Below are 219,805 nucleotides of genomic sequence, written 5' to 3' on the forward strand. Positions count from 1 at the left end.
GGCAGCCCATCAATGTTTCTCTCTCATCGTTGATGTTTCTATCTCTCTCTCCCTCTCCCTTCCTCTCTGAAATTAAAAAAAAAGGGGGGGGAACCCCATCTGATGGGAGAGACGGACACACAAGGCATGCTCCCTCCCCTCCCCCTACCTCCAAGTTGGCTCCTCCTCTTCCCTGTGGTAACCCCCCTAATCTAAGTCCCTTGTTCTCCAGAGCCCTGCCTACCCCCTAACTCCTTCCTGCCACCCTACTCCCACCTCCCTTCCATCCCCCTGCCCCCTGGTGACCTTGCCTCTGACTGTAAGAGGCCCAAATCTTTGTGCATATAAGGCAGCTCTGATGCTCCAAGAGAACTCCACCTCCTCAGTGTTCTCTTTCTCCAATAGTTGCTGGCCCTGCTGGTTCGTAAGTCACTCTCCGGAAGGAAAACTTCCTGATGTGGGATCTGCCTCCCACCATGTGTGACAGGTTGTGAGGAGGGCACCAGGGCACAGAGCCCCTCCTCCTCTTCTGGGGCAACAACCTTCCTTCAGAGAACCAGAGCCCCAGCCCAGGGCTTCCCCCCTGGGGCTGCCGTGCCAAGATGAGGCGCCCCAAGGCGGTGGGCTGGGATCTCAGTCCCACTCAGCGGCAGACGGTGTGGGCAGCGGCCTGGGCAGGGCTACCAGACCTGCCAGGGTGGGGAGGTGGGCTTGACTGCTTGGCCTCAACCCGCTCCCAGAGAGGTCACGGACACTTCACAGGCCTGGCAGCTCCCACTGCAGCTGGGAAGAACATGTCTGAAGGTGAGGATGTTTGCACAGATTGGTCGGGAGCCCCTGGGTGTTCATGTGAGTACCTGTGCACAGTGGAGCGTCCTCATTCCCCAAGGAAAAGCACACGTGTGACCACTGTGGGCATCGCGTTCCTCTTTTGTAAAACCGGATAACAACTATTATAACTAAATTACCAGGACTGTCCCGAGGGCCCAACAAGACAACAGCTGTGCGTGGTAACCAGGGCACACTGTTATCACCAGGGAAGCACACTCAGCCTTTAACCTTCAAGAGCTGTTAGTTGCTTGAAAAAATCTCTAGATGATCTCTATGCCCCTTCCAGTGGGGGATTTTCGGATTCTAAATTCAATCCTGCCTGCCTGCCACCTCAGACTCTCCAGGGGGAAGAAGTGGGCCCCCTACAGGAGGCCCAGGCCCAGGGTGGGCAGTTCTCAGAGAAGCGGAGTAGACAGGGCAGACTCCCGTCATGTGCCCACTTCAGCACGCTTCCAGCTCAGCTTCGCTCCCTCTGCCTCCACGAAGCCTTCCCTGATTGCGCTGTGCTGACCCTTTGTCCTGGCTGGATGACCCTCAGCGGCTATCAGGGCTCCCCAGTGCTGAGCGAGACCTGCTCTTCTCAGCGGGCTGCTGGCCCCCGCTGCGTTGCCAGATGCCTGGGAACAGCACCGCGCCCTGAGGGGAAAGGAAAGACTTCGGGAAGGAACAGGTTTTTTTTTTCTTCAGTAACGTTTATGGTTGTTATAGAATGTTCAATATAGAAATCTGATGAGCTTGGAAAGAAGGGGAGAAAACATCACCCACAGTGCCCCATTCTATTAACATTTGACTGTACTCCTTACCCAGGGGCATCCCTGGGGGGGCGGGTCCACAGGTGATTCCAGAACTATCCAAAACAGGGTATGCACCATGTGTCACCATGTGCCCTGTGGTGAGATTCATTGGCGGTGCCAGGAGTCCGGGTCCAGGACCCAAAAGATTAGGAGGCTCTGCCCCCGGGGGGAGTAGGGGGAAGAGGGGAAGGGGGAGACAGTCACATGCACACAGACCCACATTGACCAAGAGGCCACACATGCACACCCCTGACTGCACACAAACATCTTCTCCACACAGGTCTTCACATGGTCAGGTACATTCTGCTCTGTCACCAGGACTCCGGGCATTCACATACATATTGCTCATGTGCGTTCATACCATAGGTATGCACATGTATGCACACGCCCTTCTTTGTGCACACACCTCTCACCGGGGCACACACTCACTCATACAGCGATGTTCATACCCTGGGAGACAGCCAAACGACGTGGCCTGGGAGAAATGTAGGAGAGGCAGCCCGAGGCGGCAGGGTCCCCTCAGGCAGCATCTGCCAAAGTCACAAATGCACGTAACCTCTGACTTGGAGAGACGCATCCGACAGAAACCCTACTCATCCTGGCGGCCCCGGGAAGGACACTCCGTGGGTCTGGAGGTGCCCCTGTGCCAAGATCTTGAGCCAAGATCTTGAAGGCGCGTGGCCGCAGGACACGGCGGGAGGGGACAGTTAGTCTGTAACTGTGCTGCTGCCCTGAGTGAAAGGCAGACGGAGACAGACGCTTCTCTAGGAGACAGGCTTATTCCACGGGTGCTTCTGCCACCTATTGGCCGTGCCTGGCCTTAGCACCCTTATTTAGTGCCTACTCTTTTTCCCAGCTGGTGTCCCTAGCTCATCCAACTGCCCCACCCTCTCCTCATCCCTGGAAGCTGTGGGCTGGAATTGGTTCCTGAAAGAGGGTCTTGAATGGGGGAGGCATTCTGTTAAGGGACACTGGGTGAGCGTGGGCTGGAGGGGGCGGGGAACTAACACAGGCTGACCACCTATTAAGTGTCAGGCAGTGTTGTACTTGACAGCTGTGATCTCATTTATTTTTCTCCATCGCATGTGCCTTATGCAATGCCTGACACATGAAAAGTTATACTAGGTATATCAATTGAATAATAAAAAAACGCTGTAGCCCTGGCTGGGTAGCTCAGTTGGTTAGCGCGTTGTCCTGATGTGCCAAGGCTGCAGGTTTGATCCCCTGTCAGGGCACATACAAGAATCAACCAGTTAATGCATAAATAAGTGGAACAACCAATAGATGTTTCTCTCTCTCTCTCTCTCTCTAAAAGAAAGGAAGAAAAAAACAACACTGTAAAGGGAGTATTTTTATCAAATGAGGAAATGGAGGCGGAAGTGACTTTCCCAGAGTCACAAAACAGCTTCCTCTGAAAGCACATTGTTCTGAGGAGAAGAAGGAAGATGCAGCAAAGCTGAGGGTCTGATTAAGACCTGCGGGAAAGCCAGCCCAGACGCCCACCCCCAGGGGACCAGGAGACGTGCCCGGAGGTGGGCGAGGTCCACCTGGAGCGGTGATTTCCCACCCAGGAAGGTCCCTCTGCTCTAAGTTGCTTCAGATTCATCCACTCAGCTAACACACACGGAAAGCAGTGTGGCAGGCTCTGTGCTCCGTCTGCGGATAGCAATGAACCAACAGACAAAAGTCCATTCTCTGCCCTCGTTCCAGCGTGGGGGCCCCAAGAGGACCCCTTCTTTACTGCCCCACTCCCATGGGCCCCTGGGGTCCCTTTGAACTTCTCTTGGCCATTCTGGCTGTGCTGCGGGGGTGGAAGATCCGGAGCGAGATCATGGAGATAGGAGTCAAGGATGGGAAGCGATGCTTCAGTATTGAGGTTGAGCCGAGAGCCTCAGACCTGGAGTCGAGCAGACCTAGGTTTGAATCCAGCCTCAGCCCCTAACTATTTTGTGACCTAGGTCACACCTCTTCCCCTTTGCTGGGCCTGTGATAAAGCAAAGGGCTTGAACTTGAACAGTGATCCCAACTATAGTTCCTTAGAAGGGCTGGGAGAGGCCAAGCACATGAACCTTCCCACACCCGCACCCCCCCACTGCTGCCTTCTGTTTCCCACATTGAGCTTCTCAAAGAGTTTGACAATCACCTGGACTAATTTCTTTCTAAGTTATTCTTGGCGCTAAACGTTTTACGATTCAGTCCACGTCTTACTGACCACCAGATTGTGAGCTAGAGGAGGGCTGGGACTGGGTCTGAGTCCTCTCTCTATCTCCCACTGACCTCACCGCCCCTACCCCCTACCCCCCACCCCCCTGGCCTGGCTGCAAGAGAAGGCTCAGAATGTGTCCATCTGGACTGACCACATATGGGCAACATTAGACTGATAGCACTGTAAGGACTCAAAGAACAACTGTGGCCCTAGGAAGGACCCTGGCCTTGTGCTCACAGGGTCTATTTTCTATGATATTTGCCAAAGCAAAATACATGCACATCAATTGGTTAAGACCCTCTGTTTCCACTCTGACTCCCTGCCCTCCCACTAGTGTCCTCCAGCTTGAGTGGCTACAGGCATTTTGTATTCTTAGCTTAGCTTTCTTTTTCTTTTCTTTTTATTGATCCCCACCTGAGGACATTTTTTCCATTGCTTTCCAGAGAGACTGGAAGGGAGGGAGGGGGGAGAGAGAAACATCCATGTGAGGGAAACACATGGATTAGTTTGCCTCCCACAGGTACCCTGACTGAGGACGGGGAGTGAACCCGCAACCCAGGTAGATGTCCTCGACTGGGAATCAAACCCAAGACCCTTGGGTCCGCGAGCTAATGCTCTAACCACTGTGCAACACCGGCCAGGGCAGCTTTCTTTTTTCTTTTTATAATATATTTTATTGATTTCTTACAGAGAGGAAGGGAGAGGGATAGAGCTAGAAACATCGATGAGAGAGAAACATCAACCAGCTGCCTCCTGCACACCCCCTACTGGGGATGTGCCCGCAACCAAGGTACATGCCCTTGACCGTAATCGAACCTGGGACCTTTCAGTCCGCAGGCTGATGCTCTATCCACTGAGCCAAACCGGTTTCGGCAGCTTTCTTTTTTCTTACAGAGGCCCTCAAATAAGCTTCTAGCTCCACAATCCTGGATCTCATCGCTGGGTCCCTGGTTGTTCCCATCTGCGAAGATCGCATCAAGGCTGTGAAGGGTCTTTGCAGGAGTAAAGCCTCTCTCTTTTAATCCTCTTACAGGCCTGGCAGGGAGATGAAGAGCAGGGATAAGAGACTTGCCTGGGGTCTCGCAAACTGTGCTGAACTGGAGCTGTAGTCTAGGACAGTCCCATTCGAGAGCCCACCCTTCCCCTACACCCCCAGCCTTGGAAATGACACACATGCACCTGCTCTCCTTGGGGGAGGGCGCTTGGCACAGCTCCCCTCAGGCAGCCGGGACTTCTAGGGCTCCGCCGCTCTGCCCAGGTGTCTCTGGGACCACAAGGTGGCGGCAGACACCTCCTTTCTTTCTCCCTGGAGCCCGTTTCTGGCCCCATAAACCAGAAACTTAGCTTTCCCGCCACCTGCATCAGCTCTCTCCCGCCCTCTCAGGAAATATGCCTTCGAGTCCTGGCCTTGTCATTTGCTGGCTGTGCAATCGCCAACAGATCACTTTGCCTCTTGCAGCCTTATTTCACTCATGCCTTTGGGCAAGTCACTTTCTCTCGGCGGTAAAATAGAACTGATTATAGCTCCAACTCTATATAGAGCTGTGGTGAAAATCAAATGTTATGGGAAAATACATATGCAAATACCCAGTAATGGAGCTAGTGTTGTTTTTTAATTGTCCCCACATGTATTCATGCACCCAGGAGAGAATGTCTCAATTTAGCACTGAGGTTTCCTCTCCAGCTCCCCCCATTCTGACTCCGGGTCTTCCATGGAAGGGACGAGGCAGGGAGAATCCTGGCTGAGCCTGGGATTTCGCTAAGGAGCGGCCGCAGGCCCCGCCTCCTCCCTGATTGGGGCGGGCACGTGGCTCCGGCTCCGTGGGGCTGAGCTGAAATAAGGGTATCTGATGGGAACAGGTTCGTGGCACCTGGCAGATGTATAACAAGCCGATCGTTGGCACCCATTGCTGTTTCAACAGGAGCTTCTGGAGATGACATTTTCCCTGGGGAGGAGTTCTCCTGGTAGGACTGGCCCCCTCTCCACACCGCAGCAAACTCAGAGGAATGCCTAGACAGTGGGATCTTTCAGAGCCTTTAACTGTTCGTTGGGGGGCACCCTCTGTGCCCATGCATGGGTCCCTCCCTGGACGGGGGCAGCTGACAGTCTTTTCTCCCTCCTTGCCAATACCCATCTCTCCTTTGAAGGAGGATCTACAGGATCTTGCCCGCCTCAATGTTATCCTATGGATCTGCCCCAGGTTTCAAATATATCCTCCTGGGGAGAGGGCTTTCTGAACTGTCCCCCAATTCTCTCTCTCCTCTTAGCACCACCGCCCCCCCCCACCCCCGCCATGACTGCTACACCCCAGCCAGAACATGGCTATCTCTACCCCAAAGACTCCCTGGCTATCCCTAAATGTCAGTATCTCTCCCCACCCCACCTGCCCTGGTCCTAACCTGGCATTTAAGGCCTTCCACAATTTGGTCTCATGATCCACTCTCTTCTCCAAATATACTAGCCCAGTGGTCGGCAAACTCATTAGCCAACAGAGCCAAATATCAACAGTACAACTATTGAAATTTCTTTTGAGAGCCACATTTTTTAAACTTAAACTTCTTCTAACGCCACTTCTTCAAAATAGACTCGCCCGGGCTGTGGTATTTTGTGGAAGAGCCACACTCAAGGGGCCAAAGAGCCGCATGTGGCTCGTGAGCCGCAGTTTGCCGACCACTGGGCTAGACTATTTTCTGCTCCCAGAGCACATCTTCGTTATTCTACCTTCAGGTCTTACGTGGGCTCTTCCTCTACCTGGAATGCCCTCTTCCATTTCCATGCAGTAAATTCACCCTCACCGTGAAAGTCCAGCTGGAAGGTCACCTCCTCCAGGCACTCTCCCCTAACCCTCAGATGGGATCCTTTCCTCTCTCTGAGCTCCGGGTGGACGGTTGCTTTAGGGCCTTTTCACAACGGGAACGCCCATTAGGTATGGAGAGCAACTCTCAGTTTACAAATGGTTTTTCCTTCCAGGATCCTGGAGTCAGGAAAAGCAGGCAGGATGAGCACCATGACCGCACTGGACTGATGAGGAGACAGCTGGGAGAGAACTATGACTGGCCAGGTCACATGCCTTGTAAATGGTGGAGCCAGGATTCAAACCCAGAGACAGATTCTAGCCACACCTCCTACCGCAGGCCTGAGCTTTGCCGTCAGGCTCCACCATTTCTTGTGGCCTGGTCTTGTGACTCTCCCCTCCTCCCAGACGGAGCAGAGTAGTGATCAGTTTTTAATCATGTGGTCAAACAAGTTTTTTTTTTAAAATATATTTTTTTTATTGATTTCAGAGAGGAAGGGAGAGGGAGAAAGAGATAGAAACATCAATGATGAGAGATAATCATTGATCCGATGCCTCCTGCATGTCCCCCTACTGGGGATTGAGCCCCTAACCAGGGCTTGTGCCCTGACTGGGAATCAAACTATGACCTCCTGGATTATAGATTGATTCTCAACCACTGAGCCATGCCGGCCGGGCAGTCAATCAAGTTTTATTGAAGGAATAGATGCTTCCATTGCAGCCTTTTCCATCTCCTCCCCAGCCCCCCAACCAGTCTCCTGGCGTCTTTATCACCCAACTCAAGACCAGTCACCCCATCGGAGCTGCTGGCAGTATCCAGGCTCTGAAGGATAAGGATTTGGCTGAAGGCCCAGGCAACTCAGAAGGGGGGGGGGGGGAGGGACACAAACAGGTCCCTTTCCTTGCCCTCAAGCTTATCAGTTCCCCTACAGGCCCCAGGCAAACTGGGTGCCCAGCTTAAGGGAAAGACCTGCCTCCTGCTTGCCACCTTCAGGCCCGCCATTCCTTAGGAGCTGTGTGACCTTGGGCTGTCACTTCCATTCTCTGAGACTCACTCTCTTCTGAACGTGTTGGCTGTAAGGATCCAGAGAGCAAATGAGAAAATGCATGTGAAATAGTGATCACTACATGCCAGTTGCCTCCTCTGGGGGTCTCCCTTCTCAGGTACCAAATTGCTCCTTATATCCTGGGGAAGGAGAAGGAGATTTCACAGGCTGAGGCTGTGGGGCAAGGGCGACAGCACCCCCACCCTCAATTCTACAGTGACAACAAGGCTACATTCACCCTTACAAGTACACAGGTGACCTCACCAAGACACACAGGCTGCCTGGACAGAGAGGCCCCTGGGGCAGGGCAGAACTCTCTAGGTCCTCAGGGCTGGGAAGTGTTTTTTTTTTTTTTGGGGGGGGGAGGGACCTGTTTATATGACACACAGAGAGAGACAGACACAAACAAGAGTCACACCCTCTATGCAAAGTCACCAACACATGGGCACACCCTCACACGAACCGATGCACTCCCCTACACACACACAAATACAGAGATGAGACACACACAGGTTCAAGATCACGAACACACTCCCACAGGTACTCCTCACACACTCAGAAACAGAGTCCTCCCTGGCCGCCCCCAACACGCGCATTCAGAGGCACACACCCTTATCAGGCCGGGCAGGCGCCGGCCCTGCTGAGTCACCCACAGGCAGCTCGGCCCCACGGAGCCGGAGCCACGTGCCCGCCCCAATCAGGGAGGAGGCGGGGCCTGCGGCCGCTCCTTAGCGGAATCCCAGGCTCAGCCAGGATTCTCCCTGCCTCGTCCCTTCCATGGAAGACCCGGAGTCAGAATGGGGGGAGCTGGAGAGGAAACCTCAGTGCTAAATTGAGACAGTCTCTCCTGGGTGCATGAATACATGTGGGGACAATTAAAAAACAACACTAGCTCTATTACTGGGTATTTGCATATGTATTTTCTCATAACATTTGATTTTCACCACAGCTTTATGTAGCGTTGGAGCTATAATCAGTCCTATTTTACCGCCGAGAGAAAGTGACTTGCCCAAAGGCATAAAGCTGGTAAAATGCAGAGCCAAGACTCAACTGCCACCAAATTGCAAGCCCAGGTGACGGGGCAATGTCACCTGGTGGGCAGCTGAAAGTTGTGTCCATATGCTTGGAGCCTGGGTGTGTGTCAGCTTTCCCCAGGGTCCACAGGGCTAGGGCCTGAAAGTGTCTCAAGTGTCACCTCTGGTGAAAGGAACTAAAGCTTCGCTGGTGGGTTGGAGCTCACCCATCTATATCAGAAAGCATCCCTCAGCTCTAGGGGCTCAGTCAGACCCTCCTCTGCAACACGGTGAGCTTCTTAAAGGCGGGGGGTGGGGGGGGGCAGGACCCTGGAGCCTAAAACAAGACCTGAGTCAGAGGAGGCTTCAGCCAATTTGGGGGGCTATACATAAATGTATGACCTTGATATAACATTAACATCAATAATCATAATAAACGCGAACACTTTTTGGATGCTTAGCCTGAGACTGGCCCTATTCTCAGTATTTCACATGGATTATTTCATTTAATTCTCACAACAATCCTTGAGGGAAATACTTTATAAAAAATAAAAAGGTTTTTAAAAATTTATTTTTAGAGATAGAGGAAGGTAGAGGGAGAGAGAGAGAGAGAGAAACATCAATGTGAGAGTGACACATCATCAACTGCCTCCTGCATGTGACCTGACTGGGACCCGCAACCCCTCAGGGCTCAGGATGATGACACCCAGCCAACTGAGACATTTTGGCCAGGGTGAGGGAAACATTTTTATTAACCCCATTTTCCAGAGGAGGAAACTGGTTTGGAGAGGGTTAGTAGCTCACCCAAAATAATGCACAGCTGGTAAGTGGCAGCATTGAAGACTGAGACCCAGAGAGTCTTATGCCAGAGCCCATCTAGTAGAAAGATCACTGTTACTTGCCCACAGTGGGCCCCAGTTTTCCCCATTTCCCCCCAAAAAGTGATTAGCTCTCCATAGCTCTCTGACCTGAAATATCCGATGATCTTATTATTCTGTGATTCCTCTACATAGGAGAGGGATTAGGTTTGTTCTCAGTGGGCAGAAATCATAGAGGGCAGATTTGGCCTTCATTTTAGGAAGAGCTTTTGAAGTTTCAGGATGGTTTTAAAATGAAAGAGGCCAGCCTGGGAGGTGGTGAGTTTCCTGTCACTGGCGTTATATGAGCACAGGTTTGAAATGAGGTATTGGGGAGGAGGCTTGGATCCCTGACTATGTAAGCACCTGCTAGCACTGAGATGAACCAGCCGGAGGGGAAAGTCTCTGAGAGGAGTGGCAAGATGCGGATGAGAGGAACCGGAACCCACATTCACTGAATGTCACCTACTGTGTGCCAGACCTGGGCTTGCTATATTGCTAATGCTCAGGAAGACACGGTAAGATTTATAGTTAAGGAAACTCAGATTCAGAGAAGTGACTTGCTCAAGGTCACACAGAACAAAATGGTGGGCAGGTGATCCCAGTGTCTCACCACGGTCACTTTCTTAGGTCACTTAAGACCAACTCCGCTCCTTCCTCTCTTTCTGAACTTAGGGACACCACCACGTGGTAAATTGCATCATACTTTTGCCATATGACGTCAGAGACCATACCAGCCAATCCAGGAGCTCCCTGCTCAACCTTCCCTTAAACTCTTCGGGTTAACACGCGGCTGCCTAAGGCCAGGCGTCCGGGTCTGGCCGCACCTGCAGCCCCCGCCCCTTCCCGGTTGCAACGCTCCCAGTCCCCCGCCCAGTTCTCCCCGCAGCCCCGCCGATTGGCAGTTGCCTGCGCCAATCAGAAGGCCTCCCGGGTCGGGGGCGGGGCCTCAGCCGGAGTTGCCCTGTCAGTGCAGGTGGAGGCCCCCGGCCGGGGAAAGTGGCAGGAACCTCTTAAAGGGAGAGAACAGCGGACGGAGAGAACGCGGTCCGGCTCGGCCCGGCTCGGCCCGGCCCGGTCCCGCCCCGTCCGGCCCAGGTGAGCCCTGACCCCCCGTGGGGAGACCCCTGGTCTTCGGGAGGGACGGGGTGAGGGACAGATAGACCTACTCCCAAGGGCCCGGGCCGTCCCGGTAAGGGTGAGACCAGAGTCTAAGGGTTGGGGGAGTTGGGGTCTAGGCGCCCCGGATTCTAAATTCCGCGCTGGGGACCTAGAGGGTCCTGGGCGTCTTGAAGTTGAGCGCGGGGAGGGGCACCGGCCACAGGAGAGGAGGACCGGCAGCTCGGGTCCGGAGCTGGACGCTCGCCGCAGGCGGTCCCGGGCCTGCCTTGCGGGGAGTAGCGGGGGGTGAGGGGAATCCCGGGTTAGGCTCTCGCGGGCGGGTCTCTGCGGGGTGTGCAGCCCACGGTCCCCCGCCCCCCGCCCCCACCAACCCCGCCCTGTTCGCGCCCCGCACGCTCCTGCCGGGTCCTGCGCAGCGCGGGCTGCAGCCTGCAGCCTGCGGGCGGGTAGCGCGCAGCGGGAGGCCCCCCTCCCCCGGGCCCGGAGCCCCGCGCCCCGCTCCGGTCCTTACGTAACTGACTTTGAGTTTCCGGACCGCGGGACCCGCGAGGTGGGGCGCCGGCTCTGCCCCACACTCTCCCTTCTAGGCTTGGTCTCTAGGGGGCTTCCCTCTGCCTCTGGTCTCTCTGAGGGCTCTGTCCGTCTCAGATTCCGGCTGGCTCCTTTCCTCTGTTCCCTGTGTGCCTCACCTCTGGTCTCTGCGGGGCCCCGTTTCTTTCTTCCCTGTCCTCTGCCTTTCCCCTGGAGTTTTCTCCCCCTAACCTATACCCTCCGGCAGACCCCACCTCTTTGGGGGAGAACTGTTCTCACCTCCAACAAATTGGAGGCGGGACTTGTCCCGACCGAACCCAGCCCAAGTTTGCCCCAGAAGCGGGGGAGGGGTGGACTACCCTGGGAGGGGTGGGGGTGGGGGTTATTGCTAGGCTTCACTTGAGGGGGGGTGGCTGACCGAAGGCAGCCTCTTCTCTGTTTCTGGAGCCCTTTTCTCCGGAAGGAGGAGGCTTGGGGAGAGCCTGGCTGGGGCTGGGGCTCAGGGCCGCTGGGAGTCCCTGTGAGAACTGCCCGGTGTCAGGTCAGGGTCAGATCCTCAGCTACGGAAAGGGGGTGGGGAGTAGGGCCAGAGCACTGGCACAGGGCCCTGAAGTTTGAGCAAGCTTCCCACCTTCACCCCAGTTTAGGCCTGGGGATGGGGAGATCAACAGGAGGAGGCCAGAGGACTTTTGCATGGGGTGGGAGAAGGGGACAGTGCAGATAGAAGGGACAGATGATCAGGTCTAAGGAGCACCTACTGGATCACCCTCTGACTTCAGGGCCTTTCTGTGTGTCAGAGAGACTGGCACCTCAGATATAACTCCTGTCCCCTGCTGCTGTCCGGTGCATGGAGACAAGGTCTTAGAGCAGTCATGAGATGGGAATTATTATTCTGACTAGGAATGGGGGAGGAGAGACTTTGCAGAGTGTGGTGGAAGTTTTGGGAATTAGGGGATCCAGAAGCTGTAGGAAGCAGAGAGGAGGGGGTGGGGTAGGGGACGTCCCCTGCCCTGTAGGCTTTGCGTGCAGCAGAACTGGGTTTGACTCCTGGCCCTGCCACTTCCTTGCTGTGTGATGTTGTTGCATGAGTCATTTCACCTCTCTAAGTCCCGGATTCCTTTAGTCAATAATCCAGATCTCACAGGCATTAGCAGAATCAAATGAGGTAATGCATGTGCAGTGACCAGAATGGTGGCTGTTCTGAGAGCAGGCCAGTGGGAGTGTTTTAACAAGGAGTGGAGTGGGGAAGCCCTGAGGTTTCCTCTGTGCATATAGGAGAGTCAGGCAGGGCTTGCCAGGTTTCAGCACTGTGGGATGCAGGTGGAGGGCCTGGGTGTGTGGCTGATACTCAGTGAGGCAAGGAGGTCCACACCCGTCGGTCTGCTGATCTGCCCATCTCTGCACTGCCTAGACCAAGCTGGCCTCCCTCCTCTAGCCCGCAGGTGAAAATAGAAGCTCCCAGGGTTCCCAGGCTGCCCCACCCCTTAGACCAGTGGGGGTGGAGCCCCTGGCAGGACAGGGTCAGCACCCCCTCTGCAGAGTGGATCCTGGCCAGGAGCCTGGCTGACTGTGCTGGGCAGGAACACCCCAGCCTGCCTGGGAAGATGCTGACACTGTACAGGCCTTTAGAGACCTAGAGCTCCGCTGGCTAGGGTCGGGTCCAGTATTGGGACCTGAGCTGCAGGGTGAGACAGAGGCTGGGGTGGGCGTGATAAAGGGAGATACAAGGAGAAACCCTGGAAGGGGAGTCTGAGCAAAGCTGTGGGACCAGAGAGGAACTTCATGGGGTTAAGCCCTAAGCCTTTCCTGAGCTCCTGCTGTGTGCCATGTTCAGGTTTGCTAGCCACAGAGCTGAACAGGATACCCATGAATGGTTCACCATAGAGGTCGCGGTGGGCTGAGATTTGCTAGGGGTTTGCAGAGTAGATCTTTATGATAGTCCCCTGAAAAGGGGGGGGGGGAGGGGGAATTGGGCATTCAGAATTTCCCAAGGGCCTAAGATTCAGATGTTTATTAAAGGGGTCAGGATTTCACTTCCTTATAGTCTATGGACCAGTCACTTTTCTCCCTGAGTTTCAGTTTCCCTTTCTGTGAAACGAGAAGGGAAGATGAGCCTAGAGTCTCTAAAAGTCTTCCAGCACCCATTGCTTTAGTCTCCAGGACCTGTTTAGGGACTATGTCCACCCCCTACATCACCCCACATGAGGGTGAATAGACAGAATGGGGCAAGGACAAGGGCAGGGTCAAGTGAGATGGGCCCCCAAGTCCTGTTCTTGTCCTGCATTCTCTAAGCATAATTAGAGCTGCACTTACTATGCATGGAACTCTGTGCTAAGCCTTCAATATGCACATTAACTCATGTCATCCTTACAATCTCATGAGGGAATAGGTATTATCCCTCTTTCACAGGAGTTCAGAGAGGTGAATTGACTTGACCAAAGTCACACAGCTAGGAAGTGGCTGAGCTGGGATTTGAACCTAGGTCTGTCTGACTTCAAAGCCCAGACTCACTCTAAGGGAGAGCCTCTACCCCTATAGGTACTAGCCCTTACCTATGCCCATATTGCACCCACATTGTGTACCCCTTACCTATGGAACCTGCCTGACACCTGCTGGGTGAACTCGGAGCTCTGGGATATTCAGGCTGTGCCAGTGCCCACTGGGCCTGGTATGGGGGGAAAGGAGCAGAGGGAACCATCTGTGGGTCAGGGTCCCACCAGAAGTTTCCCCCGATGGGTCAGCGGCAATTGACTATTGCTCCGGTGTCAGAGCTGGACACTGAGAAAGGCAGCCTTGGTTATGTGGCCAACTTTGGACTTCAGTTTCTCTACCTATAAAACTTGAATTTTATTATTTATTTTTAATATGTTTTTATTTATTTCAAAGAGAGAGGGAGGGAGAGGGCGAGAGAAACATCGATGAGCTGACTCCTTCACACCCGCTACTGGGCATCAAGCCTGCAACCTGGGCATGTGTCTGACCTGGACTCAAACCTGCAACCTCTTGGTGCATGGGATGATCCTCAACCAACTGAGCCACACCGGCCAGGGCTGTGAAACTTGAATGTTAGTAGCTGAGTGCAGACGTTTCTTGGCCCACGGGTTTGTAGCTGAAGTCAACGATGGGGTAAAAGGTTAGAGGCGGGGTTGGTGCAGCAGGGCCCGCGCCTGTGGTGAAGGAAGAAGCGTTTGGGCCAGGAACAGCGTGGATCCTGCGCTGGCTCTTTGACAGCTATTTCAGATGAAGGGACTGAGGTTCAAAGCCGTGTCTGGGGCTGTGCAGCCAGTGCTGCAGAGACTGAAAGGGAAAAAGCAAGGGAGGACCTGGAGAACAACATCCCGGCAGATGCCAGTAGGAATCCTGGCTTGACTCCTTAACTTAGGCTTGGAGATGTGAAGCGATGTGGCCAGAAACACACGGAGGAGTCCCTTCTCACTGTCCCTTCTCACTGTCCTCATCTGTAAAATGGGAATAGTAATAATTTCACCTTTGTCTACTTCCGGGGTTATTGTGAGGGTCAGAGGAGATGAGGCATTTGTAGAGTCAGGTGAGAAGGTGGGTGCCTGGTATTTTCCAGCCCAAAGCTGCAGTTCTGGTTATGTGTTTGTGGGGAGAGACACTTCTAACAGCCCCTCTGCTGAGATGCTTTAACCCTGGTGACGTGTGGAGAACAGCCGTAAGAATGCCACCACTATTTATTGAATGGGCTCAGGGCTTCGCCTCTCATTGTCTTCTTTAATCCCTACCTTGCCAGGCAGGTGGTGGCCTGACCTGTACTAGGTCCCTCTAAATCCCAAGCCTACAGTTCCCTGTACTAATAGTAGCTAACACTAATGGACAGTTTATTGTGTGCCAAGCATTGTGCAAAACGTTTTACATATATTCACTCACTTTAATTTTCACAACCACCATGGAGGTGGGCACTAATGCTATCCCCTTTTTACAGATGAATAATTGAGGAGGCCCAGGGCTGGGGTTGGGATAATTGAGGCACAGAGAAGTTAAGAAGTGGGTCCAATGTCACAAAGCTAGTGAGTGGTAGGGCCAGGATTTGAACCCAAGTTCTCATTTCCTCCTTGAAGCACTCGTCACAGTTGTAATTCAGCTAATAGTATATGACTGCCTCCTTACTGCGCTGTAGGCTCCATGAGGGCAGGGACCATGTCTGTCTACTTCATATTGTATCTCCAACACCTGGCACCTAGTAGGTGCTCAGTTCCTATTTGTCCACAGGGATCCCGCTGCCTCCGGTTGGGCTGGGCCCTGGGAGGACTGATGAGCTCAGGGGGATTATCAGATTATCAGGTTGCTGACTAAGAGGGTATCTGCCCCAGCGGAGCCCCAGAGGTAGAGGGAGGGCAGAGTTTCACCCCTGACCCAGGCCCAGGCCCGGGCCGAAGAGGGGCCCCAGAGGTTGTTTGTTGGTTGTGCTTGTGTCTCACTGCTGTCCTTTGCTTCCATGTGCCACTGTGGTGATGGCTCCTCGGCTTCCCCCTGATTGGCTGCGTGACCCCGATGGCTGCTTCTGGGTGAGTACTGGGTTGGCTAAATAGCTGCCCTGTGGGCTTGATTCTAATGCATGTCCTGTGGCTTTCGAGCCACTAGGAGGTGTAAAGGGAGGCCCAGGAGTGGGGGTGGAAGAACTGAGAGAGAATACTCTGTGAAGTTGGGATCCTGCCACAACCATCTGACTTCTCTCAGACGCTTAACACACATTGTACCACGTGATTTTTGGGTCACGTGGTACAATGCAAAGGTCTTTGGGGCTAAATTGGTCTGGAATAAAATCCTTATTCTGCCATTTTGTAACTGGGTGGGTCTTTGCATCTCAGTTGCTCATCTGTAAAATGGGAATATTAACACCTACCAACACAGGTATGTTTGTTCTTTTCTTCATGTAATCCCCATGAGGGCAGGGATTTTTGTTCATCTGTTCACTGCTGTATCCCCAGCATCTAGGATATAGTGGCATGTAGTAGATGCTCAATGAATATTTCTGAATGAACCTATTTATTCATTCAGTGTCACTATTCCCCATCAATGTGCTTTGTATTGGATTAAATGGCGAATGGATATAAAGTGCCCAGCATCATAGGGGCTTGTGAATGTGGGTTTTCCTTTTTGCTCACTAGACTGTGAGTTCCTGGGGTTGGGGGACTCGGTACTGAGCTCTGGGTCCTCTGTACTGAATATGGGGCCAAGTACCAAGCCCATCAATTAGCAGAGAGAGAGGCCTAGGTAACTAGACTAGAACTGGGGAGGGAGTGGTAGAGCCTCTAGGTTTCGTCAGCAGAGGGGTGGCTGGGGAGGTCTGGGGCTGAATGTGGGAGGGGTGAGGAGGGATTCTGCCTCCAGGTACTTCCGCTTTCCTAGCTGTGTGACCTTGGACAAGTCAATCACTTCCCTGAGTCTTGGAGACCTCCTCTGTGACATGCATACTTGGAGCCAAGGGGAAGTGCCAGCTCAGGGCCCCATGTGATAATCGTTGGCTTCCTTCTAACCCTGGGCTCATTCTGGGATGGGACCAGGTAAAGGGTCCCTCTTTTGGGCGCCTTTCTCTTTTAACTTCCTACCTAGCTGGGACTGGAATCTATGAGTCAGGAGTCTCAGACTCCTCAGCAGCCTGGCCAGGGCCCTGGGAGAAGGGCTGGGCTCTGCCCAGTGTAGAAGCAGCCCAGTGGAAGTCTCAGTGTGTTCACTCTTTTCTGTGTGACTTGATCACTAACCCGCCTTCTCCAGACCATCATTGCCTCATCTATAAAATAGGGTGAACAAAGGACACTTTCCTTGAAGGATTATTTAATGAGCAAATGGATGGATTAGGCATTAACATTGCTGTGACTACTTGGGTCTGGCTGAGGAGGCTTCAGGGCGGGCCCCGGAGAATGACATCCTATCTCAGCCTAGGGATCCTGAGAATGTCTAGTCAACATGTAAAATTGCCATTCATTGGATGTTTCTTATATGCTGGGATGGTTGTTTATGCTATTTTAGATACATTATCTCAATTAGTCCTTCCAGTGACCCAAGCATTATGACCCCATTTTATGGATGAGAGAACTGGTGCTGAGTAAATCAAGTGAGTTACCTGGAATCACAATGTTATTTAGGGGTGAATCTGTGGCTCAGACTCAAGTCTGCTCATCCAAAAGCCCAAATTCTTAGTGTGACACTCTTTTATCTCCCCTGAGGAGACAGATACTGTGTTTGAGTCATTTCTGTTAATCTCCAATGCCCAGCATGGGGCCAGTGGGCACTACTGAGCTGTTTGCTGAATGAATAAATTCTCTCTCACTCTCTCTCTCTCTCTCTCTCACACACACACACACACACACACACACACACACCTTTCTCCCGAGCCTGCAGTTCTAAGAATTTTGAAGACAACAGAAAGCAGGAGAAATCCAGACGCCATAGTGGTTTAGAGTCAGACAGACCTGGCTTTGAATCCCATATCTATTGTTTACTTTTGTGACCTTGAACAAGATCTTTAACCTCTCGGCCTTAGTTTCCTTATCTGTAAAATTGGGATAATAAAAAAACCCTACCTACCTCCTAGATTCTAGAGAGTTCTTATGAAGATTAAATAATGCATTTGAGGCACATGGTGAGTAATCAGTGATAGTAATTATTGTTATTATAGTTGTAATTATGAATATTATTTGGGGATTACAAAGATATCCCTCTTGGGACAGTGGAGACCAGATCTGGGAGGGGTCTGCTGGAGACAGGCAGGTGGCAACCTAGTCTGACAGGTTCTGAAAGGCATCTGTAAGGTGAAGGGAGGGAGGAGACCTCTTGGAAGGTCATCTAGTCAGTCACCTAGTCATCTGCTCTCTCTCTATCATCTGCTTTCACTAACACCCACTCTCTGACAGAGCATAGCACACAGAGATGAGTCTGTGTTTTCTTTGCCCCCTACCCCCCCAGGTCTTCAGAGTCTAGTTTGGGGGATAAAGATACAGGAATCACCAGCTCCACCTTTGATCGATGGACTGAAGTGTGAACTGTGAATATCTTCCCAGGCAAAGACCGGGAGAAGGGGCATTCCTAGCTGAAGGAACTGCTTTGCCAAGCTGCAGAGCCATGACCTGCACTTAGGGGAATGGGATTGGGAAGACATGCTCAGGAGAGTTGGGGAACTTGACCCAGAGGCAATGGGGAGGCCATCGGATATTAAGCAGGGGAATCACATAGTCATGCTTGTATTTTGGGAAGATCACTGGTATAGAGGACAAATGGGAGGGGAGGGGCAGAGGCAAGTCTCCAGGTGAGAGATGCTGAGATATGGGGCAAGGATTGAGTCGTGGGTTGGGGAGCAGCGGGGTGGATGTGAGGCCTGCTTAGGAGGCAGAGCCGGCAGGATGTGATAGTGGAGTGCAGGGGGCAGGCAGGAGAGGAAAGAGGTGAGAGTGAGATCTTGGAGAGATCTGAGTGACATACCTGGGAGAAGGAACCAGAGCTGGCTTGGGGTGAAAAAGCCACTTGTCTACTCCTTTCCACCTTCTGCCTCAGTTTCCCCAGGTAGCTTCTGTGTCTGAGCTGGACACTGGCAAGGCCTCTGGACACTGGCAAGGCCCCTGCCTTGGGGGTTCCTTGTGGTGACCCTGGCAGCAAGGGCAGCTCTTTGGGGTGGGGGTCAGGCAGGGGCTGTGTGGTATAGAGAAGCCGGTGGTTGTAGTGCTGCAGGGTCACTGGCTGTCTGTGAGAGCGGAGGGAAGGAAACCTGTTTTGCCTGCCTCAAAGCTTCAGTGATAAAACGCAATTAGAGACAACAATCATTGATTGGACATTGACTGTGTACCGTGTTATAGGGGGCACAAAGATGACCCAGATAGGATTCCTACTTCTTGGGAAGCATGAAGCACTTCTGAGCAGGCCCCGCGGAGCAGGTAGTTAACTTTCCTAGGCATCGGGGGAAGAGATGTTTAAACTGAGATTTGAAGGATGAGTAAGGGCTCTCTAGGTGGGCAGTAGAAGGAAAACATTTCTAGGCATAGGGAACATATGTGAAGGTCTGAACCCACATAATGTGCGCAGGGCACGTACTGTAGTTTGGTTTGGCCTGAGCATAAAGGGAGAGAGAGGTGGTGGTGGGAGACGAGGCTGGACAGGGAGGCAGGGCCCAGACCATGGAGGGCTGAGAAGATGGTCACTTTGCAGATGGTCACTTGCTACCCTCTCCTCACTGCACCCTCCTAGCTGCCTGTTCTCTCTTCTCACGGAGACTGCCAGGGCCCTTTCCTCGCCCACCTCCCCTCCTATTCCCTTCTCATCCCTACCCTCGTCAAACCCAGTGGCTCCTCTCTCAGGAGCCAACACCCTGGGTTCCCTACCAGCCTGCCACTTACGTAGTGTGGCCTGCAGTCACTTGTCCTCTTTGAACCTTAGTTTCCACCTCAGCGAAATGGGGACAGCAGGCCTTCCTCACAGGGAAGGGCGGAGGCTTCGATGAGGTAATCCCCACAAACGGCCTTGCACATGTAATGGACACCCGTAGAAAGGATTATATCATGACTTGGACTGCTCTGTCCCCTGGTCCCACCCACTGCTTCCCCTGCCTCTCCTGGCAGCCTGATCTGGCCAACAAAGGAAGGAAAGGATTGAGAAACAAGCCCAAATCTCCAGAGGGGGCCTGGCCCACTGCCAGCATGCCCCTCCTGCCCCTTGCTCCCCTTGGCTGCAGGCCCAAGGACACTCAGTCTTGAGGCCTGGTCTTCTTCCAAGGCCCCACCCTAGAAGCTTCTCTCTGGCTCGAGGCCAAAGTCAGCAGCAGCCTTGATCAAGAGACAAATACTTTGGGAAAAAAAAAAGTACCTTTATTTTTACTCCCTGGAAGCTGGCAATCAGCCCCTTTCTTTGGGTGAGGAGGAGAAGAGCAAGTGTGATGTCCTATATCTGTGGGAGGCCCCACAGTCTGGGCAGAATTGGATCCCGGAACCTCCTGGATTCTATAGCAGAGGCTGGTGACCAAGTTCCTTTTGGTATGGATGTGGAACCTCCAGTTAGAGCAGGTGGCTAATGGCACAAGCTCATGCAACAGACACCTAGGTCTCTGGACCCTTCTCTGCGCCATCCTATGAATGGGTATGAAGTGGTGACTGACCTTAGCTGTCACTGTATTTCTCTGAGCCTCAGTTTTCTGTGCTGTAGAAGGGGCTGCTTTTACTGTGAGGATTGGCAACGATGTAGGTAAACCACTCAGCCCAGTGCGTAGCACTCAGAGTCCTCAAAGGTAGGTAGCTAGTGTTACTGCTATTGGAACTGCTGCCTTTCAGAACCTTCTCTGCCCTCCCTCTTTCCAGTCTAGGGACTTGGAGTTTTGATACAGTTTCTTGTTAAACAAATGACACCCAATAAACCTGTTGTAAAGCCAGAGGCTCAGCATCTCCCCCCTTCACCACCACCCCTTTCCCCTCTCCTGACTGGCTGGAATACTCTAGCCTCACCCTTAGCCTGATTTTGGCCCCTGCCCCCAGATGATCTCTGCCCTCCTGGATCCAAGCCTGCACAGTCTCTCTTCCAGGAGGCCAGTTTCCCTTTCGCACCTTTCTCTGATCAAATGCTACTCTAGTCACTTTGGAAAAGCAGAGTCGGAAGGGTCCTGCGTCACCCACACCTGGGCTGAGGAAATGGAGGTAGACTGTGGGTTCCTGAAACTATCCTAAGGGAGCTAGGGCAATGTTAAGACTTTCGCAGAGGCCATGAAATGGGCCTAAAAGAGAAAACCTGGTAGAGTGGAAGGAACACCGGACGGGAGGTTGGAGGGCTTCATCTCTCCCCCAGCTTTTCCTGCCCTCTCTGAGCCTCTGTTTTTTGATTTATAAAAGGAAGGGGATGGATTGATGTCAGAGGTTTCTACTAATATTATAGGATTAAAAGAAGGGATTTGGGAGCTGACAGACCTCGATTTAAATCCAAGTCTCACCACTTACCAGCTGGGGGACCTCTAGCAAGCTTTTTTTTACTTCAGTGAGCTTTAGTTTTTTCACTTATAAAATGAGAAAAATATTAGCACCTTCACATAGGATTACTTAAGGACTAAATTAGATAATTTGGGGAAAGTTCTCAGTCTATAGCTGGCACATTGGAATTATTATTGTTATTCATAATTGAGTAAAGACAAGAACAAGAAATCCGTCAAAGCCAGTCAGAAAATAGTTCCTCGAAGATGAATCTCAGAGGAAAGGAGGGTGAGGGGAAAGGAAGAGATTAACCAAAGATCTTACATGCATACTAGAGGCCTGATGCACGAAATTCGTGCAAGAGTAGGCCATCCTTCCCCTGGCTGCTGGCACGGGCTTCCCTCTGTCACCAGGGACCTGGGCTTCCCTCACAGAGGGAGGCCCCGCCCATCCGCTGCAGCCCCCTGGTTGGTAGCCTGGGTCTTCCTCTGCAGGGCAATCATGGGGCGATAGCTGGGCCCCCGACCAATTGCATCGCACCCACCTTGGCTGGCCTGGTGCCAGTGGGTGTCATAGCATGGTCCCAGATGGTCGTCCGGAAGGTCGTCGGGTCGGTCGTTTCACTGTTCAGCTGTCCGGTCTAATTAGCATATTATGCTTTTATTATTATAGATATGCATTCCCTATGGACTCAAACAATAAGATAGTGAAGGCCTGGGGTGGGGCAGGAACCCAATAGAGGGAGGTAATGCGGGGGGGACGAAGAGGGGACATCTGTAATACTCTCAACAATAAAGGTATAAAAAAAGAAAATAATCCGTCGAGAGGGTAGGACTAGAGGCATGTACAGGATTCATTCATTCGATAGTCATTCATTCACTCAACAAGTAATTTGGGTTTGGATAGAGAGGACACAGAGGAGAGGAGCCAGGAGGCTGGAGAAAGCTAGAGTCAGATAGGCCTGCCTGTAGCTGCTTGATGTGGAATCAGTTACTTCCCTCCTTTGGGTTTCACTCCCTCCTCTGCAAAATGGTGAGAATAGCGAGCTTAATCCTTACCGCCAGGATTGTCCTAAGGCTTAAAAGAGTTCACGTTCACAGTGGGTGATCAGTCTGTCTGACTTCTTTTCTCTTCCAGTTCTGTTACTGACTAGAGGTAGATTTCAGGCAAGTCCTTGAATATGTCAGGCACACTTCTGCCTCAGGACCTTTGCACTTGCTGGTCCTTTGGCGTGGAACACTCTGCTCCCCGATACTTTCGTGACTGTTCTCTCATCTCCTTAATTTTTTTGTTTGTTTATGTCTCCTTCTCAGTAAAGCCTTTTCTGATTATCCTATTTAATATTGTAACACCCCCTCCTGCCACAACACCAACACTCCCTATGCTCCATCCTGGCTTATTTCCCCCCCATAGCACTAATCACTCTTGGACATACTGTATTTTATTGGATATTTGTTTATTGTTTGCCTCCCCTGACTAGAATGTAAGCTCAGTGATGACAGTGATTTTTGTCTGTCTTGTTCAGTGTTCTATTCCCTACACCTAGAACAATGTGCGGCTCATGGTAAGTGCTCAGTAAACATTTGTGGAGTGAATTAATGAATACATAAAGCCGTTTCTCTCTGGGTCTAGCACTGTGCTGAGCACGTAGTAGATTCTCAGTAAATAATTATAGGAGTAGTCATCATCCTCTCCATTTGTCAGATAATATGTTGGGCTGGGTCAACCCTGAACCCTTTCTTCTGACATTTTCTGCCAGGGCATCAGTTTCAGATAGAGTGCCACATCTTTTGTTCCTGAGCCTGAGCTATGCAGAATTTCTAGTTCAGGCTGTTTGGCTGTTGGGCCCACAATGGTTATTATGTCATTATTGGTAATTAGCACTTAGGCTCAGAGGATGAGCTTTTGTTTTTCAGCCGAAATCACAGCAGAGAGTGGTGCCAGCCACTGGGGCCTAGGCCTGGAGCAGCTTCCTGTGTAACTCCCCACTTCCCAGCTATGGGTCCATAGCGTAGGCAGCACAGGGGCACCTGGGTAAGCAGGTGCCTTCCCCAGGCCGTATTCTGCAGTTTCTCACCTGCACCCTTGACTCTCCATGCCTGGCCAATATATATATAGGGGCTCCTACATAGAGGAGTGCTAGGTTTAGGGTTTCCCAGTGTCCAGCTGTCAGGGATATTTTCTGATGCTCAGGATTCAGGTAGAATGGGTGGAGGAAATAACCCTGGGTTTAAGACTCAGGAGCCTGGTTCAAGTCCCTGCTTTGTTGCTGTGTTGCTGGGAACCTTAGGCACACACATCACTGCCTCTTCCTGGGCCTCAGCTTTTTCATCTGTCAAGTAGAGATAAAGACACCCCCTTAGCTTCATTGCGAAAGAGAGGCAGGATAGTGTAGTGGGCAAAGGATAGAGTTCTGGAGTCAGACACACATGGCGTCCCAACTGTACCCCTTTCTAGATGTGTGACATTGGGCAAATTGCTTCACTTCTCTGACCTCAGTTGCCAAAGCTATAAAATGGGGTTAAAATAGTACCCACTCCATAAAGTTGTGAGAGCTAAATAAGAGAATGCAGGCCAAATACCTAGGCACATAGCAAGTGCTCTCTACCTCTTTGCTGGTAGTTTTAGAATGGCCATTATGGAAAGGCAGGTAACCGGTAAATAATAAGAAGAGTACTAGCAGTTAAAGCCAGGCAGATGTGGGTTTCAGTCCTAACTCTGACACTAAGTGGGTAATCTTGGGCAACTTTTCTCTTCTCTCAGACTCTACTTCCTCATCTGTAAAATGGGAATTATAGTCATACCTTCCTCCAGGGGCTGTTGGGAATGTTCAGTGACAGGCTGTATATACGGTGCTACTTGATACAGTGGTTGGCACCTGTCATCCCCATTTTATAGATAAGGAAGAGAGGCAAGTGACTTGACTGAACTCCCATAGTATCTCAGTGGTGAAGCTTTGATCTGAACCCATGTTGGCCTGCCTCAAAAACCCATGTTCTTTTTACTTCTTCCTGCCATCACCCATTTAGGGGCTGATGATGGTGATTCTTATGGCTGCTGTCACCTCATTCATTCTGTGATCCCCAGTGCCTATACAAAGGAGATGCTCAATGAGTGTTTGTTGGATGAAGAAAAGGGGTACCAGGGTGTCCTCACTTCCAGATAGGCTTTTGCCTTGGGGTTGAAGAATTTTTTTGGCTTGGTTGAAAGCAGAATACAAATACAAATAAAAAATAAAAATCATTTGAAGTGCAAGTGTGAGCTTTGTAATCTGCAGAACCTTTTGCAGCTCTCCCATAATTTGATCCTTCTTGCTACCCTGTGTCACATCCTGGGTAGGCACTGCCGCCTCCCTTTGACTGGTGAGGATATGGGAGCCCAGAGAGGGTGTTGTGGGCTGAATATTTAAGTCCCCCCCACCCCAATTCATATGTTGAAACCTCAAACCCCAATGTGTTGGTATTTGGAGATGGGGCTTTGGGGAGGTAATTAGGGTTAGATGAAGACATGAGGGAGGAGCCCTCATGATGGGATTAGTGCCCTTATAAGAAGAGACACCAGAGAGCTCACTCTCTCTGCCATGTAAGGACACAGAGAGAAGGCAGCCACCTATAAGCCAGGAAGAGAGCCTTCACCAGAACCTGACCAGGTTGCCATCCTGATCTCAGACTTCCAGCCTTCAGAACTCTGAGAGAGTAAATTTGTTGCTTAAGCCACCCAGTCTATGTTATGGCAGCCCAATCTGACTAAGGCAGAAGGTAAGTGACTTGCCCGGAGTCACACAGTGAATGTTTGGCAGAGCTAAGGCTGGCAGTTATTTGTAGTCATTTGTCTCTTTCTTCCTCACGGAAACCCTCCCAGTCTCTGGAAGGCTTAGAAATTGAGACAAGCGAGGTTACTAGTTCGATTCCCGGTCAGGCACATGCCCAGGTTGTGGGCTCTATCCCTAGTACGGGGCGTGCAGGAGGCAGCCAATCTATGTGTTTCTTGCTCAGAGATGTTTCTATCTCTCTGTTCCTCTCCCTTCCCCCTTCTCTCTCTAAAATCGATAAAAACATTAAAAAAAAAAAAAAGAAATTGAGACAAGCTAGATAGGCAGCTCAGGAGCATCTTGGGGCAAGTCAAACCTGGGCCATTTCTGGACGCCAAATCCCCCCTTCTTCCCTATAGCTCCTCCTCTGCCCTCTCCCACGGTGAGGGGACGGCCAGGCTGACTTTACCAGTTTTAGAAGGGGCCCAACTAGCTGATGGCACTGAGCCTATTCCTGTGTTTCTTGGGAAATTCTCTAGCTAGTGGGTTCCCTGCCCTAGAGAGAGAGAATTAGTGGGTTAAGCTTGAGAGAGCTGGAGGCTTTGCTGGATCAGGGTCATTAGGCTCACTCCAGCTGGTGAGAGAAGGGGATTCGCGGGGGCGGGGGGGGGGGGGGGGATGGGAGGCCAGATCCTTGGATTCCTCCTTGAATGTCTGTAATCAGAAGGAGTCACAACAGTCTTCCCCTGGGGTCTTGAAACATCAGTTTGTTATTCCACTTATTAATGCATTCATTGGTTGATTGTTGTGTGTGTCCTGACCAGGTATTGAACCTGCAATCTTAGTGTATTGGAATGATACTCTAACCAACTGAGCTACCCAGCCAGGGTGAGGACAGATGTTGATGTTGCTCATTCATATCATTTCTAGACTACTTTCCTGAGAGTGATATGAAAGCAGTATTGGGGGGTGAGGGCATGAGTTGGGGGGTGGGGTGGGTAATGGGGGAATAAGGACACGTATGTAACACCTTAATCAATAAAGAAATTAAAAAAAAAAAAGAAAGCAGTACGGAGCAGAGGACAGTGGGATCGCACAGACCTAGTTTAAGCTGTGTGACGTTAGGCAAATCACCAACCATTTCTAGGCTGTAGTTTCTTTAACTGTAATTGAAGCTAATAATACCTTGCAGGGTTACTATAAGGCTGAATGCAACCATGCATATAAAGTACTTCGGATGTGCCAGGCACATAGTAAACACCTCATAAATGTAGTTGTTACTATTTTTAATAATAAATTCTCTTTAAAGTCCCTTCCAGCTTAGGCATTCCTAGGTTTTATGGCTGTAGAATTTAGCCTGGCCTCCAGCTTCAGGAGGGAAATGTAGCTGAAACAGAAGAAGGCACTGAACAGAATCTTGTAGTAGAGGTTGGGAGGCTTAGGTTCAAGTTTAGGCTCTGCCACCCCTATATTGTGTGACCTTGGGCAAATCACTTCCAGTTTCTGGACCCATTTCCCAAACTGTTTAAAAGTTAGCAACTTGGCTTGAAGATCTCTAAGGTCCTATCCAGTCCTAACCTTTTGTGAATCTAGAGGCCTAAAGGAATACCTTAGAACTTATTCACCAGGCCTGCTTTTACAGTTTCAACTTCCTTTCCTTCTGCTTCTTGCGTCTTGGAGTGTCTGCACAGCAGAAAGGACATACCTTGCTAACCCTAATATATTTCTGTTACTTACATTTAGTTTTTTGCTTTTACTGTGCACAGAGAACTCTTTAAGACAGAGCTTAATATAATTTTATAAGCAAAATGCATTGTGTCAAAGAGTCAAAATAGACTTTCATTGCATCTGATTTCTTTTGCTTTTATCTCAATCAGAACAATATACGCTGCAGTCAATACATACTAGAAAAAGAATCACGGGTGTGATTTAGATAAAAGGGTGTTTATCAGGTAGCATAGAAGAGTAAAGAATGGGAAATAATCTAAATGTCCAACAGTTAGGTTTAACTCAATTATGGTATATTCACTTATTATTATAAAAATATAACAAGGCACTGTTAAAAATGGTGATGCAAATGTCATAATATTGTTAGGTGAAAAAAGTTGGTTCCAAAACAATATGATCTAAATTTTTAGCTCTAGCCTGTTTGGCTTGGTGGATAGAGCGTCGGCCTGTGGACTGTGGGGTCCCAGGTTCGATTCCGGCCAAGGGTACATGCCTGAGTTGCGGGCTTGATCCCCAGTTGGGGGGTAGCAGGAGGCAGCAGATCAATGATTCTCTCTCATCACTGATGTTTCTATTTTTTTCTCCCTCTTCCTCCCTCTCTGAAATCAATAAAAATATATTAAAAAATAAAATAATTTAAAATTTTAAAAGCATTAGGTTGAATCACATGCAATTTGCTGATATTTGACCATTTTTAACCTATAAAATTAGCAATTTTGTATGACAATTTACTACATATAAAAAGAAAACAGTGTATCTGTAAGAAATGGTACTTGAAAGGAAGTCTCCCACCAAAATATTGATGTTGGCTATTTCTTTTTTTTTTTTTTTAGTTTTATTTTTTTAGATGTTGGCTATTTCTGACTGATGGTTTAATGGTGATTGTAATTTTTCTTTTAATTTAACTATATAAGTACATATGGTTAAATATATCTATATATCTATATCTATATCTATATCTTTGTTAATCCTCATTGATTTTTTTTTTTTTTTTTTTTTAGAGACAGTGGAAGGGAGGGAAGCAGGGAGAAAGAGAGAGAGAGAGGACACATCAATTGGTTGTCTCCCGTATATGCCCTGACTGGGACTGGGGATCAAACTTGTAACCCAAATACCTGCCCTTGATTGGGAACTAAGCCCTTGACCCTTTGGTGTATGGGCCGACACTGTAACTACTGAACAATGCTAGCCAGGGAACTAACTCTCTCTCTCTCTCTCTCTCTCTCTCTCTCTCTCTCTCTATATATATATATATATATGTATTTTTTTATGAACAATTCAAGTCCTACTACTAAAAACAATCCCCCTAGAGAGGCATACCACTGTATGAACAGTAATTTTCCCACCCTGTTATAGCTTGCTTGATTTATCATTTGTGTTTAATAGGTCTAAAATGACTACAATTTTATGACCATGGGCAGGATGGAAAGCTCCATTCTTCATGTAATTTTGGTACCAGGATTGGTTTTTATTCAGTAGTGATTGTTCAGAACACTTTACTGTGGGCCCAGCTTTTCAAAGCCCTCTTCATCTCTTGTTACCCTCCCCACCCCAACAGACAAATGTTTTCCATGAGCCCTATCGTTGGGGTGTCAGGCCAGCTGTGTCCCTAATACGCCCATGTCCCAGATTTGGTAATGGCTCAGATTCCAACTGTGCCCCCACTCTACACCCACTTTCTTTCAATCTCATCTCTTCCAGGTCATCGGAGGCCTCATCTACCCTCTCTGTCTTTCCCCACTGGTCACCACCTAATTTCACCATCTGATTTCACCCTCTTTCATGCAGCTGGTGCTTGCTTTCGCTGAAGCTCAGTTTGCAGTGGGGAAGGATTAGGACCCTTTCATGCCTGTCTTTTTTTCTCTTCTTAGTGGCCTTGACCGCTCCTGGGGCTGACAGGCAGCCAGCAGGGCCTGTATTCCCTAGGAAGGAACGGGAGGGGTGGTGGGGGAGACAGTGGCGGGCTCAGCTGGCAGGCGGGATAGAGATGGCCCCTAGAGACCCTATCCTGGGGCTTGGAGCACGGCTCCGCCACCACCCAGATGTGTGCATGGAGCAGGCAGGGAGGGGCTTTGAGTTTCTGCCTAGGTGATTAGCTTCAGAAATGATGCTTGAGACCTTCATCCTTGGTACCCAATGGCAGCCTCTTCAGGGTGAGCTGGGGCTCAATGTCTGGTTTGCAGAGGCCTCTTTTGAGAGGACAGATGGGCATATGAGTAAGGGTAGTTTCTCTGCCTTCAGATTGGGCAGTAGTTACCCCCAACCCCCAATTATGTGTTGGGCCCAGCTATACTCAGGGACTGGGCATTTAACCTAGCTGGTGATGGTGTGCACCTAGTTAATCACAGAAATCCCCCTTGTGTGGATGGTCCTTTATAATTTACAGAGCTCTTTCATCTTCAGGCTAAAAGCTAGGACTAGAATTTAAGTCTTTCAGATTCTAAAGCCTGAGCTAACAGTTCTTGGTGTGGATTTTAAGAGTGGTTCACACCTGCCTGTGTAGTCATTTTCTGCTAGCCTGAGACCTCCAACTTTTTTCAGGGTGATGTTTATTAAATATTGTACACTCAGTGCATCAAAATAAGCCTCTTTAATATGCCGTGTCATTACCTAGCACTTCACAGCACAGAGAATATTGGTCTTTATGAATCTGAATTTGGTGGTAGAGGTGAGCTGTCTTGTGGATTTATCCTTCATGGTAGCAGATTTCCAGGTCTAGTTGTAGGAAGCCTCTGAGGCACAAAGGTGGTAGAGCTAGAGCTCCCCAATCAGGAGCATGGCTGAACGGAAGATCGTAAAACAGGGGACCAGAGTATTCAAGAACAGGTGCTTCACCCCTAGTACACAGAATGACCTTGGCCATGTCACCTGACCTTATAAGCCTCAGCTTCCTTATATATAAAACTAGAGGCCCAGTGCATAAAAATTGTGCACTGGAGGGGGGAGGGGGGTCCCTCAGCCCGGCCTGCGCCCTCTCTCAGTCAGACATCCCTCTCGCAGCCTGGGGCTCTCGTAGTCCAGGACCCCTCCCTCCTTACCACCCGCCTGCAGTGGAGGTGGGAGAGGCTCCTGCCACTGCCGCTGCACTCGCCAGCCGTGAGCCCTGCTTCTGGCTGAGCGGCCTCCCCCTGTGGGAGTGCACTGACCACCAGGGGGAAGCTGCAGTGTTGAGCGCCTGCCCCCTGGTGGTCAGTGCGCATCATAGCGACCGGTCATTCCGCCATTCGGTCGATTTGCATATTAGGGTTTTATTATATAGGATGACTTGTTCATTAAATGAAAAAGAGGGACAAAGTCCCTGCCCTCCTGGGGCTTATAGTCTAGTGGGTCTATACTGCAGCAGTTTATTGAGAAGGAAGCAAACAAATAATACATAATATAGTCAAGTCAGGTAGGAGTAAGTGCTATGAAGTAAAATGAAAGCAGGACAAGGGGGTGTGAGTGGAGGCAGTTTCAGATAGGGTAGTCTGGTGGTCCTCTAGGGTTTCTCAGAATGTCTCAAACAGATAATTCATATAATGTGCTCAGTTCAGTGCTGACAATTGAGTGCTTAACAAATATATTATTATGATGTTAGCCAGCTCCACATCTCCCAGTCCATATTTTAGTCTCCAAATAGCAGTAATAATTCTGTAGCTCTTACTATGAGCTAGGCACTGTTCTAAGAACTCTACATATTTTAACTCATTTAATTCCTATAGTAACTCTTATAAAGTAGAAATTATTATCCCATCTTATGGAGTCTGAAACAGGCACAGAGGAGGCCAAACCATTAAGGAGGGCTGGAGTTTGAGAATTCAACCTAGGTAGTCGGTTTCTTGAGGCTGAGCTGAGATGTGAGAGGGCTGTGATTAGATACTGAGACAGTGTAGCTGGCACATACAGGCTCTGATGTCAGATTGTCTGGCTTCTTATCCTGGCAGGTCTAAGCCTCTCTGCTTGGGCTTCTTCTTCTCTGCAATGGGAATAGCAGAACCTGTCTTACCTTATAGAGACCATGCTTCAAACAGAGCCTTCTTTCTGCTCTGTGGGGCCCCAGCCTGTTCAGAGACCAACCTGGCAGGAAATGTGAAAGGTCAAGCGGCCTCTGAAACTTCTGAAAGGAAATAAAGGCACACAAGGCACTTGTCAGAGCAACCCTAAGTTCTGGTAGGTTTTTTATGATTTTGAGGGCGCCAGGGCAGAATTAGGAGGTCCTTAAACACAGAAATCTTGGCGTGGTCACACTTAGCTTCCATTTCAGGCATTACACAGCTGCCAGGAGAGGTAACATCTAATCAAATGTGAGGGTTAGAATGGCATCAAGAGATGGTCAAGTTCCTAGAAGGGGAAACTGAGGCCCAGAAAAGCTCAGTGACCTAACCAAGGTGCATGAGGGGGCAGTCGGCTGGAGTCGTCTGGCAGCAACTTCAGCTTTCCCTGAGGCTTTCAAATCTCGGCCTGTTTACCTGGCCCTCCTCCGGGTGGAAAGGGCCTCACCTTGGTCCCGGGCACTGGCTGCCTCATTCCCCACGTGGGTGCCGCTGCAGGCCAAGAGCACCCGGACTCCTGAGCAGGTTCGACTTGCGCCTGCGCACACGCCGCCAGCCCCTTGCCTTTCCCCTCTTTTTTTCTCCCCTCCCCATTCCTTACCGGCTAGGGGAGTGGGGAACCGGAGGAGTCAGAACTTGGCTTCAGCCAATGGGATGACGGGCCGCGGCCCAGCCCCCTCCTCCCCTCCGGCACCGTCCAATAGAAATTTACTACAATGTTGTGGCGACCCGAGGGGGAGGGGCGCGCGCGGGCGGGCGGGCTGGCTGCGGGCCGGGCCGGCCTCGCTTCGCGGAGGGAAGGCGGGAGGGCGCGCGGCGCAGCCTCCTGCTCGCTCACTGGCTCCCTCCCTCCGCCGGTGGGTTAGTCAGTCAGTCCGCCCGCAGCCGGCGAGCCCGAGAGTCGCCGAGGGCCCGGAGCCTCGGACGCCGGCACCTCCTCCTGCCATTGTTCATCCGGCAGCTGCAGCGAGCGGTGGGCGCGGGACCCTGGTCCCCGTAGCGCCGGTGAGGCGAGGCGGCTGCAGCGTGCGGGCTGGGTGGCGGGAGGCGGGGCGCGGAGCTGTCCCCGAGGGGACGGTCCTGGCGGCCGCGGTGGCGCCGCAGCCTCTTTGTCTCCAGCCCGCCGCAGGCCCCGGGCCGGGGGCTCTGGCGGTGCGGCCTCGGACGCGGGAGGCCGAGGGGCTGCAGCCGGGGCGCGGCGGCCCGCGGAGAAAGAGGCGGGGCCGACCTCGGGGAGCGTTTCGAAGTTAGGCTTGGGGTTTGTTCCTGACGCGGGGAAATCTGTACGGTCTGGTCCGTCCGTCATCGCCGGAGCCCTGGAAGGGAACCAAATGGAGGCGGATTGCGGGTTTCGGGCCGCGAAGGTGTTGTGTGCGGCGGCGGGGCGCTTTCTTCCGGACCGGGGGGCGGGCTGCCTGGAGGAGTCGGGCGCAACCTGAGGGGTGGCGGGAGCGCTGCGAGGACTTCCAGGCCTTCCCGCCATCGACTCCCGTGGCATTAAACAGATTCGCCCACACGGGGGGCTCGCAGGCGCTCCCCCTCGGTCTTCACGGTCCCCGCGACCGAAGGGTTAAATCTATTCTCTCAGCGTCGTGACCTCCTTTTCCAGTTCGCGCATCTGTCGGCTTGGAAATCTTTCCTCCTGCCCGCCGGGCTCTGTCCTCCCCTTCCCGTCCGTACCTGTGGAGGGACGGGATGGAGCTCACCCTCCGAGGTGCACCCGCAGGCTGTGCCTCCTGGGGGGGCTTTGCCCAGACGGGCTCATGCCTCCCCGGGTCAGGCATTCTCTGGGAAGAGAAAGTGACCTCACGTGAAGCCTCGCTGACGGGTTGGTTTCTGGCCACATGACAGCGACTGTCATCCTGTTGTGCCTCTAACTGTACCCGCCATAAATGACGAGTCTGTGGAGACTCGCCGGGTTTTGGCGTGTATTGCTGATTAGGAGATAGTGGTGGTTTTTTTTTGTGTTTTGTTTTGTTTTTAAAGAGATGCTGAGCTTTTTTTAGTAGTCTGGATGATTTCACAGCTGCTATTCTGTTCGTTCTGTTTTTAGGGAAAAATGCAAGAAATGGTGATGTCTTGTATCCTGGGTGTTAGTATAGTGGGTTTATACTCTCTTGAGGATATACTGTATTCGGTGCTGTTCATCATGACTGTTGTCAGTATTCTCAGTTCCTGGCAAAAAACTTCCGTTGGTTTGATCCTTTTAATTAAGTATAACATGCACACACATAGGTAAGGTATCATCTACCTCGGTGTCTCTGTCTCCCTTGTATAAAACTTCTCATCCCAATTTGGTGAGTGTAGCATTAATCCTTACTTGCTATGGAAATTAACTACTCTTCATTTTCCTTTTCTCTAAATTAGAAACATGTAAGTTCTTTGTTGGCTGGACAGTTTTTGGCTTTGTAAAATAGTTTCTCGGGATGTGATTGGTATAATCCATGTAGAGTATACAGCAGACTATCTGGCACGCAGGAAGCACTCAATAAATGGCAGATTTAAAAATGGGTATAATAACCGAGCATCAGATTGCCTTGGAATGAAGGTGCTAATTCAGAGTGCTTTCTACAGAAAGGTTATAATTAAGGTAAAGATAGGCATTATTATTTTTTTAAAAAAAATTATTGATTTTTTACAGAGAGGAAGGGAGAGGGATAGAGAGTTAGAAACATTGATGCATCCTGCAGCCCCCTACTGGGGATGGAGCCTGCAACCCAGGCATGTGCCCTGACCAGGATTCAAACTGGGGATCTTTCAGTCCACGGCCCACGGCTCTATCCACTGAGCCAAACCGGCCAGGGCGATAGGCATCATTTATATCCCTGGGGAAACGGAAGTACAGTATCTTTGCTACTATTGAAAGTGAACTCGCTAGTAGACCCAAGCTGAGCATGCTAACCTGAGTCCTTTCTCTTCTAGTAACCAAACTACACTTTTTTCCTTGGATAGTTGAATTCAGGCTTAGAAATAAATGTTTTTAATCTTTAGGCCTTACCAAAATTCTCTCAACATTTATACTAGTGTATTATACCAAATGTATTATAAGTCCTTATACAATACTAGAGGCCCAGTGCACGAAATTCAGCCTGGCCTGCGCCCTCTCACAGTCTGGGAGTCCTCGGGGGATGTCTGCCTGCCCGCTTGGGCCTTATACAATTTGGCCTCAATCTACCTTTCCACCTTTATGCTTCCCCCCCTTTTTTTAGCTGCTTAACACAATAGAAATTTATTCTCAGTTTCTGTAGGTATTCTCCTTATTACTTATATTTTCCAACCAAAAAGAACTGCGCAGTAATAACCCATATTTTCCCATCTCTGTACCTCTGGCAATGTGGTTTCATCTATGCTTGTCATATGTGTATATTCCTTCTGATTGTTTTCAGTTGTCTTACCTTAAAAATATTAACTATATTAGTAGTTTGAAATGTGAAGAAAAGTTCCCTATGTTGAAGGAACTTGATGGAATTTTTTGTTTTGTTTTGAAGTTTCTTTGAGCTTCATTATTGAATTTTCTTTAAATGGTGTTCATGAAAAGGATTTAAGTCCTAAGTACCGCATCCATGTGTGCAGCTCATGGTAAATGATGGTTGATGGTAGATTAAGAAAAGCTCTTAGGCTTCCATTCTACTCAGAGCTAAGAATGCTGTCAATTAATGCTTGGAAACTCTGGCTGTCAGCAAATAGACTAAGCTAGAAGAATAAAGTTTTATCTTTTAGGTGGATCTCTGCTTGCTTTCTGAATCTCTTTCTTAGTGGTCTAAGGGCCAATATTTCCTATTTATTGCATTAAAGTAGTAAATATGGTGAATAAACCCGTGTTTTAAAGTAGGGTTACCCTCAATAGAATATATAAAATAACATTATATAATAATTTATATAATATTAACAAAAAATATACAAATCTCCCTCTTTGTATATTTAAAAGTACTTTAATTTTATCTCCTTTTTTCCCCTTCAGAAGTGAGAAACACTTGTAAATTTACAAGTGACTTTTTTTTTAAAAATATATTTTATTGATTTTTTACAGAGAGGAAGGGAGAGGGACAGAGAGCCAGAAACATCGATGAGAGAGAAACATCGACCAGCTGCCTCCTGCACACCCCCCACCGGGATGTGCCCGCAACCAATGCACATGCCCTTGACCAGAATCGAACCTGGGACCCCCCAGTCTGCAGACCGACGCTCTATCCACTGAGCCAAACCGGTTTCAGCTACAAGTGACTTTTTAAAAATCCTCACCCAGGGATATTTTTATTGCTTGAGAGAGAGAGTAAGGGAGAGAGAGAGAGACAGACAGACAGACAGACAGACAGAGAGAGAGAGACATTGATCGGTTGCCTCCTGTATGCACCCCCACTGGGAATTGAACCTGAAACCTTTTTTTGCAGAGAGAGGGAGGGGCGGGGGAAGGGGTACAGGACCATGCTCAACCAACTGAGCCACCCGGCCAGCCGGGCTTAAGTGATTTTAAATGGTTCCTGCCTCCTCTGAAAAGAGTGGTTGTGGTATGTTGTTGAGATAGGACCTATATATTTTTCTTGTTGTTCTCTTCTGTCAGGTTTGTGCCCACATGCAAAGTTCACCGGTATGATGTTTTCTTGTGTGCAGCTTGAATTTTACATTTCTGGAAATTATAGAGCTAGCTTTCCACCTCATTTCTTAGTTTATGCTCTTAATTTTGAATAGATTCATGTTATAAGAGAGAGCGTGCTTACAGTGCTATTTTGTTTCCTTCTTCCTGTTCCTAAGAAAGCTTTCAGGTAAGCTTGTCAGAGTGCTGCGTAGTAGTAGTCAAGGGATTCTTGAATTCTCTGCAGGAACTTTGATATGCGTACCAGTAGATTGAGATTTAAAGTACGTTAGTCTATAATTTGTGATGTGAGTGGTCAGGCTTGCTTATATTGTATTCTGAGTGTTCAAATCCAATTTAATATTGGTGATCTGATATTATAACTTTAGAATAGCAGTGGCCATTGTGGGCTGAATTTGGTTCTTAAACCAGTAGGAGTGCACTTTTATATCTTAATCTGTCTCCGTGTTATCTAAGAAGCAGGCCAGCCCAAGTGCTACCAGTATATTTTTCCAAGAGTCTCAACAGATTCATGATTGGTCATGTGCATATTTATATGCAGGTTAATTGCTACCTCTAAAGGAATTGTTTCCCCCCTATTGCTTGAGCATGGAATTACCTTATTTTGTTTGTCAGCTAAACAATAATAATTCTAATGAACAACTTTGCGGTGTTTTGTTTTATTTCCCTGAATAATGCCCCCAAAGATGAAACTTTTAAAAACTTTTAAAAGAGTTATAAAAATAACATAATGATTAATTACAGGCCTTATTTATGTAGAGAATTTAGAATGATTGGAAGGTAATTGGTTCATTGCATTTACTAGTATATTAGTTTTTAGTTAGAGAAGAGCCAGATTTCAAATATATATGTTAATTTTGTTGTCTAAGTTTGTTGGTATGTGACTGGTGATTTACTGTGTGTCCTTTTTATGAGTGGAGTCATGATTTGTTCAGTACAATGCAGTATAACAAACACTTTGATGTACACACTGGGTTAGGTTAGTATTTTTATTTACTCTGCTTCTATTTAAGGAATACAGTGAGAAGGATAATGAAAATAGGTATAGCCCGGCCAGCATGGCTCAGTGGTTGAACGTTGACCTATGAACCAGGAGGTCACGGTTTGATTTCTGGTCAGGGCACATGCCCGGGTTGCAGGCTTGATCCCCAGTGTGGGGTCTGCAGGAGACAGCCAATCAATGATTCTCTCCCATCACTAATGTTTCTATCTCTCTCTCCCTTTCCCTTCTTCTCTGAAATCAATAATAAAAATATATTTAAAAAAAAGAAAGAATCTGAGAGAATCTGATTATGATCAAAGTCTGTTTACACCTATTTTTGTTAATTATTTTTATTAAAATTGGATTATACCCATCTTGAAGTATTTGAAAATAAATTGGCTAGCTCTTTTAACTTTAAAGAAAAGCAACATACCATGACCATGGCCAATACAATTCAAGGAATGACTTGGAGAGACTTTAATATACCCTACCCCCTAATCTTCATCAGCTTTCTCCCTAAGTCACGTAAGTAAATATGCTACCCCTAAAACCCCTTCTATATAGAAATTCCAGAGCCATTCTGGCATCATGTTTATTTTATTATTTATCATTTTATTGCATTAATACCAGTTCTCATTTTGTAGTTATCTCTTATTATCTCCAAGATAAATCCATATGGATTAAATTGTGATTGTTTATTAAATTGCTACTCTCTCTCCCTTCCATGGCTGAAGGCTCTTTGAGTCACTTCCACTCAATTAATCTAGGGTCTCTTCTCTCATTCTTAACTTTCAGAGCAATCTCCATTTGTAGAAATTAAAGTTGTTTCTGAGCTATGTGGAGTGGACTTTGGATAGGGTTGAAGTAATCTTGCAGATTGGGTAGGAAGAGGCAGGATTGTCTGATGAAATGGATGCGAACTATGACTAAAAAAGTATATTGATAAATAAGATTGGAAAAAGCAGTAGATACTCTACTCATATTATCTATTCTATCTGTATTCAATGTGTGTCTATAATACTATTTATTAATATTATCTACTGATAGGGATTGGAGCACCTCAATTTTTTTTGAAAATAAGTGGAAATCAGAAGATAAAATAGGATATAATGTGTATTCCTATGTGTAATTCTGATTTACAAATGCAACCTACCTACTCTTTGTGCCTTCTATCTTCTATAAAAATTATCCTAATCCAAATTAACTTTTGGTAGGCCCTCTACATGCCTGAATTGCAGCACTGGACATAACATAGACTGATGTTTATATACTTTCTACATTAATATTCACTCAGAAAACTTTTATATTACATTTTGATAATATCTGCATTGAACCATAAAAAGTTATGATTAAAAGTCTTGAGTGAGAAACTCTCAGTGATTTAATGTTAAAGCATAGGGTTATTTTGAAATAGTTAAATTTAAGACTGTGACCCACAAGTGTAATAGAAATGTATACTTTTGGTAATTTGTGAATATACAATAATATGCCAAGCTTCATTTGTGATTGCTGTTTAGCCATTACTTAATGCTTACATAAATTAAGTAACCCTATCAGAATCATTTTAACGCAATGCTAAATGCTATATTTTAAAATATATATTTTTATTGATTTTAGAGAGAGAGGAAGGGAGAGGGTGATAGAAACATCATCAAATGGCTGCTTTCTTCTGGGGATCGAGCGGAAACCTGTGCATGTGCCCCTAATGGGAATCCACCAGGAATTAACCCATGACCTCTTGGTGCATGGGTTGATGTTCAACCACTGAGCCACACTGGCCAGGCCTAAATGCTATCTTAACAGTATAACTTTTAATACAAAAATCAAATATCGTATAAAAAAAGCATTATTTTAATTGATATGTCAAGTATGTATTTTAATTTACCAATTTGATGTTCTACATGTATTCAAGTGAAAAGTGTTTCACCTTAATAATAGACTTGGTACAAATTGTTGAAATTCATTTCCCCCCACTACTTACCCCCCAGTTTTGACCATATGGCAGAACTGTCAAGAGCTCCAAGGATTTTAAGCCCTCAAATTTTACCTGCCAACCTGTTTCAGTGTGCGACAGGGACACATGGAAGGCAGTTTAAAGTGAAGGCTTTTTTTTGCTACCACCCACTTGCTGTTTTTTGCCCTTTTATCTTTTTAATGATTCAGAGAATTGATACTGTTGCTAACTTACTACCTGCAAGAGTCCTGCTAGTTTTGATGGTATTACGTAATTATATAAATCTTTGCATGGTGTCATATGATGTTGTATATATGTCCTCCCACACATGTCTTTAGAGTAATTTCTTTCCATCTGGTGTTGGAAATGAGCTCTTTGTGAGGTTATTTTTAAATCTTCAAGCTTTCTGGCATCCTCAATACTTGAAACAACGCAATTGCTTCTGAGGGCAAGAAAATTCAGATAGTATATTTAGTGCTTTTTTTCCAGTGAAAATGTAAAAAGCATTTTATTTTAGAAATCATATCCTGTGTTCCAAGCAAGCAAAACATGTATTTTATGTTTACATAGTCTCCAGATAATTTTGTTAGGTAGGAAAAAATTAAGTCAGTTGTTGCAAGTAAATTAAGTAAAGGAGAAGTACTTAAGGGAAAGGAGGCCAAGAATAAGAAACCTGTTAAAGGGAAGAGGTTTTAAAGATATTTTATTCTCTGGAGGTTTATTGGTATCCTCTTCTGAATTCTTGCAGCATTTATTTGTTCCACACCGTATTTGTCATGTATTATTTTATATTGCATATAAAATTTGTATTCCTAATAAGATTATCAGCTTCTGGAGGGCAAAAGATCAACATCATGTCTTTCATTGTCTTCCCCATTCTCCCAAACACAAATATTGCTTAGTATAGTAGCTAGGTACATAACATAGGGAACACACTAGACATACAGAGGTGTTGTGAGAATGTGAATTCCAGGATAATTAAGATTTAAGACCTGGGTTATAATTTTGACTCTGCTTCTGATTACCTCTCTCTTTATATGTGTAAATGTATCCTAATTTCTTGGACAGTAAGATTCAGAGGCATAGCCAGGTAGCTCAGTTGGTTAGAGAGTCATTTTGAGTTGCAAGGTTGCGGATTTGATCCCCAGTCAGGGCACATACAAGAATCAACCAATGAATGCATGAATAAGCGGAACAGCAGATCAATGTCCCGCTCCTTCCTCTCTCTCTCTCTAAAACCAATTTTTTTAAAAAAAGTAAGGTGCAGATTTATGACATTTTACTCCTCTTTTAAGAATAAAGATGTTATCCTTCATAACTACAATACTATTATCAGACCTAAGAAAGTGAACAATTTTTCATAATAACCAATATCCAATTCATATTTTTTTAAAAACTGATGTCATCTACTAACTGATGTTAATTCCCTTTTACTTTTGTTAAAATCTGAACTCATGGAAATGTGGAGAATAATCTTTGGTTAAGAAGAATAATTTTTGCATCTTGACCCATACCTTTTTCTCCTTAAATTTGGTATTTATTGTGTGTATATTATTATTTTTTATAAACAACGATAGCTATGTAGAAATATGTGGTTTTGTCTAGTGGTGATGTTTGGATTTAATTCAGACTTACACTGTAACATTTTTAAGTCTGCGTGTCTGAAGACCCATTTCACAGTAACCCTGGCTTCATAGCTTCATTTCCGGGTTGGTATGACACGGTCATGTGGTTGATGTCTCCATTGTTCCTTTTATCTTTTGCAGCAGATGTGAAAGTAAACATACAAGGTGAAAAACAGGAAGGCGTTGGGCTGGTGTCCGTTGGGAGGGTATTTTTGCAGGGTAACTTGTACATAAGGCACCTGAAATCTGAAGTGCCTTGAATCTTTGTGACTTTCGGCAGATACAGAAAGATATGCCTTGAGAAAGCAAATGATTTTGCAGTTTAAGGAATTCATGAATTTGCGTGTATTTTTGCATTTAAACATATTGGAGAAGTGAGACAGTGTGTTCCCCTTTTTGTTTGAAAGCGAGAACTGTTGTATGAATTTTATAGTTGCCACAATTCTGGGTTCTCCTTACCTATAGAATATTTTTAATAAGGAAATGTGGAGTGTTTTGTTGTTGGATATCTGTTCTAATATCATTACACTTGAGCTTTTTCAAAAGCTAAAACGTAAGACAGCATATTTCTATATGGCTTTTATCTTTGTTCCTAAGAAAGGGAATTAACACATACCAAATGCTAGCTATATATCAGGTACTACTCTCCATATATGCTAAGTGCATATATTAAATTGAAATATTTCCATCTTTGACATTCAATCCACAATGACTTTTTATGCTTTGGTGAAATCGCCTTCTTTTCCCCTTTCCTCTCTCTTCCTCTCTCTCTTTCCACTTTCCTTCTCCTTCTTCTCTTAAATAATTATCTCCCATACTTTTGCTAATCAGTTTTCTATTTATAGTATTTCAGAGACAATGTGATGTAGCAGCTAATAAGAATACGGATTTGGAATCAGATAGTCCTGGGTTTACAGTAAGCTTCATTTTTGATAGGAAAAAAACTACTTTCTATCTTAATAAATAAAAGTCAGAATCTTCCAGAATTGGCTTTAGAAGGAAATTCTGCAAATGGGGTGAAATAATTGGAGTTCACAGCAAGAACTTTTGATCCCTTGAGGAATCCCTTTCGGACATTAGGGAATCCCTTGTTGCCTTCTTTTTAATTTTCTGTCCCAGAGATGAGTCTTCTCTTAACACTCCTGTAGTGCGCAGCTGAGACCAGGCTAGAACACTTAGTACTTTACTAGAGGCTCAGAGATACAAAAGGGACATAAGTGCAGAGTTACTAGTATGCTTCTGTGTAATCTGGCTCACATGATCAATTTGTGGTCTTCAATTGGGATACCTCCTTCTTGACTGCAACACATCTATCTGCCTTCCAGTGGCAGACGCCATTTCTAAATCTACCTGGGAATGCCTCCAGCATATCCAGATTGGTCTAAACCCAGAGGAGAAAGCCCAGGAAAAAGGGGGGTTCTCTATCTTGCTAGCTATGGTTATATCTCAGAGAGGACCCATTTCTTGCTTGTGATCAACACCAGGTCTATACAACCCTTAGGGGAAATCACAGTTCCCATAGAATATCATTACTATTCACAGAAGAGAAATACAAACAGTAGAGGGGTTTTGGGGTAGATGTATGGGGGTTCCTTTTAATCATTTACCTTAGATCCGTGGTCGGCAAACTGCGGCTCTTTGGCCCCTTGAGTGTGACTCTTCCACGAAATACCACGGCCTGGGCAAGTCTATTTTGAAGAAGTGGTGTTAGAAGAAGTTTAAGTTTAAAAAATTTGGCTCTCAAAAGAAATTTCAATCATTGTACTGTTGATATTTGGCTCTGTTGACTAATGAGTTTGCCGACCACTGCCTTAGATCATAACAATCTCCGACCATAGCTCAATAATTTGGCACAAAACAGCTCTCAATAAATATTCCCTTCCCACTCTTTGATTCTTAATACCATTTGATACCTAAGGATCTATCCTTTAGTTTGTTGTAATTCTTTTTTAAAATATATTTTTATTGATTTCAGAGAGAGGAAGGGAGAGGGAGAGAGAGGTAGAAACATCAGTGTTGAGAGAGAATCATTGATCAGCTGCCTCCTGCAAACCCCGGGCATGTACCCTAACCAGGAATCAAACCGTGATCTCCTGGTTCATAAGTCAACACTCAACCACTGAGCCGAGCCAAGCCAGCCAGGCTAGTTTGTTGTAATTCTGTCTCAGAGTTTTGCTTGAGGAAATCCTAAGCACTTAATCAGTCCAAAGTTTGGCAGAGGACAGTAGTGATAAACATAGCTTGGTGTGATCAAGATGGAATACCTGGTGCCCTGAGCAAGCTGAATTTAAATGTTAAAGGGGATGTCCTTTATATCACAGACTATTAATACCAGAAGGGGATATGGAAGTGGGCTATTGATACAAGGTTCCTGGACTTGTTTCTAAGATAGGAAAAGAGTAATAAGGTCAAAGACCTTTGTAGTCACAGCTCTGATTTAGAATCCTGGCTCTGATACTGATTAGCTGTGTGTATTTAGGCAAGTTACTTATCTTCCCTGTTTCTCAGTTTCTTCAGCTGTTAAATTTATATAACATTTAACATCCTAAACCTATCTTTTAGAATTGCTGAAAAGATTAGAAATATATATGCTTAACATAGTACTTTGCACATAGTGGACACTTAATGAATAAGAACTAATTATTATTATTATTTTAAATAACATTTAAAATTCAGCTTATACATGACATATATGTTCTGATCTTGGCTTTTTTGATACCTTTATTGAGGTATAATTAACATAACATACAATTTCCCCATTTAAAATGTACAATTCAATGTTTTGTAGTATGTTCGCAGGGTTGTACAGTCATCATCTCAGTCTAATTTTAGAACACTTTTGTCCCCCCAAAAGAAACCGCATACCCATTATCAGTCAATCCCCATTTCCCACCCTGCCACTCCAGCACTAGGCAACCATTAACTACTTTATATCTTTCTAGATTTGCCTATTTTGGATATCTCATATAAATGAAATAATATAATATGTGGCCTTTTGTGATTGGCTTATTTCATTTATGATAGCATTTTCCGGGTTCGTCCATTTAGTAGCATGTATCAATAGCTCATTAATAGTTCATTCATTTTTTTTGCTGAATAATATTTCATTATATGGTTGTACTACATTTTATTTATCCATTCATCAGCTGATGGACATTTGGCTTGTTTCTACTTTTTGACAATTATGAATAATGCTGCTGTGAACATTCATGCACAAATATTTGTGTGAACATGTTTTAATTTATCCTGAGTATATTCCTAGGAGAGGAATTGTTGCATCATATGTGAATAACGTTTTGAGGAACCGTCCTTGGTTATTATTATTTTTTAAAATATATTTTATTGATTTTTTACAGAGAGGAAGAGAGAGGGATAGAGAGCTAGAAACATCGATGAGAGAGAAACATCGACCAGCTGCCTCCTGCACACCACCTACCGGGGATGTGCCCACAACCAATGTACATGTCCTTGACCGGAATCGAACCTGGGACCTTTCAGTCCGCAGACCGATGCTCTATCTACTGAGCCAAACCGGTTTCGGCCCTTGGTTATTTTTTTAATCATTTTTTTCTCTTTGATTCTATGGTCTCCTGTTTTCTGTCAGCCATCTTCACTGTTAGTTTCCAACAGCCTCCTGACTATTTTTTATTATGTTCTTACTATTTAGCTGTATTCCATCTTGCCTAAATAAATAATCTGATTTCAAAGGAATGGTTTTCTATACTAGATGTACCACCTATCCATGAGCTGTTCTTTTCCATTTCACCACCTTTTTCATTCCTGTTTCTCTCTGGCTGAATATGGTTTTAAGAAATAAAGTTCTAAATAAAATTCCACTGAAATTTGATTTACTCCTTAGTATATTGTACTTGGTGATGAATAATACCCAAGATCTGTGATAGAAGGAGTCTTTAAATAGGTCTTTAATACAATGATGTTAAAAGTATGAGGCAAGTAAAATTATTTCATTAATTTTTAAAATGCTTAACAACAAGGGCTTTTTAAAGAAAAATAATACAAATTTATGAATACAAAATTAGAGAGGAAAAATATTTAGAATGAGAAATTGCAACTAATTACATAGTTTTATTTATTTATTTATTTTTTTGTTAATCCTTACCTGAGGATATCTTTTCCATTGCTTTGTCAGAGAGAGTGGAAGGGAGGAAGGGAGGGGGAGATAGAGTGAGAGAGAAAAACATGATGTGATAGAGATACATCAACTGGTTGCTTCTGGCACGTGTCCCGACTGGGGGTGGGAGCAAACCCACTATCCAGCCACATGCCCTTGACCAGGAATCTAACCCAAGACCCTGCGGTATGTGGGCCAACACTCTAACCATGGAGCAACATGGGCCGGGGCACAAGTTACATAATTTTAAAAAGCTGGCCTTGGCCCGTGTGGCTCAGTTGTGGAGCATCATCCCATACACCGAAATGTGATGAGTTCGATTCCCAAACCTGGGTGTGGGTTTGATCCCCAGTTGGGATGCAAACCAATGGATGTTTCTCTCTCCCTAACCCTTTCTCTCTTAAAAATCAATAAAATTTTTTTAAAAGCTAAAAAATAGCACAAACATCACAGAATTAAGAAAAATAGCCTAACATTTTTTATTAATTAACTGCCTGTTATACTGCTATAATTTTTAAAATATTTTTAGCTTCATACTCCTCTAAAGATTGTCATATTATGACTTTGTAATATTTTCTATAAAGACAATAGAAAGATAATTCAGCCTTTCCTCTACTACTTGGACTTGGCAGTACAAATGAGGGCTCTGAAGCTTAAGTTCTTTTAGTTTCACAGTCGATCTACCTATGCATAGTAAATAATCTTAAAATATTAACGAAGAGGTTGTAATATGCACATTCTGTATTGATTGCAGTTTATTATAAGTTACTTGTGAATCATTCTTTCTTGGATTGAATGTTCAATTATAAATTTATTTGTGTACATTTCTATAATATCTTTACTTCTAGGAGTGTGCAGTACTAATTAGTCATACTTGACTACCGAAAGTTTTTTTTTCACTCTCCCTCCGTCCAATGTAGATATCTTTATTTCCCAAATAGTTTGTATTAGTGTTAGTTTGGGGGTAAAAAACAGGACAAGCGTAAGTTTGGTATAGCCATATATTTTTCACCCTGAGATGTCTACTCTGTTCAGTTTCACAGTAAATAGTCTATTTTTTCAGGCCCTCAGTACATTTACTCTTTCATGTCAACTTTAATTCTGTTTATCTCTTCTTGTATTAGTGTAAGTCAAGTACAGTATTAAAATACCATATGCTCTGCAAATCACTTACAAGTAAATGTGCTCCACGATAGTATGACCCTAGTCTCTTATTAATATTATTGGTTATTTAGAGTTTTATTTTTGGAGTGACTTTTTGGAGGTCAAAGGTCTACAAATAGGATAAAAAAATATGAGAAGTTAGTGACAGTAGAAGAACTAAGCTTTTTCACCAAGGCGTATACTCCTGTTTTATAAACAGAAGTCTAGACATTTTGGTAGATTTTTAAATACCTTTGTTGATAATTTAAAAATTTAGTATGCATATAGTTGAGTATTTAATTTTTTTTCCAGTTTTTAAGAGCTATGACATCTTCTATTCCAAAGTTAATTATAGGTCTGATAATTATTAGTAAATTATTATTGTATAATATAACATATTTTAAAAATTAAACTTAAAAATTTTAGAAAGAAAATTAATTCTAAATCACATTGAAAATTAAAATCAAATCCAAATTTAATTATAGGTCTGGTAATTTACTTCTTAGTAAATTATTATTGCATAATATACCATAATATACCATTCTACTACTTCTTGAAGCAGCTACATTTTCCAACCCTGACACCCATGTTCCAGTCTATCTTTTTTTGTCTGTGGGATTACTCTATTTGGATATTTTGGCATCACCTCTCTCCACCATTTGTCTATCCAGTATCTTATTCTTTGCTAGTCATTATACTAGAAATAAGGATTTCAGAGCTGAACAAGACACAATTTTTACCCTAAAGGAAACCACCAAAGTGGGAATAGCTCTGTAAGGAGATATGCACAGAGTATTTTGGGATTACAGAGAAGAAAAAGCAAGGAAGGAAAGCAGATTCTACTAGATCAAGTGACTTTTGAATAGATTTTTTTGAAGGACACATGAGAATTAGCCAGTTCAGCTGGAAAGGCTTTTCAGATAGAGGGAATTGTAAATACAAAGGCACAAAAAGGTGAAACATGTTTGGAGAAGTGTGAGTAATTCTCTGTCCTAGAGTACATGATGTGGAGAGAGATGAAGTGAGAAATCAGATTATGAAGAATCATGGATGCCATTATTAAGGGGTTTAAACATTATTCTGAAACATGGTGAGCTATGAGCAGATTATATTATTGAAAGATTATTCTGGTAGTTCTATGAAGAACGAATGGGAGAGGACTGAAAGTGGAGGCAGGAAAACTAAATATAAGGCTACTATGTTAAATAAGAACAAAGATTATCGGGGCCTGAACCTGGACAGTGACAGTGGAAGAGGTGAGAGATAAGAGATTTAGGAGTTAGGTTAAATTTCACGTGAGGATACATTGATTGTGTGAAGTGAGGACAACTAGGTTTTTTGTTTGAGCGGCAGGGCTTCTGATTAGGTTTGCTTGTTATATAATGGTAACCTTAGCATTTTGCACTTCTCTGAAATACTCCATACTTTGTAATTTCTTTTTTAATCTCACTCTTCCTTGCTAGACTATAAGACTACTAGTGGCCCAGTGCACGAAATTTGTGCATGGGAGGGGGGTGTCCCTCAGCCCGGCCTGCACCCTCTCCAATCTGGGACCTGGTAGTCGGACATCCCTCTCACAGTCTGGGACTGCTGGCTCCTAACCGCACACCTGCCTGCCTGCCTGATTGCCCCCAACTGCCCCCCCCACCAGCCTTCTTGCCCCCAACTGCCCTTCCCCCCGCCAGCCTGCTTGCCCCCAACTGCCTCCCCCACCGGCCTGATCGCCCCCAACTGCCCCCCTGCCAGCCTGCTTGCCCCCAACTGCCTCCCCCGCCGACCTGATCGCCCCCAACTGCCCCCCTGCCAGCCTGCTCACCCCCAACTGCCCCCCCTGCCGGCCTGCTCATCCCCAACTGCCCCCCTCCCCCGCTGGCCTGCTCGCCCCCAACTGCCCTCCCCTCCTGGCCTGATCGCTCCTAACTGCCTCTGCCTCGGCCCCGCCAGCATGGCTTTGTCCGGAAGGACATCTGGAAGGTCTCCTGGTCTAATTAGCATATTACCCATTTATTAGTATAGATGAGGGCAAGACCATATCTGTTTATTCAGGTGACCAGCTTTTACTGGGTAAATGAATGAATGCAGAAATAATGATGCTGCAGTACAGGCTAAATACAGGAAGAGGAACCTGTTTAAAGGAGGGGAAGGAGGGAAATATTCAGTAGGTATTCTAAGGCCAGTCTCACTTTTCCAGTCTTGTCTTTCCTGTTTCATTGTTTTGTTTTATTTTTGTAATGTCAATAATATTTTTCCCTTTCCCAGACTTAAAAACATCTGTTTAATATTCCACTTGTTTATCTCCTTCAGCCATCATATTTTCTTTGTCATCCGGTTCTATTATGTCTTTCATTTTAATATGTCTTGTATTTGTCCTTATGTTTGCATTCTCACTGACAAAGCACTAACTCAGACCAGGGTTAAATTGTTGCATTAACTTTAAAAAAATATGTGGACTTTTATCAGATTTAGACCTATAGGCCCACAGTGGCTGCAATAAGTTTAGAAACAGCAGGGAAACTGAAGGCTGGTGACACCCAGGCCTGCTGAGAGTTTACTAGCTGACAGGCATTGCTCTAAACACTTTAGATTTTTAAAAAAATATCTTTTTATTGATTTTCAGAGAGGAAGAGAGAGGGAGAGAGAGATAGAAACATCATGATGAGAGAGAATCATTGACTGGCTGCCTCCTGCATGCCCCTCACTGAGGATTGAGCCCACAACCTGTGCATGTGCCCTGACTGGGAATGGAACCGTGACCTCCCGGTTCATTGGCTGAAGCTCAACCATTGAGCCACGCCGCCCGGGCTCACTTTCTTGATTGTGTCCTTAGAAGCACAAAAGTTTTTAATTTTGGTGAAGTCCAATTAATCAAATCTTTTTTATAGCTTGTGCTTTTGGTGTAATATCTAAGAAACCATTGCCTAATCTAAGGTCATGGATATATACACTGATGTTTTCTTCTAAGAGCTTTATAGTTTTAACTCTTACATTCATATCTTTGATCTATTTTGAGTTATTTTTATATGATATGAGGCAGCAGTTCAGATTTATTTTTTTTCCATGTCCCAACACTGTTCTAGTTTGGTTAAGAATCATGTTTAAGTTATTCTGGTCCTAAATAGGGAAACCAAAATAGTCAGAGATTGGCCATATGTTGTGTAACCAAAAAAAAAAAAAAATTGCAACTGTCTCATGTGATATGCCAAGAAATATGCATTAGGATATTCAATGTGTTGCTTGATAAGAAAATGAAAGCATGACATTTACTTTTCTTACTGGAGACTTTACACGTCTGAAGATCTTAATGAATTACCCATTACCCTTGAAGTATGGGATATGAAAAGTACATAGAATATTACTAAATGGTTATTTTGGTTTTCAGGACATATTTCACAGTTTTTGATAGAATACCTGATTATTGTACATTTAGTGTGGAGTCAAATGATGAGAAAGAATGAGTTGTATGTGGTTGTAAGCAATCTGTTAGATGAGTATCCTTTGGAGGAAGAACTGTTTTTTTGTTTTTTAAAATATATTTTATTGATTTTTTTTACAGAGAGGAAGGGAGAGGGATAGAGAGTTAGAAACATTGATGGGAGAGAAACATCAATCAGCTGCCTCTTGCACACCTCCTACTGGGAGTGTGCCCGCAACCAAGGTACATGCCCTTGACGGGAATCTAACCTGGGACCTTTCAGTCCTCAGGCTGATGCTCTATCCACTGAGCCAAACCAGTTAGGGCTGGAAGAACTGTTTTTAATGAGTCTGCACTGAGTTAGAAAGTACCTCAATTACGCTATTAATTTATCAGCAGAGATAATTTTTCTGCAAAGAAGATTCATAGAAATAAGTGACTTAAAATGCCTTTCACCCTGATTTTAAAAGCAATAAATAGTTGTGGAGTATTAGAAAATGTGGGCAATAAAGAAAAGTATAAAGACAAAACTAAAAATTTACCCATAATTTTACCAAGCAACAGTAAAACTATAGACATATTAATGGTATTTCTTTCTGAACTTCAATATTTTTCATTTGATAAGGAAATATGGAGCTTTATGGATTTCATACCCTCAACCCCTCCCACTCTGATAGTTTTAGCTCTTTATTCTTTTAATTATAATAGGAATATTAACTCAGTTTATTGGAAGAAAAGAGAAAAGAAAAGAAAAAGTTTATTTTCTACTTATGCACAACGAGTAAAGGTTTCAACCCTGGTCAGTGAGACAAACAATCTGATGTTAGCTTGGTAAAAGCTTTCTTTGGTTCTAAGGAATAAAATCAAGATTTCAAAGCTAATTTGGAAAAAAAACCTAGAATATAATTCTAAGTCGATAAATCTGGACTGATGAATCTCAGAGGGACTTGGGAAGAGATTAATCCAAGAACTTATATGCATATATGCTAACCCATGGACACAGACAATAGTTTGGTGAAGGCTTGGGTGGGCGCAGGGTGGAGGGAGTCAATGGGGGAAAGAAGGGGAGATATGTAATACTTTCTTTTTTTAAAAAAAATATATTTTATTGATTTTTTACAGAAAGGAAGGGAGAGGGATAGAGAGCCAGAAACATCGATGAGAGAGAAACATCGATCAGCTGCCTCCTGCACACCCCCTACTGGGGATGTGCCCGCAACCAAAGTATGTGCCCTTGACCTGAATCGAACCTGGGACCCTTCAGTCCGCAGGCTGATGCTCTATCCTCTGAGCCAAACCAATTTCGGCGTAATACTTTCAATAATAAAGATAAATTTTAAAAAGTCTATAAACTTGGGGGTAATAAAAATAGTTCTTACTAGTGATGTTATGAGCTAAATTGGCTCTGAGTATGCTATAATTGACTTTGTGACCATGTAGTCCCTCTTGTTACTTGGTTAGTTATCTGGTGATAATCATATGCATACAATTATTTAATAATATGTGTACCTGAGGAAAACAGCACCTGGGACACAAGTCATCTTTTTAAAAAAGTCATATTAATAAAAATGGTGTGTACGTCTCATTAAAGCTATGCCTAATTCAGTTAATGTTTGTTTATGATGATGACTCCTTAGTGTTTGCAGTTTAGAATTTTTATTCATTTATTTTAAACATTTTTATTTATTTTTTTGTTAATCCTCACCCGAGGACACTTTTTCCACCAATTTTTTAGAGAGAGTGGAAGGAAGGGAGGGAGAGGGGAGAGAGAGAGAAACATGATATGAGAGAGATACATTGATTGATTGCATCCCACATGCTCCCCGACTAGGTTGGGGATCGAACTTGCAACCTAGGTACGTGCCCCTGATCGGGAATCGAACTCGAGACCCTTATGTGTGCAGGCTGATACTCTAACCACTGAGCACACCTGCCAGGGATGCACTTTAGAATTTTTAAACTGATGATTGTTAAAGTAGCTATATCATCAACCCAAAACATTGTGAGAATAGACCCAAGACTGTATCTTTTACACTGCAACGTAGCATAATTCTAGAGTTGAGTTTCATAACTCTAAAGGAAGGAAGGTCTTGTGCACCAGTAGAGTATGTCAGGCATATATATTTAATGTTCTGGGTTTTTTTTCAATTGTCTTTAAGTTAAAAAATGGGCTAAAGTTATTGGACTGATGTGCATTGTGAGGTTATTGTTAGAATACTAGTATATGTTAATATATCGTTAGAATAGTATATCTTTACATTTTAATTGTCTGTTTTAGAGGGGTTCCTTAAATAGGTTTGACCACAAAATTAGAAAATAAATTTGCTTTTAATAATACCAGTCTTATTGGGCTGGCTGAATTAGATTGACATCTAAAACTAGTCAAGATTTGCCAGAGATGTAGTAGTGTTGATTGGTGTAGTCTCATTTTGCTAGATGACCTCAGGCTGCTTTTATGCTTGTAAATCAGTCAGAATGTCCATTGTGACTGTGACAGGAGAACAGGCATGGTATGGCTTATGGAAATCTATATCTGAAGAAGATGAATTTATGTCTTTCAAATAGGTATTGTGAATGAATGTCAGAATAAAAATGGTGCTGACACAGATTTGGGTTATTGATAATGTGTAATATTTTATTCCTTTCATAAATGTTTGTAACTTTTTACTAATGTATATAATACTTTTGTGCTTGAGAAGAACCTTAAAGTTATCTAGTTTAACTTCTTATTCAAAACAGACATCTACCCTGCTATCTCACCTACCCATAGCCAGTTAAATTGGAAATTGGCAAAATGTGAATGAACATTAACAATTCAGGATAACTAGGCATGATGTGAAAATTTTGGATATTTGATATTTTAGAGCTCACTTTTTATTTTGGTGTGTTGATTTCCATTAGATTAAAATTTTCAAGTATAAATAATTATAACTTGATTAATACTTGATTATAATTTTACTTGCAATAATGACTCCACTTTTCCTTTCATTAAGGTAGCAACTGCATTTTATTTCATGCTATACTCCTTCCTCTCTCCAGTATTCAGCATGTAACTTAGAATAATAAAAATCAAGTAATGAAGAAGATATCTAGCTGGTTTAAATCTCAAAGGACTGTTCTAGAGTTCTCTGGCCTAGTTCATGCTCTTTGATATATTCAAGACATTTATAAGGGTAAACAGAATGCTCATGGTTACTTCAGGTGTTTTGTGTTTTTAATGTGGAATGAAGTAAACTCATACAAAAGCAAAGAGGTAGAGAAGCCTACATCATGGCTGAAAGGAAAGATTTTGAGTATGGAGAGAATATGCAGAGTGTAGTAGAAAAACAAAAAGTGAGAAGATGGAGGGTGAGTAATTATTCAGGAATGGGAATGGAACAGCTGTGGGTGTGTACCAAAGGGAAGGCCAAATTAATGGATAAGTGTAACTTTAAATTCTTTTCTTAATTATAAATCTCAAATAGGCCTCTTAATCCCTCAAGGATGAATGGATTTCTTTTTGTTAGATACAACTAGGGACTCTTTTAGTGTTTGGATGTCATTAAAAATATAGTTATTTTAGATATTCCTCAGAATAGGTTGGACATCTTAATGTTTAATTTTAGGATATTTCATATTAATTCTTCTTAATCAGCAAAATTGTTTTAATCAATTTAGTATAATGACGAAAATGCATTTTGGCTTGCTATAAATTGAAGTTATTTAATAATTACAATTTTTTTCATGTTCTCTTTAAACATTCCCCTGATTCCTTATAAGACTTTCTTGTGGAAATTGTCACATCTTAACTTTCATACTATTCACACTGTAGAAATTATATTTTTTATGTCTCAAATCATGTGGAAATTTTATTTCTTTAAGAGAAATTTTACATGTACTCTGAGAGAAAACAAATCAACAGTTCTTGGAAAGCTGCTAAGGACAGTACTATATTTACTTGTGTTTATGTGGTGAGAATTGGTTATTGATGATGAAGCAGCAACTATTTGCGTGTAGCAAGAATGGAATTTCTTATTTATTTAAATCAGCATAGCATCCTTATACACTATTTTATATGTTTATTATGTGACGTTTGATACATTAAAATAATACATAAAACATAAAATGTAATTTAGAAAGTATAGTAAAAGGAATACCTATACACCTACAATCCAACTTAAGAACTAGGACATTACCAGTACTATTAAATCTACCAATGTTTCCCTTCCCCATCATTTCCCTGCCTTCCCCTCAGGGATAATTGCTGCGATGCATGTTGTATTTTACATTTATTTTAAAAACTAGGGGCCCAGTGCGTGAATTCGTGTACCTTGAAAGGAACTGTGGGCTGCGAGGCTGCGGTGGGCACAGGGGCGGGTCTCAGCCCATCCTCTGTGCCCCTCCCGGGCCCCTCCTGCTGCGGTCCCTGGTCTCTTATCTGCTGGCATTCCCGCTCCCGTTGCAGCTGCTCCTACATGCTACGGTGCTGGCCCCTCTTGCACCCACTGATGGCATGGAGCGATTGGGGCCGGTGCCAGTAGTGGGTGTGAGCAGTGGCTGCTGCCCTGATTACCCCTCAGGAGCAGGGGGAAGTGGAGAAGCCCTCAGGGGTGAGTGGCGGTGCAGGCAGCTGGTACGAGTGGGGCTGTTGCCGGCAGTGGGTTTGAGAGGCAGCTGCCAGCCCCAGGAGCAGGGGGAGGTGGAGAAAGCCCTGAGGGGCGATCGGGGCTGGCAACTGCCGCTCACACGTCCTGACAGCGCCTAGCAATTGGGGCCGGTGCCGGCGCCAGGTGCCAGCAGCAGGTGCGAGCAGGGCCATCGCTGGCAGTGGGTGTGAGAGGTGGCTGCTGGCCCTGATCTCCCTTCAGGAGCAGGGGGAGGTGGAGAAACCCTGAGGGGCGATCAGGGCTGGCAACCACTGCTCGAACCTGCTGACAGTGCCGAGTGATTGGGGTCTGCACCAGGTGCCGGCAGCGGCTCTGGTGCCGGCAGCAGGTGCAAGTGGGGCCAGTGCCGGCAGTAGGTGTGAGCACTGGGTGGGACTGTGGCCCGTGGGAGCAAAGAATTTTCAGTAACCACCAGAGGCTTGCCCCAATGACTGTGACCGGCACCCCGCCTTGGTCTGGCGCCCCGACTCACCTGCTCCACCATCCCGCTGCAGCCGATGCCCACCATGTTCTGCGCTCTGCTGCCTGCTGCTGACACCTGCCATGTTCTGTGCATGCCCCCTGGTGGTCAGTGCACATCACAGCAACTGGCTGTTTGGTTGTTCCTCCGTTTGGTCTATTTGCATATTAGGGTTTTATAACATAGATAATTTTACTATATATATATCCTTAGAAATATATCATTTACTTTTGCTTATGTTATTGCATGTAATTATAGCTGATTCACTTTTACTATGGTATAATATTTCATTGTGTAACTATTTCACAATTAATTTGCTCATTTTTCTGATGATAGCCATTGCAATGCTGCAATGAACATTGCATTCTTGCACATGTCTACTTGTATGTGTGAGATGTCTCCGTGTGTGTGTGTGTGTGTGTGTGTGTGTGTGTGTTGGGTATGTAGGCATGCATTAGCACATCATAGTTTCTCTAGAGTAGATTTTTATGAGTAGAATTGCTGGGTCATAGAATATACATGATCAACCTTAAAGATAATACCAGGTATGGTACTAAGCGTTAGAATTTAATAATCAGAACAACCCTAACTATCAACAGTTTAATAAAGGAATTGTGGCGTGGAGATGTTAAGTGTCCAAGAAGCCACATAGGTAGCAAGTTAGCTGAACAGGGTCAGATTCAAGTTTAACTTTAGAACCAGACCCTTAATCAGTATAATATGGTAAGTTTTTATATCTAAAACCTCATAATCAGGTTTTAGATATAACTGCAATGCTTTTTAATGTGAACGTTTTTCATAGATCTATTTTAGAGAATAAAATATATGTATATTAAACAAAAAACTTCCATAGTTTCATGAAATTAGGAAACTAGTTTCATTCTAAATTGTGTTCTGCCAGCCTTCACATATGGCTTCCATTCTGAAGGTCATAAGATGGCAGCTTATATCCCAGTGAGCATCTGCATTCTAAGCAAGACAGTAGGGGGGAGGGTAAAAGGCCAAAGGGCAATGACTTTCATTTATAGCCCACTGACAGACTCTTTACCTGTAAGGGTAGCTGGGAAATGTGGCCTTTTAGTTGGGCACATTCTGCCCATAATTATATGGGGATTTTATTAATAAGAAAAAGAGAGAGAGACATCTTGGATAGGCACCGAGCAGTTTCTGCACATTTACATCAAGGCTAAGTGAAGCAAGTTGTACCTCTTCCATTTACAAAGGATGATATTATAGTTGTTGGGTTTTAATTATTGAGAAAACGTGTTTATAAAAACCTACCTCTACTTCTACATGTAATTACTCATCATGTTTGAACCTGATATCAGGTTGAACATTAGGTTGCGTCACATGAAATTTTATTTTTACATTATCCCAATGTATTGGTGCTTAGAAATAGGGCAGGGACTGAGAAAACAAAACAAAACAAACAACACACACACACACACACACACACACACACACACACACACACACACACACCACACACACACACACACAAACAACAACAACAAAAACCCTAAAAAACTAAGTGATCTGATGTATGTTGGAGGAATTGAAGCAGGAGATTGAAAGGAGTACAATAATTGAGTGGAAACAAATCAGGAAAAAATTGAATGAGAGGATCATTTGTAAGGGAATTTGGCCTAGGCAGACAGACATTGTCTAGAAAAAAGATACTAGTTGATGGATATTTCTTGAAACCGGGAGATTTCAAACTAGGAAGTTATTTAAAGATTAGTGTTATCTACCCTTTGAAGTAAACCTATGGAGAAACAAACAGAGGTGACCTTGTCTCCTACTGAAGAGGGCTGCTGAGAAAAAGATGTCTAGTTCATATTGGGGATACAAGCAAGGATAAGGGTATAAGAAAAACAAAATTATAGTCTATATGAAAGATAATATAGGCCCAAATTGAATTGTGTAATGGGACAGATCATTTACTATATGATGTGGTAAAATAAATTTTCTTCTGTCCCTGGAGTAGAGGGGCACTTTTTCTTCCTAGCTATCAAAGTGGTAGATGCTCATTGTAGTAAATCTGGAAAATCCTGGAAAGGACAAAGAAAGACATCCCTCCATAGGAGGATAACTACTGTTACCTTTAGTATATTCTTAAAATAGTATATTTTAAAATATACTATATCCATATGATGGTGTAAGATCATCAATTAGGTATATTATGTACATTTTGGAGGGTAAGTATTTTCACACAAGGGCTGCTGTCTTGAAGTTTTTCTCTTTTGCCAATTTTATATTTTTTAAATAAATTTGTTGTGTAAATCAGGATGAAGATAAAGATTTTTACTTGCCTTTTCATGGAAACATTGTGACAGATTTTATGTGGGACCTCAGCTGTGGTTTCTCCATCACCCCATTTAGGAAGAAGTTGATAGAGTGGCCCTCGGGAAGAAAGCATCTGTATACACATTATAACCATTTATTAATGCCTGGGGCAGCTGAGTCCGGACCAAACACTGGTTATTTTCTTAGAGAATTAAAAATACTTAAGAAAACTGAGCAGCTCACAAGAATGTACTTTAGCCATCTCTTTCTTTAAATTGCAAAGTACAGTATTCAGATTTGTGTTTTAAGTTTTAAAAGTCCTAAATAGTCTTATTTTTAATGTTTTCCAGACTTCAGTATTTCAGGCAATACACGGAAAAAATGTTCCTTTCACAGTTTTGCCAATCTCCTTTAACTTCATTTAGTTTAAAACTTTAAAATTTTGGATAATTTGAAACATATGTAATAGGATAATTGACAGTATACGATAATGCATCCCAAGTACTCATCACCAGCCTTAACAATTATCAACTCATAGCCAATCAGATTTCATTTCTATCATCTACCTGCTTTTCTTCTTCTTGTGTTATTTTGAAGCGGATCCAGGACATACCATTTTATCTGGTAATAATTTGGTATTTCTTTAAAGATAAGTATGCTTTAAACATAATTATAATGTCATTATTGCACCTAAAATTAGCAGCAATTATTCAATACGAGATATCCATTTAGTGTTCAAATTTCCAATAGTCTGAAATACATTTTTTATTTGTTGATAATTTGTTTGAGTTAGAATCCATTGTAGTTGATTGATATATCTCTTCAGTTTCTTTAACCCATAGGATCCTTTTTATATCTCTCTTTTTCTTATTCTTTTTTTTTTTGAAGAAATTGGGTCATTTATTCTGTAGAATTTCTACTTGTCTGGATTTTTGTCTGTCAGTTCCATGGTAGGCCTTTACAGGTTTCTTTGTTCTTTGTATTTTCCGTAAGTTGGTAGTTGATTCTAGACATCATGTATTCTTAAAATGAGGAAAGAAAAACTATGTGTGTTTTTTCCATCTCAAGGTTTGTAATTAATCAGTTGACTTGAGAAACTCCTGCTACCCAGGACCAGAGGAAGAATAGACAAAATGGCATGCTCTCTTTGGATCTCTTGTCTAATGCCAGGCACATTTATGTTTAAAAAGGAAGCCTGATCCAAGAACTGACAAATTGAACCATTTTCCAATGAAAGTCACATGAGGGGGGGGATGGGAATGGGGGGATGAGGACAAATATGTGACACCTTAATCAATAAAGAAATTAAAAAAAAAAAAAAAAAGAAAAACATTAGCTAGAGCTAATATTAGAGATCAGTGGTATTTCCTCTTGTTCTCCCTTCTGTTTAGGTGGACTTATTGCTCAGAGTTGCCATAACAACTCCAGTCAGAAGCTGAACTTTGACCTTTCCTCTAGTTTTAATTTTTATTTGCAACCCATTCTTTCATTTCAGTGGACATAATAAAACATGTAAAGACCTCAAAAAAAAAAAAAAAAAAGAAAGTCACATGAGTGTTAATTTAATGATTCATTAAGACAAAACAAATTTTTAATAAAAAATTTCTTTATATTTATATTAGTTAAATCTATTTTCATCTTGTAGAGTTAATAAAGAGGAGGTGGACACCATGGTATAAAGCAGAGGATCTTAAACTTTAGCACGCATCACAATAACTTGGAGGTCTTGTGAAAACAGGTTACTGGGCATCATCCCCAGAGTTTCTGATTCATTCAGGGGGGAGTCTGGGAATTTACATTTTTAACAAGTTTCCAGGTGATGTTGATGCTACTGATAAAGGGACTACACTTTGAGAACCTTTAGGTTCAAGTTTAACTAAAAGTCTGAGTTAGAATTCTTTGGAGCTTTAAAAAAAAACCTACCAGTCTTGAGGGAGGCAGGAAGGAAGAGAGAGAGAGAGAGAGAGAGAGAGAGAGAGAGAGAGAGAGAGAGAGCGCGAGAGAGAGAGAGAGAGAGAGAGAGAGAGAGAGAGAGAGAGAGAGAGAGAGAAACTCATTGATCAGATGCCTCCAGTATGCACCCCGACCTGGGATGGATCCTGCAGCCTAAGTATATGCTCTGACCAGGAATCCAGCCCACAACCTTTTGGTGTATGGGATGATGCTCCAACCAACTGAGCCACCAGCTAGGACTGGGCATCTGTACTTTTAACATATTTCACAATGATTTTGATGTGCATCCCAGATTGAGAACTGCTATTGTGATTGTTTAATTTATCCCTCTATATTTTCTGTTTACCAAGATATGCTCATTCCTTTTCCATTTAAAAATATTATAGGCTTTTGATGAGGCACACATTATGGAAGATTCATAGTTTTACACTGTGCTTTTATTGTCACAGTAGATGCCATAGTTAAAAAAGGGCAAATGTAAAAAACAAAGCTGTTGGTACCTATCCTTGACAGATCAGCATTGATGCTCTTGCTTGCTGCAAAGCATAACTGTTATTTCAAGATGATTAATGTTTCCCAAAGGGAGATTGACAATAATTTGATCTGAGGATACCTCAAAGCAGGGAACCCCTCTGTGTAGTGTAAGATCCTGAACTTTTCATTAACCATTATGTGTGTGAGCCAATGATGAGTGATGACATCTCAATCACATTTAGAGTAGAATCTTACAGATTAGATATGCCAGTTAGCGTGATACAAATTTTTGTTCTTTAATAACAACTTCTAAGGAGAGGCTCTAACTTCATACAACATATTTCTACTTTACCCTTCACAGGCTTAAAAATTTTAGGGTTTTAAAATCTTTGGCCAACTTGAAAAACATGCAGAAGGGAGATTAAGACTCCCCATGTTTAAGCCATGTTCAGTTTAGTGTAAAAGCACCTTTATTCAGTAATTCCTGTGTGTTACTGGCAACAAAAACATGAGTTATATACAGTTCCAATTCAAGGTGCACAGTCTCATGAAGTGATTTTCAAACTTAAGGTTGAGATTTTCAACCTTAATTCATCTTTAATTTTCAGTCTCAAATCAGTCTCATCAGTTATATAGACTCTTTTTCGGGTAAAATATTTTAGTGGATCTTCATGTGATAGTAGCTATAATTTTGGTAATTATTAACTAACAAAATACATGACAAAACTATTATAAGTCATTAAATGTTTTAAATGTAGTTTGATTTTATTAATCATAACAGCATCTATGTACATTTGAAGAATAGTAGTATATAAGAACCATTATTTAGTCTGTGAGCAATATTGACTTTTGGACCCTTTGTTATAGCTCCAACCTCCATGGCCCTTACTTTAAATGAAGTAAGTTCATCATTATAGTTACTAGTAATAATACGTACTAATGTAAGCACATAGGTCAATTACAATGATATTTATCCATGAGTGAAGGAATTTTCATTCAAATTGCTGTAGTGGGGAAGGGACAAGTCTTTTATTCCTACTTGAATTTTACTTGTAAATTAAATGTTTAACAAATGAGTTGTTTTTTTCTTCAGTTTGATAATGTATTTTACTTGACTCTCCTCCATTTACTGAAAGGGTGTGGGTTGGAGCTTGACAAGGTTATTGATAAGCTGTGGAGAAGATTGAGTGAAAGGTGATGCTGGGTGGGAGTCTGAGGAGACTGGATGGTGAAGGGAAAGGTAGAACAGGATCCAGAGCCTTCATATGTAGGCAGTCTGTCTAACTGTCTTAAGAAGCACTAATTAATTTGGCTGAAAACTATGACTTTACACCAAAATCACAGTAAACTGTCATGTAGTAAACACCATAACTTTTGTAGTAATTTGTGAAAAAAATATTTCCTTGACAAATGTGGTTTATGTACTAAGGTCTGCTTTAGAACCTGTATTCATAATTTTACTCAGTCTCAACTAGGTAGTTTCCCTTCTTGCAATTGGATTGTGTGTGCAATAAGAGAAAGGATGAATCAATTTGCAGTCAGTGTTGAGTCAGTTGCAGCTGCCAAGTAAAGTGCTCTCATTTAGCTATTGAAGGCTTGCATGTGTAAAATATTCCTAATTTGTTAGGAACACACATGGCTGTGTGTGTATACATGTCATTGTGCTGTAGGCTGTTCTTTATTAGAAAAATACAGGTCCCCATGGGGTGCTAATTATGGCTTTGGCTAGCAAGCTGCAGAAAGGCAAATAACAAAGGCAAGGGAAAAATATAGAGGAGGGGAGAGAGAATCGGGCTTTGCTGTTTTACACCTCTAGTATAAATGAGACATGGTGTGAGTAAACACAGCTGTATGGAAAAATTGGTTTTTAAGAATTGAAAGTAACTGCCACTTATTCAGCAGATCTATACTGCAGGTCTCTAAGAACACGAACTTTTCTTGAAATTTAGAGAGCTGTCACGGATTGAGCTATTTATTTCTTGGAAAGTTGCTTGACAGACGAATCTTTGTGTTGGGTTGCAATCAGTGTTACTAATACTGCCTTTATGCAACATATAATCACAAATAAACTTGAGGAATTCCATGATTAAAGAATTATATGTAAAGGTTTAATATTTACATTACTATAAAAGTAACTCACAATAGGAATCTTCTAAAATATTCTTTATTGAGAAGCTACTATGCAACACCTCTGACTAGGTACTGTGGGAAATACAGACATTTAGGATATAAACTCTGCCTTCAAGGAGCTTGCAGTTTAGTAATACACATAAAATATTGGAGAAAGTATTTAATGAAATGCTGGGTAATGTCGTATGAACAAGCTCTCTAAATTTCACGAAGAGGAAGAGAGATGATGGATAGCTAGAGTTAAGGAACAGTTTCCTGGAAGAGCTGCAACTTGAGCTTGGCCTTGAAATAGTGTAACAATTCTATAGGCAAGACATGAAGAAAGCATTGCTTACGAAAAACTAAGAATGGGTAGAAGTGTGGTTGGATCTGGAGTAAGTCAACCTTTAAAGGGGAAGCTTTTGCATTAAAGGTAGGTAGGCAGTGTATCCTATATGTATGGCTTACATCTGTCAAATTTGGTTTTGGCAGATAGAACCACACTATATGTCGAAAACCTTTTCCATGAGGGATACTATGCAGAGGAAGTTAGAGAACATTAGAATAGTTTTTAGACATCTTCATGGAAATGTCCTTTGATTTTGCTAATGACTGATTGCTTCTAGATAATCCATTTTCCCTTCCCTCTGTGGAGAGACTGCCAAAATAAAAAAAGAAAAGAGAAAAGAAGCCGAAACCGGTTTGGCTCAGTGGATAGAGCGTCGGTCTGCAGACTGAAAGGTCTCAGGTTCGATTCCGGTCAAGGGCATGTACATTTAAAAAAAAAAAAGAAGAAGAAAAGAGAAAAGAATGCTCAATGTGCCTTACAGAAACACAGCAAGAATATATATATATATATATATATATATAAATATATATATATATATAAACACACACACACACACACACATATCCTTCCTATATAATAAAAGCCTAATGTGCAAACTGTTCAACCGGGAGTTGAACTCGCTATGATGTGCGCTGACCACCAGGGGGCGGCGTGGAACATGGCAGGCGTCAGCGATGCGGAGCTGGCAGTGGGCGGCAGTGGGCGGCAGTGGAAGCTCTGCCAGCCCCAATGGGCCCTGTTGAGAGTAGGAATGCGGCAGGATGGTGGAGCAGGTGAGCGGGCAGCGCCAGGCCAAGGCAGGTGAGAGAAGGCCGATTGCCCCACAGATCACCCGGCAGACGGTGACCAGCCGACCAGCAGCAGCAGTGGAGGTGGGGGCGGGGCTGCCGCCCGCCTACCAGGTGCTGAGGGAGCCAGGTCAATCAGGGCGGGGGGGGGGGGGGGATGGTGGAGCACGTGAGGGGGCGGTGCCAGGCCACGGTGGGGTTGTGGGACTGTGAGCCTGGGCGCAGGAGCTGGGGCCCGATCCCCTCAGGCCACCCCAAGGGACCCCACCCATGCATGAATTCATGCACCGGCCTCTAGTATATATATATATATATGTATGTATGTGTATGTAGATATTTAATCCTCACCCAAGGATATGCTTTATTATTGATTTGTGAGAGAGACATCAATATGGTAGAGAAACATCTATTGGTTGCCTCATATACAAGCCCTGACTGGGGATCAAACCCGCAACCAGGATATGTGCCTGACCGGGAAACAAACCCACCACCTTTTGGTGTATGGGATAGCGCTCCAACCAATTGAGCCACCCAGCCACTGCAAGAATATTTTTGTAATATACTGTTGTTTTTAAGAATGGGTCTTTAAAAATGGCCCTTTTTGTTTTTGGGAAAAAGATCAATTTGAATGAATGTTTATAATTATGTGAACCTGTGCTGTTCCCGCAATTCTTCATACCCTCTTTACACTCCTCTGGTTTGATTCTCTTTACCTTTACCTAGTTGAAGTTGCTATTATAATTTTAGCAAATAACCTTTCTGTACTTGTTTGAGTTTTCTAACCAGGAGCATGTATTACTTTTTTAAAAAAGGGTCAACAGGTATTATCTGGTCAGAGGGATTGCAGAATTATTTTTATTTTCTCCTCTATATAGAAGAATTAATGTTTTAAAAAATTGTTTGCCATCTTTGAATAAAACCTGTGGCATTTACAAAGTAAAATATTATGCATCTATTAAAAATAATGAGCTGAAAAAATGTGCACTATATCTTAAGTAAATAAAGACACTTAAATGGAGGGATTAATTATGACTGGAAGGGTTAGAGAAAGTTTCGTGGAATATATGGCATTTTGGGCCTTGAAGGAGGGTTAGAATTTCAGTAGGTGGATATGCAGACATAGGGTATTACAGAGAGCAAAGGGGCAGAAGCAATGGAAATGCAGGTTGATTTAGGAAATTTAGTAGTTCCAAGTGACACCGGTGGGAAAAGAGAACGGTAAGGGCAAATCACAGCCAAGCTGAGGTGCTGTGGAAAAGAGTTTGGGTTTTATACTGTAGCAACTATAGAGCCTTTAAAAGTTAGGTCTCTCAATAAATATAGGGTGTCCCAAAAATGTATACGCACACTTTGAATAATTATGAAGGCAGTGTTTATTAAAATACATTTCATTTTCAAAATTGAGCTGTCAGCTGTTAAAGTGTTAATTTCATTTTGGGTGGACACCCTGTATTTGTTACTTGAATGAATGAAAGAGTGACATGATTAAATCTGTTTTAGGAAGATAGCTTTGGTAGCAGGAGGAACTGGAAATAGTGGCAGGTTATTTGTAGTATTCTTGAGTGAATTAGTGCAGGAACAGTAAAAATGGAAACAAGTAGGTAGATGCAGAGGTAGAATCAATAGGACTTGGCAACTGACTGAATTTAACTAATTTGGTACAGGAAAGGGACTAGAAGAATCCAACGTTTTGAGTTTGAGAAAACAGGAGCTGCGTTCTTTCTGCCTTCTTGAATAAAGTATATGGAATTGCCATTTTTTTATTGGTGATTTTGTATTATTATGAGCAGTAATAAGTTATGTAGGATTTCTTTTCACTTGTTTGGTGGTGCCCTTGGGAAGCGTAAAAGAAAAAATTTTGAGGAAGTCTAACTTATGTATTTTCTCCTTGGTTACTTGTGCTTTAGCTGTCATTATCTAAGAAACCCTTACTTCATTCCAGGTCATGAATATTTACATTTATGTTTTCTTTTAAGAGTTCTATAGTTTCAGTTTCTATATTAGGACCTAATGCATTTTGAGTTAAATTTTGTATATGGTATAAGGTACAGGTCCAGATTCATTCTTTTAAATGTAGATATCCTGATATTGTTCTTGTGGCAATAATTCTATTACCAGACACACAGGAATCACATATTTTAAAATTAGTGAATGAGTTTGTTTGAATTAGTGAGTGGGTTTTTTATATTGCTTACAATTATGATATAACTTTAATTTTTACTTTCCTCAAAGGAGGAAGAAGAAAACTATTTTGTTGTTTTATTATGGAAAAAAAGCTGTTTTTATATTGTAACTAGAATCTCAGCGTGCGAAATCGCGCAGCCCTGCCCACCCACACTCACAGCCCCACCCACCCGTGCCCGTCTTTGGCGTTAGGGCCACAGGCCTTTTATAATATAGATTCTCATTGGCCTCCAAAGGGAATTTTATTATACTGTTTAAAAATTTTTATGAAACCTAAATAATTCAGGGAAGCATTTTATAATTACTTATTAAGAATTTTTTCAAGTTAATTCTTGATAGAAAGAAATCCTTTTAGGGTATTATTACTTAAAAAATAGGTGTAGTCTGGAGACGGTATCAAAGAGAAGAATGAGTCAGATGTAGATATAGAATGAGTTAACAGTGTTTCTAGCATCTAGTTTGGTGCATGATCCTCTTGGCAGTATTGAAACACAATCTTATTTTTTCAGAGCACATATAAATAAAAATGACCTAGAAGTTAGGTAGGAATGGCTAGGCTTACTTCTCTCTGGACTCAGACTCCTGGGATCTGACCCAGAACTATGAATCCTTAGGGACTCTAAGGTCATTGCCATTTGCATGGATTCTCATCACTCTAATTTCTTTTGAGTGTTACCTTTGTTAGGTACATAAGAAAATATTTGGAGTAAACTTGAGCATTTTTAAGGCATTGGCATATTAATTTACTTAAGTGGCTAGGCAACACAAAAATTTAGCTAATTGTTTTATAATTAAATTACAAAAGCATTTGCCTTATGATGGAATGTTTTTCTTTAAAATAGTGAGTATTTATTACTAAAAAAAAACTTTAGAAAAGTAATACAAAGTTTCTGATATTGATATTGCCCATCATTAATTTATTTTGAAAGGAGTTACTATATCCACATCTGAAGTCTCTGAATAACTTCGATATATAAATAAGCCTTTTGTATTCTTGAGTATGGCTGGACTCTGAATTTCTTTACTGTTTATCAAATGACTTATGTGCATCTTTTATCTTGAGGAAAATAGTTGTTGGGCATTAAGCATATTAAGATCAGTTTATTTTATTCATTTGCTCATTTATTGGTACAGCATTCTAAGTACCAGATATGAAGCAATGAGCAAGACAGGTAAAATCTTTTGCTTCAATGGAGTTTACGTTTTTCTAGTGGGGTAAGGAAAAACTATATAGTATGTCATTAAAGAATAATAAGGGCAGAGAAAATTAAAGTAAAAGGAAAAAAAGTGCAGTGGGGGTTCCAATTTTAGGCAGGAGAGGTGGTAGAAAAGATTTTGGCTTTTATTCAGAGAATTTACTTCATTTTAATTTAGAATTAAATTATACAATTGAATTCATATAAGAACTTTTCTGATTTCAATTATTTAGGAAAATGTATTTGACTCCAAGTACCATGTATGAAAGAAAGATACTGATACTCTGGAATCTATTTGGAGGAGGGCTAAAATAGATTTCATAAAATCCATGAGTTGAAGTTATTCCAGTAACGTGAAGCTTTAGTCTTTTACTCTTTCTTAGTCCTTAACTCTTAGACACAATTTTAACACACTTGGCTATTGGCTTCCTAGTCAATGGTAGAAGAGGAGATATTGGAAGCTACTTGTTGGCAGGCCACCTTGACCTCAGCAAGAAACATGAGTTAATTTTGCAAATGGACAAACAGGAAAACTATTAAAGGCTGATACAAAAAATTAAAAAATAAAGTACTCAGGTATTCTCATGACAGAGCTCACTGTCCCTACAGACTTCAGTAGCCCTGAGGACGTTATTATTGCATAGTACTTGAGGTTCATAATGATGACTAAATCAATAAAGGTTTAATTATGTTCTACTAGAGGCCTGGTGCACGAAAATTCATGCACTGGGCTGGGGGTCCCTCAGCCAGGCCTGCACCCTCTCACAGTCCGGGAGCCCTCGGGGGATGTCCACCTGCCAGCTTAGGCCCACTCCCAGGGAGATTGGGCCTAAGCTGGCAGACATCCCTCTGGCAGCCTGGGACCCCTTGGGGGATGTCCAACCCCTTGGGGGATGTTCCAGGGAGCGGGCTTAAGCCACAGTCGGACATCCTTAGCACTGCCGCAGAGGTGGGAGAGGCTCCCACCACCGCCGCTGTGCTCGAAGCTGTCAGCCTGGCTTGTGGCTGAGCGGAGCTCCCCCTGTGGAAGCGCACTGACCACCAGGGGCAGCTCCTGCATTGAGTGTCTGCCCCCTGGTGGTCAGTGTGTGTCATAGCGACCAGTCGTTCCCGGTCGTTCTGCTGTTAGAGTCAATTTGCATATTACCCTTTTATTATGTAGGACTAGAGGCCTGTTGCACGAAGATTTGTGCAATAGGCCTTTCTTCCCCTGGCGGCCGGTACCAGTTTTCCTCTGGCACCTGGGACCCAGGCCTTCGCTCTGGCCGGAGCCTTCAGTCTTATCCGCTCCAGCCAGAGCGCTGCTCCTGTAGCCCCCTCCCCCTCATAGCAGGCGTCCTGCCCCACCCGGCCGCTCTGTGCCTGCATATGCAAATTAACCCACCATCTTTGTTGGGTTAATTTGCATGCTCACTCCTGATTAGTTTGTGGGTGTCACAGAGGCATGGTTAATTTGCATATTTCTCTTTTCTTAGTGTAGATAGGTTTTTAAAATGAAATAAGGACGCGTATAGTCCATTTTGTAATGGTTTCCATTCAGAATGATTAAACTAACACTTAAAAGAAGTAAAACTCAGTTGTATGGAAAATGATTTTTTTGGTCTCATATCTTTCTGTGATGCCTAGACGTTTTAGGGGTAGTGTATTCTTCTGGGAGGGCCTGAGTGGTGTACTTTTAGATTATGTCCAGACATTGTCTCAGTATAAGCTTGAATTCTATGGATATATATTTGGTCTTCCTAGAAGGAGATGAGTAAGGGTTTGTTTATTTTAAAATAGCTATCAATGAGTTGATTCAATGGTGTTAGTTACCATAGAAATGACTTAAATTAAAAAGCAACTTGTTGAAAACAGCATATTCATGCTGACATTCCTGATTCACTCAGTATCTCAAGTATTCTTTAAAAGTCTACACAAAAGGAGTAGTTAGTTTAAGGTTCAAATAATTTTGGAATGATAGAGGGGAATCACAAAATAACTCTTGTATATTTTAAATTACCATTTTAACCTGAAAACCATGTAAGTGGTTGTCCTGTTTTTCTAGAAGTGTTAATTGTGTGATTTAATTCTAAAGGAAAGACACTTTTCCTGTGGTTTTGAGGGGATTGATTTTATTGGGGAACAAACTATTCTTCAGCATACTTTTTGAAACTTCAGTATTTGAACTTTTTTCTTTATGTCTGAAAGAATGCCACTGGATTTTGTTGTCTGACTAGAGAAGTAAAAAGGCCTTTTTCTTTTATTTTTCCCCCTCCAGCTTCTAACCTAAATGGCAATTCTGACTTTAAAATAAGGCTTTGCCCTGTCCACGTAGCATCTGCCTGATACACCAAGGTTGCATGTTCTATCCCAGGTCAGGGCACGTATAAAAACCAACCAATGAATCCATAAATAAGTGGAACAATAAATCAATGTTTCTCTCTCTCTCCTTCAATGTTGCTCTCTTTTTTAAGAAATAAATTTTTTTTAATTTAAAATAAAACCTTAAAGAAAAAACCCAATTGCATCACTAGCTTACTGTTTCTTTTGGTTTAGTCCTTACTTTTCTTCCTGTAAAATCTTAGCATTGGATGGGAGCTTAAAGGTTAATTAATGTAAGGACCCATTTAATGGAAGAACCCTTTCTCTGGCATCCATAACAGATGATCATTCAGCTTCTGAGTGAATATTTCCGTTGATAATAAGCTCACTATTCCTAATCAGCCTACTTAAATATTGGATATCTTGAATTATTTGGAATTTCTTTTACTTTATTGGGATGAAGAATGTGTCTCTGTAATTTCCACAGACTAATCTGAGTTCTGCCCTTAGGAATCACATAGAATTTGGCAACTCCTGAAATTTGTGAGGGCCACAATCAAGTCCCTGCTTTGGATTCTCTTTCTAGGCTAAGCATTCTAATACCTTTCACTTATTTATCTTATGATGTGCTTTCAAATTCCATCCTTTATTTCTTCTTCAGACAGATTCTGGTTTCTTTTAAATAAACTGTTCAGAACGGAATGTAAGTTTTAAGATGTAATATAAATAACGAGAACTGAGGGATTGTTACTTTCCAGGATCTTCTGCATGGAGAGCGAAGCCCAGGAAGTCGGGGAGTGTGTTTGTCTTTCTCACTGTTGTAGCCCCACTAACCATGTTGCATAGCACATAATAATGTTCTCAGAAAATGTATGTTGACGAGTCAAATGAGTACTGTGGTTCCTATACATCTAAAAATGCAGTAAAGTTTGTTAGCTATTTTAGAATTTTATCTCTGGAGCATGTTCAATCAAGACCTTAACATCTTTTTCTTGTGAACTCTCATCCAATTGTATAACCTTCAGCCTGTACAGGTATAGTTGACATTGTTAAACCTAAATTCTTCTTTTTCTTTATATTAATTCATTTACTGAACAAATATTTATTGAGTGCCTACAGTGTTCTGTGCTGGGCACTAGGTTCTGTGCTAGTACTAGGTTCTGTGCGAGGTGGCACAAGTTCTGTGCTAGGTACTAGGTGTACTGTGGAAACAGCCTTTCTGTCATGGATATTACAGTGTAGATGATGGTGCAGTGGGGAAACAGATATTACACAGGTAAACAACAAGTATGTTCTTATACACTGAGAGAGTTCTGAGAAGGAAGTAAATAGGTTCTGGAATAGAGGACGGGGAAGTGATTTACGGGGAGAGTTTTGTAGATGTTAGGGTAGTCAAGGAAGATTGCCTGAGGAGGACTTATTCTACCTGGAACTTGAATTATAAGAAGAAACCAGACTTGTTGCAAGGGATGGGGTGTGTTCCAGTCTAAGAAAATGGCATGTACCAATGATTTAAGGCAGGAAAACACTTGACTAGTGTGACTAGACTATAGAGGCAAGAAAAAAAATAGAACAGGGTGAGGTTGTTGAGCTCATTCAAGGATCTGTAGTTCAGTGAGAAGTGAAAGAAGCTCACACAAACATGGCAGCAGTAGAGAAGAGGAAAACTGGGCTGATTCTAAATATATTTTGGAGGTAAACTCTATAGGATTGACAGATAGATTTTATTGGGAAGGGAAATGGAGAAGACTGAGATAAGGATGATGCTTACGTATCTGGTCTGAACTACTGGCTGGTATGATTGAACAATTTACTGGGACAGGAAGAGAGAATCAAGAGTTTACTTTTGGACATGTGTTTTGTGATGCCTGTGAGATATCCATCTCTCTTCCCTCTCTTTTCTGTTTTGGTTGTATTGCTATCCCTCCTTTATTAAGCTGTTCATCAGAGTGGGTCAAGGAAGGTGTATTATAAAAATGACAGACTCAGACATGAAACTGCTTGGGTTAATGAGAAGCATAATAAAAATAAGCTGGAGAATAAGCTAGAGAATAAGCATGCTAATGAAAAGAAGGGCAGCAGTCATTCTTAAGCTTTGGTTGCAAAGGCTTTTCAAATTTCTCTGCTCAGTATTTGTTTCCACTTCCCTAGGGATTCCCATTGTGAATTTATTCACTGATAACCTGAATTTACTCAGTCGTTTGCCAAGTTTCTTTCTTTCTCTAGCCTCTCCCGCCGTCACTTTGTTTACCCACTTCACTGTTTAGAAACCTTCAGTGGTTCTCCATTGCCTTCAGGATAAAGTCCAAACTGTTTAGCAGGTTATTCAAGTCCTTTTTTAAATCTCCTCTTTGCCTGTCTTTCCCTGTCTCCTCATCTATCCTTACATACACTCTCTGGAAAGAGAAATATGTAAACAAGTGCGGGACTTGAAACTTGTGGGAACAGAGGTGGTCTTGGCCAGACTGAATAGCCTGTTCATAAATTCTTAACAGACAGGGGCTTCTTTAGCAGAGAACAGTGGAGTAGAAGCATCTGAAGTACCAAGTTTCAGAAAGACAAATGCTATCCTGGGAATTTACAATAGAATCACTACCCTGTAGTATATTAATAGTTTCATTAAAGCATGGCGTAGTTTTATAATCTGAGGGGAAAAATTAACCTCCCAGAACCTGTTTATCTGGGAAATGAAGACACTTACCTTATAGAATGGTTGTAAGTAGTGAAGTATATAGAATAATATATGGTATTTAGTAGGTGCTCAATAAATGGTAGCTACTATTATTTCAGTTAGAATTATTTTATTCTTTTTCCTCCCCTCCCCACATACCTTCTTCTGTCTCCCCTCATCCCCCTTCCAACAATAATCACCATATTGTTGTCTGTGTCTGAGTGTTTTTTTTGTTTGTTTGTTTCTTAATCCCTTCACCTTTTTCATCAAGTTTCATAACCTAGAATTAAATTTAAATGGTAACTATATAACCTTACCTCCTTCTACTTCCCTTTTTTATCCCTATTCCAACCAGTCTGGACTACTTACTATACTTTGGAAGTAGACTCTATAGGGCTGTATATGTCTTATTTCCTTAAGAATTGTGTAGTATCCATTTTTAGTCCCTCTCAAAGAGCTGAGCCAAAACTTTATGCATGATTAGCACCCAGTAAACATTTATAGGTGTTCAGTGAGCTAATTTGAAGAGTATTACCAATAAGTAAATCATTAAACTTTATCCCTAAATGGTGATTTTAAGGGAAATTTTCTTAGTGGTGCCAAACTGTACTGTTTTTATAAAGTTTTCCACCCAAAAAGCATTAATGGAGTACTGACGGTGCTAATGTTAGAAAGGGATACAAAAAAGGTGAAAGATAAGAGTCCAGCACTTGCAATCTGCTCAGTATCAGGTTTTTAAAGATCTGATTTGCCTGAAGTCAACAGATGCACACTGTTAAAACAAGTGTATCTTTGATACCAGATGGGGTATAATTCCCAGGGTTTGGAGGATTAGGATTGAAATGGAATGGGAATTCATTACTTGGTCTTCAGCGCTGTTCTGATTTTTTTTAAATCAGAAGACCTCTTGCTGACATTACATAAACAGATATTTCCTTTTAGATATTGTATCCAGAATGAAAACTAGTATTATTTACAGAGAAAGGGCCTATTTGTCGAATATTTATCCTGTTTTACTGCTTGACTTCTTTGTATCTTTTCCTCTGGTTACCCATTCTGTCATTTGTAATGTGAATAATTTGGCTACATGTAAAACAGGTTTGTCAGGATGAGTTTGTTGGTCCATAGAATATTTCTTTTTGAGATTATTTATTTATTTAATTCTGATCAACCTTACGTGCTAGGCGCTTGATAAGGATTTGTTGAATGGTCATGCATTTGAAGTAAATGTGCTTGAATAAATTTAGAGAATGCCTTTGCAGTTTATATTTGTCAGATTTATTCAGTTGAAGTGAATTAACTCAACCAACTTTTATGAAGGTCTATAATGTGCCAGGTATTATTCTGTCTTCATGGAACTTATATTTTAGCTGGGGGAGAAAAAGGGAGAGGACACTAAACCAGTAAACAAATAAGGTAACAGGATAATTGTAGATAATAAGTGCAGTAGTGGTGTGAGGCCATCTGGAGGACAAAGGGCCACTACTTTAGACAGGGTGTGTGTGGGAGGCCCAAGGAGGTGACTTCTGAGCAGAGAAGGTAATAATGAGAAGAAGACAGCTTTGGTGAAGAACATCATCCTAAGTAGAGAGAAGAGTAAGTACGAAGGGTCTGAGGAGGGAATGAACTAAATATAGTTAATTCAGATTGTTAGCATCCAAATACAATTTCTTCATATAAATAGTAGGGAGCAGATGTAAAGACAACATAAATGCTGCTTTTTGAGTGGAATACTTTCAGATATAACAGTGAATCAAAGTGTAAGATCATCAGTAGTCAACTAGTGTCTCAAAAGTTCCCTTGTGTGTGGGTTATTCTTTGGTAACAAGGTGTGACAATGCTTTTTGGCTATTATTGTAAGGCTTGGTTAATAATACTGGGATTTTGAGATCAAGAGGCTAGAAACCAACAAATTTGAAATTTGTGCGGTCTATAGCCTACCTTCTCCTCCTTTCCTACAATTGAATTGTTTGCTTTCTAAAATAGTCTTCTCTATTTTGTTCCTTTTTTTCTCTCTATTATTTCTCTACATTGTAATAGTTTAACTGCCTACTCTTAAAAATGCTGAGCATTCAAAATCACATTTGTCAGAGATAAAAAGGTCTTAAAGAACTTAAAGTGGGATACTTCTATAAAACCCTGTAATTTAGTATTGCAACAGGAAAACCTAAGGAATTTTTTGTGATTCTTTTAACTGTATCCTTGTCATTGTTGTCAAGTTTGATAAATGATCAGAATTCTGAATTTGTTGTTCTTAATAGAGAAGTCTATGCATTCTAAAAAATATAGGGGAAAAGAACAATAAAGAGTTGGGGGGGGCTTTTAATCTCATCTTTTGGGGTATAGAGAAATAATTCCTGCAACCTTGCACCTTCAGATTGATACCCTCAGAAGACATTATACAAATAAGTTCCTTTTTTAGGCAGGATAAACTATTTGCTCTGTACAGTTTTGAGCATTCAATTTAAAAAATGATATATTTCACTAAGGTGACCTCAAGGGGTACTATTTTAAGCTAATTTCTCTATGTGAATATCTTTAGCAAGACAAGGCATTAATAATTTATTCAGGATGTATAGGTAAATACTTTTGTGCTTTAATGGAAAGCCTGATGTTTAATGGACTGGAGTATTGTCTGTTGGCGATTAAATACCTAAATATATTAATTTTAGCACACTTGACCTGATTTAGGGTTTCGCCTGCGGTAATGTGTTTTGCTTATAATAGCTTCCTTTTCCAACTTCTTTTTAATAGCAACATCATGACAACAGAGAAGAGTTTAGTGGCTGAGGCTGAAAATTCACAGCACCAACAACAGAAGGAAGAGGGAGAGGGAGCTACAAACTCAGGCCAACAAGAAAGTCAGCTGGGAGAGGTTTCTCAAGCAGCAGCTGAGGGAGATAATCAGTGTGAGCAGAAGCTGAAAACATCTAATGGAGACACTCCTACACATGAAGACTTGACCAAGAACAAGGAGCGGACATCAGAAAACAGGGGCCTGTCACGGCTGTTCTCCTCATTTCTCAAAAGGCCTAAATCTCAGGTCTCTGAGGAAGAAGGCAAAGAAGTAGAGTCAGCTAAAGAGAAAGGTGAAGGAGGTCAGAAAGACATAGAATTTGCAACCAGTCTTGATGAAGAGGTCATTTTAAAGGCCCCAATTGCAGCTCCTGAACCTGAACTCAAAACAGACCCATCCTTGGATCTTCACTCATTAAGCAGTGCAGAAACACAGGTAAGGATATGTGAATGTGTGGGAGGTGGGTGTAATGAAGGTAGGTTAGACACTTTATTTTTCATTTAAGAACATTAGGTTTTATAGCCAGTTGACTTGGGATTGATAGTAATAAGTACCATGAAGCTTTGGAGTTTCTGCTCTAAAGAAATTATTGTAGTCATGGGGATGTAAAGTACAGCACAGGGAATATAGTCAATAATATTGTAATAACTAGGTATGGCGCCAGATGAAATATCAGGGGAACTACTTTGTAAAGTATATGATTGTCTAACCTGAAACTAATACAAAATAATACTGGATGTAAACTATAATTAAAAAATAAAATTATAAAAGATAAAGAAATTAAGGTAGTCAATGGAAACTTGATTTTTAAAAGGTACTTATACGGTATAAATCAAAGAAAACAAAATGAAAGAAAAGAACTTATCAAACGAATTTATTCAGCCTCTTTGTCATTTTACTGTTATTGTGGAACATATCCATGATATTTAATAAAAGAGAAAAAAGAATTAAGGTGGTTTAGAGTTAATTTTGATGGAATTATTAGGAATGGGATAGTTATCAGCAGACATGATTCTTTAATGGAAATCTCCTTAAAGCCATGTGATAGATTCAAGCCATCCAGAGGTACGTGATAGATTTGAGCCATGCCTGCCTTATTTTTGTCATCTTTTCTAACTGGATCATATTACCACAGAGTATAAGATACAGATGAGAAAGTCTAGGTCTTTATATCACCATTGTAATATATAGTAATTTGAGGTCTTAATTGTGTCACAGTGTAGTTAACAAAACATGAGCTCTGGATTTGTTCATTTGTCCAAAAAACATGGGGAAATTTTCAGTCTTTTTATTTTTGAAGCATGTGAATATTATTTGCATAATAAAAGTCTAAGTCCTATATATTTTTACTAGAGGCCTGGTGCACAAATTTGTGCACGGGTGGGGTCCCTCGGCCTGGCCAGCGATCAGGGCTGATTGGGGCTGATCAGGGCTGGCCAGGGAGGAGGCACCACGGGAGGTTGGCCGGCCACGAAAGGTTGACTGTAGGAGCGCACTGACCACCAGGGGGCAGCTCCTGCGTTGAGCATCTGCCCCTGGTGGTCAGTGCACATCATAGCGACTGGTCAACCAGTCGCCCTGTCGACTGGTCGTAACAGTCGCTTAGGCTTTTATATATATAGATCATAGGTCTCAGGTTTGGGCTATACAGTTTTATTAGAATTTTCTAAAGTATTACATGTATTTCTAGAAATATTGTATAATAAATGTGCTAAGAGTAAAATTTAGGATAAAGTTGTAATTACATACTTGCTAGTAGTGAAACAAGATTGAACATAAGATTTACTATATAGTGTAATAGTTAAGAATACAGGCTATGAAATCGGACTAGAGGGTTCAAATCATAGAGAAGTGAAACTTTTGCTTTATCATTTTCCTCCTCTGAGGATAATAATGTCCACCTCACTTGGCAATTATGAGGATTAAAAGAGATAAACATGTAAAGTCTCAAGTCATTGCCTGGCATTTAGTAAGCACTCAATGTTAGTTATTGTTCTCAGTAAAGGCAAAGATACACTACATATCTTAATATTGTTAATTTTATTTGAAGAATACCAATAGTTAAATTCTACCCTCTTTCAGGAAGCCTGGTACTTTCAAGAGGTTTTTAACTGCTTTTTTTTTTGGTCCTTTGCTTTATGTAGGGAAAAATCCATATCTCATTCTAGTTAGCGTTTAATCAGGGTTATTTTGTCTAAAGATCATAGCATTTGTACTGAAGTTGAAACACATGACAGACAAAATTAATTCTAGACTTAATTAAAATCTCATTCATTGAAATTTCATTAATTCAGAATTGGGATAAATTGTGTTTAGGTATTTATCTACATATAAAGAAAAATAGACAAAATAAATAATAAAAATTCAAGAGGGTATTGTTTAAAGGAACGAACTATTTAGGGCTTTATGGAAGCTAGTATTTAAAATCACAGCATTGTGGATCAGAACCTTATTGCTTAACCATATTTCTTTTTTTTAAATTTAATTTCTTTATTGATTAAGGTATTACATATGTGTCCTTATTCCCCCATTACCCCCCAGCCTCCCCCATTCATGCCCTTACCCTCCTGTTGTGTGTGTCCATTGATTAGTCTTATATGCATTAACTATATTTCTTACGTGTAGGAGAATTTCATTTGCGTGGTCCTTTTCTATTCAGAATTTTTAACAAAGTGAGTTTACCTTATAGGACTGTACCATTTTTCATCTAGAGTGCCTTGGATTTTGTTGGAAGCCATGTATCAGTTTTTAATATTTATTTATTCATTAAACAATTGTTTATTGAAAACCTATTATGTGTACCAGATCCTAAGCTGAATATACATTAGTAAATAAAAATTCTAATATGGTGAAGAAGTTTGATATCACGAATTTTGGAACCAGACTGATATGTGACTTATTAACTGTATGATCCCAAGTTATTTGAATTTCTCTGGCTTCAGTTTCTTACCTGTCAAATGGGGATAATAATAGTAACCTCCCCAGAGGTTTTAATGAGGATAAAATGAGTTCATATGAGCAATGCTTTTGTAATTGTTATGTAAATGTTTGCTTTATTTTTATAAAACAAATATCCCTACTCTTGATGACTTTATAGTCTAATGGAGGAGACAAAAAGTGGTAAATACAAAATAATTATCATAATAAATGTTATGAAGGCAACACAGCAGTACTGATGTGAAGAATAGGATAGGTAGGATAGCCAATGAAGGCCTCTCTGAAGAGGTGACATTTAAGAGGGTCATGAGGTTTGGAAGGATCCTTTTAGACAGACCTCTTCCAATATGTAATGCAGGAGCCAAATAATTACCGTAAATTCTTTTTTCTAAAAGTCAGCCATGTATTCTTTTAAATGAAAAGGATTTTGTTGTGCTTGAAAAAAGTCTGCCAAAATCTTATTCCACTTAGTTGTATTGCTTTGGGATATAAATGTAAATTATATGAAGATACATTCAAAGATGGATAGAGGTAAAAAAAATAAAAAATAGCCTCATAACAGTTCAGGCCCCAGGAGACCCATATTTCAATTTGTCTCTTGCTTCTTTGAACCTTCTTTGTATTTATCATGATTGATACCTGATATCAGTTAATTGGTAGTTACAGTTAGCCTACTATATATGTTACTTTATGCTCTAAAATTGGTCCCAAGAACCCCTCTTAGCCACTCATAAAATTTTGAATACGTGACAAATCACATCTCATTTTGCAATTCATTAGGCTACCTTGTTAAAATTGAGGAGCATGGCACAGAGATGTTAAAATTTTGATAGGTTTTAAAATTATATAATGGCATAATCAGGAAGAATATATAATGCTGATAGCAACAGAAGGGTGTCCTCTAATTCACCTAAAACCTTCATTTATTGATTTGAAAGATGGGATTCTACCTTCTGTTACGCAGTTTTAAGAATAGGAGAGTCTAGTTCTTTTGGGAGATCATAATATCTTTTATAGAAAAATAATTATTTAATATTAGCATCACTTATATTTGTTTCAACAGTTTTCCTTCTTCAGTTAGTGCTTTTATTGGTAGCATTAGTATAAGTAGAAGTATATACAGCATGCTTTGTGAAATGTCTTTATTATTGACTTGGTGATGTCATGCATATGTAGCCTGCTCAGGAAGAACGCACAGAAGATCCAGATTTTGAAACTAAGGAAGAAGGAGGAGTTGAAGAGTGCTCTAAAATAGAAGTGAAAGAAGAAAGCCCTGAATCAAAAGCAGAAAGAGAATTAAAAGCTTCCCAGAAATCAATCAGAAGACACAGAAACATGCATTGCAAGGTTTCTTTGTTGGATGACACAGTTTATGAATGTGTTGTAGAAGTAAGTACATTTTAAGTTTCGGTAGTTAGAATTCTTACAGATTATTTCATGTAGGATTGGGTAAGTGGTGTCACGCATGGCCTGAGATAAGACCCAGTATAATGACAATTTCTATGGGCTTAAATGCTAATAGTGATATTTCTGGAGGTATAGGTGTAGAAGGATTATGAGTGAGTCTATTTTCTTCAGTTTGGGTTTTTTTTTTTTTTTGCATCTGTCAAATCTTGTGAATTGAGCATGTGTTACTTTTATAATAAAATTTATTTTAAATATTTTTATTGATTTTTAGAGAGAGTGGAAGAGAGGGAGGAGAGAGAGAGAGAAACATCGATGTGAGAGCTAAACATTGAAAGGCTGCCTCTTGCATGCTCCCCCATTGGGGATCGAGCCTGCAACCCAGGCATGTGCCTTGAGTGGGAATTGAACTGACAGCCTTTTGGTACATGGCATAATGCCCAACCAACTGATCCACACCAGCCAGGGCCAAAACAATTTTGTTTTTAAAAAATAGGTTTGTTACTTATAGAGTGACCTTCCATGACTAAATTTCCTAGGATAGCTTCAATTTCTGATATTAGATCCAGTTATTCCCATAATTATATTTGTAAAAAAAAATTTACTATGTGTTCACTTCTGCTCTCCTCTCTAAACCTTGATAAGCTTTAGTTTTACTTAATGTATTTCTTTATCCCCATTATATAAGATATAAAAAACTTAAATCAAGTAATGCCATTTCTTTCCTTTTTTAAAAAAATCTTTATTGTTCAGATTATTACAGTTGTTCCTCTTTTTCCCCCCCATAGCTCCCCTCCACCCGGTTCCCACCCCACCCCATGCCCTTACCCTCCACACTACTGTCCTCATCCATAGTTGTATGATTTTTGTCCAGTCTCTTCCTGCACCCCATACCCCTTTCCCCCTGAGAATTATCAGTCCACTCCCTTTCTATGTCCCTGATTCTATTATATTCACCAGATTATTCTGTTCATTGGATTTTTTATTCACTTGTTTTTAGATTCACTTGTTGACAGATATGTATTTGTTGTTCATAATTTTTATCTTTACCTTTTTCTTCTTCTTCCTCTTCTTAAAGAATTTCATATAGTACTGGTTTGGCGGTAATGAATTCCTTTAGCTTTTTTTTATCTGTGAAGCTCTTTATCTGACCTTCAATTCTGAATGATAGCTTTGCTGGGTAGAGTAATCTTGGTTGTAGGTTCTTGCTGTTCATCACTTTGAATATTTCTTGCCATTCCCGACTGGCCTGCATAGTTTCTGTTGAGAAATCAGCTGACAGTTGTATGGGTACTCCCTTGTAGGTAACTAACTGTTTTTCTCTTGTTGCTTTTAATATTCTCTCTTTGTCTTTTGCTCTTGGCATTTTAATTATGATGTGTCTTGGTGTGGTCCTCTTTGGATTCCTTTTGTTTGGGGTTCTCTGCGCTTCCTGGACATGTAAGTCTATTTCTTTCAACAGGTGGGGGAAGTTTTCTGTCATTATTTCTTCAAATAGGTTTTCAGTATCTTGCTCTCTCTCTTCTTCTGGCACCCCCATAATTCTGATGTTGGTACGCTTGAAGTTGTCCCAGAGGCTCCTTACATTATCTTCACTTTCTTCTTTTTGCTTTTCCGGTTGGGTGTTTTTTGCTTCTTTGTATTTCAAATCTTTGACTTGCTTCTTGTGATCCTCTAGTCTGCTGTTTGATCTCTGTATATTATTTTTTATTTCAGTCAGTGTATGCTTAATTTCTAGTTGGTCCTTTTTCATATCCTTGAGGGTCTCACTAAATTTATCGGCCTTTTCTAGAAAATTCTTAAAAAACCTTATAACTGTGGTTTTGAACTCTAAATCCAGTCGTTTGCTTTCCTCCATTTCTTTCATTTGTGACCTGTTTCTTAGTCTCTGCATTTTGGCTGCTTCCCTGAGTTGATAGAGTGGCTTTGTGTGCTAGGTGTCCTATAGGGCCCAGTGGCTCAGCCTCCCCAGTTACCTGAGGTGGACACTCTTGGTGCACCCCTTTTTGGGCTGTGTGCATAGTCTTGTTGTAGTTAAGCCTTGATTGTTGTTGGTATCACTGGGAGGAATTGACCTCCAGGCCAATTGGTTGTGAGGATCAGCTGCGTCTATGATGGGAGAACTTCTGTGCTGGAGACACCCTTATGAGGCAAGACTTGCTTTAGTGGGGCTTTGGCTCTCGCTGGGTCTGCCCCCTGAGTGTGTCCCTTATGGATCTGAGGAGTTGTAATCTGGATTGTCCCACTCTGATCCCTGGGTACACTGGCTCTTGGATCTCCAAGGAGGTGCTAATTTAGCCTCTGCCTGAGGCCACCCATCAGGAGCTACGGAGAGATCTGCAGATTCCTCTTCTTTGTGTGGGGTTTGGAGGTGCCCAGATGAGGACCAGCTGTGAAGCAATGCAAGCTGCTGCGGGGCCTTGGGCCTTCTTTTGGATGTTCTGGGTCTCTCTGACTCAGCTGCAGTTTGATAGGTAATTTTAGATTTCAAAGGACCAGGCCATTCATATGCAAAAGCCTCTGCACTCAGCTTGGATGGGGCGGAGTCTCAGGGCGGAGCAAACAGCAATGGCTTCCCGTCAGCCCTGCCCTAAGTGTCCCCCAGGTCTCAGTGTCCCTGGTAATTGCTGCAAGCACCTCTGAGAGAAAGCTGCCCTTGAGTTCCGCTGCCAGACAGTCCAGTTTCTCCCTGTATGAGTCTAGGTCCCCACAGTCTCTCCCGGAACTGGAGTTCAGAGCAGTTGGGAGCTTGTGTCTCCCTGTGGATTGAAAAAGCCAGCCGCGTACTCAGTTGCCAGCCCTCTCCGCGCTTGCGGCTCTGTACCTCTGCCTTTACTTCCGCATCTCCTCTGAGTCTTAGTGTGCTTTTCTCTTTCCTTCTAGTTGTAGAATTTCCACTTAGCTAGCCTTCCTGTGGTTCTGGATGATGTCCGTTTTGTTTTTTAGTTGTAGTTTTGAAGTGGTTGTGTGAGGCGGCAAGTTCAGGTGTTTTACCTATGCCACTATTTTGGTTTCTCAGTAATGCCATTTCTTAAAATTCTCTATTTTCTGAAAGAATAAAAAATTGAATCAAGATTGAATAAAATTGTGAGTTATTCAGTTACTCTTTTGCTCCTTCAAGACAAGTTAAAATCCTTAAAAATCTTAGCTATTTTTTAAACTAGAGCAGTAATTGTCAATTATATGCTTGATATAAAGCAGTTGTTGTGAAGAATTCCCAAATCATCTCTGTCGTTTAGAGTAAAAACATAGGTAAGAAAATGATGTAATATAAATGGGTTATGTCTGAAATTGCATTAACATCTATATGAATTACTAATTGTCATTAAAAATAACTAATTGAGAGAAGGACATGCCATGTATATGTTCCAAATTATTTCTAGTTTTTTGACATTTAAAAAACATATTTATCAGTAGGCATTAATTAGCACATTTGACTCTCTCCCTCCACCCCCCCCCCTACTATTCCAGTCAATAAGTAGGACAGGTGTAAATGCAAAAGCTAATGTTCAGTAAGAGTGATTAAATAGACTCAGGTTATTTAGCTAGTGCAGTGGTCGGCAAACTCATTAGTCAACAGAGCCAAATATCAACAGTACGATTGAAATTTCTTTTAAGAGCCAAATTTTTTAAACTTAAACTTCTAACGCCACTTCTTCAAAATAGACTCGCTCAGGCTGTGGTATTTTTTTGGAAGAGCCACACTCAAGGGGCCAAAGAGCCACATGTGGCTCGCGACCTGCGGTTTGCCGACCGCTGAGCTAGTGTATGGAGGAGCCAGGATTTTTTTACTCTAAATCTCAGCTAGGGCATTTCCTCACTATAAACAGGAATATAAGTACCCACACTTGGCAGTCATTTATTTTCTAGGTAAAGAGATATTAAGGAAATGATTCGTAGCACATCTGAAAGAGCAACTGCAGTAGGTAACATATGCAGGTATCTAGAGTTTTACACTTTATGCATTTTTCTGAAAGAGATTGAACGGACTTGAGACATAGTTTATTCTCTTGGGACATTTGGTCTGAGAATGATAGTAATAATTTCCATAGCCACTAACTGTCAGTGTCAGCAATTGGTTCAGTTAATTCAGATCGTCATGATGACTGACAGCAGCCCATAGCAAGCTTCAGGAAATATTACACCAAAAAATAAAGAATGTTATGTTTAGGAAGGAGGTGAAGGGGTGGTAGTAGATGGAGGGAAGCTTTTTTATATCTTGCTTTGAATTGTAGCATTATTTCCAAGCCATTATAAGTGTGGTGCATATTTAAGTAGACAAATTATGAAGCAAGATTTTTATAACTCACATTTTTCTACTTATACAGTATAAGCCACTTGAAAATGTTAGCTATTAGCTATTTTTTAAACTAGATAAAAGAGGAAATTGAAAAATGACATTTTATTTTATTTGTTGATGAATACAAGAGTAAGAGGAAACCTCAACTAAACTATGTATATTTTTGCAGAAACATGCAAAAGGACAAGATTTACTTAAGCGAGTGTGTGAACACCTCAATCTTTTGGAAGAAGACTACTTTGGTCTAGCCATTTGGGATAATGAAACCTCCAAGGTGAGGAAATTGCTGGTAATGTAAGAAGCTGTGTTGTTAATTAATGTATTTATGTCTGCCTCTCCAAGACACGGTATACTTAAGAGTTTTTCATATTTCTCTAGACTAGAATGAACATTTTAAAGAAAAAATATCATTGCTACTATGTTCTTTCATCATTGAAAGTATCTATTGTTTACTTTTAAAAGGCAAAGTACAGAACTTTGATATCCTGATTAGCAAGTGTATACCAATAACTTTATGTATTATGCAGTTAGTATTTGATCTAGTATTGTAGCAGGTTTATAATAAACTAGAGGCCCGGTGCATGAAATTTGTGCACTGTGGTGGGGGGGTTGTCCCTCAGGCCAGCCTGCACCCTCTCCAATCTGGGATCCCTCTCACAGTCCGGGACTGCTGGCTCCTAACCACTCACCTGCCTCCCTGTCTGATTGCCCCTAACCGCTTCTGCCTGCCAGCCTGATCGCCCCCTAACCGTTCCTCTGCTGGCCTGATTGACACCTAACTGCTCCCATGCCGGCTTGATCGCCCCCAACTGCCCTCCCCTGCCAGCCATCTTGTGACAACGTGGGGGCCATTTGTGACGTGAGGGCATGAGGGTCAATTTGCATATTACCTCTTTATTATATAGTGTATTTGTTGAATGGATGGTTCTATCATAATTATTATACTATGTTTATAGGATAATTATGATATACAGGGATTGGCAAAAGTAGGCTTATAGTTGGGAGTATGCAAAACACAGAGTTTATCTTTGTATTATTATTTATTAATTATTGTATTATTTTCCATATGAACAACTGTAAACCTACTTTTTCCACTGTATACTTATAATATGAAAGTAACATTATAAAAGAGAATAAAATCCCAGTATTGCCAAAACACTTATACAATGAAACTGACATTTTGTTCCAACCTAAAAGAAAACCAGTAAAGTTAATTGAAGGAAGTAAAAAAGCGTGAGAACATGGAGGAAGGAAGAAAGGTTAAAAGTCAAGGATTTTTAAAATATATATATTTTTATTGATTTCAGAGAGGAAGAGAGAGATAGAAACATCATTGTTGAGAGAGAACCAATGATCGGCTGCCTCCTGCACGTCCCACACTGGGGATCGAGCCCACAACCAGGCATGAGCCCTGACCAGGAATTGAATCATGACCTCCTGGTTCATAGGTTGACATTCAACCACTGAGCCATGCTGGCCAGGCAGAAGTCAAGTATTTACTTCAGAAAACTTGAATTATTTCCTGGGCCAATTAACTGAAAATTACAAATATTTAGCTCAAAATTTAATGATGAAGACTTTAGTTCAGTTTAACAAGTATTTGCAGGTGCTATACTAGATGATATGGATATAGCTGTGACTAAGTAGACATGGTCCTTGCCCTCTGGAGCTTACCGTGGAGTGTGATGAGTGTCATGCAAATGGAAGTACAAGACGTCATGGGAGAGTGTAGCCAGGGAAGTCCTCTCTGGACAGCTGATGCCTAAGCTGAGACCTGAAGGATAAAATGGGCTAATGAAGTGGAGAGAGAAAGGCCTGGAGTTGAGAGAGTAGCATTGGAGGAACTAGGAGCCATCCAGTCTGGCTTACAATAGGGAGTGAGGAAGAGAGTAATAGATGAATGTGTGGATAAATTATTTTACCTTAGGAGTGGGAAAATCACCTTTCAAAGGCAAATAGCAAACACCAGTATAATGAATATTACATTAAGAGTGTGAGGAATTTAGTTTATAGTTCTCTGAAAGGATGGATTGTGTTCCATTGATTCATGACTGGCTTTGAAGGGCAAATGCCAGTTCTGATTGTGTCTTTATTGTCTGGTAAATGAGAAAGACTAAAATAAATTTTGTAAACATACTTGCAGAGTAGGGAGACCATTTTGGGGATCTTATCTTTTGCTTGGAAGATTTGGGTTGACATCACTAGTGGACTTATTTATTTATTTTTAAAATATGTTTTTATTGATTTCAGAGAGAGGAAGGGAGAGAAACATCAGTGATGACAGAGAATCATTGATTGGCTGCCTCCTGCATGCCTCCTGCAGGATGGAGCCTACTGGGGATAGAGCCCGCAACCTGGGCATGTTCGCTGACCAGGAATTGAACCATGACCTCCTGGTTCATGGGTTGATGCTCAATCACTGAGCCACACCAGCCGGTCTAAATGTGGCTTTTTAAAACATGTAAGCAGTGAAACCTAGATTACTTGCACTATAGTGTCTATAAACAACTTAAAGTTCTTTGGTCTTAATGAGAGACAAAGAAGAAACACCCAGGTTACCCCCTTTCTGACAGGGCTTAGACAAATATGTGCCTAGTTTTATACTATAGATTAATTTTATATTGCATTGTTTTTAACATATATTTCTTAATCAGCTGTAGTAATTGTGGAAGCAGGGGAGATAAAAGGAAACTAGTCCTCACTCTTGTGCTTATTGTCTGTTATAGTGACTATCCTATATAATAAAAGGGTAATATGCAAATCGACCAAATGGTGAACGACCGGTTGCTATGACACACACTGACCACCAGGGGGCAGACACTCAATGCAGGAGTTGCCCCCTGGTGGTCAGTGCACTCCCACAGGGGGAGCATTGCTCAGCCACAAGCCAGTCTGACGGCCAGCGATCTCAGCAGTGGTGGCGGGAGCCTCTCCGGCCTCCGAGGCAACGCTAAGGATATCCAACTGCGGGCCTAAGCCGTCAGTTGGACATCCCCCGAGGGCTTCTGGACTGCTAAAGGGTGCAGGCTGGGCTGAGGGACCCCTCCCCCCAGTGCATGAATGTTGTGCACTAGGCCTCTAGTCTTTATATAACAGTTAAAGTGGTATGCAGTTAAATAGAAGATTGTGGTGTTCAAGCTCATTTCTTTGGTGGGGCAAATGGGATGGTCACCTGTGCTTTGCCCTTGTTGGTAGAGAGTGAAGAGGGAACACCTTACTTCTCTTGTTTAAATACCACTAAAATTCAATTTTAAACTTTTTAGTGGAGGGAATGGGGAGGGATTGGGAAGAGGTGTGAGAGGAGCTCCTGGGATGCTGGTAATCTATATATATAAAACCCTAAGCGACCAGAATGACCAGGATGACCAGTCACTATGACATGCACTTCAGGAGGAGGGGGATCAGGGCCAGCTTGTCAACTTCCCGCGACCTCTTCCCCCAGCCAGCCAACCACCCGAGGTCCCCTTTCCCAGGCTGGCCCTGCCCCCGATCGGCCCTCCTATCCCTATCAGAGTTGAAGCTTGCCGGCCAACCTCCCGCGGACCCTCCCCCCGGCCAGCCCCAGCCCCGATCAGTTCCCCCATCCCGATTGGGGCGGGGCCAGCCAGCCCTCACCTGTGCACAAATTCATTCACTGGGCCTCTAGTGTTGTTATATATTTGCTTTGATAATTTATGTACTTTTCTATATGCATCTTATGTCAATATAATCTTTGAAGCAATTCAATTTAGAACTTTCTGTCTTTAAACGTTTCCCAAGGAGCCTATGAAAGATGTGTTAAGGGTGAGGCTCTTTTCACGTACAATTATTTTGTATGGTTCACCACAGTGGTGGGCAGATTTTAAGTGAGATTGGAAAACAGTGAAGGGAGAGATTAATGTGGACAAGAATAGTCAGGGGAAACCAAATAGTCATTCAGTAATCATTAACTGAGTACGAACCATGTACCAGATGCTGTGCTGACTTAGAAAAGATGGAAAAATAAGATCTGGGTGATGTCAATAACTCTGGTTATAGGTCTCTACTAGTTTTTATAGTGTAATAAAAATAACAGGTGCTTATTTAGCATTTCTTGTTTACTAAGAGCTTTACATATATCAATTCATTTAATCTTCATAAACTCTATGAGATAGGCACTACTAATATTTCATTCTATAGATGAGGAAACTGAGGTATAGAGATGCCTAAACAGGGACACTCAGCTAGGAAGTAGTGGAGCTGGGATTCCAGCCCAGTTGACTGGCTTCATATTTCTCTGCTTCATGTTTCTATGCTATGTGAAATTAATACAAGAATATTGGAAATGTAGGTTGACCTGGAGGCACTGTTTGAAGATGGTCAATAATTCTGCTTCTGGCACTCCCTTGTTTATGTTTTGGAAATCTGTATGAATGTGTTTTCTTCTTTTTACAGACATGGCTGGATTCTGCCAAAGAAATAAAAAAGCAGGTTCGTGGTAAGTAAATATTGCCTTTTGTATAATTCTTTCTTTTAGTAGGTCAGCGGATTTCCAACCATTTTCTGGCTGTGGGTCACTTTAGAATCCTGACTGTAGTAGATGGCTTTGAAATTGAGATAAAGCCTTCCCCTGGAAGGAGGAGATTCCATAATAGAGAGATACAGCAGTGGTGGACACTGTTGAGATGTAGGTCAGATCTTGATGATTTTTTTTTTTTTTTTTTTTACAACTAGGCAAAGTTGGGGAAGATAAGAATGGTTGAGAGAATCAGAAGGTGGAAAAGAACAAAGATGAAAAGGGAAAAAGGATAGGGGAGTCAGTTCTCAAAAGGGTAGTGACTGAAACTGTAGCAGCCTTCAATTAGGAGTATGCTGCCTGGTCCTGTTCCTTTTAAAATGTTCTGGACTATTGCATTCTAACTGTCTCCATGTTTTCCTCTCTATCGTTCTTTTGGTCCCTTTTTAACATTCTTCTTCCAAATTAAAGTATAAGAATAGATAATAAGAATTCTTTGCCAATGATCCTTTTGACATTTTGGCTTTCTCCTAGCTTCAAACCCTCTAGAACATATTACTGCTGCACACCCTGCTCCAACTAATGTTTAGGAATAGATATTTCTAGGTCAATAAAGTATAATTGGTATTTTATAACGCTAGGCCCAATGGGATGGCTAAAGGATAGAGACTTTCTCCCCAACACTCCATTTGTGACTAGATGTCCTTTTAATTTAGTTTATTTTGAGGAAGCTTCTAGGAACTGAAAGATGTTATTCATCATGATTAGAAGTCTTAACTTTTAATCACCTGGAAACAAATTTTTTTTTATTTGTTTCTTAAAAGAAAACACTTTTATTATGGTGAAATGTTTTCCTTTAGATCCTATTTATAATTATACTAGAGGCCCAGTGCACGAAATTCGTGCACAGTGGGGGGGGGGGGTTCCCCTCAGCCCAGCCTGCATCCTCTCCAGTCTGGGACTGCTGGCTCCTAACTGCTCACCTGCCTGCCTGCCTGATCGCCCCTAACTGCCCTCCCTGCCAGCCTGGTCGCCCTAACTGCCCCTCCCCCTTGCCGGCCTGGTTGCCCCTTACTGCCCACCCTGCTGGCTTGGTCACCCCCAACTGCCCCCCTCTGCTGGCCTGGTCACCCCTTACTGCCCCTCCTGCCTGCCTGGTTGCCCCTAACTTCCCCCCGCCGCTGGCTTGATCGCCCCTTACTGCCCCCCTCCGCTGGCCTGGTCGTACCCAACTGCCTCCCCCTACCAGCCTGGTCACCCCCAACTGCCAGTCTGGTTGCTTCTTACACCCCCTCCCCCCACCAGCCTGGTCGCCCCCAACTGCCCCCCTCCGCCGGCCTGGTCGCCCCTCACTGCCCCCCTGCCAGCCTGGTTGCCCTATGCAGCCTGCTGTTCAGTCGTTTTGTCATCCCTCACTAACCCCCCTACCGGCCTGGTCGCCCCATGCAGCCTGCTGTTCGGTCGTCCGTCTGGTTGTTTTGGTCGTGACATCCCCTGGCTTTTTATATATTAAGATTTCTTAAGACAGAGAAATAAAATACTCCTTTGAACTAGCAACTCTCCATATTTGCTCCCAGCCTATAAAATTTTGTTTTAAAATTTAAGTCAAAAAAGTACTCAGCATATTTGAAACATGACCAGAAAAACTTAACTCCTAGCCCCTTTCAATAAAAATACTTTTAATATTCAATTTTACTCAGGAACAAATGATTATACAAGAAGACTCTTTAGGAAGAAATGTTAAAACAGTTTATAATAAGTAGAGAAGAATATCTGGTAGATTATCTTTCTGGCTATAACAAAGTCTTTTGCTAAGGAAAAAAACTCAAGTGTTTGTCATTTTTCTTAAATTACAAAAAGAATAAAAAAATCCTTACTTCAACATAGGAAAGAAAAACTGTGTTCCTAAAACAAACTTTAATAGGGAATCAAAATGTAAGCATTTCATTTAGCCAAAGAGAAAGAAGATTGATATTTATCTATTGCAAAAGTTTTTTAAAATATATATATTTTTATTGATTTTGGAGAGGAAGGGAGAGGGAGAGAGAGATAGAAACATCAATGATGAGAGAGAATCATTGATCGGCCGCCTCTTGCACACCCCCCACTGGGGATTGAGCCTGAAACCTGGGCATGTGCCATGACCAGGAATTGAACCTGGGACCTTTCAGTCCACAGGCCGAAGCTCTGTCCACCGAGCCAAACCAGCTAGGGCTGCAAAAGTTTTTTAAAATTATTTTTCATCATGCAAGTAATGTTTAATCATTGTGAAAAATTTCAACATTATGAAAGTTAATCCTGGAAAAAGTAAAAGGCCCCTAATCCTGTCCTCCAGATTTAAGCACTATTAAATTGGTATAATCTGTAAGATTTTTTTCTAGGCATATGTAGATTCCACCTTTCACAAATACAATTATGCTATAAATCGTTATGTATTATATAATGTATGTATTATGCTACATATAGTTTTTAAAATTAATTTTTAAAATAGGCAATATAAAATATATGGTATAAAATTAAAATTAAAAGATGTAAATGAAATAGTACAAGGTAAATCTCTCTTCTACCTCTGTCCTTTAACCGATTCCTTGTGTTTTTTTCAGAGATGTTTTGAGTGTATATATGTGCACACAAACATGTATTCTAATATAAATATGTATTTACATATGTGTGTTTTAATATAAATATCTATTTAACATGTTTTAATATAGGTATTTAATATTTATATGTATTTAATATAAATATGCAATCAGCCCTAGACAGTTTTCTCAGTGGTTAGAGCATTGGCACAGGGCATACTTCATAGACCTAGAACAAACTCATCAAAAATTCATATGGAATAAAAAGACCCTGAATAGCTGCAGCAATCTTGAGAAAGAAGAACAAAGTTGGAGGGATCACAATACCAGATATCAAGCTTTATTACAAAGCCACTGTTCTCAAAACTGCCTGGTACTGGCACAAGAACAGACCAATGGAACAGAACAGAGAACCCAGAAATCGACCGAAGCCATTATGTTCAATCAATATTTGACAAAGGAGGCAAGAGCATATAATGGAGTCAAGACAGTCTCTTCAATAAATGGTTGTTGGGAAAATTAGACAGAAAAGAATGAAACTAGACCACCAACTTACACCATACACAAAAATAAACTCAAAATGGATAAAGGACTTAAACATAAGACGGGAAACCATTAAAATCTTAGAATAATCCACAGGCAGCAAAATGTCAGACATATATCAGAGCAATATCTTTACCGATACAGCTCCTAGGGCAATAGAAACTAAGGATAAAATAAACAAATGGGACTACATCAAAATAAAAAGCTTCTCCACCGCAAAAGAAACCATCAACAAAACAACAAGAAAGCCCACTGCATGGGAGAACATGTTTGCCAATGTTATATCTGATAAAGTTCTAATCTCCAAAATTTAGGGCAAAGGACCTAAATAGACACTTTTCAAAAGTGGACATATAGAAGGCCAAGAGACATATGAAAACATGCTCAAAGTCACTAATCATCTGAGAGATGCAAATCAAAACGACAATGAGGTACCATCTCACACCTGTCAGAATGGCTATCATCAACAAATCAACGAACGACAAGTGCTGGCAAGGATGTGGAGAAAAAGGAACCCTCATGCACTGCTGGTGGGAATGCAGACTGGTGCAGCCACTGTGGAAAACAGAATGGAGTTTCCTCAAAAAACTAAAAATGGAATTCCCATTTGACCCAGTAATCCCACTTCTAGGAATATAACCAAGAAATCAGAAACACCAATCAGAAAGGATATATGCACCCCTATGTTCATAGCAGCATAATTTACAATAGCTAAGATTTGGAAACAGCCTAAGTGCCCATCAGCAGATGAGTGGATTATAAAACTGTGGTACATCTCTAATGGAATACTACACTACTGTAAATAAGAAAGAACTCTTATCATTCACAACAGCATGGATGGACATGGAGAGCATTTTGCTAAGCGAAATAAGTCAGTCAGAGAAAGATAAATATCACATGATCTCACTCATTTGTGGAATATAATGAACAACATAAACTGATGAACAAAAGTAGATCCAGAGACAGAGAAACATCGAACAGATCGTCAAACCTCAGAGAGAAGGCAGGGGAGGGTTGGTGGGTGTTAAGAGATCAACCAAAGGACTTGTATGCATGCATATAAGCATAACCAATGGACACACACTAGAGGGGTGAAGACATGTGCTGGAGGGTGGGAGTGGCCAGGGAGAGGTCAATGGGGGCAAAAGGAGACATATGTAATACTTTAATCAATAAAGAATTTTAAAAAATACTTCATTGCTAAAAAATGCAAACCATCATCTAAACCTGTTGGAAAAATGGTGCCAATAGACTTGCTTGATGCGGGGTTGCCACAAACCTTTAATTTGTAAAACCAAAACCAAACAAAAACATCTACAAAGTGCAATAAAGCAAAGTTCAATAAAATGAGGTATGCCTATATAATAATGCTAATAAATAATAATGCTAATGCCAGAAGAGAACATTCATGTATCGTTCATATGACCTCTGAGCACCCATAGTAGTATATAGATCATATTTTGAAAACTATTGATATAAACATGTCTACTTATAAGATGGTTTCATTCTTATTATTTTGCCTATATATTTTAGTCTTTTGTAAATAAAACTATATTAAGTTGAATAAAAGAAAAATTAGACCCTCTGACTTTACCTATTAAGTGGTATCTAAACAAATTTTATAAAAATATCTCATTTACAAAGCATGAAAATATTAAAATCTCGGGAAAAAAAGGAAAAGTAGAATATTTTTAGGTATTTCTAACAGAAACTTAAGCATAAGCATAAAATTTTTTTGCACTTATTTTTACAGGTATCCCTTGGAATTTCACATTTAATGTAAAATTTTATCCACCTGACCCAGCACAGTTAACAGAAGATATAACAAGGTAAATAATTTACTAATAGTTAAATATGTAATAAGTAATTCTCATTATCATAAACTCTGGGAATTTCTCTTCAGAATTGAAGGAAAATGATGAGCTATTAAACATAAGATAAAAAGTTTCTGATCATATTCTAGTGAAAATGTATCAATAATGTCATCTTTGAATATGAAGGGCAATGTCTACATTTGGCAAAGCAGTATGAAAAGGCCCAATTTCAGAGCCAACCAGCCTTTATTACTACCTAACATTGAGCAAGCTTACCTTTTGAGGCTGACTCCTCATCTTATAATCTAGCAATAATTTCCTCCCTCACAAATTATTTTTGTGAAAGTTAGATGAGTTAATATATGTATGGTTCTTACTGCACTTAACAAATCATTAGTTTCTTTACCTCCCTTCAGACTTTCCCTCTTTTCTTTCTAAACTTCTTTCCAACAATGACTCCAACATAGTTACAGTTTAAAAAAAAACATGGGAAGTTTTCAAACACACAGAAAAGAACAAATAACAGTGCAAGAAGCAACCATAAACCCACTACCTAGATTGAACAATTATTAATATTATCTCATATTTACTTAATCACTTTTTCCCCCTCTCTTCTCTTTTTTCTTCTCTCTTCCCTCTTCTTCTTTTTTCTCTCTCTATATTTTGTAATTGTTGTTGCTGACATGATAACATCTTTTCTCTTTTGGCTATAGGTATTATTTATGTCTTCAACTTCGACAAGACATAGTTGCAGGACGTCTGCCATGTTCCTTTGCAACTTTAGCATTATTAGGTTCTTATACCATCCAGTCTGAGCTGGGCGATTATGACCCTGAACTCCATGGTGCGGATTATGTTAGTGATTTTAAACTGGCCCCAAATCAGACCAAGGAACTTGAAGAGAAAGTCATGGAACTGCATAAGTCATACAGGTAAATATGTCTCCAGGGTTTGTTCTGTGTTTGTTTTGGCAGTAAGTTTAAACCCTTTACCTGGTCTTAATTTGCTGTTTGCTTTAGTGGGAACTGGTGCCATAGAATGAGTCAGCATGAGCTCAATTCCCTCCCAATTTATTAAGTCATTTAAGTCCTCTGATCTCAGTTTTCTCATCAGAGAAATGGGTGCTGCATTGTAGGAGAAAACGAAATGAGCTAATATATGTAAAGTACTAAGCACAGTGTCTCTGGCAATAGTAGATGCTCAATAAATGGTAGCTATTAATATTACGAGAGGCCCAGTGCACAAAATCCATGCACTGGGGGCGGGGGAGGGACAAGTGTCCCTCAGCCCGACCTGCGCCCTCTCGCAGTCTGGGAGACCTTGGGAGATGTCCAAGTGACGGCTTAGGCCTGCTCCCCATGTGGGCCTAAGCCTAAGCCATCAGTTGGACATCCTTAGCGCTGTCGTGGAGGTGGGAGGCGGGAGGCGGGAGAGGCTCCCACCACTGCTGCTGAGCTCACCAGTCGTGAGCATAGCTCAGAGCTTCTGGTTGAGTGGCGCTCCCCCTGTGGGAGCGCACTGACCACCAGGGGGCAGCTCTTGCATTGAGTGTCTGCCCCACGGTGGTCAGTGCGCATCATAGCATAGCAACCAGTTGTTCTGCTGTTTGGTCAATTTGCATATTAGCCTTTTATTATATAGGATTGCTATACCTTATTTTTTTCACATTTTAAACTTATATTAAGTGTCTTGAGATTCTAGTGCAAGGTTTCTTAACTTGGGGTCTATATACATGGATAGACTTCAGAGGGCCCATGAAACCCCTGGAGGTATTTTTAAAAGTCTTCATTAAAGTTACTGCTTTTCCTCATGGAAATAATTGGTAATGTTGGGAGGTAGCAAAATACATTGATCAAAAGCAGGATTTATGGTCATACTGAGCTGGATTATATTTTTGGCTCTGCTTGGTCCTGGCCTTGGGACTTTGGATCATTCATTTAATTCCTCTGAGCCTCAAGTTTTTATGTCTGGTGGAGATTATTTATCTCAGAGGAAATAGGGTAGTTGATAGGATTAGGAAAGATAATGTATGGAAAAACTTAATACAATGTCTTACATAGTAAAAATTTAATAAATGTTAGCTAATATTAAAGTGCCAATATAATTTGTGTTTCTTTCTACTATACATCCCATATTTGACTTGCTGTAACTAAATTTTGCAAGCTGCTTTAGCATATTAAGGTGAATGTCTGATCTTGGCCTTGAGTTAGTACCCTGAGTTATGGTTGGCATGAGTAGGTTACAATGTTCCAGAAGGTCACACTGCTGAGAAATCCAGAATAGTCTTATAGGCTTTACATAGGTACTAACAAGTATTCTGTCTAGACATTGAACAATCTTGTTTTCCTCGGAGTGGTTCCAATAGGATTGCATGCATTGAGATGCTTTGAGTAAGAGACCTTTAACTCAAGTTGCCCAAGTTCTGGCTGCCTTATTGCCCCTGTAGTGTACATCAGTCACGAGAACCATAAGGATTTTAAGTCTACAACCTATATAGCAATACCCTTGTAAGAATAACCCTATTCTCATGGGGTCACCTATTTCCAAAGAAACACTAATATCTAGGACCCCCTAAATATACCATTTTCAACTTGTTAATGATTATAACTTAAGGATCTTACATTATCCTTAAATATATTTTTAATACTCTTATTTCCGATTGTGATTCTAGAAAATTTTATATGTATAAAATATATATATTCACACACATATATCCATGCAAAGGCAAATAATAGAAAGAAACAATCAGTTAATGTAATTTGATTTGTTAGAATGTCAGGATTGTAGGAGAATGCTCTTTTTAGTTGAAAAATAATTTTTATTATTGATAGTATAATCTTGGGCAATCAGTAAAATAGTAAAAGAAAATATTTTACTGTTGCTGTGTAGCCAAACAGCAGATGGTGTCAGATTATGATTGATGCCTTAAATCTAAATATGTTAGGCTTAAACCTGGTTGAAAATCACTGACATAAAGGGAAGCTTTTTGGAGTCCTCCATAATAGTTAAGAGAAGGAAGGGATCCTGAGGTAAAAAAGTTTTTGAGAACCACTGAGTTAGGTAATAAGACAGAAGCATGGGCTCTGGAGTCAGGCTCTCTTACTCTGAATTCAGACACATTCCTTATTAGCTTTGTGATTCTTAGTAAGTTGCTTAAGTGCTCTAAGCTGCAGTATTCTGATCTCAAAAATATGGCTGATAATGTGAATTTTATGATTGTTAAACCATAAAGTTCATGTAAAGTGCTTAGTATAATGATTAGTATACAGTGAGAATTCAGATGTTTGCTAGGATAATGATAATTCTTATCCCTATTTGATGTGATGAATATGAGTTTGGGTTTAGAGGACACTTCTTTGGAACTTAACAGAATTTAAACCCCAAAAGGTGAAATGATCTGAGGACCAATGGATATGGTTCAGTTGATGTTCTGTTAGGTACACGGGTAGATTGAGCAATAGTGGATCTCCATGACTAGAACATTTTGCAGTCTGTCATCTTGGAATTTACTTCCTCCTTTTTAGAACAATTTGTAACCCTCACAAACGGAAAGCCAATTGGTTATATATAGAAGATTTGTTTTTTGTTTTGTTAATCCTCACCTGAGGATATTTTTTCCATTGATTTTTTAGATAATGAAAGAGAAGGGGAGAGATACAGAGAGAGAAACATCAATGTGAGAGGGCCGGGGATCGAGCCTGCCACCAAGGTACATGCCCTTGACCGGAATCGAACTGGGGACCCTTCAGTCTGCAGGTCGATGCTCTGTCCACTGAGCCAAACCATCTAGGGCCAAATGGGGATTTTAATTATGCCCAACAACATGACATTTTAACCAATCCAAGGAAACTTCTGCTTGGGCAGAAGCATTTACTAGGCATGGAAAAGCACAAATACCACCCTGCTCCTCAGATAAGGCAGAGATAGCCACTTACATGGAACTCTTAGTAATGGCCCTGTGCCCAGACAGAGACTTTGAAGCTATAATTAACACTTTAAATTTACACGAACACATCAAGCTTTAAAAATTAATTGCCCTCCATTTATGGATAGTAGGACTTGTCAGTTGTCCCCCTTAATTATTTGAAATCACAGTCCTTAATTAAGAGATGTAAGAAACATTATTAAACGTCTGTCACATAACATTGGAACTCACTGAATGGCTATATATCCTGACCCCACTTGCTCAAAATAAATACAGGGAAACTTTGTTCTAACTTTCCTTTTTAATGAGCAAGAGTTAACCAGTGTCAAAGCTTCCTGGTTAGGCACTTCGTAGGCTGCAGTACTTTCAAGAAGTAAATTATTAGGTGGTATTTAATAAATTCATGACACTACTCTGAATGGTTTAGAGATACCTAATCTCTTTCCAGCTAATTTGTTATTACTTTCAAGAGTCTTGGAAAACCTGGGAAAAGCCATGATCTTTAAAATTTTAAGTTAAAAATACTTTAAGTTTGATATATGGTATTACATTTAGAAAATGTTATATTTACATGCACAGATGTCTGTGGATGGTGGGATTATAGGAGATTTTTTTTCCTGTGTTCCTAATGATACTTTCCAAATTTTATACGATGAACATGTATGGTTTTTATAATCAGAAAAGGCTTCCTCAAACAATTTTGTTTTAAAACCAATAGGTGGGACAGAGCAAGATAGTCATACGTGCAGAAGGGCAGTCTGGCTGGCGATATTCAGGCCTAAGCAGGGTGGGGAGAGTGTTCATGGGGATGAGTGTGCAGCCTGGCATGAAAAGTCAGAGCTCATAAAGGATGAAGAAGTCCGTCATATGTTAGTTGGTAAAGCAGAATGAGAAAGGCATCCACATGGGGCTAAGGCCTGCATCGGGTGGAGGGCACCCATGTGGGTGGTACCTGATACAGGGTGTTGAAGCCTGAGTAGGATGAAGAAGATGGCCATGGCTCTAGCCAGTCTGGCTCAGTGGATAGAGCATAGGCCTGCAGACTAAATGATCCCAGGTTTGATTCTGGTCAAGGGCACATGCCTGGGTTGTGGTCTCCATCCCCAATAGGGGGCGTGCAGGAGGCAGCCGATCAATGATTCTCTTTCATCTTCCAAAGGTTAAGATTATGAAACAAAGATTAAGGAACTGTTCCAGACTGAAGAAGACTAAAGAGACATGAACTAAATGAAACTTGTGATGCTAATCTGGATCCTTTGACTATACAGAACATTTTTGAAACTGGCTAACCTTGAATGGAGTCTGGGGGTTAGATGGCAGTATGTATTAATATTTCCTGCCCGGCCAGTGTGGCTCAGTGGTTGAGTGTCAACCTATGAAACAGGAGGTCACAGTTCCATTCCTGGTCAGGGCACATGTCCAGGTTGCAGGCTCAATCCCTAGTAGGGGGTGTGCTGGAGGCAGCCGTTCAATGATTCTCTGTCATCATTGATGTTTCTATCTCTCTCTCTCTTCTCCCTTCCTCTCTGAAATCAATAAGAATATATTTTAGAAAATATTTCCTAGTTTTGACAACTATATTGAGGTTATGTAGGAGAATGTCCTTGTTTATAGGAATTACATACTAAAATATTTGGAAGTGATGGGTCATCAGGTTGACAATTTATTCTCATGGTTCAGGAAAATATTACTAGTAATTATAGGTAACTTTTAAAAATTTATTTTTCAATTACAGTTTACATTCAGCATTACCTTGTATTAGTTTTCTTTTCTTTTTTTTTTTTTAATATTTTTATTGAGGTATTATATGTGTACATATCTTACTATTACCCCCCCACCCCACACCCACACATGCCCTCCCCCCCCAGAGTTTTGCGTCCATTGTTTATGCTTATATGCATGCATACAAGTCCTTCGTTTGATTTCATAACTCCCCCACCTTTCCCAAACTTTCCCCCTGTACTTTGAAAGTCTGTTTGATGCTTTACTGTCTCTGTATCTATCTTTTTGTTCACCATTTTATAATGTTCTTTACTATCCCTAAATGAGTGAGATCATGTGGTATTTTTCTTTCATTGACTGGCTTATTTCACTTAGCATAATGTTCTCCAATTCCATCCAGGTTGCTGCAAATGATGAGAATTCCTTCTTTTTTATGGCAGCATAGTATTCCATTGTGTAGATGTACCACAGTTTTCCGATCCAGTCATCTGCTGACGGGCACCTAGGCTGTTTCCAAATCTTAGCTATTGTAAATTGTGCTGCTATGAACATAGTGGTGCATATATCCTTTCTGATTGGTGTTTCTAGTTTCTTCGGATATATTCCCAGGAGTGGGATTACTGGGTCAAATGGGAGATCCATTTTCAGTTTTTTGAGGAAACTCCATTCTGTTTTCCACAGTGGCTGCACCAGTCTGCATTCCCACCAGCAGTGCACGAGGGTTCCTTTTTCTCCGCATCCTCGCCAACACTTGTTGTTTGTTGATTTGTTGATGATAGCCATTCTGACAGGTGTGAGATGGTACCTCATTGTTGTTTTGATTTGCATCTCTCGGATAATAAGTGACTTTGAACATGTTTTCATGTGTCTCTTGGCCTTCCTTCTGTCTTCTTTTGAAAATATTCTGTTTAGGTCTGTTGCCCATTTTTTTATTGGATCATTTATCTTCCTCTTATTGAGTTGCATAAGCTGCCTGTAGATGTTGGAGATTAAACCTTTATCAGTGATAGCATTTGCAAATATGTTTTCCCATGCAGTGGGCTTTCTTGTTGTTTTGTTGATGGTTTCTTTTGCTGTAAAAAAGCTTTTTATTTTGATGTAGTCCCATTTGTTAATTTTCTCTTTAGCTTCCATTGCCCTAGGGGCAGTGTCAGTGAAGAAGTTCTTGTGGCATATGTCTGAGATTTTGTTGCCTGTGGATTCCTCTAGTATTTTTATGGTTTCCCGTCTTATGTTTAAGTCCTGTATCCATTTTGAATTTATTTTTGTGTATGGTGTAAGTTGGTGATCTAGTTTCATTTTTTTGCATGTATCTGTCCAGTTTTCCCAACACCATTTATTGAAGAGACTGTCTTGACTCCATTGTATGTTCTTGCCTCCTTTGTCAAATATTAATTGAGCATAGTGGTTTGGGTCGATATCTGGGTTCTCTATTCTGTTCCATTGATCAATATGTCTGTTCTTGTGCCAGTACCAGGCTGTTTTGAGAACAGTGGCTTTGTAATACAGCTTGAAATCAGGTATTGAGATCCCACCTACTTTATTCTTCTTTCTGAGGATTGCTGCAGCTATTCGGGGTCTTTTTTTATTCCAGATGAATTTTTGGAGAGTTCTTTCTAGGTCTGTGAAATATGCTGTTGGTATTTTGATGGGGAGTGCATTGAATCTGTAGATTGCTTTGGGTAGTATGGACATTTTAATGATGTTGATTCTACCAATCCAGGAACATGGTATGTTCTTCCATCTGTTTACTTCTTCCTCTATCTCTTTTTTCAGTGTCCTGTAGTTTTCTGCGTATAGGTCTTTTACCTCCTTAGTTAAGTTTATTCCTAGGTATCTTAATTTTTTTGGTGCGATGGTAAATGGGATTGCTTTTTTAGTCTCTCTTTCTGTAAGTTCATTATTGGTGTATAGAAAAGCCATAGATTTCTTGGCGTTAATTTTGTATCCCGCTACATTGCCGAATTCATTTATTAAGTCTATTAGTTTTTTGATGGAATCTTTTGGGTTTTTTATGTACAATATCATGTCATCTGCAAATAAGGACAGCTTCACTTCTTCTTTTCCAATTTGGATGCCTCTTATTTCTTCTTCTTGCCTAATTGCGATAGCTAATACTTCCAGTACTATGTCAAACAGGAGTGGTGAGAGTGGGCATCCCTGTCTTGTTCCTGTTCTTAGGGGAGATGGTTTTAGTTTTTGCCCATTGAGTATGATGTTTGCTGTGGGTTTATCATAAATAGCTTTTATTATGTTGAGGTATGAGCCTTCTATTCCCACCTTGTTGAGAGTTTTTATCAAGAAAGGGTGTTGGATTTTGTCAAATGCTTTTTCTGCATCTATTGATATGACTATGTGATTTTTATCTCTCAATTTGTTTATGTGATGTATCACGTTTATTGATTTGCGGATATTGTACCATCCTTGCATTCCTGGAATAAATCCTACTTGGTCATGGTGTATGATCTTTCTGATGTACTGCTGGAGCCGATTTGCTAGAATTTTGTTGAGGATTTTGGCATCAATGTTCATGAGGGATATTGGCCTGTAATTCTCTTTCATTGAATTGTCTTTATCTGGTTTTGGTATTAGGGTGATGCTGGCTTCATAGAAGGAGCCTGGAAGTGTTCCTTCCTCTTGAATTTTTTGGAATAGTCTGAGGAGGATAGGTTTTAGTTCTTCCTTGAAAGTTTGATAAAACTCTCCTGTGAAGCCATCTGGCCCCGGGCTTTTGTTTGCCGGAAGCTTTTTGATGACTGCTTCAATTTCTTCCATAGTTACTGGCATGTTGAGCTGTTTAGAATCTTCCTGATTGAGTTTTGGAAGGTTGTATTTTTCTAGGAATATGTCGATTTCCTCTAGGTTGTCCAGTTTGTTGGAATAGAGTTGTTCGTAGTATTTTGTAACAATCCTTTGTATTTCGTCGGGGTCTGTTGTTATTTCACCTCTTTCATTTCTGATTTTGTTTATTTGGGTCCTCTCTCTTTGCTTCTTGGTGAGCCTGGCTAGAGGTCCATCAATCTTGTTTATCCTTTCAAAGAACCAACTCTTGGTTTTGTTGATCTTTTGTATTGTTTCTTTGGTCTCTATGTCGTTTATCTCCGCTCTGATCTTTATTATTTCTTTCCTTCTGCTTACACTGGGCTTATCTTGTTGCTCTCTCTCTAACTCTTTGAGTTGTTGGGTTAGGTAATTTATTACCATTGTTTCTTGTTTTTTGAAGTAGGCTTGTAGAGCTATGAACTTCCCTCTCAGGACTGCTTTCATTGTGTCCCATAGATTTTGGATTGTTGTGTTTTCATTGTCGTTTGTTGCCATGATGTTTTTTATTTCTTCCTTGATGTCTTTGGTAACCCAGTCATGGTTTAATAACATGCTGTTTAGTCTCCAAGTGTTTGATTTCTTTGGGTTGTTTTTATTGTAGTTGATTTCCAGTTTTATGCCACTGTGATCTGAGAAGATACTTGATATGATTTCTATCTTCTTGAATTTGGAGAGACTTTGCCTATGTCCTAACATATGGTCTATCTTTGAAAATGACCCATGTGCACTTGAGAAGAATGTATATTCTGTGGCTTTGGGGTGAAATGTTCTGAAGATGTCGATTAATTCCATCTGTTCTAGTGAGTCATTTAGGATTGATGTTTCTTTGCTGATTTTTTGTTTAGAGGATTTGTCCAATGGTGATAGTGGGGTATTGAAGTCTCCTACTATGATTGTATTACTGTCAATCTCTCCTTTGATATCTTCCAGGAGTTTTTTAATGTATCTTGGTGCTCCTGTATTGGGTGCATATATGTTTACCAGAGTTATTTCTTCTTGTTGGATTTCTCCCTTAAGTATTATGAAGTGGCCTTCATTATCTCTTGTTATGTCCTTCACTTTGAGATCTAATTTGTCAGATATAAGTATTGCAACCCCAGCTTTTTTTTCATTTCCATTTGCCTGGAAAACCTTTTTCCATCCCTTTACTCTCAGTCTGTATGCATCCTTTTTTTTGAGGTGGGTTTCCTGTAGACAGCAGATATCTGGGTTTTGTTTTCTTATCCAGTCTGTTACCCTGTGTCTTTTGATTGGGGCATTCAATCCATTTACATTTAAAGTTATTATTGATAGGTACTTATTTGACGCCATTTTTATTCTATACCCCTGTGTACCTTCTTTGCTTCCTATTTCTTTCTTTCTTTTTTTTTTTTTACAGCAGACCCTTTAGCATTTCTTTCATTGCTGGTTTGGTGGTGATAAACTCCCTTAGTCCTTTTTTGTCTCTGAAGCTCCTGATTTCACCTTCAATTTTGATTGATAGCCTTGCTGGGTACAGTATTCTTGGATTTAGACCCTTCCTTTGCATGACTTGGTATATTTCATTCCATTCCCTTCTGGCCTGATGCGTTTCTGTTGAGAAATCAGTTGCTAGTCTGATGGGGGTTCCTTTGTATGTAACTGTCTGTCTCTCTCTGGCCGCTTGTAAGATTCTTACTTTGTCGTTGGTGTTTGCCAACTTAACTATAATGTGCCTTGGCGTCGGTCTTTTGGGGTTCATTTTGCTTGGAACTCTGTGAGCTTCTTGGATTTGTGTGGGTTTTTTCTTCCCTATATCAGGGAAGTTTTCTGTTATTATTTCTTCAAACAGGTTTTCTATTCCTTGCTCAGTTTCCTTTCCTTCTGGCACCCCTATTATCCTGATGTTGTTTTGTTTTGTATTGTCCCGAAGTTCCCTTACGCTCTCCTCAATCTTTCTAATTTTTGTTTCTAGAAGCTGTTGTAATTGGGTATTTTTTTCCATCTTGTCTTCTAGCTCACTTATGCGGTCCTCTGCTTCATCTAGTCTACTCTTGATGCTTTCTATTGAGTTCTTTACAGCAGCGATGTCATTTTTCATTTCTTCTTGGTTCTTCTTCATTTCTTCTTGGTTCTTACTCATATTGTCGAATTTGTCTTCCATCCTTTTCAGCCACTTTATGACCATTTCTCTGAATTCTTTCTCTGATAGGTTGTTTGCCTCTAAATCGTTTACTTCCTTTTCTGGTGATGCCTGCTTCTCTTTCCTGTTTGGGCTGTTTCTTTGTCTCCCCATGGTCTCTCTTCTCCGGATGTCTGGTTATATAGATTTCTCTCTCTGGCGTTGATTTAAAGGTATAAAATACAACACAACCAGGCACAACAGACAAGGCACTGAACAGAATTGTATTCACGATATTAATAACCTCCAATAAAGGTAACCACCAGAGAAAGACAAATTAGGGAATAGGAGTGGAAGAGGGAGAGTAAAAAGAAAGAACAACAACGAAGAAAAAAAAAAAAAAACAACAAAGAGTGTGAATCTGAACTTGGGAAAAGAGCAGAAAGAAAGAAAAGAAAAAACAGAAAAGAAAAAGAAAAGAAAAAAAAAGTAAGAGAGACAAGAATGATACTAAGAGAGAAAAGGGGAACAAACTATATATATGGGGAGTAAACTCCACTAGAACAACCACTATTCCCAGCAAATTCCAGCAACACGAGCCTGGAGATTAATACAAACTGCAACAGCAGCTAATATCAAGTGAGGCAAGGGAAAACAAAAGTAAAAAACAAACAAAAACAAAGCAAACAAAAGAACCAACCAAACCAACAAAAAGAATAATCAAAACAATCTCATAAAAAAGCATAAAAATTCAATCTAATCAACATTCAAGCAAACAACAACAAAAGGCCCGAGAGAAAAATAATTTTTTAAAGGTAGCGTAGAGAGAGGTTTGTATGGATTTGGAGCAGCGGGTTGGGAATTAGATATATAAGTAGGGTGAAGTTTTAGCAGGGAGTAAACTGAAAAAGTAGGGAAAATCTAAAGCCAGAAAGGGTTAAGATAAACTGGGGACCAAAAGGGGAAAGGTTAGGAGGAGAGTGATGGCATAATTTTAGCTTTGAGATAGGGTAAAGCGATTGTAAGGGAAAGATGCAAATCGAATGTAGGACACTAATCCAAAAATAAAAGAAAGGGAAAATCTAATGACAGTAAAAAGAAAAAAAAGTAAAATAATAGTAATAATAGTGCTGATTGAAAATAAAAATGTAATAATTAAAAAGGTGAAAATCAAGTGAGGAAAAAGAAAAAAATATTAGTTTCTTAAGTAAAAGATGCAAAAAATGAAAATAAAAAAATATGAGAATAAAAAATTTAAAAAATTGAAAATTAAAAAATAGGAAGACTAAAATGTGCAGTAGCGGCTGTCATTCACTTCCTCTATTATTCTGTTTGGTACGCCTTTTTCCCAGTCTGGGCGGTATTTCAGTTCAGCTTCATTCCAGGGCTCCTCAGTGTTGGAAGCCAGTCCTGCTTTTTAAGCCAGCCCTGTCTTAATTTCTCGTATTTATTTTTGATTACACCAGAGACAATTAGCGTTTCAGCCCCTGGGTGGCAGTGTTTCTGAATTGACTTCCGGGCCTCTCTAGCTCTTTTTTCTTTTTTTTTTTTCCCCCTTCTATGGCACTCACTACCAGTTTGTGGAGGTGTGCGCCTCAGAGCTGTCTCTCTGATGGTCACACGCAGCTCTGGCCCCAGGATCCGAAAAAACACCTTCCCCCTGCAGTCTTTCAGGGTTTCCACCTGGGTTTACCTATGTATTGGGCTTAGCAATCAGAGTCGGAAAGAGCCCAGGTGTGCGGACCGTGGGTCTGTGCCCCAGACTAAGGAGCCTGCACTCCTTTGAAACTTCTTAGTCTGACCCTCCTCGTCAGATTAAAATGAGTTGCTTTCAAGAGGTCACTTCTGTTAGCAGCTCAGAAGACCCCCCTCCTCATTCACGGATCACGGCAGTTCCAACTGCCGCTGATTTTTCTAGGCACAGACCTCCCGGCTCCTGCCGGTCCTGCGGCTGCCGCACTTCCCTCACCCAGCGCTTCCCTCACCCACCGCGGGGATTAGAAACCGCAGCTTATTTCAGACAAAATCTGACCTTTCCGTGGTGCAGTGAAGAGTTTCTTTGAATCCGAGTGTTTGCGCTGATAGGGGACCGGTGGTCTGGTGCTCCCAGCAGTTCAGTGTTTGCAGTTGTCGCAGAAAGTCAGGTTTCCACTAAAATCCTCCTTTCCTTGCAAGATGGCGAGGCGCCCGGCGAGCCCGCAGCTCCAGGAGGGGACCCAGCCCCTGTGGGTGCTGCGCGGTCAGAGGAACACTGCCCAGCACTCCCCCGCCTTCTCCTGGAGTTTAGCTGTCCCTTGGCTTGCCCACATACACTCCCTCTGCGAGCCTCTGCTGCTCCGACTCTCCGCCCCAGGAACAGACTCCAAACCCGACTCTATTCCGTCGCCATTTTTTCTCGCCTCCTAGTTTTCATATTATAGGTAACTTTTAAGTTTAAGTGTGTTTCAAAATGTTTAAATTATATTATTTTAAACTAACAGGAAAGTTATATCTTTATTTTTATTTATTTATTTTTATTTTTAAAGTATATTTTATTGATTTTTTACAGAGAGGAAGGGAGAGGGATAGAGAATTAGAAACATCAATCAGAGAGAAACATCGATCAGCTGCCTCTTGCACTCCCCCTACTGGGGATGTGCCTGCAACCAAGGTACATGCCCTTGACCGGAATCGAACCTGGGACCCTTGAGTCCGCAGGCCAACGCTCTATCCACTGAGCCAAACCGGACAGGGCTATTTTATTATTTTTTAAAAATATATTTTTATTGATTTCAGAGTGGAGGGAAGAGGGAGAGATAGAAACATCAATGATGAGAGGGAATCATTGATTGGCTGACTCCGCCCTCCCCCTCGTCTCCCCCCTCCCCAGGCATGTGCCCTTGACTGGAATCGAACCTGTGTCCCTTCAGTCCGCAGGCTGACATTCTATCCACTGAGCCAAACCGGCTAGGGTGGAAAGTTATATCTTTAAATTTAAAGATCTCTTCTTACTACCTGCCCATAATACACTTTTAAAGCATGCTTACTCAGAAAAGCATTTGACCACATAGTTTGAAATTTAAATCTGAACTCAAATTGATTGACCCCATTAATATCCCTTAGAGTTGGAGGAGTGAGTATAGGGAAGATTTTATCATAATTGTTTTAAAATTTGTCTTCAAATTCAAGTGGTCAAAATTATTTCTCTTTTATGAGCTGCATAAGGTATATCACTGTTGCAATAAAAAAAATAAACATTTATATTTTACAAAGCAGTTTTACAACCATTACCTAATTTTGTCCTACCAGTCACATTCATTCAGCAAAGAAAAAATTATTGTATTGATTTTGATTTTATAGTTCAGATATTGAAGAAGACACCAGGTCACTACTGTTTCAGTGTAGGAGCCAGGATTCCAGTTCAAGCAATATAACTTGAGTCCTGACTAAATCCTGCTGCCTTAAACAAGGAGTCATAACTTGCCCATGACTATGTGATCCCTCAGGACCTTTTTTTTTCATCAGCAAAATGAAAGTGTTGAACTCTGCAGTCTTCAAGCTCCATTCCAGATTCAAAATCCTAAAATTCGCCCAGCCCGGTGTGGTTCAGCGATTGAGCGATGGAGCATTGACCCAGGAACCAAGAGGTCACTGGTTCGATTCTGGTCAGGGCATAAGCCCTGGTTGCACTGGATCCTCACTAGGGGCATGCAGGAGGCAGCCAATTGAGATTCTCTCTCATCATTAATGTTTCTATCTCTTTCTCCCTCTCCCTTTCTCTCTGAAATCAATAAAAATATATACACTGAGTGGCCAGATTATTATGATCTCTGAATGCATAATAATCTGGCCACTCAGTGTATATTTTAAAAATCCTAAAATTCAAGCCATAGATAATAGTAACTACAAAAACCATGAAATGACTCTTATATCTATAAAGTATATAACTTATGTGGGGTGGAAAAACTATAAAACTTTCCTGTGTTTTTAATGACTTGACTATACAGATTTGTAAATGTCTTAATTTTCTTTTCTCCAATTTCAGATCTATTAATAAATAGAATTCAGGTGTGACAGTGGAGTGCTTGTGAAAAGCAGTTTATTCGGGGAGGCTGTGACATGAACAATTCTGCTCCTCTCTCCTGAGATTTTTTTTTTTTTTTTTTGGTTGTTGTTCCAAGGAACCCTTTGTTCTTTTTAATGAGGGTAAAGACAGATGGGTTTGAAAGAGACTTTTCCTCCTGTTAAATGAATAGGCCAGTGCTGCTTTGTATAGCTCGAGGCAGTCTTATGGGAAACAGGCATTTCCATGATTTTTGTTTGGGGTTGTGGGTGCATTGTTGTTGCTGTGAAGTTATATTTGATTGGTCTGAATTGTGCAGCACTAGGAGTGATATCTTTCTCTTCAACATAACTGCTCACGAGATCGTTTTTTGGGGGAAAAAAAAGTTAAAAAGAAGGAAAGACCATCACAGTGAGTGTTTAGGCAGTGAGACTGATTGTTTTCAAACAAATCAAATTCATTATATGCCTAGTAATGAAGACATCTTAATAACAGAGAAAGCAGCTCCATTATCTACATGCTTCTATTAACCAATTTATTTTGTTTAGATCAGTGGGCAGGAACACCATCTGTTAGAATTTTTTTTTCATCAAGCCTGTCCTCATTAAGAATCTCCAGTTAAGTAACTTCAGCTGCCCTTCTGTTTAATTTTCATAGTAACTCAATTCAGGGGTATGGAGAGAAAAAAGCAGCTAAGAAGATATTGTAAATTGTACCATGCCCTCAGAGGATTTAATTTAGTCACCCCTTTAGCAAGAAAAATTAGTGGGAGGAGTTTATGTGTGTAGGGAAAAAGGCTGAGGAGAGGAAGGGGCAGAACTGATGGTGAATGAGGCTGCTTTAAGGAAATTGGTTAGTAGGATTTTTTTTTTTACTTTTTTTTTTTTTCCTGATAGCTTTTTGGTGGACTTTCTGTTGTTCTAAGATTTCTTATTTTAAGAGTCATTTTCCATAATATTCTTCTTTCAGAATTATGACCTATACATACATATTGGTATATATGTTTATATGTTTATATAAAATACAATTATACAAATGTTACTGCAAATGTTGACACTGTGACACTGAAAGGGTTTTAAATTTGTATTCTTTCAAAGGTCCATGACTCCAGCTCAAGCTGACCTGGAATTTCTTGAGAATGCCAAAAAGTTGTCTATGTATGGTGTTGACCTTCATAAAGCAAAGGTAATAACTTCGGCCTTTATTAACATGCATGTATCAGACCTGTGCCATATAATACTTCTCACCAACCTTTATCTGGGGTTATTATTATAAAACATTCTAAAGAGAGAAGAGTTCTTGTTAGACTTTTAAGTCTATGAATTGAATCAATCAAGTGTATCAAGTATTAAAATGAATTGCCCCTTTGTAATTCCATTAGAATTCAAGTTTCGCATCCAAGCTATCAAAATATATAACATCTAGAGCAAAAGAAATTGTTTTCCTAAAATACAGATATATTTGAAAATGTTGCGTGGCATCCGCGTATGTTTCACAGCCAATGTCACATATGTCCGAATTGGAGTGTTTACTAACTATGCAGATTCCTAAACTCCTCCCAGATTTACTGAATTATTTTGGAGGAAAGGCCAAATTTCTAGATTTAATAAGCATCCCAAATGATTCTCATCTATGTTTGAATCTGAGAACCATTGGCCTAAGGTAGTAGTTCTCAAAGTGTGATCTCTGAACCAGCATACAATAATAATTTAGCATTATTGAGGAACTTGTTAGAAATGCACACTCCAGGCCCCATCCCAGAATTACTGAATAAGAAACTTTGTGGGTAGAACCCAGCAATCTGCTTAATCAGTCTTTCCAGGTGATTCTAGTGCACATGGCATGAACAATAGTGGCTCATTTGAGAACCACTGGGTTATGATATTGGAAACTTGAGCTCTAATCCTAGTTCTGTTTAATACAACATAATAGAATGAATACTTAAGGGCAGATGCTTGACTTCTCTCATCTTCAGCTACTGAAATGGCTGGGAGGTTGAGGAGTTTGTGAGGGAAAGGGCTCAAGGGATGATCAGAGTTTCATAGAGGAACTTAACTAGGATGCATGAAGAGGGGACTTAAAACGATGTCCAATGAGAAACAAGCAAAGGAATAGGGATACTTAGCCCACAGAAGAGAAAGTTGGGAAGACATAATATCCTGTCTTCATGCATTTAAAGGATTGGTATGTGAGATATAGATTTTACTATGGCTCTAAGATATAAGACTAGAGCCAGTAGAGTAAACTACAGAGAAATTCTGTTCAGCATAGTTTGACAAATTGTCTAACAGTCAAAGCTATTCAGAGAAGGGATGGGCTACCTTATAAGATAGTGAGCTCTCTATTGTCAGAGGTATCCCATGGTAGGGAGTATAGTTACTTGGGTGATTGGACTAAAGTGACCTTTCAAGCTTCTCCCAATGTGAATATCTGATATCTGAAGTCTCTTCCTTAAGTTACATTAATTCTATTACAATTTCATTGCATGTTAGTGGTTTTTCTAAAGATGTTGTTCCAGATTGTTTTGGGCTGGGCACTATAACTTTGAATCTATGTAATCGGTGAATCTGTAAAGTAGATGGTAGGAAGATGAGTATATTAGAATAGCTATATTTCCAGAACTGAAATTGTTTGGTTTTGCTCTTAATTCCTACTGGAGGCTGGCTGTTGATTCAGTAATTATCTGGAATGAATAGAGGAGTCAGGTAAAATGTTCCTTTCCCAAATGTTGTAAAGCAAATTGTTTCTTCAGAACATATAATTGAGAGATATTGTTGTACCTACAGGCTTTAAGAACTTAAGAGGACATCTTCTGGGAAATTCTCAGTTACGTAGTCATTGAATTGGAGCTCTATATAATTTCTGCTTCTCGATTGTGCGTACACGTACACATGTAGGCACTAATATGTTTTTCTATACCCAATTGAGGAAAAGAATTAGTCAAGAAACCTTTAACTCTAGGTTTTGATTACTTATCTAAATAAGTAATCATCTGTAGAAATTAACTTAGGTGAAATTTAGTTTCCTTGAGTTTCAGACATACACTGAGTGGCCAGATTATTATGATCTCTGAACTCATAATAATCTGGCCACTCACTGTATTTCCTATATAATAAAAGGCTAATATGCAAATTGTCCCCTCGACCAGGAGTTCAACCAGCAGGCAGGCCGGCCAACCGCCCATGTCCCCTCCCCCTGGCCAGGCTGGCCGGACCCCACCCATGCACAAATTCATGCACCGGGCCTTTAATACACACACACACACACACACACACACACACACACACACACACTGAGCGGCCAGATTATAGATGATTAACATTTAATTTTTAAATTTTTCTTTAAGAAAAGAGGCATGTAAATGTGACTATGTTTTATCTCACTGTTCTTTCTTGACTTGGGGATAATATTTATAATTTAATATACTTAACATAATAATTATAAGAATTTGCAATTCTCTCACATTAAGTTTATATAGTAATAAAGTTAATTCCTTTACTTATCATGATTTTTGAAAGGATGATCACTTTATCATAAAAAAAAAAAAAAAAGCCTGGCTAGTGTTGCTCAGTGGTTGAGTGTTGATTTATGAACCAGGAGGTCGCAGTTTAATTCCCGGTCAGGGCACATGCCTGGGTTGCAGGTTCGATCCCTAATAGGGGGACTGCAGGAGGCAGCCAATCAATGATTCTATCTTGATGTTTCTCTCTCTCTCTCTCTCCCTCCCCCTTCCTCTCTGAAATAAATATATATATATTTTTAAAAGATAATTGTGCAAAATGTTTATTGGTATACTAGAGGTCTAGTGCATGGATTTGTGCACTGGTGGGGTCCCTTGGCCTGGCCTGCACCCTCTCACAATCTGGGACCCCTCAGGGGATGTCAGAGAGTCAGTTTTGGCATGATCCCTGCAGGCCAGGCCAAGATTACCCCACCAGTACATCCATGCACAAGGCCTCTAGTATGCATATAAGAAATTTGGTTAATCTCTTCCCACCCCGCCTTCCCTCTGAGATTCATCAGTCTGTTCCATGTTTCTATGCCTGTGGTTTCCGTTCCAGTGTTGAGCGTCTGCCCTCTGGTGGTCAGTGCGCATCATAGCTACCAGTTGGCCTGTCGCTTAGGCTTTTATATCTATACTAATAATAGCCTAGGACCGTCACGACTTAAACGACCAGATGGACGACCAGTCACCAGGAAGTGCATGGAGCACCTCTTGGTCCCTCCCCTATGGCCCACAGGCTCCTATCACAGCAAGGCTGGCAGCAGGCGGTCAGGCGGGGTGGCGGGGGGGGGAGGTGGGGCGAGGCAGGCACAGCGAGGTCATTAGCCTCCGGCCAGGGACCAGGCCGGAGGCCTAATGACCTCGCTGCTGCTGCGGTGGCTGCAGATCAAGCCCAGAGAAAGGCCTGGAGAGAGAGGCAGGGCCTGATCTGCAGCCTCCGCGGCTGCTGGCGAGGCCCAGAGAGAGAGAGAGAGGCAGGGCCTGATCTGCAGCTGCTGCGGATCAGGCCCAGAGATAGGCCCAGAGAGAAAGGCAGCTGTCAGCAGGGCATTCTGGATTTCCCAGAAGAGTCAATGGCTGCCTAGTAGGTGGAGCTTTTGACACTGACTGGCATAGAAACTGACCAATCAGAACCAAATCTGGGTGAACTGCGAGGAGGCAATGGCTGCCTAGGAGGCAGGGCTTTTGACGCTGACTGGCATAGAAACTGACCAATCAGAACCTAATTTGGGTGAACTGCTAAGGCAGAACCTAAGGTGGGGGCTGAGGAGGGGTTTTAAGGGCAACAGCTGTTTGGTACAAGGTGCAAGAAAGCGGTTCAATTTTTTAATAACCAGTTTGGCAGTATAGTGCATATGGCTGGCTATCAGTCCAGATATAGGGATTATGTATTTTTGTCTGCAAAGAGCATCTCCTCCTGCTGAAAAAGGCTTTCCCCCCCGCATTTAAGCAATCCTATCCTATATTATCTATACTAATAAAAGGGTAATATGCTAATTAGACTGGGTTGACTGGCCATCTTCCAGATGTCTGACTTCCTTCCAGACAAAGCCATGGTGGTGGGGGTCAAGGCAGAGGCAGTTAGGGGCGATCAGGCCAGCAAGGGAGGGCAGTTGGGGGTGAGATCAGGCTGGCAGGGGGTTAGGGGCAATCAGGCCAGCAGGGGAGGGCAGTTGGGGGCAACCAGGCCAGCAGGGGAGGGCAATTAGGGGTGATCAGGCTGGCAGGGGAGAGCAGTTGGGGGCAATCAGGCCAGCAGGGGAGCAGTTAGGGGTGATCAGGAAGGCAGGCAGAGGTGGTTAGGGGCGATCAGGCAGGCATGCAGAGAGGTTAGGGGTGATTAGGCAGGCAGGCAGAGGGGTTAGGGGCAATCAGGCAGGCAGAGTGGTTAGGGGCAATCAGGCAGGCAGGCAGGTGAACGGTTAGGAGCCAGTGGTCCCAGATTGCGAGAGGGTTGTCCGACTGCCTAAACCGGCAGTTGGACATCCCCCAAGGGGTCCCCAATTGGAGAGGGTGCAGGCTGGGCTGAGGGAACCACCCCCCCATGCACGAATTTCGTGCACTGGGCCTATAGTATATAGATATATCCCTAAACCCTGGCCTCCAAGAAGTCATATAGTCTACTGACTTAAACATATACACTGAGTGGCCAGATTATTATGATCTCTGGACACATAATAATCTGGCCACTCAATATGTGTGTGTGTGTGTGTGTGTGTGTGTGTGTGTGTGTGTGTGTGTGTAGAGGCCCAGTGCATGAATTCGTGCATGGGTGGGGTCCTGCCAGCCTGGCCAGGGGGAGGGGACATGGGTGGTTGGCCGGCCTGCCTGCCTGCCTGCTGGTCGAACTCCTGGTCAAGGGGACAATTTGCATATTAGCCTTTTATTATATAGGATATACACTGAGTGGCCAGATTATTATGCATTCAGAGATCATAATAATCTGGCCACTCAGTGTATGTATAGGATATGCAGCTACCATAGCTACTGTAGTAATTATTTGGGGATTATGATAGTGATAGGTTTGAGTATTTTAGACCTTAGAGGCCAAAATGAAAACAATGTTTACTAGAATTTTTATATACAGATAAGCATTGTAAAAGTAAATTAGTGTCTCTTTTTGGAGTCTTAAGGTAAGCCTTTTTAGAGGCAGAGACTCAGTTTTATGGGAGAAATGTTGTGAAGGCAAATGAGGTGCAAGCTCTGTGTCATTTCACAGTAGCTTTGAGAGGTAGTGATGGTGGCGATATAGCCATATTGCTTCTTATAGCAGTTGATTCCTTCAGTATATATAATATGTTCATGTCTGTGTTTCTTGGACAAAAGAAAAGCAGATGTTCCCTCAGAATCACCAATAACGAATGAAATAATTGATATTACTGGTTCAAGGTTTAAATCTAATGTATTTTGTTACTAAAATAACTTGAAATTCTTTGTCAATCTAAATGAATCAAAACTCTTGTAAATCAGAAGCAAAGGATTTACTGATATTTGTCATAATAAGTTATGAATAGTAATGTAGGCAGGTAACAAACTCAATGTAAACATATATTGAGCATGTTGTCAATAACAGACAGTATTTGGGGTAATACAGAAATGATTAAGATACAATTTCCACCCTTAAGGACTGGATTGTAATTTTTTTCTAGTTGTTTTCCTAATTATAGGTGATATACATATAATTACATAATATAATGATTACTAGTAATATCTATGTATGTATATATGTATGTCTTACCCAAACATATTTGTATGTGCCTAGAAAATAGGATGATAATCCTGGAAATTATCAAATTATTACTGGTTACTGTTAAGGAGTGTGGGAGGAGAGGGTAGAGTTTTACTTTTATTTTACATACTTCTGTATTTGAATTTTTTACATACATGTATTAGTTTAGTGATATGTAAATGTTTTTAAAATACATGTTTATTATAATTGGAAAATATAGAAAGCTAAAATGAAATATTGCTCATAATTGTACCAACTAAAGAATACCATTGTTAATGTTTTGCTATATTCATCTTTCTTCTCTCTCTCTATTTTTTATATTGTTGTGATCAAATTATATATGCAGCTTTAACCTGCTTTATTTTACTCAACATTATAACAATTATTTTCCCGTTTATCTCCCAAATTCTATGTAATTATTTTAGTGGTCACATTGTATTGCACCAAAGGATGGGCAATAATTTAACCCTGGAGGTTGGGTACTTAGGTTATATCCAATTTTTCACTCTTACAACATTCTGAATATTTTCATATATAAAGCGTTTTCTGTGATTTGAATTATTTTCTTGGAACAAATTACAGAAATAGAATTACTGTGTCTGTTTTGGACATTTTAAAGATATTTGTGATAGGTAATAACATTGTGTTTGTTTGTTTTTTAATGTGGTAGAGTAATGACATTTTTACATAGACCGAATAGTCCCATGGGTTATTATTGTTATGTTAAGGTTTATTATTCATGGTATGCTTTGTAACCCTTTTTGGTTGTTGATAGCTTCAGATTCTCTAGTAATAGTCAGCAGTGTGATAAGCACTTTGCTCAAGACTGAAATGCTAATGCTTCTCTTTTTCAGGACTTGGAGGGAGTGGACATCATCCTAGGTGTCTGCTCTAGTGGCCTTCTGGTTTACAAAGATAAGCTGAGAATTAACCGCTTTCCTTGGCCCAAAGTGCTGAAGATTTCTTATAAACGTAGCAGCTTTTTTATCAAGATTCGGCCTGGAGAGGTATAGAATTTGTGCCCCCCGCCGAATCAAACACATACCATGTCTAAAACATCTCTTCGCTTCCTGTTTTTCTTGTTCTGTCATCTAAGAGGTCTCTCTGTAGTTAACTATGCAGGAGCTGATATTCTATTTTCTCAATCAGTCCTGTAATGCTGCTTTTCCTCCTTGCTACTGGTTTTCTGGGCTTTTCTCTTTATGTAAGTAAATATACCATGGCCAAAAGTGAAACTTGCATTGATAAACTTGTTCCTTGTTTACTCCAGGTAAAATCTTCAGGGAAAATAGTTTTAAATTGAATAGCATGAGATTTTTAAATTGTGGAGTTTAAGTTACTCATGTTTTATACTACCAATCTCTTACTCATTTAATGAAAATGTATTTTTATGCGTAGCTTCTAGTAGTTACTGGGAATATATTCCAGGCTCAAGTTCTAGATTTTTAATAGAGTTGTTTAACTTTGTGTCAGATAATTCAGTTATTAGTTGGTGGGCAAGTTTCAGGATATACTAATGCTGACCAAATTTAACTTTTATATTAGATAGTCATTTTGTATAGAGGAAAATTGTTTAAGTAGGAATTAAATTTTTTAAAAAGTTCTACCTCCTACTCTGCCACCTACTAAGTAAAAGACCCTGGAGAAATCTAAGACTCAGCTTCTTTATCATTCAAGGTGGAAAATACTTTCTCTGTCAGGGTTGATTTGAAGATCAAATGAGAAGACAGTTGCAAAAGGTCTAAGCTGGAAAACATACTAATGTAGAGGGGTGTTTTTTGTGTGTGTGTATATCACCATCTGCTGGTGAAAATGGCTCATTATTTGAGCATGGAAATACTGGATTTTCAGCCTTAAAAATCTCATAAGAATGATCATTGAAGCATTTATTTAGTACCATAATTATTTACCTGTGCCTTTCACAGGACAATCTCTGTCTTCTGTCAAAGAGTTTCAAACCAAAAGTCATTCAGTCAACAGATACTTATTGAGGGTATTTGTTGTGCCATGCACTACTCTAGGGGCTAGGAACAGTGAATAAAAGTCCATCTTTTTTTGTGGAAAGGCACGCATACACACACATACACACACATTTTAATAAATTTGTTAATTGGAGTTTTTGGTTTCTTTAAATGTAACTATATAATATACACTAAAATTTCAGAATTCTTACTTTAAGAAAGCAATCAGGAACAACAGTAGGATTTCAATAAGTGTACTATTATGACTATAGTAGATGATTTGGAAGTAGCATGGCTTAGTGGAAACCAAGAAATTCTGGTTATGCCACTTCATAACTGTGAAACTGAGAAGTAACTTGTCTGACCTCAGTTTTTTTATGTGTAATATTATCTAGTCATAGCATATTGGCAATAATAGGCGCTAGAAATAAATGTCAGTTTCCTTTCCATCTTAAAAAGCATGCTTAAAGCAGAAACAAAGAGATAGAGACTAGCAGGATATGGTTTGCTTCAGTCAAAGAGGTATCAGGATAAATTAATGATCAATTAAAGGAAAAAAGAGAAGGCAATTAATAATCAAGAATTGGTTTGAGCCAAAATCTTTCAATTTAAAAAAAAAATTTTTTTTAATCCTCATCCGAGGCTATTTTCCCATTGATTTTAGAGAGAGTGGAAGAGAGAGTGAAAGACAGAAATATTGATGTGAGATAAGTATTGATTGGTTGCCTCCTTCACGAGCCCCGAACAGGGCCAGGGCCGGGGAGGAGCCTGCAATGCTGCACCCAAGGTCGGTGCCCTTGACCGGAATCAAACCTGGGACCCTTCAGTCCGCAGGCCGATGCTCTACCCCTGAGCCAAACCGGCAAAATCTTTCATCTTTAGCTCCTATTACGAAAATAAATAAATGAATAAATTTGCATAATAATATTGTTTGATTGGAGGAATCATCTGCTATCTCATTCCCTGAGCATTAAGTAATCTAGTATCCCAAGTGCAAATGATGACTAAGAAAGAGCCCTATCTGGACAATCAAAAGGTAACTTAATTATGACCCAGAAAAATGTACTCTGTATGTGTGTGTTTCTGAGGAAAATAAGATGCATCTCATGGCTTCCTTATTGTGGAAAAAGCCACCTTGGTGAGTAAATTTCTTTTTGTAAGTAGGAAAATATTTCAAATATTTTATGCCTTTAGGAATGTTCTTTTTATTCTTGATGACCTTTTCTGTAGCACCATATTTCTCTGGTCCTTATCACTATAGTCAATCCTTTATGTTCAATGTTTATTTGTGTTTTTATAGCAAGAACAGTATGAAAGTACCATCGGATTCAAACTTCCCAGTTACCGAGCAGCTAAGAAATTATGGAAAGTCTGTGTAGAGCATCACACATTTTTCAGGTATTGTTCTCACTTCAGTATTTTTCAAGGATAAACTGTTTATGTAAGTTTCTGTTTTAAGTCTGCTATTAAAATTCCCTTCTTTGAATGACTGGCATTTTTTTTATTAGTATTTAGCTCAGGTAAGACCATCTTAAGCAAGACAGAATGAATCCAGTCCTCCTTTGGGTTGAAAAACATGCCTCAGCATTCCCAGAGCACCTTTCTGTGTATGGTAGGAGTAGAGAAGTGAGGATAGGAACCTGTGTTTACAGGGGGCTCTGTGATTGCTCTAACTGGAGCTGAAATAAGTCCTATCAGGAGGAGGTACCATGACTACCTCCACATGTAATTGCTCTAAGTAGTGCTTAACTACTTTCTGTGTGGGGCTTTTCACTGAAAGATGAAAGGTATGAAGCTGATCATTATCTTGGCCCTAATCAACCCAGAAAGGGAGCACAGAGAACCATCTTTGAAGCTCAAGTGTATCAGATGATCAGAAGAAAGTTTTCTTTCCTCTGGTTTTCAAGAGGCCATATCATTAACCCCCTGTCTTCATTTACCAAGCATTTTCTCTGGGTAGGTACTCTACGAGGCACTGAGACTATATATACTACAAGGTAGTTCTAGTCCCTGTCCTGATAGAACATGCAGTCTAGCTGAGAACACAGACCTTAGGCAAATTACTGTATTGAAAGGAGAGTCAGCTTGTTATTGTCAGCTTGCCTTTTTAAGAAGAGTTCTTTGTTATGGAAAATTGCATACATAACAACAGTAAAGAGACTAGTATAGTAAGGAGACTAGTATAATGCATATGACCCAGCTTCAATAATTACCATCCCAAGGCCAGTCTTGTTTTATCTATTAAGCCACCCAATTCTTCCCACTACTTCCTAGATTATTTTGAAGCAAATCCAAGACCTCATGTCATATCATTCGTAAATAAACTTGACTCGCAAATGGCTCTCAAGAGAGAGAATCATGATATCTTTTCCTTCTAGTTGTATTTTTCATATCATACTTAGTACTATAGCACAGTGGACAGGAAGAAAAGCCAGGGAAAATAACATTTAAATTCTCATTTAAAAATAAAACATGAAGATACATTTTATACCCAAATAAAGAATCTTAATCATTGGCTTTAAGATTTTTGTTTATGCTTTCATCATCCTCTTCTTTAAAATCAAACCAATAAAATAGAGATTTTTAAAAGGGTAAGAAAAAGTAAAAAAAAAAAAAAAGTTATTTTGAGTGTTTAGTATCTATGATATAGATTTCAGCTACAGCCAGTGTATTTACTTGTAGGATAGCATATTTAAATCCATTGCATCCAAATAAGAGGCTATATTAACATGTAATGCTTCAGTACATAAAAGAAAGTCAGTATTTGCTGAATTAAAATAAATGATCCCCAAGGAAAAAATATTCTTTTTTTATAGTATTTGATATAATGATTTATGTATTTATTCAGCAAACATTTATTGAGTGCCAAATTCATGCCAGGCACTATGCCAGAAGTGAAAACACAAGGATGAATAAGTGGAGACCAGCACATAAATTGTTTCAATTCAGTGTAGTAAATGCCCTGACTAAAGAGAGCACAGGGTACTGCATAAGAAGATGGGGTTCCTAACTGAGTTGAAAATATACTAAATAACCTATTAAATAGGTTACCAGGCATTAATTGAGTTTGGAGTACATTTGACAAAATTATTCCAGTAGAGTGGAAAAAGAGCTCTGATTTACAATGGCTAAGATTTGGAAACAGCCTAAGTGCCCATCAGCAGAAGAGTGGGTTAGAAAACTGTGGTACATCTACACAATGGAATACTACGCTGCTGTATAAAAGAAGGAATTTTTACCATTTGCAACAGCATGGATGGACCTGGAGAGCATTATGCTAAGCAAAATTAGCCAGTCAGAGAAAGATAAATATCACATGACCTCACCCATTTGTGAAATATAATGAACAGCATAAACTGATGAACAAAAACAGAACCAGAGTCATAGAAGCATCGAATAGACTGCCCAACCAGAGTCATAGAAGCATCGAATAGACTGTCCCCCTCTATGAGGGAAGGTGGGGGGGGGTGGGTGTGGAGACGGGGAGGGGGTAAGAAAACAACCAAAGGACTTGTATGCATGCATATGAGCATAAACAATGGACACAGATGGGGGGTGCGGGGAGGAAGGGGAGGGCATGTGCTGGGGGTTGGGGGTAGCCGGGGAGAGGTCAATGGGGGAGAAAGGAGACTTATGTAATACATTAAGCAATAAAGAACTTAAATTTAAAAAAAAAAAAAGAAAGTAAAAGAGCTGTGGGCTTAGTCTCTGTTACAGCCTCTTTACAGCTATGTGACCTTAAGCAAGTAACTTCTTTTTTGAGGTTCAGTTTCTTCTATCAATAAAATGATGACAATATTATGAGGATGTAGTGAAAATATTATAGTGCTATAAAAGGATTTTGAAAACCATAAGGCCCTGTCTATAGAGATATAATAATATAAGATGATATTAATATAAGTAAATTACACATGTTGCTTGGAGAAATGACAGAATTAAAATAATGATTGCTTGATTTAAAATATGTCTTAGTAACTATAAGGAAACTGAAAATTTTGAAACTTTTAAAATCTAGATTTTTGTCTTTAGTCTCACAGTCTCAGTAGAATGAGATAAAATATATATGATCATTATGGTTTTTTCCCCCCAGACTGACATCTACAGACACCATTCCTAAAAGCAAATTTCTTGCACTGGGATCCAAATTTCGATACAGTGGCCGAACTCAAGCTCAAACCAGACAAGCTAGTGCTCTGATTGACAGGCCAGCCCCACACTTCGAGCGTACAGCAAGTAAACGGGCATCCCGGAGCCTTGATGGAGGTTTGTATTCAATTTTGGTGATTTCCTATGAATCTAACTCTTTAGGGAGAAATAAAGTTATCTATAAGAGAACCAAATTAAAGAATGTCATTGGTAAAATGAAATGGATCTCACTAATTATCTAAGTTAGTGGAATCATCTTAAGAAAAGAAAAACTGAGGTTCAGAGAGAGTAGTAACCCGACCAAAGTTCCACTGATAGATAGTAGGAGATTAAACACAACTAGAATTAGAATTCAGAACCTCTACTGCAGAGTGAAACTTAATGTAGTATATTGAGCTAAAGCCTTCTTGAATGTTTTTGTTTGATTCTCACCCGAAGATATGTTTCTGTTGGTTTTTCTCTTTTTAGAGAGAGGAAGAGAGAGAGAGAGGGGAAGAGAACGAGAGATATCAATTGGTTGTCTCCCATATGCACTCCGTCTGGGGATTGAACCCACAACCTAGGCATGTGCTCTGACCAGAAATGGAACCCACAACCTTTCAGTGTATAGGACAATGCTCCAACTAACTGAACCACCAGGCCAAGGCCCTCTTGAATGTTTTTAAATAGTTTTTTTTTTTCAACTAGAAAAGAGGAAAAGGGTCTGCCTCACTAGAGCAATCAGTTAATTATTTTAGATCATTTGTCATGTGGCAATTATATACAGAAAAAGCAGGCCTATTAATGGAATCTCCAAATTTTGTTTAAATAAAATAGGGAGAAAATAAATAAGTTTCGTGATTGTCTATTCTAACCGAAGATCTATCTGAATCTTTCTAAGTATCGAAGATTTGAGAGCATTACTGAAATGAAGTATCAAGCCATATTTAGTTCTTTATGCCACTAAGAAAAGAAAAGGTAGTTAATAAATAAAAGTTCAGAAGTCAGAAACCAAAGTAGAGTATTGTTATGTCTGGTGCTCAGAGCATCTGCTTCTCTAGCTGAAGAAGTAAAACTGGTTCAGATCCCAGTTTACACGACAGAGTGGTAAATCACAAGGATAGCTAATAAAGACGACAAGGATCTTTCAACTTATATTTTTGTTGCACTTTTTGCTTTTCAAGCCATTTCCATATATTCCTATTTAGTACCAAGAAACATTTAGGAATTCTTGTTTTGCTCATGAGGAAACTAGGGCACAAAAAAGTTATATAACTTGCTAGGGTCACACAACTAGGAAGTTCATCCATTCTGCGAGTAGTGGTTGCAGTGATTCTTGCCAGGGGAATACATTCCTATCATTTTTTGGAGCTTTAAAACAAATCCCCAAGCCTGACTCTTAGATGTCTCATCTGTCTATGGTGGACCTGGGCAACAGTCCTTTTTAAGATCCACAGCTAATTCATGTGGGGTCCCTCTGGTAATGGAACCACTGATCCATTGCATGCCTATTGTGTCTGTACTATACTAGTAGAAGCTGTGCTAGTAAGTTACAGAGCTAGAACTGGAATTTAAGTCTCCTTTTACTCAACATGATGGTTTTGAGTTTTACTCTTTACTGCTATAATATATAAATGTCTAAGTTTCTGTTGTCACAGGGGAGCAATATAACACTGGAATTAATGGGTTCATAAGATTATCACAACCAGCACTCCAGAAATGGGAAATAATTGAATTTTGCAGGTTAAGTGTTCTCTACAGATGCATCAAGGTCTTGTATTAGTTAACAAATGAATTCATTAAACTGAAGAGCCAAAGCATCTTAAAAAGTATTCACTACCTACAACATTGTGAATATACTGAAAAACATGGAATTATGCACACTAACTGGGTGAATTGTATGTTATGTGAATTATATCTCAACGACCACAGTCACTGCCATGATTCTCTGTTCTGATCCATAATTTGTAGTAGTCTTATTGAGAAGAGGAAAGAAATTTGTCTCTCCAGGGCTCCCAGGCTATATTTTTCACTTGAATTGCATATCCATGTATACATAATTAATTTTTGCTCCACATGCTCTTGAAATATTAACCCATAACAAAAGAAATACAAAGACTTAGGTATGACATTAGAAGTTATTAATAGTTAGGGTTTATAAAGTATTTTTATAGGCATTGAATATGCTTCCCCCGGCTATTCTGTGGAGTTAATATCTTCCCCATTTTACTAATGATGCAACTTTCTGCCTCTCTTTCAACTGCCAGTTTCCACACTTTTACCTACTTTTCCACATGCAGTAGATTGCCAGGGCTAGGCCTGCTGAAGACATAATTCATTTGGCTCTGCAATATTAGTATTGGATTAAAACCAAACGCAAGTGGCAAAATAACACATGGTGAAAGCATGGGCTACGTTTCTGTGATGCCAGTCAGAGTTGAATTAATTCTTTGAGAGGAGGTGTGACTACACATGTATAATGATATTTCAACACAACTGTGAGCAAAATATTTTGTCACATTTCCCTGTGTTGTTAGAATTGGTCTACCATCTGCCATTCTTACATTGACTGGCTTAGAGCACCCATGAGAAGCAGGGACTTGCAACAGGGCAGAGTTTTCATTGAAAGAAAAAGTAGGTTATTATATTTCTGCTGTTATACTTCTGTGTCCTCTGAGGAATGATATCTTTCACTGGAGATCATTTTAGGGTTATGAGCATTTCTTTCTTGGTGTTGTCTATATGAAGTAGTTGTGTATTTTAATTTTTTATCCATCCTGATTTATGGAATTTTTTTTTGTTTTACCTAATCCTTACTGTTTATAAGTCTAAATTTATTAGGAGAAGTTAAGTTCCGTATACCCCGTTTAAGAAGGCAGAAACATGTGTAATACAAATTGTAAAGGTTTTCATGCAAAATAATTTAAAAGTCTCAGTACATGGAAGGCTGAATTGTTATCAGAGATATTAAATCATGTAGAAACACACTGCAATCCTAGACACTGTTAGGTAAGTTAGGTTTTACTACAAAGTGTATAGATGTTTCATTTTAGTCTATTTAGAAGAAGGAAGATAAAAATCATAAGAGTGTGAATGATTGCTTTGAAATAAGCTATCTGAAACTTAGCTGTCAAATGTCGAAACCAAAACTCTGAAAAGATCAAGCTTTTGTCATAAATCTGTATTGAATATTCTCTCTAAAAGGTTAGTTAACCTCAGCAACCTTAGCCTGTACACTCTGTATGCCTGTACCTCCTTCCACTTCTCTTCCCAGTTGGAACAACCAAAAATGTCTCCAGACATTGCCATGTGTTCTGTGGGAGGCGTAAATTACTCCTGGTCGAGAACTGCTGGCTTAAATAGATTAGAGAATAGGAGTTATAATACAAATTGATAAGACTCAAGGAGATGGCGGGACAGAACTCAAAAGGTTGGAGGATATTTCTGGTGGTGTTTTTTTTTTCCCCAAGGACTAACAGCCAAAAATTTTGAATTTGTATTATTTTAATCACATGACTTATTAAAAAGGAAAGTGTTTTGTTCCAAGATTTACCCTTAAACAAGCATCAAAAGCATACATGTCTTAAAAGATCCATTTATCAAGTTATTTTGTAATCATTCCGAGGAAGCTTCACAGAAGAAATCAAACTTATTCCTTTTTTCTAGAATATATTTTTAGGTTCCTGAAATTACCTGTAAGTGAATAGATCTTTGTTTTTTTAAAAAATATATTTTTATTTATTTCAGAGAGGAAGGGGGAAGGAGAGAAACATCAATGATGAGAGAGAATTATTGATTAGCTGCCTCCTGCGCATGCCCCCTACTGGGAATTGAGCTTGCAACCCAGGCATGTGCCCCCACTGGGAATTGAACCATGACCTCCTGGTTCATAGATTAATGCTCAACCACTGAGCCACACCAGCCAAGCCATAGATCTTTATTTCAAAGAGGCTTCATGGAAGAAATAAGATTTGATTAAACCCCTTCTTTCCCTACATAGACTGCATTAGTGGTTCTTGAAACAAACAGATTACTAGGTTACACAATGTTGGTAACTTTTTAATAAAATGAGCTTTCAATTTCTTTTCTTATTTTGATGTCAGCACCTCCACCCTGACTCCTGTTACGGAACATGATCGCCTGCACATTTTAGTTTTTTCTTATTGCCATCAATTACCTGGCCGAGCAGTACTAATGGTTTATTTTTGTACCTTCTGTGTGATAGTCCACTGGACACTGCAGCACTCATATGGTCACCTGGTGACTTCGAAGTGGTACAGTGACTCTTGCCTTCATTTATTCTCTTTTCCTTTTCTCACGTAACAGCGGCTGTCGATTCAACAGACCGAAGTCCTCGGCCCACTTCTGCACCAGCCATTGCTCAGAGTCAGGACACAGAAGGCAGTGTGCCAGGTGCACCTGCCAAAAAAACAGGGGTTTCTAAAGCACAGAAGGAAACAGTGAAGGATGAAGAGAAAAAGGAGGAAGTGCCACCTGAGCAAGCTGAGCCAGAGCCCACAGAAGTGTGGAAGGTATGTTGTAAGTGCACATATCTGGCAAATTAACTTTCCGAGTTAGAGGTGTTAACTGCTTGACCAGGAAGGTTTTCAAAGCATTAATTCTTATAGAATCCTAACAAAGTTATTTCTCCCTTACTCTTTCTTCAAGAAAGTATCTCCTGTGAACCTGTAAAATGTTTTCATAGAATAATGTCATATTAAAGACTGTGAGCTATTCAGGAGTTTTCACATGACCCAACCTTAACTCAGCTTTTATCTAAATAATAATAATAATAATAATGTTTATAAAACATGGAAGCACTGTGATCATCTGCTTTTAAAAATGTTTTACTCATCCAGAAAGAATATCCGTATTCCTTTTTAAGAGTAAGCCATGCTAGTGTGATAAAAATACAATTTGATTTCCCTAAGTTGGGTATGTGTGCAGCATAGCCAGAGAATATACAGGTATTACATAAACTGCATCTATGTGGTTGTTGCTTTCCAAAAAGGGGAAGATCCAGTATGTGGGAGAGGTTATGCTACTGACTTACTTATAGTTCTGAATTGATTGTACCCTTAGTCACCAAACCGTATTGAAAAATTACCAATTTAATTAGCAGATTTTCCAGGAGTAACAGTAACAGGACTGATCTTTTATGTGTTGATAAGTGGTGATGGAGTTGAGGTACTAGTTCAGATTTATTGAAGTAAATACAAGTCTTTCTTTTGACAACAGAAATTAATAGACTCAGTCTTTATAAGAAAAATGATGTCTTTATATGCCTGTTTAGAAATTTAAAGCCATATAAGACCTGAGTAAGTGCTCTCACTTTGGCAGATGGATTAATTCTGTTCTTTTGGAGTCAGTTCAACATCTAGTTTATCTGTAGAGCAGAGGGCAAGTTGGCTCTGTGTTGATGGTATTAAAAAGAAACTGTCCAATACCACATGCAGTTTTTACTGTCCTTTGAGACCAACTTGAGTCCACAGAGAAAACAAAAAACATTTGATTGACTGATGGGTGTTTGCGTTTTTGTACCAGCCAAATGTGCATGACATCAGCCATCCAGTTCAATGTCAACAGTGCCTTTTTCATGTTAGACTACCCAGTTTAAAGTTAGGATGTCTTACCTGGCACTTCTGACTGTTATGCTAACTGGAAAGTGTTGGATTGCTGGAGTTGACAAGGGAATCTTTTTGAATGACAAAGATTCCTTTGCCTATAAGCAGACACAAGTATCTTCAAGAAAGGTTCCCTTTGCTCTTGGGACCTCAGCAGAGGAGAGAGATTGCTTTCTGGTATATGGTCCCCATTTAGGCGCCTCAAGGGGGTCTTCTTGCCAATTAATTCTGTATAATATTGTTTTGAGATATTTGTGTTGAGATCAGACTGAAAACTACCTTTGATAACCACCTATTACTATAATATAGTACAGAACTGAGGGTGACTCTGAGTTGATTTTATTTGCAGCAGTTAGAAAATAACTATGGAATTTCCTTGAGTCATATTTTTTTACTTGAGCCATATTTTTTATATAAAGCAATAACAGTAATAAAGTAGTCTTGTAGCTGTGTAAATTTCACTAGCTAACACTAATTTGGTGCCAGATAGAGAGAGCTCTTTGGCATCTTGAGTCATTTGACAAGACCTGTTTTGCAGGTGTGTACATCTTGTCTTTTAAGGTCCTCTGTAGGGGCATACACAGAACTACTGCTGCTACTTGGCCTCCATTCTTAGACTGAAGTAGAGGCTCTCAATTTATGCTGTTGGATTGCTAGGAACCCAAAGCAAAAATATCATTATTCATTTACACAAGTAATTTAAGCTTTACAAAATAATTAAAAACTGCCATTTGCTAGACATTCACAAGTCTGTGAAAATATCATTTCCACTTTATCAATAAAAAAACTTAAACTCAGAGAGGTGAAATAACTTGCTAATGGCCACATAGCCAGTATACTGGGATTCAGAATAGAACTGACCCAAATTGTTAATTACCCTTGGTAGTTAAAAGTGCTGTTATGGATGTGTTTCTGATTTGACAGAGTCACAAGGTTTGGTGTTATCTTATGTTCTTCACAGTCAGTCCTAGAGAAAATAGCACAATGACATTGTACTCTGAAGTTATGCTGCCAAGTGGGATTAAAAATAAACTCTCTGATCGATTTGGTTCTTTAAAGAACTTAATGATGCAAAGTGACTGAGTTAACCCTTAATAAAAACAGTTTTCTAATTTTGAGATATCCAGTGCATTAAGCATTGCTCCCTTTATTATGCTTTCTCTTAGTAGTCTGTCTAGTGTTTGTTTATTTATTTATACTTACTCCATTTGGGGTATATGAAATGACTATTACTAAAGGTATTTCAAAGTTAGGCAGGAGGCCTTAGTTATTCTCTTCCTAGTATTAAGGATGAATCTTACCCATTCAACAAACAGATGGGCTCCCACTGCCTGGAGAGGTGATTACAGAATGTTGAGTACTGCAGCTGAGCCCTGTGTGTGCTCACTTATAAATCAGCCTTAGTTATAATTGCATGCATCAGTAACAGTTTGGATTAAATTTATGTTGATGTTTTGTTATCTAATAAACTCGGGAGTGAAACTGCCTCCTTAAATATATTGGTCAACTAACAAAATGTTTTATATTTACCTGTTTGGTGTTATATGTGTGCTTTAACTGCAAAGATTTTCTTTTTGTTTCTAACTATCATGTATGTCATACATTGATATCTTCACTTGTAAATTTGTTTTTAAATGTTATTTAAGGTACCTCTAGATCATTAAAAAGCAAAACAAAAACATATGGCTTTTTTAAGCCTAATTATTTTTAATACGTACTTTTTTGTTTTATTTTATTTTATTTTTAATATATTTTATTGATTTTTTACAGAAAGGAAGAGAGAGGGATAGAGAGTTAGAAACATCGATCAGCTGCCTCTTGCACACCCCCTACTGGGGATGTGCCCGCAACCAAGGTACATGCCCTTGACCGGAATCGAACCTGGGACCCTTGAGTCTGCAGGCCGACGCTCTATCCACTGAGCCAAACCGGTTTCGGCTTAATACGTACTTTTTTATAAATAAGTATAAAGTGTTCATCAGTAGAATAATTACTTAATTTTCTTTTTTGGTCACTTGGCTGTCCATATTTCCTCTTCAGCCTTGGAAATGCGATGAACTAACAGATTGCCCTTGAGAGTAATGACCTTCCCCCTCCCTCCCTAAAGGCTTCATCATGATGATTACATATCAGCTTATTTTACAACCAGCTTACAGATGCGGCTTTTTTGAAAACAATGCTATTCATAGGAACCAACTAACCTAAAATGTTTTTAACCACTTTATTTCTTAAATGTAGGGGGGAAAAACCCACATCGAGGTCACAGTACCCACCTCCAATGGTGACCAAACACAGGTTTGTGCCAGTAGGCCACTTGTTCCTTTCCCCTCCCTCCTCAGTTTTTATTTCTCCCCAACTCCCCTCTCCTTAAAAAAATTAAATTAAATTAAGATTCCAACTAACTTTAATGAGCCAATATTTTATCGTTTTTCTTTCTTTTTTTAATAATGGCAAAACAGAAGCTTGCAGAAAAAACTGAAGATCTGATAAGAATGAGGAAGGTTAGCCATTTTCACTTTCACAAAACTGCATTAGCATCACCCATGCTGACTTTCACAGTGCATTAAAAAGACAGTGATCCATTCTTTTCATTGATTTCTCTTAATCAGAAATTACTTTTAAGTAGAGATAGATGTATACATATATATGCATATATGCACACACATGATACAAAAGACATTATAATCATATACTATAATTGAAAAATTTCATTAAAATAAACTTTCCAGTAGAAAAATATCTTTTGAAACACAGTAAAATAATTAGTAAAGGCCAAACCTATCCTTTATTAAACTTTATAAAAAATATTTCACAGTGGCACCATATTCTCGAAATCATTGACAATATTTTATACATATTTATTATGGAAACCATCATAGCATTTCCCAGTACTGTTAATAACTGGGTTTTTGACTGCTCTGTGCCTCTTTCTTCCCAATTATAGAGTGAGATGAATCAGTTTCTACTGAATATAATTTTGAATGATCATATATAAAAGGCCCATAGATCTTTCTTATGAAAAGTATTAGAGATGTTCATACTGCATTATGACTATGTGTGAAATATGTCAAAAAACTAAATAATGTTTTTTAAAATATATTTCTTTATTGATTTCAGAGAGGAAGGGAGAAGGAGAGAGAGAGATGAGAAAGAATCATTGATCGGCTGCCTCCTGCACGCCCCCCTATTGAGGGTCAAACCCGCAACCCGGGCATGTGCCTTTGGCTGGAATCAAACCTGGGACCCTTCAGTCCGCAGGCCGACGCACTATCCACTGAGCCAAATAGGCTAGGGCTAAATAATGTTTTAAAGTATTTATCTACTCCAGATATACAGGAAGGAACATGGAGTTTTAAAACTTCTTAAAATCATGTGTTAAGATAACCCCTCAAACAGCTCAATTTCAAAAATGAACATAAAACATCTTATAATATAAGAAGCCAATGAAGCCAGGAGCACTGTCTGTTTAAATAACATCATCACATTCTTCCATCGTTCATGAACAAGGTCATCCATTTCCCAGTGGTAATGGTGTTCTCTGTGTGTCCTTGTGGTTCTCTGACCATTTCATGTTGGCTTTGCTGCGCTGTGGACATTTAATTTTAAACAATTTTTGGTTTGCCAATTTGCAGTTTTTTCCCGCAAGAACAATATTTTAATTTTTTATGCTTTTCTGTTTTTCCCCTCTTTCATTTTCACAGAAAAAGAGAGAGAGACTAGATGGTGAAAACATTTATATCAGACATAGCAATTTAATGTTGGAGGTTTGTATGAACTTGAAGCTTATTTCATTTGGTTGCCTGTAACCTTCTGCATTCTTTGCTGATGCCCCTTTCTTCTTTCTGTGCTGCGTTTGGTTTTGCATGCCATTGCATGGGAGAACTTTAGGTTTAAAATGCTTTTGCATGTTGGTAAACACGAAGATATGTAACCATCTCACTTGATTCTTTTTAGTTTCCATCTCTCATACTTATCTAAAAAATATATGATTGGGACTACCTTTGCCTCTTGTGGTTCCATTGTTTTATCCACTTTTAGAAAATTCTGCATCTCTGTTTAAAAAAAATTCATTGAATTTTCTAAGAGTATAAACTACTACATGTCCCAAGCATCAATTTTTTTTATCTTCTGAACTGAGTTTGGAAAAGCAAGAGAAATGACCACAATTTAAAACGGGCTTCAAATTTTGGAGATACCAGAAAATGATGGAAGGACAGTCAGAGGGAAAGCAAAGTAAGACACAGAAAGGAAAGAAGGGAGCCTCGCATTTAATGAGTAGTTAGTATGACCTAAGATGGTTTAATCATAAAAACAGTTATGTGGGCATGAGATTATTATTTTAACCCTTTGTACTCGCTTGCTTTTTTCTCGAGCTGCTACCGATGCTAACCGTGTCGAGTCACACTCGACATCCGAGTGCAAAAGGTTAAAGATGGGAACATTGAGGCTTAGAGAAAGTAAGTAATTTCCCTATGGTCACAGAACTGGTAAATTGGTAAAGGTAGGGTTTGAGGTAGGGCCTGTCTAACTCCATTACACTACTTTTCCCCCCTACTAAGAAATAGCAACATACCGTCGACTGTAGCAATTGTAAGGTCCTTTTCCCATTACAGTAAACATTGGTGAGAATTTTATCAGAGTTATGTTGCATACTTCATCTAGTTTGGGGCTCCATATTGGATAGGGATACAAAGTTAATTAGAAGATTCGGGGAACTCTGAGCAAAAAATAAGGAAATGAATTATTCTGTGTGGAGAAAAAACTGAGGCTAGGTTAGTTTACACATCGAAAAACTCATATAAAAGTTGATGACCGAATTATTTTACAACTTCACTCTAAACAGAGCCAAAAGAAACAACCCCCAACTCTGATATCAGGGATTTAACTTAGCTATAAAGGAAATATAAATATACAGGAAGATGATGAACATGGTTTCAGCCTTCAGAAAGCTTATAGTGTGAGGAAGTGGAGAGCAGAGAAAAAATAAGTAAACAAATAGTAATAAAATGGTTACAAGTTGTTATAAAAGCGATGAAGGAAATAAACCATATCTGTGCTAATAAAAGGGATCTACTGTGAATAAGATGGATAGGAAAGTCCTCTCTCTGAAGAGAACATTTTAGCTGAGACCTGAAAGATGAACATATATTAAATGTGGTCAATAATTAATCTGGAAGATTAAAGAAACTTTTTAGGATAGATCGCTGATTTAATGTAATGGTCTCTAATAATTACTTAAGCTCATCTTATTCTTTGTCAAAACATAAATTTTGAGAGCCTGCTATGTATAAGGTACTTTGATGAAAGTAACACAAGTTATGGCCAGCCTGAATTCATTAATCATGTACTATGTAGTGGGCACAATATCAAGTGCTCTACATACATTTACCTCATGTAGCATGAGGTTTTCCAAGGCTAGACCCTAGGATATTTCAAGCATGACAACTAGATCTCTTTGCTTTAGCCTATAATTGAAACTAGACCTGAATGGTTCCTCTTCTGAGATTAGGAAAAATAACTGATATCAGTTGATCTCCTTGAACTCAGCAATGTAATGTCTCCTAATTCCCAACATGCCAATTTCTTGGCTTCCTCTTAACTGGAACCTGCAGTACCAATCATATATTTGTCATTTGTTTCATGAGGTGTGTTATGGCTTCTGAGACTCATAAAGTCCCTGTGTGTGGTGTGTTTTTCCCCAGCATTTCATTGACAGCCATGAGAGGGGATTTCTAATAAGTGTGTGTTTGAAAATTAAAACTACTAACTACCTTTTGAGAATATTTTATATTTAATGAAATGTTTGGTTTGATTGCTGCTAAAATTAAAATATGATAGGCATCAAAAAGTGTCTAACCTGAAAACAGCCAAAGTAATTTGGCTAACCATCACTCTCTAGTTATTGTAAAAGTTTGGGTGGTTTTTTTTCTTCTAAGGAAATTCTCTCAAGTTATCTGTCACTCTAGCAGTTTGGTGTGGTTTTTTTTTTAAGCGTCCCTCCTCCCTCTACCCCTACCCCACCCCCACTAATGCTTTGTTCTGGCACAAATAAGGTCGGGTTAATTTTTAGATGTACCGCCTCCTCCTCCTCCATCTCCCAGAGGGAACCTGTAGCAAGTGTCTATGACAAATTCTATTTGGAACAGGTCCCTTTGAGCTCTTAATTTTACTCTGTGCCCCCACAGGTTTCCAACAGAGCCAGCTAAGAAGGATGGAGAAAGCTCCCTCAGAAGCTACTGATGTTATTGAAACATTTATTTTCTCAGGTTCCAAGCCAGAGAAAAGCTAGGCAAGAAGAGTAACAAACTCGCGTGTTAAAAGGTTAACCTAGAGAGTCATGGTTTTACCTTAGCATCTCTTGCTCATTTATATTTTGCTCAATTCATTCTTTTAACTCTCCCCAAAATGTTAAGTTGTTCTTGGCCCAAGCAGATTTAATTTCCAGTCGGGAGCTGGGTCACAGGTCCTTACATGCCTGGTGGGTCTCAGACGCTCAGCCTCCTACAGTCTTTGACTGAGCTTGTTCATGCCTTTTCTTTAGCTAGTAAACATGTTTTTCTTGCTTTCACATAGAACAAAAGTGCAAACTGTTGTTTCCCCATGGCGAAGCCCATGTTCATGAGCTATACTTACACTTCATCCCAGAAAGCAAGAGGTACTCTTATGGGGGAGCTACAGGATTGCCCTTTTGGGGTTAGTTTTCTCTTTGAATGACCGCAAATCAAATATACATGGTTCATTCTTGCAAAAATAAAAAGCATAGACTACTAAATGAATTTTCTGAATGAATATCTCCAGAATAAAAATTGTGTCATGTGCCTTACTGATTCTTTTTTCCTATGCTATTTTTGTTATTTTCCCATTGACATTGCTTTTGAAAAATATCTAATTTAGTTGAAGCCTAAATTGCTGCAGAAAAAACTTTTAAAACAAATTTTTATTTCAATGAGTTCCAATTTTCTTCCAAATGAGGCTGTTCCCCACAAGAGTCAAAAAGAAAGAAAAAAAAAGACAAATCCCAAAATTCACATAGCATATTAGGAGATATATTTAGTGTTATGCTTTTCTTGGATACAGAGCTGCCTTGATATATAACAAACACAGAATTTTTAGCAGTCATCAAGTGACGGGCTCCCACATATTTTGATCTCAAGTATAAATCTTTTGAGTTCTTTCAGAGTAGTAATTTGGACAAAGAACATTTGAGTTTTTGTATTCAAGTTGTATTTCTCAGATTATTTCTGGTCAAATCTCCCTTTTGAAAGTTGTTATGTACCTCTCGTTACATAAAACTAAATATTTCTCATTATTACAAGCTTTACTAACCTAGTTTTGATCACTTCTCACTAGAATATGCCTTTTAAGTGCCTACCCCTAGTTGTCCAGTATACGCATCTGCTGGAACAGTTGAGGTATTTTAAATCGTCAAGGAGGTATATAAATGATTTTATGAACTCTTGTTAAATCACTCCCAATTCATTGACGTTTAGTGTAAGAAGGCTCCTATTCTTAATTGTACTAACTAAGGGATGAAGTGAAGCTGTCAGAGGCTGGAAAGCATAAGCCTTTTAGTTTGTATGAATAGTATTGGCAAAGAAAAAAAGCCATTATATGACATATACCCCTGAGTACATATTCAGAGATAGTAACAACCTGCTCTGGAGGCTGGAGCTTGGAATTTCAGTAACTTTTTTTTTTTTTTTTTTTTTTGTAATCTTGGAGCCAATCACTTTCTCACAGAGGGATAATCTTTTTTTTTTCTTCTTTTAATTATAGTTGACATACAATATTATATTAGTTTCAGGTGTATAACATAGAGAATCAACATTTATATACTAGTAATAAATTCTTATATCAAGAAAGGACTATTTCTGTTAACTAAAAACCAACAACAGCCACTAAATAATAGGGAAGCAAAACTACCTCTAGGTAGAAATAGAGAATATTGTACAGTTGCAACTCACCAATGCAAGGCAGCCAGTGATGGAAACTGAATCTTTCACCGTGTCCTTCACTTAACAGTTTCTCCTTGTCTATTGCTATCTCCATCCTGCCTGAGCTGAGCCTAAATCAGTTTATATCAAGCTGAGGCTAATTGAGTTGTGGGGTTACCTTCTTGGGATGAGGAGTTGGAGATCTAGCACTGTGTCATAATGGGAAGAGCGTTGTAAAATTGAGTGAGCTCCTAATGGGTTATATAACTGCTAAGAGCTATGGGGTTTTGATGCTTCACTGCTTCCAAGAAAAGCACATTGTTGCAAAGAAAAAAAAGGCAAGCAATTATACCATGTTGTATATTTACAATTTGAATGCAATTTATGGGTTAGTTATATCTATCCCTGGATGTGGTGTGTTTTCTACCAGTGCTCAGAAGCTGTGATGGGCTTCCCTTGGTGTTTTTTTTTTTTTTCTCTGAGTATTTATTGTTTTGCATCTTTGCCCTTCCAACTATAGGATTTAGACAAAAGTCAAGAAGAGATTAAAAAACATCATGCCAGCATCAGTGAACTGAAAAAGAACTTCATGGAATCTGTACCTGAACCACGGCCTAGTGAGTGGGATAAACGCTTATCCACTCACTCCCCGTTCCGAACACTTAACATCAATGGCCAAATCCCGACAGGAGAAGGAGTGAGTACTTTATTCACGTGACCAATTATGAGAATTAGTGAAATAAGTGTTTTTTATATTCATATTCTGTATCTGAGAGAAAGTTTAGAGCTAAAGTTTAGCTTTGGTATCTCAGTAGTTCATTGCAGCTTTATAAGTCATTCATAATCAAACAGTTGTTAATTTTTAAGTAATTTGGACTACCCAGTCTAATTAAGGGAGCCACTTAGAGCTACCAGTAGATGATTAGGGTCTGAGAACTCTCTCTGTAGCTGCATGTGTGTTTACAAATTGACCATAAGCCAACGGAACTTTATGTTCAAACTGTGCCTTCAAGGACCAGAGAGTACACTAAATTTAGTAAGGTCAAAATTAGAAAGGAATAAGCATTTTTTTAAAATTTTATTTGAACATTTGAATAACTTAGAAATGTCTGGAATGGTTGACCACAATTATATAATAAACCTAGGAGGCCCCTAAGCCAGCGAATGCAGAATACCAAGTATAAAATGATTGTATTTCAATTTTAGAAAAACTGTTGATGATTTATTTTATTTTTATGAGAAACATCAAACTTTTAATACACTGCTTTATAACATAGTCACAATTAGAGGAACCAGAGATACTTTCCAGGAGCTATTCTTTTTCTGTTATTGTTGTCATTCCTATTGTAGAAATTCTACACCCAAATAAATGAATCTGTGTAATGAAAATGTCTAAAAGTTACCTTGAGCATATATTCAAAAATTCTTTACTTAATCTTTAGCCTGTCGGGCTAAATATTTATATAAATAGTCACAATGACTTGCTGAGTGACTGTAATGATTTTTAAATTATACGCTTGTTTCCACCCCTTCTCCCAAAGCAATAGCAATTCTAGTTAAGAAAGGTAAAGTGATATCTTAATAATTTTTAAAAATTGCTTTTATATTCAGAATTTAGGATAAGCTATCCAACTTATTTAGTTTCTGGAACTGGAGAAGATAGTAAAAATTGGTTTACAAAGGGTACTTTCTATATTTTTCAAAATGTGACTAAAATTGGCCAATGATTTTCTAAATGGAGTCAAACCAGTTTCACTGAGTAAGGGTGGAGAAATCCTGAAGATGGGCAGCTAAGTAGAGTTACCAGGGATATAGGATGCAGTTGTTCCTATTCACTATCTTCTCAGCCTCCATGCCCTGATGTACATGGACATAGTTTTATATTCTAAATCTAGCAAATGTCCCCTGAACTGACTTTTTTTTCTCGTGGACAAAATGCTTTTCTATCTTGCCTGGTAACTGCATATTTCCTAGAAGTTTTCTTTTTGACTTTGTGCAAATAATAAAAGATGCTCAACTACTCTGGGAAAAGTAAACCGTATTCTCTTGGATGAGGTTTGGTAAATTTGAATCAGTCTCCATTTCCAGAAAATATCTTATATCTTAATAGAAACCCTTCAAAAACCATCTCAGGACTGGTTTGGGGAATGGCTATGTCATTCTGTGGACTTTAAAGAAGTGACTCTTTATAAATTAAATTACATAATTGGGGATACTTGTGAAACTTTAGCTCTATGTTTGTGTATATTACCCCTCTAAATGAATAATGGAATAAATAAGAACTGTACTGTGATAACCTTTTGTATAGGATAACTCCACTTTCTGGCATATCTTACTTTTTCTTTAATAATTAGGATATTATTTCTGTTATCTGGGGGTACCTCTTCCACCTTTGACAGCATTGTTGTTGCATTGCAAAGCAACTGAATTTTTATAATTTGTGTATGACCAGGTGAAGAAAACCTCTATCCTTCCCTCGGAAAGAAAGGTTGGTGGGCCAGAGGTAAAGCTGCTGTTACTTGTGCTTCTCAATCACAATTTGCTCTTGTCATGGCACTAAGCAGATAATGCCCCAGAACTGAACAGCAGCTGCTGAGTAATTTTTTTTTTCTTTTGGCTATACTAGTAAATTCACACCCACCACCTTTTAACCTAACACATAACACTTCCACTGCTGCAGCTTTTGCAGCTTTCAAATTGCTTATGTTGGCGCATGGCTGGTTGAAAAGCTGCATGCAGATGTAAATATGTATTCAGAGAGAAAATTAATTTAATTGTACCCTATTCTTTTTATGTTGTCTTTCTTCTCCCTTTGTTTTCTGTTAAAAATCATTATTATAATTTTGCATCCTTTCTTTTCCTTTTTTCTTTTTTGCTGACCAGTCCCCCAGCTACTTTCTCCCTGATACATATCACTTAGGGGTGTGCAAAGAACCAGTGTCGACCTTCCAAACTGATCCGAGAAGGCTGGCTCAACTGAGAGAACTTAGAGCCAAGTTTTTCCTTTCATAGATAACATCTATCTTGACTGGATGGCAGAGTACAGAAATTTGGGCAGGGAATTGAGAAAAACTTAACAATTGGACAATTGTAAAAAAAAAAATAACTTTCCTTAAAAGTATCAAAAGTATTTGCCTAATGTGATGTATAAACCTTCATGGTGGTCATTATTATTTATTTTTAATCATAATTTTAAGAGAGAGGGGAAGGTAGTTTATAATTGTTAAGATTTGTGGGGTTTTGGTTTTTGGTGTTTTTTGTTTTTTGGTAGACCTTGGAGACACATATAAAATTTCATACTTTTTTCTTTGCAATCTTTAAAATATACAGGATTAAGGTTTTTATTCCCTTGAGCAAAAGCTAATTGCCATATTGGATGAACTGTTCGTTTTTAAAATCTATATGAAGAAATATGAGGATAACTTTATATTCTGCCATTCTATTTGTAATAAAGGTAACTTTTCTGATGGCAAGAAGAATGCTTCATTATTGGTTTTGCCCAATTGATCTAAGAAAAATTGACAGCACCAAAACAATGAAAAGTGACCCAAAATTCTTATGTGAATATCCTCAAAGGAGGAATAAGTGCTATAAGGAAGTCCAGTGATTCCTTGAATTGTCAGGACTTCTAGTGTTCATTCAAAAAAGTTATCTTTGAGTATTGTGTTCTAAAAACTTTGCCAGAATAAGTTGCCAAAGTAAAACAGAGTGTCCAAAAGATCTTCCCAAACCCTTTGCACATCCCCAAGTATCATTTTTAAGCATTTTCCATCTGTCATTTTGTTCATCTTTCTCTGTCTTTCTTGATCTTCTACCGTGAAAGCAGACACAGGAACGTGCTCTGTTAGTACAGGATGAAGAGAAAATTAAAAGGCAAGAGAGATCTACTGAAAGAGCTTTGCCCCAGCAAGAAAATGAAGAAGTTCTTCCCAAGGTTTCTATTCCAATCCCTGAGGATCACAAGTCTTTCAAAAAGTGCCACCTCTACTCTAATACTTTTCCATCTCCTCGTATTCCTTTCATGATGTCTTTTCTCGTGGTTCTTGCATTGGCTGTTTGGTGGTTGGTCTTTCTGTGATTGGAAAACAGGGTGCTCATCTGAAATGTCAAGACTAAAACGGTTGAACTTTTGGCTTCTACTGTATGATGCCCTCTGATCTTGATAGCTCGCTGTCCTTGATAGCTCTGTGATCATTTTTCTGTCGATAAAATGTTACTCTTTGTAGAATATGCATTATGGGTACAAAGGAGTAGGACTGGATTGCCCAAGTCAGCTTTCTTCACTAAAGTGAACAAGTTTAGACTAATCAGATTTAAGCATATGGCAGGTTGGTAATTTCTCCAAAAGCTTTTGCTCTTTTATCCTGCATGTTTTTATTATTTATTGTTGCTATGTCCTCCTCTCCAATGTTTCACACAAAGCAAGATACTCTGTAGAAACATTCAATGGAATATTTTCCTAATCTTCCATAGTAATTTGTGTGGCACAGGTTCTGTAGTTTAAGAAAAAATTCAACTTGCTAACCTTTCAAAAGCCTTAAAATGACACATTTTAACCTATGAATCCAAAACCACTCCTTTTCTTGGTATATCAAACCAGTATATACAAAGGCCCTTTTTGAAAAGGGTTTTTGACTTCTGTGGCCTTCCTAATGTGTATTTCTGAGATGTACAGGGACGAACAACTTCATCCTGTCTGGTGTAGAGAGGAGTTCTGCAAAGGTTAAATGCCATCTTTTCACAAATAAAATGTTGATGGTTTAAGGAAAATGGTGCTGGTATCCCTTAGCCTCCAGCCAGGACTGAATTTCCCACACTACTCCACCCATCTTTAGAAGTCCTGGAATACAGATTTATTCAAGATCTGTACATAAACATAGTCTTCTGAATTAAAATACTGTGTTCGTCTTTATGACTTAAGTAATTATATTGCTGGAAGCATAACTTAGTCATGTGGTAAGCTTGAAATATATATTGATATATTTTTTTTTCTCGGCACACTTTAAACACGTTTGTTCTTACATTTGTGTTGAAATCAATTGTTTTGAATTGATGACCTTGTGAGCTATAAAATTCTTTCGGGACAAGTGTGTCTTCTGTTTGCATGTTGGTTTTTAAGTCTTTCCTGAAGTAAATATGAGTGTGCTCTCTCTTCACAACATAACTCGGATGTCTAACCTGTTACTTTCTACCTTTACTAATGAAGTCTTGCATGTAGCTTACTTTTTATAGCACTTGAATGTACCAATATGGGTGATTTGGTTAATGTTGTCTCAAATATTTGTTTGTAAGTCTGAGTTCATAGAGTCATCAAAATGAGATTATTGCACTTCGTTTTACTCTTTAATGCTTTTCAGGTGGTGAAACCGCTAAACAAGACTCTTTGTTTTTAAGATGATGGCTTCTTAGAGCAAAAACAAAACACACAAAAAACAGTAAAACCAAGAATCTTTTGTCCTTAAGCATTCATCACTACATGCATACTGCTTCGACATGCAGATGTAATTTTCTGGTATTCCTGAAAACAGCTACTCTGTCATTATAGGCTTTCCAAAAAAACAAAAACAAACAAACAAACAAAAAACCCACCAAACAAAACAAAGGAAAAAGAAGCAAGGAGCAGGTTAAATTTAAAAATCTGGTATGAGTGTGTATCTTTCATGTCAGAGGCTATGTCTGTTTACAACAAGTATTTTATAATTAAGCATATTTATTGTTTCATTCATAAAAAGAAACGTCAAGTCAACCTGAAATATTGCAAAGCTATTCTCTAACTTCGAAGGTGATCATCATAAATACTCCCCTTTATCTGTGAAATAGAGGTATAAGGGCTTTCCTTATAAAATAAATAAAACTATAGCATTGGTTTAAATTATTTTTTCAAGGAACTAGAAATAATCTTAGAATTTTATTGATACTTTTATAACTGTTCAGATTATAGTTCTAGTTTTCATTCCTACACACAGCTTTTTATTATTATTGTAAACTTCACCTTGAATTTTTTCCTCTTTGTATTAGAGTTATTCCAAATTCATTAAAAGTCTAGTGTAATCCAGTAATACTTTTCAGTTTTATCAAGTGCAGTGGGAGTCCTCACAGATCCTTACTGATGGAGGAGAAGGGCCAAACCTTTATTTGTATTGGACCAAGTTGGCTCAAAAATTATACCCAACACAATTATCAGAGGAAACATTGGACATTACGGCTTTGTATTACCTAAAATTAATGCTGCTGATATTGGTAACCTAAAGCTGTAAATAGTTATGGTTTCCGTCTCATACCTCATTCCATTCTCAATACCAGAGACAGATCCAAATAACTGTATTGGTTTTACCCTGATTCTGTTTCTTTTTACTAGTATATATATTTATTTATTTCAGAGAGGAAACGAGAGGGTTAGAGAGATAGAAACATCAATGATGAGAGAGAATCATTGGTTGGCTGCCTCTTACGCTCCCTACTGGGGATTGAGCCCGCAACCCCGGCACATGCCCTGACCGGGAATCAAACTGTGACCTCCTGGTTCATAGGTTGACACTCAACCACTGAGCCACACCAACCTGGCTGGTTCAATTTCTTAATGGCAGGTTGATAAATAAAATACAATTTGGACTAAAGTTATTAATACAGATCAGTAAAAAGTCTTGAGTGTTTGCCTTGGTTTTGTTATTTATTTCTAGAATAACTGAGAGGTTCACTTACTTATGTGGTGCCCAGATCTCCACCTCGTAGTGTAGAGACAAACCTACCTCATGAGAATGAATCTGTAATATGTTCCAGGTACCAGAAGCTCTAGTTATTGTTCAATTCCTGCTCTTTTGGGGACTGGGAAGATGGAAACTAAAAAACAAACACATGAAAGTAAGAAATTAAATAGCTGTGTTTATTTCCATCTACTCCTTATTGGTATTTGAAGAAGCACTTAAAACGACTAAAGTTAAAATGTCTTTCCAAATTCATTAAACTCTTAAACAATTCATTGTATCCTTATGGCATACTTAGAGTGGGCCATACTTGTGAATAAAGCCAGCATCAATATTTCGGACCTATCTTTTAGCCATTTTCTTATGCTAATATGAAGAAGATTCAATTTGCATGGGTGAATTTTACTACTTGTTTACATTTTTGGTAAAAGTTTTGAAGGGAGAAGTTGACTCTGTTGACTAACATTAGACTGCAGTTATCTGTGGATTAGATTTCCAGATCATCCTACATCCTACTACATGTCTTCCTATTAAATATCATTATAAATTTTACTCTGAAATTTCTGTGAATATCAGCCAATTCACTTTCTCCTATATTCCTGAGTCACTTCTGTAATAAGCATATAGGCATTAGAGTCTCGGTTATTTTTTTAGAAGGCATTACCAATCAAAATTTATAGTTAGGTTTTACCCTTTCCTTTCAAAAGGAAGTCCTAAAATTCAAAAATAATATAAAATGCTTTTCACTGTTGCTTGTGTTTGCCAAGGGTATTGAGTACTATAGTAAAGATATACAGAACTTCTCTACAGAGTTTCTTTCCTTTTTATTCTTCTTCATAGAAATTACAAAATCCCAGTCTTCCTCTACTCTGTAGTGGATGGTATCAGTAAGTCTGCTCTCACTTCTGCTCCTGTTACCCCTCACACCTTAGGATCTGCTTTGTCCTGCAACAGAACATGATGCAAAAAGAAACACACTGATGTGGACTGAGGAGTGGGCACCTGAAATGGTTAAGAAGGTATGGTTGTTAGAGTGAAGAAGCCATATAAAGTTAGGCTGGAAGAGGAAGAGATGTGGCTGTGACCAACAATTACAAATTCATGGAGTATTTCATTTCCTAAATGAAATTCCTATCATACTAGAACTTGAAAGACAAGAAGAAGAGAAAATAATTTATTGCATCCATAGATAGGAAATACAGATTGAAAGCTAAACAACTTTAATAATAGCCTAACTAAGTGTATAGATGACAGATTGTTGAGGAAACGCGCTTTAGGAGTGCTTTTTCTCATCTTTTGTGATTGATATCCTAGACGGCACCCTCCTCTTTATCATAGTCAGAATTCTGTTTGGGGTAAATAATAGAATAAATCTAACATTTAGAGAGTAAAGGAGCTAAGGGAAGCATAGAGTCCCAATTATCTTTGTGGGTCCCCCGAAATCAATAAAGGATGCAGTTTAGTCTCATTTTCTCCTCTACTGTCTCTTAAAAAGAGTCTTTCATATGTGTAGGATCCTAGCTCAACAAAATGCAGAGGATAAACATCAAGGAAAAACATGGTTACTGCTGTCCATTCATTTATTCATGGCCCACTAAGGTAATGAATTGCAGGATTATCAGAATTTTAGGATCCAACTCTTCTCCCCTACAATGCTTGACTCTATAGTACAGTATCATTTAGAGATTTAGAGACCAGGTGGTCTCCTAGCCTGTGTTTAAATATCTCCTAAAATATAGCACATTGCATCTTTGGACATCTAAGTCATCCTGTCTTCCACATTGTAAACTCTTTATATAGTTAAAAGTAACTCTCATGTTGGAATTAGTCACAGTTATTGGCCTCAGATAATTTACCATCTTATATCCAGATCTGACCCAGTCTTCCTCCTCTGCTTTCTTCCTTTCTTTTTTAGCTTTCCTTGTTTTATCAGCTCTTTCTCTTTCTGGCTCTATTGCCCATAGGTTGCTTCCCTATGGTTTATGTAGCTTTATGTCCATACCCATTGACTTACCCTTTGTAAAAGAACATTTTGAAATTCCTATAAATCCCAGCTTCTTCATAGATAACACAGACACCTGGGATTTATTTATTTTTTTAGATCAAAGAGTGGGGGTGGGATGGTTTTATCGCTTTGGAAACTTCTTGTAGCCTAGAATCTGTTGGCAAGATAGTGTCACTATTATATTTTGAAGAAACATTCTAAGGTTGCTTGCTTCTCTGACAGCCTGACTAATGTTTATATTAACACCCCAAGTGATCTGATAAAATTATAAAAACTTACTTTCTGTTTAACATTCTGATTTAGATCTCCACCAGAAAAAATAAATTGAAACTTTGAAATGTTGTTAATCCGTATCTTTTAGTTTGTGCATGTCTTCTCAAAACTGAGATTCTCAAAGGTGAGAGGCCTTGTTTTGTTCATGTCTGTTTGCCAGTCTATCACCTCTGTATCTCAGATATATATCAAATAACTGATAAATGTTAAATAGAATTAAATGATTACTCACAAATGGTAATGGATCAACTCTAACTTTTCACTTAGACTCTCTTATATTGGGACACAGATGTGTGCCAAATTCTTTACCATATGTCCAGTCAGTACATGCAGGTAGCCCAGAAACCCATATACAACCCAGAAGCCACTGTACCTTGTTAATCTGTAGTATGGCCCCTGGTTTATTCAAAGAATCTACATATACCTCTGTGGTAGGTGTTAGTCTCTCTAGTAAATGTCTTGTAATTTGGTTCAATTAAAAGTTCTTATCCTTTTACCACAGGTAATAATCAACTATTTTCACTATAGAACGTATTATCAAGACTGGGGTGCATTTCTGTATGTATAAATTCATCTTGGATTGTGATATCAAAAAGGAACCTCATTATTTGACAATTTGTATTTATCAAAAAATGCATTACAGAGAGCAGTTGATACATTTATGTTTTACATGATATAAAAACATGAAATGTATCAAACTCTTGTGATAGCAACAGTTTTATATACATCACTTAGACCAGGGGTTGGCAAACCTTTTCTGTAAAGCACCAGATAATAAATATTTTTAGGCTTTACAGGCCACATAGTCTTTGTCAAAATTTTGCCATTGGAGAGTGAAAGCAGCATACACAATAAGTAAACAAATGAATGTGTTCTAATCAGACTTTATTTATATAGACACTGAAGTTTGAACTTCATATCATTTTTATGTGTCATTAAATATTATTCTATTTTTCCCCATCATTTAAAAAAAGAAAACCATTCTTAGATCATAGCCATGCAGAAGCCAGGAGAGGGCTGGATTTGGCCTGCTGGCTGTAGTTTGCTGACCTCTGACATAGGTCTGGAGAACCAGAGAATTGATTAATTACATTTTCTGCCCTTATACTGTTTGGAAGAGCTATAGTTGTAATCTTGTCTTCATTCATTGTAGAGGTATTTTTTATCTTGTTTATGATTAGAAATGGAAAACAAAAGACAAGGTATTTGTTTCTGTTTATCTGGCAGAGTACACCTGAACAGTAAACTAAAACATCTGTAACCACCACAGCATGCCCGCCTTTGTCCGTTTTCCAAATTTTTGTTCTTTGTTAACATATTGCCTTTGTAACGTATTTAGTGATGAATCCAGCTAACTCCTTTGGTGTTTTTAGTTGTTTTTTGTTTTTTAAGGGTCTACCTCCATTTTTCCCTAAGGAATAAACAATTCCCAAATTCACCTTCTCTTTGACCAAGTTTTAGACATTATCTAAAAAGCATGATAAAGAAAGTGAAATTATTTTCAGTCTTATCTTTTGGTACACCTTAGTGATGTAAGCAGTTGGGTATCTAGGAGAACATTTCAGAAGGGTTTCTCTTTCAAAATAAAGAGATTTCTCTGACAGGAATTCCTCCATTCAGAACCTAATTAGGCAATATTTACCAATAAGTCAGAATAAAATGAAGTTATATTCTTTCATAAGTGTCTTTGCTTCCAAATTGACGTGGTTGTGTTCTGAAGGATTCCTTGATCTGTAATGAGCTTTGGGAGGTCCTTTCTAATAAACCCCTAAACTTACATTCCTTTCGGTTTCCTGGTCCAGGATTCTTGAGCTCTGATACTCGGTTGAATAAACTGTTTATCCATTTAGCAGTTCAACAATATATGTAAGCCTAAAGAAATCTGCTAAGAACTTCTCTTTTGGAACAATTTCTTTGATATTTTTCTCACGTTATTTGCTCTGTTAATATGTAAATTTATCATGAATAAATCTTGTTGCAAATCTGATTCTGGTTGATACTAGTCATTAAGGGAAATAGGAGCCAGTGATGCTATACATCGACAGACCTACTACACACACACACACACACACACACACACACACACACACACAAAAGGAACCTCTGCTTCAGTGGATCTGCAAGAGATACTGTCAGCCAGTCTTTCCAGAAAAGTTCTCCTGTTTTACATATTTTTACTCTTGTCTGTGGCCCAGTAATTACCTTTTGCTCACTCCTAAAAAAGAGATAACCTATTGACATGTGTTCAGTTCTCAGAATATTTTAAATCAGCTTGGAACTCATTCGACTTATTTATACCAAGTATTTTAAAACAACTTTTTCTAACTAACTTAATCAGTTACTATAATACATGTAATTGTCACATCTGTTAGAAGCATTTTTAATATGCTGACTGTCTTTCAGATGTTGTTTCATAAAAGCACTCTACAAATTAGTAGTTATTAACCCGCCAGAATTGCCACTCTGGATCATACTGAAGAGTGAAGAGTGGAGTGGGTGTGGATCTGTGGGTGTGAGGAGAGCTTGCTCCTGGAAGGTGGAATTAACAGAATGTATTCCACTTGATCTCTTACTTCACCTTGGATAAACCTTATCTCTTATTCTCTCCTCACAGTTCTAGCTTCTATTGTATTATCCAGGTGATTACTTAAAACCAACACTCTACATTTTGAAGTGGTCTATTTACTGGTTCAAAGTAAATACCTTGTGGAGGTCTGAGTAATAGAAAAATTTTGTAGTGTTTCTCCAAAACCACATTCCTTTTAGGAATTTGTTGAAAGCCGTTTCATTACAGGATTTTTCAGGAAGAGAATGCACAGCTAGTTAGTATCTAATAGTTTTCTGTTATATTTAGTTCTATGGAATCATGTTATTTTTTTAGATATCAAATAGGGGCCATAATATTTTTCTTAAATGCTTATTATGGCTTTGTCATTTTTGGAATTGGGACTTCCGAGAAGCCCTGCCAAATATGTTTGTGTTCCATACTAAATGAGTTTTCGCACTGGTTATAGCCCCTTGTTCTCCATCTTTATCTCACCACCTCAACCCTCCTAAGTATAATAAAATAAAATTGACCAACCAAAGGCTTCTGGTCTCCTAGATATGTTTAGTATAACCTTTAATATTTGCTCAATCACTTTGACTTCTATAGCTCTGTTCAAGTTTGAGAACTCTCATTTGATCTGTGGAGTCCTTTGCTGGTGAGTGCAGTATCAAGGCAAAATTTTCTATTACCTAATAGTTAAATTTTGCATCAGGCACTGATTTTGAAGCTGTTTGCTTTTACATTCACGTATTCTGGGGATAATCTAATAACAGCACTACTTAGGAAATTATAAAAACTATGCTTGAAGGATACATCACTGGCAAATTCCATTTGCTGGCATTTGTGAAGGCTGCATTATGGAGTGATTTTCATATAATAAGCAGTTTTACCAACGGTGATTTAATTAAGGCCTACATCTTCCTAAATAAGCTCCTTTATCCAGATGCAATCTTTATATGCCAGAGAATAGCAATGGACCATGAAAATGACTCAAATTTCATGGAGAAGCTAGTGGTCTCTACAAGGATGTATTTGTAGCTGGGGACCAATAACATACAAACTTTTTTTTTTTTAAGTGGGGGAGGGTGTAGCCAAGTGATAAAAGTTAGAACGAAGAGAAATGTATTGCCTGATAACACTGGAGAGGAAATACAGAGTTTTTAAACCATCTTTTGCTGGCCACATGGTTCCTCTGTTGTTAGTTTATCCCCATCTTGAGTGCTTGTGATTCTAATGTTCTTTTTAAACCACTAGTTGGCCTGAGTTTTCCACCAAAAGTGTACCCAAACTGTTATTTATGAGGCTTTGGGGGGCAGGGGGGAGGGGGCAGGGGGTGCTTTTCTTTTTGGTAATTTTTGTTGTTCTTTCTTCATTTTTTTCCTTTTTTGGCTGAAGAATGGGCTACTGCTGCTTGACTTGTCATCTTTATGTGCTGTTTATATATGGCTTTTACAAAAGAAGGCATTACCACATCTGATTTATCTTTTATTGCAAGTGTCCATTTAAAAACATTTGTTTTAACTTGACAAAATTTTTAAAACCACCAGGTTAATGTTTCTAGTAATTATTATACAACCAAGGAAAACACTGTTATTATTAATGTTTCAAAATAGAAATAAGATTACAAATATTGGTATGACGTAAGTTTTGTTTTTTAGAGCTTTCCCCCAAGGCGTTTAAAGACATTCTTTGGTGAAATAAGCTTGCCATGTTTTGTTAAAGAGAAGAATGTAGAAACAAAGCACTCGCAATTAACTGATCTTTCAGGATTGGGTTGTACATTTTTTAGTTTGCATGTTGCAGACTGTTTGGAGGGGGGTGGTGGTTATTTAAATGCATTCTTGATCATTTAAGTGACTGTGATATTTATTGTTTACTTTAGTTAAGAACCAGGAGCTGGACTCTTCTGCTCGGTATCTTCCTTCTGTGCTAAGATAACCTCGATTCCTGCTGGTTCTGTGGGCACTTGCAGTGCAAAGCATTTCTTACTGGGTTTGCAAAACAAGGGTAATGTGCTCAGTGGGTGTATGTGTGTCTGTGCACACCCTTCCCCCTCAACCCTACTGCCACCTTCTGCTCACTCCCTTTTTCTTATCAAAACTTATTTTCAAAAATCATACAAATCTTAGCCCTGGCTGGGTGGCTCAGATGGTTGGAGTGTCATCTTGTACACCAAAAGGTTGTGGGTTCAATTTCTGGTCAGGAGGGGATATAACCAGGTTGTGGATTTGATCCTGTCAGGGTGTGGAGGGGAGGCAACCGTGATGTTTCTTTCTCACATCAATGTTCCTCTCCCTCTCTCTGTTTCTCTCTCTCTCCCTCTCAAATCAATAAACATATCCTTGGGTGAGGATGGGAAAAAATTATACAAATCTTATTAAGATGTCTAATGAATCCCCAAATCCCCTTTTTCTAAGGTCCAGAGATACTGATAAAAATTTAATGGATCAGCTTCCCCTGAGGTCTTTGCATCTCAACAGGCCAGAGTCATTGAAAAGGCGTTGGAAACATAACAAAGCCAGTCCTGACTCTCAGTTTACTGATAGAATGGCAAAATACATTGAAGAAAATGTGAAATCCAGTGGTAGTTTAATAGAGGTAATGAATTTAGGGTTCCATTGTGTCAGTGACTACAGAGGTAGTAAGCTAAATTCCAGACTCTTTTTAGGCAAAAGTTAGGAAATTAGTCTGTGGATAGTAACATAGAAAGATATGCTTTGGGCTTAGAAACAGCAATAAATCTATTAAGCTTTAAAATGATTGTAAGTTTTGTCATAAATCAGAAGTGTTCTCCCTATTTTCTTTCTTAATAGTGTATATCAAAACTATTAAAAATGGCCTACCTACTATTCTTTGGAAGGATCTTGACTAAGGAATATTGATTAAATATCCTCATAGTGTACCTATTTTAATTCTTATTTTCTATCACAATTTCTTTCTTTAAAATGTTGCCTGGTCATGTTCTGTAAAATATAATGAGAACCTTGCCGAGAACTTGCTGAGCTGAAAGGAAGTCAGCTTTAGTTAAATCCATAGGCGTGGCCCACTTCGTGTGCTCAAGAAACACTTCCATGTACGGACTAGATGCCCTTATTGCTCTGGTTCATGTTTCTTTGCAAAAAGTAATATTTTAAGAAATATAGTACAAAGGCAAATAAACTCAGGGTCATGTGGTGGTTGTGGCAATGGTGGAATCTTGGTGAAAAGGCAAACTTTTATCAGAGCTTAGCAGGTCATTTTGAGCACTCTACACAGTTAACCCTCCCAATAGCCATATCAGGTAGATAGTGATGTTCTTGCTTTATATGATTAAATTGAGTCCCAGAGAGGTTCAGAGACTGCTCAAGAAAAAGCCTCTTTTAAGTGAGAAAAGTGGAGTTAGACCCCAGGTCTTCTATGTTTCAGTCCAGTGACATTCTCTCTTACTCCACAGCTGTCTAAGTCACTTAGTCCCCAAATGAAAATGTGGTGGAAGTTACAGTGACTTAAGGAGAAGGTTGGAATTTGTGATGCCCTAATGCTTTATAAAAAAGTAAGCATTTAAAATGGTTCTCTAAGATCGGGAAGCCACTAATGAATTGATTTATTAATACGGGACTCCTTTTATCTTGCCTTAAATCCCCCAGGTTGAGTCACACAGAATCTCCCAGAAACTGAAATTGGATCTCTTTCAGTCAGTAGGAACCAGAAGTTGAGAATGAGAGATGAGGCCTTGCCTGTTTTTGAGACAGAAGGTCTCAAGGCTTTTGATTGGCCCCCGTGGAGATAATCTGGTTGCAGTATTAAAATCATTCAATAAAAAGAATTGAATTTTTTAGAAGAAAATAGTAGTTTCCTTTTTATTGGGGCTATTTAGATAGATCAATAGTTTACATTCCTGTTAATTAAACCAAGCCTCAATCACAAGATCAGAAGAAAATTAGGTTGGTATCCAAAAGCAAACAAGCCAAAAACACTATCATCAAAACAAATGACATTTTGTAACTCTAATATAATTATTTCTTCTTCATCAAAGAAAGTATTGTGGTATTCTGTACCTGAGTCCCTAAGTGTATGGATGTAAATGTGAAACTCTTATTGTTGGAATATAGGGTTTGAGACTGTTAAAGATGGTGTTGGTTAGGTGAGGTAGCCGTTTAGTGAAAGAATTTGTGTTTTGGTCTGGTGGGACTATGCAAGTTCTTTCTGCAATTATCATTTGTTTCTTCTCAGTTTAGTCAATTAGATAAAATAAAATGTTACTTTAGCATGTTAATAGCTCTCCCTTAAAGTTTGTCTTGTATAATTTCAACAAGAAAGCCCATATTTATTAATTTATTTATAATGTCTGTTTGAACATGCATATATAAGAAGATAAAATTTTCACAGATATTGTAAAGATAGAGCTTTGACAACATTGAATAGAATATGAGGGAAAGCTTTTTTTGGAAATGTAAACAGGTAGTGATTCCAAGGCCCTCATTAGAAGTTAGCTTTATAACGGACATGACTGTGTTTTCTTCTGTCTCTCAAAATTTTCTCTCAGCTGTCTAATTCTGCTTGTTTTGGACTCAATAACATTGCTGACTGGTTTATTTCTGTGCTTATCCTATATAATAAAAGCCTAATATGCAAATTGTCCCCTTAGGCGGTCGGTTGTTCGACCAGGAGACTGGGAGTTCAACCGCTCGCTATGACATGCGCTGACCACCAGGGGGCAGCACGGAACATGGTGGGCGTCGGCGACGTGCTGTGTGACCTCTTGCCAGCTACTTGGGAACAGAGGTGCGGTGAGAATGCGGGGTGTCCATCGAGCTCGCTCTCACTCCCCCTGCTACCCTCCCCTGGGACGCCAGGGCTCACACACAGGGGAAGCACCCGCACGGCCTCTTTCGGGTGAGCCGGGCCCACAGGAGTCGGTCTGCGAGGCGGGCAGGGGGAGAGCCCGCTACCCGCCCTGCTTCTATGCAACGCCGCTGGGTGGCCCAGAGGCCCACGCTGCACCCTGGCCTGCGGCGTCTGGCTGCGCTCACCACATCTCCGAGTGGGTACTCGGGCACCGTGACTCAGGCAGAGGGGGATGTGCAGGACCCCGGGGGCCCAGGTGCTGCCCAGGGCCCAGAGGTTAGCTGGGACCTGCCCTTCCACACCAGACGCTCGCGCTTCGATCGCCAGCCAGGCCTAGGGACCATACTCGTGCATGAATTTCATGCACCGGGTTTCTAGTAACATTATAATACTGGAGAATGCACAGAAACATAACAAGACGCTGTAATTAAGCATAGAGACCAGCTCTGATAAAAGTTTGTCTTTTCCCCAACGTTCCACCATTGCCACAACCACCACTTGGCCCTGAGTTTATTATGTAAAGACTAGAGGCCCAGTGCATGATTGAATCATGCACCTGTAGGGTCCCCTACACACTTTCGCTTTCGATCGTGTGGGAGCTGGGTGCCTGTCCGCTGGTGCACCAGGCCTTTCGGAAGCCTCCGGCGCAGAGGGGGCTTCTGAAAGGCCTGGTGCCGGAGCAGACAGGCACCCAGCTCCCCCGCTTTTGATGGTCCACGGTGGGACGTAAGCTCGCTGCCCCAGAGGCCCCTTCTGTGCCGCAGCACAGCCATGGCGCAGGCGCTGGCCCAATCGGCTACCCCGGCCACCCCGAGTCCTGCCCCCTGCGCCTCCCGCTGGCCCAATCGTGGGCGTAGCGGAGTGATGGTAATTTACATATTACCATTTTATTAGGTAGGATATTTAACTGCCATTTGTACATATTGTCGGTATCCTCATTTAACTAAATCTATCCTGGAGATTGGATTACTGCTTTCTCTCTGATTTACCCCCAAATCTCCTAATAGGTTTCTCTTTTGAAATGACAATGAAACATTGTCTATTGAATTTGGTCAATTCATTCTGATGTCTCATACCTGATTTTAATAAAACAAGATGTCAGCAAGATAGATAGATAGATAGATAGATAGATAGATAGATAGACCATTCTGATGTGAAGAATGATAGTGTTGATCTATAATATCACTAATCTAGAGTTATTGTTCAGATCAAGTTTGGGGATCTTTAAGATTTTTATATTCATCGTTGCTATCATGACTTTGCCAAGAGAGTAATAATTTTCTTTTAGTGTCTTCACTGCTGCAAAAGCAGGTATCTAATAAGAACATTTATTTAGGGATTAAATCACAGTTACAGCCATATTTTTATTCACATTCCTGAGAATATCCCTGCCATCTCTAAATCAGAAACATTAAGCAAAACATAAATTGTTTACCAGACTCTTCAGGTTTTATAGATCACATCATTATGAAACCAGATACAAAAGTTTGCATAAGGAAAGAATGTAATAACATTTTTTAAAATAAGTCATGCATATTTATTTTAGGAAGGTTAGAAAAAAACAACACAAAGAAAGAAATGAAATTATTTGCAGTCCTGCCACTAGTGGTATTTTAGTATAACATACCTTAAGGTCTTTTTCATGTGTATAATTACACACATAAGAAAATATTTTCAAATGGATAAGAAATGAAACATCACATTATCGAGAGGAGGGTTTGGTCTTTGAAGTTAGCATTTTTGCCTTCTTTCCTTATTCCAGCATCTAATCATGTCCTAGATGAAAGCACTTCCTCGAAATCACATGGCGGTGTTGGCAGTGATACTACTGTTGTTCGCTTCATTCTTATCTGCCTACCCAGGATCTTAATATATAGAAACATAAAAATGAGGCAACGCCAGGCTCTTGTCTTTCTTTTAACAGAGAAAGGGTTTGTTTTTGTATTGTTCCCCAAAGGTAAAGTTGATCTTCACTAAACAGGGACAAGTGATCACATGTGTGGGGCAGAAATCACTTCATAGGCCTTCCAGAAAAAAACATATGGCTCTTGCTTATGTAGCAAAATTTAGAAAGGTTTTCAGGATGTATTCTCATTGTGACGCTAATAGGATAAGATCGTTTTGTAAGCACAACTGCAGTTGTACTAATAGTCTCTTCAACTATATAAAGCCTTTACTTCAAGGAAGGCTTTATATATTCTGTGTGGTTTTCTTTTTTCTTTTTTTTTTCTTTTTTACTGGAAAAGAAACACACACACAAAACTCTGGATTGCATTTAATGAAATGGCTGTAAAACAACCATATCCTGCTCTTACTGATATTTAGAATATCTAATAAGGCAAGGGAGAGGTAATTTATAACTCCCCAAAGTACACACATACATGGAGTTTGATAATCCTGAGATATATCTCTTTGAATAAATAGTTTTCAAGAGAAATCTATAAAAAAAAATCCCCTGTCCCCCCACCAAAGAAAGTATTGAATTATCATACATAGTGGAAACCCTTGACTTTTTAAGTAAAATTAAGAATTTTCCATCAATAGTGTTCCTACTCAATTAAATACTTGTCTAACATTCTTCCTCCTCATGTTTTTGAAACCAACTAGATAGCCTTGTAGTACTTTATACAAGCACCTGGTCTTTCTATTTTAGCATCTTTCTTCTTGTAGATGCCCCATCAGTCCAGATAAACAACATCTGAATTAACACCTTTGAATCATATTAAGTCTCAATTTTGTCTGTTATTGTGGATGATTCAGATGCAGTCATATATTTATTCATGTCCCTGAGAAGTTCCCTTCAAAGTTTCCAGACCACTTTGGTATTTGCAATTGTTCAGAGTTTTATATAACCCTTGCTGATGGTCATAGCCAAAAGCACATTGTCAGTTAAAATTTCCTGATGTTATATTCCAAATTTTGAGTGTTTTATGTCATAGAGGTTTTATATATTTTTTTGCCTCAATCTTTTCTTCTGGCTTTTCAGCCTTCTCCATTGATTGATTGATCTTTCTATCTATCTATATATTTATTTATTTAAATTTAATTTGTTTTATTTTTTTCCTTTACCATTTATCCTCTCTATGCTCTCTTCCACCTCTAGCTCCCGCAACCCCACAATCACCACACTGTTGTCCATGTCCACGAGTCCTCTCTCTCTCTTTTCTTTTTTGCTCAATTTTTTTTTTTTGCCTGTCTATTCTAAGTAGAATGTTGAATGTAACTAATGAAAAATGCATGTTTAGGGAAAAAAGGAAACATATATAGTACTTTCAACAATAAAGATTTAAAAATAAGATATTTAGGTTTTTTATCTTTGATTTTACTTGTTTTCAGTTGTCTGTGTATTTGCTTACTGTGCTGTTTTAGTGGTTATAGGACAAAGTGCACTTGTGAAGCAAATGTGGGGCCAACAGAAGGTGATTTTCCAGTTGCATGTGACATGCAGCATTTGAAGGGACTGTACATCTTAGAACAATCACAGTTTCCTCCAAACCAGATTTCATTTCTATTATTGTTTTTTTTACATGCCAAACCCCAAAGTGCATTGGGCTTGAATCTCTGAATGATGTGGACCCATTAGAAGACTGTTTTGATGGTTACAAATTGTAGTGGCTGAAAACATTCTTAAGCTGATTATCTTTTTAAAAAATGAAAGTTTTAGCCCTGGCTGGTTTTGCTCAGTGGATAGAGCGTTGGCCTTCAGACTGAAGGGTCCCAGGTTCGATTCCAACCAAAGGCACATGCCCAGGTTGCGAGCTCAATCCCCAGTAGGGGGTGTGCAAGAGGCAGCCAGTCAATGATTCTCTCCCATCATTAATGTTTCTATCTCTCGCTCCCTCTCCCTTCCTCTCTGAAATCAATAAAAAGTATATTTTAAAAAAATGAAAGTTCTCCAAAGAAAAAACGGGAACAAATAATTATGATCGAAATGTGTGTGGTTCCTTGGAAATGCTGCACTTTTTGTATTTTCTATCATTGTGGTGCAGTTTGAACGAATGTGTACATCGGAGGTCTTCGTGTTTGCATCTTAAAATTAGGTAATGACCTCATCTTTTAAGCTTGAATTCATTTTTTAAAAATAGGTTTTTATTGATTTTTTTAGAGAGAGGAAGGGAGAAGGGTAGATAGAAACATCAATGAGAGAATATCAATCGGCTGCCCCCTGCACATCCCATACTGGGGATTGAGCCCAAAACCCAGCATGTACCCTCACTGGGAACCGAACCAATAACCTCATGGTTTATGGGTCAGTGCTCAACCACTGAGCCACAACAGCCAGACTCATTTTTAATTTTAACTTTATACAATGTGTAGAGAGTTCCCTGTTCTCTCCATTTAGAAGTATAAGCAATATAAATCTTTAATTTTGTAAGTAAATTTTATCATTATGATGTAACTCTATCCTACCCTTAAAACATTTAATATAAACCCTTTATGTGCAAAAAAAAAAAAAAAGAAAAGAATAGTGTTGGCCACTAAAATCAGACTCTGATAAGCAGACTTTGGCTAACCTTTGCATTTCTCAAAAGTGTAGTCAGGTTTGATGGATTTATCCTTTGGTCCTACTTAAAATGCTGTCTGGTGCCATGAGAAGAAATGGACTTTAGAAGCAGAGACTGATTTGAGTTTAAATCCTAGCTCCATCACTTACTAGTTCTAAGTTGCTTAACCTCTCCATCTCTTCACCTATAAAATAGAGATAGTGACTTACCTCATAGTGAGCTGAAAAATTAAATGAGGAAACATGTTTAAGTGACTAGCACAGTACCTGGCACATGGTGAACATGTAATAATGTTAGCTTTCCTCTTATTTTACTGATGTAGGAGATAAAATGCTAGACTAGACAATAGGTCATATTTTATGTTCTTTCTAAACATACCTTTTCAGTTTTTGCATAGCACAAGGCGAACCAGAAGTCTCAAGTATGGATATTGTATACTTTCAACAAGTTTTTACTTAACATATATTAGGTGCTAAAGACTGTACCAGAGAGTACATAGTAACATAGTAAGTGCTTATCCCTCCAAGGAGCTCATAGTCTGATAGAAAAGACTAATGACTAAATCATTGATGACAGAGTACAATGGGATCAAAAGAGGAATGGTATCTACACATACTCTAGGCAGCCGGGGGAAACGTTCAGGAGAACTGACCCTTGAGCTGAGCATGGACTTCCAGGCAGATGGAGCGATATGGACAGTATTTACACATGCACAGAGGCCAAAGAAAGCATGCTCTGTTCTAGAAACTGCAGATAATTTTGAATTAATGGAGAGAAGGATGTGTGTGGAGGTGTAGCAGGGTGAAGCTCGAGAGAGAGGTAGGAGTCATATTTTCAAGTATTTTCTGTCTTACTGAAGGGTCTGGACTTTAACCAGAAGGCAATGAAGAACCACTGAAGGGTTTTAAACCGAAAAATGGAATTTTCAATGTTTCTTTTTTAGAAATAACACTTTAGCGGAAGAATAGAGTGTGTATTTAAGGAAGGTTTGAGATAAGAAAGAAGGTAAGAAGAAAACTGTTTGATGTACGAGTAGTAAGCCAGGTGAGGCATTATAAGAGCCTGAATGAAGATAGTAAGTGTGGGCATCGAAACAAGCAGGTAGGTGAGGGAGATATTAAAGTGGAAGAGAAATGACTTGCTGACATAATCTATGTGGTGGTGAGTGTAAGAAAGGCATTGAAGATGGTTCTCAGGGTTCTGGCATGGAGGACTGGGTGAATGATGGCGCTATCTACCAGCATAATAGAAATGATGGAGGAGGTTGGGGTGACAGGTCCAGATGGCAGCAGAGATGAGTTTAATTTGGGGCATATTGCATTCCATATGCCGGGGAGGATGTCCAGTAAGTCGTTGGCTGTGTTGTCCAAGAGATCTGGACAACCGAGCCAACTGGAGAGGTGGATTTGACCTTATGTGAAAATGCTGTAAGTGGCAATTTAGCTCAACTGCTATCAGTTTTCCTTTACTTCCAATGACTAACACATATTAGGTGATCAGTAAATATTTGTTGAATTGATATTACTGTGGCTACAGCTTTTACCCTTGGTCTCCCCTGTCTATATTTTGAAAAAAATGATTGATCTATCTAATTTTATTTAGCAGTAGGCAACATTGGGCCAGGTGGTGCTGGCCTACACAATGTTTAATTCACAAATGGCTTCTTGATGACAGACCACCCCTTATCACTTGAGTAGACTGATATAAAATTGTCTCTTACTTGACTGATTATCTTAGATATTTTCCTGGTTATTAATTAGCCTTCTCAGTTGTAAATGTGTGTGTGTGTGTGTGTGTGTATGTGTGTGTGTGTGTATACATATATATATATTTATATATATGTGTGTGTGTGTATATATATATACATATATATATGTATATATATACATATACACACATACATATATGCATATATATATATACACATATATATATATGCACAGAGGCCAAAGAAAGCTACACCTCCACACACATCCTTCTCTCCATTAATTCAAATATATATGCATATATACACACACACACATATATATATATGCATATATACACACACACACATATATATATATGCACATACACACACACACACACACATATATGCATATATATATGGAAAAGCCATGAAGTTCCTCTCCATGTGAATAGGTTTGGATGTGCCATTCACAGAGCTAACATGTAGCAATTTGAGAAAGCCTATTGGTTTATTATCAGCTAATCTATTTTTTTATTTCTCTATATAAGCTTGTGTAACCCAAAAGAAATGATAAGATAAGTGCCTTAGAAAATACAATCTATAATAATAAAAGTGTAATATGCTAATTAGACTGGACATCCTTCCAGACAAAGCCGCAGCAGGCGGGGGCCAAGGCAGAGGCGGCAGAGACTCCTGGCCATGGCGGCGGTGGGTGGGGGCCGGGGCCAAGGCCCTTGCATGAATTTCGTGCATCAGACCTCTAGTCTATAGATATAAAAGCCTAAGCGACCTGCCGACTGGCCAGTAACTATGATGCGCACTGACCACCAGGGGGAAGATGCTCAGCGCAGGAGCGGAAACCACAGGCATGGAAACATGGAACAGACTGATGAATCTCAGAGGGAAGGGGGTAGTGGGGAGGGTGGGAAGAGATTAACCAAAGATCTTATATGCATACTAGAGGCCCGGTGCATGGATTTGTGCATTAGTGGGGTCCCTCAGCCTGGCCTGCAGGGATCGGGCCAAAACCGGCTCTCTGGCATCCCTCGAGGGGTCCCAGATTGCAAGAATGCAGGCCAGGCCGAGGGACCCCACCCATGCACAAATGCACCAGTCCTCTAGTATGTTTATAATATTACAAATTCATTCTAGTGTCCCCAAGCCCTAGCATATTATAAGTGCTCTGATAATGTTGATTGAATTAAGTGAATCTATATGATACTTTAGATTTTACAAAGTGCTTTCATTTAGATTATTGTATTTGATCCTCAGAACCCTATAAGTCAAATTGAGAATTATCCTCATTTTGAGAATGATGAAATCATATACCCTTAGCAAGATATTTTATGTATCTCTGTTATATCTGCCGACAGGGATAATTTCCATGGTCATTTCTCAATTCCATTTTTTAATGTCCTTAGTCAATTTATAATGTCAGTGAAAGATCTGCCTACTCGAAATTGTGATGCTCCTGTTTCAAGATGGCTTAGAAGAGCCCTGGCTGGTTTGGCTCAGTGGATAGAGCGTCGGCCTGCAGACTGAAGGGTCCTGGGTTCGATTCTGGTCAAGGGCACATGCCCAGGTTGCGGGCTTAATCCCCAGGAGGGGGCATGCAGGAGGCAGCCGATCAATGATTCTCATCATTGATGTTTCTATCTTTTTCTCCCTCTCCCTCTCTGAAATCAATAAAATAAAAAAAAGATGGCTTAGAAGAAAACTGGCCTCAAGTTCTTGGTACACTGCCTCTTTTCTTGCCTTAACAGAGTGCTGGTTTATGTTCATTACAATATCACAATGTAGGCTTGTTTACAAGTAAAGGAGCAGCAGTGATGTGGGTACTAAAATGTGTAAGCTGGTCCAAGCATATGTCATTTAGTTCAGAAACACCTTCTTAAGAGAGCCTGTCTGTGATTCAGTTCCTATGTGGTATGTAATATGGTAAATTGCCCTTACTAGATTTTCAGGCCCAAATGGCATATTTACAGCTTTCTGTTGAGTACTTGAATATGTTACTTCCCATGACATTTGGCTTCTGCTAGATTGTTCGTTTTTCAGATGACTCGTTCTTTTCTTACTAGTGTGAACTCCTCTTCCACCTTCAGCGCCTTTCTTTAAACTTTAGGAATAGGTCTATCTACTGTGGCATTTTCTTCTCATCCACATTCTCTTGAAAGTACTTATTTTAGATCTGTTTTCCTGTGATGTGAGGTGTTTAGCCTCAGAGGGAACTCTGTGTTTCCAGGATTCATTTCCCTTAGGGGTTGCAGATGTTAGTCATTCATCTGTGAAGAAATGACCTCAGCTGCAGGGTCACTTTTATTTTGTTTACAAAGAAATGTTTCACTACTTTTGATATTACATTGAATTCATGGCAATAATTGGATTAAGCCTGTGCCAGATGAACTCAACTTTTATATCACTGCCAACGAAAGTCTAGATTTCAGCTTCTGCATTAGATGCTAGTATGATGATACATATGGCTTGGAGATATGAAACATTTTTCAACTTGATCAGGCTCCTCAAGTTGAAACATAAAGAATATGTTTTGATTGACTCTTAAGTTGCATTGTTCCCTGTGTCTAGTAATGAGTTGGGTGTTTAGGAATAGCAAAGTAACTCATTTAAGTATGAGAGTATGTTATACAGGAAAGACCAAAATAATACAAAGTGCTTGGTACAGGGCAAGGGACATCGAAATTACTTCTCAGATTAACAGAGTTCTAGAAACATAACCAAAATATGGCTGGAACTGCTTAAGCTGCTTAATTCTTCCTTTGACTACCTCACGAGCTAAGATTATTAGTTTATATTAGTATTAATATTAATATTTTTGAGGCCTCTTAAAAATCATTGTTGATTCTCAGCGTTTACTATATTCCCCATTTATTCCTAATCTTCTTGCTTTTGTATGTGTTCATTCATTTGTAGAATATAAATGGCATTCGCACAGAGGAGGCGGCTGCCGTGACAAAGGGGCCATCTACCAACCCTGACTCTGAATGGGAGGGCCCCAAGCATTCAGTAATTCCTAGTAAGAGCCAAATGACCACCCCCGCGGAGTCTCCACAAAGCTTTGACTTTGGCTCCCTCTCCATAAGCAGCAAGGAAACAGAAGAGAAGGAGCAGGGGGCTGCTGGCCATCTTGATATTAAGGAAATGCCAAGAGGCCCAAGTGGGGAATGTATAGCAGTGGAGGAACAGGCCAGTGCCTTAAAGCTCTCAGTATCACCAGCTTCCTCTCAGCTGCAACTTGGTGAAACAGAGGCAGAGAGTAGTGAAGAACATGTTACACCAGGAGAGCCACTTGGAAAGCAAAATGGATCATTTCCTGACTCTTGTGTGGGTAACCAGTTCCCCACCCTCATTCGAAGTTTCCAGGTAGTAACTGATTTAATGATGCAGGTCTAATGACTCACTTTGGGAGAGGGCCAGAATCTGTTCTGTAGAGGAGGTGGACGTGGTGGTGGTGGTGGTGGTGGTGGTGGTGGTGATGGTGATGGTGATGAGGGTAGTAGTCTGTCTGCTTTTCTCAAAATCACAGAATAAAATTGAAGCCCTTGATGACTATAAAGAAATTTAGTCAGAGGAATTAACTCCATGAAATGCTTTAACAAGACTCTTGAGGGTAAACTCTAGCTGTTTGCCTTTATGAAGCTGGTATGTGTTTCTCTTTTCCTTACTCAACTGTGGGCAATGTAAAGAGATGAATTTCTGAGACTTATATGATGAGGAACCAACAGTGTTCTGAGACCATGCTAAAAAAATTCAAATGCTCCTAATTAGAAGGGATAACTGATTTTATTATGAGATTTCAGGCTCCCAAAATTCATTTATGTATTGTAGCCACACTGTACAGCCCACCACTCCCACTGACCCCACTCACGGGGGCTTCCATGATCATAGGCACTAATCTCCTATGCTAAGGTGGGTGGCCACATAACTGAGTCACAATCAAATGGTAGTTGTAGGGTGATTTATAGTCTTGGGGCAGGTGAACTGATGGACAAGAAGCCTTTGATATTCCACTAATGTTCATTCTTCTGAAATTCTGACATTAATCACCAGGTGGTGGTACAAGTGATTATTTTCTTTCCGGTTTTCCAAATATTGTTTCTTCTCAATCACTTCAAAGTGAATGTCTGACATTGATTTGAAAGAAGTTAATGAATTCCAGGGTAATGCATTGCACTGCCACTGCTATTTCATGTACCACTTGAACTTAGTGGAAGAAATGTGGCTGATTTTTTTAATGGTAGGGTTACAAGGACAACAAAAGTGACTGCTATTTGGCAAATAGTTTTATTGTCAAATTCTGAAGGTCAGTCTGAAGTGTTTTATATCACCAGCCATAATTGCCTGATCTTATAGCTTTCCATTAAGCATATGAAAGTGATTGCAGTAATGCAGTTCTTTAATATCCCTCATGATTTGACACCTTGTCAGAGCTACTTTGGAGCAGTGTCCAAGTCTTGGGCAGAGATTGAGCTAGCCTTTTGCTTGATTAGAGCTATCACTTTGATCAGATCAATGTCAGAAGATTAATTCTCCACAGCCTTCAGAAGATTCCGGTAACTGTGTCTTTACTGCTTCACAGCCTCCCCTGGTGAAGACTCAGACCGTCACCATCTCGGACACGGCCAATGCTGTGAAAAGTGAGATCCCAACCAAAGACGTCCCTATTGTCCACACTGAGACCAAGACCATCACCTACGAGGCTGCTCAGGTAGGACATGGTTTATGTCTCAGATCAAAAGCTGGAGTAAGCGCGATAAATAACCTTTGTTCTAATTGTTTACTCCAGTTAACACTAGGCTTTTCTGGGGCCGTTCTTTTTAGAAGAGATCACTGATCTAAGAATGAACCGACATACTTTATAAAATCAAAATTGTCTTGGATCTGATTGCTTATATCCACCCTATTCATTTAGGAAAGGCAGTCTAGTGTAATGGTTAAGAACATGAGCTTTGGGTCAAACAAACCTGAGTTCAGGTCCTGGCTTCTCCACCTATTAACTTAAGCAAATAACAGAATATCTCTGAACCTGCTGCCCCGCCCCACCCCCTCCTCCAGTCCACATGATGTTAGTGCCTGCATCTACCTCATGACTTTGTTAGGAAGATTATATAAAGCATTGTACTGCATGGAATTGACTTGAGCGCCATGCCTGAAAGCAAACATAAGTAACAGCTATAATAATTATAATCAATTAGTGCAATTAAATTAAATTTAACATCACATAAGAATTTAAGTATTTAAAATTCCATTTATGTCCTACTTTTAATAAAATTTTTCTTTTATTATTGGCAATTTGAATGAGCTAGGGTTGCTTATGTTGAATTATCTTTATTTCCTTTTTTTAATTCACAGGAGCCAACAGTAAGAAAAATGTTTCCCTCTATAAACCAAGCTGTTAATTCATTCGTTTATGTATTGCAGCCACACTGTACAGTCCACCCCTCCCATTGACCCCACTCACAGGAGCTTCCATGATCATAGGCAATAAATATTTCTCTTTTTTTAAAAAATTTTTAAATTTATTGATTTTTTGAAGAGAGAGAACAGGAAGGAGAGAGAGAGAGAGACATAAATTTGTCATTTCACTTATTTATGCATTCATTGCTTGATTCTTTTTTTATTTTATTCATTTCAGAAAGGGGGAAGGAGAGGGAGAGAGAGAAGCATCTGTGTGAGAGAAACGTTGATCGACTGCCTCCCACACACATCCCGACTGAGACTGAACCTAAAATCTGGGCATGTGCCCTGACTAGGAATCAAACCGGCAACCTTTCCCTGCCCAGGACAGTGCTCAACCAACTGAGCCACACTAGCCAGGGCTAAATATTTCTTGAGCATTTATTTATTAGGCCAAAGCAGTGTACAGGTAAACACTGGCCATGTCCTCCAGAACTCACATTCGATCAGGAGAGACAAGCAATAAAACAATAAATAAATATAGAAATTTCAGACAGTAATAAGTGCTATGAAGAAACTAAAATGAAGAGTTAGACAATCTGAGATAACATGAAAGGCTGCTACTTAGGGGCTGGAATAGTCAGGGAAACCTCTCTGAGGAGGTGACGTTTTGGCCGAGGCCTGCAGGATGACTAGCTGGATCACTTTAAACAAATCACTGACCTCTCTCAGCCGCTGCTTCCTCAGCTGTAAGATGGGAATATGCCTCCCATTGCAAGATCTGGGGAGGATTACGTGAAACGACGTCTGTAAAGTGCTTGGTGCGTTCACAGACATGGAATGTTAGAATGCGCCCCCCTTCTCTTTCTTGTGGTCTAGAGCGTGGAATTCAAGTTGGGTAAATAATGAGAGGTCACTTGAAGTTTTTTAATAGTGGTGATAAAGCGGCATAATTACAGCAATGATTTTAGAAGATGATTCCTTCCCCCTCCCTCTCTCCCTCTCTTCTTCCCTTCCTTCCTCTTTTTCTCCCTCCCTCCCTCCTTCCCGTCCTCTCTCCTTCCCTCCCTCCCTCTCCCTCTCTCTCTAAATATCAATTTAAAAAAAAAGGTTTAGCTCTCCTGGCATGCAAATTTATATTCTTATAACAATTTATAAAGCACTTTTGTTTCTGTAGTCTCTTTGACCTTCAGAACAATGCTATGATGGAGGCAGAGCACTTGCTACAGCATCACCTCTTACAAAGGGGAAAGCTAACAGTCAGAGGAGTCAGAGTAACTTGCTCAGTTATTTGAGCTGGGACCCAAACCTCAGTCTTCAATCAAGAAGTTTCTTGCTTTATGTCTTATTTCAAACGCTTATTAACTACAGAACTGTGACCAATTACTTCACCTCTCTGGACCTCAGTTTTCTTAACTATATGCAGTGAGTATAATAATAGGACCTACTTCAGATAGTGAGAAGTGTAATTGAGATGACAGTTGCATTATGTGCTTGGCACATAGTAGGAGTGCAGTAAATAATAGTTAAGTCTGAATCTAAGGTGGATAAGAGGGTCTGGGCTGAAGAAAGTATCAGCGAACTAGCCAATAATATGCCCAGTATGATGCTGCCATATGTGTGAGACTTAGGTGACATGACCATGTTCCCTCTCTTTGTCTTGTCTAAATTCCTACTTGAAAGGGAACCCAGCGAGGGACTCTTCTCCTTCCTCCACCTGATCTCCTCCCCACCCCATATCTCAATAAAATGTAGTCCTTAATAAAATGTAGTCCTACTCATGAAAGGGTTGGAGGCCTCTGCTTATAATACAGATGACTTGTATAAAGTGGCAAAGAAAGATAATGGCCTAACACATGTTTGCTTCAGGATTCTTTGTGAAAATAATTGCAGTTCTCTAAATTCCTTTCTGAGACAGTGTGCAATACCAGTACCAGGTATTTTAGATCATTATCATCTGAAAAGCATGTTGCTATAGGCAGCCTCTATCTTCCTAGTCTTGTTTGTTTCCATAATGATTGTGGGCTAATCAGCTGGTCTGAGTCTAAAGGCCCTAACTTTTCATCAAGTTGAGTTTGGCCCCTACCAACCATCCCTCTTCCTTCTTGCTAATGTAATTTCTCAGCCTGATCATAATATGTTTGTCTTTCTCATAATGTGGTGAGCTCCAGAGAAACAAGAAGTAGCCCAGCCCTTGTTCTCCATGTAGATGAACTGTATAGCTCAGCATTTTGAATACTTTTTTTTTTTAATTTAGAGAGAGAGGGAGGGAGAACAACATCGATGTGTTGTTCCACTTATTTATGCATTCACTGGTTACTTCTTTTATGTGCCCTGACCAGAGATTGAACCTGCAAACTTGGCATATTGGGACAACGCTCTAACCAACTGAGCTACCCGGCCAGGGCCTGAATACTTTTAAATCCCTCCTGTAATAAGGAGGATCCATTTCAATAATAGAGTTGTCAGAAATGTCTTTGAGATAGTGTCTATATCTCCTTACACTTTGCCTTCAGTGGACAGTTCCTACCTCATTTGTTCCCATCTCCCATCTCCATCTTCAAAGAAGATAGCCTGAGATTCCTTGGCCTTTGCCAGGCCTTCTGGAATGCTCCCCCTATGATTCAGAACCTACCCATGCCTTAGCAACCAAGAGCTTACACCTTCCTGTTTTGGGTGCTGTGTATAAGGAGCTCCAGATTTGTAGAGAGGACAACTGCCACTCACTAGTTTTGAGTTTGGGGGCAAATCATTCCCTTCTCTGAGCCTGAGTTTTCTTGCCTGGGAGTATAAACCCCGGCCCTTTGAATTGTTTCATAGGGCTGTGTGAGCAGCAGAAAAGATCGTGACAGTGCGTAGTTATTGTCACTCCTGTTGAACCTCCGGCTACACTCTGCCTCCAATTTCTGATCCACCCCTATTAGACCCAATGCTAAGGGAAACTGGGCCCCTCCAACTTTTTTAGAGGGAGCCATTTTGCCAGGGTATTTTTTAACATTTGATTTATTAAGAGATCATTGTAAAGGAATCGGGGGGTTTGATTTAGAATGGACAGCTGAAGAGCAAAACTGCATCCTACAACATTTGCCCACAAGGCTTCCTTTGAGGCACAATGATGGGTTGTGCTTCCTTCCCCTCTGTAGACTGACGAGAGCAATGGGGACCTGGACCCAGGAGTCTTGCTGACAGCTCAGACCATCACCTCTGAGACCACCAGCAGCACCACCACAACTCAGATTACCAAGGTAACAGACCAGCCCGTACCTCCTTCTGGAATCCCGTGGTGTAGCAAGCTTGCTGTCTCTGCAGGAAGGACCCTGGTCCATAAACCAGGGTTTTCTGCTCCATCCCCTTTGAGCCAAACTATGCCAAGTGTCCCGGGTGGAAAGGACCTGCTGCTTTCCCCGGGAACAAACCTAGAGAGTCCCTGAGAACAGCCCCACCTACTTAGCAGTCTCATCAAGTCACATCTGGTTGTTCCCTTTTCACATCTCTCCGATTAGTGAGACTCTTACCTGGCAGTGGAGGTAAGTTTAATAAGTCAGTTTAAGGGCAAGTTTGTTGGTTTTATAATGCAAACACAGTTTCCAAGTCAAAAAATCAGAACTCAGGGTCCAACAAAGAATTTTTATGTCATGTCCAGGATCAGGGCCATGGGAACTAGAGTTTGGATGCTGAAATATTGGAATTATTACCTAGTACAGTAGTGCTTATGGGGACAAGAGGAACAACATATCTAACATTGGAACTGCTCTCAGGAAGTCAGGGACAACCCATGTTTGCTGTAGCACTGGAAGAAAATGCATTTTCTTATAAGTAGGAAATCCAGATTTCTGACCAAGCTCTGTCATCAACACACAGATGACTGGAAGCCATTACTTAGCATACCTAGACCTTGGTTTTCTTCACCTGTCAAGTCAGGAAACCAAGCCACGCTGAGGGAATTATTTGAGGCCCTTTTGACATCAATAATATGAAAATGCTTTAAAGTGAAGAACCCAATTTCAAGTTGTATGAGACTTTTGGCCAGTCTTCTGATTTTTTTTCCCTCCTGAGAATAGTCAAATAAAATATACAGTAATGAAGAAACAAAATACATCTGTTTTGTTTACTCACTGAATTTCTGTGATATTTATGAGAAAGAAAACGGGGGAAATAAACAACTAGAGAATTCTGACTTTCTGTTTCACTTACTGAAGATTTTAGCAATCCAGGGGGGTAGAGGTGTGTTCATTTAGCAGGTTCAGCCAAGATTTGGACAAGTAGGTGAGAAGCTATTCTATCCAGTACCCAGCAGCAGATTAAAATTTAGAGTGGATCTTTCAGAATAATCTCTTGCTGTTTCTTTTACTTTCTTTCTCATATGACCTCCTCCCTTTGGTTTCAGACTGTCAAAGGTGGGATATCAGAGACCCGGATTGAAAAGAGAATTGTGATCACAGGAGATGCTGATATTGACCATGATCAGGTGGGAATGCTGAGGAGACGCTGGGCATGGGAGGGGTCCTGGGCAGGAAGACTGATGGATGCAAAAGACACTTCTGCCAGCTTCACCTCCGAAGAGCCCCCTCCGCTACTGTCGCTCTCACGCAAGAAGAAAGACAGAGGGACTCGGATCACAGAGGCCTGCGGGTGGGGGCCGTAGACTGGGGAGGCAAGGAAGTGTAATAGGAAGAAATGGACTTTAGACTCCAAACAGCTGAGTTTAAATCCTAGCTCTCAACTCCCTAGGCTTCTGCCTCCTCATGTATAAGATGGGCATTTTAGCACCTTCCTGCCAAGGTTGTAAGACTGAAGTGAGATACAGCATATGTCACATGGTGTGCTAGGGACAGCAGGTGATGCCAAAGCAAAAGGAAGGTATGACCTCTACCCTTAGGACTGTCATAGCTGAGGAGGCAACTAGGGGGATATAGACCAGACTTGATTTCTGCCCTAGATCTATCACTGACTTACTGTGTGACCTTGGGCAAATCACTTTACCTCTGATTTTTTTCCCTCTCCTAAAAAAGTACGTTGATCTAGATAATTTCTGGGCCTTTCTGAGAGCTAAATTCTGTTTTTATGTTAATTAGGTGCTAATTGTGTGCTACAAGCAATTAGCAAATAATAAGGTCAGGATTAATGTTCCCAATTCTCTGCCAGTGAGGTTAGAATTAATGCTGCAGAGAAGAGGGGGTGGGAGACACTGCATGCAGAAGCTTCTGGAATCACTGACAGGAGCGCTGGAGCAGCGATGCTGGCCTCTCTGCTGATATGCTGGGTGCCTTAAAAAACACAGAAAACCTGAGCGGAGTGCTGGCTGTTCCCTGGGTAGCAGGCTTGAGACTTACAGCTAAGAATGCTGGGCTCAGGGTCCCAGCAACAAGGCTGCTCACCCAAGTGAGAGGCCTTGCAGCCTGTCTGCCCCAGCTCAGTGGCTCCTGCTGCATCACCAGCCTGCACCCCCTCCTCAGTCTCATGTGATCTGGGCCCCCACTCTGTGCTCGCTCAGTCTGTGCTGGACAGCAAGAGTGGCGGGCAGAGAAAGTGCGTGGGGTTCAGGGTGAGATAGACCTGGGTTGAATCCTGACTCCATAGCCCTTGAGCAGATGATGTTACGTCTCTGAGATGTAGTTCCACTGTCTGTAGAATAAAGGTAACCGGAGGTTTCTTCAGGGCTGTTGTGACAAAGGGCCAAGCTCACTTGATAGCTCAGAGAGATGCGCAGGGGCCCACGGTTCTCCAGGTACTGAGGGCCACGTGAAAGGAGTAAGGGGTGGTGCTCCCGGATGGACTGCGGGGAGCACTTTCAGGAGGCCTATTCGGGAGAAGTTGTGTGATGCAGGCTTTCATAGAGAGGTAGGTGAAGGCCAGAGTAACCAAGAGAGGGCTTGGACTGGGCCTTGAAGCATGAGCAGATGAGTTGAGCAAAAACAGGTCAAGGAGGGAGAGGATTAACAAAAAAAAAAAAAAAGGAGCCCAGAAGAGGATTTCCCTTTTTCCCCTGTGCCTCCATCTTAGAGATGGTTCTTTAAAAAATATATTTATTGATTTTCAGGGGGGTTGGGGGAGGGAGAGAGAGAAACATCAATGTGAGAGAGAAACACCAATTGCCTGCCTCCCACAAGCCCCCTACTGGGAATCAAGCCTGCAGCCCCAGACATGTGCTCTGACTGGGAATAAAACTGGCACCTTTTTGGTGCACCAATGATGCTCATCCAACTGAACCACACCAGCCAAGGCTTAGAGACGGTTCTTTTTTAAAAAAATATATATTTTTATTGATTTTTAGACAGAGAAGAAGGGAGAGGGAGAGAGAGAGAAACATCAATGCATGAGAGAAATGTCAATCAGCTGCCTCCTGCACACCCCCTACTGGGGATCGAGCCCGCAACCCCGACATGTGCCCTGACCTGGAATCCAACCTGGGACCTCTTGGTTCATGGGTCAACGGTCAACCATTGAGCTACACCAGCCAGGCTCAGAGATGGTCCTTAAGAGCCTGGGTCAACAGTCAGCTGGTCAGATCTAGCTAGAGTCCTTTTTAACGGGGGGGAGGGGCACCTCTCTGAGAAAGGCTAAAGGCTCAGAGATTTGCAGCCCAAGGAGAGTAGTGGCTTCATTGCTCTTTTCCCTCTGCTCCCTCTAGCTTAACCTGAAACGAGCAAAACCCCTTCAGATGCTAGAACAGCCCCCATCTGACACACTGTGGTAAAGAGGAAAGTCCAATGGACTTGAGTTAAAACGCCTGTTGCGTTACTTGCTGTGAAACCTTAGGCACCTTCACCCCTGACCCTCAGTTCCTTGTTTATAAAAGGGAAATAATGATCCCCTCGTGTACTGGGTTGTTGTGAGATTAACTGTATAACAGTAAGTCATGTGGGGCTACTACATGGCATGGAACGAGGCCTCCCGCTCTTCCTTTCTTCTCCCTGCTTTAGCCAAAGCCACCTCTTCCTCTCGGTAGCACGCGTCCTTTTCCGCTCCTGTCCGCAACTTCCCAGCTACCGTTTGCGGAACACAGATTTTGCTTTGTCCTTTAGGCTCACTTCTGAGTGCATCCTCCCAGACCCCCCCAGCAGGTGCAGCCTTCACCCCTGAAGTCCCTCTCTGATTCCTTAGATGCTCTGACCTTCCCGGTCCTTGTGCCTTTAGTCCAGAAGCCTCCCTGTGCAGGATAGAGTAGAGAAGGTCATTATCAGCTTGGCTTAGCCTAAATGCTGCCCTGGTGCTGCAGACAGGATTGAATTTGCCAGGAAATGCTGTCCTGTGACCTTACCTCACCAGCCAAGCTGCTTCCTGCCTGATGGTGTCCTTTCTGTCCTCCTCAGGTCCTTGTGCAGGCCATCAAGGAGGCCAAGGAGCAGCACCCAGACATGTCAGTGACCAAGGTGGTCGTCCATCAGGAGACTGAAATCTCTGAGGAATGAGCTCAGGTGGGCGCTGTTCTTGCTGTGGTCGAGGGGCTCCCTCTCCCAGCCTCAGGCACTGGCCGGAACCCTGGCCACGCTGGGAGCCATGCCCCAGAGGCGTCCACCCTGGAGCGTGGTACAGGGAAGGCAGAGGGCGACACAGGAGGTTATTACGTATTTGGCTCCAACGAAAGCATCCAGGTCTCCTGTGTCCTCCCGCCCTTAGTGCCTGCGGTGCCGGGTTGGAGGAGATACCCCAAATGTGAAAGCAAACCCCACCACCTCCTGAACCTTCCTGCAGCCGCCTGCCTCTTCACCCTGCGCACCTCCCATTCTCCTCTCTGCTGCTCTGCTCTCTGCTCTCACAGAGACGAGCCAGAGAACAAAACCAAGAAAGGCAGGGCCGGGCTGCCTGGAAACGGGGGGATTGGGGGACAGGGAAGCAATGACTGAAGTTCTCGCAGCAGACGAGAGAGTGGGAAGCAGGGAAGCTGCTTTGTGAGAGACGGGGATCCAGATAAATTCACGCCTGAACGCAATGGACAGATGACTTGGAGCTGCTCTCCATCACCAGTCAGGACTGGGTCCTGTCAGACCGCTCAGGCCTTCATTAGTGCTGTGGCCACAGAACTTGGTGATGGGACTGGTGAGTCTCCCTGCAGGATGTATCACCTTCGCTTTTCTTTCCTCTAGGAATCACTTACCCCCGACTCCCTGCCCGCCTCCCATCCAAGAGAAAACCAGAGAAATGATCAAGAAGCTAACCTGCAATAGTCAGACTTCAGACTTTCGAGGTTCTAAACCACCAGAAAATTAACTTCATTTTCTATTTGGAGTTTATACCAACAGAGTCTTTTAGACATCGCTGACCTTTTGAATACCTTTTTCTATATTGTGATACTAGAACTGTTCAACTTTTCACTCTACGAACTCTTTTTAAAGAGCTTTTTGGTTTTTATGGGGTGGTTTGTAACCCCTTCAACCCAGCCTCTCCCCATTTATTTCCAACCCAGATGCTGAGGGGTCCACAGATTCTTCTGGAAAGCCTCCAAAGACTCTGTCCGCTGCATCAGGGCCCAGGCCAGCTGCATGGGGCTGCCCTGCTCTCCCCTCGTTTTACACCCTTCGGGCGACAGTAGAAACTTTAAAAACCAGCCCTTTCTCAGAGCCAATGACGTGACTTTACAAGAATGTCGGGCAGGGCGCTGCCCTGATCCACAGACCAGGAAAGTGTCCCTGTCCCTTTGTGGAGGGTGGTTTGGGGGAGGCAGAGACCTCTGCTAAGAATGTGGTATTGCTTTTCCTTCCTCCCTCCTATTCTTTCTTTTTGGAGATTCTTTAGATCAAAGATATAAGAAGTTGCTCAGCTCTATCTGATACTGTGAATGTTTTAACAGATCCGTGGCCTTCACCTTCCTGCCCTCCGACCCCTTTTACCTCACCAGAAGCACTGGCTCTGCTAAGTCCTCCCCCGCTCCCATCTCAGGAGAGCAAAACTCACAGGAAAACAGGCACTTTGGGCCAAAAGCACTAATGGCACATTTCTAGTGGTGATTTGGGCAAAGAAAATGAATGAGGTTTTTGAAAGGTTTTCTAGTTCTGGGAATGTGCTCTGCACACGGGGGAATGGTGGGGTTCACCTCGGTCAGGTCCCGCTAAGAAGTATGTCCGGGTGACCACCCCGACCAATGTGGCCACTCTCAGAGCACAGGACCAAGGTCAGGGGGCCCACCCTTCCCTCAGCTCTGTCCCCGACTCAGCGCAGTTCTTGCTGCTCCCTTGTCTGTGAACGAGCAGATCTGTAACGCCCTTCCAGCACTGGAAGTCACCATGGGACAGGCTAGCAAGAGGGTGTCCTTCCAAGCCTCTTCCCCCCTCCTCGCTCTCTGCTGACAGATCTTGAGGTTTGGCAATGGTTTGGATTTTTTCTTCCTGCAGTTGTGTGTGTGTGCGTGTGTGCGCATGAAGAAAAGCAGGCTCTGTCCAGGTAGGAAGCGGAGAGGAGAGGGACTTGGCAGTTTCCCTAAAGTGACTCAGACACATCACAGCAACAGCTCTCGCTGCAATTTTATTTTTATTTCGCTGAGAAATAAAGACTTCCTCCAAGCCACCCGAGGTCTCTGCCACCCCCCACCCACCCACCCCCCACGCTGGACCTGCATTTATAAGCTGAGGGCCCAGCGCCTGGCTGTCAGAGCATCTTCCTCTCCCTTCCCAGCCCCCACCCCCACCCCACCCCCATGTGTGTGCAGCAGGGCAGCCGAGGGCGAGGGGACAGCGGTCCTCTCAGCGCTGAGAATGGAGCCGCGGCCATGGCCTTACCAACACCGAGGAATGCTCCTGGGAACTGTCTGCCAGGAGCTCAGCCCCAGGCTGGTTTTACAAATCTCTCTCAAATGTACTATTTTGGTGACAAAAATGAAGGAGCTTTGTAAAATTTTAAAAAATTATGAATCATATCAAGTAGTTGTTTACATTTCTTGACAAAATAGGAACTATGGCAGCAGAATCAAATTGGCAAAATCCTTAGGTTAAATAGGCAATAATTAAGTCTGCTGTTTTGGCCTTTTGTAGTAAGAGAAGTGGCTGTAGTGTTTAGACGTGTTTGGTCTTGCTTCTTGTACTGCATTTTTCAATAAACTTCAAAAAAAAAAAAAAAAGGACTGAATCTGTGAGGACTGATCAACTTTTAAAGTTATCTTCCCCTCTTGCTAAAAAGTAAGTTACCCACATTGGCCAAAATGCAGCTTCAATATTGTATAAAAACGTTTCTGAGAATTGGCAAATGCCTTTGCCCAGTGAAGGGAGATTTTGCAGCATAGACCAGGACAGGGAGAAGGGGGCTTCTCAGACCTGCTTGGGAGGGCCAGGCCCTCAGCATGAGGCATTGGCAGTCTGTAGCCCTAGGAGGATACATATACCCTGCATGGCTGAGGGAAGAAAGGGATTGAGGTGGTGGGAGTTAAAGGCTCAGTCCCCATCCCAGATGGCAGTGAAGGGTCAGAACTGTACCCCATTGCCCCTCTTCCTGGAGGCCCAAACCCCATCACCAGTGCCACCTTGGAGGGAGCCTGTCCCAACCTGTAACATCGCAACCTACCTTCCAAGTCTTAGGGGTTCCTGCCCACCACTGGCGTTTGCCAAGACACCAGGTGCATCTCCCCGTCGCCCTGGCCTGGACTTCAGCCTCCTCAGGTACCTGTTCAGGGCTAAGGCCACTTGGGAGGCTGAAGGAATCCTGAGGCCGAGTCATGCTGGTCTCAAGTTCACATTCAAACACTTTCCAGCTTATTGAACCCTGTGCAGGTGGCATTTCTCTGCCGACATGCAAGTCAGGATGCCTTAGCAGCTGCTGGGGCCAGAGCATCCATTCCCCTGGTTGGGATGTGACAAGCATCTACTAGTCGTTGGGACTCCTGGTCCTCTGACTATGGTCCATGCTGCAGCCTCACAGGCTGCCCCCTGCTCCTCAAACCGGAGCCCCAAAGCCCCCTCCTCCTCCCAACTTGGTATAACCCTCCAGACTGAGGCGGTCCAGCCGGGGCCAGCTTCGGTGAGCACCGTCCCGAGCTGCGGGTGCCCCAAGCAGGAGCTCTCCGAGGCCCAGATCCAGAGACTTGGAGTGTTCGATGCCGGAACCCGAGGGCTGCACGGTGATAATCACATGGCCAGTCTGGGTCCGTGGACCCCAAGGTGGGGGCAGCCCCGGGCCCTTCAGCGGGTAACTGTTAAGCAGGGCAGGCAGCCCCAAGCGAGGATTAGCAGGTTCTGAACGCAGACTCCGCACCGAGGGGACAGGGGAGGTACCCCGACGCGGGGACAAGTCCCAGCTCTCTGGTTCCACACAGCCTACGGCTCCGGGAGTCCTGGGCCCGGGGCTGGGAAGGAGGGCGCAGTCCCAGCCAGGGCCGTCGGGGGGCCGGAGCGCCTGAGCCCGCAGCACGTCCTGGCGAAGCCGTTTCGTCTCCAAGTCGCGGTTCTCATAGAGCAGCGTGTTGGCGCAGATGAACACGAACAGGCCGACGCCCATGACCACGGGCCCGAGGAGCCGCATCCGCTCGTGTGGGCCGTGCGCCCGGCCGGCCCCGCGACCCTCGCGCCGCAGCTCGCTCACGGGGGGCGCGCTGGCATTGGCAGCTCGGGGCCCCGGGGCCCCGGCGCGGTGCGGCCAGTAGCCGGCCACCGCGATGCCCATGCCCACCAGGACCACGAGCGCTCCCAGCGCCGCGAACGCCCCCGACGGCGAGCGCAACCGCAGCCGCGCCCGCACCCGCAGAGGCTCGGGAGGGGAGCGCGGGCGCCGGCGGCGGCCCAGGCGGCGGCCCAGGCGTGAGACGCGGCCCTCGGGGCTCCTCCGCACCTCCCCGCGGTCTCCGGGACTCCCGGCCGTCATCTCGCCGTCGTCCGGGCGCTCTGCGGAGAGAAGCGGGAGGCGGGGGCTGAGCCGACGGGCCTCGGGTCGGAGCGCCGGGCCGGGGACACCGATCCGGGAGGGAAGGTCGGGCTGCCTCGCCAAGGACGCTCGGAGATCCCTGGCGGCCACCCCCGGATTTTCCCGGGCTGCCAGGCGGGGAGCCGCCCCCACTCCGGTTTTCCGCAGCGGAGCTCGGAGCCAGGGCCGCGCGGCAGAAGCCCGAGCTGGCCGAGCCTGCGGGCGGAGAGGAGGGAGGGGGCGCCGGCTGTTCCCGGGCGCATCCTCGGCTGCGGGGCTCTGGCCGCCCGCCGACCCCTCTTCGCCGACCCGCGGGCCCCGGCTCGGGAGGTGTGGGAGCCCGGCAGCGGCGTCTCCGGTGTAAGTCCCGCCCGGCCGACCTCACCCCGCACGTGGCTGCGCCGTAGTAAAGCGGGGAGCGGGGGAGCGGACCGCCCGGTCCGCGGAGTCGCTCGCGGGCCCCACTTCCCCACGCTGCGCTTTGCCTGCCGCAGCGCAGGGAGGAGGGGGTCGCTGACTCCAGCCTCCCGCCCCCTCCTCCTCCAGGGCCTCCGTCAGCCTGGGCGCTGCAGCAGGAGAGACTTGAGCAAGACTCGGGGAGGACCGCTCTCACCTCGACCGGCGCAGACCCGGCCAGGATTTCTCTCAGCTCCGCGCAGTAGAGGCCGCCCCTCCCCCCGCAGCCAGGCTGCGGCGGGCGGGCGGCCGGGGCTGCGGGGCCGGGCTCGGCCTTGTCCGGGACTCCCTCCGGGCGCTCCCCTCGGCCCCGGACGAGGCTGCTCCCAGGTTGCGGCGTTTCCAATTCGGGCTCCTCCGGATGAATCATCCCCCTTTCCCGCCGCCTGGCCTCCTTTCCGGCCTCCTCCGCCCGAGGCCTCCGTGGCCCGCGTCCCGGCCGGTGCAGCACCGCCCCGGCGCCTCGGGCCGCCCCAGGGTCCGGGCCGCCAGCCGAAGCCCCTCCCGGCGGCCGGTCCGGCCCGGCCTGCGGCCTGGGATCCGGGCTGGGGCGGGGCAGGAGCCCGGGCTGCGTGTGGTATGGCCCCCACGGAAGGGAGGGTGCGGGAAGAAACGGGGCCCCCGCCCAGGGCGCCCCGGGACCGCAGGAGAGGAGGGTTAGGACCCCGCGGTCCAGCGGTGCGTCCTCAGCCCCCATCTGGCTTCTCAACAGCTCCAGCGCTGGAACCGCCCGAGGCGCCAGGGAGGAGGCCTGGCCCCCCCACCCACAGCCCACCCGCACCCCGAGGCTCCAAGCAGGACGCCCATCCCCGCCCCCGAAAGCAGGACTGAAGTCCGGGGCCCAGCACCGAGCAGCAGCCTCTGCCGCGTCCACCGCCTGGTTTTCACGGATGGCAACTGCGGCCGCGGGGAGCCGGCCGGCCACGCCGCCCAAGGCGGGGGCTCCGCCGGGCCCCGGACCCAGTCAGAGCCGGGCCCCTCCGGTGCAGCCACGGAGCGCCCGGCAGGAGGCGAGGCCCGGCCCCCGTGGGTGCACGAGTGGGAGGCCCTCTCCCAGCCCCGCGCCCGGGAGTGACCACCCGCCCAGTCCCGCCCAGCTCGGGGAGGGTCACTCCGAGCCCCGCGCCCCGCGGGGAGGGGCCGGAGGGTGCAGGAGACCGGGGCTCCGAGACCCCGGGCGGGGGGGTCGGCGGGGAGCTCAGAGGCCAGAACTTGGACGTGAGTCCGGAGGTCCGGCCGCGGGAAGTTCTCGGGACTCCGCCTCCGCCTCGTCCGCACTTGGGCGCCGACACCCTCCTGGGCCTTCCGGAGCGCGGAGCCCAACAAAAAGTTGGGGAAAGTGGGGGACGAACCCCGCGACCCTAGTTTTGCTTACCTGGAGCCGCCGCGCCCGGGTGGGTCCGGGTCCGAGTCCGCGCGCCGGGGCTCGAGGCGCCGCCGGGTCTCCACGGAATGTGGGCCGCGGCCCCGCCCCCGGCCCCGCCCCGCGCCGCCCGCCCCGCCCCCGGGACCGTCCGGCCCGCGCCCCGCCGCTGGGAGAAGGCAGAGCGCAGGTCCGGGGGCGCAGGTAAGCCCGGCGCCCGTCCGCAGAGGCCCCGGGGCGCCCTCTTCCCTCCGGGGAGGCTGAGCCCGGCCCCGCGGTGAGCTCGGTGCCGGCGGGGTTCGCGGCCCCCCGCCCGCGCCGGGAGGGGACGTGTGGGGGCGCCCTGGGGAGCTGCCTGGAGGAGGCGGCCCGAGGTCCTGCCTCGCCGGCCTTTCCTCTGCACCTCACCGTCCTCACCTGTAAAATGGGCACGTGCTGTCCGCCTCGCATCCTCCCGCGGTGCGGGGGGCGGACCACGCGGGGCGCAGCCCGGACTCCCCTGCGGGCGCTCACGGCGAGGGGGCGGGAATGGGGGTGACCCGGGCGGCCCGAGCGGAGGGAATCAAATGGGGGGCCTCCCTGACACCCCTAAGAAGATGCGTCCCATCTGGGGTGGGGGTGCTTGTCCCAAAGCCGGAGGGGGCACTGGGGGCCCCGCCCGCCCCGGAGGCAGGACTGCGAGCGGAGCGCGGGGGTCGGCCGGCGGCCAGTTTCCATGATGCGGGGGGCGGGCCCGGAGGAGGGGAGTGCGGGAGCGCTGCCAGGCTCCGCGCCGGCGGCCCCCCGGGAGGAATTTCCGGCCTGGGACTGATTAGAGCGCCCGCCCCGGCCGCCGAGACCCCCCGGCCCGCGGGGGAGGGGCGGGAGGTAATGAGACCCGGCTGCGCGCCCCGGGGGGAGGGAGCGGAGGAAGTCCCGCCCGGGCCACCCCGGCGCCCCTCGCGTGGCGGAGCGGGGTCCCGAAGCCACCGGCAGGGCCAGGCCTCGAACCCGGGCTCCTGCCCTCTGGCCGGACGGAGGAGCCTGGCACCGCAGCCACTCCCTCCCCAGCCCCGCTCCAGGCTCTTCCGGAGGCCCCGCGGCTGCCCCTGGAGCAGAGCCTCCTCGGGGACACCGGCCCGAGGACAGCGGCGTCCAGAGGAGGCCAAAGCGGGGGGTCGGGGCTGCACCCCCGCGATCTGAGAGCGAGGCCTCTTCCTGCAGCCGCATGGGACGGGGCGCCCTCCACTCCGCGCCTGGACCTTCCTCCCGCCTCCCACCGCCTGGCTCCTCCACCTCCTTCCGAGACCCGCATCGCCCTGTCCTTCCCGCCCCGCCCCGCCCCGCACACCCTGGCCCGCCGCGCCGGCCTCCGCCTCACAGGTGCCCTCCTCCCGCCCTCCGGGGGGCGCCGCCTCTGGGCTGTCCGGCTCTCCTTGGCCTTGGCCCTCCCCCTGCCCCGGCGTCTGCCACTTGCTTTTCCCGCCTGCTCCTCCCAGCTCTCCCCTTCCCTGGCTCACGGTGTCGGGGCTCCTCCACTTGGGCCCACAAGCCCCCCTCGCTGTCAGCCTAAGCCTCCCAGTGATGCTGGCCCCTTCCTGCTCTTCCCCCCCCCCCAGTGAAGAGCCTCACCGCCCCCCGCCCCCCAGGCCACTGCACGGGGCGGTCCCCTTAGGCCCCCCTGTCCCCCTTCAGTGAATTCACCAGGCCCGGGGCCTGCTCTTTTGATCTGGAATTAGCTACCTTCTCCCTGTGCCCGGGCCCTGCCCTGCCCACAGGCCACGCAGAGGGCACCGCACAACTGCCCTGAGTCTGAACCCACCGCTCACCCCTCTGAAGACCCCAGTGGTTCCCATTGCCTCCCCTCTCACTCCCCTGCCTGGGCTCTGAACTTGTTCCCACCCCAAACCTTCTGCACTCCAGCCTCCCCTGATCGGCCCCCTGGCTCCTACTCACGCTCAGACCCTCCCTGTCCCCCAGACCAGGTCAGCCCCTCCTCCACCCTCCTGCACCCTCACAGGAGCCTTCCCTGAGCAGCGCTGCGCTGGCAAACTGAGGTCAGTGTTTGGGAACTGAGTCTGCTTCCCGTCTGTCCTCCCCCCCCCCCCCCCCCCCCCCGTCTGCTCACCCCTGGAGTCCTGTGCCCAGCACAGTGCCTGCCCACAACTGGCCCTGGACCGGCCTGTGTCTCCCTGAAGCTCCACACCCTTTCCCAGTCTCCACCCACGGGCCCCACTCAGACAGCCGGAGAGAAGACTCAGCTCTCTGTGTCTCGGGGCGGCGGGAAGGGGGGGGAGACTTAATACCGCCTAGTGTTTTGAAGATTAAATAAGAATACGCATGTTTAGCATCTGGCACAGAGTGAGTGCCCACCACACAGCCGCTCCTCCTCCGACTATGGGGTTTCAGGCACGGAGCACAGGGTTCCGGGGTGTGGGAGCCTTCCCTGGGGTCATTTGGTGGGGGGGGGGAGAAGCGTCCCCTTTCCTAGATTTAACCCCTTAATTCTCTTGAGAGTTCCAGGAAGTCACTGTCAGGCCTGGTTTACAGAGGAGGAAACTGGCTCAGAGAGGCAGCCCAACCTCCCAGACACCCAGCCAGACGGCCTCCCTCTGTCCACGGCCTGTGGCCTGCGGGGCGGCACCAGCGGCCTCCCTGTTGGGACACTGACTTCCTCCTGAAGCTGTTCTGGCCGCTGTGACCCGGACCCTCTCACTTTTGAGGAGGGGCCTGTCTGTCTCGCCCCTCAGGGACCCAGGGGTCAGCATTTCTGCCCCAGGCTTCTCTGTGAGGCCGGAGCTGGACAAAGTGACCCTCAGGTCCCTGCGGGAGGGGTGGGAGACGCTGGACCATGTGTCCTCTCCAGAAGCCCCCTGGGGAGGGCGCAGCTGTCGCCTCCTGCAGGTCACTGCACCCCTAACGCCCGGGGCTGCAGAGCAGCGGGGGCCTGGACATCCCTCTTCTCACCTCCCCGCTGTGGGAGCCCCGGGCCGTGCCGGCTGAGGTCGGGCTGCCCCGGCTCTCCGGCTGGCGCCCAGGGGTCTCTGAAGCCGCCTGGTCTGGGGCTGCCCTGGCCATGCTCCCGCGCGGGCGTAGCTTCACCCGAGAGACACCTCCACTGAGAACCCAGACGCCGGTTCGGAAGGGAGAACGTGGCCCAGAGGCCCAGTTTTGTTTTGTTTTTTCATTTACTGGGTTTTTTAGAGAGCGGGGAGACAAACAGCCACGTGTTCCACAAAGCATCCGTCCCCGGGAGCCGTGGGCGTGTCAGGCGCTCCTCACAGCTCCTGCCTCTGCAGCCCGTCCCTCACCAGGACGGTGTGCTGGTGCAGTAAGTGATTGGCAGGTGGAACCCAGAAGCCGGGCCCCAGCGCTCCATGGTATCGGGGCAGAAGCCAGTGCCCTGCCAGGGTACATCCCCACTGGGTTTCAGGTCAGAAGAGTTTCCCACAGTCACAAGGTCCCATCCAAGGCTCAGGCCCCCAGAGGGTTCTGGGATGTGAACCCCAAATCCATCTCCCACTCCAAGGAAGCTCTGAGCTGGGCCACTGGGCATCTCCCCTGGTGTCTGGGCCATGGGCAGAGCCCGAGGGAGAATGAGTCCCATCTGCGTTGCTCTCCCAAGCCCAGAAGAGAGAAGGAGGCAGAGTGTGGGTGACACTGGGAAAGTCAAGGGGATGAGACCCTTCTGGGGAGCAGGGCAAAGCCAGCCTCCTGCCCCAATCCCTAGGCTGAGGGACAACATAGGAGCGTCGCCGTCTGGCCAAACTCTGTCGGCTGCAGGGCCCTTTATACCCGTTACCTTCCTCAGTGTGCAAGGCCACGCTGAGCGTGCGGCGCCACTGTCACCGTGTCACGTGCCTGTGGCACTGTCTGTCCATCTACCTATCAGTCACCTCCTGCAGAGAGCAAGTCTCAGGCTCTCCGAGCACATGGTCCAGCGTCTCCCACCCCGACACCGCAAGCCTGGACCGGTCCCAGTTCTGTCTGTAATACGGGGGAAATGCCAGCTTCCAGAGACCTGAATAAAGTTCTTTGTAAACATAAAGACAACGCAAGGAGGCCCCGAGAGGGTGAGTGGCATGCCCGAAGTCACACAGTCCGATGATGGGGTGTCACCCCAGTTCGCCCTTCCCCGTACCAGTGAGGCAGGACTCCAGTTCCAGGGGCTAGCCCCTGCCTCCGAGCTGTGCCAAGAGCTGGTACCCAGGCCCCTTGCAGCGGGCAGCAGGAAGTTTGCCAGAGACACAGCGATGGAGACAGAGCCCTTGGATCAGAGAAGCCTGGACGCCTCAGGCAGCGGCAGTCGCTGTCGGAGCCTGCCTGGCGCCACCTGGCGGCGAGATCCCTCACCTGCACCCGCGGGCTCCCTCCTCCCGCGCGGAGGCCCGGGTTACCCCTGCAGCCCCCGCCTGCCCGTCCTCCCGTCCGGGCCCAGAGCGCCGCAGCATTTGCAGCGGAGAAGCGGGCACCCAGTTGCACCTCTCCGCTGACTCCCCACGCGGGGATCCTGGGCCGCACGTGTTCCCCTCTGGCCTCGCGGCCCCATCCGGCCCGCGGGGTCACCGGCCTTTCAGGCCTTATGGATGCGCTCCCTGGCACACCGCAGGTTGCTTACGACAAAGAGAATTCTGCTTGGGAGGTCGGAGTGGGGGCTGAACCATAATGGACAAAACTGGGTGGCTGAACCGTATGGGACAAAGCGGGGTGAGCGCGTGGGGGTGGGAGGTGGAGTCAGATTGACCCGGCGTGGGCGCCCCCGCGAGGCGCTGCTTGAGCAGGTCCTCTGTAATCCTCCTAACGGCCGCGAGAGGGCAGCACTACCTCCATCCCTGCCCTACCCACAGGACACAGATTTACGGAGACAAATGGTAACTGCCAGAGGGGGCTGGACCCCAGGACTGCCTGATCTAAGCCCAAACTCTAGTCTTGGGAGACTTGCCCTAGTCTCTACTGGGCCATCCCTACCCCCAAGCTCGCCTGGCCCGGTCCCTGGCTTGGGCATTCGGCCCAGGCTGTAGACGTTCGCTTTTTTATCAGACAGACACGTGTCCTTGATGTTTGCGGTGACTAGCACCGTTGGGAAGGGGAAAGGAGGCCCAGGGAGCGCCCTCACAAGCACCCTCTCCTCCTTCCTTCAAATGCTGGGTGATGCAGAGAGCCGCTGGACCCAGGGACTTGGACATCAGCGCAGCTTTGCAGCTCGTTTCCACAGGAGGAGACCCAGGACATGGCAGGCAGCAGTGGGCATCCGCAGTGGGGTGCCTCCCTCTCCACTGTCAAAGCTGCAAGCCAGGAGGGGGTACGGAGGAGGCAGCCCCCGTTGAGGGGCTGGTGTGAGGGTAGGAACTGTATTTGACGCCGAGGGCACCACTCACAGAGCATTTACTCTAAGCCAGGTGGGTGTGAGGCCATTGACCTCCTCTCCAGCTGGGGAAGCGAGACTGAGCTATTTTCTCTTCCTTCTTCAGGGGTGAGGTGACTCCAGACCAGGCTTCTCTGACTCCAACCCTTCTCCTCAGAGCTGGGAGATAAAGGTGTGAGCTTTACCGAGGAGGAAACTATGGCCCAGAGATTTTAAGTAACTTGTCCAAGGTCACACAGCAAGACAGCCGTGAGAGTCACGCCCTTCCTAGACTCTCTCGTCTCCTCACCTGGAAAAGCTGGAGGACACACTGACCCTCCCAGGGTGCTGTGAGGACCTGGTACTGTGGCTGTAAACCCCTCCACTGTGCCCTGCAGTCACTCACAGCCTTCACTGGGCCTCCTCCCGACATTTTCCAGGAACCTCACGGCCTCCCCACATTCCAGTAAGAAGAGGGAGCCAAAGGGTGACAGCATGTCCTCGGCAGTCGAAGGGCCTGGCAGAGTTTCTTCACGGGACACCAGCGCCTCCAGTAATTCAGCTAAGAGACCCTGCCTGGGAGTCCTGGCCGTGAGTCAGAGACGTTACTGGGTCCGGCACAGATTCTGGTTCGGAAGAACCACTGACGATGTTCCAAGAGACTTTCAAACCTCTTGCCAAGAGATGCTCTGGGGAAACGTTAAGGTGGCTCAAAGCTCATTGACGGGCCTTCCGTCAACTTCCGGCAGCTCCGTGACAACAACACCACATCCTACTGTGTGTGGTCGGGGAGTTCTCACTTCTTTTCCAGCAATTTGAGTCTTCCCAATAAAGATGATTCACTCAATGATATTTAACATCTAAACCTTTGTTTTCTATTTTTTTCCTTTCCTTGATAACTTTTTTTAAAATTTCTTTATTGATTAAGGTGTCACATATTTGTCCTCATCCCCCCATTCCCATCCCACACCCCTCTCCACGGATGCCCCCACCCCCTGTTGAACTTAACCATTGGATAGGCTCATATGCATGCACACAAGTCCTTTGGTTGATCTCTCCCCCCTCCCCGCAACCTCCCCTATCCTCCCTCTGAGGCCCGACAGTCCGATCGATGCCTCCTTGTTTCTGGTTCTGTTCTTGTTCATCAGTCTATGTTGTTCATCATTTCCCCTAGATGAGTGAGATCATGTGTTACTAGAAATATAAGAACCGAATGTGAGACGAGCAATAATAGTTATGCTGACAGGCAAATGAATCAGTCTGTAGTGAGTTTCTTTCTGGACCAACAGTTCTTTTGAGACCCAATTTCAATGTCCACCAGTTCCTTATGTGTACATGTCGGCACTGACTTTTCAGTTCTGGATGGTGGACAAATGGTGGTAATGCAGGTCCAACTCCCTCTGGTTTGGTCTCGTCCGGACCCAGGGGCACGGCCTCACCCGGACTCAGGGGCGTGCAGCCTCACCCGGACCTGGGACCCAGCATCACCCGGGCCCCGGGGCGCGTGGCCTCACCCGGACCCAGGATCCAGCCTCACCTGGACCCAGGGGCGCGTGGCCTCACCCGGACCCGGGATCCAGCCTCACCCGGACCCAGGGGCGTGCGGCCTCACCCGGACCCAGGGGTGCGCAGCCAACATCTAAACCTTTGTAAGGCTTTTCATAGAAATAAATTCAGGAATGGGGGCATCAATCCGGTGAGTGCAGAATGGCCGCTGAGAGGACTTAGGAGACTGGGTTTGGCGAGTGTCTCTTGTTGGCTTGGATGGCTTCCGTTGGTTATAATAACGGCGTATATAAAGAAAGGCCTTTCCCCAGCCGGGTTGGCTCAGTGGATAGAGTGTCGGCCTGCGGACCAAAGGGTCCGGGTTTGACTCGGCCAAGGGCATGTACTTTGGTTGCAGGCTCCTCCCCGGCCTGGGCCCTGGTCAGGGCTCCTGCAGGAGGCACCCAATCGATGTGTTTCTCCCACATGGATGTTTCTCGCTGTCTTTCCCTCTCTTGCACTCTCCCAAAAAATCAATGGAAAAATATCCTCAGGTGAAGATTAACAAAATTTTTTTTGGATATAAAGAAAGACCTTTGTACTTGGTGCTCTTTGTGTGAGTCGCCCCTCAGGGTGAATGCCAGAGAGTGGGAGTTAGCTGTTTCTTCCAGATTTCTCTCATTCTGGGTGATTTATGGCCAGAATCAGTGGGGCTGTCGGGGGAGGGAGATTCATAATGGATGCCAGGTGTAAGTAATACCTGATAGCTGTTCCAGTTTGCATTTCTTTAGGACTATCCTGAGGTTCTTAATAGACTCTCAGAAACACCAGGGAAAGTGTGACTTAAGGATAAGTATTCTATCTTATGGAAAAAGGAATTTGATTCTGATGGGATCTGATTAAACTCCACTTGCCTGTTGTGAATATAATATACCTCCAGGAAAGTGCATGAAACCTGAATGTCCAGCTCAGTCCCCTTTCATAAAGCAGGCTCCCATCAGGCCCCTCTGGGCCAGAAACAGGACAGGGCCAGACCCCAGAAGGCCCCGCAGGGTCCTTTCAACTACTACCTCCTCCCTCCCTCAAAACAACACGCTGTTCTGACCTCTAATGCTGTAATGTAGGTGTGTGTGTGTGTGTGTGTGTGTGTGTGTGTGTGTGTTTTGCTGCAAAAAGCTTTATTGATTCATTTGGTCCCATGCACGGGAGAGGGCTCCAGGGTGGTGAAAAGAATGGCTAATGCTTTCGGGGAGAAGCTCAGGCTTAAGCCAGACACCAGGGGAATGCAGAGGGGCCCCTCAAGGGCCTCTCTGGGCTCCAAAGGCTCCTAGTGGTGCTTGAGGGTGAGGCTTCCCGAAGAGACACTCGCCCAGCCCAGCCTGCGGAGGTGAGTCAGGTGTTGCCCATCTTCGCGATGAGTTTCACCTCCTCACCCCGGAAGTGGTTCTCCGGGAAGATGCTGAGGTGGGAGTCTGCGGGCAGAACCCAGGGCGGCAGCTCCACAGGGCCTGGGTCAGGTTCTCCAAGGCCAGGCGGCTGCCCTGGCCTCCTGAGTTGTGCCCACTCGTCTTGGGAGGCTTCAGCACGTCCTGGAGAATGCGGCCACCTCGCTGGTTTTCCATCTTTAAGCTGCTCAGCGCCCTCGTGTTTCTTCACCAACTCTCGGAAGCAGTGGCCCAGCCCTCCAGAGCCACATCACCCCAGCTGGAATAGAAACCCAGAGAGCGGTAGGTGTGGGGGCCGCCGATGCAGGCTGGCCAGACGGTTGACGGCAGCCTCCTCCTCCCTCGGTGGAATAATTCCGAGGAATTTGGGAGCTCCTGGTTGTTCGGCAATAAGGTGTGAAGGAAAAACAACAGCAGCAGCAGCAGCAACAAAACAGTGTGGGCTGGTCTGAGCTGAGGATGGCTGAGGTGGTGACTGGGAAAGATGTTGGAGGGCGGTCGGAGGCTGGACGGGCGTCCCTGGCCTGTTCTGTTCGAACACTGTGGAAGCAAGAGACAGACCCGGACCGCCCTGCGGCGTGTTCTAAAAGTCAGGTATGTGCAATTTAAGTTGGTGCTCCTTTGTGCCTGGCTTCTTTATGTTCGTGCGAGTCACGCATGTGGCTTTATGTGGCTATCGTCTGTTCATTTCATCTACGACGCAGATGATTCTACGTAGTGCCCTGTTACAGAAATGGGCCACGATTTATTCACGCTACGTTTGAAAACTTGTGGTTTGATTCTAGTTTGGGGCTGTTCCAAATAAGGCCGCTAAAGACATCCGTGTACGTACGTGCCTTTGGGTTCGGTGCCCCGCATGGCCTGTGCACTTCCGTCCGTCTACACCAGGCGTCCTCAAACTACGGCCCGCGGGCCATATGCGGGTATTTTTGCCGTTTTGTTTTTTTACTTCAAAATAAGATATGTGCAGTGTGCATAGGAATTTGTTCATAGTTTTCTTTAAACCATAGTCCGGCCCTCCACCGGTCTGAGGGACAGTGAACTGGCCCCCTGTTTAAAAAGTTTGAGGACCCCTGGTCCACGCAGAGGTGCCAGCACTGGGTTTGTGTCTCTTTGACTTGCCTGGCATGATGACGGTGAAATGAAGCATCTGCATTTCAAATCCTGGGATTTTTGCCTCGTATGGCTGTAAAGAGCATGGATTAAGTTTTTTTTTTTTTTTTAATTTTAATTTTAGCGTTAAAAATAAAACCCTCTGTAACTAGCTCAAGTTTCTTAAAGACAAGTTCCATGTCTGGTTCATCCTTTCTTTAAAAAATTGATTTTAGAGGGGGAGGGAGAGAGAGAGAGGAACATTGATGTGAGAGAGAAACATTGATCGGATGCCTCCCGAATCAGGGACCAAACCTGCAAGTTGTGTATGTGCCCCGACTGGGAATCAAACCCACCACCGTTTGGTGCATGGGACGACGCTCAATCAACTGAGCCACAAGGGCCAGGGCTGTGTACAGGTTTTTGTGTGAACGCAACTCATTCGGGAAAATACCAAGGAGCATGCTTTGTGGGTGGTTATGCTTAGCTTTGTAAGAAACTACCAAACCGTCTTCCAAAGTGACGGTACCATTTTGCATTCCCATTAGCAATTCCTGTTGTTCCACATCCTCATCGGCATTAGGTGTTGTGTTTGGGCCATTCTAATAGGTGTGTAATGGCATCTCATTGTTTTCTTTTAAAATTTGCAATTCTCTGGTGACATATGATATTGAGCATATTTTCATATGCTTACTTGCCATGTGTATATCTTCTTGGGTGAGGTGTCTGTTCAGATTTTTTGCCTATTTTAAAACTGGGCTGTTTTATTATTGTTGAATTGTAAGAGTTCTTTGTGTATTTTGGATAGTCCTGTTGTATTTTTGCAAACATTTTCTCCCAGTCTGTCACTCCTCTTTTACTCTTTTTAAAGGAAATGTGTTTTTATTGATTTCAGAGAGGGAGAGGGAAAGATAGAAACATCAATGATGAAAATCATTGATTGGCTGCCCCCTGCAAGTCCCCTACTGGGGATCGAGCCTGCAACCCAGGCATGTGCCCTTGACCGGAATCGAACCCGGAACCTTTCAGTCCGCAGGCCGATGCTCTGTCCACTGAGCCAAACCGGCTAGGGCTCTTTTAATTTCTATGAAAGGTGTACAATAGGTGTCTAGACTCAGCTTCCTCTGTGTAGGTGATCAGTTGTTCTGGCACCATTTGTTGAAAAGACTACCTTTCTGTATAGAATTGCCTTTGCTCCTTGCCCAAGGTCGTCACCTTTATGTGTGGGTCTATTTCTGGGCTCTCTCTTCTGTTCCATTCATCTATCTTGTATATTCTTTAACCAATACCACACTGTCTTGATTACTGAAGTTTATAGTAAGCCTTGAAGTTGAGTAGTATCAGCCCTCTGACTTTGTTCTCCTTCAATACTGTGTTGGCTGAGGTTTTTTTTTTTTTTTCATATAAACTTTAAAATCAGTTTGTTGATAGCCACAAAATAACATGCTGGGATTTTGATTGGGGATTGTATTGAATCTATGGCTCAAGTTGAAAAGAAGTGACATTTTAACAATACTGAGTCTTTCTATCCATTTATTTAGATCTCTGACTTATTTCACCAGAGATCTGGTACATATTTTGTTAGAGTTATACCTAAGTATTGCATTGGGAAGGGGGGTACTAATGCAAATGATATTGTTTTTAACTTCAAATTCTAATTTCATTGCTGTACATAGAAAACAATTAACTTTGCTTATTAATCTAATATTCTGAAAATTTGCTGTAATTGCTTTAGTTTTGGGAGTTTTTCTCTAGATTCTTTGGGATTTTCTACAGTTGATTATGTCATTTACAAAGTTTCATTTCTTCCTTACTAATCTGTGTACCTTTTATTTCCTTTTCTTGTCTTATTGCATTAGCTAAGATTTTCAAAACAATGTTGAATAGTGAGAGGGGACATCCTTGCCTTATTGACTTCAGGGAAAAAACATCTATTCTCACTATAATGTATGTTTTTAGCTGTAGGTCTTTTGTAGATTTCACCTTTTGCACTCGGATGTCGACTGTGACTCGACACAGCATTAGAATAAAGGAATTGAGAAAAAGCGAGTGCAAAGGGTTAAGTTGAGGAAAACTTCCTAGTTTGCTGAGTTTTTATCATGAATGAGTGTTGGATTTTTAAAAATGTTTTTTTCTGCATCTATTGATAGGCTTATGTAATTTTTCTTCTTTACCCTGTTCTTGTGATGGATTACATTAATTGGTGTTTGAATATTGAACTAGTCTTGCATACCTGGGATAAATTGCAATTGGTCATGGCATATAATTATTTTTATGTCATTCTATTCTATTTGCCAACATTTTGTTGATTTTTAAATCTTTGCTCAGGAATATTGGTCTGTACTTTTCCTTTCTTATAATGTCTGTCTGGTCTTGGTATTGGGGTAATGTTGGTCTCATAAAATGAGTGAGGATTAATATACAAGTCAATTGCTTTCCTATATATAGCAGTGGACAATTGGAATTCAGAATTAAAAATACCATTTACATTAACACCCTTAAAAATGCAATACTTAGGTGTAAATCTAACAAAATATGTACAAGATCTCTGATGAAAGAAAGGAAATATCTTGTATTCCTCTGCCTTTATTTTCTGAAAAGAGATTGAAAATTGGTATAATTTCTTCCTTAAATATTTGGTAGAATTTACCAGTGAACCATGTGGTCCTGGTGCTTTCTGTTTTAGTCATTATTGACAAACTTTTTAAAGGCAGATTTAGGCCTCTTCAGATTTTCTCTCTGTATTACTTTTGATAGAGTGTTTTTCAAGGAATCATTCTGCTTATAGATTATAAAATTTGTGGGAATAAAGTTGTTCATATTTTTTATCCTTTTAATGTCCACAGAGTCAATACTATGGTCCCTTCCATTTCTCATATTTGTTTTTTTAAATTATTGGTTAGTCTAGCTAGAAGTTTATAAGCTGCATTTTCATTTTGCTCAAAATATTTCTCAAGACTTCTTCTTTGACCCATGTTATTTATTTAGAAAGGTATCATTTGATCTCCAGGTATCTTGGGATTTCCCATCTATCTTTCTGTTGTTAATTTCTAGTTTAATTCTAACTGTGGTCTGAAAACATACTTGCCATGATTTCTGTTCTTTTAAATGTTAACGTGTTTTATGGCCCGGGATGTGGTTTGAGAAGGTACATCCTGCTGTTATTTTATGTCAGATGTTCATTGATGGTGCTCTTCAGTTCAACTGTCCATTCTGATTTTCTGCCTGCCTGCTCTGCCAATTACTGAAAGTTGAAGTCTCCAACTGTAAATGTAGATTTGGCTTTCTCCTTGCAGTTTTATCATTTTTTTGCCTTGTGTATTTGATGCTTTGTTGTTTAGTATACACATTAAGGGTTTTTTTTATATCTCCTTGCAGAATTTGCCTCTTTATCATGTAATGCCTCCCTTTATTTCTTGCTCTGGTCTGCTGTCTGAAATATAGCTAATATAGCTTTATTGTGATTAGTGATCCCATGACACCATCTCCTCCCTTTAATCCTCACCCAAGGAGTGAGGACATCTGTTGAGTGTGTGTGTGTGTGAGGGGGTGGGGGGTAATTGAACCCGAGCCCCTTCAGTGAGTGGGCCAACGCTCTAACCATTGAGCACAGTGGCCAGGGCTCTCTATCCCTTTTTTAATGTCTCTCTTTAAAAAGTATATTCTTACTGATTTCAAAGAGGAAGGGAAAGGGAGATAGAAATATCAATGAGAATTGATCCACTACCTCCCACATGCCCCCTACTGGGCATGAGTCTACAACTCCCCCCCCCCGCCCCCCATGTGCCCTGACTGGGAGTTGAATCATGACCTCCTGGTTCATAGGTCAATGCTCAGTCACTGAGCCATGCTGGCCAGGTAGTGTGTCTATATCTAAAATTGGTTTCTTTAGACAACATATAGCTGGGTCATTTTTTAAAAATCCCCTCTGATAGACTTTTATCTACATAACTGACATTTGAAGTGATTACTGATATAGATTAGTATCTACCACATTTGTTTCTGTTTTCTATCCCTATCCTTGTTCTTTGGTCTTATTTTGTCTCCCACTCTTTTTTGGTAGGGATAGGGGAGGAAGGTTAAGTATAGAAAGAAGGGTATGGATTTTGAGCATCCAGAGGCGAATGGTAGTGGACCTTTCTATTTTTTCGGCTGCTCTTTTTTGGAAAATTCCCATGAGTTTTTGTGGGCATTAATGTACTGTTTCCTGCTGTAGAAGCTAGAATAAACCATCTTTCATCCCTTCACCCCTTGGCACCTAGGATGTGGAACGATGACCTGGGCTTGGACAAATGGGCACTCCCAAGCAGGCCTTTAAGTCATCAAATGACAGAGCAACTAAAATTTATTCACAATAGTGGGCTGGTGGCTTTGTCCTGCAGCCACTTAAATTTTTGCTTAAGGAAAGCAGATTCATTCTTGTGGAAACTCTGCTTGACTTAAACTGGAGTTCAAATCCTATGTGACTTCAAGCAAATGTCTTCCTATAACTGTATCATAAATGATGAAATTTACAATGGAGAATCAGAGAAATCTTAGCTTTGTCACTAGCTGTTACATTGGGCAAAAACAATTCACCTGAGTTTGTCTTCACTTTTTAAAATAATGTACATAAAAGCACCTTGCTTATATAGTAGATACTGTATTAGGCAAATAAAACTTAGGCCCCTCTTCATTCAGCTTCCTGTCTTTGTTCCATTGGACTGTGGGTGGGGCGAGCATTGCCTAACTGCAGCCTCAAATGTTATTGCCATCTCTGGCTCAATTTACTGTCAAGGGACATAATGCAGCTAGAACAAGCACTGCATTTAGAAACCTCCTACTAAGGGCTGGCAGGCGATTCCTTGCAGTGATTTGCCTAAGTCAGTGAACACTGATTGGCCCGCTATCTGGCTTACAGGAGGCACTCACTACTGATACCATCATGGGCCAAGCAACACGTCTTAGAAGTTCCATGAGAGGAGGGGCCTTGTGGGTCTCTTTCATATGCTATTTCCAGATCCCCAAACGGTGGCAGGGTAAGTGGAAGCTAGTTGGACACTCTCCAGGACCACACTGGAATTATAACTAAAACACATATGCCAATTCCCGTGTTGTGGAACAGAGCTTGGCCTATAGATGCATTCATATGAAATCAACACTGTGGGGGGTGGAGGGACACTGTACTGCAGCCTCTCCGGCTGGAATTGAGCCTAAAACTAATCCCAGGGCAGTGTGAGAACCTGAGGAAAAAGGTGCATGCAAAGTACTAATCTCTGGTGCACATTTGGAACTCAACACATGAGTTTCCAAATCTTTCCTTAATTTCATTTTTACCTCTTCCTTTTCAGAATCTATATAAATGGAATTAAAAATTGCTAGGGAAAAGAACTTCAAATCTCTTCTATGTATACATGGAATTTCCAGATTGTTTTATTGAAGGATCACGTGCTAATAAATTCATTGGTTAGAATTAATGTGCTATAAATATCTAAGGGAGAACTTTCCAATGCTCGTGACATTAAATGACAATTTATTAAGTTATATGAAAAATGACGTTAACTATGAAGATGAATAGGAACAAAGCTTGGAAGAGAATTTGGGAAATAAATTTTTGCTATGCCAGAGACAGTGAAATTAAGGTGAATCTTTAGTTTGAATTTGTGAAAGAAAAAAATGCCCCCAAAATGGCCCCACCTTCCAGGGATCAAACCAGGGAATATAGAATTCTTGTTACCTACTGGAGACCACACAAGATCCAAGGCAGTGGGAATTGTACTGGTTGGAGTCATTACCTTGTCATGACGACCAAGAATGGAGGGAAAGCACTAGGGAGATTGCGGTTCCCAGGTTTGGCTGCACAGTCTGTTAGAGATTAATCTTAGCTTTGTCACTAGCTATTACATGGGGCACAATAGTTCACCTCTCTGTTCTCAGAAATTCCATGTTTCCAAAACGGAGCTCACTCACCTTCATCTTCCCCATTCCTCACAAAGGCTTCCCCATCCTGGATGACCTGACACCTCCTTTCTGCAGGTCACTGCCTTTGTTCAGGTCCCAAACAATCTGCAATTGCTGCATCCCCCAAAGTGCTGGGTTCCCTGCAACTGATTGCTCAGATCTTCCTGCAGCACAGCTCAACCCGAATCCTCATTCCAAATATACTTTCCCCAACACTCGCAGGACAAAGGCCAACTCTCCCCTCCCGCCCCCGCCCCCATCTAGTATATCAAGCCCTCTGTTACCCAATCCATCTTGTCAAACTTGCTTTTCTTACCCCTATTCTCAAACTCCAGGTTCACTGGGCACCCTGTCCTATGCTTTCCCAATTACATGGTACTGCTCACAGAAGTTTCTTTCCACAGGAATGCCTTACACCCTCACATTTCCAAAGGTTCAGTCTAAAAGACATCACTGAATTCAGACGAGGTTAAAACTCCCTTCTCTGAATTTTCGCTTTATCCTGGTGGTGTTTTATCATTTACAACCAGATCACAAACTCCAGGAGGACAAGAAACACTCTTGGATTTGCCTTCTGAGTGTGTCCGACAGGGTATGATCTAAGGCAACAGGATAGAACTGTAAATCTAGCCTCTTGTACACTGGCAGGCAGCAGTCTGAAAAGTGGCTCTCTCCCCTGAAACTGGTGGTCATGGTCCTCTGGTACCTCATACAGAATGGGGCCAGACAAGTAATGCAGAGAATGAGAGGGGTGAAGCTAATCCAGCAGTTTTTCTTCCTGGTTTCTTGATCCAAATCCTAAGGTGATGAGGCATGCAACTTCAGATTCATGGCCATTAGTTCAAACAGCTCAGAAGAAATTAATGAGTTCATGAAGAACTCATCTGGTGATTCTCCAAGTTCCCAAACTGATTCATTTCTCATCAGCTTGATCATATGCTTAAGAGAGGAAGGACTATAAATTCCTAAGAAACTAAATTCTTTTATTCTGTTGGGTGAGAAAAATCCTTTAGGAAAAAGTATTGGCTCCCTACCCATGATCCTAAGAAACCAAAAGAGCCATTACACACTGAACTTTTTATGCTAAGAAAAGAGGTATCAAGAGAGATCAGAAAATACAACTTTGATTTAAGCACCATGAAATTTTTGTCAAGCAAAAATAGTCTTTATTCAAATTTAATGGAAACAGGGGTCACTATACTTTGCAAGACGGGGAAAAATAAAATTAAAAAAAATTCTTTTCTTTTCTTAATATAAAACAATATAATCACAATACCAGAATATGGAACTCTAGAGTTTGTTTCCTATGGGTTACTGCAGATATCAATTTTCCTTGACTGTGCTATTCACAACTTTGTAAGTCCAAAAATATGAAACCAAAGTGGTAGGAAACTTAAGACTTAGCACTTTCACTAAATGGCATACATCAAAGGGCATCAATTCAAGGGCAAAAATGGTTGAACTCACCATACCTACCTATGTCATCATTCCAGCCTTAGCCCCGTCCAGGTACTGAGCTCGCTGTAAGAAATGCCAGGCCTGAAAGCCAAGGCATTCTGGATACTCTACTGTGGACCATGAGGAAAGGGGGTTTTCAAAGAGATTTTCAGTCGAGCAGGACGGCCTGGCGCCAGGAGGCTTTACGGAGAGGAAGCACTTAGATTTAACAATTGTAGACACACCATTAGGGGAGTTAAAAATGTACAGCAGTGACGTATGTTCTACTTCAATCACTTGTGCTACGGCTACCAAACATGTACAAAACTTCTCGGGTAGTTCCAGCTGTGGTAGCAGCCAGTTAGGATCTTGAGTGGGATCTAGATCTAGACCGGGAAGGCGATCTGGATGCAGACCTGGATTTAGACTTGGACTGCGATCGGGTTTTTGAAGCGGACTTTGATCTGGAGCGTGATTCTGAGGGGAGGTTTGGTTTGGACTTAGAATTGGACCTTGACCGGGACCGGGTCTCCTGATTGGTGCTAGCATCCTTGCTCTCCCCTCCACCTTCCCTCTGGCCAGACTCAGACTTGGCACGTTCCCGCTCCTTTGACACCGAGCGGGACCGTGATCTGGACTGGGAGCGGTCGGCATCTTCCTTCTTTTTCTTCTCGCTGCTGCTGCTTGACTTGCTGTCTCGCTTGCTGCCATGTTTTCTGCTCCTCTTGCTCTTGCTGCGGCTGCGGCTGCGGCTCCGACTGCGGCTGCGGCTCTCCTCCCGGCTTCTCTTCCTCCCCTTCCTCTTGTCCTTGCTTTTGCTGCGACTCCTGCTGCGGCTCCTGCTGCCTCCCTTGCTCCTGCTCCTGCGGAGGCCTTTCTCCTGACTCCGGCTCTTCTCCTTGCTCCTGCTCCTGCGCTTCTCCTCCTCCACTCTCCTCTCTTGACTCCTGCTTCGGCTTTTACTTTTGCTTTTATGCCGACTGGGACTCCTGCTCTTGGACTTCCCGGTATTGTCGTTGTTCTGAATCTTCTCTTCAACGTGGTCTTTACTCTTGCTGCGGCGCTTGTCTGCACTGCGGCTACGGCTGCGGCTCTTGTCCTTGCTGGGGCTGCGGCTTTTTTCCTTCTTGCTGCGGCTGCGGCTCTGACTGCGGCTGCGGCTCTTGCTCCGGGAATGGGAGCCAGACCTGAGAAGACAGTGATGTGGAAGTCACATACAACTCCTTGGCTGATGCTAATCATCAGATGGAAAAGCCAAAGGGACGTGGAGCTTTGCCCCACAATGTAATGCCCAGCCAGTGACTGCTGAACCCCGTGATTCCAGTCCAGATCTGGAGAGACTGGCGTGAGATAAGACTGGTAACATGACTGTAATCAATGTGGCAAATGGTATGGGTGTTTCCTGCCCAACCCCTCCACTTACACCAAGGAAGACCTACCTAGACCGAGATCTACTCTTAGAATGACTGCTTTTGCTGCTGCCACTTCGGCTTCTGCTCTTACGAGAATGCCTGCTTCGAGAGCGAGACCTGCAGAGAGAAAACATTAAAAAATATGTTAGTAGTACTTGCTGACAAAAGCCTAGAGAGGGTCAGTCAACTAAGGTATTTTTAAAAAAAATATATTTCATTGATTTTTTACAGAGAGGAAGAGAGAGAGAGAGAGAGCTAGAAAGATCGATGAGAGAGAAACATCGATCAGCTGCCTCTTGCACACCCTCTACTGGGGATGTGCCCGCAACCAAGGTACATGCACTTGACCGGAATCGAACCTGGGACCCTTCAGTCCGCAGGCCGATGCTCCATCCACTGAGCCAAACCAGTTTTGGCAACTAAGGCATTTTTTCAATAGAAAATTACGTACGGCGCTGACTGTCCAGGCACAACGCCGAGAGGACTCTTCCTTGTGCTCTAGGCCCACAGATCAAGTTGCTCACAAATATCCCACCTGGATGGCTTACCTGAACCTGAGCAACTCTAACAACCTCATTCCCACAGATGCTACTGTTATTTACCCACGTCCTCGTGCTAGAAACCACAGCAACCCGTGACTCTTCTCACTCCTTCATCCTCTTACATATGATTATTCAGCCTCTTCTCCAGTCTATTCACCTCTGCCTCTGCCTCCCTCCCCTGGTCCCACAGCAGCTTCCCGGCATGCCTCCTGGCACACTTTTGCCCTTTACCCATCTAATCTATTCACCTCACGTGGACTCTCCTTATCATTGCCTTTTAGGTTCAGTGGGGGAAACAACGGATTCCAGGTATAGGGCAGGAAATGAATAAGAAATGGGCCCAGAACGTCTCATCATGATAGAAAGAGGCAAACTTTCAGAGATTCCTGAGCACCAACATCCATGAAAGGATTCTTGCCAAAAATGTTGACCTGTATCTCATCTCATTGACTCCTCTTGTAGATCTAACTTCCAGATTACAGGAACTTAAGGGGATAAAGTTGAAATTCAAGAGGAAATATGCAAAGAAATTCAGAATGTGGGATAGTATTAAAAATCGAGAAAAGTAAATGTCACAGGGACAAGAAGGTAGGAAAACTGCTTCAGACCAAAGAGACCTAACCATCCCTTGCAATGCATGACAGCAAGACTAGATCCTGGTCAGGAAAAAACGCAGCTCTAAAGACACCCATGGAACAGCTGGGAAAACTGTAATATGGCCTGGACATTAGACAACTTTATAGTCACTATCAACGTTCTTAGATTAGAAAATAGAAGTGTGGTTGTCCTCATTTCTTGGAGACACATGCTTAAGTATTTAGGGGCCAAGGGTCATAATTTCTACAACTTCCTTTCAAACACTACGACAAAATAAATGTAGAGTGCATATAAATACACATACTCAGAGCAAAAAAGACAGAAGGCAAAATAATGACTGTTGCCCTGGCTGGTTGCTCAGTGGTTAGAGTGTCGTTCCCAGGACTGAAGGCCCCTAGTTCGATTCCCGGTCAAGGGCACACACCCCAGTTTCAGATTTACCAGTCCCGGTAGGCAACCAATTCATGTCTCCCTCTCATATCGATGCTCCACCCACCCCCCAACCTCCCTAGAAATTAATAGGAAAAAAATATCCTGGGATGAAGGTTAAAAAATAATAATAATAATTACTGCCGAAACCGGTTTGGCTCAGTGGATAGAGCGTTGGCCTGCGGACTCAAGGGTCCCAGGTTCGATTCCGGTCAAGGGCATGTAGCTTGGTTGCGGGCACATCCTCAGTAGGGGGTGTGCAAGAGGCAGCTGATCGATGTTTCTCTCTCATCGATGTTTCTAACTTTCTATCCCTCTCTCTTCCTCTCTGTAAAAAAATCAATAAAATATATTAAATAATAATAATAATAATAATAATTATAATTACTGTTGAAGCTGGAAGGTATATGGTGTTTGTGAACTATTCTTTCAACTTTATGTTTGAAAATGATCACAATAAAGTTTTGGGGATCCAGCCAGTGTGGCTCGGTGGTTGAGCATCTACCTCTGAATCAGGAAGTCCCAGGTTTGATTCCTGGTCAGGGCACATGCCCAGGTTGTGGGCTCGATCCACAGTGTGGAGCGTGCAGGAGGCAGCTGATCAATGATTCTCTCTCATCGTTTATGTTTCTATCTCTTCCCTTCTTCTCTGAAATCAATAAAAATATATTTGAAAAAAGTTTTGAGAAATATTTAGTAAAGCATATTCACACAAAATCCAAACCAAACAAAAAGATACTGAAACAGGAGACAACTTGAAGAGCTCTCAATGACCAAAGACATAACATTCTGAGCATAAAAAATTATGGCCGCAATAGACAAAACATTAAATATATAAACATCCAAGAATTCATTCAAAATGATACTAAATTACCACCCTTATCATCTTTATGAGTTACTAGGGCACATTTAATATTCTGAAAGATGGTAAATAAAAGTATCAAATTTTCAGTTTGCATTTCCTACAAAAACTACTTGAGGGTAACAAAAGTATGGATGACAGAAATTGTCCTTTACAGAAGTATAGCCTTTAAATACAGAAATAATGAGAAAATTAGAAAGTCATCATTTTGTAACTACCAACGAATAGCTCTACGTAATAATTATCAATAGATGCTAAAATTATTATGTGAAATGTTGATGCAGAACTTGATAATGGATGGTTCAAGCTGACAATGGAACCATCATTCAAAGTGGGACAGCCAAACGCCACATAAGTGAGGCAACAGGAAGTACAAAGCACTACTTGTGAAGGACACCTGGCTTTACTCTAAATGCCTCAACATCTAACAAGTTATAGGCAATATGGGGAATAAGATAAAGAAATGTGTTAACACCATAAGGACACAATTAGCAAAATCTCAACTATGGGAATATCTTCAAAACAGATAATCATTTCTTCAACAACTAAATGCATGGAAAATAAAAAAGGTAAAGGAGGACATAAAAGGAGAATTAAGAGCCCTAGCCAGTTTGGCCAATAGATAGAGTGTTGGCCTACGGCCTGAAGAGTCCTGGGTTCGATTCTGGTCGAGGGCACATGCCAAGGTTGCAGGCTTGATTTCCGGTAGGGGGCATGCAGGAGGCAGCCGATCTATGATTCTCTCTCATCACTGATGTTTCTAGCTCTTTCTCCTTTCTCTTCTTCTCTGAAATCAATAAAAATATATTTAAAGAAAAAAAGGAGAATTAAGAGACCTGATTGCAAGGGGTGGACCTAGTCTCTGCCCATCACCTCCAATGTATCCTTTAGAGCTGTTTCTAGGATGGGTCGTAGGGAAGCCTTTGCCTGTGCTCCAGCCTGGTGTGCTGTACATTTCCTTGGGCACACTTGGCACAATGCTCAATGCCCGTCTTCTCCACTGGACTGAGTGTCATGAGGGCATGGACTCTATCTGCCTTGTTCACAAGTGCCTGGCCCATGTGCAGAGCAGCTGCCGAATAAGACAAAGTCTCCACTCTTGAGTAGCTAGAGCATCTGGGAGAGTAACCACGGGACCAGTTAGTGGCCATATCTGCCCTCAGTGAGGGTATGATATGGGGGACCCAAGAAGAAATGAGAATGAAGGTCACTGATTCCTGCCTCAGAGAAAGGACTTGACTTCTATTTGGATTCATGACATAAGAGTTCAAAAGCTTTACAAATAAATATGTAGTTCAAAGTTCTGAGTTTCTGAAGAACTATATTCCTGAGAATTCAACAGGAGAAAGAAAATGGATTATTTATACTCTCATTACTGAATTTATAGCGAGCTCCAACACATGACATCAACAGTACCTGGAGTGACTCCGGCTCCTGGAGTAGGACCGGCGCCGTCTAGAACCAGGCTTGTCTTCGACTAATCTGATTTTCCTGCCGTTGACTTCGGTTCCGTCTAACTTTTCCAAAGCTCTTTTCATGTCGGAGTAAGACACAAATTCAATCACCCCTTCATTTTTGCGTCCCTTGTGAGCATCTGCATATGTCACTTCTCCTGCCTGACGCATATAATCCTAAAGGAAAAGAAAATCACCGATTAGGTTAAGACACATTTTATTAAGGCAGCTAATGCAATCACAGTAATGAAAGTTTTCCTTTCTTTTTTTTTAAATATATTTTATTGATTTTTCACAGAGAGGAAGGGAGAGGGATAGAGAGCCAGAAACATCGATGAGAGAGAGACATCGACCAGCTGCCTCCTGCACATCCCCCACCAGGAGATGTGCCCGCAACCAATGTACATGCCCTTGACCGGAATCGAACCTGGGACCCTTCAGTCCGCAGACCGACGCTCTATCCACTGAGCCAAACCGGTTTCGGCAAGTTTTCCCTTTCTTTTAGGAAGAAATGCTAGCTTTCCTCAGAATAAAGTTTATTCTTAAAATAGTTATATCTACAGCCCTGGCAAGTTTTCTCAGTGGTTATAGCGTCAGCCCACGAATGGAAGGGCAGGTACCTGGGTTGCAAGTTTGATCCATGGCCCCAGTCGGGGTACATACAGGAGGCTACCAGTTGATGTCTCTCTTACTCCCTTACTCCCCCCGCTTCCATCCTCTCTCTAAAGATCTATGAAATAAAATATTCTTGGGTGAGGATTAAAAAATAATAAATAAAATAAAATATTTACATCTGCACACCGACCATATACTGAGTTCTTTAAAGCATCAGGGATTAAGTAGATGGTAGAGATAATGAATATTTAACTGTTCTTTTATAGGCCCAGTGCACAGATTCGTGCACCAGTGGGGTCCCTCAGCCTGGCCTGCGCCCTCTCACAATCCGGAACACCTTGGGGGATGTCAGAGAGCCGGTTTCAGCCTGATCCCCGCAGGCCAGGCCTAGGGACCCCACTGGTGCACAAATGCATGCACTGGGCCTCTAGTATGCATATAAGGTCTTTGGTTAATCTCTTCCCGCCCCGCCCCGCTTCCCTCCGAGATCCATCAGTCTGTTCCATGCCTGTGCATTGAGCGTCTGCCCCCTGGTGGTCAGTGCATGCCATAGCGAATGGTCGCTTAGGCTTTTATATATATATAGATTATGTGTAAATACAAAATTTTTTAGTTAACTATCACTTCCTAAATTTTATACTGGCATGTTCTTTGTTTATATACACTTTAGAAGCTCATATCATTACATTTAAGTTGGGACTTTTACATTTCATTATAAATTCTTGTTTGAAAACATGTTGGGGGGATTTTTTTTTTTTTTTTTTAAAGATTGCAGCCTGGCTGGCATGGTTCAGTGGTTGAGCGTTGACCTATGAATCAGGAGGTCACCGTTCAGTTCCTGGTCAGGGCACACGCTCGGGTTGTTGGCTTGATCCCGAGTGTGGGGTGTGCAGAAGGCAGCCAATCAATGATTCTCCCTCATCATTGATGTTTCTACCTCTCTCTCCTTCTCCCTGAAATTAATAATAATAAAATATATAGGCCCAGTGCATAAAATTCATGCATGGGGTGGAGGGGTGTGAGTGGGGGTTGGGGGTATCCCCTTCAACCCAGCCTGCACCCTCTCCAATCCGGGGATCAGGCCTAAACCAGCAGTCGGACATCCCTCTCACAATCCTGAACCGCTGGCTCCTAATCGCTCACCTGCCTGCCTGCCTGGTTGCCCCACGCAGCCTGCTTGTTCAGTCGTTTGGTCGTCCCTCACTAAACCCCCTGCCACCTGGTCGTAGGCAGCCATCATGTGAGGGTGTGAGGGTTAATTTGCATATTACCTCTTTATTATATAGGATATAAAAGACTGGGGAGTCTAAATATACTCAACTCACTTTGCTAGAGATGACTTGTTTAATGATGGACTAAAGATGAGAAGCAAGATAGAAAACTTTGAATACCCTTTACCTTTCTTATAAAGACCATCCAGATTAAGACACTACCATTAAGCTTTCCTTCCCTATGGAGATTAAAAATGAACACTGTTCTCAAAGAATGAGCTGGGATCAGTACACCGGACCTTAACTTTTTGACATTAAAACTTTTTCAGGATGAATAATCATGAAAAATAAGTAAACCTTATTGAAAAAGCAGAGGATCTACACTGCAAGCTGCATATTAAAACTAATGTTGCAGAAAACACTGGTGGTTTCAACTTTTTCTTTAATTGAAAAAAACTACATTGGTATCTCTCTATAACAGCGATTTTCAACTGATATGCCACAAGAATTTTTAAGACATGCAATACCTGACTATTTAGTCAGGGGCACTGACCTCTTTCTCTTAGACTGTCAAATAAATAAATGAATAAATGACAACAACCAACGCAACAATAGCCATTAGATATGAATGAATCAAAGTTACACCTATTTTTTTCCAGATCTGCAAATACATAGTTTATGTGTACATGAGATGTAAAAGATTGAAAATCACTGTTCTATAACATTCTCTGTGAAGAAAAATTTCATATATCAAAGATTGTTTTTAGAGTGATGGTCCCATAACATATAGTGGTAGTGAGATTCTGATGTCTTCTGTACTCTTATGGAAACTTTAATTGGAGAATTTCCAAACGCTTTGGGAAAACTTTCAAACATATAACACCACTGCATTCTGTGTATGCCTGGGTCTGCATAAAGTTACCTCTGTCCCAACATTAACTCCTGCCCAACCTAATCCCAGAAGGTTAATAGGGTCCAAACCTTTAGGTCTTGCCAGCTGCACCGACTTGACAAATTTTCCACAATAAGTCTGTATTCTGTGCGAGTAGGAGGGCCATATTTATCTCGGCCACTTCTTCTATAACCATATCCACCTTTGGAAGGTTCAAATAGATAAGATTACTTCAGTGGAGGAAAAGGAAAATATGCTATAGCATATATTTCCCTTAAATATTCCACTCACCCCCATCCCAAATAGCACATATATTTTAACTATATCCCCACCCTCAAATCCAAACTAAATTTTTTTTAAAAAAAGCAATCAACTAAACATGAAAATTTAATTTACAAAGTTGTAAGTATATATCTCATTAATATTTATATTTAAAAGATCATGCATAAATTAAAAACTATTAACAATTTAGAAATAAGTAACCAAATTACTAAATCAGTTACTGGTGTTACTCACAGTGATTAAAATTTTTGTGAATATTTTATATGATAAAAAAAAAAGATTTTCAGGCACCTATTTCAGTTTAATCTCATCTGTGTCTAACCCTTGGGATCCTCACCACCCAGGTCTAATGGGGAAAGGTTGCGGTCGTCACATGGCTTCCTGTTTTTGGTCAGCCAAGGGCCACAATGGTTCAAAGAGCCACGCATGGAAAGGTAACCCAAGGTCAGCAAATGGAACAGGCAGTCATCTTAGCCTCAAAGGATTCTTTTAATTAAAACATTGAGGTCTTTGTTAAATCTATGTTAAACAATTGCATTACAGAGAAAAACAAAACAACAACACAAACACACATCATTAAACATATTTATAAAGTATTAAAACAAGAAATTTATGCCATTAAAATTAAACATCAAATATATTTATTTGCAATTTTACATTTTAAAAGATACATATTTTAAAAACAAATGGCTTAAATATCAATACATTTCCATGTAACATTCATTAATTACTTTTAAAAATTAACATTTAGTAACAAAGGCATGTCATTGATACAAATGCCCTTTAAATGCTTACTGCGTCCAGAACCGTAACTGCCATCTCGACGTGGGCCGCGGGCATGCTCAACTATTACTCGCTCACCACAAAGGTCTTTGCCATTCAATTCATAAACAGCATCATCTGCATCTCGCAGATCATCAAACTCCACAAACCCATATCTAGAAGAGAGCAAACAAAATCCTGGTTGGCACCATCTTGACATCCAGCTTCATTACACTGAAGAGAAAGCAATGAGTTCATGCTTAGCAAAGGTTAGGTGGGGTTTGCAAATTAAAGATCAACTTCCCCTTCCCTTTCGCAGAAACCACTTTGCTTTGTGCCAACAGGTTAAGGAGACTTCTCAAGGTAGACTCCTGTCTTTCTAGTAGGAGACTGACTAAAATATCGCATAAAACTCTTCGATTAGATCTACATTCAGACACCGTGTCTTATCTGTTGAATCATGTTTGGAATAACATACCAGGTTAAAAAATAATCTCAAACCTCCTTGATGAAAAAATTATTTAAAATGTTTCTTTTCCTCTACCTAAAGGAATTAGTCACAAATGAATAAATGTTCTAGAAATTATCAGTGAGAAATATTCAGAGCTCTTCACTTCCTCGCAATATTCCAAATTCATTTTCATGAGGTTTTGGGTAGGCTGGAATTCTCTAAAACCTATCTACAGCTGTGCACACTTCTATACAAACTGTTGTTAGAAATTTCCCAGCAAACAGGTTTGGTGGTTTAGCACATACCAGAAAGAAAACAAACTACCCCCCCCCCCAAAATTCTATTAATGCCTGTTAGAGAATACAACATAAAACGAAAGCACAAAATCTATAAGATACTTATAAGCAAGATGAAACAAACTGTTATCAATAAACTTGTAGTTTGGTCTATGACAGCTGTGAAAAGTCTAGCTTTGTGACCACTGCCTACATCTAAAAACCAAAACCATCTTAATGATCATCTGATCACAAAGGTATGTTACCAGCAGTGTCTTTAAACTCTAATAAAGTTGGGCACATAGGCAAACTTACTAGTAGTGTTTCTCTGCGTTTAAACATACTGGAACTAAAAACGAATTACAAGATTTGCTACAAGTTCATCCAGCCTGACCAAAATGATTCCAGCTTCTTTAACATGTAATGCTAATATATACTCAGCAACATGTTAAGTAAGAGAACTCAGTTTTGCAGAATTCTTTCTTTACTAAAGAGTTCCTTTCCGGCAAAGAGTTTATCAAGGTGACAATGCACAACTTTGGAGGGTTCTTTATGCTGAAATGGCATTCAAATGTTGAGTCACTAAATCTCAACTCCCTTAAAAAATGTAACACAGACACACCCAGCTGGTTAATGGGAAATGTTTTGTAGTAATGCAACTCAGAAAACACCTGGCTTCCTTCATGGGCTATGAAGTCTTTAAAACATGGTTTCATAATTCCATGGGCTAGAATTTCTGAGCAGCTTAATAAGAATGACATTGAACTTGAGGTAATATTTGACAGAGCAGGTATAACCTTTCCAAATCAGTGACTTTCTATGTTAAAAAGTGCTTTAGTCACTAAAAATCTCTAATAGATCATATACTGCTGCTGCTTTTTCCTTCCCAAAGTACAGTGGGTCATGAGGAAAGTTATACTATCATTTTTAGAGAAACAAGTTTGAAAAGCAAATAAAAAAATCAAATCTAACTATTTTCTCTTTGGTTTATTTCTAAATAGATAATAAAGTACCCCCCTCTTCCTTAATTTAGCTGTCAAGACCTGTCATAGGTCTTTGCCCACAGCATCACTGCTCTTGGCATCATGAGAGCCTGATGCAAAGTATAGAGGGATGGGAGGAAACACTCAACATGGGCATGATGAAATGGCCTCCACACCCCTCTGGCTCAGCACCATTCAATGACCCCAACTCATTAATGTGATGCCAGAAGGAAAATAATGACTCCTAAAGATTAAATAAATAAGAGGAACACCTAAACAGTTCTGTTCAAAATAATGTCAGAGAATGCAACACCCTATGCTCTGCAAATCTTCTAAAATAAAAAGCCAAACTTTTGTTCACAAGTGATGTGTGTGTGAGACCTATGTGGCAATGCATTCTCCCAGACTCAGACCACCCTGTGCATGCTCATTCTGTTCCAAGGCTTACATGCAGAACTCATCTATCCTTAAAGGGAAAGTACGGACAACCTGTTACGTGGAGGCACAATGATCTACAAACAAAGTTGATGCTCAAAGACAGACCCATCTTTTTTGCAGCTGCGGCTGAAGGCAGGCATACCTTGTCAATAAAATTCTTCTCTGAGTTGTAGGGATTCATTTGTGTTTTTAGAGGATAATGGCCCCTATAGTCCTTCCTTAATATTTACTTCTAAAAAGTCCCAACAGGTGGGTCACAAAGTCCCAACAGGTGGGTCACATAGTAGCCATATTTTTGTGGGCTATCCAAGTTACTTAGTAAAATAGCTGACTTATGATCAAATTTACTTCACAGAAAAATTTTGGTTACTACTCTATGAAAAGCCACAAAACCTATTTGGAACATTTTAATGTCCAAGTCCAGTCCAAGGGTAAATGAGGCACCTGTCACTTCTCTCTGCCACTGACATATTGGGTGGTTTGGAAGATTAAGTCAAGTATCTTTCTATAACCACAAACCATTCCTGAAAGGGACTCCTGTGCTAAGAGCAAATACCAGGTCAATACAGTTGCTTCTAACACATTGCTGTTTGTTTAGATCTGCTTTACTCAAAGAATGACTTACTTCATTCAATCAAGCGAAAGGGTTCCCAAATAAAGCAAGAAGACTACATATTAACAATAAAATGTTACTTAACATTTAATTTCCATATGCTGGGCAATGTTATTTTATTTACTATTCATAATACCTAGAGTCAGGTCAATTATCCGTTTTATAGATGAGGAAACTGAGGCATGTTGTAACTATTAAGACTGCAGAAGCAACAACTGGCTAGGTTCTAGTCCTAGTTCTGCTATAAACCAACTCTAAAAAGCACATTTAAATAATTTCATTTCTCTTGGTCTAATTTATCTATGAAAAGAGGGAGGTGTACTATGTATGTCTAACGTTTCTTCTAACATCAGAAGTATGACAGATAAAAGTTAGTCCTCCTCTGGCTTAATGATGGAATGATGGGATAATTTAAACCAATATGGTAGCACCAGAGGTATATAAGAGTGACAGATGGACAGGGATAAATTTAATTTTTACCATCTAAAATACCTTTTAAAGCTACTGTATGGGTCCCAATTTTAGTTTTATTTAAATATTTTAACTGTCTCTGAAATTTTAGTGCCTTCTAGAAAGTAAAGAACTCTAAGTCCACCTTAATATCCCTTTGTGCTTTGCATAAAATAACATGAAATTAATCTCTGCTCCCCCAAAGTACTCTCCTTTTGATACCTTTGTCAGAGGAAGGATATTACACACGTGTACATATCTCTGGTGTGACCTGAGAATAAGCCTCACAAGAACACAGCCCAACAGATGATACATTTCTGAATTCTAGCTGCAGACACCCTTCCTCTTCCGCTCTATTAAAAACAAAGACCATCTTTCAATAATTCTAGTATGAGAATAAAGAAGTGAAGGAATTCTGGAGACTGAATCTAAGACAAATTTAAAAATCCCTCTATGGCAAAGATTGATAAGAACAAAAAGCCCCCAATATTCCTCCTCCTGCTGGACTCCCAGGTGTCACATCTCTCAACCTTTCTCCCCTAGGCCTGTGTGAAAGAGCGAACAGCATGGCCTAATTATTAAACTTACTCTAGTTAACAATTAAAAGAAAACTACTTTCTTCAACATTTCTCTGCTACTGCCTTTTCCCAAACTCTTTTTCTCAGGATCATGTTTTATCCAGACAAATGGAGCAAAAAATGATGGGAGGGAAGTTCCTGTTATTTTCTCCCTAAAAAAAGTGGACACCATGATTCTTAGCAAGTATAGACAGGTGTCTGGAAACCACAAACAAATGGCACACGGAATGATGTGGGCTGTTCTAAACTTTAGTCCATTCTTCAAATTAACAATACTATGGTCTTCCTCATTCAACACCTAATGTACTGCTCAGGCTATCAGTCAGAACGTTGAAATGCTAGAACTGGAATGACATGTTTTTCAAACTAAAGTACTCCAAAACTTCAATTTTAGAAGAATTCACTGAAGAAGAGTTATCATCTGAGCTTGTGTTATTACTAAATAGGCTTTCTGTGATCCTAATAACCTATACCAATGGTCCCAAATACCATTCTGCATGTTCCACCGAAGAGAATGTGGAGTAGAGCTCACCCCTTTTGGAACAGCTTAGGGTCATCTGTCTTCCAAACATCTTCTCTGAAGAGGGAGACTGGAGAAAAGTCCTGTCTGAAAAATTATGAGCATGACTCGCTCTGGAGATAGGCTGATCAGTAGCTAACTGGTCAGGGATTGACTAAGGGGACGCTTGATACCAGCTAACTGACAGGGAGTGGATATGGGGAGCAGGGGAAAGCAAGCCTCCATGCGTGTGCCTGAGATCACCCACCAACACTGCTCACACCAAGGGGCATGCCTTGGATGGTCTCGCTATAAGAAAAATTTGCCCCTTTTCACAGTGGATCTCTGCTCACCTTTGTCCTAAAACTGTGCCACATGCTTTTCTTTGTATGTGGACATGACAGTCCTCAGCCAACCATCAGCAGGATGTGAGTTTTGTTTCCCAATGTGGTGAGCCATTCCCACATTCACTCATTTTCCTTGTAAGAACCGAACCTCTCCATGGCTGGTCAGGATTAGGGATGTTGCTGTAGCCAAGGAAAAATTTTCATCTGTTGAAGTTAACCCATGGGTTGCCTTGAACCCTTAAACTAGGGTCAATAGCACTGTACATTAAGGGCAGAGCCCTTAAATCTACCCTGAAAGAAATGGCATTTAGTGAACAGGAATTAAATAGCTTTCTTTAAAAGCACTCAGTGTTGGACCTATGCTTCAGCCAACTTGGTGTTTGAAATGAAACACGGTAGGACACACTGATAGGAGAGTGATAATAATGAAAAAAACATAGTAATTCTTGCTGCCTGCTTAGAAGACTGCAGAGATACTTCTGCAACCAACTCTCCAGTGCTCAGGTGAGGCCAACTTGGACAAAAGTTTGTGAGTGAGAACTGTAACATCTCCAGATCCCAGAGGTCTGCTGTATTCCAGGGGAGCAGTGGTCAGGCCTCCAAGTAGAACCAGTGTCACATTCACTTCTTTGGCTCACTGACTATGGTGGCAATTTGACTTTCCTGGTAAGAGGGTTTGTTATAACCCACAACGAGGAGCTGCTACTACATGAAGTAGGTTCCTGAGATCTTTTCCTAATTTGAGACAGGAAGGAGGCTGCTCTGGGCATTCTGGCCTTCCCTTCTTTAGCCTCAGAGGAGGGAGGGCCATCAAGGCCACCCGGAGAAGGTGGATGACTTACCCGTGCTCACTGAGTGGCAGAGCTGGGGTGCGACTTCAGGGCTCACCAATACCCAGTCTGGGGCTCTTTTCACGTCGGCAAACGGGCAGTTCCTGCACACCAAGAGCTCTCTGATTAGAGCTAGTGTGGATTCCTGGTCTGCAAACGTTGGCCACAGCTCAGTCTGCACTTGATTTTTCCCCACCTTCAAAGAAGAAAACCTACCTCATGATTTCTCTTCTGGATCCCTGACCATCTAATTCACTCCCCAAACCTTGTAATCTACCTTTGACTATTCCTCTCTGGTTGCCCATTCAGTCTATTGCCTAGTTCTATAATTTTCTCACTCTGTTGGGCCCTCAAAACTCTTCCTGTTTTGATCAACTTACTTAATGCTAAGATATGGCTATTTTTTCTTAGTCAACTTGTCTCTTTACATGTAGCAGGGAAAGTCAGCTACCTTATCATTCTTTTGCTCAGAGGTCTATAATGACTCCTAAATATCTGTTTATGCCATTCTCTAAACTTGGAATGCCTTGATTACACAAGGTAAATAATATTAATCTTCTTCCATATACTCTCTCATGAGTCTCAGAAATTTGCCAGATTCCAATTATTTTAGCACTTTCTTTAAAGTTTCAACACGTCTATTCAGTTTTATGTTTCACACAACGTTTTTGTGGTCGTTCAAGCCTTGTTCTTTTTTCTTTGTGCTTATCCTCTCATTTGATTATGAGCTCTTTAATAAAAACAGCAAAGGTTAATATTTAGCATAGTGACTGGCACACTGTAAATAATTATTCATGTTTCATTCATTCCTCTTATCATAGATGCAGAGTATATTACTACTACTTCTCCCATTTTACAAATGAGAAGACGGAGGCTTGAAGAGGCTAAGCAACTTGCTCATTGTCAAGGTGCTCATATGTGGTATAGCTAAATTTGAACCCAGATCCATCTGACTCTAAAACCCAAGCTCTTAACCACAAGGTTACATTGCCTTCATAAAGGCAGATGCTTCTCTCCCATAGTTCTGAGTATAAACCTTTCCATTCAACAAATGCTGCTGCTTGGCTTGACAATCAAACTTCAGATAAGCCAGGCTGTATTTCGACAGACTGGGTAGTCTCCAGAGTAAAAAAATAAATTTATCTCAGGCAGGGTGAAACACCTCTAAGCTTGGGGAATATAAAAACCAGGTTACTTTCACTCTTGTCTTTTGGTTCCCATTAGCCAGTGTCAGCCATCTGGTCCTTCCGAAAACATGTGTGGGTTCAGAATATAACAGACTAGAAGAATAGAGGAAAAATAAGATTATTCTGTGCCATACCCATTCTGGAGGTCCCATATCAACCCCCAGAATCTTTGATTTTAGGCTCAGTAAAAATTAGACTAACATAGAGACATTAGGGAGTTGGGCCTAGAGGTGGTAGATGTGAGTGGATATTGACAATATTATGTATTTAAGAATGCTTTTAATTAGTTTTGTAAGGGATGATAACTGGGACCAAAAAAAAAATAAATAAATATAAGCATGAATAATGGAGGAAAATGGACCAGAAATCAAAGAATATTATAAGGTTTACAGATCTCCAACTATACAGGAATTATAGTAACCAGAAAATACTTTGCAAATAAGCATGTAAGATCTGAGTGAATTTCAACTACGATTAACATGACTACTATGCCCAAATTCCTTTTTAATAACTTTCACAACTTTGATGTTTACAGTAATCTCACAGATGAAGAAATGAAGACTTACAGCAGTTAAGTAACTTGCAAGGCTACCCAACACCTGGGATTCTTCAAATCTTGGTCTAACACTCTATCACCATGTTCTACTATCTCCTACATACCCAGAGAAAGAAGTGGTCCATAAGAGCAAACACAATTTGAGAAATACAAGTTCTAGAACACAGAAAATCAGTTTAATCAAATTATGTGCTGTGGGTGACAAATGCCCACATGAATATTAGCATCTTATAAGAAAAATTAAGTGACAAAAAATACCGTATCTGGCCCAGTGGTGTGGCTCAGTTGATTGAGCGTTGACCCACGAATCAGGCAGGAGGTCACGGTTCCATTCCCAGTCAGGGCACATGCCCGGGCTGCGCACTCAATCCATAGTAGGAGGCGTGTGTAGGAGGCAGCCGATCCATGATTCTCTCTCATCACTGATGTTTCTATCTTTCTCTCTCCCTTCCTCTCGCTGAAATCAACAAAAACATATTAAAAAAAACAAACAAAACCATTTCCGCATCTGCTGTTTACTAATACTAGTAAGTTGAAACAATTATTCTCTAGGCTATTAGTAGAACCAAACCTATAAATTAACTATTAAAATGTTAACACCAGTCTAGGGAAACAGAGAAAGGTATCAAACCATGAAGAAAATACCAGCCCATTTCTAAAGGATTATTCTAAAGGAATATTAACATACTGGGGTGAGGAAAATAGAATAGAAACAATCACTATCCTAAAAACTACGCAATAATACAGTTCCTCCAGCCTGTATTTTATAGTTCCTCCAGAATAGGAGGTAGAGGAATATGCATCAAATTTATTTTTACTTTATAACTGTCCTATGCACCTATCTGCCAATTTGTTTCAACTACCCAAAACTGTTTTAAAAAATTAACTAAGGTTGCCAAGCCATTTCACTTTTACTAGGTTGCAGTTATATTTCTATCCTACAAAATGGGACTAAGCTCAGAAAGCAGCAGACCTACAAATAATGTGTAGATCAAATGATCACAACCAGAACTTCCAAAATAAATGTTATTTTGACATTTTAAGTCAATATGGCTGCTTTCCTTAAATGGAGGGGGAGGGTTAAAGAGGGAATGCAAACACAATCACACTTGTGTCCATTTCCATTTTCAGACACTTGTCAACATTAAGTGTAAGTGAAATTAGAAAGTCTACAAGAAAAGGGGGTTAACTATTTCCTGCTGACACACTAAAGTTCATGAAGACTCAATCACAATTATAAACAATTAAAAAAACCCTCAAGAGATGAAAGTCATATAACCAACTTAATATAAAGCTCTTGGGACCTAAGACAGAATTACTGTTACTTGTACATGATGAAAAATAAAGTTTTACATTCAACAGATAGCACGACCTGATTCCACACCAAAGATACAAAGAAAACCAGTTCCTACTTCTAAAGACACTATGAGTAGGGTGACAGGTGTTAAAGCCTCTTATAATAGGTTATGCCTCTGGGACCATCTTGGCTGTTCTCATGTCCCTCAATTGCCCCAATCCCTGGGCTGCAGTCAGTTGCTTTTGCATTTTTATTTTTGGTTAAAGATGACACTCCCTATGTTATTTCTTGGGGATGCCCTTCCCCTGAAATTGGCCATTTAATATTTTAATGAAATTATTTTAACAACAATGGATTGCTTCATTTTATCCACATGAAATAACATTTTTCTAAATCAGTGCTTCTAGTCTGTGTTCCTGACTCCCTTGCCTGAGACTCCTGCTTGATTCATTCCTGAACATTGAACTCAAACTCCCTCCTTTCAGTCTCTGCCCTTTTTCTAGGTCTTAGAGGTCTTTGCCCCCATCCTCCAATTCTGGCATCCAGGGCTAAAGACATGGTTGGGGGACTTGGATGAGGGATAACAAGTATCCTTAATGTGCTTCTTCAGGTATCATCATTTGCAGTTCAGAGACCTCTAGACTTCCATCTCAATACAAAGAAAAAGGTCATGGAGGGCATTTCCTCAAATATGGGCATGTAAATTCTGATCCCTCCCCTTCAGGATACTCCAAGACCAGACAGCCCTAGCAATGCTAACAGGCCAGAGGTCATTTACAGCATTTACTCGCACAAATCCTACCCAGGTTGGCCATAACCATGCTGATATACTGTACAGCTCTTCAAAGAGGAGCCTGCGTGGAGAAGCACCAGCAGTCTGTCCAGAGCCAACGGCATAAGAAGTACCACCTGTCATATTTTGAGCGGTTACTTGTCAGCTTGGTGGAAGCCTCTGCCAAGAGACTAAAGGCTGAAACAAGCTGTGGAACCTGAACCACCTTCTCACCCTTGGAGACACGTCCCAAAAGGACAGGACAGAAGCATCTGGAAACAAACAGCGAAGCTGACTGACACTCCCATGCTGTATCTAGTCTGATGAATAGGGAAGATTTTCAGTTTCCAGAATTGTCCACAACTCATTCTGTAACCATGGCCAGTCACTAAATCTCCCCATGCCTCAGTTTCCACAACAGTACAAACTAGAGACAACACTTGTTTGTAAAGTACTTTGATATAATCAGTTGAAAAAAAGAAATAATACAAACGTACACTGTTAATAGATTCTAGTTTTAAAATTCTAGTGTTAGCTTCCAGATTTCTAAATACCACATCTAACAGTATTCTGTCAGATGCTTGGAGTACCTTTCGTCTGAGGAGCTCAAAGGACAGTTTTCTATTTAGGTTATTTGGAAGCACCCCAAAATACTGGTAACCCAAAGCATATTTTATCTAGTCTACATCCTGTGCCTATCTTTTAAGAAGAGACAAATACTTCACATGGCCCTTTTATTCATATGCTACCTCAACGAGGAAGGGAGGAACAAGATATTAAACCAAGGAATAGGGGTTTAAAAAATAACTCGGCCAAATAAAGATAATGTTCATTCAGATCACAAACTGGGGAAGCAGGACCATGGAGTGGAAGTGTTGAGCCAGGGCAATTTATGCTAGTAACACATTTGGTCAAAATTGCAGTATGGTATTGTCTCCTGGCAGTGATTTATCAAAACGACAAATTAAAAAAATTACCCATGTCTTTGGAAAAATAAAGTAACACTTACTAATTTTTTTGGAAGTAGGATGACTTCAACAAGAGACTTCAGTACAAACACAACTTGGTCACATTTGTATTGGTCACACTACCAATAAAACCATAGACTGATATTTAATCCATAGTCCCATTTTTCATTATGTCTTATTTGCTTAAAAAAAAGTTCTTGGTTAAAACACACAAGACCCTTTCACCCGTTTAATCAGCCAAGATTTTAAACGACATGGATGCTCAATGCTGGTGAGGCTGCCAGGAGGAAAAGTTATTTGGCTGTATGCAATGATAGCCTGGAAAATGTTTATTCTTGCTGTGACACATGAATTTTACTTCATAGAATCTGTCCTAAGAAATAACAAAAATGCAAACAGTTTTATGTACATATCCACCACAGGGTTATTTTTAACAGCAAGAATTTAGAGACAACCTTGGAGTAATGGCTGGGTAAATCATGACACAGTCATACAATGGATTTTATGCAGTCATTAAAATAATGTGCATGAGAAAGATTTTAATGTAATAGAAAAAATATATGAGAAAAGTTAAGTAGAAAAAGTGGGACATAAAATTGCACACAAGACCATGCCTATGTTAAAAGGATTGTTAATATTTCTTTTCTTTGTGTTTTTGGTATTGTTTAAATTATCTACCACAAACTTATTTTCTAATCAGTCGAAAGTTTTATAATCAGAAATAAATGTGGTATTTTGAAGTGTTAACTTTAACTATGCATAAACAGTTGTTCAAATACTCCTTTAAAGAAATCTATGTTTTAAATCTTAGATAATCATAAAATTAATCCAGAACCAAACTCCTTACTTTTCTTAAACATTCAAAGTCTGGGACTGTGTGGGTTCAAATGTGACATTTTGAGGGCAGAACAAAAAAGTGGTGGGGTCCTTAAAGGGAGAGTGTTTTTCTTTTGTCATTTTTGTCACCCATTAATTGTATCATTACCATAAAAAAATAAAACTTATCTGCTTTTTGGTGATGGATAAAGGTAATCTCTCATATGATTAGTAAACTAACAGGTTCAATTAATCTGAAACCGATTCTTGGAACATTAAACTAATTATATTTCCTTTATCACCCTTTTAAGAGAAAAGACGAGAAAACAGAAGCTCCCGTCAATTCTGTCAAAAGATAAAATCCTTGCCCTAGCCGGTATGCTTAGTGGATAGAGTGTTGGCCTGTGGACTGAAGGATCCTGAATTCTGATCAACGGCAAATGCCTGGGTTGGGGGCTCGATCCCCAGGGGGGTGGGGGGGTGGGGGGGGGGCGTGCAGGAGGCAGCCAATCAATGGTTCTCTCTCATCATTGATGTTTCTATCTCTCCCTCGCCCTTCCTCTCTGAAATCAATAAAAAAATATATATTTTAAAAAAAGATAAAATCCTTCCTGGGGTTGGGAGTGGATATCCATAAGACAGTAATTCTATCTTATGTTCTGGGGTTGGTGGAGATTCATTTTAGTATCTGAGGCCTAACAATAACCACAGTGATCAGAGACACTCATTGAAAAAGTCTGAACATATTTAAAAAATTAAATAAGGTACCTTCTCCTTGGAGGAATTTTTAACAAGGGTGTAAACAGAAACTTTCTGCTAATATTTAGCTATTGTGAAAATTCAATTAAACAGACCAGGACATCTCCTAAAAATTCTGGCTATTTACAATTTCACTGTAATATGAAACACAGGTTCTGAATTTATAGCCAAACTTCCTTGGAGAGTTTTAATTCATGCCTTTAACAAATTTAAACAAACAACAACAAAAACAAACAACAAGATAAAAACCACCACTTCAATGATACCGGTCAGCTACTAGGCAAGTAAAATAATCTCAAAAAAAAAAAAAAAAAAATAAAAAAAAAAATCTCAGAATGTGATAAATTTTATTCATTAACTAAAATATGGAAAAATTAAGATATAAGGATCTACGATTAAAACTACAAGATTTTGTGGCAATAGAAACTACTGTATCAAAAACACTTTACACAGACACAATGATTTTATGATTACCTAGAGGCCTGGTGCACAAAATTCGTGCAGGGGTGTGTGTGTGTGTGTGTGTCCCTCAGCCCAGCCTGCACCCTCTCCAATCTGGGACATCCCTCTCACAATCCAGGACTGCTGGCTCCCAACTGCTCGCCCCTAACTGCCCTCCCCTGCAGGCCTGGTCTCCCCTAACTGCCCTCCCCTGCAGGCCTGGTCTCCCCTAACTGCCCTCCCCTGCAGGCCTGGTCTCCCCCCAACTGCTCTTCCCTGCAGGCCTGTGTCTCCCCCCAACTGCCCTTCCCTGCAGGACTGGTTGCCCCCAACTTCCCTCCTCTGCTGGCCTGGTCATCCCTAACTGCCCTCCTCTGCAGGCTTGATCACCCCAACTGCCCTCCCTTGCAGGTCTGGTCCCTCTCAATTGCCCTCCCCTGTTGGCCATCTTGTGTCCACATGGGGGCAGCCATCTTGTGCGTTGGAGTGATGGTCAATTTGCATATTACTCTTTAATCAGATAGGAGGATAAATAAAGCCCACAGGACTCACAAATAATCAAGGACAGTGAAAGTTACCTCGGAGCTTGAAAGCTATACTTTAAACAGGTGCTGCTAATATTGTTGCTTCCTTGGCTCCCAGGGTGACTACCGCTGGAGTTAGTGTGTCAGGTATGAATGTAGGATCCACCTAAGGAGATTTGGAGTGGTCTCTATGGTCCTGGGAGAACTACATCATGTTTATGGTCCTAACTGGAACCATCCTCCTAGGAGTTCTCTAAAACAAAGGCAATCTAGATTAAGGTGGCCTGGTACAATGAACTACTGCACACATACTCTTCTCCAAATCTCAAGGGGGCCCATAAAAGCCTCTCCTGGACACTAAAACCTCACATGGAGAGCTCATTTGCTTCCTCATTTAGTCAACTTTCTATTATAGCAGTACTTTATGCCCGTGTAATTAATTCTGAACTTTACCCTCAACCATTCAGCTTAACTTATCTGTCAACTGATAATCTCCCTTCTACAAATTTGAACTCTTCAGCAATTCTTAAAAACACTATCCACCCAAAATCTGCTTTTGAGTTTCAATTACTAATAATCACAATCCAGATATGTTCAGGAATACTTCTCAGGGAGACAGATCTACTATCCTTCTTAGTTTCCAGGACTATAAGGTTATACATGTTACTATATTATGCCATGTTTTCCTTTTGTACCCACTTCTTCCTTTCAGACTCCTCTGCACTTTTGCCATCTTGTCCAAATAATTCTTGCTTAAAATATATCTATGCCATTGGTCCTCTGCTCAGTCATTTTCCTCTGCAATGACTCCTGAATGCTGCCAGGTATACTTGCTTGGTGATGGTCACACCATTCTTCAAATCCCTGAAACGACTTCCTATTCTTCATTTCAACCTTCACTTTCAATCACAGATTTCATGCACATCAGTTTCCCCAAAGAGATCTAGATATTTAGGGTTCTGGAAGAATCTGCCCTTCCTCTTATCCCAACATTTCCAGGATTGCTCAATTTTCCCCTCCAGAGCCTTTGAATTCCTAATCTATAATTTTGAATTTTAAGTGTAAAGTCTTATAGTTGTTTCTGTTTTATGTTGTTAAATTTCTACATCCTTCATAGAATTCAATCCAAGCTAGATTTATTACTTCTCAAAATTATTCCTTATTGGACCACCTCCTCATTATCTGTTATGACATACACTATTCCCAGACACTTCGCTTTCTCCATTTCAAACTCTGGTCAATCCATTCTTTAAAGCACATTTCAAACAACCATTCCAAGTTTTACATGTCTGAGTTTAAAGTGAGAGCAAACATTTCTTAACTCAAAGTATACATTTTATAACCATGAACACTTTAAGAATAGAATTCTTTTCTGCCACCTCCCCAATTCATTTAGCACAGTAGCAGGCATCCTGTTGGTGGGTTATCAACATATTTGTTCAATTAACCAGTTTTCCCATTAATATCAACATTATGTCCTGCTCACTGTCACTTGAATAACCTTAAAGAGACCTCACCAAACATGCTTCAAACTAAGATGTCTCCTAAAGATCACAGTCAAATCCCTGTGATTATAGCTACCATCTATAGCTATGAGCCAAATGCTTTACAATTATTATCTCTAATCTTCCTGGATGAGGAAACTTAGAATATGGGAAGAACTTGCCACAGATACTAAGTAGTGAAGCTAAGATTTGACCTAGGTTCGGTCTAGTTTCAAAACCAATGCTTTCCCATAAAATGTAGTTATTCTGTCAACTTATTTGGGTTCTGAAGAAAACTTGGAATTTTAACTTGAACTCTCAGGTATATATGTATCACAGTAACAACTGCCCTCCCCTTATCTAATACGATTCCTTAAGAACTGAAAGCTCTGTTGTACAAAATGAATACTCTTCTAAGTCCTTTACTCTAAAAGAGATCAGTATTCACACTAAACAATTTATTGAGGACATTTCCTTCGTAAGAAGATGATTCTTCCTAACGATCAATTTGAAATGACTTTAAAACCCAGCCAACAAATTGAGTATATGGTAGCTACCAATTTTCTCAAATATGCAACTTATATTTAGATATCTTCCCTAACTTCTCAAGTGTCAGCTGCTAGTATTATACTGGGGAGTAAATTGTAGCCGCATCAGACCTGTTGCAAAGTAGGTCTTAAAAAAAAAAAAAAAAAGTCAAGAGTGCCTCTTAACACCAAGGTTCAGGACTCTAAAATGTTCCCCTTGCTCCTTTTAATTTCTTTGAAGTCCTACCTAAATTTCCTGGTTCTGATAGTTTTTTCTGTTGAATATATTCTCCAGACCGGACTCCTCAGCTGTTTTCCCTGAAACATGTAGACCCTTCGGGCCCTGCTCTGCCCAAACAGATAAGGAATACAAGTAACAGACCACACACCCAGGGGGGGGCAGTAAGCTGTGGTCTCCGTCTACATCAGCTAGTTGCCGCACAGACTGGCCTGGGTGGCCACTGTTCTCCAACAAATTCTACGACGACAAAGCAATTTTTTGGCAAGCTGGAGAACAGAAACCACAGCCTGGAAACCGTGCGGAGTCTTAAAGATAATGAGTTAAGACGTTAATTTACCCATGCGGAGGGAACGGTGAAGGATTTCAGCACCGCAAGACGATACTTTCGAAACTGTCACTAGACTACTCAAACCGGAATCTCCCGCCCAAAAAAAGTGTGGCACATGGTGAGTCTAAGCAAGGCCTCTCTAGAGCGTCCAGCGCCGGGAAAGATGCGCTGTGGCCGTGTGATCCACTGGACTGGGGAAGAGGTGAAAAGGGGGCAGGAAATCCTGTCTATTTCCAGCGGCCCGTAGAGCGGGGAAGGTCGGTCTCCAGCCGGAGAAAAACCGGGCTCCAGCCCCAGTGCCCGGGAAGGAAAAACCCCGGCCACCTCGGCGCCCTGAAGCTGTGCACTCCCGCCTGGAGCCCAACCTCACTCGGGTTTTCCTTCCCCCCGTCCCACTCGTAGCCTCACCATTGCTCCCATTTCCCTCCACCACCCCCACCTGCGCAGGCGCAGTGGGAACCCGGGCCTACCCGTGCCCCCGAGGCGCCGCGACTATGGCGGAGCCGGAGCAGGCCGGCAGTAGCTTCGCTCCGGGCTGGCGTCCCTCTTCCGTCCCCGCGGCTTCCCCCCCACAGCCGGGGCCCTGTGCCCACCCGGGCGGCCCCCTCTTGCGCCCTCCTCACCCGTTCTTCAGATCCACCTCCAGAATCTTCCCGTAGCCCTTAAAGAAGCGCTCCACATCGCGCTCCCGGGCCTGGTAGCTCAGGCGGCCAATGTACACCCGCGGCATCCCGGCAACGGCGGCAGCTTGGCCTGGCCCCAGCCCCCTTAGGCGGCGGCCGGCGGAACGAGATCGCGGCGACGGCAGCAGCGGCGACGGCGGCAACGGGCGGGCGGCGAGACCGACGCAGCCGAACCCGAGCGACGTACGCGAGCACGCACTTGACGGGCGCGCGCTTCCCGTCTCCCCGCAGGCGGGGGTGGGTAACGGGAGGGAACGCGCGTTCGCTTCCCGCCCAGCGCGGTGAGGGCGGGGCTTGCCAGGGGTCGCGCAGGCGTGGGGCGGGGCCAGGTGATGGATAGGCGGCACAGGCGGCGGGGGCCCCGCGGCTCCCCCCCCCCCCCCACCCCCTCCCCCGGCACGTCCTCTCGCGAGCTCGCCGTCGCGAGGCCTGCGGCGCCTACCGCCGGCGCCGGCTTTGCCCTTTGGGCGGAAGTGCCCGCGCTTCCTCACCCGCCCGCCCGGCATTCCCGTTTTTGTCTTTGGAACCGGGAGTGGTTCCAGTTAGAGCAGGAGCTTTGGGGTTAAACCCGCTTGTATCTGTGACCGTGGGCTCCCTGGGCGCCGCCTCTCTGGGCCTCGCTTGTCTTCTCTGCGAAAGGGGGATAGAAATTCCAACCTTCCGCGTTGTCTTGAGAATTTCTACGTAAAGCTCTTTGTACGGGCCCCGGCACATCAGAAGTGCCCAGGAAATAATACCAATATGATTTTAAAATAGGACAGTTTGCTTCAATAGGAGCCGCGTGGGAAGTGGAGAAGGCTGGCGCTTTGGAGCGAGATTAGGCTTGACATTGACTACTGACCTGGCCAATTTAACCTACTTTATAACTTGTAAAACTAGAATAATTTATCCCATCTCAGTGGAATACCAGCATAACTAAATGGGGTGGTGTATGCGAAGAGCTTGGAACAGAATCTGGAACGTGGTGGGAGCTCAGTAAACATTGGTTCCCTTCTCACTAACCCAGTTTACCTAGAACCCCAAGTTTTTTCCTCCTGTTTGTATTTATTTTTAAAAAAAATATTTTGCAACTGTAATTCATGAACTGATTCAAGTGATATACAATGAAAAGTCTTCCCATCTCTCCTCTGGTTGCCTAATTTCCCTCTCCCGAGACAAGATGGTCAGTTTTTTAAATGTGCATTGGGGTATTTTACACACATAAAGCGAATGGTATTGTACAGATAGTTCTGCACTTGATATGTTTTGAAAATCACCCCGTAAGAGTACAAAAGGAGCTTCTCCAAGACTATTTTTATGGCTCATAGTATTTGTACACAGTAATTTATTAATCGGTGCCCGAGTGAAGGGCATGGAGATAACATTTTGTTATGACTGTTGCAGTGTAACTTGGTATATACATATATGTAGAATCTATTCCTAGAAGTATGCAAAGGGTGTGAGCAAATGTAGTTTTGATAACTATTGCTCAATTCTCCATCTCCTTATCAACACTGTTATCAAACTTTATGATCTTTGTCAATCTGATAACTGAAAAATGGTAGCTTGGGTAGTGTAAATTGAAATCTTTGAGTGGAGTAAGCCTTATTTCATGTTTTAGAGACACATATTTACTTTATCTTTTGACCATTTTTCTTATTTTTTCATAGGAGCTCACAATATAATAGGGAAATCAGCTCTTTGTCAAATGAGTTGCAAATATTTTTTCCCTAGTCTGTTGACTTTTTTTGCCTAGTGTTTTTTTGCCATGCAAAAACATTATGGGATCAAACTTATCCATTTATTTTCCTTTGATGCTGAATTTTGTGCTGTAGTTTGAAATCTGAAAGGCCTTCCTCACTCTGTGTTTTTTTTTTAGTTTTTAATTTTTTAACCGCCCTCCATGGTTTATTCTGTTACTTTGAGGGCTTATTTTTGTATTACAATCTTTGATCCATTTGGAGTTTAGTGAAGTGTGAGGATCATATTAAGAACTAGCACTAGCCTTGGTTGTCATGTAATCTGCTCAGCCTATTGTACAGAGGGGAAACAGCCCGCAGGGGGAAGGCCTGTCTTCAAAGTCTGCTCTCCTCTGGAGTTCCCCAGCTCCAGGAGTGGCTCCGTAACCAGCAAAGTGCCAGAGTTCAACCTTCAAACAGTACCTCTGTCTGTCCTTTTAATTCTACCTTCTACATATTCACGAATCTATTCATGTCTCTCCACTACCATTTAGTAAGCTACTTCACACACCAAGGCTTTTTAATATGTTTTGAAATGCTGTGCCCTCTGTCTGGAATATGGCCTGGCTTATTCAGGCCTCAGGCTTTCCTTGCTCACCTTATCCCAAGTACAGCCCTCCCCGCCCCCCTCCGCCCACACACACATACTAGGATATCACTCCCCCCCACCCCCCACAGCACTTATCACACTCTAATTACTTTTATTCACTTGTTCACTTTCTCCTCCACTAGGATATAAGCTCTGCCAGGCTGGTGTGGCTGACTGGTTGAGTGTTGACCAGCAAAGTGCCAGAGTTTGATTCTTGATCAGGGCACATGCCTGGGTTGCAGGCTCAATCCCCAGTATAGGCATGTAGGAGGCAAGCGGTCAATTATTCTCTCTCATCGTTGTTGTTTCTCTCTCTCTCCCTCTTCGAAATCAAAATATATGTGTGTGTGTGTGTGTGTATAAAAGATTATAAATTCCCTGGTATCAGGGACCATGTTTTTGTGTCTCCTGCTTTATCCCTAGCATCTACAACAGGGCTTTTTCACATAATGGATGTTCAGAATTAATATTTACTGAATGAATAAAGTGTTATCCTTGTGTGTGTGTGTGTGTGTGTGTGCGCGCGCGCGCGGGCGGGGGTGGGGGGGCACGGGGATGCCTGTACTTGGGATAAGGTGGGCAAGGAAAGTCGGAGGCCTGAATAAGGAGCCGGGCCATATTCCACGTGGCATGCTTAAAAGCCTTGGTGTGTGAACCACCTTAATAAGTGGGAGTGGAGAGACCTGAATAGATTCATGAATGATCTGGACCAGCCGTCACCAACCTTTCGGACCACCAGTGGTCCGTGGACCACCGGTTGGCGACCGCTGCTCCAAAGGTTTCCTTAAACCAGCAGTCGCCAACCTTTCGGACCTCACGGACCAGAAGTGCGCGGATTCTGGACTACTTCATTGGCCTCCCGATTCTCCTCCCCCGCGCCTCCCCTTGAGACATAGACTCAGAGAAATTTGAACTCTTCGGATTGAAATGTTAATTATCATTGAACAAAATCAAGGAATCCTGAGAAAAGAGGGAGCTCAAGGCCCTCCTATCAGTACTGACCGATATGGTAACCAGACAGGGTCAGAGGACCTGGTGTCTGCTGTCCGCTGTGACCTTGAGCAACTCACCTCACCTCTCTCAGCATCCTCCTCTCTGTAAAGTGGTGATGTTAAAATCTCCATGATAGAGGGGAGTTGTAAAAATCAAATGAAGCGCTTCAACTTGCTTGTACACTGCACAGGGTTAGGGACATAGGGGAAACTTTCTTTCCTTTCAGGGGGAGCCAGTGTCTCCTTCCCACTCACCTTCCCAGCAGTTTCCTGCCTTCGGATGAAGGCAGATACTTTGCCAGGATTGAGTCTCTCTTTTCTACCACCTCCAGCTGCTCTGGCTGGGCCCAGTGTCCTACCCAGGACACGGCATTTGCCAATGAGCGTGTGGCTGGTAGGTACTGCTGAGAGCTTCCAGGCACAAGGATAGGGACACGTGGCATACACAGGTTGATGCAAAAACCTTTGTCTTCTGGGCCTGTCTTTCCCTGAGGAAAGCAGGCTTATTTATCTCATCTCCCAAGACACAAGGCCGTCATCAACATTACAGCAGCGGCTGTAGATGGTCACGGGGTCGATGCTCCCAGAAACCACCACAGAGAGCCAGAGTCACGGAGCCTCAGGGCTTCAGGTGTGCCCAAGCTTTGGTTTAGGAGCTAGGGCCGGTTTGTCTTCTTTGTCTCCTGGAGCCAAAGTTCCTCCTTTAGATTAAAAATGGCATTGTTTACATGGTGAGCCAGAAGAGCTGTCCCAACCCCACAGAGATTATTCAGCCTGAAAATTACAAACAACTTCCTGCTCTTGCAAAGTATGGGAGAAATGACCCATTTAAAGTCAGATTCTCTTTTGACTTGTTTTGTCTTAGCCTCCTTCCCTCTGCTGGCCTCTTATGTGATGGTCATCTCTCTGCTGGTCTTCAAAAATTTAGGAAGATTTTACTTATCTAAAATTCAGAAGCATGGGAATTTCTGATTTTTTCTTTAGTGTCTCCCATCTCCAAATTCTCCCCCAACCTGCTGCAGGAGGGAATTTTCTGAAGTACAGTTTGACCTTCTGGCTCAGAAATCCTTTTTTTTTTTTTTTTTTTTTTTTTACTGCCAATGGGATAAAGTCCACCTTCCTTAGCTGAGAATTACAAACTGCCACAATTCACTTTTTCAGCTTCAGATTGATTGACTTCATTTCAATATAAATTGAATCATAGAATATGTAGCAGTTATGATTAGGTTCAGAGAAAGCCCAAACACTAAAGGATTAAATAACATAGAAGTTTAGTGCTTCTTTATTTTTTTTTTAAAAATTGGTTTTTAGAGAGGAAGGGGGGCGGGGGAGAGAGAGGAACATCAATTTGTTCTTCCACTTACTTATGCATTCATTGGTTGATTCTTGTATGTGCCCTGACAA

The 219,805-nt window shown here is 42.3% G+C and overlaps 3 protein-coding genes and 2 long non-coding RNA genes across 15 annotated transcripts; 1 reads left to right on the forward strand and 4 right to left on the reverse strand.

Annotated features, from left to right (window-relative positions):
- Positions 1 to 31,460: 31,460 nt before the first annotated feature.
- EPB41 (erythrocyte membrane protein band 4.1) lies at positions 31,461 to 168,396 on the forward strand. Of its 8 annotated transcripts, XM_054720933.1 has the most exons (23): positions 31,461 to 31,594; positions 72,603 to 73,080; positions 76,759 to 76,971; positions 81,456 to 81,560; positions 85,700 to 85,742; positions 90,636 to 90,711; positions 91,410 to 91,628; positions 106,386 to 106,473; positions 112,877 to 113,029; positions 115,284 to 115,381; positions 118,074 to 118,246; positions 122,435 to 122,640; positions 125,971 to 126,027; positions 126,192 to 126,233; positions 127,434 to 127,496; positions 132,187 to 132,363; positions 134,119 to 134,169; positions 157,147 to 157,596; positions 158,813 to 158,941; positions 162,774 to 162,875; positions 164,018 to 164,098; positions 166,944 to 167,048; positions 167,718 to 168,396. In XM_054720933.1, the coding sequence occupies exons 2-22, from the start codon at positions 72,610 to 72,612 to the stop codon at positions 167,040 to 167,042; spliced, it is 3,096 nt and encodes a 1,031-aa protein (XP_054576908.1). In that variant the 5' UTR covers positions 31,461 to 31,594; positions 72,603 to 72,609; the 3' UTR covers positions 167,043 to 167,048; positions 167,718 to 168,396. The 8 variants fall into 8 exon arrangements, with proteins under 8 accessions (XP_054576908.1, XP_054576912.1, XP_054576913.1 ...); XM_028155144.2 differs by lacking the exons at positions 31,461 to 31,594; positions 125,971 to 126,027; positions 126,192 to 126,233; positions 134,119 to 134,169 and having other exon boundaries at positions 72,416 to 73,080; XM_054720934.1 differs by lacking the exons at positions 31,461 to 31,594; positions 125,971 to 126,027; positions 126,192 to 126,233; positions 127,434 to 127,496; positions 134,119 to 134,169 and having other exon boundaries at positions 72,417 to 73,080.
- Positions 149,805 to 162,218, reverse strand: LOC129150234 (uncharacterized). The gene is made up of 3 exons (XR_008556961.1): positions 162,161 to 162,218; positions 160,354 to 160,505; positions 149,805 to 149,877 (listed from the first exon to the last, which is right to left on the reverse strand). It is a non-coding gene; the product is annotated as an uncharacterized LOC129150234 (long non-coding RNA).
- Positions 168,397 to 169,624: 1,228 nt separating the features above from the next.
- TMEM200B (transmembrane protein 200B) lies at positions 169,625 to 173,378 on the reverse strand. 2 transcript variants are annotated; one of them, XM_054720940.1, is made up of 2 exons: positions 173,288 to 173,378; positions 169,625 to 171,437 (listed from the first exon to the last, which is right to left on the reverse strand). In XM_054720940.1, the coding sequence occupies exon 2, from the start codon at positions 171,415 to 171,417 to the stop codon at positions 170,494 to 170,496; it is 924 nt and encodes a 307-aa protein (XP_054576915.1). In that variant the 5' UTR covers positions 171,418 to 171,437; positions 173,288 to 173,378; the 3' UTR covers positions 169,625 to 170,493. The 2 variants fall into 2 exon arrangements, with proteins under 2 accessions (XP_054576915.1, XP_054576916.1); XM_054720941.1 differs by lacking the exon at positions 173,288 to 173,378 and adding an exon at positions 172,070 to 172,687.
- A 16,320-nt stretch (positions 173,379 to 189,698) lies between these two features.
- On the reverse strand, positions 189,699 to 215,335 carry SRSF4 (serine and arginine rich splicing factor 4). 3 transcript variants are annotated; one of them, XM_008147975.3, is made up of 6 exons: positions 215,043 to 215,335; positions 199,089 to 199,231; positions 198,101 to 198,213; positions 195,256 to 195,470; positions 191,437 to 191,526; positions 189,699 to 191,184 (listed from the first exon to the last, which is right to left on the reverse strand). In XM_008147975.3, the coding sequence occupies exons 1-6, from the start codon at positions 215,147 to 215,149 to the stop codon at positions 190,359 to 190,361; spliced, it is 1,494 nt and encodes a 497-aa protein (XP_008146197.2). In that variant the 5' UTR covers positions 215,150 to 215,335; the 3' UTR covers positions 189,699 to 190,358. The 3 variants fall into 3 exon arrangements, with proteins under 3 accessions (XP_008146197.2, XP_054576946.1, XP_054576945.1); XM_054720971.1 differs by lacking the exon at positions 215,043 to 215,335 and adding an exon at positions 198,631 to 198,779 and having other exon boundaries at positions 199,089 to 199,150; XM_054720970.1 differs by lacking the exons at positions 199,089 to 199,231; positions 215,043 to 215,335 and adding an exon at positions 198,631 to 198,812.
- On the reverse strand, positions 203,407 to 206,761 carry LOC129150241 (uncharacterized). Its single transcript, XR_008556969.1, has 5 exons — positions 206,521 to 206,761; positions 205,715 to 205,799; positions 204,532 to 204,715; positions 203,696 to 203,869; positions 203,407 to 203,450 (listed from the first exon to the last, which is right to left on the reverse strand). It is a non-coding gene; the product is annotated as an uncharacterized LOC129150241 (long non-coding RNA).
- Positions 215,336 to 219,805: the final 4,470 nt, after the last annotated feature.

This window comes from Eptesicus fuscus, chromosome 9 (assembly GCF_027574615.1).
Source record: "Eptesicus fuscus isolate TK198812 chromosome 9, DD_ASM_mEF_20220401, whole genome shotgun sequence".
Taxonomy (NCBI): domain Eukaryota; kingdom Metazoa; phylum Chordata; class Mammalia; order Chiroptera; family Vespertilionidae; genus Eptesicus; species Eptesicus fuscus.

What these genes read in the sequence shown, in the direction of transcription:
- SRSF4 (XM_008147975.3), bottom strand. Translation starts at nt 215,149, where the DNA reads ATGCCGCGGGTGTACATTGGCCGCCTGAGCTACCAGGCCCGGGAGCGC. An exon ending in CAGTTACGGTTCTGGACGCA is followed by an intron (nt 198,214 to 199,088) that starts GTAAGCATTTAA and finishes AACCTTCCAAAG; the next exon opens with GTGGATATGGTTATAGAAGA. An exon ending in AAGAGTAGATCTCGGTCTAG is followed by an intron (nt 191,185 to 191,436) that starts GTAGGTCTTCCT and finishes CTGTCTTCTCAG; the next exon opens with GTCTGGCTCCCATTCCCGGA.
- EPB41 (XM_054720933.1), top strand. Translation starts at nt 72,610, where the DNA reads ATGACAACAGAGAAGAGTTTAGTGGCTGAGGCTGAAAATTCACAGCAC. An exon ending in GGGATAATGAAACCTCCAAG is followed by an intron (nt 81,561 to 85,699) that starts GTGAGGAAATTG and finishes TTCTTTTTACAG; the next exon opens with ACATGGCTGGATTCTGCCAA. An exon ending in ATCTGATAAGAATGAGGAAG is followed by an intron (nt 126,234 to 127,433) that starts GTTAGCCATTTT and finishes TCATTTTCACAG; the next exon opens with AAAAAGAGAGAGAGACTAGA.
- TMEM200B (XM_054720940.1), bottom strand. Translation starts at nt 171,417, where the DNA reads ATGACGGCCGGGAGTCCCGGAGACCGCGGGGAGGTGCGGAGGAGCCCC.